This window comes from Lutjanus erythropterus, chromosome 12, assembly GCF_056507025.1.
Source record: "Lutjanus erythropterus isolate fLutEry1 chromosome 12, fLutEry1.hap2, whole genome shotgun sequence".
Taxonomy (NCBI): domain Eukaryota; kingdom Metazoa; phylum Chordata; class Actinopteri; order Lutjaniformes; family Lutjanidae; genus Lutjanus; species Lutjanus erythropterus.
The window spans coordinates 18726389-19014746 of NC_139328.1; the positions used below are offsets into that span (position 1 = coordinate 18726389).

Consider the following 288358-nt stretch of genomic DNA (forward strand, 5'->3'; position numbering starts at 1 on the left):
TATTTATTAAATTAATATCAACATTTCAACTCAATTTATTAGCTCACATTTAATATTTCGTGGAATATTAATGTAATATTTATTTATATGTAAAATGTTTCTGTGTGTATCTGTCATAGTAACAAATGTTAACAGTCATGATTATCAAAGATGCTGTAATATAAACAATAGGCTGTAAATAATCAACATATTACATAATAATCTGTAAATCTGCATATTAATCTCTTTAGGAATGACACTGAACATCTTGTAAATTAATCAAATATTTATTTATTTACATTTCAAGAGAATAATGTTTGTAATGTATCAGTTTTTGTTTCATTAAGGATTATGAGATGTACAAAAGTGTTTGTTTCCTGTCCTGACAGCAGAGGTGCTCTGAGAGCAGAGCCTGCTGACTTTTACCATATCAAGACATCATTCTAACAGTTTTGTTTCATTGGGTGTGTGTCCATTATGTCTGTTACTATTTTATTTTATTCTTTTTACTTTTTTTAAATGTAAAAAAAAAGTTGCCTGTCATTGTCTTCATAAAGGCAATTCTACTTTGATTAAAGAAGAAAAAAAATACTGGGCTGTTGCTGCTTGTTACAGTGCAGAGGCAAAGAAAACATTGAACAAAAAAACAAACAAACAAAAAAAAACAAAACCTAAAATTAAAAAAAAAGTTTTTCAATTGAAATATAATCAATGGAATTGTGTAATTTCATTAATTTACAAAATAAGGTGTATTCCAGAAGGAATGATCATGCAGACAAATACACAAAAAGAAATTCAATTAAGAGTGACATTACTGTACTGTTAGTTTAATACAGTGAGATGCTGACTGCCTCAGAGCTAATGAACCCTCTGGAAGAGCTTTTAACACATATTAAAGACACAGACAACTCATGTACAACTAAAGGCTAATACAGGAGGCGGGTAGCAGTGGAGCAGTGAGAAGTGAGAGCTCAGTGTTGTTCAGTGCAGACTGAATGAGTGCAAAATGGTTATATGTACCACCTTTTGAGAGAGACAGGTCATGGACATACATGATTCAAAGTTGTGTGAAACATGTGACCGGAAAATGACCCCCTTGCTTGCCTGAACTACTGAACACATCCCACACAATGGTTGTAAGTGATTTAATAAAAGTGCCATATTTCTTATATCGCGCTCTTTCTCCCCGCAACCCTGGGAGCGCTTTCCTTGAAAGAAAAGATCCAATCTCTTTTTACAATTCACACTCCAAGGCCATTCCAGTCCTTGGCACAGATCAATCTCGGAGGTTTGAGCAGCAGAAAGTTAATCTGGAAGAAGGGCCTGCACGTCTGTGCTCGGCTGTCAGTCAAAGATCTCGCTGCACCTGTCCTGACAGCTGTAAGCTAACATCCTGAATGGCCTTCGCAGGACCTGTCGGCTGTCATCTCTTTCTTCATCTGTCGACACCATCATACTGAAATTACTGAGAAAGACTGAAATATGTGACTGCTAATCTGCTGTAGACTTTACGTCAATATTTTAGGCATTTATTGACACATATCCTGTGCAATTCACAGTGTACCATGGCTTGTATATGACATGCAGGCTTGGGAATTAACAGATAACATGTGACAGGATTATGTAATTAGGATGCAAACATAGAGAACTGTAATCCATTACTGTTACAGAAAAAAAAGATGTAATCGGATTAGAGACAGTTATTAAAATGGGGATAATTAGCAGGATTACAAATTTGTAATACATGTTAAAATAAAGAACAATATACTACAATGCATTTCAGCATCTCTTTGGTGTCAGTGAAACCAGCTAATCTTATAGCGGATAGGTGGATATGTTTATCTTTAAATCAGAGGAACAACATCCCAGTATAACAATTCTGCCTTCACCTCTAATGTTAGCAACATAGACCAACCAATAATGTTAGCTAAATAGACCAACTAGCTACACAGAGCAACCACTAACATTAGTTACACAGACCAACCACTAAGATTAGCTACACAGCCCACATGCTAATGTTAGCTACATAGACCAACCACAAATATTGGCAACACAGACAAACCGCTAACGTTAGCTACATGGACGAAATGCTAATGTTAGCTACACAGACCAACTTCTGTTAGCTACACAGAGCAACCACTAACATAAGTAACACAGACCAACCACTAATGTTAGCTACACAGACCAACTGCTAACATTAGTTACACAGACGAGCCACTAACATTAGCTACACAAACTAACCGCTGACATTAGCTACACAGACCAACTAATGTTAGCTACACAGACCAATCGCTGACATTAGCTACACAGACCAGCTGCTAGCATTAGTTACACAGACTAACTACTAATGTTAGCTACACAGACCAACTGCTAATGTTGGCTACATAGACCAACTGCTAACGTCAGCTACACAGACCAACAGTTGACATTAGTTACATGGAACAACTGCTAACATTAGGTACAAAGATCAGCCGCTGACATTATCGACCAAACCTGTCAATATTACAACTACCATTGGAAACTATTTTGCGACTGTAGTGATGCTGGTGAACAGGATGTGTGTAGTAATAAGTTTTTGTCATTTAACTTGTTTGAATGTTCTTGCTTTAACATTTAGTGTCTATTTCATTAATTCCACAGAGGAGAAAATATGTCATACATGAGTCATACCAAACATGTCACACCAGAGTTTCATAATTACGAGGCTCCTTCAATCTTCAATAGCGTTTCATGTCACCATCCAAGTCATAATTACAAGTGGGAAGCTGATTTTCTGAAAGCTCATATATCCAACATGTCACTTAATGATATGGAAGTGACTGAAAAACAAGCGAACATAGATGCCTCACATTAACCAAAGCCTGTTGTAATTAATTACATCCACGAATTGTAATTACATTTCATGGATATGTCATTTTGTTAACACACAGTATGTTAAAGCCTCGGCCAGTTATCATACAGCCATCTTGACGTGTAAGATTACAAGAAAACAGCAAGTCATACATCTTTATCATCCATCCCATGCATATAACATGAATCTTCAATTTAATGGGAAGTTCTGTGAGAATAAACTGACAGCAAATGATTATTTAAATGGAACACATTGGAAATTAGAAATAAAAACAACAACAACAACTGAAGCACAGGTAAAGACATTTACCCAGGAGGGGTAGAACCAGATAATAATTTCTTAACAACTTAAATTTGAGGTAATATCACATGGGCTAATGAAGTAGTAACTGAAGGAAAATCAATCAGCATGTGTGCAGTTTTAACTAACCTAAAACATCCTCCTGTTTTTACAGGTATTACAGTCTAGACCAAGGTGATGGATTGACTGACATTACCATCCCTGGAGCCAGGCTGTGAGGGTAACTAAAGAGCAAGACTCTCCCCAGCATCATTAATATTTTCTCTGTAGCAAAAGTTACAAGATCCCCAATCCCTTCTCACCCCTTAACAATTGTCATGCTGTCCCTAAGTTATTAAAGTAACATTTTGCAAGAATTTGAATTAGGCACCCCTACAGTTTTTTAATGCAGTTCACTAAACCAAATCAAAAACTAGTGAGTGGAGAATTTTGCCAACACAGCTAAACATCAAGCAAGTGCAACAACACAGGACATAGTAAGCCAGCTATAATGTCACTTACTATGAATGACTAAAAGCCAGCCTGAGATTTATTCCCTTCTCTTGCCTCTTGCTCTGTCATGCTTTGTTTTTCTGTTCTTAGCTTCTCCTGTCTGCAGTTTCTTCTCCTCTGCCATGATGTTCTTAGAGGCTACTGGGCCCGGTGTCTGAATGTGTTGTGTTTTCCCATTCCAGTGCCGCTCCCTTCAAGCATTCCCTGTTGGATCCCCACTGCCCCAGACCTGAAAACCTCCTCCCTCGACAGTGTCAACACCAACACTCAGGTAGAGTCAACTAGCTACACAGCTAACTGAGCTAACAAGCTAACAGCAGCTACAGTTAGCAGCAGTTATCTGTTACTTTTGCAACAATTAGGCCTAAAGTTATCTGGCCAATCAGGAAACTGTAATTCACAGAGTTGAGGCTGAGCAACTGGAAAACGGAAAACATTGTCTCCATAAAGTATGATCCAGTTTCAGTAAAATCACTGACAGTTGACACTGACAAAACATCTTGATCACCCCCTGGTGGCTGGTTGCAGTATATGTCATTAATCCTGCCCCCTCAATAGCAGATAGGACATGGGCCAAACTAAAAAAAAAAGTTTGGATTTAATTAGTTTTTTGATGAATAACAAGGTAGAATATTTTCGGCTTAAATTTTGTACAGTGGGAAGAAATTGAGAAACGTCCATCTTTATTTACAGTCAACAGTTCCGACACTGTGCAGCAGTCTTTTGTTCAATGGTCATTTAGATTATAGACAGGTCAAATAAAGCCTTTAAATAATTACACTGTTCTCAAGCAGTTGAGTAGCTGGTGAGTAGATGACAACCCTGAATTAGAGTGGGACAATGACTCGTAGGTCCCCATTTAAAAAATAATAGACCAAGAGACTGTTTTATTCTTCAACTCACAGTATTGAAGCAACAACCACTGTGCAGAACAACAAACAAATGTAACTATATTAAGTGACTTTGTGTTTTAGTGGCATTGTCATGTGTGGGCAGAGCATCACGTTGTAAATCTGCAGCCAAACTGAAGCTAATAAAAAGGATGGATTGCTGTAACATGAGTCAATACAGAGTCAACAAGTCTGGGCTGTGACAGGTTTATTGAGCCCATTCGTTCAAAGAGACGAACCCTTAGCTGCTGTGCACACAGATAAGGGATGATTGCAGAGGAGTGCAGCCAAATACAGAAATGCAAACCTGAACAAATGACATTCAAAATTAACAGAATTGGTGTGGAGCAACGGTGTGAAGGACAAACACATCTCTCCATCTCTTCATCTGTCTCTCCCCATCTTTTTCTATCCATCAACAAAATCTCAGTTTCCATTAATTCAGAAGAAGCCTGCTTCTGTTCCCTCTATTTTATCTTCCACAATAAAATATGTAAGACGAACTCGGATGATGATTCGTGCCTCTGGGTTCAGTAATTCAGTTTGTTGGACAGACAGACCAGAGTTTACAGTAGCTTTGATCATCCGTAGCAGCTTGAGGGGTTGTGACATTTGCTGCTCATGAGTACATGGTTTTTATCAATAATTGCTGTTGGAGGCATAATAGAGAAATGTTGCGAAGAAATGAGGGCAAGTGTTGAGAGAATGAACAATGTTTGTTTTTTATTTCTTCAAGAAGTGTATTATTTATCTCAAACTTTAGAGGCAGACCACTGATTTGATTCCCACTGTGGCAATTCATGCATTAAAAGTTATCTACTATTTGTCTGTGACTATGTAACTGCCTCCAACTGTTATAATTCCATTAAAGTAAGGTCTCTGAAGAATTTCGGGGCTGACACTTTTAATCTAATCATTGTTTATACAGAGTGGATTGGCCTGCGGTTTCAAAAGCAGATACAGACAAAGCGTTGCCTTTTTAAAGCACAATTTCAAGAGGCTGTTGACAAGCCTGCTGAGAACAGACAGTCTGAATTAAGATTAGGAACGATCAGTGGTTAAACAATATTTAGCAGGGATTAAAGGTTTAGGATTGCTGAAAAAAAGCACTGTTCCTCAGAGAACGACATGTTTCCAGTGAGTAATTTGAGAAACATGCGTCTTCACTTGGTTTAACAGAGGAGGACAGAAGAAGAAGTTGACCTTTGACCATTTTTCTTTTTCATAATTAGTGCAAATCGTATCCATGGAATAACACTAACATATGAAAAGTAAAATGGGATAAATTCAGTATGTATAAGGTTGCTAGCTACACCTTGACAGCAACATCTCTACAAAGGCTGCACAATTAAAACAAAATCACAATATGGCCAAGTGCAGTATCCAAATTCTAGAAGCTGCAGTATTTTTGCCAAAAGAAAAATGTGTGACAAAACAGCATTGTAATGAAGTACTGGAGTGCTGAAGAGATCCCCAGCCAACACATTGTGTTCTCCAGATACAAGAAAACCAACCAGACACCAAATGATGTAACAGTAAAGATGATTTTAATAGTTTTTTCAGGGCAAATGAAAATTGTCAAAAATGATCATTCCCATTAATATGGGATCATAATGCAATCACAATATCTGTCAAAATAAACGTAATATGTTTTTGGACCATACTGTACAAAGCTATTCTGTATCCTTTCCAACTATTCAAATATTCAAATCTTTTGTTAAATACTTTGGATTTCTGTAAATAAGGACATTCAAGATCAAAGAGGGTGAACGTTTGCTTTTTGTTAAAAATTCTGCTGGATTTTCCTCCAAAAAACATCATCGCTGTGAGACAAGACTGGGCGAAGAGATTCAGTTCATTCCCAAACTAAAAAGCAGCAATGTAATCTGTTAAAAGTATCACAACAATGAGAGTACAATTTCCATTTTTACTCATCTGGAAACAAACCCAATTAAAAAGTGTGACATACAAATGGAGGCATGCGATGGAGGCTAAATCTTGGCTTGTTAAACTCCTGCTTTAAATGTAAAGTCTAAGTGTTCCCCGCCACTGATAGCTGTTAACTTTAATGACTTCAATCACCACAGTCGACTTGTTTTAGAGACAGTCTGTGGCTCTGTCGTGAACTCAAACTGTTTTCCACTGCCCTCAAAACGTGCTTCAATTGCATAAGAGAACACCTGACGCGACCGAAACTAAATTGATGTTTAAAAGCAACTTCTTCCCTCAGTTAGATCTGAACAGGAAATGAAAACTGCCTTTTAAAAACACCATTTCTCAGGAACGTCATTTTGCCTTTTCCCCTCTTTTTTTCCCCTCTTTTTTTTTATGAACACCTTGTCATCCATCTTAATGTGGAAGGATCTACTTCCCCGCTTTATTCCTTTTCTGGTTTTCCTGATGGTGGTCGTAAATACAGCGAGGAACGTCTGAATCCATTTTGACACACATTGATAAGATGATCTCCCACTCTTAAAGGATTAGCTCACAGCTGTCAGGATGATTTGTAGCATCACATACTAGAATCAAAACAATCAAAAAATATGCTTTGTGTTCGCATTTCAGGATATATCACACTTCCATAGCTCTTATCATATCATTTTATTCTAATCTTTGTGCGTTGGCGAATCTGGACTGACAGCTAAAGTCATCCACACTGCTGGTCAGCAGATGTTATTGTTTATACTGTAATAATGATAAATAAGCGTTCCCAGTGGATGATTATTTAATGGCATCAAATGGAGCAGAGTAATTACATTTCTCATTTGGGTGATGGGTAACGGCTGTCACAGAAAAAAAAGTTGCGTTAAGTATCGCCTCTGTTTTGTTTCTATAGACTGTTTCACATTCAGCTTTCTAAATTGGTTTGGGTTTATTTCCTGTTGCTCTGTATGTTAATATCAACAGCTGACAGGAAATAAATTTGAACCCAAGCTGTTACCTAGCAACAATTCCAGCGAGCAGGAGTCGGATGTTAACACCCTGTCACTGCAGCGGTTTAAGAAGAGGTACCCAGATCCTTTGCTGAAATAAAAGTATGAATACTGCACTGTGAAAACTGTCCACAGCACAATCTAATTAAAGTATCAAGAGTAAAAGGACTCATGCTTACATACATGCTAGACTCCTGTTTTTCATTGCCCTCTCCCTGCTTCCTCCTGGGATCACATCTCCTGCATTTCTCTTAATAACAGGTTTTCACACATTTTTTTTTTCTTTTTAATTAACACAACCTGTTTCAGACACTGTAAAGCGTGTAAGCTCGATGACCCTAAAAGTCTACTGTGTCCACCTGAGCTTGGAAATAAGTATAAGGAACATTTTAAAGGAAAGGGGCATGCACTTTGAAAAATCTGCTGTGTCAGATTTCTATAATTTCGAGAGGGAAACAACAAATGAATAAAAGTTTATGCCAGAGATTTACACTGTATTCTTTTCTGAGCATTAAAAGTACATTTATTGTATTTTAATGAAAATGCTGTTGTTGGTGTACTTACTGTTTTGTCATTTTCATTCTCTAAAAGTATGCAGGAAACAGTCTATGAACCTCAATTTTTTTGTCTCAAGTTTGGCACAATGTAAAACTAAAAGCTCAAAATAGTTATTTATAATAAGAAGTGAAAACTTAAAATTTGTTTGGAAGTTCTACTAATTTAAAAATGTTAAGTGCTTGTAGAATTGTCATTATTTTGTGTTTATTAATGTCATAATTTTCACCAGACAAATGTAGTGGAATAAGAGAAAATCGGCTAATTCTAGCAAGACATTTAAGACATATGTTTTATCTACTGAAAACGAACAAACCACTCTTATCTAACTGCAATGATTTGGCTGTTTAAAAGCAATTATTCACTCTGTATTGCTGCTGCTATTAAAGAGAGGTGCCTCCACCCTAGTCCCCACTTGCTTTCCTGTTTGTGGGCATCCTGGGGTGTCTTTATTTATAAATCAATTCCTGCTGGGGTTCTATTATCTTTAATGCTGTTGTTTGTTGAGTTGCTGCTGCGTATTTCATGCTGTTGTATTTCCTCTGTAGGGATCATCCCCAAGAGTAGAGCAATGCTGAATTGGTTTCTTTTGAATTCCAGTGAAAGTTAATGCTGATGAAGCTAAACCTGTAACATGCGATAATATACAGAACTGTTCTTCTACCTGTATATACTCCACGATATAAGGTGACATAGAAGTTGTTAAATCATTAACGCTTGTGTGCGCCAACAAGGATTAATTTTAAAACCTGATTAAACTTTAAATTTTGTTGCACCAAACTTATAAACTAGCTTAGAATTAACAAAGATGATATTTAAACCTCTGTTTAGTTGTTATTCTAGTTTTCTCTTCCCTTTTTTCTTTCACTTCAGTCAAAAAGTTTTCTCAAAGGAAGAGAAGTTGGAGCTTTTTCACTGAGCCATCATTGCTGAATAACTTTACCAAACTATCAGACAAAAAAGCGTTTTGTTATTTTTTTTTTAGCTAGCTTGTAAACAATTCATCATTTTGATAACTTTTCAGCTACCTAGCAAACAGTGTAATGTTTCGTTAAGTTTTTAGCTCTTTCTGAACATTGCAATGTTTTACTAAGGAAAACAGAGCGTTTATACTTACAAGGTCCTCACAGCACTTGAATTTTTTTCTAGCTATATTTGTTAATTAATTTACATCACCAAACTTGGATTTATTAAACTAAGTTTTGCTTTGAATCTTCTTAATTTTAAATCTGTAGTTAATCGTTTTAAACAGTTTTGCTAAACTTTGATTTGCCTTAATCTTAAATCTTTGCTGGTGCAACCCAGTCTAAGAATTATTCAAGCATATTGATATTCTTGCTACTTCACTTTAAAGCCTGGGAAAATTTGGTATCTTTCTTTCTATCGTTTTTCTATTTTTCTAAAATAAAATATTCATGACTAAAGTTTGGAGGTAAAAATATTCTAATTTATGGCTAAATAAACTTAAATCTTGTGCTGGTACCTCAATGTGTTGTTTCCTGACATGACAATAAGGCAGATTAATTAACGAAAATATATTCAGTATACCTATTCATAGCAATCAAGCATTCAATAAAGATACATATCTGATGCTAATGAGAAATTTACATCAGTAAAGTTTTGCCATATTAAATTTGTGCACTGTGGTGGATATGTGATAAGGAGAACAGGTTGATGATTGTCTCAGTTTATTCCATGTGTGTTGAAAGATGAGCAGCATCTGATTAGACTATCAGCTTTCATTTGAAACGGTGAAAATATGAGTGTATGAGGAAATATGAGCACACTCCAGGTACATGATGTTAGATGCAGCCCTACCTGTAGGTCAGTAATCATTTGGACTGTTGGACAGGGAAGAAACAGACTGGTCTGCTAAATGTTTGTGGATCCACATAAAAAATGGTTCATTATCAATGAGAGGTGTTCAAGCACTTAAGAAAACTGAACTGAACAAGGCCGTGTTACACTAAAGCAAGCACACTTATAATGAAGTAAAACATGAGTGAACATGAGTGTGCTTCACTGAATCGAGGACACTAATAATAGAAAAAAAGCAGAATTTTGGCCAGTGGCAAAGTTGGTGGGTTGGCAGGATTGTTGTTCATTGAGTTCTTAGCTAGAAGGAGCTCTTCATGGGTGGGAGTGCTGTAACATGTTAGACGTTAGATCCACGGCAGTGTATTAATTTCCTGTCAGGATGTAACACAACCCTAGCAGTGATGAACTGTCTGAGGGGCAAAGGTGAGAAAAAAATAAAAAGAGAGCATCAGTGTGCACACAGCCTGATGCGTTTATGGTGAAACTGTTCCAAACCTTAGTTAAAGTCGAAGTTGTTTTATTATACGATTTAAAGTAAAACTATTAAATACTATAGGGGGTCAGCCTATATGGCACTACATCATGGTTTCTCTACTGGAAGGCATCTTTAAGGGGCCCTGCATCACCTCTTTTCCTTTGACTGGCACAGTGGATGGCTTTTTATCACATTTTGTCTGATTTAAGAGCACCCATTAGTGCAGTTTATCACATTTTCTCTTTCAAGAGGACACCTTAAAAGGCTTTTTATCACGTTTTCTCCACTGAAAGTGCCCCCATTACTGTAATTTATCACTTTTTTTCCCACTGGAAGGACATGCTGTCCACTGAAAGGGCACCCTTAAGAGCACTTAATCACAGTTTCAGCACCTTAGAGGCCACTTTATCATATTTTCTCCAATTTAAGGGCAGCCATTAGTGCATCATGTCATTTCCACTGGAGGGGCACCCCACAGGGCGCTTTACCACATTTTCTCTACTGGAAAGGCATGCATTAGCGCACCTCCTCACATTTTCTCCACTGGACAAGCTTCCTAGATTGCATTTTATCACGTTTCCTCAGCTGGAAAGGACCATAGAGGGCACTTTAACATGTTTTCTTCACTGGAAGTTCACCTGAGCATGAACCCTGTCATCTACTGTACAACTGCCCTGCTGTACAAGACTTGTAGTTATAATAATTCAGAAATTATTCAATACTGAATACTCAATTCTGTAAGAAGAGCATGTAAGTTAATGGGGAAGTCTTTGACACTGGTGCTCTCTGGGTATCAATATCTCAGGAGATCCATATTGTGTTTCCTAAGGCGTGGAGCTGCTGTGGCTGCTTCTCTGACCTTTGAGAGTTTTCCTGTCTGGCTGACCTGCATTGATCTGACCTGGAGGAGGAGAGACTCAACACCGAGCCTGTCAAAGATTGAGCTGTGGGTGGTCAGTGCTATTTACAGTGTGTATAGTCATGCATACTTCTCTGTGTTCTGTACGTGTGAGTTGTGCAGGAACACTTGGTCCGATGCTGACAGTTTCCTTTGGGCATGCAGCGGTGGATGGCTAAATAAAGTCCCCAAGGTCATGACACACAGTGTGCAATAACTGCTCACAGCAACAAAAAGGCTCCTGAATAAGTCAACATCACCATGAGTCAACAGACTGGCACTGCAGAGGGTGTGAATCCTAACAAGGTAAATTTAGTCTGTGTCACCTCACTTGTTTACATTAGTCAGAATCTTATAGCTACATCACTTGCGTCAAGACTAGTTCACAATATTATAACCTTGGCAGATTTATTTAAGGACTCACTGCTACATTAAATTGCTTGGAAACAAACTGTAAAAAGATCTGCCTCCCACATTAAACTCACAAGAGTGCGTGGGTCAAATCTGGCTCCGTGAGAATTGCGTTTGCTTCATAATTAACTGCTATTCTTGGATTTTAATGTATCTACTAAACAGCATTTGTGAATCTCATTGTTCACCACAGATTTCCTATCCATTCTTACTATCTCTTCATCTTACATTATCATATTTTTTAGAACATAACAAATAACAAACATAACAAATTGTGATAAAGCATGAGATAATTCTCCACAGCTCATAAACTTGATTTGACTCAAGCATTCCTGTAATCAAGTGAGAAACTAATATTATGCTTTTCCTGTTGGTTTTTTTTCACAGATATTTCAGTTTTCACGCAGCGGAGTTCAGAGATTAGTCAGCCATTAACAGGCTACTCATTAAAGGTGTAACTTTTTTGGCATTGCTGCTGGTGGTTAATGGTCTTGTTGATAGTGAGTTTATTACCCTGCTGTAAGAATTTACACCCATTTATGCTTCTTTTATGCCTCTTACACTTTATCATGGACAGCTATTTGAAGATACAGATGAATAAAATAATGTTTCTTCTGTCCGCTCTTTGTTTTATTATCACATTATTCTAACTGCAGTTCAGTTTACTAGAATATTATACTCAAGTAAAAGTACTGATTTTATTCAAGTAAAAAGTAGACAACTTGTTAAAAAATTTATTAAAAGTAAAAATGGAACAACATCATGGCCACTGACAGGGCTCAACAATAAGGACTGCACACTTGCCCGGCACAAGTAAACTGCCACTTCTGGCTAGTAAATCTGGAAACTCCCTTGCCTAATTTGGCAAATAGTAAAACATAATTAAACACATTTATTTTCAGTCACAGTGGTGTGTAAAGACTAGGACATTGTTGCATGATGTTAATTTATTTATTCAAATATATATGTTTGGGTCACAAAGCTGGGGTAATAACGACTCTGAATGCGTGGAAACAACCAGCAGGAGCCTGAACATTTTCTTACTTCGACACAGTATAACCTCACACAACTCTGTTTAAAACACAGAAATAAATAACTCTGGACTAATCAACAACCATAAAGTTTCAAAGTGTGACGCCTGCCTGTAGGTGGACTTGGCATCCGATATAACCTGGCTGAGTTAATAACCAACTTATTTTATTTCTTTTTCCAAAAAGAAAACTATCCAGTCAGGTAGATTTATTATGAAAGTAATGTAATGGTAATTTAAAGCAGTTTCAAGCACTTTATCTAAAATCCAAGCACTTTTCAAGCCTCAAAAACACTGCATCAAATTCAGCTGTTTTCAGAAAATGTTTAGCACCTGTACAAACCCTGATTATAGGAAAGGGAGAATAACATAATATGACCACTTTAGAGCAAAGAGAGCTGCACACTTTTTACACACCACAGAATACACACAATGCTACGCAGTGGTTTAACTCACCTGCATGAACATCATTCATTCCCTGCCGAGGGAACCAGAGGGACGCTAACTTCCGTATTCGCAGATGAAAATACGTCATCCCTGCAGCAGTGACACAGGCTGCTAAGATGTTATTCACCAGAACCCAGTCAAACATGAGGCTTTTACGAGCTGCTGTCATTAAATACAGAGTGTTATTTACAGCTCAGAGATGCTGTCCTGTCCTCTTCCTTACTGAAAGTGACCAGGAAATATGTCTTAATGTGATAAAAGCTCTAACAAAGAGTTCCAGTGATGTAGAATGAGTGAGGTAGTACAGGAAATGAGAAAAAACCTCAGTCACACTGTCCTTTTAGAGGGCAATGAAATAACTCTTTTTTTTTTGGCAGAAAGGCATTGTTGCACTCAGGTCTATGGATTCAAAGTGATGTCACATTAAATCAAATAGTCCAGACGGTTCAGTGCTTTCTTGTGGTTGCAGAAGTACAAATTTACCAACACACTGACTTAATGAAAACAATACTTTTATTTTGGTTATGTATAACTTCTTATGTACACAAATGAATGCTTATTAAAGTCATCTACGGCTGTCTGTATAAATGGATTTCTTACTATTAATATAGCTAGAGAGGAGGAGAATGGGATGTTGTGCAGATACAAAATACACAGATATACAGTTACAGTAAAAATGCTATTAGGATAGCCAACATTCATGCACGAGAGCTGTTATCCTTGGGCTTACAGAACGTACCGCACTGAATAAGGCATACAAACTGTTGCTGAAGTTACAAAAAAGCTAATATCTTAAAGTAGAAAGTTAAAGGCGAGCAGCGCTTTGACTTAGTACTTCAAGATACCCGATGACCTGGATGACTGAGAATCTTCATTAGACACAAAAAAGCCAAGTACAGTAACTATACAGGTGCATTATGGTTCATCACATTTCTCATTGTCTTGTACAAGGTCAAGTGCAAAAACTTTGGGAAGGAAAAGTACAAAGACAAAATGAAAGCTAAATGGAGGCAGTGAAAGGCAGGAATAAATTAGCTGATGATGATGAATAAATGGCGAGGAAAAGAATGGAAACAAAACGAACAATTAGTGAACACAGTCAAAATATGAATAAATTAGAGGGCATGAATAAATGCAAGACTGAATGAGGAAACCATTATAAATATGAAGACTTCGTTTTGGAGAAAAGCTTTCATTTTGGAGAGAAAAAAGGAGCTGCGGAAATCACTGGAAATTCATTGTTCATTGTTCAAGTGGCTAAGTGAAAGTTCAATTATTTAGGTGAAAATGGGCCTCTGCAAGAAACCATTGACAAACAAATTTTCTCTTACTTTTGTTCCTATCCGTGATTTGTACCTACTGGGCCTCATGCATGAATCATTTGTACGCACTGATTCTTTAAAAGAAAAAGAAAAAAAAAACTTTTATAGCATTCATCAATACTTTTGTATTTGCCGTTTGTTCTTAGATATTTGATTTTACAAAATCACCATGATGCACTGATCACGAGGATAATATTTTAACATGTTTAAGTGTTTGACATCATTAAATTATTCACTGCCATTCGCTTCAACACAGTACTTTATTAACTGTAAGAAGAACTAAGTTAATGTTTAGTGTCAGCTGATGGCAGGGACAGCTGCGTTGTCCTGATGGTCTAGTGGTCTAAAGACATGTCCTTCAACCATAAAGTCTCAGGTTCCCATCTGCAGGTGGACAATGAGGTGGTAGCAGGTGGACTGTGAATTCCTCCCACCACTCAGGCATGTGCAATGACCTTCAAGGAAAAGTAACATCAACTTTTAGCAATTATCTAAAAAACGGCTTGGTATTGAGACAAAATTTCTCAGAATTTTCATCTTTCAAGTCTTCTGCTCTTACCAAGACAATTCCACTTTTCAGTTCACTAATGGTTTGTCCAATTCATGGAAACACAAGTTTGAAAAATATTAACGTAGTTACAGTTAGAATTTATTTATAGTTATTGGTCAGAATTCTAATAAAAAAATCTATAATTATTTGATAAGTAAAAATAATTTTCACCTAGGAGGATGTCTGCGAGTGCATCATATTTTATTTTTTGTAAATTTGCTGCAACATTTCAGTCAGGTGTCTTATTGCACTGTGGAATATCAATATTTTGTGGAATTGTGTAAAATAAGCTGTTGAGTTTGCTTATTGTTTGTATTGTTCCTATTTTTACATTTCCTCTTGTTCAGATTTTTCGTATTTTATATTTCCCTCTTGCTTATATTGCTTGTTTATTAGTTATTTTGTATTTATGCTTCTTTCTATTTTTGCTATCCACTGCACTGCTGTAAAGCTGCCAATTCTCCTGTTGTGGGACTATCTAAAGGAATATTTTATCTTATCTTAAATTATGACCAAGTGGGATTCATCATCAGCTAACCAGGTTGAGAGCAAATGTGGATGGTAAAGAACATTTGTAGCTGACTTCTCTTTTTTTTTTTCTTTACAGAACATTAAAAGAAGATGTAAAAGACAATTTAAGTGAACGTTGCTGCATGAGGCCCATTGTGTCACCTGTAATATCTTTCGGACGGCACCGAATTGGTTTTATGTTGTGTTGTTATTTATTTTTCATAGAGAAAGTGTCATGTTTCCACACAGACTACATCTTCATGAATTAACATTCATATGACAAGAGGCAAACAGCAAGATGTCGGTAATTAAATTTGTACAAAATGGCCAAAACTAATCAAGGAAATGGCTTAAATAAATAAATAAATAAATAAATAAATAGGTAAAATTAATTAGAACATTCATCCATTTTTTTTTAAATGTTTTCATGATTTCTTTCACGTGTACAGCATGTTCCTCCGTCTAAGAGTCGTCCTCAGTTTTAATGATGTGGAAAAGTGTGACATTAAACAGCACCTGGTGGCCGTTATTCCAGCCGTAGAGGGCGCGGTCCCTGGCGTTGTAGTCCAACATAGACATGTGGAAGTACTGGTTATGAAAGGGAATGTCTGTATACTCGTATGTGGAGGTTTTCGTGGAGTAGGCATAGTACACCTTGGCGCCGGTCAGGTGGGAGTTAGTGATGTAGAGCGTCCCACAGATCATAAAAGACTCGCCGGCGTTCCTCTTTGAGTACTCTGTGTTCCACGTGTTGAGGATCTGGAGCGTATCTGGGTTCAGCTGGCTGATGACGATGTTCCCAGCGTTCTGGTTGGTGGCGTACACGGCCCACAGGCCCAGCTCGTCCGCCATCAGGTCGATGTCGGAGAAGCCCCCCCAGGTGTAGGGGTACACGTTGTGGAAGCCCGCCGACTCCAGAGCCCTCTGGGTGACCACACGGCCCGTCTCGAAGCTGTACCTCACGATGATGTTGCTCTGCATCTTGTTGTAGTACAGAGAGCCGTTGTACACCACGTGGTTGGTTCCGGCCCATTTGAAAGGCAGGTTGTACGTTCTCGACTCGACCCCGGCCACAAAATCAGCGATGGATTTAAACTCTTTTACGATCTTGTTGTTGGTGTAGCTGTCCATGTACCAGACCTGGGGAAAAATACAAACAACATTTCTGTGATATTTTCTTGCAAGACACTGTGCCAGCTGTAAGATTTATAAGAAACACTGACATCTTAATTCAGTCAGTCCCTGACCAGGTTGGGGAGTAACAGAATACAAGTAAAAGTGGTGCAGACTTAAAAATCAAAACATAAGTAAGCATATTCTGTTACAGTTTGAATTGATGGTATTTTTTTAAAAACTGGATTACTTGAAGGGTTTCTTTATTTGTTTTAGGTTTTTTAATTTGTTCTTAAATTCATGAGGCGTGCATTTCCCATTAACGGCCAAATTACAAATGTACTACATTTTGTGCACTAGAAGAGACGCAGAGCCAGGAGTTTTTGTTGTGGAAATAAAACAAATATTTTATCTACACACTTGGTGAAGAAGGCTGCAACATTACAGTGCGGTGCAAGCTCTGCTTACCATTAACCAAACTGCTTTCAGCATCATAAGACTCTTTGTCATGCCTGTGCTCTCTGTCATGCTAATGAGGGTCTAACGAGATGGACAGACGACGTAGTATGCTAATTGTTCCCCCGAAGCAAATTGTGATTTTTGGCTAACTAGCTGGCTAATTAACCGAATTCTTGAGCCACAAACACTATCCCTTTACTCAACACATTATTTACATTATATATTTTCTTTGTTGTTGTGCGAAACTGCTCTACTGATTGTGGCCAAAGGATGGCAGCATCCACCTTTATTTAGTGATGTTAGCGCTCTTTGTGACCTAGTGAGAACTGTGAGGAAGTCTCGCCAGTGAGGTCATTGCCAAAAGCAGTGTTAACGACATCCAGAATGACACAGACAAATGGGTTCAGCAAAGAGATTTTGAAGTATTTCAAGAGAAAACCTTTTTTTTTTTTATCTTGAGTAATCTAATGGTATATGTTACAAATTACATTTTAAGGTATGTATTCAGTAATTTGTAGAGGAATGCATTTTAAAAGTAACCCTCCAAACAGTGGTCATGGTCATTCACCAGGTCGGGTATGTACTGGGTAATCTGCAAAAACTTTCACCGATGAATACTTAAATTTGGGCGGGCAGCATATGGGAACAATAATGTTTTTTTTTCTGTTATGTAACAATGTAGGCTAGCTGCAAGCTAGTACATCAGAATGGTTGAGATAAAGCCAGTGATGAAAACCAAAACAGATCCTCTAAGGCCAAGGTGGATGTTTTGGAGAAATCTGGTGTGATCAGAATGTGAGAATAACGCTGTCATTGGCTTCACTGCTTGTAGAGAGTGCCAGTAAAAAGTGCTAATGCGTCCGGCTTTGTCTCGTACCGTTTTTGATGAGTTTGTTTTTCTGTTTTGTGTTGCTGGAAAGCCGAAACTGAACTTGTGTGTGGAGGAAAGCAGAGAGAAAGACGTTTTTAAAAGTCTGTGTGTGTTCAGCTCTCATTATTTTTGTAGCTTCTAACTGAATCTCTGTGGTTTTAAGTTTAGTTTCTCTCCTTTGTCACTGTTTGCAGGTTAAGATATCTGCTTAATTTACTGTTCATGTATGCTCCCGCTGAACTGTCAATAAAGAGATTAAAGGGAACATCTGGAGTTTGTGCATTCTGACCGATGCCCCCCAGCAGCCACAGTTTATCCATAATCAACTAAATATACAGTCCTTTTCCATCGCCATAACAGGAGTCATGTTAAGTTATTGCTGATAAAAACGCTACATTTCCTATTTTTCTGCTTGATAATGAAGGCTTTTAGGTAACAAAAATGATGTGAAATAATCATAGGAAATAAAATGTTTATCCACTGCTCACACACCTAATTAAAGGTGAGGGGTCATCAGTTAAATACACACCTTCAAGCTCTGCTGTACTGGGCTGATGCACCAACTCAATCCTAGTCCAGCCGAGCAGTGCAGGGAACAAAAGAGGTGCCGAGCCATCATTGTCTCCACCAATAAAGGCGTAAATTAGCATGTCTACCAGGGTGCCATGTTTCCATCATTGCTGTCGGGAGCTGGAGCTGATAAATACCCATGACTACTGCAGACTCTTTTGATCTGAAACTGAATGCCGATTGCACCCTTTCCCAAAGAAGAAAACAGCCAGATATTAGTGGGTGCTAGCTGTTTTTTTTTTTTTTGATGGGTGTAAAAGGGCCTTTAATAATTGCGGGTAATGGGTCGGTTCTGATTCTTTATGGATGTGGGCAGGTTTGGACTGGCCATGTGCAGGACTTTGTGTGATATTATAAACAGCCTAATCACCTGTAGAACTAAAAATATAATGTGTGTGACAATATATCCATGGAAAAAACCTACAGGGAACGAGGCATTCACTACAAAGGAGTTGACAGAATACAGGAGCTCCATTAAAGGGGCCATAAAAACAACCAGTGGCCAGAGATTTGTTGGAGGCCAAACCTTCAATGATGGACTTTTATTCTCGTTTATTGGTATTGATAAGGTCAAACTCAGACAGAGGGAGGGTGACTTTAACTACCTTAACTACCTCAGCAGACCATGTACGAGTGGGACGAATAAGGATTTTAGAACCTGAGTTGTTACAGTTATTTAATAAAAGAGTTTTTTCTGTTTATTTAGTAGGTTTTTTAATATTTTCTAAGGGATTTAAGCTCTGCTGTGGAGTTTTTGACAGGCCAGGTCTCTGTTCTGTTTGTATTTATTTGTATGTTTGCACCTATTTTTATTTGTTTTCATTTAAGCAAGCAGGGGACACAATTCAAATCCCTGCTTTATGCCATTAGACTGAATGACAGTTGATGAATATGTTAGCCAAGACACACAGTTAAGTTTTGGCAAAAGGAAATTGAGATAGATAAAGTTAGGTAGATAGCACATGTGACTGTAAACAAAGGAGTTTTGAAAACAATCAAAAAAGAAAAAATTCAAAGCAAAGAGCAAAGGTATGTTAAAAGTTTTAATATGTTTAATGTGTCGGATTAACTAAATGCTTCCTTTTCTATGACTTCTTTTATAACTTCAAGAGCAACTTCATCCTGCAGTGTTAAACAGGGACACTTTGCTTCTACTGTCTTTTTGTATTAAAAGATTGGCTTTTCAAATGCTAAAGTGGAGGGAAATGAATTAACAGGCCTCAAGGATTCACAAAAAGTAGTTTGTTAACACTGAATATGAACAAAATTTGTGTCTACATTAAAACTCCTCAAGGTAATCCTCTCATTTCACTGACTCCAATCTGTGACAGTTTATGTGGTCAGTTTTACTTTTCAGGTAGTTTTTAATGTGTTGAAGGTGCTGCATCCTTCACAGACGTGAGATGTGTTCAGTGCTCACTGGATCATCAACAAAGTCTCAGTCATCCTGGGATGTAATGTGATGGCTGTGCCATAGACAGTATAATAGTGGACAGAGCCTCTGTGACGTCTACGTTTCTGAAGAGCCATTGTGAAGCTGACAGAGTAGCGGCTGACATTTTTTTGGGATTCCTGCAGGATGTGAGTCAACTTCACTATTCATCAAGGGACTGAGTTGAAAAAACAAGAAAAAAAGTCAACAGACGTGGGTGGGACGCAAATCATTATAACAATAGGTAATTTCTTTTATATATTAGTATGCTGCAGTTAGGTAAAAGTCATAGTTGCATTTGCAGCCATGGCAGCAGTACAAGGAGTAAAAATTGTAATGGTTTCTTTGTAAATTGATGATCTGAAAAAATAAATAAATAAAATAATCTCTGCTTGAAGTTACAATTAGGTGTGATTGTTGATTGATTGTTTAATGTTGGGGCAAAGAAAAGGTTATTTAACATCTTTGTAGGTTACAGTTTTGCAAAGTTATCCAGAAAATAATGATGTGAACTAAAGTGAGTTCACAAGAACACAGGAAGGCAATACTCCATGTGAGGCACGAGGTAAGATACCATCACTGGGAAAAATAGCAAGTTTTTAGGAAGTTACCCCCATCTCACCCTCTAGAGCGGAGCTGAGGTGGCTGAATGAAGTGGCTACGTAGCAGCATGACCGTACCAACCTGTCACTCAAAACAGGCACACCCTTAATTATGCATATCTTAAGGCCCTAATATACTTTAGTTATATCAGTGGGTTATATAAAAATTTACTGCCTGTTAACAACTCAATAACAATCTGAAATGTGACCACAGCTACCCTGATTTTTGTATGATGTAATATGTGAAAAAGGGTGGAAACCATTGGTTTAATCTCTAATAATGTGTTGCATTGTAAAAGCTTGTTTTATTATCCATTGTGTAAAATCTGCATCTTAAAAGTAGCTAAAACTGTCAAATGAATGTAGTGGAGTAAAAATATTTAATTCTGAAATGTAATGGAGTGGAAGTCAAATACCTGAATACTTTACATAAGTACAGTACTTGAGTAAATGTACTTAGTTACTTTCCACCACTGTTGTACCAGGCTGTAAACATGTTTATTCCTGCTGTAAAGATAGACATTTTAATATGGGGGTGTACAGGGATTGACTTGCTTGTGGAACCAGCCTCGAGTGGCCATTCAAGGAACTGCAGTTTTGTTTTGCAAAAACTGTCTTGACTTCATTTCCAGCCCGGCGGTCATCGTCCGGGCGGTTAATGAAGGCCCTCTGGCCAAACAGATTCGGTAATAAAGCACAAACTTTTCCCGTAAGTCAGCTTATGTTGAATTATTTTTCATATTTAGTTAAAAGAATTCCATCATGAAACAGCCTCATGTGGATCAAAATGTCCAGCAAAAGACATCAACTTTCATGCTTGATCTCAGCAGTCAAGAGAACAAAAAAAAAGAAAAGTTTTAGTCAGTATGATGTTGTAATTCAATGACATCTATTCCCCCTTGAACAACAGGAGGGAAGCAGTTGTATGTAAATCATTAAAACTGCTCGTTGTTGCTTCAAAGCCCCGAAACGTACAGCAAAGCACATTAACTCAGCTTACCCTGTTGTTTTTGGGAGTCGCCTGGGGGTCGGTCATCCAGGCTCCGAATCTGGTCCCTGAAGTTTTCACTGTCAGCGGCCCAGTGATCTTCATTAGCTTGCCACATGCTGCGAACACATCACACAGCTGCGGTCAAATCTCTACAACACAAACTCCACATGATAAAGCTACAGCCAATCTTTTGATGGAGATACTGGAAGAAATCACAAAGAGCTGGACTGCACAAATCTGCTAATGGCTGCTTCTGAGAAAGATGGAAACAAATTCCAGATCTGGACTGTTTGTGTTCAGCATCTGGTCACGGCCACACTCTTAGAAACAATGGTTCTAAAAGGGTTCTTCCTGAAGGGCTGATGTTCTACTCAGGGTCACTCAGCTTGTGGAGGATGCTTTTTTGAAGAAAGAGTTCATCAGGAGCTCTTTGTAAGAATAAAAGGTTCCATCAAGAACCCCCTTCATCCAAAGAACCCTTTCTTAAAGAAAGAGCTCTTTCAAAAAGGGTTCAAGGGTTCTTTGAACCATGATATAAAAGGCAGGGTGTGGGTTCTACACTCAACTCTTGGAATATAAAAGGGCTCTCAGTAGAACCTCCTGGGTGGGTTCTAGATTAAACTCTTGGAATATAAAAGGGTTCTTAGTAGAACCTCTAGGGTGGGTTTGAGATGAAACCCTTGGAGAATATATAGAGTTCTCTGTAGAACCCCTTGGATGGGTTCTGAATAAAATTCTTGTAATATAAAAATGTTCTCAGTAGAACCCCCTAGGTGGGTTCTAGATAAAACCCATGGAATATTAAAAGGGTTCTTGGTAGAACTCCCTGGGTGGGTTCTAGATAAAATTCTTGTCATATAAAAGGGTTCTTGGTAGAACTCCCTGAGTGGGTTCTAGATAAAATTCTTGTCATATAAAATGGTTCTTGGTAGAACCCCCTGGGTGGGTTCTAGATAAAAGTCTTGTCATATAAAAAGGTTCTCTGTAGAACCCCCTATAAAAGGGTAGAACCCACCTGGGTATGTTCTAGATAAACCCCTTGTAATATATAGTAAGGATTCTCGGTAGATCCCATGGGTGGGTTCTTGTTAGCACCCTTAGAGGGTGAAAAGTCCCTGACAGGGTTCTGGGTGGAACCATTTCCACCATAGAGGGATTCTCTGTAGAACCTCTCATTCTGGGTGAAACCTTTCACAGACTGCAGGTAAAACCACGTATGTCGGTGTATAGGTAGAACCTTCTTAAAGGGCTCCGAGTGGAACCTTTCTAAAAGGTTCTAAAAGGAACCAAAAAGGGTTTTCCCATGGGGGCAAGATGAAGAACCCTTATGGTTCTAGTTGGCACCTTTATTTCTAAGAGTGCACACACTGGTCTCTGCTGTTGCAGAAACAGAGAATAAGCAGAGGAACCTCCACAGAACAGGCGAGTGAAAGCCTTCCGATGTGCCAGATCTGAAGAAACATTTATCCCACATGCTTTAATATTTGAAGTGCTTGAGCTGCACTTAATTCATCTTGCCAGACACTTTAATTGTGCCAAATGACAGTAGGCTATCACTTGCACGCAAGCTTGCAAGTTTCCTATTAAGTATTTAACTGCTATTTTACCTAATCAATCAGAGCTCACACACGATGAATGCTTAAACAATCATGTCGAGCACAGATGCATTTCCAGCCACATCCCATTAGCATTCACATGTTAGCTATTTATGTTGACACTTTGACAGGCTCCATCAGTGTTGATAACCTGGCAGTTGGCAAATTGGAGTTTAGTCATGCAAACCTTTATCAGAGGGAAAGCTGCTCCGGAGGCAGAATTGATCTTTTTGGATGTGTTGAACCTCAATGGGAGTAAAGGAAACACACAAAGCAAACCCTTTTACCTCGAGTTTGGAAAACTGGTTTAAAACTTTCTGTGACACTGATGTCTATAATGCATTATACTTATGTGTTATAATCAGCTCATAGTGCTGTATATATATTATAGTCGGACACTCAATCATATTGCCTTCTAACAATAATCATAACACATTATAAAGCATTTTATAATAATAAAAGTCAGATATCATCATATTTCAGAATTGCCGGTCACTCATTCACTTTTATTTATTTTTGCAAGGATCATAATGTATTATAGTGCACTAATCCTAACCTGTAAAGAATCGTGAAATGAAAAGAAAAGATTTATAGCAGGAGCACATTTACAAAAGTAATGTTAATTGATTATATGTCATTTCTAAATGCAGCCTATTTGATTTAACAATGCCTTTTTCCCTCAGTGAGAAACACCAGAGGCAGGGTTAGGGTCAAAGTTATTTCATTACTTCCCTTAAATGCACATGGGTCTTTCTCTCATTGAAACAATGACTTAAGACATAGTTTAATTACAATGTTAAGTAGTGTGGGATGATGGGAGCTGTTTGTTGTTTTTAAACAATAACCAGTGCCAATGAAAATATATCTAAGGCAGAAATCATGTTTATGGTTTTATTCATATTACATTTAGTCACATTTGCCAACTCCCTCCCTCACTCTCATATCACGTTTTCCTAAAAGTTACAGCAACTAGAGGCTAGTAAACTAGAAAACTAGCAAGGAAACACACCCCTCCCTTGAATAAATTATGTATTTCTCTGTGTTAGAACATTGTTGGGAACATTTAGGGTAATGTAAATACACCACTCAGCTAATTATATAACATAGATCTAGCATTTTAGTGTGGAAATGTTACATATTATAAGTTTAAAGGACCAAATGGCCACTTAGAGTAACTTAAAATCACATTATAATGCGTTAAAAAGTGATTATAATGTGTTACAACCATGAGAATTATATCACATCATGATCCTGGCACAAACAAATGTCAGTTAAGTGACCAGCAATTAATGAGGTATTATGATCATTATAAAATGCTCTTTAATGTACTGCAATTTAAGCATTATAATCATGCTTATAACTATAATCCATATTTCAACCACAGAAACATTCTCCAGGGACCTGGAACCTTTGGAGGAATTTGTGTCCACCACAGGAACCAAATTCTAAGTTCTAGGGACATTTTTAATCTCACAAACAGTCCTGGCTCAGGGAGTAAAGAAAACAGACATTGTTAATATTTAATAAGCTGGAATCAGAGAATTTGGACTTTTCTTTAAAAAAATACTCAAACTGATTGATTATTAATATGGTTGACAATTTAATAATCATTACAGCTCTATAGCAGATTATAATGCTTATGAGTAATGTTTCTAATGCATTAGAGGCTGTCATTACATGGCTGTCATAGAAAGTTTTAGCAAAAATTGCTCCTTGACTCTGCCAAGGCAAACCATTATTTCAGTAGCAGATCTGCTCTGTCCTCAGCCCTGCATCTAAAATGCCAATCTGCCGGTCGCTGCAAAAAATGTTCCCATGGTCCCTGTGCCATCTCATAATCTGGGGTCACCATGCCTGGATCAGGTTTTTCTGTGACATACTTACTGAGTTTGTTCATACAGTTACGGAGCCGATTTTCCAGGTTTAGGACCCTCTGTTGCAGCTCCTCGTAGTCGTAGGCGCCCATTTCCTCCTGGATGCCCATCAACACGCCAGACAGGTTCCTGATCTCCTCTTTGAACTGGGAGATGAGCTTGGCGTCTGTCTTGTATTGCTCCAGGACAGGGATCAGTGGCTGCAGGGACTCCATCTTTCCCTTTAGCTCCTAGAAAACACCAAAAATTCACCACTGCAAAGATACCTGTATCAACAAATCTCTAAATCTGGCTAGTAGAGTTTAGTTTGCCTCCAATGCAGCTGTTTCAGTTTTTTTTTTAAATCATATAATCTCCTCCTTTTGGCACTTGTTTTCACCTGAGTAAGAAAATGATGACTGAGACACACTAAAGATGGGCAGATAGATGCCAGCATATATTAGTAGTGCGATGCTGGCATCTTCTTATAGTAGTGGGTAGTAGTCTACACTTTGTAAATATAAAGCAGTATTTTCACTGTTTTGCACAAAATGTAGATTCTTCTTTCCCTTACTCCCTTTGTGTACAATTTTCTCAAGTATTACAATAAAAAGGAAGAAAACAATTGTGATATTTGCAGGAAAGATTGTCTAGAACAAAAGTTAATCATGAGAAAGAGCATGTAGCTGCAATAAAAGGAGGAGGGAGAAGCTCTAGTAAGACCCAAACAAATTTCACTGATGGATGACAATAATGATTATTACAGTAATAGCTCTTAGTATTATAGCTATGCAATGTCAGTGTGAGTTATACAATGTCAAATTATATGGAAATCCTCAGTCTTCTGTAAAAATACAAAGATCTTCCATTAATATAGTGTGCAAATGCCAGGGAACTACATGGTATCACCCAGTTGCATAAAACCACCATAAGGATGTCCATAGGATGTTGTAAGGGAAAACTCTTAGTCTCTTAGCTACTTCCCCCTTTTTTTTTCACCCTCCCACCTCACTTTTCTCCCTTATGTGTTGTGTGAAGGTCCTTAGCAACCATTTTCTTCAGAAAATTTTAGGGACTCATCTCAGTCCCTTAAAAGTGAAATAATTTGTGACAATGGTTGAATTTAGGGTGACTGAAGAGAAGATACAATTATCACTGAGGATACCATTACCATTGCAAAGGCACAGAGAAAACCAACTGGACACTATGATAAACAACTTGTTACAGAGTAGAGATTTAATGTTAGCACTAGCAACTTTGTAGCTAGCTAGCCAACATTAACCTATTTTAACATTTTGCATAGAAACTCATCAACTTTTTTCTACTCCTCTGGATGTGTGGCTATTTCCTGTCTTGTTGTCACAGTAATATTTTCATTCACTCTTCATGACTTTATTTACAACTCGTTACGGCTTACTTCAGATTATGTTCTTGTGCTATCCATATTCTTTGAGCAGAGCAACATCATCTTTTTCTTTTCTCTTTGTTGTCCATTTTGGAGAAGCTAACAAAGTAAGTGTGTTAGCTAAGCCAACAACAACTGACAATAATGCTATATTATTAATAATACTATATTTATTAATAATGGTCTAGTAAGAATCAAGAATGATGTGAGTGAAGTATAACCATGGTAACTGAAGTGCACATGAGCTGTATTATGAGCTGCCATGAAAGCCTTACCATATGTTCACATTACCAGCAACGTAAATACAAAAAAGGCCAAATCTGGCCAGCCATATTGTTGCTGAGTCACTGATGAAGTGTTGCTTAGTGCTTGTTGTTGTCACTGAGGCCTCGTTTGTCAGCAAAACCAAATGGGTGCATGCATTTTTTTTTGGCTGATGTCGTGGTAAAAATGAAGAATAATGGTAAACAAAACTGGCTAACAGTAAGAATAAGTTTATATTCCAGTGTTTAGACTTCACGGGAATTGTGGGAGGGTTATCAAAGAAATATGATTAGTTGACGCAACACTGCATCACTGGAGAGCTGAAAAAAATTAAGGCCAGTGCAAGTTTGATTTCCAGTGCATCATGTCCAATATGCAGCAACAAATGTCAGATGTCAGTTTCTGGCTTCATGTTGGCGACAATGACTTGTAGCTTGATGCCTTGTCGGCAGTAATCTGAACATACCATTAGTCTAAACTACCTAAGAGGTTTTATGCAATTCTCTTAAATAGCTCCTTAGCTTAGGGAAATATTTCACTTGAGGGACCGCTGTTAAAAGTACAATATTCTCAATGCCACCATGCAGTTTTGTGATAAATGCTTCATGCAACCATCTGGGTCTTTTCACTTTCACTGATTGCATGCTGGATGCTGCTTTCACAGCCTGTCTAGTTTTTAAGACAATTTTGTCCTTGGTCAGTCAGAGGTAGACCTATATTGATCTTATCAGGGAGGAAAGTTTATCAATTCAGATGCTCCTCAGGTATCTTTAGAGGGTATCTTTCCCTGTGATGTTTCTCCCAAAGTTAAACATCAAACACAAACATATACCTGAAAGTTTTTGTTGACAAGCGTCTTCCTGTCCGATTCGATCTGTCGGAACTTTGACCGCAGTCCTTTGATCTGGCTCTCCATCCTCATGATATACTGAAAGTCCCTCTGCGTCCGCAGGTTCAGCACCTCAATTGACTGTGACATGTTCTGCACCTTTTGAAAAGAATGAAACAGCACGGCATTGATTTTTCCGTCCACCACGAGATTAAAATGTCCTCCATGTTCAGCCCGTTCAGTAGCCTGCCATGCTCCAACTTCCCAAGGAACAAATCAACATTTTGACCTCCAACGTGACTGTCTTTTAACCATCCATGTGTGGGCTGAATAGAGCTTTGATTAGATTTTACATGGGACTGCTATATGCAATTTTCTCTCCCTCTCCTTCATACATTTCTCTTTTGTCAATAATATGAAAAACATGTGTCTGCTTTTAATATATAATGAATCAACTATTGATGCTTGGTTTTATAACATATTTTAGAGTAAATTTGACACAGAAACATTATGGTTTCTCTCTCTGGTTTAACAAAAGTTCACTGGGTTTATGGGACAGCCGAACAAGAGGAAATGTGCTCCTTTCTCTCGTCTTTCTTTAGTTGTAATTGTAACTAACCAACACTATTGGAGCACATCACTAGCAAAGTGGCACAACACTCGCACATTGTGTTCTGCATACTTTTCTGACTCTGGTGAGGGATCCTGAAATGGCCTCACTGAAGCCCTGAGGCAGCTTAGTACATTAGTGTCAAAGGCCCCAGTGAATGACAGAGAACACCCTTTGGCATACAACATTAAAATGTAGGCTAGAGACATGTTTCCGTATATGGCATACTAATTGAGGAAAGTGACTCCAGTGCTGTGCTATTTGTTTGTTTGTAGATAATGCATTAAATCACTACTGTCATGGGAAAAAAAATGCTTCATTTGGAATTAAAAGTCATGTTTCCACATCAATTCACAATGTTGGCTGTTTTTTACGAGATCAATTCATAATGCAGACCATTATTTAAAAAAAAACGTGTCTGTTTGCACATGGGTACAAATAGGCACACATAAGCTATTTGGTTATTCTCAAGCAACCCCCTTATTTTAGCTATAAAGAGCAACAAATTCACTTTTAATACCAGATTGTGGTGGATTAATGTGTTAAGTGTAAGGGTTTCCTGTAGGACAGTGTAGTGGTGGGAGAATTGACAGTAGTGTGAAGATACATGTCAAGGGTTATTCACAGTTTTTATTATCATTACTTTGTATTTTCAGTCACAGTTTGGTTAGGTTTGGGCAACAAAACCGCTTGGATAAGTTTAAGCAACATAACTATTTGGTTAGTTTACGAAACAAGACTACTTGGTGAGGCTTAGGTAGCAAAATTACTCAGGTAGGTTTAGGGAAAGATCAAAGAAGTTTGTTTCTGCCATGTTGGTGTAAATAGGCACATTGGCTACTTACACGCATGTGCAAATGGCTTTGTTGGTTACAGATACCTGGATTATTGTCTCTGCAATGCTGAGCTGTTCCAACCAGCAAATAGCATGTGCCTTAAAAAAGTCCATGGTGGTATAAAAGATAATTCAGTACATATCCTTGAAAGACTTTCCAACAGAAATAACATTCCTAATCAAATACTTAAAACCCGATAATACTCGAACATTAACAATAGCCTTGAATGGTTTATTGCAAAAGAACATGCGCCACTCCAGTTCTGTTAAGGTGAGATGAAGAGTGTACTCATCTTTTATAAGCAACCATTCAGCTGATGTCATCCATGTAATATATGCTGAAGTGGAAAATAGGGTTAGGGACCTGGCTGGTGCAATCTCTCAGAGGATTTAGGCAACAAAAACCCATGAATAGCGATAGAAATCAATGCTATATGTCTATTTTAGGTGTGCTGGTTGCTTACAGTTAGAGAGCATGTGTGTGTGTTGCCAAGTAAACAGAAATGTGTGTGGCTGTGTGCACATACCTTCTCCAGGAGCTGGCGGAGCTGTCTGCCTTTGGCATCTCTGGAGCACAGATTCTGTTCAGGTGCCACCACTGTGCAGATACAACGCCCATCTGCATCCTGAGCTGAGCTGTACACCTGCCACCCCTCCTTTGGCCGGATGGTCTGCATACAGAAACACAGGCACAGTCGTGAATACACAGCCCACATACCCACTGACAGACGCACTAAATAAATTCCACACTGATGATATCACTGTCATGAAATCGCGGCACACAGCTGTTATGTTTTCTTATTTTTTCCTTGTGGGTCATCCATTCTGCTGCCTTATGCCCCCCTCGCTTTGACACCAACCAATTCCACAGACTTATAAAAAGTCTGGGCTTTGAAAGTGCTTTTGCTGTAAGATATTCCTCCACAGTATACTATAGTCTCCTGTGAATTTCCTCTTCAACAATAAATAGTGTTTCCTGGCCTTGATGAATAACCTGAGTGCTGAAATTCCTCTGTTTCTCCTCACTAGGCCTTCCAACGCCTTAACTGAAAGTCCTGCTGGGAGACGCAGATAAACCTGATTTGTGGGAGCTTTTCCCGTTCTTTATTACATTCAATATGCTCCACAGCTCTGGAGTATAAAGCTTAAAGAACATAAAGTTATGCATCATAAGGCAATGCAGCATATTTTAATGCAGCACCATCAACTAACATCAGATTGTGCACAGTAAAAACTACTTTGCTTCAAATGTTGATCAAAGTGTCCTGAAAAAAATTGATAGCTATCAGACAAACAGCATCAGTATTTGAACAATACTGCTGTTTACTGTCAGCATGGGAAATTAACACAAGCCTCCAGCCAAATACTGGCAACCTTTGACTGCGGATGGTAAATTTGTCTGCACTAGCAGCATCTTTGGCAGGCAACCAACAATTATTTGGACTGTGTTTTACATTCTAAAACGCAATCTGGCTGGAGAAAAACATGTGAAACATGTGAACTTTGGCATCCACCAGCCTCAAAAGGCTGGTGGATATAAAAGTGAAGTACCCTGTTTTCATAGTGCAGCCATCCTTTCCTTCTCGCATTCATCCCTCCCCTGTCAGCCTGAGCAGTTTAAAGAGCGTTTGGAATCAGCCATGAAAGATCATGTCCCCTCTGAGCAGGCGAAGACGTCACCCAAGGAGAAAGCTCCGTCTTTGACTCATCATTTTCATCTACTGAGAGACTGCTTTTTTGTAGGTAAAATGTATGTTATATTACTATCTTATTTTTTAAAGGGACTCTTCATTCCATAATAGAAAAAAGTACATATTTTCCTTCTTACCTGCAGTACCATTTCTCCATCCAGACTGGTTTTGTGTGAGTTGCAGAGTTTTGGAGATATTGGTCATAGAGATCTCTGGCTTCACTCCAGTACAATGGAACTAGATGGCCCTCGGCTTGTGGTGCGCAAAATCCCCCAAAGCAATGTCTCTTTCCAGAAATCATGACCTGGTTACTCAAGATGATCCACAGATCTTGTTGTGAGCAGTTTCATGCAGGAACTACTTCTCTTCTGCAGTAGACTTTCTACAGTTGCTTTAGAGAGCTTCAAATGTATTTTTGGTTGGGGCTTTAAGCACCACAAACCAAGTGCCATCATTATATTCTGGAGAAGGCAGACATCTTTATGGATAATATCGCCAAAACTCAGCATCTCACACCAAACCAATCCAGTAGGGTTGGGAATTAGAGTTGGGTGAATATATTGGTTAGTGATTGGCTGTGTCCTGAGGCCGGTTGTTGTTTTTGGCCGATTTTTGTCATTTTAATTTGCTAATGTCTCTCATTCAGTGGCACAGTATACACCCACTGAGGCAGATGACTATTTTCACATCTAATTCAGATTTATGGATTTATTTCAACCAAACCAGAAATGATGATTGTTATAACAGCGGACCATTTTGGTGAATTTTATTTTGTTTCTGTCTGTCATGTTTGAATGAAGTGAGTTTTATTCAGTTAACAAGGCAATTAAAACCTACCTCAGTTAAGTAAAAAAGAAAAACCTGAGTTCTGATGTTCTATTTTTCAGTTAAAGAAGGAAAACAGATGTGAGAATATTTATTTTGTTTAAATTGTGTGAGTTTATTTTGTTTATTTACAGGATGCTGTTGTGAGCAGTTTCATGTAGGAACTATTTTCTTTCTACCAAACTACACCCGCCAACCATATCACCGTGCAGAAGGAAGCGTGCGTCTTCTCATGGATGAGAACATGGATGTTTACATCCCGCGCTGTCACAAGCCTCTTATCTTTGAGTAGATGCACGCTCCCTTCCTACATGAAACTGCTCATAACAAGGTCTGTGGACTATCTCAAGTAACTGGGTCATGATTTCTGGAAAGAGACACTGCTGTTGAGTTTTGCAAGGACAGTTTTTCCTGGCACTGAGCCCCTCAAGCTGTGCCATCTAGTTCCAAAATATTCAAGAGAATGCACACCATGGGCGGTATCTCCAAAGTTCGGCGACTCACACCAGAACTGTCTAGACAGCACTACTGGTAAGAGGAAAAGTTTGAGTCTGGAATGACCTGTCCCTTTAAACACCTGACTCCCCTTCCACATCTTCCTTTCCACTGTCTTATCTTCACGTCAAAACCTTAAAAAAAAATACCTTCTGTGCTATCAATCTCCTGAGCTTTCATTCTTTTCCCCCAGCACAACTCTCGTACGCTGCTGTTATCAGATTGTAAGAAAATTGTTTTCAGGTATTATCAAAGACCCGCAGCCCTGATCTTTGTCCACCTCACTAGTGGCAGCTGGTGAAGTTTGTGATCTAGAAATTAAAGCTTATTCTACTGATGCCCTGATGCTAAGATGTTCCTGATATGAGTGTGAAAAGCCATGAAAGTAGAATATAATACTGTCACTTTTGCAATCTTATAATTCTTAACTTTGTGCTACTTTTGAACTCTGATGCTCAACATGCACGTCGTGAAAACTGCACTGAAAAGCAGCAGCAGGAAGCAGTGGCGTTGCATTGAAATATCTGGAGGTCATGTGTGGTATATTGTCGTAGAAGCCTGGGAAATGATTAGAGGTACTGGATGGCTTGGTGCACCGCGTCTGTCGCTGGAATCTGCCATCCTCGCTCTCATAGCATCATAGCTGTGGGGGATAAAAGAGGAAAATAACACCCTCAGCTCTTCTTTTTCCTCACTTTGAAAGGCTCCTAAAAAGAAGCAACTTTCACTAATCTGTTAAAACGGCCTTTCTCCTCTGTCTCTTGAGTGACGCACATCCTTTCCCCTCTTCTCACTCTCACATTTCCTCATATTAAAATGAATCTGAAGCTCAGCCAAGCCAGATGCACTCTCCAAGTAGAGGAACTCCGCACAAAGACTTTTTCTCTCATTAAACAATTCAGACAGCTGCTTCCTCTTTTGTTTTTCCCGTTCATTTAGACTTTCTGACAGACCGCTATATATACAGTTTCCAGGATTGACTTTAGCCCGTACACATTTCCTGTTTTTTTTTGTTTTGTTTTTGTGAGCAAATGAGAAACATTAATTCTGCACACCACTCTCAATCATGGCAAGGTGATAGTATATGTGAGGAGGACACTGCTTTGCAATCAAGACACTGGGCACAGGGATTGTACTCTGCATGGGTGGGATGAACCTAATCGACCATTGTTCTTGTCCAAATGGCTTGGTGATCTGCAAGCTGCTCCTCCTAATTTGCGATAATGCTCCCAAATGCATTCCCATTTTTCGGAAGCTTAAACTAGGCAGGATGAATCACACATTCACAGCACAATAAAACATAGAATAAGGCGGGGCTGGGCAACATATAGATATTACATAAATATCATCATATGAGATGAGAATGGGGATGCAACTAATGATTTTCATTGTTTGAAGACTTTGCCTTCCTAGGAAAAGTTGTGAAATAGCCATTGTCCAGTGCCTTCTTTCAAGATAAAATTGCAAATTTTAAAGTGGTCTATTTTTTTACACTAGGTCTGCAGCTGGCAATTATTTTCAGTTGATTATTTACTTGCTCAACTAGTTAGTCTGAAAAAAAAATCAGTGTCCAAAAATTGTGCAAAATAGCATGCAGGCAGGGGAAGGGAGGTCATGACTGTGCCCTCCTGGGAAAAACAATGTGAAATAGCCTTAGTTACAAAGCTTTAGTTATAAATGTCTATTTATAAGATAAAAATGCACATTTTAGATTGGCCTCTAGGGCTGCAACTAAAGATTCTTTTCAATGGTTATTAATCTGTCTATTATTTTCTCTCTGAAAATGGTAAAAAAAAATGTTGATCATTGTTTCCCAAAGCCCAAGGTCACATCCTTAAATATTTTAAATATCTAGATACCTTAAATACCTACAATGCAACGATTCTGTTTACTCTCACAATTAAGTAAAGAAACCAGTTAATTGATTATTAAAACAGATTAATTTAATAATTGATTTATCGATTAATCGTTACAGTTTTAGACCAGATATCGTCTTAGATTTTTGATGTACAGATAAGTGTTGTCTTCTCCTGATTTTAAAGGCTGCATCACAGTAAATAGATGTCATTTTCTGAACTTACCAGACTGCTCTAGCTGCTCTATCATTTGCCTTTAAGCACTTGACACTAGTCATCCCCACAATATTGTCGTAATATCCTTGTATCTGGTCAAAAATATTGAGATGATTAGATTTTTTTCATATCATATCGAACAGAGAGACAACCAGCGCTACTACAAGATTAGATTAACAATTAATGAATAATTTTAGTTTCAATCAGTTTTACACAGTGAAACAGGTGAAGTATGTCAAGATGTTCAGTGCAGCTTCTTCTGTCTGGGGTTCTACCTGTTTGGCCTTTACCCACATAGTCGTTATATCCACATTAAGGATGGATGGACTTCAAAAGCACAAACAGTCATCCCTACAATATTGTCAATATATACGTATATTGATAGAGTAGAGTATTTGATAAAAAAAATATCTTGATTTTTGATATGTCTATATCACCCAGCAGCAGAATAAGGTATAAGGTATACAACAGAGAGACAACAAGAAATTATTTTGTTATAAAACTGCTTTAAAAATTAATTATTTCAGTTAAAGTCAGTTTTAAGGTTGCAACTAATGCATATTTTAATTATCTGTGAGGTCCTCAAATGTCTTGTTTTGTCCACAGTCAAAGGACATTCAGTTTACTGTCATAGATAACTAATGAAACAAGAAAATATTCACGTTTTTAAAACTGAAATCAGATAATTTAGACATTTTTTCTTAAAAATTACCCAACTGATTAATTGATAATGAAAATAGTCAGTGCTTAATTTAATGGTTGATTAATAATCTATTGATTAACTGTTGCAGCTCTAGGCAGTTTTACACAGTGGGAGAGAAAAAGAATCTGTATCAAGATGTTTAGCGCAGCTTCTTCTCTCCAGGAGGGGATTTGGATATAATTTTCTGAACATACCAGACTGTTTTACAGCCATTCTATTATTTGCCTTTACCCACTTAGTCATTATATCCATATGCTAATATTTTGTGAAAGCACCAATAGCCATCCTTACAATATTGTCATAATATTGAGATATTTGGTCAAAAATATTGTGATGTTTGATTGTGCCCATATCACCCAGCCCTAGAATGAGGTAGATCTACAACAGAGAGACAACAAGCAATTATCTTGCTACAAAAGTGCATTAAAAATGAATGAATCATTTCAGTTACTGTCAATTTTAGGGATGCAACTAATGATTATTTTCATTATTGATTGTTTTCTTGATAAACCAATCAGTGGTTTCGTCCATAAAATGTCTGAAAATGGTAGGACATGCTTCTCAATCTTTCCCAAAGCATAAAGGCGTCCTCAAATGTCTTGTTTTGTCACCAACCCAAAGATTTTTTTTTAGTTTATCATCATAGATGACTAAAGAAACAAGAAAATAATCACATTTGTGAAACTGAAATAATATCATTTGGACATTTTTTTCAAAAATGACTCGACAGAATTATTAAGGATTACCAAAATAGTTGGTGATTAATTTAATAGTCAATTAATTGATTAATCGTTGCAGCTCTAGTCAGAGAAAGAATATGCCTGTATCAAGATGTTTAGTGCAGCTTGTAGCTTGTTCCCTCTGGGGAGGGGATTTGGATATAATTCACAGCAGCAATTTTTATTTATTCATTTATTTATTCATTCTTTTTTTTTTTTTTTTACAATGATTGAACTCACCCTTAAAAGTGAGTTGCCAGTTACCTGGCAATACTCCAGGATCAATATCAGAGCTATGTGGTTGATGTAGGCAATAAACATGAGTGCTGTGAGGGTGCCTCTTCCTCGACCGCCACTCTGAATTCAGTATTTCTTTATTGCAGATTATTATTATTATTATTATTATTTTTTACAAACATTTTTTGCATATTAGAGTTAATGCTGGAGGACAGGCTGCTGGAAACATGCAGTAACTGATATGACTCATTTCTTTCTTGTTGGTCCTTCACCAAGCATTGAGCAGTGCTCCACCCTTAACTAAAGACATCCAAAATCAGCTTAACTTTAAAATGAACACATTGCATGCTCGAGCTGAAGTTTATTTTCTCTTTTTTTTGAGAGAGAGAGAGAGAAATGTCAGGGCAGTGAACTCACCACTGAAGGACAGTATCCGAACAGCAGCAGGAACAGCAGCGGGTTCAGGACCGCGGACAGAGACCACATTCTGCCGGCTGCTGCTTACAGCGTCTCCCTCCTCCGCCTCCTCCCTCCGCGACGGGAACAACAAATTTTCACGCAAGTTTCTGCCCGTGGGCTCACGCCACCTCGTCCCCCCGCTACGCACTGGTAAAAACCGCGGCTTCCTGGGGAGGAGGGGTCCACATCCATCCACTCGTCCCCGTTACGCATGCCATGTGGGCAGCGGGGAGAGAAAGCTCGTCACTGCAAGGAGGAGAAGAAAAGTTTGTGGGCATGCAGGCGGCGAAAATCCTCGCTGCTGCGTTCAGGTTTCACAGACCCTTCTGCTTCTTCTTCTTCTTCTTCTTCTTCTTCTTCTTCACGGATATGACATCATCCAGCTGCCTCTCTCTCCACTTTTAATGAATCCAGCTTGTTGTTTGTGTGTGTGTGTGTGTGTGTGTGTGTGTGTGTGTGTGTGTGTGTGTGTGTGTGTGTGTTTGAGGAGGAACCACCGGCAGCTGTGCGGTGACAAAAGTTGCAGCTGGCAGCAGCTGGCAGTATTCACCGGAAAATAGCCGGTAGAGGCGCGAGAGCATAGCTGCTGCTGCTGCGTTTTAGTACCGGAGTGCACGCGCACAGAGGAAGAGAGAGAGGAAGAGCGCAAGAGGATAGCAGGATAGCAAAATATAGATTATATACTTTCACGTACTATTCATGAAAAAAAGGGTATGGCCATATTATTGTGTCAGTTTGTTGAACTACTTCTGTGCAGATGTGAAATTAAAAGGTTCATCAAAATCACCCCAAAACATTTGGTTACATATGGCAGCCCATTTATGCCAAGAAAAAGAGTTAGGGCCATTACAGATAGGCAGTTCTTATGTCATTCCTCCCTTTCAAGAGAGGAACAGTGTATTTCACGAGCATAACCTCTTTATAAACTTACAAACTAGCTAATAGTAATGGGAGTGTTTGCTAACAGTACAGAACTTGCTATTAACAGTAACTAACAGTATTGTTCACAAACACTAGCTAACAGCCATGCTTGCTAACAACAGCTAGCTATGGGCACCTCAGTCATTGCTAGTGGAAGAACATCGCTAATATAAACGTGAGACCTGGGTCACAGAAACTTCCTGACCTACCTCAGATGTTTGGTAAGCACAGTATTTAGGTTTAGGACCACATTTAGGGAACACACCATTACAGACACACAGTTCCAAAGTCAATGTTCCTATCCTAACTTAAGATAGGAAAAGTTTATTAAACAAGCTTCCTATCTTTCCAATATCTTAACTGAATACTCCTAACTTTTCAACTGTTAAGCTGTCCTGACTTTCATTTTTCCTCCTGTAGTCAAAGCTAACTTACTAACTAGCTAACGGTAACAGTGGTGTTTGCCAACAGTAGTGTTCACTAACTGTAGGAAGTTTGAACGCATGCTGGCAGCAAAAGTCCTCACCGCTGCTTTCAGGAGGTCACACAGACCCTTTTTCTTCACGGATATGACATCACACAGCTGCCTCTCCACTTTTAATGAATCCTGCTTATTGTGTATGTCTCTGTGTGTGTGTGTGTGTGTGTGTGTGTGTGTGTGTGTGTGTGTGTGTGTGAGGAGGAACCACCAGCAGCTGTGCAGTGACAAAAGTTGCAGCTGGCAGCAGCTGGCAGTATTCACCGGAAAATAGCTGGCCGAGGGAGAGGGAGGAAGAAAGAGTGTGAGAGGAAACTGTGATAGTAAAATGTAGACTACTTACTTATAGAAACTATCAGTGAAAACAATATGGCAAGGAATATTATTGTGTCATTTTGGTGTTTTATTGCAAATGTGAATTTAAAGGTTCCGTTTATTGAAATTACCCCAAAACATTTTCTAGCTGAAATTTTGTGGAATTATTATGGAAGCCCATTTATGCCTTGAAAAAAAAAGGCATATAAAGTTTGGAGTGGTGAAAATAAAAATACCCATGATGAGACAAAATCATAAAATACCAAATCAATACATGGACTAAGTCAAACTGGGGCATTTCTAGAAGGAGGCCTGAAATCTGACTGGCCACCACAAGTGCCACCTCATTATTCTCAAGTATGATTGGCTGTCAGCCTGGTGAGAAGCTGGGCCTTAGTTTCAATTTTAGTATTTCTAAATGTGCATTGTTGCCCTTTATATGTAGCCTACTTTTAATTATATTGATCATTTTGCAGCACGAGATAATATAAAGAGATGCTAGCTGTAGTTCCCTTTATGCTACTCACAAAAACATACAAGAAACTACAGTATATAATGCAATTGGGTGAATAAATACATCACAAAAATAAAACTATTTCTCATGGTGGAGTCTCACAGTCTGAGGGAAGAGGTACAATTTCTTTTTGGACATATAAAATAAAGTGTGGAAGATTTATATTATATTTATATGGTGCCACTTTGTTGTATTGGTAGGGCTATTTATTGTTTAAATAAAAAAACATAAAATGGAAGAAACTGTAAGATACTGTAATGTCAGCAATTAAAACAGATATTAGGAATGCCAGCATAATATTAGTACAAATAGCATCTACTTCATGGCACCCCTGCAAAAATCAGTACCCATCTTGGGAAATCTCAGTCAGAAAAGCCTGGACATGCTCCTGGAGTCAAAATGTGAAATAAAAAGTCAAAGGTTTGAAACAATTGAAGTTCAACAGCAAAGCTTTGATTAATTATGTTAACAAGAGTCTGGCCAGGATTTAATTTCGCTTTTTAGGCAGCATCATAGATGTAATACATGAACCAAGAGAGGGCATTGCCACCCAGCCTTGCTCTCAATTATTACCAGTGGCCACTTGCAGTGTTGCAGCAAAAAAATCACCTATGGCTCAAAAAGCATTTTCCCCATAAGCTACCATAATAAAAAAAGAGATGTCTGTAAAAATGTGGACAGGACATGTTGAACTGCAATCAAGGTCGGTTTTTACTCTATAATGAATTTTTGATCCGTGGAGGTTTTTAACTTGTAAAACTTTTCTTGAGCCGGGAAAAGCAACTTAAAAATCTGTGATGTCATTAAAATATAAAATCTATAGGCAGAGCAGAAACAGAGCAGCAACAAAGGGGGAAACATTCACACCGTTTTGGTACTATTGAACCAAACTTATTTCTAGAAGCAAGTGTTTTATGGCAGGGCCATACTTTTTCACAGTAAAAACTTTACTTCAGCCATCTTTAAGACTCTTTTCTCATTCACTTTAATCTATAGGCGTATGTCGTTTACTCAGTAACAGGGCTGCAACTAACAATTATTTTCATAGTAAATTAATCATTTGATTTTCTTGATTAGTCAGTCATAGTTGTTTGGTCGAAAATGATCAGAAAATGGTGAAAAAACCAAGAATGACATCCTCAAATGTCTTGTTGTGTCCACAGCCCAAACACATTCACTTTATTGTCCTAAATGACTAAAGAAACAAACAAACAAAATTCTTAGTAACACCAGTAACTAACCTGTGATGAAGTGTTTGACACTGACACACATGTTGATCACCTGCTTTTACAGTGTTTGTTTTCACCCAAAGGGGGTCGTGGTCATTGGCTGCTCTCATCCATTGTGAGATTATATTTGATTGTCAGGCACATAAGTAACTGAAATTTAAGTTACATTTAAAGGATTTTTACATGAACATGAATTTTTGGAATCCATGAATTTATTTATTTACAATTAATCAAACATTTAAACAAACTGAAGACAACATAATTAGTAAATGGCAGTGAAAATTTGAATTTGCGGGAACGATGGTCAGCAACAGCAGCAAAGACGGCCCCAACTACAGTTTGAGCTACACCTGTAGTCAAAGACTGCATAAAGGCGAGGATGTGCATCTCATATTTTACCTTGAGAATTTTTTGTCATTAACATTCCAACCATTTCTTTGTTGAGCCTGAAAGGTCATTCTCTACCGTGAATTTTTTAAATATATATATTTGTAGTAAAAATGTTTCTTTTTCTTTTGAACAGAAATGACTTTTCATTTGTCTGTCCATTCAAAGACCTTGTTTATGGAGCTTTTGACGAAACAGTCGGTATGACAAGTATTCAGAGTAGTTTTTTTTTTTTTTTAATTCTCCAGTCCATAAAACATTTGAACATATATTGCTGATGCTCACCGCATAAATTCATTTGACCAAAGGGATGACCATGTACACTGGCTTCAGTGTGTGGTGCAATGAAATCACCTTTAGTCCCTGGTTTTCACAGCAAAATCCCTGGATACTTTCTGTTCTACTGTAGGGTGTCACACAAACAGATTTGTAGATTTGACTTTCAAAGCTGTGTCGTTCTCTGTTCATGCTTCCTTTGTGCCCTTTTTTAAAGTTGGCTGTCACTGTTGTAAGGTTAATGTAATGTTACTTAGACTAGAGGCCTACTGGGAAAAGCAGGCTGGTGAGAACGGGAACAGGTGAGCGTCACGTAGTGTCCCTGGGTAATGCAGTTTATTTAGGGACATTATGAATCACATGCAATGTCATGTAAGATGCAGCAGCTGGTAGCTGCTTTAAACTTAGATACTTATCTCCTTTAATCTTTTCAGTTTTATTGCTGAAACGAGCATCACCTATGATGAAGAGGAGCGAATACATTTTTAAAGTAACCCTTCCAACCCCATGTATTTTGTTTTATATTTTCACCCTATTTAATCTGTGTTGTGTAATGTGTGTCTTATGAATAAAGTACAATTCATTTTTGTTGTACAACCCTGTTGTATGTTAATAAATGTCCTTGAATCTTCCATCAGGAGAGAGCAGAAAACAGTACTGGCAGCAGAAAAAGTCATAGTAATAAAGACTTAAGAGTTAAGGTTAAGTTAAGAGCGCTTTTTCATCCACAACTTATTTTAAAAAAATCAATTCAATTTGTACTTATTGTTAATAGTTTACCATTTGCTTTGTATATAGTGTGTTTTAGTGTTTAATTAGTATTTTTGATTATTTTGGTAGATAACTGTTCGCACAACAAGCTAATATTAGGTTGTTGGCTCTTTTTTATAGTCAGTGCTCGGAAGAGGCGCCCAAAATGCAAGTGACCGTCATACACTGTGCTGTGAAAGCGAGCATAAATGTTCACTGCTGTTAAATTACAAACCTCTCCCACATATTTGTCAGCTGTTTTAGGCTGCGAGAGGGGGGAAGATAAGTGGAGACTTTTTACGGCGCTGACACAGCGCTGCGTACACTAAGACAGACAGGAGGAGAGAAATCGCACAGGCGTTGATCTTTTAAACTTGTCTACAGCAGAGGAAGCGACAACCCATTTATCCAAGAACACATGAAAAGCTTTCTTATAAATCAATGAGGTTAACAGATGTGTGTGTGTGTGTGTGATTATAAACAAGCAGACAAGCAGAATCATCTGGTGGCCGGAGTGCTGCTTTGTTATGTTATGTTATATTAAAAACACAAAGACCAGCAGCAATAATGCGTGATTTCTGTGTAAGAAAGGCTTCTGTGGTGCTGAACACCCTCCTCATAAACTTCTGTGGTTTCCTTCATGTAAGCAGCCAGCCAGGCTAACTAATTGGCTAACCTTGCTACTTAAAAAAACATCTGTGTGATGACAAATATGAAGTATTTTAATAACTTGGAGATGAAAAAACACTAGGGTGACATATACTGTAGAATCGACACTGAAAGTCAAGTGATCAGCGGTCTGTAAAGGGGATATACATCACATTATATTGTGCAAGTGGAGAATAGACATAGTGTCAGAAAACTCAGATGGATGCCTCAAAACCTGGACGAGTAAATCCAAACTTTACCGGAGGCAGACTTTTGTATTTTGAGCGATCCGACCCTGAAAAACACACCTGATTGCTAAGACCTCATTACCATACAGGAATCTAAAATCTGTCATATTACTGAAACAAATGACACAAAGCTTTCTGTGGCATTGTGCTGCCATAATGTTCCTCTACGGACAAAGCCATTAGTCACGTACTGATATGACACAATATTTGCAGTGCTTAAAATAATTGATACGAGGTGTAGAGCGCTCATTATGCATACAAATAGGGTTCACAGTTTGTGTAGGAGTATAAGACACGCGGCTGTTTATTCAGTTTTCGTGCTCAAGCTGTTTTACTTCAGATGAGATTTATAAGAGACCACTGGCAAATTTTTGTCAGAACATAAACCTTCAGACTTTGTTGTTTTGAAGTCAGACTGAAAATATGTTTCAAAAAAAAGTGCTGCGGGCTACTTTTGTTTGACATTTATCTCATTTCTCCTTCACATTTTTTTACCACGGCTGTTCAAGAACATTTTCCACAGCATTTGAAGAAGTGACTTTGATAATACTACACAACAATTTGAGGAAAAAATATGTCAGTAAAGCGGCAGTATCCAAAATTTATATTGTCCATAAAAACACTATGGATATCTCTTTTACTGACAAAATTCTTGATTGGGAGATAAGACTTTAATAATTTATTTTGTCTCTAATGTATGCCTTCTTCACCTAAAGTGCTCTTGACTTGAGCCTGAGCCATGGCTTCTGTACTCTGACTGCCTTTCAGACCTTCCCCTGGAGGATGGGCTCATGGACTGCAGAAATAACATGTCCTTGACTGCAGGAGTCACCTTCGCTGCCGTGGGAAGCCTTTTCACTTTGGTATGCCGATCAATGTTTCCCCTTTTCTAAGGAAAATGGAAAGATTGTTCCTCTTGTCTTTGTTTAGACAATGGAAAAAGCAACAAAGGAGACAAGAGGATGTAAAGCACTGTGAGGCGAGGGGAGCTGGGACACAGCTTTTGTTTCAGACATGGGGCAAAAGAGGCAGTCAGTTTTACAGCTTTCTCTGGGCACTTTAGGCAATGCTAATGTAAGAACACTGGTAATATAAACTGGAGACGTGGCTGTATTACAGGAATTTCCTAACTTGCAGATATTTTAAATATTTTGGTAACCATGTTAATTACTCTTAGGACCTTATTTAGGAAAAAAGTCATTACAGATAAACAGGTTCGAAGTAAGAACTTTCCAAAATCTTAGATAGACTCTCCTGACTTTAGGATAACTGTTCAGTCAGAACTTTAACTTTTCCACCTGTAGTAGTACCTAACTTACTAACAAGCTAATGATAATGTGATGTTAGCGCCCACTAGCGGTATGTCCATTACAAAATCTTGAATAAAGTCTCCTAACTTTAGAATAAATTACTTAGTAAGTCAGAAGCTAACTTACTTACTAACTAACTATCTAAAAGTAACAGTAGAGTTTGCTAACAGTAGCTAACAGTATTATTTGCTAACAGTGAATAACAATACAATATGTCAGACTGGCAATATGTCGTCAATGCCCAAGTCAGCAAGGCCAAGCTCCCCTCTGGGAGAAAACTCATGGTTTCATATAATGAAAAAGTTAGGAAAACACCGAAAAGCAGCTGTGTAGCAAGTTGTAAAACAGATAAACATACAGATTGATCATGACCAGTCGTTCCCCGGCCTTCCTGGAAAGGAAAGGATCCCAAAGAGAGCAGAAAGAATCTATCCTGCTGGAGTTTAGTCATAATGTTACAGTACAACAGTGTCATACTAACTTAGATCAACAGCTGCTGTCTATTGACAGGTTTTGTTATTTACAGATAACAATAAGCCTAATGATACCTGATAATTCAATATTAGCAGTGTCTGGTCACTGTGTTGGCTAATTGATCCACTATGTAGGGAGAAGACTGATGGAGCCTGACAGCTAACTGATTAACTTTAATATATTAAGAAGTTGTAGACACTCAGGTTCAGACCAGGTCATGGAATAATGAAAGATTTGAACTCAACATGAGTTCATATAAACTTTTCAAAACTGAAATTCAAAAGCATGTACAATTGCATTGTTGTCTGTGGGATCCCTGGTTTTCTATCCTCCAAAAGGGGACGTGGACATTTCATTTCATGTTCACTTACAGTAACGGTATCTGTGTGGCTGCTCATTTATTGCTTTAAACAATGGCTGCTAAATACAGGGACACTGTGTCTGCTATCTTAGTCGACTTTTTTTCTTTTCTAAAGTCAGTATTGTTGTAAATTTCCCAAAAAGAACATCTTTGGATTCCTCTACAGATGTTGCCAACACCTCTAACTCATCTGTCTTAAAGTTAAGTGCCCATCCTTGCTTCTGCTTAATTCTTGTATTTTTCAAGGAACAGTATGCCTTAGTATATTTCAGTGATTTAAAAAAATGGACAAGTGAGATTGTTTGATTGATTGTTGTTGATTGTGGATTGAGTATTTAGGATTTTCTAACCTGAGATAAGATAGGATTCCTGAAGTTAGTTAAGATTTGCTTCTGTCATACCAAATTGGGAAAACCCTATCTTAGACTTGTCCTATCTTAAGACTTAAGATAGGAAAAATCTGTAATGGCCTCTGCGGAGTAGGGGTGTCTCCAGGCAGGCCCTCTCCGGATCAGCAGTCTGCAGCAGGTTGGGATGAGGTGATGGTTTGGGCACTGAAGCACAGTGCTGTTGGAGTGTTTCCCAGTGAAACTGTTTGAACAGGGAATACTTAAACTCAAGGAGTGTCTCTGACAGGAGAAGGAGACAGAAGTTTCTTGGCGTACTTGAACAAAGGGTTTTCGTAAGCCATGACCTGCATTCATGATGAGATTCTCTCCAGCAATAACACTGGCTGCTGCTTGCTTTGTGGCTCAATCCAGTTCAAATTCGTTATGACACATGAGGAGCCCAGGGTATCTTTTGCAGTTTAAATACACTTTTATAATTGCTACAAAGCATGAATTTACAGAAGAAGCGGGGAAAAAAATCGATAGACTACAGAAAAATGTTAATGCGGTAAACATAGCAGATGTATTGTGTCTGTAGGAATTCTGTCTTTCAAGAAAATATCAACAGAGAGAACAAGCAATTATCTTGCTACAAAAGAGACAGCAGTCAATACAGTCTGTTTCTAGTGTTCCTCTCCAAATAGCTGAAAATTACATGGTGTTGGCTACTTTTAACAAGTCGACTTTATCTTCTATTATCCAGGAGTGTGTGCGCTTGTTCTTTTTGCTCTTTGGCCTCTCTCTTCAGTTACAAACTTTTACATCCAATACATCCAATACCTTTACAGCACGGCAGAAGTTTTTTTTTTCTTTTGTTGTTTTTTTTTTGGCACTTGATCACTAAGAAATGCTGCTGAAGTAGTCGGGAGGGTAAATACTTTGGTAAAGAGCAAGTTGAAGTTAGTTAACTTTCAAAATTTTGCTCCCATCTGCCCAGATAAAACCAGCAGTTCACCTGCTAAGATTTTCAGTGCTTAAGTAATACTGCTGTCTAAGGGTCTGAGGATTAAAACTGTAAAGCCCTTTTGAGGAATTAATTAATCTGTTAGAAATTTAAACTGAACTGAAATGTAGACGTGGACAAACACATATGGTGAAAAAAAAAATCGGTCTTACTTCACAAATCCCGGCAGAGATGGTGAGATGATGGAGGTGGCTTGGCAGAGAAATCTCACGACTGAGAGCTGGTTGGTGGGTCTGACAAGATGGCGAGACAATCTGCAGGCAGGTAATCCTGGACAGGGAAACTGTAAGTCTCACGACAGACAGGCAGGCAGGCAAACAGACTAATGAAATAACTTAACTGGTGCTAAAGGCTGAGGCTAAATAAACTACCTTATTATCAATTAACAATTATGCACAGGTGTGTGGAGATGAGTCACTAGGAGACACAGGGTAAAATGGGAAACGACAAAAAACCCCACAAGAAACAATGCGGCATAATCTTATTGGTAATTACGAGAAAAATATGAGTGGTTGTTTAAGTAAGATTTAAGTTAGCCCACCATTTGGAATTCAAAATTTTTGAAACAAAAACAGACAGTGATCAGTGAAAATGATGTAAGAGACACTTACTGCAGTACTTTAATCTGAAAGTAATGATGCTGTGAAAATGGCTAGAATGCTAGTACAAGAAAGTATTGAAGAGGCTTCATGGATACCCTGTAAAAACACTACTGTACGAACATAATGATAAGAGTGTGCTGACATGGCTCACTTGATCTTTTGTTTGTTTTTTGGTGTGTGTTTTCCTGATTTAAAGCCAACCCAGTAAGTCAAACCAGAGGCTCTGAATTGTCTTATTGCCTTAAATGATATTGTCTGTCTCTCCATGTTAGTCTTGAGTGGAAGCTTTCCAGTGTGCTTTCTTGTCCTCTGGCTTAATTCATGCTGCGGCGGGGTCCGGCCCCGTCATGACCCTGGAAAGGATTAAATGGGTAGAGGAAATGTGTGGAGGGAGAATTTAACAGTTCGACAAAAGGAACCTCCTTCCCCTCTTTTTTCTTTTTTTTTTTTGCCTTTGATCAGATGTGACTGCAGCCCACGGCAGCCCTGGAGTTTTGGCAGAAATTTTTAGGCATGTTGACCAAAGTGGGCGTTCCAGCAGATTGGCTGTGACTAGCTGGGTTTAGGAAGGAGTGGATAAGTTTAAAGCAAGCAAGAAGCCCCTTACCCTGGCAACATCCACGATTGCTGGACTGCAGCCTAATTTTCCTTTTTGGTGTTTTTGATTCTGTAGCCGTTTTCACCTAACAGCAAAACATGTTGTTCTGCTCTCAAAGATGAAAAACAGGTGGCCCCGTATTAATATAAAAAAAAAAAAAAACAAGCAGAAAAAAAAAAAAAAAATGACTGGCCATCAGCCCAATCGAAATTGTCAGGCACACAAACTTAATGATTACTCATCGCCATATGTGCTCTCCCTGACCAAAACATGATGACAACATTCAGGTTTAAGAAGTACACACACAGCTCTACTAACAGATGCAGTGATTCACACAGCAGAAGGAAAAAACTGTTTTGGAATTTGTGCAGAAAACGAAAACGAAACAGACCTCACGTAAGTCAGATAGTGTTTTTCTGTTTGCATTATAGTGAGGCTGAGACATGTGGGATGAAGGCTGTGAGATAGATGTTTGTTTATGTGAGTATCAATGAAAATAAATAGAGATATGCATGTTTTTCACTGTCGAGATTTCAAATACATACTGATTGTGAGTGCAATAGTGTTTGTAATTCTGTACCGTGTGGCAGCTATAACCAAGGTCTCCTGTTGATGTAGGATTAATCAAACAGTTCCATATGCAATTTAAATGTCATACATGTGATACATGGCTATTTATCCGTCTAGATTGTTCTGGTGTGAGCTGCTGACTTTTGGAGATGTCAGCAGTGGAGATGTCAGCCAGCTCTCAAATATCACGGGACTAAGATGAATAAGATTTGAAAAACTTAACAGTGGAGCGCCATGGTAGCCATAACCAGTAGCCGGTTGCAGTGCATGCCACAAGAAAAAGAAAGTCAGCAACAATGTCTGTTTCTAGAACTTATGACCCAGTTATGCAAGATCATCCATTGTTGTCAGCAGAGGGTAACATTGGAGTGGCATTTCACTTCCATCCCATCCCAATCTTATGGAAGAGTAAAAAAAAAAAAATCCTTTCCCGTCCCAGTCCCAGAAGAATGACTCCCGTCCCACTCATTTGGGTGCATCCCTACTACAAGTAAGATGAAAAATCCCTTGACAACATTTAAAATTCCTAAAAGACGAGCAGCTTCTCTTCAGAGGCACCACTGTTTCCTGATGTTTCACTCTCATTTTATTTCCCATCCAAATGTTACCGGTTTTCTTGCAGCGTTTAACTAGAAACAGACCTCCCATTGTTACACACACCACACGATCCCTTCTGTTACATTTAAGTTGGCTGCAGCAGAGGTCATATTTACTGACTGTTGAACACTTTCACATAAGAAACAGAAAAATCAAAGTGTCACCCTATCTTCTCAACTAAAAGACAGTGTAAGACACTGCTTATAATCACAAAAACAGTATAAATTTCCATTACAGCTACATAAATGTTTAATGGCAGCCAACAGTATGTTGTTACTTTTGATGCTGTAATAACACTTTTATTACTGTAGCCTGTGTGAGGCCTGCCATGACATGTTTATGGAGTTGTCATGACAGAGAATTATAGTCCAGTTCTAATGGAACAAATCAATGGTCATAAACATTTAGTAATTGTTTAAACATGGCAATGAGCCTTTTTTTTTTATTATTGTCTTGTTCTATTTTTGTCATAGATGAGTCAAAAGTAGGTGTTGAAAGCTCAGATACTCTGCAACTGCATGGAAAGAAATGTTGGTAAGGATGAAAAATGCATGCTCTGACTCTTTCTCATTTTGAATTGTTTCCTACAGAACTCAAACACTTTCATGATGAGATCACTTTTAAGATTTGCCTCTTTATTCTGATGCAACCCTAAAACCTTTAAAAACGAAGTAAACATAACACTACAGGAAGACATGCACAAAAAACACGAAGCAGAATCTTTGTTTTTACTGTTTTTGAAGTGATGGAAAATCATCATCATTCAGTGCTACCTAACGTCTATTTTGTAAAATCTATCCCACGGTTTACATCCTTCATTATCATAAATGTAATCTGTTCCTTCACACTCGCCACTGCTAAAATGACAAACTCCCTGGGAAGAAAAGATAATTACTGTCAATTTGCATTTGTTGTGGACTCTTCAGCACAGAGAAACGCTCTATGCGCTATTATTATGTATGATTATGTGGCAAATTACACTTCATGTGTTACCTGTGAGCAATTCATTTTAACATAAAGAACGGGAATCCAGAGAATCACACAAAACAGAGAGAGATGTATGTGAGAAATGTGCAACCCATCTTTGCTGTGTGTCTGTATGTAGATAGACTGAAATGAACTGAATGACACAACACATGGATTGATTTATATAAATTGATTTGTATTGTATCAGAAACTTGTGATTAACTTGTCATGGTTTGAATTGCTGAAAGGGTGACAGCAGTTTTGCATTATAGTCACACAGAACATCAACAGTGTATGATAACCAGTGGTGCTGAAAATCTGTACTCAAGTAGACGTACTCTTACATTAAAGAAAAATTACTCCACTACAAGTACTACTAGTATTAGTTACCTTATAACTTAATTCATTATCAATAGCAAGCATTTAGTCAAAAGGGGTTTCTGTGTCTCCAAATCTTTTCCTGCTAAATTGCTCCTGTTGTTCTGTGGTCATGGTCACTTCTTTAAACTTGCGATTTTTTCATCCATATTTCATGATTTTCATTGGCCTCTTTGCCTTACAGGCTACCTTACGTGGAAACACTTTATAATAACCAGCATTAATAAATGGTAAATTGATATTGATAATTAAATTTCACTTAATAGTTATTCCAGTGATAACAAACAATGAAATGATAATTAGTAAGAAGTACTAACCATTAGACTGTGGTAGTTTTGCTCTGTCACTCACTGTACCGATCACCTGGCTTTGGCCAATCAAACAGAAGGGGGCGGGCCTAGCGGGTCAGAAAGGAGAAAAAATGGAGGAGCTGATAATGCTGGTGGTGTCTGACCTGAGTACCTGGAGCTGTCCAACATGGCGCCAGCCACAAAAAACAATACGCTCTACTTGTGGAACCAGTGACTGAAGTCTAATTTCACAATGAAGGAATGTTTTCCCTCCTAACTTTATCATAAACATGTTCACATATAGAGATTTTCAAGCTGGTATATATGTTATGGACTTTTGGGTGGGGTTGTTGTATCAACACTATGATGTTCTTTACAGCCTTTAAAAATGCTTTGCTTTTTATAGGGGAACACTATTACAGGTAGGTGGATGTTGGGCGGTTACTGCACAGCAGTGTGAAAGCTCTTTATCGACTCCTATCAGCTATACAAAATATAATTTTTATTTTATAATACACAAACTAATGATCAAATAACATAAATTATTGTATTAAAACACATTATTTAGTAAAATGTCATTGTTAACAGTAAAATAACTATGAACTGAGTTGAATTAATATAAATTTACCATCATTAATGTTGGTGATTACAACATGTCACACATAGTTACACAAAATGTGAAAGGCTCTATGTGAAGCAAGTGTTTGGTTTGTCTGTTCTGGGCTACAGTAGAAACATGACGTTTCATCCGTGCTCTTCATTTTAAGGTAACAAAAACACAATGATTCTTATTTTCAGGTCAATACACACCAGTGAAAACATCCTGTACTTCTGGATGTTATATTCCATTTCTGCCCTATTCTGCTAATAGATCCCCTGAAATCTTACACACCTGACCTTTAAGTAATAATAAAATTACAGACTTGAAAAAATACAAGTACCCCATAAAAATGACTTACGTTCAGTAACGTGAATAGTTGTAATTCATTACTTCCACCCCTGGTAATCACTGGACATACTGGAGGCGGGAATAAAAAAATATAAAAAACAAAAAGATTTTTCCTAGTTTTTTCTTACTGTACAGTAAAGAATTTATGTCTTGACATGTGGTCTGACTGTGTTTTATACAGAAGCCAGTGATGCAGTAAAAACACCTAATCAGGAAAGTGTTGTTGTCATCCAGTGTTGGCACATACAGTGAGCTCTCTGCAGACATGCATTGTGTGACCATGCATTTTGGCTCAATACACTGCTTCTATAGAGTCAGTTTGCTATAAATATATAATTATAAGCTGCAAGTGAATGCAAACGATTGCAGTGTGCATTTGGCAAAGCACCAAACATTTATTTCAGTTGTACATAGGTTGTAAACATACTGTAATTACACAGGTTTGAAAGCGGCTCTGAAGTGAGGTTATCATAGCTTTAAGCTGAAGAGGTGGAGATGCAAACAGATCTTGATCAAAGTCAAATCTGAGTCAGAGACAGAAACTGGAAGAGATCACAGTGCCTGGGCTCAGCAGAATCTATCACATGAACCCAAACACTCGGAACCACTAATCCTCCTAATCTTAAATTATCATGGCCAAGGAAGGTGATAATATGTATAAGGCGGCGCAGAATCACAAAAAGAGTGTAATCATTCCAACAATACAGACATTCAACCCGACATTTTTCAGAATCCAGTTTTAATATTTTTGATTGAACAAGTCAAGGCACATGAAAACATTTTGTTCATTGTTACAAAGAAGAAAATCGACAGGGCTTTTTGTGAATTAAAAAAAAAAAAACACAAAAATGTTTTTTTTTTTCTACGTAAGTTTGCCACCACAAATAACGTTCAAACTTGATTGTGTTATCAAGATACAAACACGGTTGAAATATGTCCACATTTTTTAAAGGCACTGAGGTACAGAATAACATCTGGATGACTAAAGTGTGGAAGAATAAGCCCTTTCTTACAATATTTATATTACTATCTCATTTTATTATGGCTTCATATCCTGATGGTAATACCAGCTGGTTTGGTCATGAAAAAGGACAAAATGCTTTGAGTTTTAGAGGTGTTATGTTCCAGTTTGGTTTGCTCTCATAAAAATCAAATATTGAAAGTTATATTATTTACAAAAGGATTATTTTATACTTACAAATTGGAATGTTTTTAAGAGACATTATATTTCTTAACAAATTTGTTTTTAACACACGTCAAATATATTCATTGGGTTGATTTCTATATATTTATTTAAACTTTTAAGAGCTGGGGCACATGCAAGTTTTTAAGAGTGGATTCGGAAAGGAACAATATTGTACAAAATAATAATAATAATTACAGTTTTATCAAAAAGCACTTTTTTGTAGCACCTTTGAGTGTTTTGTGATTCTGCACAAAAGCACCTCTGTGGTTGTATTCAGAGCAGCACCTGGAGCATCCAGAGAGGGAGGCGTGGTGGGTGGGAGGGGAAGGACAAGGGAGGATGGGGCTTGGGGTGAGTGGATCCTCTCTCTGTTGCTGAAAGTGCGCCACTGTCCGCCACGGCATCAAATGTCCTTTTCCTGATGTCACTCCCATCATCACTACATGTAAGTTAAAGTCATGTGATTCTGGCCCTACAAGGGCGAGGAGTAGTTTCCCCTGGTCAGTGCTTTCATGACAGGGCCTCGGGGCACTCTTCTTCTCCGGGGCGTGAGTGGATCTTCTCGGCAACAAAAGAAAACACAGGTTTTTTTTTTTGCTTCGCGGGGAGAGAAGGTAAAGGTTGTCGGATCTCAGCGTGTGGGTGTTACATATGTACCCTCTGACCCTGTCCTTCAGCGGGGAGTCCGGGCGCGTCTAGCCGAGGAAACAGACGGGGCCGACCTCGAAGCCGAACCTCTGGTTGGATTCCCCAAAGTCATTCAGCATGACGTCAATGATGGGCAACTGGTCGATGCGGGGAGTGTTGATCTCCATCACCGTCTTTGAATAGCCCTGCTTCAGCTGCGGACACAGAGGACAGACAAGAAGACGCTATTCAGTTTTGTGGTGAAAAGGTGTTTCAAAAAGACAGATTTAAACACTCCTTTATACCCTCTGCATCTCCCTCTTCCTGTTTCTTTTTAATCTCAATTTATTGTTTTTTCCTAATCTTTTTCACTGACTGTGTACTTTTACTGTGTAACTCTGTTTTTTCCACAGTGAGCCCCAATCACCTTTAAAAGCAGTTATAGAAAATGGATGAGTGGATGGACAGATAATATAATATCTTATGCTTCACCTGGAAGAGCAGAAATCTGATTGTATTGTTGGTACAAATTAGTGCTCATTCATTGTCATTGTTTAAACAACAATGGTTTTGATAACCAGTCTCTCAAATGTGAAGATTTCCTACGTAAATATCTTAGGGTTTGGAAAGTTAATTGAACAAAGTAAACAATCTGAAAGTGTCACCTGGGGCTCCCCCAAACAAATAAGATGAAATTATTTAAACAATGTTTTTTTCATCTATCCGCACAAGTCTGACAATTGTCTGAGTCTCAGAAGAAAAAGTTTAAACTTCCATTAAATCAACAAAAAGCTATTCCATAGACTTCCCACTGGGGTTGCAACTCATGAATATCGCCATTAGTGGTTAATTGCCTATTATCTATTATCTCTATTACCTATTATCTTTTTATTATTTGATTAATCATTTGAGCCATTTCATGTTGTAAAATAGTAAAAACTGCTCATCACAGATTCCTAAAGCTGCAGGTATCATCTTAACATTGTTTTTGTCTGACAGAGTCAAAACACAAGGAACGCACAATTATAACAGCATGTCACTGGTATCATATAAAAGCTTTAAACTTAAAAGATGCCAAGTTTTGTTGACGGGGGTCCCTCTCACATTAAAACTGTAACAAAATATGTAATTTAATGACATCTGAAGTAGAGGAGGATCATGGGAGTTGTTTGCTTCATTGTTAAACAACCATCATAGCTGATGAAAATCACTCTGATATGAATATTAAAGTTTTATTCATGTTACTTTTAGTGACGTTTGACAACTTCCATCCTTACTCTGTGACAAACCCAACTTACCCATGTTTTCAAGGAAGTTATTATAAACTAGATGCTAGCAAGGAAATGCAACAATACTTTGATTAATCATGGATTTGTCTGGGTTTGACCATCGTTGGAATCATTTGGGATAATTTAAGAACACAACTCAACAAAATGTTTTTAGACATTTTCATTCAGAAATGTTACACGTTATGCTTTACTCAGTGTTGGCCTTTCTGATGATACGACAGGTCGATAAGATGATGCTTTAATTGTGAGCGTGCGACGTGACCGTGCCCGTGGCGAAGGATAGCTGAGTTGCTATTTTTAACGATTGCTCACATTGTTCATGCAAGATGGGGCCAAATCACATTCCTTCAACACTTCAAATTTAATTGCTGTCATCATCATCATTATGACAAAGATGTGAAGAACAAACAAAAACAGGCAGCAGTAACAAAAAAAACATCAGCAGTATTTGCCAAATGAATATGTACATTTTAAAAAGCAATGCATTTAATGTCTGCATCTGCCAGTGCCAGCAATCACGATAACAGCAGGTATAATCATATTTTAATTCTACTACAGGAGAGCCTTGATTTCTGCATTTAAAATTTTAAAAGTGAAAACATGAAAAAACATGTGCATGTACTGCTATCAGCCGAAATGAGTTAGAAAATATGAGCATAGTGGATACTGGCAAAGATCCAATACTGTGCATCCCTACAAAAACTAAAAGATATTCCATTCAAAATCAAAAAGAGGTTAAAAAAAACCCCATAAAATCCATCAAATATTCACATTTATATGTCCATAGAGGGTGGAACAGTGAATATTTGGCATTTTAAGCCATTAATAAATTAAAGTTGCAGATTTTTAATTTCTGTTGATCAACTGATCAGTTAATCATCTCATCAATCAATCATTTTAGCTCTACTGTCCACATTAATTAAAAACCCTTACGAACCCATTTTAAATCAAAACTGCATATGCTTTCTTAACCAAGATTTTGCACTCGATCCATTGATGTTTCTGGTGTGAACCAGTGTTAATTTTGTTGTACAACATTTTTGTAGTTGACAGGTTTGTGGGGATTAATGGGATTTCATGGGATTTAGAAAAAAGTTTAGTTGCATGCTGAAAGTTTGAAACTGAGTGTTTACCGAGCAGCCGTCCATCAGCGGCTTGATGAAGGGATTATTGTCGTAAGACATCTCCTCATCGTTGGAGCCCAGGAAGCGCAGCGCCTTGTCATAGTTGTCGGCCTTGGCGTCGTACCAGGCCACAGACTGATGGCAAATGTAGGTGAAGTTCTGCCGTGCCGAGGAGCTCAGCAGCTTCAGGAAGGTCATCTGCACTGTGTTGATTGTGCTCTCTCCCGCGTCGACGTAGTTCAACTGGAGACAGACAGATGGAGAGGAAGATGAAGGGGATGAGAAGAGAAAAGAGGACAAATGGTGAAGAAAAATATAAAGGTAAATAAAAGGACCGATGAGAGGGTAAGGAGTTAATTAAGAAAAGGAAGGATGAGAAAGGTAATGGAAGGAGATATATTGCAGAGGAAGGCAGGTAAGGAAAGAATGACTGGTGGAAAAGAGTTATTGTGAATGTGACAAAAACTGAAAAGTGTGCAAAAGTGGGCTGGGATGTAACGGAAAAGGAAATAAGTGAATAAAAAGTGATCTGACTCACAATTTTGCCACGTTTAAATTCACTGAACCATGAACCTGGAGCCTCCTTTGGCCAGTTGGATATTCTAACCTATAATAAAAACCAAGAAAAAATGTAGTTAATGACAGTTAGACAGGTTTATACCATCATAGCCGTAAATAGATCTTAGTTAAATAGCTGTAAACAGCTCCCACAAAGTGGGGTTGTTTGAAGTACTTATCCATTGTGCTATATTTAGAATATTTTCACCCCTTTACCTTGCCGTCATACAGCCTTTATTTTTGGGAAACTGCTGTTATACTGTATAATCCGAATATTGCTCTCTCTTGCTCATCCAGACTCAAAATCAGTAATTCTGCCCTGCAGGATATGTGAGTTGCTGGTCTACCGCTTCCTTGATTGATTACTTTGTTTATGTTGTTGTGTGACATCTGTGTTTTAAAAGGTCTGTTCTGATTCACAAAACAACACCATCAAACTCACTGATTAAGGCAGCGGTTGACCAGCAATTCCTGTATTCTGCAAGGTAAAATTATTGATTTTGTCTATGGAGTTTGGTTGGATTTGGAGAGAGCAATATTTGGCTTATATAACAGTATTTTCCTGTCACAGAAGGCTCTCTGACAGCAAAGCAAAGCGGTGAAAATGTTCTAAATATAGCAAACACTTTTCAACTGATATTGATTTTTTTTTAGCTGTATCTTTTTAGGTGGCTACAAGACATTTTGCTGCAGACCCTGTCCAAAGTAAGTATGTAAGCAAGTAAGTAAACTTCATTTAAAAAGCTGTTGTAGGAGTTTTTAAGCAGTTAGTCAGTATACTGTTTATCTTCCTACATCAGTACTCCTGCTACTTCTCCAAACTGGGACCCTGTCGACTGCCATCTACTGTAGGTAATACACTGACTACTGGTAAGTGCCTCATACATCTCCACTTCAAATAATCTGAACTATCCTTTTAAATCACTTCTTTTTTATTAGCGTGAAACACCATTTGATTCAGCTCTGATTCTCTATATAACAGATGTTAACATTTGCTCATTACTTACTCCTGTGGATTTCTTATCTGGGTAGATGCATGTTTCTCCGCCTGCTGTGAAGTTGCAGAACACTTTGATGGAGTCTCCTATGCAGCCCTGGTTTGGATCAATCCAGTATTCACCTGAGAGACAAACACAGTCGTGACACAGCCGAGGAAGCGACGCGAAGCACAGCTTTGGCCTTCTGGAGAGTGAATGCAGCTGCTGTTATTTAATGTTCACATAATCATGGACAAGACTGCCACACTACAAGAAGGTTAACAACTGTTATTTGCTCCTACCAAGGGTACTGGGTTGAGCTGCAACATTTAGTCGATTCAAAAGCTACTGGACTGAAATAAAATCAACCTGTGAATATTTTGAAAACTGATTAAGATTAAGGTTAAGTAATTGTAAGCAAATAGCATTTTTACAACAAAGAGCTCTGTCCTTTACATCCTTATTACTGATTCATCCTAGTCTGTTTTAATTAAATTAAATTAAATATAAATAATGAAATAAATTAAATATTTTTTCTTTAACACATGTTCAGGAGGTGTTTTAACCCTGAGTTGTGCCTGCAGTCTTCCTCTCTTGCAGCCCAACAACCTCCAGAATTAAGATGGAGCAGCTTGTAAGTAACCTGAGAGGCAAAATCACTTGCTGCTGCCTGTAAAGCTGAATTGCTGGGAGGTCATAGTAATAACTGAAGGTGACTCAAGACATTTTCATATATGAACTCTGAACTATGTGGTGAGAATGAGGTCCTCACATCGTCCAAATTTGCCCTTTAACACATGTAGGAGATTGTCTGTGTCAGAGCCTTTCTCACCCACTGGAAATACTCGCAGTGCGTTCAGGAAGAGGAGGATGATCTATACTGATGACTGTTTATGTGATGATATCAAGTTTATGATTCAAGTCGATAAGTCAACTTGCATTTTGTCAGTCATATCTCTGCCATTTTCATATTTGACTCCATACAATCAGGCTTCTTTTTTGCAACCAGTGAAGTCGCCCCCTGCTGGCCATTAGAAAGAAAGGACATTAAAGCACTTCTGCCTTGGCTTTACTTTTCAGACCTGGACACTCTGTCCACTTTTTCTACTGTCTATGAGCAGGACTTTTAATTTCCTTGACTGTGTGGAAATGAGATATAAGCAATAAATAAATAAAAGTGACACACAGGCAAGCAGAAAAGAGTGCGAAGCAGCTAAACGGCATCAACACGCCCACTCGCTCGTTGTGAATTCTCGCCAGATAATGACCTACTCTATTTACACATGGGTTTATTTAAACTTTGGAATAGAGAACAGGTAGGGTTAAATATGTTTACTGCCCAATCCAGCTGATTTGGACATTTGCATTCACACACAGAGCTCCTCTGGGTAATGTCTATCTAAGTGCAGAGTTGCAGTGCATGTGTGAAAGGGGCTTCAGAGGAGTATGTCAGCATTTTTATTAACTCCTCTCTCTCTCCCTGTCTTCAGGATTTTGGCAACTGGACACTGTTTAGAGAGATTTTAGTGAACTGAAACTGTAAAAGTAGGTCCAGAAATTATTCCCTTGGATAATTACACACTTGGCTTGCACTGATGCAAAGATTTTTGTCCGATTGTCAATGCTCAGATAAACACAGTCTCCTGTCATCCTACCATCTGGGTAGTCGGGCTGGCTGAGGTGCAGGTCGTTGCAGGTCCTGGCGGGGTTGTCCTGGGTGCCCATGGGGAACTTCATGCGCTCGATGTCCTGTTTGAGGTTGTTGAGGGATCCAAAGACATCCTCCATTCCCTCCATGCCCACGCCGTCTACGCCGTAGTCTGGCATTGCGGCGTCTCCCTGCATCTCAGCCTGTCGCCTGGTCTTTCTGGAAGCCTGCTGGATGGGCAGCGGCTGGATGACATCACCAGGTGGACCCTGTAACACGGAGGTGATTGATACATATTTAAATGATGGTTTCAAAAGCATATACAAGGTAGGAGAGTCTGATTGGTTAATAGTATGTCTGCCTCCATTAATTATTTGCACATGGGAGAAGTCAGCCTTCAGGACTTTTCTGCCAGAAAGCCTTTTCTGAAAGAAATCTTCCTCTCAGAAAGACAGAGGAGGTGTTTGTTGCTTATTGTTAGCTTATTATATTTAGACTTAGTTGACTTATTATCTTCAGGTTATTTTTATTATTATTATTTTTTTATTTACTTTGCAACAAAACAATTTGGTTATGTTTAAGAAAAGATCATGGTTTGGGTGAAAAATAGACTGTTGTTCATGTTTTGGAAAGGCCTAAAGGCTAACTTCTCCAATGTGCTATTTTTTTTTTTAAATCTGCCAATTATTTTCTTGTTTATTCAAAAAAAGTGAAAAACCAGTAAATTCTCATTTGTGAAGCCATCTTTCTTGAATATGAATGAAATTATTTCTTGATAATCAAAGTCACTGCCAATTCATTTTTGTTGCGACTGACTGATCGATTAATCGACTAATTGTTTTATCTCTAGTGACAACAGTATTATTATATTACAGCAGTATAGTTAATGCACATTTTAAGTGTTCTTAGAGTACGCTGTGTATTGGGTAGACGTATCTAAATGTATTGACAATAACTTACAGGTGGTCCAGGTGGTCCAATCAGTCCAGTGTCTCCCTTCTGACCTGGTGAACCCTGACAGAAAACAAGACATCGTGGACGTGATTATAAAGAAGTCCATTCTCATAAAACACACAATGGGCATCGAATGGCATTAAAAATCTGAAAATGATGAAAACACAACTTACACTTGATCCCTTGGAACCCTTCTGTCCTTGAGGGCCCTGTTGAACAAGAAAAAATAAGAGATAAACAACACTCACGTAACAAACTGGAAAAATAAGTTCACGTTCGATACAGGGTCATTGGTACAACGAAATGTGTGGGATGAGAAAAACAGGTCAGCTCAGCAGTGAGAACACTTGTTGAAATAAGAGCACTAGACAAAGAGAGATGAAATAAGATTTTAAAAAATAATTTTAAAATGGAACTAGATAAATTAAAGTGTCTGCTGGGATAGGCTCCAGCATTACAGACAATAAATGAATGAATGAATGAACAAATACAAAGCTATACTAATACTAACACAACAGGAATACAAATATAAATATACTCAAATTAGGATTTATGTGTAAAAGTAAGTATACAGAAGTATTGTGCATTAGGTATCAGTCCTGTTTCAAAAGCAGCAGCTGATGACTGATGGTATATTTTTGCAGACAGCAGGTGTGCAGATATGCGATGTGGAGTAATTAGGTTTGTGCGTTGAGAAGCCTGGCGGCCTGGTGGTAAAGAATTTGATCAATAAAAATGAAACTTACAGAAATACCAGGAGGACCGGGAGGGCCGAGAGGACCTTGGGGACCGACAGCACCCTTAAAGTAAAACAACAGACACATGAGTCAGAATGCACTTAACAGATGTTTCAAGCAGGATCTGATTTTTGATGTATTTGTCCAGAATGTCTTGCAGTTGTTTTTTTTCCATGATGGCAAATGCTAAACACAAAATTACACAGAAGATTTGTTTCTGCAGGTTTCTACATGTTTTCAAATCATTTTTAATTTAAAAGTAGGACAGAAGTTTATGCAACTTTGATGCAAGTAATGTAAACATAATTTTAAGACTTGTCAAAATTGTATTTAAGACATTTTAGGGGGTACAATTCAGATTAAAGGATTTTAGACTTTTTAATGACCTGCAGAAACCCTGAATAAGTAAACTGGCATTCAATGCAATGAACTGGGTCCCAGTGCTATGCATTACATCAGACACAATTCTTCACACATGTAAAACCAATTTGTTGTCTTCGTTTGTGTTTTAAATGACCTCAGAATCATTGAATTGGACACCAGAAATTGAAATGATTTCACTGAAAGTCGATAAGCAATAACATCCAGTCCTACTTACAGCAACATGATTGAACTGTTAATTTGTAAACACTGATATCTGTTTTTATTTATCTTCCTTAATCCCGAAATATCAATCAAACGAGTGTTGGGTTGTTTTGATAAGATACTGCTCTTTGTTTCAAATTCTGATAAATCATGTTTTTATTGTTCACTCAGGGGAACATGAATCAAACTGGTGCTGGTTTATTCATTTTAAGAATGGTGTTTATCTGTTTTTGCAAATTAACTGATTGATTATATGAGATAAAGTAATCCAAGCACAAAGTTCACTTTCTCTCCACCATCACAATATCCAGAGTTTCTGCAAGACTTATTAAACTCATTGTGAATGCAATTTAAAACCTATTTCACATCCATACTGGCAAAAAAGTACAAGCACAGTTTGCATTGCATGGTTGCATGGTTAATTGGATCAATGTTGGTTTTGTTTTGTAGTTGTTACAGTGAGATCAATACAAATTTTCCCCAAAACACAGTTAAAAGTGACACTGAAGTTAGTGCAGCGTTAATGCAAGAAATGTTACCTCTTATTTCAATCAATTTTTGAGATCCGTCAAAATATTTAAGACATTTTAAGGCCTAAAATTCAGATGATAGGATTTTAGACGTTTTAAGGACCTGCAGAAAACCTGAATAAGGAAAGTGATATTTAACACAATGAAGTGGGTTTCACTGTTATGCACCACATTAGATAAAACTCATCACGTATAAGAACTTACTGCTTTAGTTTATGTTTAAATGATCTCAGAATCATTCATTTGGACAGGAGAAACTGATATGATTTCACTGAAAGTCGATAAGCAATAACACTGAGCTCTACTTACAGTAACACGATGGAGGGGTTTGTTGCAAACACAGATATCTCTGGTTTTATTTATTTTCCTAAATCATGCTTTCTGGTGCACTCCAGGGAATATCAATCAAACAGGTGTTGGGTTGTTTTGATGAGACATCTCATTTTCAAAAAGTCCTTTTTATATTGTTCACTCAAGGGAATATCAAACAAAACTGGCGCTGGTTTATTCATTTTAAGAATGGTGTTTATTTGTTTTGCAAATAAAGTCACTGACTATATATGAGATAAAGTGATCTGAAATGAGGGTGACTTTCTCTCCACTATGACTACATGCTGGTCTTGTGGGAATTTAACCTGTGAGTGTAGCAAAGTCAGACTTTACACATACATTTATGCAGCACTATGACTTTATGAGATTCAAATTCCTATGGAGATGATGGAGAGCATATTTTAGGTTGACTTACAGCATCACCCTTGCCTCCTGCAGTACCCTGAGGTCCAGGCAGTCCTCTGTCTCCCTTCTCTCCGGGCTCGCCGGGGGGTCCGATCAGACCGATCAGACCTGGATGACCCTGGAGTGGTGCAGAGAACACAATAAAGAACAGAAAGTGAGACAAAAGCACTGATAAGAATTCAGAGAGCAAAACAATATTTGTACTAATTATCCATTTGACAAAAAAGTAATTTTCGTATCTACTAAAGCTTTAATTCCTGTTCATTCATCACCCGCGGAAAATGAAGGCAGTTTTTCAAAGTGAAACAAAAATGCAAATTCACCTGCGAGTTTATGCGTAATGTGTGGCCAGCCGACCTCAGTACTGTCTTATTTCTGCCTATAAATAATTAGCGTGTTTATAGTGGTCGTCATATTTAACAATGGTGGTCTGCCTCAGCACCTGCTGCTGGGCAGAGTTATGACCATCTGCTTCTGACTACTGCATGCTGGCATTAAACCAATGACCATTAGAAAGATGATATTATTGGACTTATACATATTCATTTGGTGCATTAAATCACAGTGAAAGCTCCTCATAGAGCAGAAGCTTTCTTCATCTCACTGTGAGAGAGTGAACAAAGAGATATAGGCAATAGGCCTAGATGTTTGCTCACTGTGGAAGCTGCAGATAAGGCGCATAAGCAGATATGAGAAATACACAATAAAGCCATTTGAGATTAGCATCGTAATAATGTCTTGCCTTCTCTCCCTTGTATCCAGAGTCACCTTTCATACCAGGAAGTCCAGGGGGTCCCTGCGGAGGGAAAAGAATCAGATTGTCAGGCATAATGTGAAATGAATTTACATTATTTTACAGTGACAGCAGTCACAAATCTCTGCATTCAAACAGACTATTCTGCGTTTATTTTGCAGGGCAACTGCAACAACTGCTGTAGCCTGTAAGCAATGCTTAAAGATTATTTTCACAATCTATCAATTAATCATTTTTGCCATAATAGTGCTAATTTTGTTCACTAATAAGTTTCGGCTAAGTTTTTGTCAACATAAGTTTTGCACCGACAAAAACAAGATGATAAATGAATAAAAAGAAATTTATGATGACAAAAACTATAACAAAGTGTACTGACACTTTTATCAACAAATAAAAATGAGACGAAAAATGTTAGGGAGCGGTGAGTTTGGAGGGGATCACATCTGTTTGTGTGGTAGGGGGTGATATGTACACATTTGGATAGTATCGATCTAACCTGGGAAGTCAACTAGATGCACTTGCTGCATGTCTCATAAAGTGCACAGAAACATCAAGGCTTGGGAGAAAGAACGAAGAGATCAATAAAGTTCACATCTGATGTCAAGGAAAACAAGTTTATATGGAACAACAATCACCAGTAAAAACACGACAAATGTGAAGTAAGAGTCATTCTGAAATTCTTACAAAGGTAAACACACCTAAATGCTTTTGTTTTTCAAGCTAATATTATTTTATCAGCTAACCTGAGCTGGTGTGTTTAGCTAAAATTTCAATCCAATACACAAAAAAAACAAACAAAACAAAACAAAACACCGCTGTCTTGATTAGAGAAGTGAAAGTCCCAGAGTTGCTAATCTCAGATTGACACACTGAAGATCATAAGTTATAGTAAGTCCTCACATTGAAAAAACATGCAACAAAAAGAAAAATAAATGTGTCATCTGGAAGCATATAATGAGTATAACACTTAATAACACTTAAACTCAACTAGAATAAAACAAAAAATTGACTAAAACTAAACAGCATTTTAGTCAAAAGACTATGACTAAAATTAAATCAAACTGGTTGTCAAAATTGACACTGGTCAAGTTTTTACGTTAAAATATAACATTAAAGGAAATTAAAGAGCTATCTTTGTGATCTGGCTTTTAATTTTTTATTTGGGAGCAATGTTTTAACCTTAGTTTTTAAGCTTCTGTCATTGTTTGTTTTTTTTGTTTTTTTTTTTTACATTATTTCCATCCTTGGTGTTTCTTTTACAACACTGTACTGACATATTTATTTATTATTGACAAAATTTTATTGTTTTGTTGTAATTTTATTGCATTTTCTTTGCTGTTTTGATTTGTTTCTTGTCTGTGTTTTAATTTTGCTATGTGGAGCACTTTGGGCTGCATGTGAGTATGAAACGTGTTGTACAAATAAAGCCGAGGCGAGTTTAGTTTTGTCTGACCAACCTGCCAAAAATCAAAAGCTATTCAGTTAACTGTCAAGGATGACAAAGAAAAGAAGTTGGAACTAGTAACTGATTAATTGACTACTTGTTTCAGGGCTATAATATTTTAAAGGTATTACACCAAAAATTGGTAAACTGTACCATAAAAAACGTTCTCTTTCAGCTGACTAATTGCTATGCCCTTTAATGACGAAGAGCAAAGTTATAGACCTTTTCTAACAAGGTGTGGGTGGCAGTCCTGCAGTGTCAGCAGTCAACACATTTAACAACTTACAACATTTTTCTTTAGTTTTATTTTACTGAGGAGGTGGAAGGACTTACAATGGGTCCAGGTGGGCCGTCTTGGCCAGAAGCACCAGGGAGTCCTTGCTCACCCTGAAAATAAATTTTTTTTTACAGCATTTTGTTAATAACATTCATTCATTCACTTTTTAAAATTCTGATCAGGTTGCAATGTGAAATGTGTGCTATAAAGAAGTGACAGATGTTCATGGACAAAATGCACTCACAACAGGGCCAGGGATTCCACGCAGTCCCTCAGGACCAGACTTTCCAGCAGGTCCCTGAGGTCCCACAGGTCCAGTTTTTCCAACAGGCCCCTCTGCTCCAGCCTCTCCCTATAAAACATCAACAAACAATAACCACTCACTCAATCACTCCCGTTTTCATGGTTCATAGAGCTCATCTATGTCTGCAGTTTTTGATAAACAAAGAAAGTTTGATTTACATGCTGTTTTTCTCACCAAAACACATTGTGTGTATCCTTGAATTTAACCAGTTGAGTGTACTTACTCTTTATATGCTTCCCTTAGGGTTCATTCTCAGAAAATACGGCATCCTATCCCACTTTTATGCTGATGATGCTCAGATTTACCTGTTTTTGAGCTTCAAACCTAAAACAGCCCCTCCAGGATTTCATAGGCTTTTGGGGGGATTGTTGTGGCCTAAAATGCCTGATCTCCCCGCAGCTTTTCATTCAAAATCCAAGGCAACTTGTTTCAGGGTGAATAAAACCGCACCATCTAAGTGTTCCTAACCTTACCAAAAAGGCTCAGAATTACAAAAACAAAAACAGCAAGCATAAAATAATAAAATGTATAAGTGCCAGAACATGATAAATGATAAATGTAACTGCCCCTGTTACAAAATTTAAAAAATATGCAAATAAAAAAAGAAATAGTAGATAATAAAACGTTGAGTCAGATCATTGAGAGGTTTGCACCTGGGACTGCTATTATTGGTGGGACTTGCAGAGAGCTATAATGATTGGTCACATTTGTGGTTATTGGACGAAATTGCAATGTTGTGCACAATCGACAGGAACTGGTTGAATTTGAGTGAACTGTTGTAATCGCAAGATCGTAACCTCCTGAAGGGACTCTTAAAACCATTGGTGAATTGTATTGAGGACATCAAAGCTTGGTTGACTTTAAAGATTATAAACTTTGATGAGAGCAAAACCAAAGTGGTGATATTTGAGCCAAATGGTGACACTCAATGAATGAATCCGGTGTGATAATGGAAAATGATTTTAAACTGAACAAGTGGATAAACTCAGTGGTAAAACTTGTCATTTTCCAGCTGAGGCCCTTAGCTATGGTCAAGTCCTTTTTATCGTGACTTTAGTCATTTTGAAAGGGTTATACCTGTGAACAAGACCTCTCTCTCATGTCTGCAGTTGGTCCACAATGTTAAAACTGGTCTTTTAACAGGTAAACACAGACAAGAGCACATTTCTCCTGTACTGACCGCCCTTCACTGGCTCCTGTTATGTTTTAAGATTGATTTAAGATTTTGTTGTTTACCCACAAATCAGTACACGGGCTAGTTTCAACCTCTCTTAACCTCTTTTAAAACCGTACATCCCACCGAGGTCACTCAGGTCAGCTGATCAGTTGTCCCACGATCTAGGATGAGGTTCACGGAAAATTGTGCCTTTGCAGTTGTACCCTCCTAACTCTGGAATGAGTTGTCGTTGCATGTTAGCCTGGCTCTTATAATGCCTGTTTTTAATTCCTGTCTTAAAACACATTTTTTATTCTTTGGGTTTACTTGTCTGGTTTTATGTTTTTATTGTTTTTATCATGCTGATTTATGTTTTGCTTTTATGGTTTTATGTTTTTATTGTGTTTTTTACTATGGTGTTTTTTATGTTTTTGCTATATTTGATTGCACGGCACTATGGTTTGTTATCATTTTTAAATGTGCTCTGTGAATAAATTTTGATTGGACTGGACCCCAAGACCTTTATCCAACTTGATAATTAAAGCGATCCCGTATCCAGAAGTCACTTCAATATTTTACCATGTTTTCTTTCCACAAAACCTCAGACTCAGGATTCAAGGATTTGCAGCATCTAAACAGATCAAATGTTGCCAGATCTCATCTATTGTCTCTGAGCAGGAACACAGAGTTTTTATGTATTGAAGTTCCAGGGATGTCATATCGACTAGGCTCATCGGAGGAGGGGATTAAATTGTTCTGACAACCAATTAGGCCTGGATTTGACACTCTAGGATCACCAAGCAGGCTTTGTCTTGTCTCCATCAAATCAACTCTAATCCTTTACCTCAATATGAATGGAACGTGCACTTTGTATATGTGCGTGTCTGCGCGACAGTTTGAGAGGTGGAGAACGACAAAGAACAAAGGGAAGAGCGAGGCTGTGTCTGAGATTTGTCAGGTTCTCTGTCTGTGTGTTTCTTTGAACCAACTGATTTGGAGACAAACAATTTCTTTTAGGCTCACAGAGGTTTTTCCTATTTGATGCTCTTCAACTGTGCAAACACAAGCATGTTGTGGATTTTAACAAAGCAATCAAATCCGCCGATAGTTTCAAGAAACCCTGCTGCCTCTTCTGTGAGACTAATTTGCCAATTTCTCAGGATCTCGGGTAAATACATAAATGTACACATGGGCAGGAAATCAGAGGAAAGTTTCTGAATCAGTGTTACTTTGCTCTTTAGACCAACTAAAGTAAGCAGCTTAAAAGTTCCCTATGGAGCTGTTTTTCTATGAAGTCTATGTTGTTTATCTTGTGCACGAGGATGCACATGCGCTCGGGTAATGTGACACACAGTCCTACAAATAGTGTCACACTATTCAGCGTATCTACAGGTGGCATGAAATGCTGAGCAAAGGAAGAGGGAAAGAAGACTGTAAGCTGATAAACAAACTGACACACTTGGATCTATGTAGCATGTGCGGGGTTCTGTTTAATCAGTTTGGACTACTTTAAGCATTCAGCACGTTACCAAAGATCTGGCTGGGTGCTGGAGAAAGATCTGCCTCCACACATTTTTGATTTTGCCATAGGGGAAAACACTCTGGCTGGTTTGTATTATTCTAAACCAATCACAGTCATCTTGGGTGGTCCTCAGCCCAGGATGCAGTGATTTTCAGCATGCTGGTTGCTAGCTTGGAAGGTGTTGTTGTTTCCTGGGGACTTTGAAAATACAGACAGCAGATGTTGCCAGCTGAAACAGACGTCCAATGGCAAGTTTGCCCACAGTCTACATCTGGTGACTCACACTACTTGAGCTAGTTTGATCAGTTAAAGAGCTAGCAAGATGGCTAATGTTCGCATTAAAGGAAAAATTTAAGGGTTTCAACTGTTCATGTTTGAGGCTCAGTCATAGCCAGACACAGATGGCGAGTCTGTTGTGCGCCAAAATCAGAAACTCACATGTTTATCAGGATGGTGAGTGTAGTTAGCATCTTTTGTTTGTTTATCTTGTTTTTTCAGCTTGTTAGTTTGTAAGTGGCAGTGACTGACAGCTAATCTCTGTACTGAGAAGTCTGCTCTGTGTTGGAGGTTTCAGGATTCTTTACTCGCATAAAACATATTAGACAGTGATTGGCTTTTGAATTTGTTACGCACCAAATCCAGCCTGCCCACGTATGTTTGAATGACAGATTTTAGGGAAGTGCACAGGCATCTTCCCCTTCAGTATAGAAATGTGAAAACACGTCTCTAGTGACAAACTTTGCACTGTCACCATGGTCAAGGTCAGACATTTTAGGGGACATAAACAGAAGAAAAAACATTTTTGAGACAAGGGGATCTTCAGCGCTACAAATATTTTATGAGGAAGGAAATGCACTTCACATATTTCTTAGATCTCAAGGATACACACAATGCATTTTGGTGAACGCAAAGAAAACTCCCAAACTGTTACATTTTACCAGAGGTGAATACTTAAGTCATTGAAATATTTTACTTGTTATTCTACAGGTTTCCTGTGAATAATAAGTTCCCTTTAAATAATTATGCATTCTGGTACTGATTACTGGGAAACAAGCAATGTCACTGAAAGAACGGCTCCATGTAAAACCATGTAAATATTCATTAATTATTAGAAAGTTTAGTCTTCATACTGTGCATTTGTAATTGCATGCTGCCTGTGGACAAATTTAAAATTTTGGCAAGTTCAGCTGACTTGCTGAGCGCTGACTCTCAAGGTTATGCTAGCAAGTAATTGGGGTTAATTTAATAAAAGGACACGTACGAGCTGAACACTTTCTTTATTTTATGTACAATTAGTACTAAATTAGATAGCTCTTCTCTGGAAACTTAATTAAAATTATATGGACTTAAAAAACAAACTACTTGAATTAATGCGATCCGAATTCCCCCCTTTAACATTTACAGAAAGTTTTTTTGTTTGTTTTTTAAAAACAACACTCAAGTATCCGGTGTTTCCAGTCACTCATCTGAACTTGTCTTTCTCAGATGATGTGACTGATAGATTGTAATCTGAGAAAGTCTGATCAAATTCATTGAGGCTCAGCTGATTATGTATGGTGGCACAGATGTTCTACTCTGACTTTATATGTGCCAACAAGAATTTCTAATCTTGGAAAGACAGCCTTTGGATATTGCTGGAAAAATCTACAGAGCAGAATGAAACTTGACACACTGATACTGATAGGGCAATTCAAACATTTGGTTTTAGATTTCATTGATTTTAGGTGTGACTGTTTTACATTATGAGTTTGCATTTTATTCTTTTTTATAGCCATGCCAAGGATATTTAAAAATGCTTCATTTATAATTTGTCATGCTGTAGTTTAAATGGATATATATTTAAATCAGTGCTATTTTATTGTTATTTTATTACTATATTACTATGCCATTACCAATTTTATTAAATTTTATTTATTTTTTACTCTGTACTAAGATCTCACTTGTAAATGAGATCTCGACTTGAATGTGACTTTCTGATTAAATAAAGTATATAAAATTGAGAATTTTACATCACGGTGTCTGAATTCACCAGTCCATCTCGAGCAACTGAATATTCTGACTCGACATTAATTTTTAGATCTGAAAATGATCAATTGCATGTGAGAAACTTGTCTGAACTATTACATTTGAGAACATAAATTTGAATAGCTGCTTATAAGATTTCAGTTAAGATCTGTCTTTGCTTCCATGTAATTATCCAAACCTGATCCCAGCAAGAATAAAATGATGCAATGACGAAATCAGACCGTTGGCAACTTACCTTGGATCCCTTTTCTCCCTGTCTGCCCTCCTGACCTGCTGGTCCAACAGGTCCCTGAGAAGAACGAGAAAAAGCACAATCATAGTTTGGTACTTCAAATATTCAAATGTAACAATGTAGTTAACAAACTAATTCAACAACTTTACTCTCTTGTGTCAAAAGCTTTCGAATAAACTATTCAAAAGGCCACCGAATTGGTAATTATTCTCTAAAAGGGAAATTAACCAACATTTGCTGACACGCAGTGGTTTCGTCTACATACTAATTGTTTGGCTGATGCATGCTCTGACCTTGAATCTTTTTAAAGAGAGAGGTCTGTGCAGGGCCAGGCAGCATCAGTGGGAGCAAATTGCCCTACATTCCAAACATACTGAGCTAAAAGCACATCAGCATTTTCACCAAACAGCCTCTGGTCAGAACCTTGTAAGTGGGCTGTCATTTGCCATTAGAAAACCATAATCAAATAGACCAAACAAAAGCCACCGGTCTTCAATGTAGGTTATGAGCCCTGGCAACTGTATATGTGCATTAGTGGATGTGTGTATGTGTGTGTACGCAGGCATTTGTGTGTGTGTGTGTGTGTGTGTGTGTGTGTGTGTGTGTGCATGTGTGCTAATGTAGTCGAGTGGCCACATGCATCAATGAGCACCAAACCTGAGTCAATTTCGAAGAGATATTGGGAGAGAGACTAACCCAGAATTACCTCGGTGAAGGATGAAAAATCATATCGCAAAGTCCATTAATATGGACATGGAACTGGGGTCTAATTTGTTCTGTAGCCTCTGCCACCTGGACACTATCCCTTGGAATACAAATCATGGGTGGGAAAAGTGTCTAAAATACCAATGTTTTAAAAATGCATGAACAACCATCCGAACCTGTGTTTTAATTCAAGACACAGAATCGCAGGAAAACATGAAAACTAGTGTGCCTGACACTTAACAAGGAACATTTCTGGTAGTGAAACTCTACCACAGGTAGATTTTTTTCATTTATTAGACATTTTATCTCAGATAATGCTGCAGTATCATCATCTGTCATAATATCTTACCACAAACTGTGTGGTCATGACTAGACCTGTCATGAAAATTATGTTATCGACTTACTGAGGGCAGCAAAAATTATTAAGGTCATGCCCAGATGTTGTATAATATTGTTTGTTTGTGTGTACATGCGCTATTGTGTACATGAGAATGTCACCAACATTTTAGCAAACCTGCTGCATGAATAAACAGCAGGGTTTTCCCCTCCATTATAAAACCTATGCACCATGGTTAAGCAGTCGAATAAGCCTAAGCCGAATGAACAGAAAATAAACTATGCTGAGACTCATTTTGTTGTCATGTCTGGTCACACTGCTTTTTAGCATTCCAATTCTAAAGGCTGAATATATGTATAAATTAAAAGTTAAATTAAAGGGGTAGGAAACTTCTGCTACATAAATTTGAATTACTTTTTGGACTTTTCACTAATATTCATTTTTGACTTTTGACCTCAAGTTTTTTATCAAAACCATGTGTGAAGTTCAGGGAGGAAATCTTTTTTTTTTTTTTTTTTTTTTTTTTTTGGTGAAAGTGCTGTCAATTCATAGACTTCTGAAACATGAAAAGGGACCCAATTAGTAAGAAGTCCCAAAACAAAAAGTTTGAGAACAACTGTAACCGAGCAACAAATTTATCTAAGAAGTAACTGGTAACTAGTACTGTTGAAATCCTTGAAGAACTCATTCATCAAGGGTTCATTAACTGTTCTCAGTAGTAACCCAGAGGGTGTTCTAGATTAAACCATTGTAATATAAAACAATTCTCTGTAGAACACCCTGGGTTGGTTCTAGACTGAAACCTTGTAATGTATCAAGGTTCTCCATAGAACGCCCTAGGTGGGTGGTTTATCACTGCTTATTCATGATCCCAGTAAAAAACGCAGTGTTAATCACACCTACAGTGTATTTCGGCTACATGCAGTAGTTGTGTTGCCTTTGTGTTGTATATGCTGTTTACATTAATATACAGAGGCTGCAGCCGAGCTGGTTGATACTGATGCTCCGGAGGATAAGTCAGATCTCACTGAGCATCATCTCTGCTGAAGTAAACAACACAAAATGAAATCACTTTAAATATCAAAGTTTCTATTCTCTCTGTGCCAGCCTCTCGCACAGCACATTAATGGCATGCTTTATCGCCAACTGTAAAACATTATTACAGTAAATGGAAGGCGTCGTAAAAAATGCCACGCTGGTGAAATGATATAATATCAGCTCAAGTCTGATGTGACAGAAAGGCCATCGAGCGCCAGAAATTAAAGTGACAAGTTAATTTCCCGACATTAGCGGCAGCAGCAGGCCTACTGCTTTCACATTACTGCGAGTCAAACTCACAATATGTCAATACTCTCCCACAGGATGATCTCTATCTGCAATTACTGCCTCAGTTAACTAATGGGCATCCTGTCAAACACATGTACATCAAACATATAATGCTATCATAAATGCATATCAGCCAACAGTGGGTAATAACCTGGGTCATGTTTGAGCATTGTGAATCTAAAAATAGAGAGCATCTGGAGAGGTAAGCACAAGTGTCATCTCATGCATCATTTTGGAAATGTACTCACCCTTTTGCCGGGAGGTCCTGGTACTCCAGCCTCACCAGATGGACCTGGAGGGCCCTAAATCAGAGTAGAGAGCACACTTAACTCCACTTCACAAAAACTCAACAGTTTTGTTACATAATGAGTTACCTCGTTTAAAAAAATGATATCCATTTTCACAGAATAGATGTAACCTCAACAGATACAGATTTCTGAGTTCTCAGGTTACTGTACACATAAAGGAATTCATGTAGCTGTATTCTTGCATATTCTTGTGCACAAATACAGTTACAAGAATGAGCCGGTCTCAGTGGACACTTTTAAAGCTATTCTAAATGACCTGGGAGCAGGCACATCTGGCTGCAGATGTTTTCAATGTTGAAGAATGTCTTGATATATTTTAATTGTTCAACTGTTAATTGTTTATTTGTTATTGTTTCATGTTTGTCCTATGTCTGCAACTGTGATTTCTGTGGAGCTCCCTAACTCGGCCAAGACACTTCTGAAAAAAAGCTTTTTAATCTCAATAAGTCTTTTACTTGAGGTGAAAGAAAAGATCCAACAAAACCCCAAATATAAAGTAAAATAAAATAAAATGTTTGGTGGCTGAATGTGACTGGTTGATTCTTTTAGACTTATATGCCTCATTAAATAAAGGTTAAATAAAAATAAATAAAATAAAATATTCTTTAGTGGCTGCAGTTATCTGGTTGATACTTCTATTACTGCATTTTTATTACTTTTTATTTCTAGGTTAAATATATAATGAAATGTAATGAAATAAAATAAAATAAAATGTGACTGATTGATTCTTTTCTTGTTGTTTTTGTTTTTACCACTTCAGCTCACATAATACTTACAGGCTGTCCAGCATCTCCATCATCTCCTTTGTCACCCGGTAAACCGTCCAGACCCTACAAAAAATAAAAACATGACAATCTTAGTCATTTCACATCAGAGACTGGACTTTTATACAGTAGAAAAAATATACATAAACAATAAAAACCTGGAAAAATCCAAATCTTAACTAATGATTATTTTCATTATTGATGATCTTACCAGTTATTTTCATGATTAACTGATTAATCGTTTAGTCTACAAAATGTCCAAAAGTTGGTTTGTCCAACCAACAGTCCAAAGACTCTTCATTTACTATCATATATGACAAAGTAAAGCAGCTAATCCTTACATTTAAGAAACGTGAACCAGCAAATGTTTTACTATTTTGCTTGAAAATGACACAAAATCGATTATCAAAATAGTTGGCGACTAATTTTCCTTTGATCAACTGATAGTTTGCTGCAGCTCAAATAATTAACTGAATGTATATAAACTGAATGTTGTAATATCCTAAGCAAAAACACGAGATCTATTGAGGGATAAATGCAGCACTTACACCAGCACCAGGCTCACCAGGGGGACCAGGGTCTCCTGGGAAGCCGACGGGACCCTGCAGACAGATGGAGACACGAACACTCAGATATTTGACATCGCGTCAACAACAACTCTGGCAAGCAGACAGCTCGACTGACAAATATGACACGGTGATTCTGCCACTGACAGCTTTAATAATGCATCAGTCATGACTGTGAGTGTGCGACAGAGCAGCTGACATACAGGGTTACCCTTGGGACCATCATCTCCCGGGGGTCCGCGGGCACCAGCGGGTCCAGCAGCTCCGGGTGGGCCAGTTTCTCCCTTCTCACCAGTCTCTCCTCTGGGGCCCTGAGGAGAGAATGAATCACAGGCTTGTCACCATGAGGACCACATGAGGGCCATCCACGCCACTTTGACGATGGCGTGCTGAATGAGCCACAAGATATATGTGCTATCAAATCTGTCACTACAACTGGCATCAAAACAGGCACCAACAGGCTCTGAGAACTCAGACTACACTCTTAGACTGGGCTGCACTAACCAATACTTTAATCTAAGATCAGATTTAATCAGAGTTTGGAAAAAATAGGTTTAAAATGAGTCCATCTAGATTTAAAATTATGCTGTGTTGTTCTATTAAAATTAATCTATGTTTAGTAAATCCAGGTTTATTGATACTCATTGAAATTAAATGAATCAATATGGAGATGCTTGTTGAGCCAAATTAAAATAAATTAATAAATTTGAGTGCTGTCAGCATCCAGTAGCACGTATGAATCAGAGGGGAAACTATTTGGCTGCTCTGTAATCAACAAAATATTGTTTGCTATCTAGCAGAAAAGGTAATAAACAAAATGTGACATTGTTTTCTTAGCTAGCTAAAAAGTTAGTTAGCCTAGTTAGCCTACTCATGATGGCTCAGCAGAGAAGCTGCTGGTCTAACAGAGGTCTCCTCCTTTGAGAAACACTTGTTGTCTGAATCGTAGTCTCTTAACTTTCTTTGAGAAACTTGATTAGGAACTTATTTTTCTAAATCCATCTAAAAAAAACAACAACAGCCATTTTAAAAGTTAAGTCTCTTGAAGTGCAAGTTTAAAGTTACTCTTCAATCACATTTTAAATAGGAGTTTAAAAGTTTGGAGCAACATAATTTAAAGTTAAATAACGATTTAATTAGGTTTAGAAACTAATTGTTGTTGGTGCAACCCAGCCTTAGAGCTGCAAAAAGAAACCAGTAGGAAGCTTTAAAGCTACTTTTCAGAAAATAAGCTTCTTTTTACAATCATATTTTAATAGTCTTATTATTACAATATAATTTTTGCTCTAGCAATAGCAGCAACAGTGTCTTAAAGTGTTGGCTATGACTCAGAGCAGCAGTTGGAGCATAATTACAAGCCCAGAATCGTTAGCTGGCCCATTAGAGCGGAGCGCTTCACTAGTCGATGCCAGCATGACACCTTTGAAATTGACCTCGATGTGACGTGCAACACTGGCTCTATCTGTCACTGTAAACAGATACGTGGCAGCAGATGGATACGTCGATACAACCTGATGGACTCAGGGAGGGTGACTGGCCTGTACCCATTACTCAGGTGAGGCCTCCCTACTTCCCCTGGATGAATGGCACAGCTTTGATCTGAGATATTCAAATTCAGGACGCCTAGTGTGGATACTTTATCATCAGCGTTCAAAGTAATGAAGCACAAGTACTTTGTTAATGTACTTAAATTGATTTTTCAGGTATCTACTTGAGTATTTATTTTTCTGACATTTTTTTTAACTTTTGTTCCAAACATTTCAACATAAATATCTGTCCTTTCTACTCCTTACATTTTCAAAACAGACTTGTTACTTCAGTTTTAATGCATTAGAGTGGAATTATTGATTATTTTCATTTTGCATTACTGTGCACCACCTTCCCAACATCAAGACTGATTTCTCTCTAAATGGATGGAACGAAAGCATGTAGAAAATATGGTTCCTTGGTGAATCCATCAGTGCATATCACCCACAGCAGACATAAGACAAAAACCAAACAAGACAAAAACAATGTCACAAGTTGAAAACGATGCAACAAGACCATAGCGACGTAAAAGACTTAGTGGTAGAGATGTCTTTTAGAGGGCAACTTTTAACTTATTCATTTTAGTACATTCAGAGCTTGTACTTTTTCACTATTACTTGAGTAAAGTAGTTGACTTTTACCAAATTCTTTTTTATGGTTGAAGAATCTGTACTACTTGTACTTCTACTCATAAAGAATGTGTCTACTTCTGCCACCTCATGATTTGTACCTCTGGAAAGTAAAAAGCAGAGGCATTTTGCAGGCAAATACAGTGTGCTGCATCATGAAACTGATGTGCAAATTATGAGGCTTGATGCAGGTGGTGGTGAATGTAAATCAATGTTAAACAAGTTAAAACAAAGTAAACTTACTGTTTATTTAACACTAATTTTGGATTAGATAAACAACTAAGTGTTATTGTGGAAAAACTCCACTCTCATTGTGATGCTTTGTCACACAGAATAACTCTTGGGATGTCCTGATGTTTGCCTCTAATAAGAGCCTCGTACAGGAGGTCAGATTAATGACACGACCAACAGAGGAGGTGTCCAAACATGGCTGAGCTAATTATCTGTTGAAAAGCCCTCAGGTTGCTAGCATTGCTACACATCCGCCTCCAGTCATGTGAAGGTAAAATACTCAGAGGTGGAGCAGCCCCCACAGCTAGTGTCAAAATATAAACACAACTTAATTATCTTCACTCACAGATAGTCATAAGCAGACCGTCACAATTACATATGGAATGAATTATACACAAAGGTACATGGTTAGATAATGTTTCGTAGTTTAAGTGCTGTTTCCACTGTATAAATGCTCAGTTCCCTTGTTTTTGAAAATAAAAATGCAAACTAAAATGAGATGAAAAGTATTTTAGCGTGACACCATACTTACTCCGATACCAGGCTCTCCAGGTGATCCAGGGTTGCCAGCTTCACCAGTTTCTCCCTGTTACAACACAGAGGAATGTGTGAAAATGTGGATTATCACACTCACAGTAAACAGTCCAGACACTGACTCTGAATCAGACGCACAAATCTTTTCATGCATTACATGCAAGTTAAAATGGAAGTGTCCTTCATGAGCAGAAAGTTAAACAACCCAAAGAATTTTCTTATTTTGAGGAATAATATAGCAAAGTAAATGAAAGAAATGTATTGTATAAGCTGAAAAGTGCTTTGATAATCATGTGGACATGTTCAGGGTCTTACCTTCTCACCAACACCTCCCATTGCACCAATACCACCTGGAGGACCTTGTGCACCCTGTGGGTGAATCAGAATGAGGGCGGTCAAAGATTATCCACAGACATTTATTATGAAAAATTGTGTGTTTTTTGACAAAACTTTAATTGTTAAAATCATGAGTATCACTGAAGCCTTGTAAAAGAGAAAAAAAACAACACATTCAAACTTACGTTGGCTCCGCTGGGACCCTGAGGGCCTCTGGGGCCAGGAGGACCGGGTGGACCCTGTCAACAAAAATAGAAGTAATGTTCAGTATAGAGGATTACAAATATGGCTTTCTTTATATGTTGCAGGCGGCAAACAAAATGTATGCTTCTTTTAAGACAGATACTATTAGCACTGATGTGTAAGTAGCCATTTATAAAAAAAAAAAAAAAGAAAAAAAAAGAAAAAATAATCAGCTGCATCTAAAAATGCCTTCTAATTTCGCACAGGCCTCAAACAGCAGTCTCCCTGAGTCATGTGTTTTTCTCAATTATCCCCCCAACTTCCTCTCTACAGAGACTTTTTTGCTCTTCATCACTAAACAAGGGACCGGGTGCAAACAGCCAAATAACTGCCATGTGACTACTCTCACCCAGGTGCAAATAGACACTCCATATCAGAACCTGAAGCAGAGTTCATTCACAAGTACATGGAATTTGTTTTAGTGCAGGAATGAGAACAGCAAAATTAGGATTACATATAATATAATTATGATATACAAATATATACATAGCATCAACTATATAATAAGTTTACAGTGGAGGAAAAAAGGGATATTTTGCCAAGTGAATGTACATTTTGAAAAACATTTTATTTTATGTCTGTGTCTGCCAGTGGCCATCACTATAAGAGTAGGTATAATAGTATGTTAATTCCACTACAGAAGAGACTTGATGTTATCTGTAATTGAGTGGAAAAAATATGTGCATAAATCAGCACTGACAATCAGCCAAAATGAATCAGAAAATATCGGCATATCGGAAAAAATCCAATATCATGCATTCTTATTAAAAAAAAAAAAAAAGTTGTGTCAAAACACAACAGTTGTACAAAGAAGAGCAGCAGTAGTAATCTAAATTATGCAAAAAAGTGCAGATTTGATTATCTTCAGAAAGATTTCTCTGACTTTGCTGTTTTGTTCTGTTTGATAACGTGTGCTGTGGACACATGACATCTAATGTAACACTCTGCACCATGTAGCAAAGCCAAGATGCCAAAAGTTGTCAATGTGAGCCGACAGGTTCAGGTGTCTGTTTGTGTGATGGTATATAAGAAAATCAATCCCCCTATACAATGTCTGTACATAATACTTGTTTTTTTTTCCTGTCATTTTAGTCTAACTATACTGAAAAATGAATAAATGTTACTTGATACAAACTTGGACAGAGCGTACAAAGCTTTCACCAGCAGAAATGTTTGTGTCAATACATCTTCCACAGACTTCAAAAACATCTGTTGTCGAGTGGCTGTTGGGGTTGCCAAACTCAGCCACCAGCCAACAACTTCAGAACAATCAGCACAATTTCCCGCCTCAGTGGGCTGTACGTGAAAACAATGTGAATGGCTGTAACAGAGAAAAGTCACAGGAGGAGCCAAACTCACCATCGCTCCGACGTCTCCATTCTCTCCCTTCTCACCAGGAGGGCCGGGCAGACCCTGTAAGGAAGGAGACAGATATTCTTCAGAACAAAGAAAAAAAAAAAAGGTCATGTGAGGCAGCACCTGAGCCAAACCTGCACATCAAAAAGAATTCACACACACAGACAGGTGCATAAATACATTTCTGCCCCTCATTAACAGGCACTTTCAGATGACGTGTGTTGAATAGTGAGCTTTAGGATGCAGTGTGATGGAGAATGCATTAATACAAGTAGAACCCCTGAGTGTAAACACACAATTAGTCAAAAAGGACACCTATTGTAATTAAAGGGTATGGGAGGCTTGGGTATAATCAGCCTGTGTAAATTACAGGGTGGAGGCTCCATCCATCTATGTCCACAGGAAAGTGGAAACAAAGGGGACAGCGCAGGCGGTGCGTATTATCCACTTTTGGGATTCAATCATGTTTGACTAAAACAGTTTGAATGCAACTTGGGCACGGTGTACTGTATCTGCAACTAGAAAAGAAGGAGCTCTCATCTGCTATTGTAGCTTATTGTATATCTGTATAATTGCAGTTATCATTTGTTGTGTTGGTTAAACTCCAGTGATAGAGCGTGCATAATCAATAGGTGGGTGGAAAGCAGCGGTGATGATAAGTTGCTGTAAAATCAGAGTGACATGGATATCGATCACTGGGATCACGTATGTGTAGTTTCAGCCCATTTTGTTGATTTACTGTACCTTAGCGACGGCAGAGAAGGCTAATTTATAACAGATTCTGACTGGGACTTTAGTCACAGTAATAAAGCATGAAGGTGGTGAAAAATAAATAAGGCATCAACTTATTTCATGTTTAATGTTTGGATGTGATAGGCTGTTTGATTAATCCTGGATTTGTTAGGCTTCTTTGTAAAATATATGTTGGAATGGATTAGAACAGCGGTTTCCAAACTGGAGACCGAGGACTAACAGGGGTCCCTGAGAAGGTTGTAGGGGGTCCCCAGCAAAGGGAGGGATAGAATATTTGAACTTTTATCACATTTTTTGGACGATGGAACTAAACATGTGCACGATTAGTCGACTATACTATGAAACGTCAGCACCAGAAATACTAGTCAGTTAAAATGTTTATTCGTAATTTAATTTTTGTACAATGCCAGTTAACTGTTGCCACCATTATGCAGCCACCCACCTCTAGCTGGTGCTGCAGCTCCACTTTTTTTTTTTTTTTAAATCAGCAAAATCAGCAAAGTTTAACTTTAAATAATAAGTTGTGTTCAATTTATACTGCTTTCTGAGTGTTTTCTTAATGTTGGACTAGTCTAAATTAAACTTGTTTTTAATCAGCAGGGAAATTAGTTGCCAGGAACAACAGATACAAGGTTGGCCATTTTGACTGATAGAATTTATGGGCTATTCCCCCGTACTGGTGCCATTTGCAACTTTTTTCAGAACTGTATTTAATAACACATGTTTTAACTATTCCAAATGTGTGATAGTTTTTTGGAGAAAACCTCTCTAGCCTTTCTTATATCTGCGTGGGAGAATGATTTGGGTTTGGTCAGAACAGATGACCAGTGGGAAAATGTTTTGAGGAAAATACATGCAGCATCAATATGCATTAGGCATTGGCTAGTACAGTTCAAGGTACTACACTGTCTTCATTATTCCCCAGTAAAACTTGCCAAAATGTATCCTAATGTAGATGTTACTTGTGACTGAAGTACACAATTTCCTGCTACTTTGACATATAGTTTGTTCTGGCTCTGTCCAAAAATAATCTGTTACTGTAAATCTACATATTTTCATGACCTTATCTGATGTTGTTGGTCAGGTGATATAACTAGATCCTTTTAATGCCACATTAAAAGTGTTTTAGGAGAGGGTTGGCCTCTTAAGGGAGCTAATTGCACGGTTGCAGCCCTTAAAATATTATTAGCAAGCAGATTGGTTCTCCTTTACTGGAAAAACCCAAAGCCTCCCAATTATATTTCATGGTTCACAGATGTCAAACAGCACCTGAAACTAGAAAAAAACTCAGATTAATACTTTGGGGCTCTGCCAATAACTGCTGTTATTATTATTTTATTAATTTATTTTTGATATACCTTATTAATGAATCCTCTAATATTGTATTCATAAGCAAACTGATTACCCCTTCTTTCTTGTGTGTTTGTTTTTTGTTTTTCATCCTTTCAATAATTTTCTTCTCCTCATGCTCAATTTGTAAAATTAAAAAATGTTATTAGTCTTGTACTTATCTGAAGATCAGTAAGCACTTTTTTTAAAAAAAAGACTAACAGTCAATCTCAGGGTATTTTATTATTTTTTTTTAAAAGGTTTTAAATTGAGATCATGCATTTTTCAAAACAGGACTGAAAGTAACAGGACTTGACAGAGCTATTTTTGCTTAGTTTTTGATATAGCATTAGCAGATGTTTAGGACACTTTGCTTGATAATAAAATGTATTATACAGATATTTTTCATGCATATATATGCATGTATTGACCTGGGGATGGAAAAGGCACAGATTATGTGGAATGGCCCTTTAGTTATGCTAGTTGATCATTAATTGAATATGAAGACTTTATTATCTTTAAACCTATAAATAAAAAATACTTAAGGGAGATCTTGGTCTAATAGGAATCTAATGTGAGGGTCCTTGACATGACGAAGATTGGGTTCATCAGGATTAGAAGGCAGGACAGAGGATGTGTGCTGCATACACAACACATATCAGAGCAAATCAATAAATGTTTACTTATTATTTTCCTTTTATCTCTATTTTCCACACTAGCCTTGAACTAGACATTCTGGTGTAGACAAATCTCATACGTACGGTCTTCTACATCCACATCTTAACATCTTAATATGAAGAATTCTTCATTTCACTCCAATATGCCACGGCAAACACAGCCCAGAATGATGGAGGCCTTTCAAAACGAAGCCATTCATTCCCCACAGTCAAAAATCATTAATGCTACAGATAATTGCATTGAAGAGCTGAGCTTGCAGTGGCTGCTGCCATCTATTGAAGGGCAGCTTAGCCAAACATAATTAAAAGAGTGGAGATGGAGTGCATTATGCCCAATTAAAAGCCAATTGCACTTAATAACAACGTTATCTGGCCCTATTGACCAGCAGGGCTTCGCTCTAATTTCATCCTCAGAGAGTCCTTGGATAATTGACTTTGAGATATTCTAAAATGTCCCGTTTCTTTATTCATTGCCACCAAAGCAAGTTTCTTCAACATCAGCTCATTGGCTTAAATGAGCCAAGTCTTTGCCCTTTTGCTCCTCTTTTGCTGTGTTGTGGGGAAAAGAGAGCTGAATAGCCGGTGTGGAGCAGTAGTCACATAAAGCTTAAGTCTAAATGTTTGTATTACATTTTTCTTTACACAAAGATCAGATAAAAGGAAACACAGAATGTACTGTTTACTGTCGAGTTAGTTTCCAAAAACGGGACTACATAACATTTACCGAAAGGGCAGAAACGGTGGGCAAAAATGAGAAAATCAAGTCAGTGACATGACTCAGCAATGTCACTTACTAAGTTTGTGAAGACTGGACTGGGTACTGGTGCACCATTCCTTTAAAGGGAGGATTGTATAAAATAGTTACTGAGAGTTAGTGTATTACCTACAGTAGATGCTGGTTGGCATACCCCACAGTTTGGAGAAGAAGAGAGGAGTACCAACGTGGAAGTGAAGCAATGTACTGTAGTGGACAGGAACACCAACAAAAGGCATTTTAGCCACTTATAAAAGGTCTACCTAAAACAATCAATATTAGTTTAAGTGTATGGTATATTTAGAATGTTTTCACCACTTTACTTTGCCACCAGACAGAATTTTCTAATGGGAAAATACCAGATATTGCACTTTCAAACCAACCAAACTCCATTGTCAAAAACAGTAATTTTACCTTGCTGAACACGGGGGTTGTCGGTCTAATGCCTTATTCTGTTCTGCTATGTTTTAAAAGAATACTTAGGATTCACCAAAGTCAACAAATAACACAGACCAACTAACAGATCGAGGCAGTGGTTGACCAGCAACTCCTGTGTCCTGTGAGGTAAAATGACTTCATCTGTGGAGTTTGGTAGGATTGGAAAAAGCAGTATTTGGCTTGTATATTATTATAAATTATAGCAATATTTGGCTTAATGGCAGTTTCCCACCAGAGAAGGCTGTCTGACTTTGAAGTGGTGAAAATATTCTAAATACAACATACAGTTAAACTGATACTGACTTTTTAGGTGGTTAAAATACATTTTGTTGGTGATCTTGCAGCAATAAAATCAGGATCAGCTTCTGTAGTGCTGCCTTACTCAGGGTGTGCCAACCGTCATCTCCTGTAGGTAATACACTGAGTATTGACAAGTACCTCATACAACCCTACATGAAATAATCTGAACTATCACTGAAAGGTTTAGACTGAAATAACCCAGTACCAAGAGTTACTGAAACTTCTCCAGTCAAACAAGACCTGTATTGAACCTTTTTTGAACCCAGATCAAGGAAAAAAACACTATTTGTGTGGTTTTATTCACAGCAAATCCCTGCAAGCATTCTTTGACTTCATGCAACATGTGATTGGTCCACTACAGCAACAACCCATTCAATCTGTGGTGCGGCAAAGTCGGGCATGGTGTATTTGATTAAGTTTACTACATGCCTGCGGTGTCTGACAAAAGGAAAGGCATAAAATGTCAAAGGATTATTTCAGGAAAGTTTCCATTCATATGCCACCATAAGATGCCTGTTATACTACACCAAATAAGGCTGTATTGGCAAAAAAAAAAAATATTGTTTAAACTTTTCATTTGCAAGAGCTAGAATGTGCTATTTCTCCTCTCAAAAGTTACACAGTACCAGTTTAGTATTAAAAATGGGTGCTGAACTGCATGATTCCAAGAAACACGTTTTATGAATCAATGATCTATTATCATTAAAAAATGAGATAAATAGCCACAGATGAAAGTGTGCTGAAGTGGGAAATAAAACTATGGGTCATTTATTGATAAAAACCCCTCAAACATCACTCTTCTCCACAGCCTTTAATATGCACGGTCCATGTTTGTGTAGGCACGGCGTATTGGTGGTTAGACAGTGGTTGCGCACTTTACTGCATGATAATGATGTAGTCTGAGTGGAAAACCAACACCAGTCTCCCCTCCGCCATTAACACTGCGGCAAAATGCCAAATGCAAAATGTTAGCAATGGTGATGGATTTTTAGAACTGTCTCTGCTGAGGAAAGTCCTTGAGGGGGAAAAAAAAGCATTATTTGCCTAGAAGCAATACAAAGTGTTATTATGAGCAGAGGCTGCATTAATAAATTATGCTCTGTTTTGATGTAATGTAAATGATGTAAGGAGAGATGAAATGTTGTCGGTTTAAAGGGGTGTGGAGGAACTCATTTTGCTCTGGCTGGCTCTGACAGAGGGAGAGCGATGTGCATACCTACGAGACCGCGTTCAACGTGATCTGGTTGTCATGTGTTTGGAGAGTGAGACACAGAGAATCAACATATGTATGTGTGTGTGTGTATAAATGAAGCCGATTTGGACTTACCTGCAGTCCGATGGGTCCTGGCAGGCCGGGGAATCCTCTGGCTCCTTCATCTCCTTTCTGGCCAAACATACCCTGCTGTCCTCGTGGTCCAGACTCACCATCGCTGCCCTGCAGGAGGTCAGAGTTCATTAAATCCAAATATCTTTATTCTGATCCCAATTAGCCACGGCTTCAAATCCACAAACACTGGTATCTAGGAGGAATTTCTCTTATGGGATTTCTTTGCCCTCTTAATCCTTTTCAAGGTTATGGAGTATATCCAGGCTCACATGGTGGAGGGTGGGTCGATGCCCATATTCAGGTACGGATTAGGACAGACAGCTACCTTGACGCCATTTCTGAAGGGCGTTTTATGGCAATTTCATCCATCCATCAAGTGTCTACAACACCCACATATTCTTCCTCATGGTCATGAGAGGGCTGGAGCTTTTCCCAGCATGCAACCCGGGCAGGTTTATCTCAGGGCTAATGCACAAGCTGACATTTGCACTCAGACACCATTTAGAGTTTTGTGAATGCTGAATGCTGTTTGGTTTACGTCATGGAATTGAATGGAGTTGTAGGTTGTACTTATAGATTTGCTTACGCTTGTTTACTGGTTTTGTGTCTATTTGGGTGTCTCTGTGTTATTATTTAAGTACACTGCCTTGTAAGGCTGCAACTAATGATTATTTTCATGACTGATTGCTCAACTGCCATCTATAAAATGTCAAAAACTGTGAAAAATGGTTATTGCAATTTTCCAGAGACTAAAGTGATGTCTTCAAGCTGTCCAACCAACAGCCCAAATGTCATGTCTTCATTTACTATCAAAAATGCTAAAGTAAAGCAATAAGTCCTTAGGCTGGCTTTTCGCAGTGAAACTTTTATGCAGCTTTAGCTGGTTGAAACTCAGTAGCAAATCAGTTGCATGGCATTAAGTCCTCTGCGATGTACTTGAAACTTGTAAACAGTTGCAAACTTTCAACTTTCTGAGACTAATTTAATGCAGCAGACAATCAAAACACTGATAATGTGCCAGCTGAGGACATCAAACTATGATTCTGCATCATGCCAACTGATTTTAACTGACAACAGCTTATCACCAAAATGAACAAAATGGCTTCAGAAGGAGATTATCATCACAGACTTCATGCAAGGCTTGTAACGCAAACATGAGCGAGACAAAATTTGTTTACACTGCTGTTTGTGAGTGCTAGCTTTGTTTTAGCTCTGTTTTAAAATAAAGTTTGATGAGCTGCTGTCTAAACACAATCATATATCAAGCTACAATTTCATACTGATGTCAGAAGGTGACAACAAAGAGCTATTATTTATTATTATTATTTTTTTTTTTTAAGTGACAAATGCACTTAGCAGAGGCTCATTAGATCAAGCTCCTTGAAGAGAGAATGAAATGATTTATTGGTTTCTTTTAAGTAGCCCATAGCCTTTATGAAACAAAGTAGGCAGTCAGTGCCAGAAGACAAAAGTGATACAACACGTCCAAATTTATATTATCCAGTGCAAAAACAACGCAGAATAAGATACAAAGTGGCCAATGTTATGACACTTCCCACTTGATGTGATCTAGCGAGAAAACAATAATACTGATGAAAAATTACCAATCAAACTAGTTAACCATGTCAAAATAAAACTAGTAACCTGTTGTTACTACTTGTTTATTCTTTATTAGATTTTTGTAACTGTTGAGTTGCGTGGAAATTAGGTTTCATGCAACCTGGAATACAACCTGGAACTAGTTACGTACAAGTTTCACCATGTAAAGCCAGGCTTACATTACAGAGTTGTTCTGCTCATTTCACAAGATTTAAGACAAGACAAGATTTAATTTATTTCTTTTTTCTTTTTTCTAAAGTCTAGTTTTTATTCTCATTTCAGTTAACCAAAATGTTTTTTTCATGCCTGGTTTTATCTTCTAGTTTAGTTTTAGGTAACTATAATAACCTTGGTTGCCTCGCCTTCCTTCTGTAAACACTTGATCACCAAAAAAACTAAAAACATAAACACAGTTTAGGACAGACAGTCACCTCAATGCCTACTCTGAAGGTCATTTTATGGCAATTTCATCCATCCATCAAATCTCTACACCCACATATTCTCACTCATGGTCATGAGGGGGCTGAAGCTTTTCCCAGCATGCACCCTGGACAGGTTAACAGTCTGTACCTCAAGGCTAATGCATATCCAGACATTTGCACTCGTATACCTTTTAGAGTTTAGAGTCAACCTTTAAAGCTGGTGAAGTTTATATGAGCATGTGGATGAAAATACAAACTCAAAACAAAAATGTAGATGGTTAAGGCAACAGTTCTATCCCCTCCTCCAATGAGCTGCTGGGCGACCTGGGGAAACAGCAGCCAGACTACCAAAGCTCGTCATCAGGGAGAGCAGGATACAGTGCAGTATAGCCACAGGGTTATGATAAAGAGGCTATGTGAAAGATGCTGACTTCATCTGTGAAGTCAGAGGTGCACGGGCTACAGAGGATAGAAAGGGGTGACTACAGGGAAGGAGTGAAGTGCTGACAAACTGGGAGTTTTCAGTTCAAACGCATGTCAGCACTTGAAAGTGCTTGTGGAGCTCTCGCTGAGCCGTGGGACATGTAGGCAGCCCCGGGCAGTGGTTCTGAATGCAGAGCAGTTTAGAAGGAAATGTTAGGTGATTACAGGTAGCGGGAGTTGAGCTTTGAACTAAAGAGCTGGAGACAAGGTGGACTAAAGTTAACTTTAACCAAAACAAGGCACAAATCTGACTGCCCAAACAGCTCCTTAGGGAGATCAGAAATGTGTGTGGCTGTAGTGTGTTTGAACTTAAAGGGCGACGTCATCTGTGTACTTTTGTGAGTTTTTAAAATGGACACTCCCACATGCCCTTTGTAAAAAAGAGGTGAATTTGGTTTGAGCGCTGATGACCTCCCCTGTAATCCCTCGAAGGTGCTGCAAGCGATTCTGGAAAAAGATACTTGATTATTGAGAACATACTTGAATCCAAGTATGTTCTGGAAAGCACAAATAATGTGATGGGAATGTATATTTCTTCTATCTGAATTTGCAAATTATTATTTGGAAAAAGTCGGCTCCATGATTACCTCAGCGTAGCTACAAAGCTACAGAATATAAGAAAATAAATATTTCACAAACAAACACGAGCAGGAACAGGAACCATTCACACCTATGGGCAATTTAGAATTAACAATTAACCTATTATGCTACATGTCTTTGGACTGTGGGAAGAAGCCAGAGTACCCGGAGAGAACCCACGTGGATACGAGGAGAACATGCAAACTTCACACAGAAAGGCCCTGCCCCAGCCAGAAACTCCCCAGTTCCCCAGCCGGCTAGAGGATTTGAACTCAGGACCTTCTTGCTGTGAGGTGGCAGTGCTAACCACCGCACCATATTACCATATTATATCACCATGTGCCACATTACATTGATTATCATGTGCAATACTACTTTTTATTATTACAATCATGTGCAATAATATAATATAATGGTGGCGCAGTGGTTAGCAGTGCTGCCTCACAGCAAGAAGGTCCTGACAGTCGGGGCAGCAGGGCCTTTCAGTGCGGAATTTGCATGTTCTTCTTATGTCTGCGTGGGTTGTTTCCTGGTACTCCGGCTTCCTCCCACAGTCCATACACATGCAGGTTAATAGGTTAACTGGTTAACTCTAAATTGCCCACAGGTGTGAATGGTTGATGAACTGGTGACTTTGTGTACCAGTGAATTGTGTAGCCCTCCTCTCGCCAAATGTCAGCTGGGATAGACTCCAGCCTCCAGTGACACTTCTGCGATAAGTGGTTACAGACAATGAATGAATGAAAGAATGTACAATAATATATTTAACATCTTGTTTAATATAACGTCCATTATCAGCTGCAATATTACTTTTTATTATTTTCAATATAACTGCCATTATTATTTTCAGTGTCACTGTCAAAACATGTTTTTTCTATTTTACTTAACTTACCTTACTGCTATTTTTATTAGGAACTTTTCTTCTGGATTTACTTCTTATACATTCATCTTACATTTTATATTTCACTTTATATTTAATGCTCTATTGTTTTTATTCTTATGTTGCTGTGATTTTGCTGCAATCTCTGGAACAAGGATTTCCTTCTGGATTTATAGTTTTATCCTACTCAGACTGTGTTGTGCACACACTGTAAGTCATGAAAAGGCCATACATTATGCTTCAGTAAAGGTATATTCTCCATAACTGACAAATTATATTCTGAAAAACTGTTCTGAATGACTGCTATACGAGAAAAGGAAGTACAAAAATGCTGAAGTTCTAATTAAAAACACACTCATCAAAAGTCAGTGTGTAATTAATTTTATTAAAACTTCCACCGACCGTGGATGTCTAATTTTTCCAAGACTGTGGTAAAGTCTATGTGAATGTTGAAGTGTAGCTGATAATAGTGGTGCTAACTGAAAGAGGTGTGATTCAGCACAGCCACGTGTTTGGTACCTGTGGGTATAAAAGACGCTTAGGCCTGGAGGCGCCACACACATACTGTGGCAGGTATAATTTATGACTCATATGACGTGCATCAAACTTAATGCATCTTTAGATTGTCTCTAAAATAAACTGAAAGATTTGTTTGCCTTGTGTTACATTAGGAATGTTTGCACATCACAAATTTGTGATTCCTCATTTTAAACTTTGTTCTTATGCAACATTTCTGTCTTTTTATTAGATTATGTTCAATATAAAATCATTTTTTATTTGGAGAAAATGATGTCTGATGAAGATCAGTAATGTCCTGCCATTATTCCACCTGCTTAACTATAGTCGCATCTCAAAGATAATATTGTCAACTGAGCTGCTGTAAACCTTGTTAAGCCTCAGCCGTAAAGGAAATTGGATCATTCATTTTCCCTACAAACACTGACATTTCTCCTGGATTGAGAGGTGGGGTGGATAGTATAGTCAGAATTGATAACAGCATTAGGACTTGCAATCATAAAAAGGGCAGATAATGTTGAAACTACACAGTGCGAGTCAGGGCTCAGTTAGGAAGACATGAATACACATGAGCAGTCTGACTCACCAGGACAAACAACTGTTAAATAATTTGTTATTCAGCCTGGGTGCACTACCTGCTCGCGGCAATCTGTCTCACCAGGTCTATTGTAGCCCCCACAGAGCCCTGCAGATGCTGAATTTTTTGCTAGAATGGTTGTTAAGGCCTGATAATTTACAGCAATGAGCTGCTAGTTGCCCTCAGGCCATCAGCTATTGTAGAAACAGGACTATTCCTGTTGTGTTAATGAGATGGATGAGTGGAGGATGTTCTGCAGCATACAAGGCAGGATTTTCAGCTAAACCTGCTGCCACATGAGGTATTACATGGAAATGATTGACGGCTTGGTGTAACATTGTGGTTTGTGTGACAGGAAGGTCACAGGCTTAATTCTACATCACAATCACAAAGATATACTAATTACAAGACGCAATTTAATTTATGATTAACCGCTGAAAAACTTTTTACTAAGGAACAAGCTGTTAACGACTGTGATGGCAAAACTCTTTTTACGGTATCCCGATCTTAATACATTGCCTCAAGTAAAAGTCGTGATTAAAATGAAATTTGTGTAACATTACAATGATAAAAAGATGGGGATTCTTAAATGAATGAGGACTGCAGCCAAAGGTTTTTGGACTGCAGAGACGACAGTAAAAAGTAATACTGCTTCTTGCATAATGTATCCTGGCTGTCCGGGCTGGAGCAGTGCTTAATTTCTGCCCATCCAGGGAGAAAGACATTGTTTTATAAATCAGGCTACCTTGTTTTAATGTAACAGGGGTCTCCAGCTTTGTGACATTACAGAGATAGTTCAGATTATTTAATGTGGAGCTGTATGAGGTACTTATCAATAGTGTATTAACAACGGGAAGTGCCAGTCAGTAGGCCCTCAGTTTGGAGAAGCAGAGAGGAGAACCGCACAGAAGCTAAGCAACTAACTGGTATGGAAAGAGTCAGTAACAAAACATAAATTAGCCACACAGGCTTAAAGTGATATTGATTTTTTTAGGTGGACCTTTTTTAAGTGGCTAAAATACCTTTTCTTGGTGACTCTGTCCACAGCAGTACATTTTTTAACTTCCGTGCTGGTCCTCCTCTCTGCTTCTCCTAGCTGGGGGCGTGTTGACCGACATCTCCTATAGGTAATACACTGACTGATAATAAATACCTTATACAATTCTGCTTCAAATAATCCAAACTATCCCTTTAAGAGCCAAGTATTTGGTTTTCCAGTGTACTAGCTCATTTGACTAATTAAGAATTGCAATTCCCTCTATGGAACATGATTGGAAACTAAGAAATAACAGACTCTAGTTCTGCAGAAAGAGATATGATTCTGTCACTTTGTGATAACACGACAGGTCTGAAGAATTAAAAACCTTTGCCCACAGGCAATTCCAATTCTTGTTTTGAATCATCACCGTCACTGTCTTCACGCAGCCTTGAATTGGAGTAAATATTTCAAACCTGATTTGCCATTTCACTGTTTCTACACAGATCTCACCATGCTGAGCAGGAGCTACCATTAGGAGAACAACACTTACATTTTTAAGGCATCTGAAATGTTCGAAACAAGAGGAATTTTAAAAAATCAGTATAAATTCATGATCTGTCAAATGAAGGTTGGAATTCTTTTTGAAAGGGGAAAATGATATTTGGAGTTGTGCATGGCTTACCAATTGGTCTTTTGCTGCTTTCTTTTCACTGCATATTTCATGACTGAGTATCACAGCCGATAATAAATGTGAACTGAGAGTGGAAAAGTTGACATTAGAAGGTCAGAGGAAGTGATACTCACAGCTGGACCAGGAGCTCCGACCACACCCTGAAGACCACTCGGGCCTGGTGGACCCTAAAAACACAAAGAACAACACAAATTGAGATTTGATAACTTTTTTTCCCTGGGGTTAATATTCAAATAAAATAAATCCTGTATAGTGAACTATGTTTTACACTTCTCACCAGCAGTGGGACACAGTCATTGTCTGGCAAGTCAAACATAAGTCTCAGTCATTGCACTTGTGACGGCCCCTTGGCCTCTGACCTATTTTCTGTTTGGTTTGTTGCTCTGGGATCTGGGGAGTGGGTGCTTGGGAGTGATGGCTGACCAGCTGAGTGGGTGTGAATGCGCACCTACATATATTTGTGCCTGAACATTCAGTTTCTCTCTTCTCTCTGGGTTACTTGGCTTGTTTTAACTTAGGTTGATTAGTGTTTTGTGGTTTTACACCTGAACACATGCACACACCCACACCACAAACATTACTGATGAACTGACTTACAACAGAGCCTCAACTTACCGTTCTTCGTGCAACTTCAAATGTCGAACAAAGTTGGAAGTTGTTGCATATCTAGCTGTAATTTTTGACCCCAACACTGTGCATACTGCAATTATTTTTTTCCTGACCACTGCATAGTTTTTGTATGAGAATGACCTTTGGTATACTTTTTTCCACTGGAGCTCTGTAATGAAACATTAGTTCTTCATGGTTCTCTCCTGCAACATGAATGGATGCTGTCAGGTTTGTTCAAGCTAAGTGGATCTGGGGAATTTCGGTTGGAAATTTCAAATGGAACACCCCTAAACCTCAAAATCTACTCAGCAGCAGTAAAGTTGTTTATTAGCACTTAAATCGATTTTGTAGAATGTCTTGTTATTGAGCTCAAAGAATTTTTTTCCACTTTGTTGTACTGGAACACGGCCAACTCAGGCGCGATGTCGTTCCCAGCTCCGACGTCCGACCTCCGAGGTAAATGGAATGCACCATCAGTCTTCTGCAGTGACTTGAGTTCAGTTCTGGTCTGCAGCCCTTTGCTGCATGTCATCCCCTCTCTCTCCCTCCCTCCCTTTCCTGTCAATATACATGCTGGCTTGTCATAATAAAGGCAAAAAAGCCTGAGAAATGCTTAATCTTTTAACTTGGGTGAAGATAAGTCAAGTCCAAGTGAAGTTACGAGTCATGACTTAAGTCCACACCTGTGCTTCGTACAGTATTGCATCCAACAATAAAATGACCTTAAGGCTATACATAAAGAAAACATTAAAAACAGTCTGACTTTTAGTACACACTGAACAGACCTGCTGATTCAATTTAGACTACAGATCAATGGAAGTTAATAAAGAAAATTGTATGCTCAGGCTGTTTATCCTCATACAGACGGCCCTGAGGGCAGGAAAATACAATATTACAATATATAATTTATTTTAAGTCATGCTTATGATGACTGAAACCAAATTCAAGTGAAAAATCCAAATGTTTAAGATGAGGACAGACTTCACTGGTATTTTCTATTGGAAACTAAGTAAGCATTTAGGAAACATAGCAGCACCTCAGTTAATATTTTATATGCTGTAGACTGTTTGGGGCGAGATAACCTCAGATGAGTCATTGCCAAGTAACCTGTGTTGTTTGATTTATTCAGCTCATATGAGGATTCAGCAGCCAAGATTAGAGTTCTTTGCTCAATTAGCATGGATTATCATTTAAAACTCTTTGCCTTATATAAAAAGAATCATAAAAAAGTAACAGAGGAAAAAAAAAAGACTCACAAGTTCACCCTTGTCTCCTTTGCTCCCCTTCTGTCCAGGTCCGCCAACTTCTCCCTGTGGAGTGATACAAACAGCAGAGCTCACATCTCTCTTCTCCATCTTAAAAGGCTCTTGCCTCCCATGTTTTGTCAGTTCAATATCTTAAAGTGTCACCTTTACCAGGATCGAGCAGTAAATATTTCTCCAGAGATTCTAATTTGATTGGCCCACAAAGACCTTGGGCGAGTGTTTGCAATTAATTGATTGGCTCCCTGTCGAACCCCATTGGCACTATGATTGACAAAAAGGGTGTGATAGAAGACGTGACTTGGATTGGAGAGGCATGATGGGTACAAATGTAAAGATGCAGATCTGTGGATTAGCTGGCCTGAGGGTAAACAGGTAGGGATTGGCTGTTTCAGTTCATGCAGTTGTTTATCTGTTTGTGTTGTTGAAATTTTTAAATACTTCCTGTGAGAGCTTGTTTTGTTTGTTACAATCTGATAATAGTTTCTGTAATTGTAGGCTCAAGGCAAAACAGAATAAATGAAAAAAAAAAAGCATTTGTTTATGTGCAGTACGTGTGTTAAATGCTGTATTTTCTACATGCACAAGGTTGTCACAATTTCAATGTTAAGTTGAAAATTGACCGAAATGAGCTTTCAGTGTCAATAATTGAAATTAAAGGCAGAATCTGTGATTTTCTCAGTATTTTGTTTTTCTCTCCGACCGCACCTACTTAACTCGTCCAGCATGTGTCTGGAGAATAAAACAACACTTCAAAGCACACAGCACAGCTTAGTGGCCATTAAATCACATTTGACACCACACGGAACATCTTTTTAAAGAAGGATTTGAAAATGTAAATGACAGTTCACATAAAAACAATTATCTGTTGATCTTTACAAATTAAGACTTGATAGTCTAACAATGGCATGGCCATAAAAATTTTAAAATGAAAAATCTAATTGAATTGTGACCTTAAAATCGAGAGTCAAATTGAATCATGGAATTGAAGAGTCATGACATCCTGAATAGACCCTGCACACAGAGACATGGATGTTTAAAAAAAAAAAATAGCTAAAACTAATCTACTTTTGAATACTTTTTAGTTTCTTCAAAATTAAAACATTGAAAATGTGATAAAACAATCCGTGACAAAGTAGCTATAATCTAATTGCACTTTTTTCAAATGTGAACTGGTCTGACTAGAAGTATTTATTTTTGTAATCTGATTATGTATCCCCAATTACATATAATCTGTTATTCCCCAACCTTGCAGAGCACAGATTTGAATGGTGCCACACTTTGGAAAACAACATCGCAGCAGTGTATTTTACATGAAGTGAATCCAACTAATGCCCTGCAACACACTTGCTAATTTGCTCTCAGGCTTTAAGCTCTCAAAACAGGCTCCTAGAAAAAGAAATAAGTGTTTTTCTGTAAATCGCAAAGTTTGTAAAATCTCAAGGAAGCAGGTATATCCCTAAAAAGGTATTTTTGATTTTATTACTGACATAAAACTTTATGTCAGTAATCAAATAAAAAATGTGATCAAATAATATTTGACAACTTTAACTAACTTGCAACTATAATCTAATTTAACATTTTTTTCAAAAGTAGGTGACTATAGCTACTTGTTTTTGTAATCTGATAATGTAATCCTGATTTCATGAAATCCGTTACTACCCAACACTGCATGAAACTGGAATACATGCTTACTGTGCAGCAGCCTGTGTGAAAAGGCCATTGTGTGTTACAGGTAGTTACAACAATAGACAGAAGTATAAAAGACAAAAAGTAAGAAGATGAGCCAAGAAGTTCATATAACATCCTCATATTTCTAGACACATTTTGAAGATACTGACAGTTGTAGACATGTATTCTTTGATGTGTCGTCGTGTTTTTTTGTGTTGTAGAAAACTTTGCAGTTGAACTACACTGTTCTGATCTCATTAAGAAGTAGCTGATGGTTACAGATGTTGAAGCAGAACTCTGAGAATGTGTTCATCTGTTCTACCTTTCAACAAGAGCAGGATATGCTTTTGTTTTAAGCTAGAGCAGCACAGTATGGTATAGAATGGAAATCAGATTGCAGTTATTTTGAAAGATATTGCAATAAAATTCATGATTAGAGGGAATGACCACTTTTTTGCATCGCAGTTTTCATTTTTTCCTAAAAGAAATTATGATGATGTGACATTTGTTTGGGTGTGTACCAAACAAATGTTTTTTTTTGCATCTGGAGGACAAGATTTGCAGGCCAAAGCATCTCTGCAGCACCACAGTACTTCATTATAATGATGATTTGTCACCCATTTTACTTTATAAAAAAAATTGTAGCTTATTTGATTTGGACAGTGCACTCAGCCATATCTGCAGTTTCAGTAATTTTTCAATGAATTGCAGTACTATTTTAACATAGCTAATTCTCCGAGGTTGGTAATTAAGTCAAGGATTACTACAGCAGTATATTTATTAAGCAGTATCACATCTTTAATTTACCTTGTCACCGTCCTCTCCAGGGGGACCCTGAGGACCAGCCGGACCAGGAAGACCAACAGGACCTTGAATGCCATCACGACCAGCAGGACCCATGGGACCTTTCTCTCCCTAAACATTCATCACAGTCATTAAGAGGAGTCACATTACCAGCACTGAAAACAACTTTTTCATAAAACTGTTACAGTTTTTCTCTTTCACTTTGGGTCAGTGTAGTTTTATGTTCAAAACAGATTTAAATTTCTCATTCACTCAAGAAAATTGCATGCGTTTTGTTACACCTTTTGTGCAAAAAAGTCAGTACAACTGTCTGTACTGTCACTCGCACATGGTGACTGATGAATTAATTCTCAGTGAAACATGAAAAATCAAAGGAGGATTTTCTGCTTACAGTATATGTGACAATTGCACTTAGAGTTTAGAATACTGATTTTCAAACTTTTTGTGCCTATGGCACATGAAAGGGCAGGCCAACATCTTAAGGCACATTTGTATTCATATCCATGCAAAATAGCCTCTATAACCAACCAAACCAATGGAGGCAACAAGTAGCCTATTAAGCCAATCAGAGGGAATCAGTCAATCAGAAAAATTGGCATCAATCAACAGCAAAATCTGGGATTTGCTTTGAAGGTTTTTATAACAGGGTGTCTGCAGGACCTTAAAAATGCATTAATGTTACTGTTGTAAAGGTGGATTTGACTTCAGTCTTGCTTTTAATGTATTTTTGGGAAAACATTGTAGGCCATTGATCATGCTGTGACAACTACAAAATGAAACTGACCTGGAACCAGTAACCACTAATGCAAACTGTACATGGACTTTTTTGCCGGTATGGATGTGAATAAAGCTCAGATTTTACTTGCTGAAACCTGCAGAAACCCTGTTTTAAGAAGTTTTAGGGTATGAAACGTGCTTCATTTGTAAATGAGCATGTAAAAAGTGCTGATCAGAATATTAAATTGCAATACTTAAGAACTGGGATAAATCAAATCAGCACCCACATATCGATAGTATTGAATTGGGAGATGAGTGTAGTGCCTCAGCCCTATGATATAGCTAAATAAAATTCATTAAATTCCTTTGTATAGTTGTATAATGCAATAATAATGTGTAGTTGTTACAAAATTTCATGGCACACCTGGACTTCCCTCACAGCACACAATTTGGGAAGCACTGGTTAAAACAAAGTGGAAGACTTTTTAACAAAAGGAGCCCAAGTGACTGAAAAAAACAACTGTAAGCAAAATGCAATAAGTGTTTGACCGAGTGAGAGCTGGACAGAAATACTCACAGGAGCTCCCTTTTCTCCAGCGGGGCCGGGCGGTCCTTGGGGTCCATTGCGTCCTGTCAGACCAATGGGACCTCCGGGGCCAGCAGCACCTCTCTCTCCGGGAGAACCCTGTCGCCAAAGAACAAAGACCTATCAGTCTTTTGCTGCATTATGTGGTAGCAAAACTAGAGAAGTCAATTTCCCGCAGAAAAGGTGTAAAAGCCACAGTCAAGTATGCTTTGTTTAACCTGACGCACTTCATTAGAACAGCTGCCCTAATTAAGGACATTTTCAAGGACTGCCTCTTCCACAGACCACAGCCACTTCAATGTGAAGTTTCTAAGAAAAAATGAATGAAAGAGCCTCATTGTTTTCATTTGTTTTTCAGTTTTCACAGAACAATGCCCATATTTTCGAAAAATTGTGCCCACACACTTTCACGGTCCTTCTGAACACAAGTGCACAATTGAATACATCAAATGTAACCTTTTTATTTTATCTTTTATTTTATTGCTGTAAGTCGCTGTAGCAACAATAGTAAAGTAACCTATGACTGAACTTAAATAAAATCATGACAAAGACAATAATAAAAGTATCTCGACCCTGCTGTCAGCTTCATAAGGAGGAGAGGTGTGCTGATGAATGAACTCTTATCTAACTAAAAGGATTCAGCTCCCTCTCTCTGCCAAGGCCTTGGAGAAGTCTCACCATTCTTCTCCACATCAGTGTGTCTTATTACCCTGCTTTTCACTACTGCTCCCAGGTGGGTGCTCATCACAGTGTAGGTGGCCCAAATCACATAAACTGTGACTACATCTTTGATCAGAGGGTCATTACGACATCCTCCTACCCGGGGAAGGTCTCAGGCTGCTTTCAGTTGAAACACGTGCATGTGTACAAGCCAGAGATTCACACACACAAACACACACGCACACAAACTCTGACTCGGCAGCTGATGTGAGCTGCCACCTGGCACTCATAGTGTGGCCCATTTCATGACACACACACACACACACACACACACACACACACACACACACACACACACACACACACACACACACACACACACACACACACACACACACAATCACAGCTTCAAACTGTCAACCCCAGCCTGCCAACCTCCCCGCCAACAGGACACACATACAATCGCACACACACTCAGACTCAAGTCAGGGTTTCTACACATTTTCAATCTCAAAATTCCAGACTTTTCTAAACTCAAATGTCCAAACCTCCTGGTAGATTTTTCAGGACTTACTGTATTTGACATCTGAGTACACATAACGAGATGTGTATTATGTAAATAAATGGTTGACTGTGTATGCCATTATGTTGCCAGGAGATTGTAGCTAGATATTGTGACTCAAAAAAATGATTTCTTCTGTGCAGAAAGTTGGATGATGTTTCACTGTCAAGGGACTAAACTAACTGCTGCTACCTTTACTTGAATTATTTTCCCTTACTGGTGCAATATGTAAGAATCGGCCACCTGTCAAATTCATACTCCAAACAAACTGGGGACAGCATATCATCAGAATAGCAGCTAACTGCTGCTAACTGTGGCTGCCATTAGCTAGTTAGCTCAGTTAAAGGTGGGGTGCACTATTCTAGGCGGGGTCAGCAAGGGAGAGAGTTCAGTGGTAGGTCAGCCCCAGGATGCCAGGAGTAATGCCTGGCAAGGAAACCACCTCGGTGTTGTTGGACTGGGGGCAGATTGGATGCTACAGTGACTTACTATCACCTTGTGGTATTACAAATAGGACAGACAAAAACTAGCTGGTGAATACAGGCATAATGTATGGTTTCCTTATACTGAAAAGATAGCCCTTTTTTTAAAAAAATTTGAAAACTACGTCAATGCATAACTCATCAACGTTCAGACAAGCTTAATTTTTCATTGTTTGTGATGCAATGTCTACATGCAATCAAAGATACTGCTGCAAGGCACATAGGGTGGAGCTGTTTTGCAGATGGCGACCATATTGGCAACCACATAATTGAAATGGACAATATGACAGCTCCCCAAATGTGTAGCCAGAGTATCTTGATCGCCCCCTGGTGGCTGGCTACAGCAGCTGGCTGCAGTAAAACCTCAAAGTACATGTCAAATAATTGTTTCTCCACGATAGTTTCTGTCATTTTAGGCAATTCTTATCACACTGACGTTTGTTCAAATGAGCATTTTCCTGATCAGTTTGGTTTTAATTAGTTATTTGATGCTATAAAAAGGAGATTTCAGGTCATGATCCATAGCTGAGCCCTGCTCGCCACTGAATCAGTCGGCTGTGTGGGCAGAAACTCTACAGTGTAGCGCCAATGCTGGTCACTCCTGCACAGACTTCGGCTCCAAATGACGTCACCAGCTTAAGATGGCCAGGATATTTTGGTTTCATTTTTGTCCAGTGGGAGGAAATGGAGCCAAGGCGGCCATCTTATTTAAGTCAATGGCTGTGACGTAGAGGCAGCTCACTGTAGGAGTGGGCGTTCAGTTGCACGCTATTCTTCTTACCTTGCTTTCAACAACATCAAGCTCGCTCTCTGCTCTCTAACACAGCGGTAAACATTTTGGCTGCCTGCTCCATAAATGTATTTTTCAAAATTCTGAATCTTACATTTCAGAAACCAGAATAGGGACAGTAGTCTGGAAACAAATATTTTTCCTTATCTAGACCTGGAAATTACTATAACGACATTCCATATTTTTCCATACTGCCTAGGAACCCTGAAGTTTCTTTGACTCACATAGCTTCATAATTTCTTTCAGCTTCTCTCCCGCTCATTTTATTTTCTCTTCCACACATGTGATTTTCTGGCTATAAATCAGAACTACGACACAAACACATGCAGAAACACATCCAAAGTTTGTGATTCAACTTGTCGCATTCATTCTTTCTGGGGTTTTTTTCTTCTGTGCTGTTCTTTCTTGGTCTGTCTCACACAACAGACACAACCCTCTAAAAAGACTATGAAACTGACACACACACGCACGCACGCACGCACGCATGCACACACACACACACACACACACACACCACTCACAGACTTCCCCACAGCAGCTCAATCTCTGGCAGGAAATCGATGGAGGAAAATATCAGATCTCTTGTGTGCGTGGGCATCGCACACCGGCCTCTTTTTCAAGTTTTTTTTTTTCATCCAAACACAACCAAAAACAGTCTATCACATGTTTTCAGCCAATGGCTCACTTTCAAGCCAATTTAAGAAAACTATCTCATTTCGCAGTGGAAATGGTTTCACTCATTCAGAGAACGCCCCTCTCTTCTCGCTTTCATCATCTTTTCATCCGTGCTCTGCATATCCGCTGTCATCTAATCTGGTGTTGCTCTGTCGCTGGTGAGCAGGGGCAATTATCGGGAGCCTGCGTTTAACGCTTGAACAAAATGTCAGACGGTTCAAAGCTGCCTGTCAGTCAGCTTTCTGTACAGATTCACCGCCGGAGCTCCCGAGGCTTTTCATTGCATATATCGCTAACTGAGGGGCTCAGAGACAAAGGCAGGGAAAAAGTGCCCCACTTATTTGTGGATTACCCTGCCACTCCTGTTCCTTTTCTAGGGTCCTAAACTATGTGAGAAAACAGTATATGAATGCATAGAGTATCCAAGAGGATGTCCTCTACTCAGATTAAGGGCGAATAAGAAGAAGATGCAACATAAGTACCCAGAATCACAGAGAAAAACAGCCTTAGTGTATTAAGTCTTATTATCAACTGAGTGAAAAGTTTCTCTAAAAGTATTGGCCACAAGACAGAAAGTTCCCCCATCTTTGTCACAATAGTTGCTATAGTAACTACTAAATGGAGGAGAGGAAACCCTGTCAGACCAATCAAATTAAAGAGATGAACCTAGCTGTTGTTCAATTAGGCAATTAAGTAATGATTAAGCAATGTTACCTGGCACTCTAGTTAATTTCATACCAAAGAATATCTCTTAGTGGTTCTGAAAACACTATAAATCAAACAGCAAATTGCCTTTTATCAAATTTTGGTACACAAAATTATGAGCCTGTTATTATTAACTGTTATAAATTAATCATTATAAAAGTGAAATGTTTATCTCCTCCTGAGCAATACAATAGAAGAACAAAAACATAATATATATCAGCATGGGATGTGATCCAAAGGCAGGAAAAATAGTAATTTCATGACCACAGATGTGCTTATTGTGTATCTTAGGCTTCACACATTAAAATATAAGATCCAGCCCAAATACTACCCATTTTATGACAAAACAAACTGTTTAACTGTTGCATTCATAAAAAAAAATCATTTTTAAATAATAATCTCAAAGATTTCCATGTAAATAAACACCTTTTAAGTCACTATTGACCTCTACTTCATTACTCACTATTTAGTGAGGCGATATAATGGTGATTGAGCCTATGACCCACTAATGACAGCCCCAAGTGGTGCAAAGTTAGTGACATGTTTTCCATCACCCAGCAGCAGTTGGTCTGCCAGAGAGGGTGGGCGGGGCTAATACAACAGATTTGCTCTTAATCTCACTTGAGTTTGAAGCACCGTATCGTTTTTTTATGGTTTGAGCGAGCGTTGCAAATAAATGGTTACTCCTGACTACAGACTAGGGATGGGGTGGGGGAACTTGATTCTTAGATTCATTGCAATGACGGTGTGGAAGATTCTGTATTCTGTATTTGATAAATGTCAAAAATAGATCGAACCAAATAGGCTGAACTATCTTGTATTATATCTTCACAAAAGGCAGTGGTTGCAAGTCTATTTTAATTGTATGTCTAAAAAATTACCTTTGCAAGTTGAATGTGAAGTAAGCTGTCAGTACACTAATGTTAACAGAACAGAGCAGAGCAGAGCAGCGATTAGCAGAAACAAACGAGACTGACTGACCAACACACACTGCAGTATCAAAAAACTTAAAATAAAGCTAATGGTGCAGCAGTGTCCCCACTGCTGGAGACATGTTAATAACAAAACTGCAGAGTATTTTGCTATTTAATACAGGCAAGAGACTAAAATATGCTTTCAGATTCATTAAGTCATTAATTAATGCAGTTAACCTTTTTTTTTTTAATAAAATGGCTGCGGACCACTTATCTTCATTGCCAGTATGTTTCATCTTGTATTTCACTGGACAGCGGTAAATGGGTCGGCACAAAGTAAACTGGAGCAAGAAACTGAAAACTATTGCTCTATTCATTCAATCAAGAATCAGTTCTGATTTGAATCAAACACCAAAGAATCAGAATTAAATCAAATCATTCGCAGACAATCTCTGCGAATTGACATCCAAAAACACACCTGCAATTACCATTTAGTGCCATAGGTGCCACCAAAAAGAGCAGAGTGGAAATCTTTGAGATTGTTACTTTACTGAAAAACAACACTTGACATTTAATATTGTAATGTATGTTCTTGTCAAACATCTTTTTAACTACCATAGTATTGATCTGAATGAAACCACCATGCCCTGCTCTGCCACCCTCTACACTGTAGTTGACGTTACATGTGCTGCTGAATGATCTGGAGACTGGCGCTCAGCACAGCATGTGAAACTTCATTCTCCAAAAGTCACTTTTCACAGCAATCTCTGTGGCAGGAGAAAAGAGGTAACCATAGAAACGGGCCACTTACGATGGGGCCGGGGGGACCCTGAGGCCCTTCTCCTCCCTTTAAGCCAGCTGGACCCTGAAAGCAGAGGACAGGAGAGGGTTAGATCTCGTTCACCACAGGCCGCCGCTCTGTGCCATTCAAAGAGCCGTAATCACAGCTGTCAAATGGGCCTTTAAATGTTACCCTGTGCGTGTGTGCACGTGTGCATGCATGTGTATGTGTAGATATGTGCATGCATGTGTGTATGGAGGGCTGACATCCAGAAAGGCATACAGTAAATAGCAATTTATGATTCATATACAGTATCAGAAAGGGAGGAAATATTTTTAGTAGTTTAATTATCTCTTTTGTGATGTGAGTGACAATGTCATCATTGATTGAAGTCCACTTTCTTTTTAATAAAGTTTTTAAAACTTTACTCACAGTATAGATTGCAGATTTGTGTAAATAAAAGCAAAGGGCAAATGTGCGCTTTCTTTGAATTTGCACCATGTTTTTAGCTACCAATTTACTGAGGCAGCACCCAAAATAATAAAAAAACATATAATCTCTCTTACTTCTAGTGGTTCATAGCCTGGCATATAGCCCTGGTTTTATTTGTCCATGTTTTGAAATACATATAAGTCTAGAAGATTTCTGCTGTCACCCCAATAAAATTGAGGTGAATGGAATTTTGTTTATTGTTCTCACAGTGATGAAAACTGCACAGATTTCTTTAAAATTACTGTCTGGCAAAGAAATAGTAAACCTGCTCACAGTGAGATCTGTGGATTATCCAGAGTAAAGTGGGCTGGGGAGAGATGCTGGTGCTGGAACTTTTTTTTTTTTTTTTTTAACTTTTCAATGCTGTGAGCTCCACAAACAAAATTATATTCACATCCATTGTATTGAGGCTCTGGCAGAAGAGACAGACATCTTGAAACCTGAGCACATAAAACCAAAACTAAGTTTTTGTGGAATCAAGTCTTTAAAGGGATAGTTCGGATTATCTGAAGTGGGGCTGTAGTGGTACTTATCGATAGTGAGTGTATTAGCTACAGTAGATGGAGGTTGGCACGTTCCCAGTTTGGAGATGCAGAGAGGAGAACCAGCACAGAAGCTAAGCAATGAACTGCTGTGGACAGAGAGGAGTGAACCAGACACAGTATTGACATTTTGTATCATCATTCATCTCAGCAAGGTTGGAGTAGTAGGTTCTGGTCAGTTGTCAATATGGCTTTGTCAAAACATTGCAAAGGTATTGTTTGCGTTATGAGAAATATAGTTGTATGTGGTATGTATCAATAGTGTATTACCTACAGTAAATGCCGGTCGGCATGCCCACAGTTAGAGGAAGCAGAGAGGAGTGCTGGCATGGAAGTTAGGCAATGAACTGCTGTGGACAGTGTCAGCAACAACAGGTATTTGTGTCACTTAAAAAGGTTAAGACTCCACAGGCCAAATCAGTACTTTTACCTTGAAGATCACAGCAGTTGCTGGTTTACCATTGCCTGGATCTGTTAAGTTTGTTTGTGTTACTGTGTGACTTCAGTGAATGCAAACTATCCTTTTAAAACACAGAAGTCACATAATACAAATAAAGCAACAGACTGAAGCAGCTCCCGTGATCGCAAGGGAAAATGACTGATTTGGAGTTTGGTTGATTTGGAGTGAGCGATATTTGGCTTATAAAATGTCTGTTTTCTGTCAGAAAAGACTGTCTGACAGCAACGTAAAGTGGGGAAAATATTCTAAATATAGTGTACACTGAAAATGATACAGATTTTTTTCAGGTGACCTTTTATTCAAGTGGCTAAAATACCATTTGTTGGGGACCCCGTCCAGAGTAACACTTTGCTAAGCTTTCTTGCTGGTGCCCCTCTCTGGCGAGCTAATACACCGACTATGGATAATTACCTCGTACAAACCCACATTAAATAATCTGAAGTAACAATCAGGCAAAATGCATTCCATTCATGAGCTTGGTATGTGGGAATTTAGTTGCTGCATTTGTCTAAAATTGCCAAACTCAGAAAAGAAATAATATAATAATGATAATTTAATGATGCAGCACAGAAATACTCATGAATGAAATACCAAGATTTACTTAGGCTGCAGCTCAACTACACCATAGAAGAACTGGCTATTACTTAATAAATTATGATATAGCCTAATCTTTAGGCATATTTATATTACTAATGCATAAGGAGTCATTAAATGAGCTTCAAAGCAAATGAAAATGGGATGACAAGGTTCTTTCTGAAGCCTGTGGTGGGCCATAAGATCAGGTATAGTCCATCTATCTCTGGACCCCTGTCATCTCCTTGAGATCCCGGCCCCTGAATGGCTGCTGAATCACAGCACCAGGGGTCTGGGACTGCATATGGAAAACACAGTTCACCAGAGGCAGTAAAGACTTTCATTATAATAACTAATTTACAGGCTCCGACAGAGCCAGCGGGTGCAGACGCTGCCAAGCAGGCTCTCCAGCTCCCCAGCTTCCACATTTCACCCCGGTGCATTAGAAGGCTGGAAGGATCGTTCTTTGCCGGACACACAAAAAGTTATTTATTGGCTCGTATATTGCCACTGTGCTTTTCCTCAAGACTGAAAGATGGGATGAAGAGTGTGTGTGTGCATTTCTCTATGTCTATCGAAGCGAGAAAAACAGAATTTTGTGTGTGTGTGTGTGCTTGCACAATACCTGCACACTCTCAGCAAACAGGAAGAGATTAACTTCTATGTTCCTGCTCATACAACAGGTGCACACGTTCATGTATGTTTGTGTCTGGATGCCTTTACTTTTAGAGGTAGAGGGAGGCTGTATTTGCTCTTGCAGTGTGTGATTATATGTGTGTGTGTGTGCTGCCGTTATGAGGAGAGAGCCATCCCTCTGCACACATGGGACAAACATAACGGTGGTAATAAGTCTGGGCAGTGCTGTCGTGTGCTCTCTTAATGGTCAGCCTTGAAATGAGCTTCAGCCTCAGTCCCTCAAGCTGATCCTCCTCAGTCAGCCTCTAACAGCCATCCGCTTTCACCTTGAACTTTCCCTCACCCACACCCACTTCTTTGGAGAATTAATTCGGGTTACTCAGCACGCTCAGAGTGCGTGTGATGTACGCACAAAGTTGTGGGTTTGAATCAGAATGAGAGGGATCTGACTCATCCTCCGATCGAAAACTAAACAGGAATTCCTCATAGAGAAGGAAATGTGCAACTGGTACAGCTCTAAATACTGAATAAATACATCTAAAATGCACAGAATGCAGCCGATTACACAGATATTTCACTAGTTAAAGGGATTTTTTGGATATTTGTAGTGGGTCTGTGTGAGGTACTAATCGACAGCAAGGAAGCTAGGCAATGTACTGCTGTTGACTGTGTCAGCAACAAAAACTATTTTAGCCACCTAAAAAATTAAGTTTCCATTTAAGTGTATGCTTTATTTAGAATATTTTCACTGCTTTACCTTGCCATCAGACAGCCTTTCCTGACAGGAAACTGGCATCATATAAGCCAAATATCACTCCACACCAACCAAACTCAATAGGTGAAATCAATAATTTTACCTCTCAGAACATGGGAGCTGCTGATAGGGGTTGGGCTGATGCCAAAATCATCGGATCAGACAAACTATCATGTAAGTGCATAAATAAACTTTGAGCCATAAAGAGAAATGTCTCACAAGATACATAGATAAGCTACGTGTCCTGGGAACAGTAGATAAAACATGAGTGAGATCTGTCTTCCTTTCATCATGTCAGCTGTGTAGAGTTATTTTAAGAAAGCTAAGTGCAAACAATGCAGTTTATTTAATTTGGTTTTGAATATTTGAATGGCCTTGACCAATCAAACATGCTGCTAAAAGTTAAAATAAAAATAAGCAGCAGTATTGCATAACTACATCATGCTTTGGGCTGTATATTTGGAGTACAATATTAGTTTCACAGTTTTAGCATGATGTTTTTTAAGGTTGAGCAAAGTAAATCCATACAAATGTATTATTAACAGGTTAGTTAGAAAAATACATATAATACATACAAAGTTGTGGTATCTGTATTGGTATCAGACATAAAAAAGTGGTATTAAGCCAACCCTCAATGCTGGTCTACTGCTGCCTTTATACAGTATGCTAGTTTTTATGACTTTGGTGAATCCGAACTGTTTTTTTAAAGCATGGAAGTCACACAATGACACAAACAACAGATCAAGGCAGCAGCAGACGAGACATTTCTGTGTTCCGCAAGGTAAAATGACTGATTTTGCCTGTTGAGTTTGGTTTAAATAATGACAGTTTCACTTCGGAAAAGGCTGTCTGACAGCAAAGGTAAGGGGTGAAAATATTACAAATATAGCGTACCTTTAGACGGATATTGATTTTCTTTAGGTGGACCGATTTAAGGCTATAATATGTATCATTTCCACATTAACATATCTAAAAACAGGAGACATGTTAAGTATCTTGTTGAGTTGTGTGCTTACTTTTTTTTTTAAACACAGGAAAATCTGTAATTTATTCAGGGTAGCCATCGATGGCTAGTTACTAGGTGCTATAACTGCTATAAAATGGGATATGTCTGTTACATCAGGGAGTGAGGAAAGAAGTCGGCTCACATGATTAAACATTACTTGAATAAAACTTTAATACATCACCTCATTTATGAACATGATTTCTGCCTGAATCATGTCTGATAGATTTTTATCCAAAATTCCCATGATCCCACGTCACTTCACCATGTCATCAAACTACATGATTTGTTATTGTTTTAATATGAGAGAGACACTTAGTGACCAAATGTACATGTTGTGCATTTAAGTGGCTAAAATACCTTCTGTTGCTGACTGTCCTGAGCAGTTCATTGCTTAGCTTCTATGTTGTTAATTCTCTGCTTTTTCTAACTGGGAGCATGCCAGCTGGCATCTACTGTAGCTAACACACTGACTATCGATAACTACCTCACACAACCCCACATCAAATAATCCAAACTATCCTTTAAAAATATTCTGCCAAAGCCATATTGATGACTGACCACAACCTACTTCATCCTTGCTGAGATGAATAATGATAAAACACGTCAATGTTGTGTCTGGCTCACACACCTCTGTTACTTCTGTGTAAGCAAGTTCTGCACCTTTCAGTCTGGTCCACTGCCAGGCCTGACATTTGGTTTAACAGCAGGTAGTTAGCCTGGTAATTGGGATTTGGAGCTGAATCCAACCGGTTGTGTGCTCAGGATGTGGGACATGCATGTTTGCATAAGTGTGCCAATGTGTGTGTGTGTGTGTGGTCTGCGTGTTACCATGCCCCCTGGAAGACCTCTCGCTCCCTGGAAGCCTCTCAGGCCAGCAGGTCCTGCCTTGCCACCATGACCCTGAGGACCTGGATCACCCTAGAGACGGAGAAATAATAACACCCACTTAACTGACGTCTGATAGCGTGAGGTGATCATTAAACACAGAATTGCTTTGGGTAAAAACAACGAGCGCGGCTGCATCTGTGAGAGTGGCAGAGGAGAGTCGGAGAAAAACAATTAAAGTGATTGATCTGTTTGATAAAAAGCTGGAATTATACCGCATTATGTGGGAACAACAGCAAGTGATTAAGAAGTGAAAGCACAAAGGAGGAGATGTGCCAATTTTTAACAAACAACCATCAAAGGAATATTAAGGACTAGAATACAGCACATATTAAACAAAGGCACCATGTCTGTTTTTTAATTCTTGCACAATTGCACTTTAATTTTCCTAAACACTGTTTCAGATAGTCAAACAGCTAGAGCTTCCTGTTCAGTTCCTCTACAGAAGTGCGCTCAATTTTTAATCTTTTGAACCCATTCATTTTTAACAATAAGAGTGCAGTTATGTTAAGGTGGAAATAAAATCTTTAAGAGCTTGAAAGAGCATTTAAAAACAAATTCTTATTCAGACGTGAGCTGCTTACAGAAGAATAATACAGACTGCGTTTCAATAAATAGAAATTTAATTCCACATCACTAAAAATCCTGCAGGACTTCAAATGTTTTTGCAGTTTGATCTTTAACTACAAGACAACAACGTACAAATTTGACCACAACTTAAAGTAGTTTCAGTAGTCAAATTAGTTATTTTCACCAAATAATATTAGAATAAAACCGTTACATTAAAAGGATGGCTCAGAATTTTTGAAGTGTTTGTATGAGGTATTTATAATCAGTGAATTACCCAAAGTAGATGGTAACCAAAACGACAGGAAACTGCTTGGGTCTATGCTAAGCCAGCTATGCTTAGCTTCCAACACTGGTACTTGTGGAAAACAAATTAGTATTAAACATTTTTGTATTTGTTTCTGATGACTATATGTGGATCTAAATACTACATGCTGTTAGGAGGCTATGAAGAGGACAAAGACAGTCTGTCTTTGAGACTAAGCTTGTGACCAGCTCATGGCTTTGTGTTTAGTTTAATACTGAGGATGAACTATTGACTTACAGTACAAAATAGACAATTCCCTATTGGTTTTCTTGTCTCAGACGATCAGCAGAAAGACATCCAGGTCTGGTTTCTGTGGTTTAGAATTCAATACAAATGTCTCCTTTTCTGAGAGATACTCTTGACTTTTTCCTGTTATAAGCCATGTGTCTCTCATATTGCAATTACAATATAATCTACTTGACTTTCTACTTGACTTATTTCACTGTGTTTATTGAGTGAGTGAGACAAATTCTATGACATATACCTGCTGCTTTTCCAAACTGGATTTGACCTTCATCTATTGGAGGTAATATACTGATTATGGATAAGTACCTCATACAAGCTTACTTTAAAAAATCTGAAGCATCCCTTTAAAATGTAGGTATTTGTGTAGGAATTAAGAGGTGGCCTTCTAATATGTGTCCTCTAAGAGCAAAACCACTTGAATAAATGCTTATTTACCTTTCCACCCTCTTTTCCAGCAGCTCCAGGTAGACCTTGCTCACCAGGCGGACCAGGAGAGCCTGGGTGTCCTCGTTCTCCAGCGGGTCCCACTTCTCCAGTTGGGCCCTGTTGGCCACAACATTAAGGTCAACATGCTGTAAACACGTGTCTTCATCTGCATCTTAAATGACTAGAACTGTGTTATCTCAGGTTAAACCCCTTTTGATGTATCATCTTGTTTTTTCAAGGAGGTCCCAAACACTCACAATTGGTATGAGATACAATATATAAGACAGCAGTGACAATACAAACAACAAAATACCACAATCGCGCAACAAACTAATGAACAAATCAGAAAACAGGGAATAAAGGTGCAACCTTAGACTAGATGTAAACAAAAGAAAAGGAAAAAACATGATTTATCTTAAATAAAAAAAACAGTGATAGCATCACTTAAAAGAGGCAATTTGTTTTAAGAGAAGAAAACAAAACATATTTACATACAGAGCGATATTTACAGGTCACTTATTCAAATCTGAAGGCGATAAATGAGATATGATACTGATACAGTAGTGATACTAAAGATGTTTAGGATATCTCACATTTTATTCTACTCAACAAATCATATTTTTTTGTATTTTTTTATATTTTTTCCCACTGTAAATGGAAGACTTAATGAGATGGAATAATTTATTTTCAGCCCACGCTTCATTAGTTTCCAAAGACAAGCGATCTCACTGACGGCATCTAAAATTCTTCTCAAAACCATCTGATGCATCTTGATTACATTCATGCATATTTGTATTTTTTTTTGTTGCGGATTCAGCTGTTGTTAAAGATACATAACTTGAATTTCAGTCTCTAGTAATTCTCTAAAAACAGACGCAGGATGAGTGAGGAGGTGGGATGCAGCAGCAGCAGTGTACAGTACTGTGCTGCATATCTACTGTACCTGTGGTCCGACCACCCCTCCGGGTCCTGGAGGTCCTGTCTTTCCTTGGAAGCCCTGAAGGAGAAAACAGAGGTAAGGTTGACCGTACACCAGGAGGGTTATATTGTTAGGTATTGTCTTAAGAGCCATATAGAAAATCAGTATGATGTATGTATCAGTGTTAAGGTTACTCCACTATCTAAAATTGTTTCTATTATTTTCATTTGTGAGTAGCAAAAAGGAAACTACAACTAAATCTCACTATACAAGCCTCTGTTTTATACTCATTATTAAATTTACCTTGTACCTTAGTTGTTAATGTGTCTCCATCCTGACGCCTTGTCACTAATAAATTGATTCTTCTGGTTTTCCACTTCTTGTTAATCATAGTAACAATTTTAGCTGTGCAGACAAATCTGCATTCTTCTGACTGTAAACTGCAAAAAATGTATCTTTGCAGCTCATTTGGTTTCATAATCATCCTATAAAACTGACTTTTTAAAGCAAGAAAGGTTGTTTAACATATAAAGTGCTTTCCTTGTGTCATTTACTCAAATAAAGGAGGAAAGTACTGAAGCCGATTAAGTGATACATGATTATATATTACATTATTGGAATATAATTATTGATGAGGCAATGTGTAAGTAGGATTTTCTTATAGCTGTTTGCTGCTCTGTAGTTTGATCGATAATTTGAGGGAGACTAATTTTATGCGCATAGGTGCAAAGCTATCAGAAAAACAGTGTCAAAGAAAACAGGTAATGGCTGCACACTTACTCCATGACACAAATATTTATGGACAAATCAGGAATGAAATGTTGTCATTATTACACTTTTGTGACATGGAGTAAGTGTGCAGGTGTTACCTTTTTAGTTTCATCTATAATCATGCATAATATTCTATTTTTGATTACTTTTATGTATTTTATATGTGAAATCTGAATGCACAAAATAAATGATCACTAAACCTCTCAAATAATTGCAGTGGAGTAAAAGTACAAGTCCTTAAAAGCTCACTAAACACGTAGAACATTACTTAACTCAATTAAATGCTCTCCAACTTTACTGTCATGGCAATAAAGTACATGTACCAGAAAACAAGAGAATTATTTGCCTTCTTTATTACCCTGTTACTTAAATATCAGTGTTACCCATACATGCCCAGTGTTAATACAAAGCTATTAGCTGGTCATTAGTTTGGTAATTACATGGTATTACATAATTATCACCTATTTATTAGCAAACTATTACCCCACTAATACTATTTTTGGACTTAATAAGTTAATGTTGCATGAAAATGTATATGTTACTATGCTAACTTTACTAAAACTTTAAAAAAATATCTTTTATTTATTGACTTATTTCCATGCATGTATTTTGTTCACCGCACTGCAAACTAAATATTGAATATATCAAGACAATGAACAAACTGCAATAAGGGAATCATATATAGATGCAATATTAAACATTTTAACTGAAAAAGAAAAGGAAAAAAAGTAACCAGCTGTTGCGATGATCCTTTGCAGGTCTTATGTTCCATTTTCTCTTACTGGGATTTCACTTTTGCCCTGAGAGCATCATTTGTTTGCTTTTTCAGTTTTCCTCTTCCTCTCCTTATTTTTCCTATCTGAGAAACTGAGTGTGTGGAGAGAGTGGGCGCTGATGCATGATGTTCAGGGTCATACGGCACGACACAAAGCATTCATGGACGAAACTACCCACTCACCGTCTCTCCCCTCTGTCCGGGATGACCGGGCAGTCCATCTTTTCCTGGTGGCCCCTGAGGGTGAACAGGTAGACAGTTCATAAAAGACATCAGGTCGTAACTGTGTATTAATATTTGAAAAGCTTATATGAAAAGTGTCAACACTGACTTGTTGTGGACTGTACAAACTCCCGGACACTTTGACAGCAGCTACTTACATTGGGTCCTTTAGGTCCGGGGAAACCAACGGGTCCCTGTGGTCCTTGAGGTCCCTGGCATGAAAAGAAAAGTGAGTAGAGAGAAGAAGGGATGAGAAGCACAACACTACTTTTTAATGGTTGTTGGTATTTCATTCGGGTTTAGTTGCAGAATCCTTTTTTTTATTTAAATGTTAATGATTTTATGTCAGTTTTAGCTTAATGTTGAGTACACAGAATTGGTTTCAGGTAAATAAACCAACATTTAAAATTGTTTATTTAAAGCTGCTGCTGTAGGGCAAATAAATCCTTTGACTTAATCCTGATTTTACTGCAATACACTTTGAGTTGAGATTCATGACACAATGCACCTGATGTACTTTTTCTGTCACTGTCACTGCACAGAATTTCAAAATTTCAAGAGGCACTGATCAAAAAAATATCAGACACCAACCCTCTCTCCTGGCGGGCCAGGAGGTCCATCATTGCCTGAGGTGCCCTGAGGAGGAAGAAAAGGCACAGAGAGACGATGTCAACTTTGTCAAAACTGTCAAAATATGAAGTGTGAATAAAATCTATGCAAAGCACTGACAGCGAGCTTACATAGCAAGCCTCTTTGCACATGCACATTTCTACATGAGATAGCACTCAAGAACACAGTTTAACAGGACTAATAGATTCTTTTTACATTTTTATACAGGGTGTCTACATGTATCCCCAAGTTAAATGTAAGACTTGTTAAGACCTTTTAATGCAACAGTTTAATTAAATTTCCGACAAAAAAATGTTTGGGCAGGAGCACAACTGTCAACTGTAAAACCTATAAAGGTAAAATGACAATAACCGACTGAGTTAAAGAACATTTGTCAAAATACATTTATTAGTGTGAAAAGTATATATTTAACATTAATTACCGCAGCTGTCCTACAAACAGAGTCATTATTTATACCCATGTATTATAATTGTGACTCTCTGTTTTATAGTAGAGTAGTTAATACATGGCTTTTAAAGTAATAGGTTAAAAATATCCTGTTAAATTTAGCCTACAGACAGACTGTTGTCATAATGAATTTAGTCACCTTCCTTTTGTGAACCGGACAGATGAGAGCCCCACTTTTTACAGCTGTTCCCCAAATATTGCTGGAGTTGGACAATTACTATCTGGCATTGTTTCCTACACAAATTTAAGTAGGTTTCATTGTCATGGGAAACAGATGTTTATGTTGCCAAAGCAAGATTTATAGACACATTATTCAGCCAGAATTGTTCCTTGTATTTATATTGTACATAGGGAATGTGATGAGGGATATGACTGAGACCTGCTCTGACATAGTAGAGACTACCAGCTTAACAGAAGCACTAAAGAAAGGGTTAAAACTGGGCAGAAAGTTAAACCCTTGCAGGTTAGCGAACTAGGTATCTCCTCCATGCCATCCAGAAAGATGCTATGGGATAACAGAGACATTCAAACTCAACTCTTGTTGATTTCACCAAATATTAAATGTAAAGGGATTTTGCACTAGACCATGCTTACAGTGTTTAATAAATAGGTAAAATAAAGGTATAATAAAAGCCTTTTATTAATATATGTGAATTTAAGAGATTTTAACAACCTGGAGGCACCCTGTTATATGATTTACTTTCTCTATATATTCTTGAGCATGTAGACAAATTCATTATCAATGACCAAACTAATATACATTAAAAAATGCTGTCGTTCTCACCTTTGCACCGGGCTTTCCTGTTGGCCCTCTGGCACCACGACCACCACGTGGACCCTATATACATTGTAAATAAAACAATACAGTGATCATAACAGGAAAAAAGCCTTATCTGTATTTTGTTTGATATAAGAAGACATCAAAAGACAATAAAACACAAAACACAGACAGTCATAGTATAAAGGGCAGGTAATCAATGTCTAATGCCTTCCCTGCCCATCTGTACAATTCAGTGCCTACGTTCTTCAAAAGAGAGAAACATAAAGCCCATAGACAGCTACACAAAGGAAGAGATTTTCATTTGAACACAATAAATCTTTTATGTGCGGGGCTCAAGCTGAGCTGGCAGACGGTTGAGATGCCTACCGTTGGGCCACGTTGCCCTCTAGGGCCTGCTTTGCCAGCGATTCCCTGAGAAAGAAAAACAAAAGCTTTGATTTAGGACAAAATCATTCCTTGTAGCATCAGCTGCTGTAAGTACTTTTCCCATCTCTTTTCAGAGGTTTAAGCTGAAGCATTTCTATAATAACAAATAGTCAAACATCAGACAGACACAGGGCGGAGGGGGTCTGAGCGAGGGACGAAACAAAACCATCGGAGCATCTCTGGACAAAAATAAATAATCAAATTGCGGTAAGTGGTTACCCACAGGCACTTGACAGCTTGAACTACCTGTCAGTTGTAGCATGCCGGGGCCAGTGGTGTCTGCCTCGCACTGCCTGTCTGAGAGCAAAGACGAGCGCGTCTCGTCAATAACAGCCCTCCCCACTATTCCACAATCGTCATCCCTTCAACTGTAACCCTCTTCAAGTCACCCGTTCTACGATTACAGAGCTTATTTACAGTTGTCAGTCCTCCCTCAAGGGCTGCATCATGATTACACTATCAGGCCAAAAGTATGTGGACACCCAGGTTCAGGATTTTCTGTTTGGGGCTGATTTTCATGGTTTGGGCTCTGCTTGTACGTTGCACTCAAATGCTGGGGAAACGCTGTGTTTATGAACTTTTAAGTTGACAGAGTAATTGACAAATTTTAATGCTGACATAGCTGATTCCTAAACTGGTATTATTTACACAGAACAGTACTCGTCTGTTCCTTGTGGGAGCGAGATCTCTCCTTTGTTGCTCTTCTTGAGTTTTTGAGTTTTCTGGGGGAGTTTGTTTCTTATCCAAACAGAAGGTGTCGTATGTTGAACTAATTGCAAAATCCCTTCAGGCCAACTTTTTTCTTGTCTAATTAGATGTAACAATAAAGGAATCTCGAATTTTGATCTTGAATCTCTTGTTAGGCCATATAAACAAAACAAATACACAAATCTAAACTGTGTACAATCACAGCACAGCACATGATGTGTTATTTTGCACTTCAGAAAACGATACTAAAGAGATCTTAAATTAAAACTTAATGATATCTTTGTCTTTCTCAGTCGGGCCTCTCAGGACACTCTGACCATCCTGCGTTTCAATATTCTACACTACACTTAATACATCTGCACTTAATCTATCTGCTACACAGGACAGCCCACAGTGAAAAAGCGTACATGCCTTTAATAGGACAGAGAATAATGAATTTTGTGGCTCACCCTTGCACCCTTCTCGCCATTCGCCCCGGCAAATCCAGGGAAGCCGTTGGAGCCCTGCAAGACAAGTAAGAAATTGTGAGAAGAGGAGTGACATAAAGTGGAACTATATGAGCGAACTTGGAGGGTATAAAATAAGACATGTCCAGTGACAATGTGACAGAAGCTGAAGAGAAAAACGGCCCGTTCATTTTGCGCTTTCGTGACCAAAGTTAATTAACAGAGAAGCTGTGAAGTCCTAACATGAGTCGGCCATACTAGCCATCAGATTGTTATCACATGGCTTCAGTTATACTTCCCATAAATAAATGAGAACCTTTCTTTTAATGCTTAACAGGAGCCCAAAGAGACGGTCTTCACCTCACCACTTAGACACACAGACAGAGGTGCTGTTAGGTTGTTAGCACAGTTAGGAAGCAAAATAGGAAGATAAAAAAGGCAGCGGGAGCAAATAAAGACAATGGAGGGGGAAACAGCGGATCCCCCTTGATACCCATCAGCAATTTAGTTATTGGACTTTCGCAGGCTGTGCCCTCTGATAGGGGCGATGGTGCCAGTCAAACAAATACTGGGAGGGAAATCACTGTTGGATGAATAAAAGGAAGCAGCCTACCAATACAGCATCCCTTTATGCAGCATTAGTGAGCACAAATATATATTCAACCAATTTAAGCCCAATATTTCTTTGTCTTGGCTGCACTACAAGGTCAAGTTTTAAACTGATGCAATGCACATCTATAGTGCTCATTACCACTCACATGCATATGTATACGAGGCATAATAGTGTGCGGCATAAGCAAGGGCACCACAACAAGGCAGCGTGGGCAGAATTGCAAGAGGTAAACGGGCCAACATTGTGGAGACAGCAGGAAGGGAGATCTATGCTGCTTAATTTGTTTTTCACAGAGGTGCAGTTATGGTAAACTGAAAGGAGAGCTCGTACTGGACAAGCCTGACTTGCGCCACAGAGATAAGACAGTCCACTGAAGCTATTGCAAATGGCATCCGGAATTAACGGTGTGGGAAAGCTGTTAACAGAGAGTGATGGGGTGCAGCAGCCAAAAACACAGCCAGTGGAGGGATTCATGCACAGGCTGATCGAGAGGAGGATAAAGGCTGCAAACGGGCCAGAACGTTGACCCTGAACCTATTCATGAGGACAATGTGACATTTTATAACTTTGACGCTACCGTGCAATGGGAACGTGTGTCAATATAACAGCAAACAGCGCTTCATTTCTAAAATTCTATGAATCAAAATAGGCAAAAAGTTAGAGGAACAGTTCGCCTCAAAATATATTTTTTACCTTTTATCTGAAGTGCTACTGTATTTATCCATTTAGGTTGTTTTAGCCACAGAGATGTCTGCCTCCTCTTGCATATAAAGCACTAAGCACCAAAAAATACATTTAAAAATCTTAACAGCATTTTTTGTTTCCAGAAATCATGACCCTATTGATAAAGATAATCCACAGACCACAGACAAGCCTCACATCCATGAGTAGATGCACGCTTCCTTCTGTGTGGTGATATGGTTATCTGGTGTAGTTTGGCTGAAAGAAAGTAGTTCCTATATGAAACTGCTCATAATGAGGTCTCTGGATTTACGATTACGATTTAAAAAATGCTGTTGTTAAATTCCAGCTCCTTCTGTACAAGTGAATCTTAGCCTGAAGCGGCGAAAAACCAAAGTCTGCGATTTATGTTTTCACGCTAATCTGATCGTAAAGCCACAACCTGTGTCCTCACACTGTCAGAGTAAAGTAGAAAATAAAATGTGCTGTCAGCCCCCACAGACTGCTATTTGCTAGCAGTAATGCGGACAAGGTAGAAATGTGCTGCCATGATTATCTGTACCCTCCTGTGTGCTGAAAAAAAAAAAAAAAAAAACAGGTGCCAGCATATATGGACTAATAGGTGGTGAGAAAAACACGGACAGTATGGCTTGTCAGTTTTGTAGACAGAATTGCGGGTAAGCTAGCTATGTTTACTGTACATATTTTCCATCCTCATGACACGACATATTGCTATTGCAATTTCATATGTTCTATTTGACCTCAGGAATCAACTCATGGCTCTGCTTCAACTGTGCAAGAGCCCGACAACAGCCAACCAAAATTTCTGACATGGGAGAAATTCATCTTGTTGATCTATCCTCACTTCCAGTGAATTGTACAGCAAATAACAAAGCTGAAATTTCTCTAAAATGAGCCATACAAGTCAAAAATCAGGCCATAACTTCATAGTATAAGCCCAGCATAAAAACCAGGTCATAATTTCTGGAGAGTGATGGTGCTTTGAGCACCATAAGTTGAGTTTGATCTAGTTTCATTATATTGGAGACATGGGGTAAACTTTTCCTTATGCTCCAGTCAGATATAAAGTAAATTATCTTTGAACTAATAGATTTTGCTCTATAAAGACATCCTTATAATAAGTTACACCAGACAGCTTTGTTTTAACTTAGAGTAGGTGTCACTGTTTTTAAATGCTCTCATTTCTTTTTAGAAATAAAGCTCTCCAAATACAGACTACAGAGAGGAGACTGTGGCACTGTTTATATCACACCTTTATTGTCTCCCCAAAATAATTTTTGAAGTATAGAAAGTCTGAAAATAAGATCTGATCTTGGGCTCCACTGGGAACCCTTGTGGGTGGCCGTTGTTTAAATTATTTTTTAATAAAAACAAAAGAATACCCTCTTTGTTTTTGCATTTTCCACATATTTTTACTACATAATTACTACACTGATTCCACTGATGAGAAGATTTTCAAGAGTGAAATATCAGCTGACAAAATTGCTTGCAAATTAGTCACATTATACTCGACACTGGAACTGGAACTGTATCTTATTTTCTCCATGTCTCTCCCACTTTATATAATTTGTTCAGGTCTCTTATTAATCTGTGTGCCACGCTCATCTCAGATCAGATCCTGCTGACATTAACAGACAGAGCGGCAGACTTGCCTATGTGGACATTGTGAGAGTAGGTGTATCTGACCCGTCATATCAGTGCCAAGCTGTCAGTGCTGACAGCAGCATGGGGGAAGCAGCTGCAGCAGCATATCTTGATAGGGGAGTCGTGGCACAGCGGTCAGCGCTACAGTGCAAACAATGCCAAGACCGTTAGATAATGCCTGGAGGAGTTTAAGGAGGGAGGACAGCTGATGAGTCCAGCAGGTGACCGTGCCACTTAGACTTCCACCAGGGGCTATGGTGAGAGTACAGTGGGTGTCTGCTTAGGTTTGTGCTTGTGTGAGTAAGGGTTAGTCTGCAAGTTAGCAGATTTTGTAAAGGCGGATGAGAGAAAGTTCAGATGTGTGGATGTTGATCAGACAAAATGTTCTGTAGTGTACAGTTAACATTCACATAGGTATACAAACCAAGGGACATACAAGACATAATTCAGTCTGACCCTCTCATATTTATACATATTCACATACATATAATTTCACTCGCACATGCATGTCTATACATACACACCCACATGCATGTATGTTGTCTCATCTTTTTAGGTATCCATTACTTTCAGTGACATAGGAAATTCCTACTTGAGCAGGAGCAGTTAAAGGAGACATTAGGACAAAGTTACTTCCATTGCCGAGCAACTGATCTTCTGTTTTTTGCACCACTTACCATTTTGACAGTGTGTCAGACATTTTAGCTAAAGCCTTAACTCTGTTTGAAATCCACTTTCAAATTATTCTTACTTATTCCATACTCGTGAAACTGCAAAAAACATGAGCTTTCACTTCTTTTTTTTCACATCCGGACTACAGTGGACACAGTCCAGATCAAATTCCACAAATTTGAAAGTGGATTTCAGACAGTATTTCAGGCCTTACATGGCAAAATATGAGCAGAATTTGTGCAAGCCTCACACATGTATTTTCTGTTTTGAGAGTGAATTTCTGCTTAAGAAGAAACTTCCTGTGTCAGTGAAAGCAATGAATTGAAAAAAAAATTGTCTCTGAAACCAGAAAATACATGTGCAAGACTTGCACAACGTTGAAGTTAGCTTCCAACTTGGCAGTTAAAGGAAAAGTTATGGGAAACTTTACTTCCATGGTTGAGTAACCGATCCTCCATTTTAGACATTTTAGGTAAAGCCTGCAAGTCTGTCTGTCTGAAATCCATTTTAGGTCACTCAGCAATTACATTTGAGTTTCTTTTCACTTTTCTTAACTGCCACTGCTTAAGGAGAACCCAACTGTGTCAGTAAAAGTAATGGGTACCAGCACATGGGGGGAAGTTAGCCTACAGGACTTTCTGACAGAAAGTCCACAACACTCTTTGCCCGACTAGAAGCAGATTGTGGTGGAATACATGGAACACATAAACACATGAAATCCACTCAGGATATTGGGGTCTGACTCCCATGTGAAGTTTGTTGATTTCTTTTCATATTTAGCTGACATATTTCTGTCACAGTTTTCTGTCACAGTTTGGCAGCAAAACTACCTGATTAGGTTTTGGAGAGATCACGGTTTCGCTTAAAAGAAACCCTCCTAACCACATGTTGGGAAAGCTTTCTGGCAGAAAAGCCTCGGAGCCTATATTCTCCCATGTGGTGGATACCAAACAAAGATGAGACTAAATGCATTTACGTGAGTGGCAAGTATATACATATGCGAAAATGGCAATATATGTAAGTGAAAAGAGAATGTATATATGTGAGCAGGCTAAAATGAATCATGGCTTGTACAGCCCCTCATATATACAGTACATATGCATATATACATGAATTATGTGCACATACATAATCATGATAGTTTCACACTGAAATGCAGTGTTGTGAGCAGAGATTGTTGCCTCCTGCCCCTGAACCGCCCTTGACCAAGATGCCGAACACCTACAGCTGACCGTGATCTCTGACCTCCCAGTGGAGTGACGGCTTACACAATGAGAATTTCTCTGCATTGATCAGTCATGTGTAGCTTTACTCTCATCACACACCTTAGAGCCTTGTCTGCCAGGGTATCCGGGCAATCCAGGGACTCCAAGTTTTCCCTAAAAAAAGAAGAAAAGGAAAAAAAAAAAAAAGATGATGAATTGTCATAGTGCAGTTAAGTTCACAGAAGCATTGCAAAAAGCAATAAACTTATAAGCAGAGTTTAACTTCCAGAGTGGAAATTTTTTAATACCATGTTTATGAACGTGACATCATCCATGTAGAGGACTGCTCTGCTTTTAATCCCAAATGTGACTTCACTTTGGTCCATTTTGGTCACTTTATACAGTGTATGGTCATTAAGAAGTACACAAAATCTGATGTAACTGCTTTTGAATTTAAATCAAGTCATTTCTTTTTTTTTATTATTATGAATCCAATGCTGACTCTGGTGCTGGTAATTTGGTACTTGTACTGTACAACTGCACTGATATTATATAATTTAAATTAAGATGTAATATGTATAATTCATATTGTGCATAAGTAGCAAAATTAAACCACAGTCTGTATTCGCACCAGGTGGGATTAGCTCATCTGTGTTATTAATCATAATTAATAATTAATAATAATGTCTTGGTCCACCAAGTTGTCATAACAAAGAAATCCTAAACAATGTCAATTTTGCATTGAACTGACCTGTAGAAGATGTGGAAAACAGGTGTAATATCATGGTTATGACAATGTCATGTCAGTCTTATGCCCACTCTTTCAAATAAAGTGGTATAGGGCTGTTTAAATGAATTGGACTTTGACTTGTTTCATAATTAGGTTTTTCTATGGCATGGTTATGACAAGTTAGGTTGTTTTGGTTAACGTCAAGTTGTCATAACAAAGGCATCTCAAATAATGTCACCTTTGCATTAAGAAATGACAATATTGACAGAATGACACTTTATGACAACATCCATGTGCATGGTGTCATGTAGGTCTTATGTACATCATAATTTCTAATCATTTCTAAGCACTTCCTCTCTGTGGTTGCTTAAATCACAATTACTCTGACATCATTACTGTTTTTATGTCATTTTAGCCACAAATTGGATCAATCCAAGCCTATGTCCTAAGAAAAAGACTCATTGATCAAAGCTCTGCTGAAGCATTCATATTTCTCTTCAAAGTCATGATTTATATTCTAATCCTTTAATCTGAAGTGCGAAGATCTTGTTGTACCCTTTAATACTTATTTGTTAGAGTATAAATACAGCAGCACCACGAAGCAAGATATTCTGTGGTGAGATCAAAGCTCTGCAGCGAAACGCTGGGAACATAAAGCCAATTAAATGGGACTGTTGTAGAGCTGAAGAGAGGTGGAGAAAATCTTATCAGGACAGGTGTAAATCTATAGTAAACTGCTCTCTTTAGACTGTCTCCTCTCCAGTTCATTAAAAGTATCTGTGAAAAAGAGCAGTCTTGACCCTGGTCTGGTTTTGATCCCACATCAGCATTAAAACAGACCTTATTTTCCTACATCTACTCATATATGAGAAAGCATACAAATGTTGTAACATTTTATCATCACATAAAGCATAGCATTGATTGAAAAGCAATGATTATTTACCTTCTCTCCAGCTAATCCTTGGGGACCTGCTTCTCCGTTGGGTCCTGACTTGCCCTTGGGGCCCTCAGGGCCATCCTCTCCTCTGGGTCCTAGTACACCAACCTCACCCTTTGGTGCAAAGAAAACAAATGTAAACAGCGTCACCCTATCAGTCTCTGCAACAGCAAACATCAGTATTCTCTTTAGAGGTGATGATTCACCTTGTCGCCCTTGAGACCCATGTCGCCTTTGAAGCCGGGGAATCCATCCTCTCCCTGAAGATGAAAGAGAGAAAAAAGATCATTGTTTAGAGAGTTAGAGTGTTTTATCTTGTATCACAGAGACAAAACTAATCAAATCCAGCAGAACAGTTCACAATTAAATAGTTGAACCTCTTCAACTCTGTGGTGATGTCCACAGCCGCGATTACTCTCTTTCTGAGACTGTAGCAGGTTTTAATGTTTTGAAATTGCCTGTATAAAATTTTAACATCTGGGATAATCACAGCCTCATGAAACTTCAAAACCACAAACTAGAGACCTGGGGCTTTCAGAGGATGGATGGCTTTCCCAGGTATATTAACAATACAGGAGTCTATGAGCTATCTCCACAACAGCATCAAATTGCCAAAATATTCAGTTCTTGCAGACATCTCCAAAATGTCAGAAGTTTTTGGTACCAAATCTCAGCATGAATTTTTCAGTGGCGTTCCTCGAGCTCTTGTTATCCTAAGCTGGTATTTTGCAGGGATTTTTGACCATTTTAGGTGTCAAAAAATACTTAAACTGTGCACCAAAACTGTTTAATACATTGTATCAACCCAAAAGATCTATTTCACAGTGACAGGGGCCACAAAACTGTGTGTACACATGATTATCAGTGGTTGTGGATACTGGTTCCATGCTGGTTTTGTTTTGTAGTTGGTGAATGAAAGCGTGATTAATACAGATTGTACCCCAGCTTTAGAAAGTGTTATAACTTCAACGTCAAGTTCAACTTCTTATAACTTTAATGACTATCATTAACATCATAATCCAATACATTTTTTAAGACCTGTCAAGATAGTATTTACGACATTTTAAAGCCTAAATTCAGATTATTAGATTTGAGACTTTTTAAGGACTTGCGGAAACCCTGAATACACTCTTAGAAATAAAGGTGCTAACTAGAACCATAAAGGTTCTTTAGCTTATTCCCATGGGAGAATCTTACATGGTTCCCATAAATGGTTATACTAGAACCATCTATGAAAGTTTCCACCAGGAATGCCCTATGAGATGTTCTACAGAGAACCCTTCTGTGGTGTAATGGAACACTCTCTGGGTGCTCTATCCAGAACCTTTTCATCTTCTAAGGGTGCTAACAAGAACCCATCCAGGAACACTTTTATACTCCAAGGGTTTTATCTAGAACCAACCCAGAGTGTTCTACCAAGAATCTTTTTATATTCCATGGGTTTCATCTACAACCCACCAAGGGGGTTCTACTCAGAACGCTTTTATTGTGCAAAGAAACCTTGAAAAACAGTTCTTCAGTTCTGAAGAACTTTTTCTTCCAAAAAGGGTTTTTTGGATGAAAAGGGTTCTTAATGGAATTGTTAGTCTTACAAAGAAGTCTTGACAAACTCCTCATTCAAAAAGAGTTCTTCAAAAGCAAATGGTTCTGGGAAGAACTTCAGCCCTTAATGAAGAACCCTCTGAAACCCTTATTTAGAAGAGTGGTGACACCTAAAGACACTACTTTTTTTTTTTTTTTTAACAGATTTATTTTTTATATAAAACTAACACAGCTGGGCTGCGTCTTAAATTGATCTTCAGGTTCCAGCTTTCAGATGATGTAAACAATTTAAACAATGTGATATATACTGTTGACCTTCTATCCCTCCCAAAATACTCCTGACCCCTGCTAAAAGCTGGCAAAAATAAGGGTATGGTAGGGAGAGGCTGAGTGGAAAAGGAAGGACGAATTCTGACAGACAACTTCAGTGACTAAATCATAGTGAAAGTTTTCCATCAGTATCATGGTGCTGCTGGCAGTCAACAGTTTAGGACAGTTTAATACTGACACCTAGTGGCCACTTTAATGCAGCATTCACATGAACAGTTTTGAAGTTATGGCTCACTGTCTCGCTTTGTCTGTGCTGTTCTACTGACATCTGGTGGTTAACATCTAGAATACAGCGTTCGTTTTTCCCCCCAAGCACTGCTATCACTGGTTCATGACAGCTGTTTTCAGATGCCAATTTTCTGACATATTTTTATGCACGCATCCACTAAGATACTAAATCATAACACAATAAAATATGATAAGCATATAACATAATGTGCAACTTAGGACTGGAGAAATACTCGTCCCTCAGGAAAAGTAAGAAAAGTATCAAAGTAGAAGAGCGTTTCACAACATGTTCAGTATTTTAGGTAATCTCTGAAGGGCTTCAATTTCCGGACGGTTGAGAGGAAAAACGATGCAGTGGCACAGAGGTTGCAACAGGCCAAGTTCAACCACAAAGACCCAGCCAAACAATTGCAACAGATCGGTCTCCAGTGAAACGTCCCTACAAACAGCCTCATTCTGGTTTAATGTTCCACACCCCATTACAGCTCAGTGGCATGAGGGTTTAACTGCCAGCCTGATGGGCCCTTAAGAGTTTTTTCCACTTGCCGGATTCCAAGGAAGCCTCATTTGAGACAGAATTACTTCTCTCAATATTTAGAGAAATGACATCTGTCAATCAGCATAAGGAGAGGACTGCGGGAGCATTTACCTTTTCTCCTTTGCCACCTTTAAGGCCTCTGATTCCCTCCGCACCCTGAGGAGAGAGGAAAATAGAATGAGATTCAGGGAAAATGGAAATTCATCATGGCAGAGTGGTACTGCATGACTAAGATAGTGCTTACTTTCACACCACGAGGCCCAGGGTAGCCGATGGATCCCATAGGACCAGGATGACCCTAAAAGATTGAGAAAAGTGTTATGTGATTGGTGAAGTATGCTATATACTATAAGTATGCATCAACATTTACAGCAGCGTGTCTGTGCTGTATTAAATAACTTCACTAGAGATTTATTCATTGATATCCAGCAATTTCTTAATAACAGTGAACCTGCAAAAAGATACTGAATAAAGTTATGTATAAGAAAACAAAATTAATGACCTACAAGGCTATGTTGAAAACCCATGGATAAAACTGACTCTAAAAATGTGGAAAACTGTTATAACAGAATATAAATAGAGGAAAATATTACAATCATTAAGACACAGACTCTACTCCTAATGAATTAGATATTAGAATTGCATGGCAAAAGGAAGAACACTTCTGTGCAACATAAAGAACGGAGGAACACCGCTCAGCTCTGAAATGCTTAAAGGAAAATTCTTATTAGAAAAATAAGACTTCAAGTGATACCTGTAGGTGCAACATTATATTAATAAAAAGGTAAAAAAAGATGTCATGTGCCCATAGAGAGCGAGGCGATGCCGTTTTTGGATTTGTACCTCAACAATGGTTGGCCCTGTAGCTTTTTTACAAAGCTATAATTTTACTGTATGCCTAACTCTACATAGTTTGACTGTTTTTGTTTTTATCCTCCCTTGTGTTTGTATGGATCTCAAAATAGGACATTTCAGACAAAGATAAATTAATGATGTATGCGTTCAATATCTGTAACCAAATTTATGGAAATGCGTTTCCTGAATGTCAATTAAAACATTATTGAGGCAATCATAGAAAATCACAAGATTACAGCAATCACAGAAAAGACTGAGTAGGCCAATTTAGTGAGTTCTATTTTTGAGACAGCTTAACAGATATTATCTGAATTGTGGGGTTATATTAAACCTCGCCCTACTGGCACACAATGTGGGTCTGTCTTGGCCTTTTCCTTGTGCAGTTACACTTGTGAAGAATCTCTGAGAAACAACTGCAATTATAGACTTTTCTGTAAGTGGGGTTCAAAATGAACTTTCTTTCTCAGTGTCTCACAACTGTCCCGACTTCTACTTTCCACTGTCCCAGATTTAATAACCATTGTCCCAAACTGAATGTTTTTCCCAGTCTACATAATAAATATAGTTTAATAACTTTGTTGCATCACTTCACTGACTCACTCTGGTCTGCCATGGAAGTTCTACTACTTGTTCCTTCCTTGCACTTTGTATTTTCCTTCTCACTGGTTGATAGTTCTGGGTATCTTTACTCAATACTTTTAAAGTATCTATTGAAACCCAGCACCGAGTGTTATTGAAACTTCTCCAGTCAAACAATGCCTGCATTCAATCCTTTTGGCGCCCAGATTGAGAAAAAAAAGACTAGTTAAATGATTTTGCTCGCAGCCAATTGTCACAAGTGTTCTTCATAAAGACGAAAACAACACCCTGCTCTGCTGGTTGAGTTTATGTTTCTTGTTCATTTCTAACTGCTTGTTCAATAAATGCTTCACTGCAAACTGCAGTACAAATGCAAACCTGTTTCTGATATGGTATACAGCACTGATAATTTAAACAGACACACTTTTTCTCACAGTGGCAAAAAGCTTTATTTTACTTTGAACACCATTACAGTGTGTAAGTGCGTGTATGACGTAGTGTAGAGCTCATGCCAGTGTAGGGCTGCACGATTAATCGCAATAGCAAGGAAGAATGTATGTAAAAACAGCACTATAATGAAAAAAATCTTGTTTTCCAGATAAAATAAAACATGATCGTTTGATACAGACCCAAATAAATATCACATGATCATGATTTTAAACTTTTTCTTTCGGTGCATATGATAATTGTGATGCAAAACCGAGCATTTCCATTAATCATATCGCATACCACAATCACAACTGTAGTCAAAATAATCACGATATGACTTTTTTAGCAAAGCGTGCAGCCCTACAGTGTCACCTGATGTTTATCGAATTTGGACACCTAATATTTAAAATGATATATATTCCACAATGACACATAAAAGTAATACTTTACTTTGTGATAAGTTTCTCTACTGTCCAAGACACCGTATCTTTCTGTCCCTGGTTACAGTTTAATTACTTAACCAATGCCTGTAAGATCTAAGTTAATAACCAAACTATCTTATACTTACGGGTGCTCCTTTTTCACCTGCAGGGCCTTCTTTTCCTGGGTGACCCTATAAAATAAATTCAAGAGATTTATTTTATCAACAGCTGAGTGTCTTCTCAGTCAGTAGTTTGACTGAATGATGTAAAAATGATAAAGGAGTCAGGTGTGTTACTTACAGGAGGGCCATCAGCACCAGCGAGGCCAGCCAAACCCTGTTTACCTTGAGGTCCCTACAAAGAGAAAGTGATAAAACAGAAGTTAAACAGACAGACAGATAGTAGATCAATAGAATATAGTGAGTGTGTGTCTGTGTGTGTGTTTTAGCCTTTAGAGAAGCCAGTAAAGCCTATAGCCTCAGACAGCAGTGAATCTGCAGAATCACTTATGAGGTCTGGGCTGAAACATTCACTTATCGGGGCAGCAGAGCAGACTTGTGGTGGGAGGACTGACTGAAGGGGTGACTGGGTTCCCTCTTTACTTACTTTTTCTCCAGGAGGACCGATTGGACCTTGAGGACCAACAAGACCCTGAAAGACAAACAAAATATGTGTGTTACTAGACAAATCTTGTCTTTTTTTTTTTTTACATGATTTTGACTCAAAATGAACATTTGAGGGAAATGAACACCTGTTTTGTCCATTTGAGAAAGTCTATACCTAATTTTTTTATGGTGTGCTGTATTTGTAATTTGCTTATTTTGTAACTTATTCATCTTCTTCCCTCAAAAATTCCAGACTTTTGTTTTTGTTGCTTAGCTGTTTCATGCAGATGTGTTCAGATGTGTTCATTCAGCTGCGCAAAAGGAGGTTTGTTCTTTTCTGCAGTCATTTCGAAGTCACACATCTTGCAGATGTCTTGAAAAATTGCTCCATGATGAATGAAAAAAGTTATTAACACTTAAAATAAGTGAGCTGTGTTATTTTTCTATGGGCCAATGCCTTCCCTGGAAGGCATCAATCCGCCTCTCGCCAGGTATAACTAAAATGAAGTTATTATTTATTCAACCTGTATACCATCAGGACAGGTCCCCACTAATACTTTCCAGGGGAATGACGCCATCCTGTCCATACTGCGAGCGTCAGCAGGACTGAAAATCTTACCTGGCAATGGTCATTTAGCCCTGGCTACAATACTGGGTGTACTGGTTTGTATTAAAGATGTCTCCAAAGTGGAATATTTTTCACTGTGCCACCAACTGGACAATGTAATCAGGTTAAAGTGCTATCAAATCAGTACAATATGTCTCGTCTCAGCAGGACAGACAGGATGTTTTTCTTCTTTGTGACAACAGAGAAACAATGTTGGTGAACACTTGTAAAGTTCTCTCTATTTTGATTTTAGCTTTGCGGAAGGCACCATAAAGTGGCTATGAAATATAAAATGAAGGATGGGGAAAAAGAAGAAAGAAGAAGGAGAGCAGAAGAAAAGCATTTCTGCAAACACTTGATCAAGACAGGAGGTGTTTATAGTTCTCCCCTTTGAGCAATAGATATGGCAATGAGAGAGGAGAAGAGAGGGATGAAGAGACATGATAGGAGAGACAGGAGTTAGAAAAAAGAGATAGCTACAAAGACAAAGAGAGGAAAGAAGTGAAACTTACATGAGGACCAGGCAGACCCTGTTGTCCAGGAGGACCTGGCTCTCCTTGTGGACCCTGAACATGACAAAGAAACAGAGGAGGATGCAATTAATATTTTCAATTGCTGCAAAAAAAATCTATTGTGTGCTTTTAATCTGAACAGCTACTGAAAAAACAACATTCCAAAGAGTTCAGATACAGGTAAAGACTGTGTTGACTGGGAAACAAGGTTATTACAGTTAACTACAACCACTAAAACCTAAAACTAGGTGTGAAAAAACATTTTAGTTAACTCAAATAAACTAGACTTTGGAAAAAAAACAAAATCTAACTGGTACAATATTGTGAATTTGCAAAACTAACTAAAATAAAATAGAACTATACAGGAAATGTCTTTAGTGTTAGTCTTTGGTAATGTGGTCAAATTTGGAAATACAACAAGCATGAGGAGGTATTGCTGCATATGTTTATTCAGGCTGAGACTGTGAGTTCATGACTGTGAGTCAGCTGTCTTCACAAAGTGTTTCAGTCCCTCCCGGAATTTGCAGACTTTTTTTGAGATTAGGAATTCACAGCAGGCATTCTTTAAAAAAGTGTGATGCATGTTGCAATGTTTTGGGCATTTTTTTGCAATGATATCCACTGTGAATAAACCACACTCTGCTCTGAGTGCTCTATGTAACCAATAAAGTTCAGGATTGCAAAAAGTCTAACAAAATATACTTTATTTGTAAATGAAGACGTGCACCTCGGGGGTATTCCACAAGAAGCTAAATCTATTTGAGCTCAAACTCAGTCAAAAAAGCACAGAATTTAAAAGTGCACAGAGCACTGATAAATCACAATATCAATGACAAACCTTGTAGTTTTTTCAGTTCCTTGTAGTTTTTTTCAGTTTTTTACATTAAAAATAGAGGGACTGGTTTGTATTGAAATAACTATTAGGAACTTCATCAATCTTGCCCCTGAGAAATAACCCCCTTAATAATAATAATGGTAATAACAACAACAACAACAACAACAACAACAACAACAACAACAACAACAACAACAACAACAACAACAATAATAATAACAATAATAATAATAATAATAATAATAATAATAATAATAATAATGAAAAAAACAAAACTAATAATGAAACTAATAAAAACTACACTGAAACAGCCCACCCTGGAAACTAACTGAAACTAAACTGGAAAAAAAAGAAAGATGAAATAAAAATCTAAACTAATGAAAAACACAAAACTATAATTACTCTCCAACCTTAAAAAGTGTCACTATGTTAGATGAAAACTTTGGTTGACCTTGCTTGGATAGACTGCCTGAATTGTTTTTATCAAAGAATGAGAGACAAAAAGGTGGTGAGAAATGTGATCCACTGGCTCACGAAGCAGAACTGTCTGTGTTCTGGCCTCATCCAAAGTTATGTTTAGTTCCTGTCAAAGCCAAGCCTGAAATCTGGTGGCTGGTCAGAATCTAAGTTTGGCTACGAAGTACGGCTTTCTCTGAATACATGCTGTTGGGCCTGCAGAGCTATCTGGGTATGGATTAAAGTTAATAAGACTAACTGGAATGGTGGATTGTTTGTTGTATCCCTGCAGAGATTTAGTGTGTCACAAAGCAAACATATAAGAAAAGACCCTTGTGAAGAAATCTGCTCCAGCTGTTACAACAAACACCAAATACAAACGCTGCATTCAGTGAAATGATTGTTAGCAGGGCCTTAAGTGCAAAATGCAAAGTTAGGCATTCATGGAAGACCCAAATGCAGTCAGTTAAATCTTTGGGGTCCTCACTCATAAAGGAGGTCTTAAAAGCATCCATATGTTCGAGGCTGGTGTGAGTGGCAAGAGGGTTTATAAACACTTTGGGAAGCTCGACTTCTGTGGACACTTTGAAGTGTTCTGCTATGATTCTTAGAACATTCAGATATCAACACCAACTTTGGACAAATGAATGAGAAGCACAACCTATTCTTGTTGTTTTGTGTCCTTTTCACAGCTGCTTCTTCCTTCAGCTCAATGACTCAGTGACCACAGACAACATGTGGGCTTGCCCAGCTGTCCTGACCAATGATCTGTTTCCCTCCTTCAAATGTCCCACTGAGAACCTCCAGGAAGCTGAATGTGTGATGGGACCACCACAGACAGGCCTCTCTGTCTCACCCCTTACTAAAACTTAAAGGAATAGTTTGGATTATCAGTGTGGGGTCGTAAAAAAGTCCACCTAAAAAATCAATATCAGTTTAAGTGTAGACTAGATTAAGTATATTTTCATGGCTTGCTGTCAGACAGATATAACCCCCATCATACAAGTCAAATATTGCTCTCTACAAAGCAACCAAACTCCATGGGTGAAATCCGAAATTTTACCTCTGAGAACATAAGAGCTGCTGCTCTACCACTACCTCGATCTGTTAGACTGTTTGTGTTATTGTGTGACTTCTGTGAATCTAAACTATCCTTTTAAGAGACTAAAGTCACACAATAAAATAAAAAACTAACAAATAGAGGCAGCTGTAGATATGCAACTCCTGTGTTTTGCACAGTAGAATTACTAATTTCACCCATGGAGTTTGGTTGACCGTCTGACAGTGAGGTAAAGCAGTGAAAATGTTCTAGATATAGTGTACACTTAAACTGATATTGACTCTTTTTAGGTAGACATGTTTTAGGGGGTTAAAATACCTTTTGTTTCTGACCCTCTCCACAGCAGAACATTGCTTAGCTTTCATGCTGGTGGCTCTGTCTGCCACACTCATTATGGATAAGTACGTCACACAACCTCACGTTAAATGATTTGAACTATCCCTTTAAGGGCTCTGAAGACTTTTTAGTTTATGGAAAAAGTTTAACAGCTATTATAAGACACCCCTACCTCTATCTACCATATCTAATCACCAAATGACCTTTGACCTCCATTCTTGTCATGTTACACAAGGGTAAAAGGTCACTGACCTGCAATCGGCCCCAGGCAGGCCAAATTAGCGCTTAGGTGGTCTTGACAAAGTCACTTTCTGACCATCTGATTTTACATCATCACTTGCTAAATATTAAAAAGGAGTAAAACATAAATATTTCTCACCATGTTTCCTTTGGGACCAGCTTGTCCATCAAGTCCAGGAAGACCCTAAAGAGATCAGAATTTGAAAATTAAAGAAATGTAAAAAAGTAATATTAGGTTATCTTGGCACATTGTTGAGTGGCTATGGCAGCGAACAACATAATCACGATCCCACCGTCAGAAACTGAACAAGCTGTAAACTAAGGGGGGCATCCTTTTCCAAGCTCTTCTTAGAGGGGAGTCTCATGGTCTCAAATTTTGAAAGCGCAAATGATGAGCAGTATGAGAGTTAAATGATATAGGAGGTGCACTTACACGCTGTCCTCCAGGACCGGGAGACCCTCTGGGACCAAGCAAACCTCGAGGACCCTGTATATCAAGACAAAGGCAAAGTAAGGAAAATTAAGCAAAATAAAAAAATATATATATCGTGGTTTGTATTGATTTGCCTGATACTGTGCATTGTGTTTAGAAAAAGGCACACAATAAACAGTGGTGGACTGTAACTAAGGACAAACGTAAGGCACTTGTACTTTACCTGCATTTTCCATTTTCAAATAGTGTACTTTTTACTCCACAACATTTGTCTGACTGCTTTAGTTACTAGCTGCTTTTCAGAATGCAATTTTCCTTACCCTTCCTGTCCACTGAAAACTGCTGAGATACATGGTTCTCACAGGACATTGTCGCTACAAACATACGACGATTTTATGGAGTATCATGTATTGCTGGAGATCAAACACCATACTAAGTAGTTATATTAGCTGAACCTAAAACATCTACAGCAGTAAAATACAAAATACACATTAATGCAGCAGTAAAATTAATCATATTAGTCATCAAATATATTATCAATCATGTATATCATATATTAGTAAAACACTGACAGAATTCATAGTTTACTAAGTACATTTTGCTGATAACACTTGCATACTTAACCTAAGTAAGGTTTTGAATTCGGGACTTTTACTTGTAGTTAAGTATTTTCACATTGTGGTATTAGTACTTTTACTGAAGTAAATCCTTACATCTGTTTTGACTGTGTGAAATACTGTCCCCTTGTGGTCATAAGTGGTACTGCAGGAGCATTTCATGGACTGAACATGAAATTTATTTCTTATCTCAACAGCTTAAGTCATTGCACTTACTTTGCTCTTTCATCTTATGGTGCAAAGTATGTGATGAAACTGTTTCTTTAAAAGTTTGGTTTTGGGTACGACAGGAAGCAAGCATCTTTCATGCAACTCTATTGTCCATTTGAACTGAACTCGGCAGAATGTGGCAATTTCTCACAGGTAATGTCAGAGCAACACTGCTTCCTGCTTCTATTTTCCGATCTATTATTCAGAGCCATTCTGTCTTGGCAAGATCAAGATTACAAATGCAATGGTCCTTCCAGACAGGAATGTCACCACAGTTGCAAGAAGAGAGGAGGAGGTGAGGCTGTTATTGAAATAATTGCCAGAATGAATGTAGAGGAAGGAATGAGGGAATTGGGCCTAGAGTAACACAGGAAATTAGTACGTTTGTGGTCATACATTCATCATATTCTTATCTTTGTCCTGAAACAACATAAAGTTTAACAATCCTGTCCAACTATGTCATCAAAAAAAATAAAAAATAAACAAATAAATAAATAAATAAAAAATACACTTACACTCTCTCCAGCCACACCTCTCTGTCCAACCTGGCCATCTTCACCCTGTGGATGGAAAGAAAAAGTAATTTGAATGATTTTTAAAGGAGAAATATGTAAAACCCTAGTGTTCAAAAAATTAGCACTACCTTCCAAATTGTAAATTGGAGCCATAAATGCGAAATCAAATTAGTTGAATCCCTATTTGCTACACAATCTGAAAAATCTGAAAATACACACTCTGGAGCTTGAGCTTAGTGACTCCCTGCCTCACTGCTTGACAGACTCTGCTAGCATATTGTCCAACATGAGCACAACATTAACTTGACAATGAGTCCTGCATTGACCAGCTGTTTATAACAACTGTCAGTTGTCTATAAATGTAAATCTAAGCCTGTTATCCTGAAAACGAAAGCCCACTGCTCTAAAAACACACACTGTGAAGCTGGAGTTCAGTGTTTTCCTGCCTTACTGCCTGACAAACTCCATTAACATATTTCTTAATTTCACTGTTATAAACATCTACTCCTTCTAAAAGATTATCAATGATTTCTTACAATTCATAAAAAGACAATAACCCATTCAACATCAATTTTAACTTTACTAAATGTGACACAGCCCAGAATAGAAACTTTAAAGGAGAGCATGCTGGCTGCAGCATTGTTGTTGGAGAAGCTGGTATATTAAGTTTAAGCTAACACAACATATCATAGTCAATTTTAGTACTCTTAATGTTACATATCGCTCCTTTTGAAACTTTTGAGAACAAAGTTGTTATATGATGACTGATGAGCTACTTACTCTTGGGCCATCCTCTCCTGGAGGTCCTGGAGGACCTGTAGGGCCCTGTTCTCCCTGGAGAGAAAAGATCACAGGAAAGCTACATCAACAAAGAGGGGGAGTGTCAGGTCACGAGAGAGTCAAGATGCTTGATCCCTGCAGCTAAGAGAGAAAAAAGCTCCTAATTTTCACTTGTTGAAAAGTATATAATATGGGTCGAAAATTCAGAAAAGAGCACTACAAAAAATGGGAACAAAATTGCCTTTAATCTACAGTAAGAATGGTCACCACAATTGGCATGGACCTATATGGTTTCTCCTATTTTTAGCGCTCTATAAGGCTGGCCTTCCATGGTGGCCCTGTAATTACTCAGTATAGGATAAGGCATGACAGCCTGTCTAGAAATACCCTACTCTGTGATCTCTGTCCTCTCTCTTTCGGCTATCTACGCGGGCCCAAATTCCACAAACACACAGACTCAGCACTCCAAGCTTGGTTAAACGCAGCCTGAGTGGTTCTGGAGACGGTCCCACCTTCTCATAAGTGGGTCAAACACCCTAATGAGTTCCAGTGGTTCAGAATTCATATCTGTCAACACCAGAGCGTGCATGAGATGGATGGGAGGCGGCCTTTGAACTGCCAATCAGGCCTGGTGGTGCTCTAAAGACAGGGCATGGATCGACTGTGCTCAATGGGGATTTCGGTTGAGAAATAAGAGACTCTACGATCTTATTTTTGGAGACAGATAGAAGTCTTTAATGATGTATATTCATTCACCGAAATCATACTTACTCTGTGCCCTTTTTCTCCAGGAAGACCGGGGAGGCCATCAAAACCTCTGTCACCCTGAAACAGCACAGAAACAAATGGTCAGCTCCATCAAACGCCTTCCACAGACACTCTTGACACTGGTTTACTGGATGACCTGATGTGTATGTTACCTTGGGCCCTGCCTCTCCTGGCATTCCTCGAGCACCGTCAGCTCCGTTTCGACCCTGGAGAACACGCAAATATCATGTGAGGCTACATGGAAATCACATTAGAAAAAATATTCAATTATCTTGGACGTTTTTTAGAGCGTAAACACAGGGAAGATGCTATCATTTTTCTAACTAGTTTATAGTTGAATAAACATGACCTTATGAATTTACACAACACGCAGAGATGATTATTGGGTGCAGCTGACTTATTTGAAATAAGGCCATGTTTGAAATGAGGCAGCCTCTTCTCTTTGGGCACTGTAGCGTGGATGCTGGCTCTCTTGTTGGCGTGAAATATTAGAAATTTGGGTATTTAAACTAAATCTTTTGTTGCTGATCTGGAGAAGAGGAATCAATAAAAAAATAAAGTATAAAAACCTCCTGGTTGATCCTAGTTGGAAAGAACTCTTACCCTCTTTCCTGATTTCCCTGGTGGACCTGTTGCACCCTGAAGACCTCTGGGTCCCTGTGGGGAAAACACAATTCACATTTAAGTTACATTTTCAGAATGTTGAGATGCATGAAAGTAAAAAAAATCCCTTTGTAATACCTTCTCGCACTACAAACTTCTGTTCACTACACTGATCTGTCCAAATAACTAATCAAAACTCACCTTCCCAGAGCTGTTTTATAAGTATGATTATTGTTGTGTATTATGCATAGTGAGCGGCCATTATTACAAAATAAACCAAGGTTAATGCTATGAAAAAACTTGTGTAATAAACATTATAAGTGTGTTGTGTTTTCTGATCATTTTACCACTAAGTGTCTTTGAGTACCCTGAAAGGCACTCTGTTAATAAAATGTATTACCTGTGGTCCAGAATCGCCGCTGTCACCTTTAAGTCCAGGAGCACCAGGACCTCCCTATTAAAAAACACATACACAAATTTAATGAATGAACATATCTGCATCAAAGCCAAATATTTGGTCATCCCAAACTAATAGAATTTAGGTTGGACTAGAATACAATACAAATCTAAACACACATAATGTAAGAATTTCAAACTTGGACTGTGAATATACAACAAAATGATCTCTTGGATGATCTTATCCAAGAATTACAAGATTGGTGTAAGAGTGTGTGTGTATGTGTGTGTGTGTGTGTACATGGACAGATTACTACCCAATGGGCTCCTGGGCACAGACAAGTCAAAGGCCCCTCTCCCTCTTACATACAAGCAAAACAGCCAGACGAAAATACTGTCAATTTGCATAATTTTCAGTCTGTTATTGGTCGTGTTGCATTTCTTGGTAGTTGATTTGTGTCTTCTTGTGGTCGCTTTGTGTCGCTTTTTAGCAATTTTGTGTCCCTTTATGGTCATGTTGTGTCTCTTTGTCTCTCATTCTGCTTTCTTTTATTCATTTTGGGTTTCTCTGTAGTCGTTTGGTGTTTTTTTCTTGTCGTCTTATGTCCCTTTGTAGTCATTTTGTGTTTTTTTGTGGTAATTTTGTGTGTCTTATGCTTCCTTGGGGTTGTATTGTGTCTCTATGTAGCCGTTTTGTGCTTGTTTGTTGTCATTTCTGTCCCTTCGTAGTCATTTAACTTTTAGTGTGTCTTCGTTGTCATTTTGATTCTTTTTGCGTTTCTTTTTAGCTGTTGTCGCTGAAGGGGCCTCTGGTCATGTGTCCGGTATGCCCATTCAGTAATCCATCTGGGTGTGCATGAGTGAATGCATATGCACGTACAGGGTGTGTCTTCGGAAATGATGAATGCTTGAGTTGAACCCTTCACAGGAAAAAGTGCTAATATCGTAATGTGTTATTCATAAACTGAAACGAATCAATGCTACACTGAATAGATGAGTGGTGTGTATGTAGAAGGTTTTCAAAAGTTACTCACGACAGGACCAGATCTTCCCGTCATGCCCGCTGGACCAGGAGGACCTCTCATAGCCAGCTGTAGATCAGATAGAAAGGAGACATAAACCACTGATCAGCATTTATACCCATCCACATCAAATGAACACAATAAAAAAAGAAAACGTCCTCCTGTATTATATGGAATCAGAATAATGTATGTTTATTATACAGAATAATTATCACTGCCCTATTCACCAAAGAAAAAGTACTGATGAATCAATGTTTTTAACCGTTTTGAATTATGAAGATGTTATATGTGAATAAGGTGCAGCCTCTACATTGAAATGAAATGGATGCTAATGATGGATGTCTACCATTCAGCCCTAAGGTTCATTACTGGTGATCCCTGCAGCACCCAGCACTGCCATCTTTACCAAAAGGTCAACTGGCCGTCTTTGGCTGTGAGGCGGGACCAGCGTGGTTTTAATTTATTTCCAGATGCCTCCACCCTATATTTCATCCAGATAATCTTCGTGCTGGCTCACTGAATAGGTTTTTGCTCCACAAACTATTAATCAGAACTGATTCAGGAAAAATGTCATTCTCTCACAGTGCATCTTATACATGGAATAACCTGCAAAAGGCCTTAAATTTGGACTTTTTGTCGCCACTATGGCTGTTCAAAGGCTTTATTTCAGATCTTGTTTTAACGGATTGTAAATGCTTTAACTATACAGTGATTTCATTGCCATTGTATTAATTTATTATTTATTCTGTTTTATACTATTATAGTATTTCCTTTATTCTATTATTTACTCAATAGCACGCTGATTATTCTGTACAAGCATTGTTTTACATCTTAACACAGTGGTAAATAAGCTAGGAGGTAACAATATATTGAATATTGTAATACTGTAATAAAAAATGTCTTGAAACTGTACCAGTGTCTGCCATGATATTACATTGTTAATAATTCTATCTTTATCTTACTTCTATTTTATTTTATAAAAGGACTGTTTTCCATTGCTGCATTTGTTTTTGTTTTGCAGCTGCACATACATAATTCAAACATTCACTGCCGACAAGAATTCATGGCTGCTTTTATATTATTTCATTAAAGGACAGCAGAAGGACTTTAAGTTAAAAGGAAGAACAAATTTTATATGAACACAAATGCTGTACACATCAGATTTAGTATTTAATAAAGGATTTTTTTTTTTCAAATCATTGATTACATACAATTTATATGATTAACATCATATCATGGACTTCTTATTGTGGTAATTTTGTTCCTTGAGTTTTTGGTATTGTTACATCCTTTTAAATCAGGATTCCTGCTTTACTCTCGGGGAAAAATATGTAGTAAGTATTTTCTCTTTCCAGTCAGTTTAGTAGCATCCAGTGATCATCAGAGCATCTGTTTTTAGTCTGATGGAAATATCTTTAATAGATAGAAACTTCTGAAAATAAGTTGATTTCATTTAGATTTTTAAATCTCAAAATTAAATCCATCAAGTGCACATTCCTGGTTGTTTATGGGATTATTCTTAAATTGCAAAATTGATATAGTATGTGTGTTAAAAAGCAACATTTAGTCCCTGTAATAAAGCAGGAATTTGTCATATTGAAATTGACACTGGGCTAACTGGGCTTGACGCCAAAAGAAATAAAGAATAAAGAAAAGAAAACACTAATAAAAAGCCACTGATTTAGCCTCTGTACAGCTTGGAAGCTTACAACGTGCAAACTTTACTTTGTTCCTGTTCAGAGTTTACCACTCTGGACTTTGTTCCTGTTCATGGTTGACCACAGACTTACACTGCCAAAAAAGTTGTCTGGGATTTATTTTCAGGCTGATTACTCAATAAGTGAATTTGCTAATTCAAAGGAAAGCAATTCATGCCCCACGCTACACTTAAGACTATGAGATTAGTTAATGCATTTGCGATGTCATTGTTGTGCAAACAGTTCAAGAAGAATTCAACAAGTTCAACAAGTTCTCCCCTCAATTCCCTTTACATTTTAACTTACAACTCCTGCCACGTTTTTTCTTTTTCTCTCCTCAGGCCAAACCTCTGGCATAAAAGACAAATATAGAAAGGTGACAAGAGCTTTCAAGACATTACTAAACACCAGTTCACCAGTTTTGACAGCCATCCAGCTGCATAGGGTGCTGTGAATGTGTGAATATTCAGTGTTTGTGCCACAAGTAATGAACTCCAGGTGTTTCTGCTATAGATCACACCTTGCTTACAGCCGCATAATTCAACCTGTTTTTCAACAGCGCCATGGTTATCAGGACCCCTGAGTGAGTGTGAACATCTGGAGTGGCTTTATATACTACCCAACCTGAGACGGGTCCATATTTTGGAATTCAGACAATTTATAGGATGAGTGGGACTTGTGAACAGTGATGCCTCCTTTCTTCATTTACAGGGTTCCTACACCTTTTCCAAAGTCAAATTCAAACCCTTTTCAAGGATTTTTAAGGTGCCTGTTCAAGCTTTTCCAGCACCTTACAGCTGTGGTAAATTACATATTTATATACGACAATCACTCAAACAATGACTAGACAAACAACCTGAATTTCAAGACTTGCAAATCATACTAAGAGTATGCAAACATGCAAAGTGGTAAGCATGGCTCGAGCACAGCTGCAAAAGGCAAAAGCAACTGACCTTCACCTCACCTCTGAACACCAACTGTCTAATCACAGATTAGCAACCATAGCTATAGGCACTGCAGGCCTGTCGAGCTTTGTATTTTTCTCCATGCTGAAAGGTTGAAGCAGTATTAATGGGACCCTCAGAAGAGTCTTTATTGTAATCTTTCAAAGATGTAAAACACGAAAGCACACGTGTGAGGAATGGATTAAACTTTGTCCTTATCTACTTTAACGTAAAATACAAACATTAGCATGCCTGACTAATTAACGCTTATTCCGGTTCTCTTCCTGAGGTGACAGTCTGGCTGTTCTGGTTAAGTGACCGTTTTGAGGTCTGCTGCAATAATCTAGTCCTTGCGCTTCCTTTAACTACATTAATGAGTGTATTTTCTGTCATCTGGCATCTTCTGTGTTGTGTCAGTCTTTTAGGATTGATGCTACATCATGCATGCACTTTGACAGGGTTCTCGTTTTAAAATGTTTCAGATGGAAACATTAAAAAGTCTGCTGGAGATGGACAGATGATTGAGTGCAAACATTAGCATTATCTTACATTAGCTTGCTAAATGCATGAAATCTGCTAGAGAGACTCATCATTTTAGTTGACAAAATCCATGGTCGTCTGCAAGAAATGAGAATCTGCTTTTGTTTTCTTCTCTGTGGAATCAAAGACCTCATGTTTCAACAATAACTCCTAATTCTGATGCCAAATCTCACACCATTATCACTGTTGAGCTGAGCAAATGGTGAATCAGGCTTTCTCACTTATTTTATTTCTTAATCTAAAACATGACTTCAGTCAGATAGTGCTTTATTATGGAAGTAATGCAATAACAATTCATCCAAAATCCAAGCACTTTTCAAAGGTTTCAGACATCTGTATGAACCCTGCATTTACTACACTTAACAACTTATTAAATGTTTTCTTATAAAATTTGGACTGCAGCATTTTTTAATGACATATAAAATCTCAGTCATGTATCTAAACTTCAGAAAATTAAATTGAAGTAAAATGGGAGCTAATGAGAGTACACAGCAGAATTCAATGTCAGTGTTTTTTTCTCTCTTGCCCGGTTGGGCAGCTTGGGCTACCACCATACCAAAGTCAATTTTTACTTGCCCGTTTACAAATTGGCTTATTTATTATCAGTTATCAAATGACAACAGACACTAGATTTAGTTCCCATGTTTAATCAAGGGCTGCAAGATTTATAAAATGTCAGAAAATAGTTAAAAATATCCATCCCAGTTTCTCACAGTCTGTGTCTTTAAGTGTCTTATTTTGTCAGTCCAAAACTCAAACATATTCAGTTTATTATGATAATACATTTTCATATCTGAGAGGCTGAATAAGTAAAAGCTGATTTTATGCCATTTTCCCATGAAAAAAATACTTTCATTTACTAGCCCGGCATACCACTTCACTTGCCCCAGGCAAGTGAGCCATCCTTATTGCTGAGCCCTGCACTGACAAACAAAAAAAATGAAAAGTAAAGTGTTCTCTAAACTGAGAAGGAGGCACCTGGGTCACATTTAGCACTGATACTTACCCTGGCCTGAGATAGGATGGCTTGAGCCTGAGCTTCCTGGGCTGAAACCACAGGTCCCTTGTGTGACTCACCGCCTGCACGGAACTGTCAACGACAAAACAAAGAAAAAACACAATTAAAAACAAATGGGACTTGTCTCTTTTTACAGAGTGAGACATCTGATGGGCTCTCCTGGAGAGTGTGTTCAAATATTTCTTTGTTAACCTGTAAAGCTGTCACCATGCCACACACACACACATTTACACATACATATGCTGGCATAAAAGCACAGGCAGCTCACACACTCACACTCACACACACACACACACACACACACACACACACACACACACACACACACACACAAATATGTGTCACAGAGCCTTTCAAAGCCTCAGTCACTGGTTCCACTCCATTGCACTGGCTGACATTTACAAGGTAAGTGATTTGTAACCCAAAGAAAATAAGGTTGCGATCCCTTGGCCTACTGGTGATGCTATGAGGTAAACGGACTAAATGAAGCGAGTTTCACAGGCTAGTGCCTAAGATGAAGGGTGTACAGTATGTGAGGGAAACGAGACAGACAGCCCAGTGGGCATGTGGAAGGCACCAGCACTTACTGGAAGCATCAGAATGGTACCTGGAGGCCCAGGGACACCGTCAGAACCAGGAAGACCAGGACGGCCTGGAGGACCCTGGCGAGTGAGAGAAGGGAGAGAGAGTTGGTTCTTCAGAGCACAAAGATACCATGCCTCAGTGTGGGTGTGTCATGCAATCAGAGCTAAGGTCAATAACAAAAACAAAATATATAAAATCCCCATAAAAGGGATAGTTCTCATTATTTGAAGTGGGGTACAGTCAGTGTATTTGATACATTAGATGCTGGTCAGCTCGCACCCAGGTTGAAGAAGCAGAGAGGGGCATCAGCACAGAAGCCAAGCAATGAATTGCTGTGGACAGGGTCAGCAACAGAATGTATTTTAGGCATCTAAAATTGTCCACCTGAAAAAATACATCTCAATTTAAGTGTACGCTATATTTCCCCCGCTTTTCTTTGCCATCAGACGCAGGAAACCGCTGTTGTGCAAGCCAAATATTGCTCTCACCAAAGCAACCAGACTCCATAGACAACATGAGTAATTTTACCTCACAGAACACAGGTTTTGCACAGGAGTCGTTAGTCTACCACCCCTTCCATCTGTTATGCTTTTTTGTTATTTTTGGTTATTGTGTGACTTTGGTGTTTTAAAAGGGTAGATCTAATTCACAGAAGTCAGACAATAACACCAACAAACCGAGGCAGAGGAAGTCCAGCAACTCCTGTGTTCTGCAAGGTAAAATGATTAATTTTGCCTATGGAGTTTGGTTGGTCTGGAGAGCGCAATATTTGACTTGTATAACAGCAGTGTTGTGTGAGAAAAGGCTGTCTGACAGCACAGTAATGTGGTGAAAATATTCTAAATATAGTTTACTATAGTTTATAGTAGTATGTTATGTTGTTGATTTTTTTTTGGTAAGTGGCTAAAATACTTTTTGTTGTTGACCCTTTCCATAACAGTTCATTGTATCTCCAAACTGGGGGTGTGCTCACCACCATCTGGTGTAGAATATCACCTAACTATCAATAAGAACCTCCTACAATCCCATTTCAAATAACTTGAGCTATCCCTTCAACTACAATAATGCTATTCAAAAGGACTTGAACAGTTTTATTGTTAACATGCATGTCCTCAAAATATTGAATTTGAATTATCAGCTGTTGTTTTGTTGACTTGTATATTGTATAGCTTAACGCTGCTAGGAACAATTAATATTATGTGGTGAATAAGCAAGTTGGATATTTTCCCATGAGATAACATGAACATTTCTCTACAATCACCTGGGGGTGCTAAACAAATTGAAAATGAGAAAAAAAATGTTAACAGTACTAACAGCAGCAGAGCAGAGACTGAACAATGAATCTGTTCACAGCAAACCCCTTCTCTAAAGACAATAATATCAATGGGAAGGCACTTTGCTATGTTGTTGTTACTTATTTCAAATAGATAATTTACTAATTCTACTGGGAAGAATAAGACAGGATGAAGTTTCAACCACCAGTGAACAGGAAGAATGGATTTTCATGATGCTGGTCTCAGAGGGATACTGCCTGCAGGAGAGCACTGACTTTATAACAAGACTAGAAATCCACACCCACGGCGCAGTGAGGCTACAATGCTGATTAGAATCCAGATAGCACAATTGCTGGGCTGTGATTTGTCAGCCGTCAGCTGGATTTCTCATTTGTAAACTCTGCCTCAGCTTACAGGCAAGGTTTTTTAAATTTAATTTTAATAGTAGCTTGCTAATATGCTATCATTAGCAGAGCATGTTCAAATGAATAAGTGCAAATAAATAAATGAATCTAAATGCCTTCATTTCCACATCTTTCAAATGGAAACTCCGACTTAGCTGTTAGCAAGAAGCCGTGACACAGGTTACAGTGCATTTGATTGTTTGGATTTGAATACATAAGGAACAGCAGCAGAATGATAAAAAAAAACACTAAGCTGTTTTGTGTCTGGCTCACCTGACCTTTGTCAGTCTTCAGTTGTTTTTCTCATTCTACTCTGTAAACTCCCTGTATCAGCTTATAGGCTAGGTCTTTTAAACCTAATGCTTGCTAACATGCTATCTTCAGCCTCTTGTGAATACCTTGGCATTGTCACAGGCTAACAGCTTTAACAGGTGACTCCATCTATGTTCTTTTCCCTGTTTCTTGAATGGAAACTCCCACTCAGCTGTTAGCAAAAAGCAGTGATGTAGGTTAGAGAGCTGATGCCCTCGCGTCCCCTCCCTCAACCTAGTGGGTTTATTTATCATGTAGGATCATGCAGAAACCTACGTCAGGCCATGTCAGAAAATGTTTTTAGGATGGCTTAGGAAAATAGCATTTTGACACTAAAACATACATATTTTGACCAGAATTTGAATATTTTGGTTTGAATATGTAACAAATAAATAAATAAATAGAGGATTCATTTTCATTAGTCTAAACTGTGCTTTCTCAGGATCACATGACCTTAGTCACTTTGGCTGTGAGGCTGTGATTTGTCAGCTTTCAGCGACATTTTGCATTAATTAATTTGCACTTTCTCTGCCTCAGCTTATAGGTTAGGCATTTTAAACATAATGCTAATATTAACTGGATAACATGCTATCTTTAGCATAGCATGTTTACATAGCTACCTTTGCATTTCCAAAGGCTAACAACTTATAACTTAAAAAATAAAAATGAAGGGTGTTACCATCCAATGTTGGCATTAAAGTCAAAAAGGCATTACAGGCATTAATGCCTATCCATAAGCAAAGTGTTATGGATAGGGTGGGATTCAAATTTCACAGCAATAAATCCAAAAAATGCTATTGAGATATTTCACTGATAAACTGATTGACATCCTTGAAGTCATGCCGCTACTGTGGCAAAAAAGAAAAAAAACAACCCCCCCCCCAAAAAAAAGACAACAAAAAACAAAACTTAAAAGCAAATTTATGCTTAAAAAATGATTATGCTGAATAACATGAATAGGCAGCTCAACAATGGAGTCTAGATTTTGATTTAATAAAGACAAAAACTTATCTATGAAGATCAACATTGAGCAGTACCGAGTATTTCCAGAGAAACCAGAATGTATTTAGGAGTCTTGTCATGTGCAGCCATCTCAGACTGCTGGCTCAAATTGATGCCATGTGTTCCCATCTGCCTTTTCCCAGAGGTGGTAAATACTCTCCATCCATTGCTGTTATAGTAAGCGTAGCGACATCTAGTGTTAATGACGTTCGTACATGGCTGGGAAAGTGGCGTTTGAGTGGAAAGGAGGGAGACGGTGATTATGAGAGAAATGAGCCGATCAAACGTTAAGTCCAGGCGGATACTGCGCAACGGAAAACCACAAGACTACAGAAACGAGTCGCTTTTAATCCCCCTGTCAGTCCTCAGAGAGACTGTTTCTCATGGGAGGAAATGAAGGGAGGGGGAGGGGAGACATTTGGACCAACAAAATATTTTCTGATCACTTTGACCCTGCGAAACAATAAGCCTTTTGTACAGTCTGAAGGAGGCGTGTTGGAGTATTTTTTTGTTGGAAATTACAGGGTTAACCTCCAGAGACAGAATACAAAGATGTGCTAAAAGGGTGATGAAAGAGGGGTGCAGGGCAATCACCACCACATTTGAGAAAAACAAGCTGAGATCCAGCCTCCTGGAGGGGACAGGCACTTTTTCTGCATCATCCAATCAATCAAATAAATGAGTGGAATCCCACGGTGCTGAGAAAAACACTCTGAGAAAATTTAGGCTTCTACATATTTAAAAGCAAAGCAAACTCTCTGAAAGTCTCACAAGTCCTGCCACATACCAACACAGATGTTCCTCAGAATTTAAGTTGGTATACTGACAATTTATGGGCACCTAATTTCCCTGCACCACTCTTCACTAGTCTTCTCTACTGTTGCAGTCAAAGCTGTGTCCAATTCTATTATTCATTCCATGGCACAGAGTCTGTACTTCACAGCTCTCCAATAAAGAAGACACATGCAGGGGTGTTTATATATATATATATGCTGACTCCTTTATTTCCACAAGGAAGATGAATGGCTAAAGTTAACTGAGCATTCCAGTATATTTTGTATTAATTACAGCCTGAAAAATATGTATTTTGGTTGATGTATACTGTAAAAATGATGAATGGGAGACAACTCAAAACTTCAATGCAGTGTACTGCACTATGTTTTTGAGTTCTGAGACCAACTCAAAATCTTGTATTGAAATAATTTACTTATCTCACTCGTTCTTGAGACTTAAAAAATGGAAAGCTTGCAAGTGCTTGAGCAGTATTCCTGCCTTTTTTAAACCATGAATGGAGGCAAGGGAGCTTAGGGTATAGCTAAACATTTTATGTCAGATTAAGTATTGTTTCTGTAAAAATCTGACTTAATGGAAATCTGAGACACAACAACAAAAAGGACAAACATTTTCATTAAAAACATATCACTTTTAAAACAATGTTGATTATAATAGCACATTTATACACCTATGACATTGTTAGATTTAGAGTCTTAAGGTTTTTAATACATTTTTAAATAGTTTGAAGGTGTGGATTCTTGTCTGGGACAAGTTTGTTTTCTGGCACAGAGAAAGTTTAGAAATTAAAAAAAAAAAAGAAAGCAAACCAAAACATAAATTACAAACATTGTTTTTTGGGGGTAGGACATGAGTTGTCCCAATTCTCTAGAATAGGTGATATTTGAGTTTTAGTAACCATTTAAAGTGAATAATGGTTAATATTTTAATATTTTTTGATTAAAACCATTAATTCTCAGGTACCTGAATAATGACAAATAAGGTTCACAGCTCACTGTGAACAATTTCTGAAAATTTTTGAAGCCTTTCTTCAATTGTGTGGACAATATGCTGTTATATCTAATTTCAGAGACTAATACACAACCTTTGTGTATACTCAGATAACACATCATAACGAATATACAGTATATGTACCAGCAATTCATCAGGGTTTTCTTTTGTTGTTTGTTTGTCTATTCTTGTTTTTCACTTTTTTCTTTCTGTTGTTCCTTTTAGTGCTTTGGTTTGTTCTGTCTCTTTCCTATTCAGCTCTATTTCCTCTGTAATATGTTCGTATTAATGTCAGAGACAAAACATCACTCTTTGTATGTATTTATGCTTGTGACTGTTTTATTTGTCAACAAATGCATAAATAAAACCTTGAAACATTGACAAAAAAAGTTTGAGTTTGATTCAAAAGTCGAAAACCTATTGCAGTAAAATAACTTGAAATTTTGAGTTGTCTCAACTTTTGAAAGTGTGCAACTTGAATTTATAAGTACAAATATCCTTTAATCTTCTTTTAGGAAAATAAACCTAGTTATTAAATTCTAATCTTCACAATGAGTAGAGAATGGGTAACAGACCTGCTCAGACACATCTGTAATCAGCTGTGAAATGAGGCCAGATTTTACTCACCCTCTCACCAGGATCTCCTGGGGGACCTGGGGGACCCTGCAATCCTGGGGTACCAGAAAGACCCTGAGATCACACACACAGACAGACACACACACACTTAGCATATTATATCCCAAACTGCTGCTAACCAGCATTCCCACCACACTAATTCACATGCATAGGCCAACAAAGACAGAAGCAAAGACGTGGGTTCAAAAAGAAATAAGCCTCAAAATAAAATAGCCCCCAACCCCCCTTTCCTTCTCTCTTGCACTCACACACACACAGACACAGATGTACACACACTCATGCACAAATACACATTTTGACTGTCTCTCCCAACTCAAGCTTCACTGGCGATCAGGGCTGATGCTCTTTCCATAAAGACATTTTTTCCCTCTTTAGCTGTTCTCCATCTGTGGAAGGCAGACAGGAGTAGTGTGGGAGAACGTGATACTCACTGCTTGGCCGGGGGCTCCTTGGGGTCCTTCTATAAGCATCCCCTGAAAAAGGAAAACGTGGATACAGTAGCATTATAAGGCAGCGTGTAAATCCACAGGCAATGGAGAATGAGGGGGAAAATGAGAGCCAGAGGGTGCTTTGGGTTTGAGGTTGAGGAGTTTACTTTTAGCTACAAGCTTTGACAATTCTTCAGCTATCTGATGTCCTATTCTACGTGTTATGTATGTGTGTGTGGTCAAAGATCTGGATGGGAGCCTGTGGTGGTACAGATGGTATGGGAGGAGAGAAGTTAACTGCAGCTGCTATTTCAGTCAGTGTTTAGCCTGTAGGGGTGGTAAATTGTATAGGATGGCTCTCTAAAGAAATTATGTACTGTGGCATTTTGTGTACACAGTGTTTTGTCTGTGTCCGTTAGACCAAAGCTGTGTGTTAAATCTCATCGGGGGGAAGAAAGTCTTGCTTGTAGCAAATAAACATGGCCTTAAGTTCAGTTCCACTAAAACTAAAATAAATTAAGATATCTAAATATGGATATAAAACAGATATTAAATAGATATTTGTTCTTTTATTTGAACGAAAGAACAGATCAAAGAAAACTCTCATTCCTTGGAAAATATGCAGAGAATCTGATTCATGGCTTTTATAGGCTTATAAATCATTGTGTGCAACTGTTGGAGAGTCTAAGCTCATCTTAAAATATGCCATTTATCCGGACGTTTTGTTGGCTAAAATAACAGACCAACCAAGAAACAGACAGATATGCAGATAGAAGTCTGTGTGGCTTGCCCCAACAGCTAAAAAGCTAGCTTGCAAGGCGGGTTTGTAGGTAGGTTTATAGGTAGCTAGGTAGGTAGCTAGTTTGCTAGGTAGATGGATAAACAGAAGTAGAGTCCTAATGTTATATCCTGTGGACCCACTGTGGGATTTAGATGGTATGACTGGCTGCACATCAGCAAACAAGAAGAAGTCTAATTAGTTAGTTAGCTGGAATTAGCTGTCATTTCCCGGATAAAGAACAATATGAATTTGACAGGCAAGTCTGTTTGGCAGCTACCTATTCAGACACTAGCTAACGTCTTATTGCCACTGTATTATTTGAAGTGTGATTTTTGGATGGATTTCCTTCTAATATATGTATTTCCTTTGTGGAATTTGTGATAGTGACTTTCAACATATGAATGATATCTGTTTAACTCAGTACACAAAAGTAGCTTGGACAAAGATGACACTTCCTTTTCCTGATAACTTCAGTGATATATATATATATATATATTTTAATCAGAATTAAAACACAGCAGTGTAATACTTCACTTACTGGCTCAATGACAGCTGGTTCACCCTTCTCTCCTTTTTCTCCCAGGTAAGAGTGACCTCCAGTCACCTACAGACACAAGACAGACCAGGTGAGCTTTTCACACAGTAACAGGTCGGACATTTATATGAGAAGACTGGGCAGCAGTGGTACCAAAAATGGCAAAAAGGAAAACAGAGGCTGGTGAGCAGCAGATGTCCTGTCCTGTTGGGTGTCTTCTCTTTTATAGAGGTTGCATAAAACACCAATGAAAGTGCCAAAAAAAAACTCAGCAAAATGCTGACTAGTGTTCTGTATGCTTTAAAAGGATTTAGGTAGCTCTCGAGGCGAAAAGCAGAGTTTTTTCTGCCTGCTGGAAAAATAAACCTCAAGAATAATTTTGCAAGAAGCTATAATTTAGACTTTGGTTGGACTCCCATTTATTAAGCTGCCATAAAGCCAGGAACTGCAGAAAAGACCCCAACTGTGCACAAATGCAGAGGTCGTTACCTGACACTATCCATACAATGACTTCACATGAGAAGAATGCACAAACCACCTACACCAGTCTGTCCTAAAACCACTAGATTGTACAGTTTAGCCTGAAGAGGAAGCTCTTTTTGAGAAAGTTATGAGGGATTGTAGAGTGGAGAGCACTAATAGAGCTGTTCAGATTAACCCAAGACAGACAGATCTCAAGCCAACATCCAGACAGAGACTGTGTCACTTCCTGTCTCTGAGAATCTGGATCCTGAGGCAAGGAGGGAGGCTGGAAACACGCCATGATAGACACTGGCTCAGCAAATATTTCTGTCTGGCAGGGGTGGGAAGTAACTGAGTACAAACACTTTGTTACTATACTTAAGTAGATTTGTCAGGTACACTATACTTCTGTATTTAAAGCATTTGAGGGTAATTATTGATTATTTATTTGGCATCATTGTGCACCACCTTCTCAATAACAAGGCTGAAATCACCCTAAATGGATGGGACAGTAACACATAGGAAATATGATTCCTTAGTGTATCAATCACTACATATCATGCCCAACAGATACAACGAGATGAAAATGACGTAATAAATGAAAAACTCCATAAAAGACACACGATGAAAAAGGCGTAACAAGACGAAATAGATACAATGTAAAAGATGTAACAAAACAAAAATAAAGTAACACGACAAAAATGTTTTAACGAGATGAAAACAATTAAACAGTTCATATAGGAAGATGAAAATGGCGTAAAAGATGTAACAAGAAGAAAACAACGTTCAAGATAAAAAACACCATAAAGGCATAGCAAGACGAAAAAGAAGTAACAAGACGAAACAACATAAAAAGATGAAAACAACAAACATGTAATGAGACAAAAACTACGTAATAAGACGAAAAAGACATAACCAGATGAAAATGACCTAACAGGACAAAAAAGACTTAACAAGATAAAAGCAACATAGCAAGACCTATGAAGATGAAAACTGTGAAAGATGTAACAAGCTGAAACAAACGAAACCAGATGAAACTGACAGAGAGGGAGAAAAGGCTACAGAGAAAAGGGAAAGCTAGTTTCGCACAGAAGAAATGTCCTACAACCTTTTACTTTTATAATTTGATAACATTTCAGAGCCTGTACTTTTTCGCTTTTACTTGAGTTTTACCGCAGTCTTTTTGTTACATGAGTATCTGTACTTTTACTTGAGTAAAGAATATGTGTACTTTTGTTACCTCTGGTGTGTGGTTTTAGATATTGATCTGGATGGATTTGAGGAAAAAACATTAGGAAAAAATGGGTTTGTCATCAGGTAATCCGAACAGATCATTGGTGGGATAACCAGGGAGAAGGATGGCTTTGATAAACAGGAGAGGTCACAGAGGCCAAGAGGTTACGGAGGGTGTGTCTGTACTGACAGCTGGTTTGACATCTGTTTATCTGTAGGAGACTTGGATTGAAGAAGTGTGTGTTTGTGCTTGCTGGTGTGTTTGTGCATGCAGAATGCTCCAAGCTATAACCTGATACCATTAGAAACAATAAACAAACAGGGCACCGCAAACAACCCATCAAACAAATGCCACCAGCATCTTCTCCATCTTTCCACATTCCTGACCACCATACTTTCCCCTCCCCACCATCACTTCTAACCACTCCAGCACTTACGGCGCTCTCCCTGATGTCGGTCTCTGCTGGAACACCAGGACCAAACTCTTCCTCATATGCTGCAGATGTAGGCTTGGCGTCAACGTTGCCGTAATCGCCATAATCGCCATAATCATATGGCTTCTCTACAAACTCTTTGGTGTCATATTCCTTCAGGTCGTATTCCTTAAACTCATATGCGTCAGTGGCAGGATCCACATTCTCTTTGGTGTCCACCGGGGCAGCGGTTTCCACGGCAACGGTAGGGTCCGCCCCGACCTGTTCCACACCGGTGATGTAATCATCCACTATTTCCCCTTCATAGGTCTGGGATCAATCCAGGCATCGCAAAAAAGGGCGCAGGGGTTGTTAAGATGGGAGGGAACATGGAGGTTTGGTTAGTGAAATGAAACCATGTGAACAGATTTTATGATTCACATGTTTTATGTAGCATAATTCACAGTTAAGGCATTAGTAATTAGCGGAGAAAGAGAAAATTCACCACTTTTTATGTGGATGTTCAATCAGTGTTGATGGTGAATGCAATTAATTGAAGCAATAAATCCCTCAAACCCTATATTGACAGACAAAGCCGAGTTCTTCCGCTGCAAAAACCTCTTGTTCTTCCTGAATCCAGTGATGCGACTGGTGTTAAGGAAGAACTACAGGCAGCTTCTGCTTGGATTTCTCCAACTCAGCTTTCTTGATCAAGAATTTGTTGCATTAACTGACTACATTTACCATCAACCCTGATTGGAAATCCACATAAAAAGTGGTGAATTTTACCCGTGATTTAATGAAATTATTTGACACCAACTAAGAGAAACTCTTTTCAACTTAGTTGTGCACACATCCATGTATCTAATTTGGGACAGCATCCAAAAGTCAACATATGTCAATCTCCACATATGTTTTAACAACAGGCATTGTTATTAACATTAACATTATAATCATATTATATATTAAGAATTATTTTTCCACAAAGCAGTAGGAAGGCAAAATGTCCCAAACTTATTGACACATTGATGTTTTAAACACATAAACAGTGAGATTCATAACAATATAGAAAAAACAAAGAATTCAGCGGCATATTGTTAAATTAACACTATGACGGACTAGTGAGGTCATTTAAACAGCATAATCCTAAAAGGGACATTTCACCTCAAAATCAACAAAACAACTTTTTCCTCTGGCCTGTAGCGCTATTTATCCATGTAGATTATTTTGGTGTGAGTTGCTGAGTTTGGGGGATATCAGCCGTGAAGATGTCTGTCTCCTCTTGTATATAGTGGAACTAAATGGAGCTCAGCCTGTGGTGCTCAGAGCGCCAAAAAATATATCTGAAAAAGTAACAAGCAATGGCTCTTTGCAGAAATCATGACTCGGTTGCTCGAGATAATCCACAAACCTTGTTGTTAGCAGTTTCATGTATGAACTACTTTTTTCTACAGCAGAATGAAACAGTGAAACAATCTAGTTAGATAAATAGCACTACAGGCCCAGGGAAATATATATGTTTTTGTCCTTTTAAATGTTTTAATCTTAGTAAAAATGTTAAATGCAAACAAGAACATTCAAGAACTATTAAAAACCCAATGAAGTGAAAATCAGAGCTACATTTGTAAACAAGCTGTACTGTTTGAGAAGAAAAAAGAAATCCTAACAAGACATTTATATGTTTAAGAATGTGTTTACACAGAATTTGAGGCACTGAGGAAATCTGATTTTATAGGAACAATTACATTAGAGAACGTAGAGTCTCAAATATCCAGACCTGTCATGCAAATTTGCTTCTTTGAGCATGCTTATATTGCTGCGCGCTCAGTTTGTGCAATCTCTTCAAAGCAAAATGCATCTGACTGATGTGATTCACTTCATGGGATCTTGTCATAGTCCAAGATTTCTTGGCCAAAAATATTAGAGGTTAAACACTGTAGGAGTTCTCCCATGTTCAAAATGCTCAATAAATCAGGTACCTTTTAAAAGATTTACATAGTCAGGGGTTAAATCCTCAACGTATAAGCCATTAGTCCATTTCGCTATATTATAGCTTACTCTGAATTTATTCCACAATTGAGCATCTGACAAACCATAATACATGGCTAAATCTAGGTGAGACTGAACCAGCATAAATTATAGTGCCGTCTGCAATGAAAAAAGAGACATCCAGTGCAAATGCATCCACTGATAGTATATTGTGCTAGAACTATGAGTAATATGACCCTATGACACTGTCTAGAAGTTATTCAGTCTGTCACAGTCCTCACTAATCAGACAAGTGTTCCAACATGGGAGAGCACATGTTTAGTTTTCGTGGTTAGCCCTCTGACCTGTCATTTTTAATAAATGTAACGTCTCAAGCTGCCAGAAGCTGCGTTATCCAACCTCAAGGTACATCACAATGCAATCTGCAGACATTTGGCTGGCAGAGCACACAGCCGTATTGTTTTAGTTTAACCCCCAAATGTTCCTCATTATGCTGTGTTTTATGTGATGGTTTAGCACAAATTAAGACAGGATCTGCCAAATTCAGGATATGGCAGAAACATAGGGGATGCGTCTGTCCACTGATTTTCCATTGGTCACGGTTCATTAAATGACAAGGTTTTCCTGCTCCGTTTTTTTTTTTAATCCAGACACTGTTTGAAGGAGGCTGTTTCTCATGGAAATCAAGGAGCAGAGTGAGCGGTTTATTCTCAAAGGGGCCTTGTTGGGGTTCAACCTCCAACGACGATCGTAAAAATATGTTTTGTTGTTTGTGATGCCTGAGAATTTTTTGGAGTCATAGTCATTTGGAAAGGAATGTTAACAGGATGGATGGGAGTTAAAAGTCAGTGGTGCACAAATTTTCCACCATAATTAAAAAAATGCATTGCTCAGGGTTTGAAGCAATACTTCTGTGGTCCAAACCTTTGTGATTTCACACAAAAAAATCAATAATAATTCCATTAAAGTAATTTGATATTATAATGCCATTAGGTTGTCTACCAGCTACTAACTCTCTACAGCTGTTACTATGTTTTACTATTAATGACTTTTCATTTTAACTTCATGTAGTATTTTACTGAACCATGACAGATATGTTTCCTGTACATGGTTCTTCCTGTGAAGAAAATGATCAAGTCTTAATCGCCGTGAAAATTATAGCTATAAAAAGTTACCTGGCCTTGTCCAGCAGTCTCAGTGGGAGTTTCGGGCTGATTTCCATCCACTGTGGTGTAGTCATACTCACCTGTGTAGTAGTCGCCACCCACATTTGTCTGAAATCAGACAGAAACAGCACGCAAAGAAAACATTACATAGAGAGATTGGGAAATACGAGGTCAGTTTATAGTTAAAAGGTATTGTGAATATATCTATTTGTTTCTTTTGGAGAACGTCCTTCAAAACAAGTGTTATAATAATCACAATATGTTTAAAAGCGTTTTAGCGTTGAGCAAGTAATCATGATGGAGGAAAATCCTCACTGGTTATCTAATAACACATGTGTTGTGTTCATTGATTCACCGAAATGTATTCATTCAATTTTAAAGAAAAAATTCTGTAACTTTTGAAAAAGTTCTGTAATAGTGGTCTTATTTAAAAAATCATTGATCTGAAGCAGTTCTTTAGTTTTCTAATAAACAACAAATATGGGCACATTCATTAAAAACATCTAATTAACCCATATCAATTTCAGGCTTATATTAACAACATCCTGTAGCATCACCTACTTCCTGTTTAAGCACCACCCACACCAATTTAATCGCCGCCCATTCAATTTATGTTTACAGATACAGATAATGATGTTTGCGCTCATCCTTAATGTGTAGTATATACATGTTTAACTAAAAGTAAACTTCAAGACATACAGATAAAGCACAAAGTAAAGGAAGATAAAGGGAATAAGAGAGAGCACTGAAGATTAACAATGAGGGACAAGAGAAAGACAACAAGAGATCAAATACTTGTATGTGTATTATTCATGGCAGCAAGTCATGATGGCAGTGTTAGTCAGGTGTTACCTCAGTCTTGGCTCCTTCAGTTGGGGGAGCATCAGTGGTTAACTCTCCTTCAATGTAGTCATAAAAGTCACCGTATTCATAGTTAGTGTACTGTAGGGAAAAAGGGATGAGGGGAATCAATTTATTAGTACAATCATGTAAATAAGGTAGCAGAATGTCAGACATACTGTACATTATTTACATGGCATGGAAAAGCAGGTCAACTATTTGTAAACTGTTAAAATACCAGTGTTGTCATGCTATTTTAGAAATAACATGGTCAAATGATGAAACAATCACATCCATATTAGACAACAGATCAATTTTGCATATGGATGACAGCAGCTTCTCTTCTATCCAAACCCCTGTGAGCCTCAGATGGAAGGTTCATGTGTGACACCAAGCAAACACCAATAAAGACATTCTTGTTTGCTTCCAAGAGGATGTTGGATGGTTAATGTGATGCCAGTAAAAACTGATCTGCTTCCATTTAATTCTGTAAGCAAACAATGGCCCTGGGGTTTCATTAATGGGCTCCTTAAAACAGAAACCTTAAGCTGCACTGACTCATCGCATGTTGGTAAATTATGGGGAACATACAGAATACAGTAGCAGGGGGTGAAACCACTGTTTAAAAAAATGCTGGGTAGTTAAGTCAGTCTCTGTGACAAAAACATGTGTTATTTCACTAATTATTTACACAGAACATTTCTTTTTGGATGTCCAAAGCATTCCACCAAGTTCTAATGTGGTCTGCTTTGTGTATTATGTTGCAGTTTATTTACATCTGAGGATTAAGTCAACCTGAGCCACTAGAGAGGAAACATCATAATAAACACCAAGCAATGACATAAGACTGAAGTTATGTTGTTCGACATTTGGGGAAACACGCCTTTTCACTTTCTTGACAAGAGTGAGATGAAAAGGTCAAAAGCACTCTCATATCTTGCCATCAAATATAAAGTTGGAGCCTGGAGACAGTTAGCTTAGCTTAGCATAAAGCAGAGGGAAACTGCTTGGTTGGATGTATCTAAAGGTAAAAAAAATGTCTACAAGCATCTTTAAAGCTGTTGTTGCTGTTTGTTTAATCTGTACAAAAACATTAGTGTAAAAACATCAAGTTACAGTTCAGAGCTGGAGACAGTTAGCTTAGCTTAGTATAAACACTAAAAGCAGAGGGATAGTGCTAGACTGGCTCTATCTAAAGGAAAAGAAATCCTCAAGCATCTCTAGAGTTCACTAAATAATATGTGACATGTTTGTTTTATCAGTACAAAAGTTGAAATTGCAGTTTTACAGAGCCAGCTGTTTCCCTCTGCTTCCAGTCTTTATGCTAAGCTAGGCTAATCATCTCCTGGCTCCAGATTCATATTAACTCTACAGAGAGGGATTAATCTTCTCATCTAACTCCTTGCAAGAAAGCGAATTTGCCAATTTCAGTGTGTAGGTTGCTAGTTGGGAGATAGTTGTTGTTTCCTGGGGACTTTGAAAATGCAGATAAGGGATATGGTGATGCTGCCTCAAACAAGCATCCAATGGTTGGATTATACCCGCAGAGTAGAGCAATGCTAACTTCGGAGTTGGCCTACAATAGTACATCATCCAGCAGCAGCTCTCTTTTCCTTTAAATCATCGATATTGACATTGGCATTTATTGGCACACGGCCCACAACCCATATAATATTATGTAATTTTATCTATTTTAGCACTTTGTCAAAACCTTAAGATTCCTGCTGATGTACCTTTTTCTTTTAGCTCAGCAAACACAGTCCAAAAAAAGGGAGGTAGATTAAGTTAACAGAACAGCCCCTGATGTACATCGCTCTATCAGCGCAGGGATAAATATTATTCCCGAGACGACTGCTAAGCTCATAAAAATAATACAAGATCCACGGGCTGCTGCAATGCTGGCCTGGCCTCCGTTCAGTGGCCCAGAGAGAGGAGGAGAGGTCACACAAGAGTGAAGCCCTTGCCAGACCAGCTCGAGCAGAGCAGGACAGGGTCAGAGAGAAATGCAGAGAAAGATAGAGAGAACGAAGGAAGGATTTATAAAGATTTATGGTGCTGAAGTGCTTGGCTGAGGCGAAGGCCTTCACCACAGACTCGGATGAAAGGCGTAAATACTTAAAGGGGGTGCTCATAAAAAAACCTCCCCCTTCCTCCTCCTGCATCACTCCCTCTTCCTCTTTTAACCCAGCTGCAGACATGTGGCTGACGACTGCAAGGGCTTCAGGTCAGGGAGCATCCGCAGAGGCTAAGGTCATAGCCGTGCTTGGCACTTTTGCAGAATTGAGGCGATTTGGTTTGAAAAAAAATACTGAGGGACAGAAGTTCAGACTTCAACAGTGTTACCTCTACCATAGTGATTTATCCTTTGAAGGAAACATTTTTCAGTTGTGCAGGAGGAAATCAGTCCTGTAAAATACTGAGCTGGAATGTAGGAAAAACATTCCTGTTACAACTGCACAAAAACCGACAATTAATAAACCAGATTTACAATGTTCTTGCATCCAAACGGCTCCCTGCTGTCTATTTAGAATTGACAAGCTCCTTGTCTTGGCGCTGAAGAGTAACTTGATGATGAAGCAATATTTTCCAGGACATGGTACCCACTGTACAGCCAATATTTTCAAGTAAGAGAACCGGCTTCTGATTTTTTTTCTTGAACCAGGGATCCAAAGTCTACTTTTCCAGGTACTGGGAGTCTAGCTGGGGAAGGAAAAGCTTAAATTTCCCTGGGAGTCTGGGCAGAGCCTGCAGAACTCGTTAGTGATATAAATCACGGGGCCACTCCAAAGTGGGCTCAGACTTCGTGGCAGGGAAAAAGGAAAAGTTTCCAGTGTGAGCTCATCAGTTATTTAGTGAAATACTGAAGGAAAATGTCAGCTGACAAAAAAGGCTTGAACTAGCAAAATAACAAAAAAATGAAGATGAAAAAGGAAAAATGAAGCCTTGACACAAAGCACTGAATTTCAATTAAGAGATTTGGCTGAAAAGGCTACAAGTAATATTGTAGAGCCAGTGGCAATAAAATTTAAATTTCAAAGAAAATGAGCCCAAACTCAACAATGTATCTTGATATGTCATCATGTTTCCAAGAATAAAACACAAACTAAAGACAGAGATGGATTGGAGTCGACACACTCATAAAAGTCAGTCGCTGTCAAAGTACTTTTGCCAGGAGGAATGTTTGTAAAAAGGTTTTAAGATAATCAAATTTGCAGAGAATATTTTCTGCTCTTTGTGTATTTGGCAGGCTAAAAATCCACTGCCTTAAACCAGGTCAAATGTTTTCTACTGTTACTATTAGCTGTCACAGACCTTTGTTTATGTTTCAGAAAAGTTTCAGGGAAAAAGTTCAGAATGGGGGTGGGGAAGCACGGAAACTTGACGTGGATGCTGTTAACCACTGCTTTGTCCTATCTATGATTTTGTCATTCTCTGTGTTACACTGAGTCTCTGTAAGTTACTTAATTTTTTGTGTGAAAGACGTGGTAATGTATGGAGCTCTGAGATTACAGGGCTACCCCATGCTGTGAGTTTTGACAGTCTGGTCATTTACCGTCTCTACAGCTGGACCCATGAACGACAAACTTCTAATGCTGGCTAGACCCTCTCCTTGCTGTGTTTCCACTGCAGAAACTTTCCCCAGAAACTAGAAAATTTTAGTGGCATTTCCACTGCAAGGACTAGGGTCTGAATTAGGTACAGAGGACATTATTTTATTTTCGGTACCTGCTCAGGGGTAGTACTTTCCAAAACAACAGTAACTTTGGGGAAGGACGGGTGTGGGACATTTGTGATTGGTCTAGTACACACAGCTTTTGATTTCAGCCACCATCTTTAAAACTCTGCAGCCATAAACCAGTTTGTTTTTTGTTGTGCTTCGACACATCGACATGGAGCTTGCAGACGACAGCGTGTAGTTGTGTGTAAAAATAACATGTAAAAACTTTCATATGTCAGTGGACTAATTTGTCAACTCTTCATGGGTCTTAAGACCACTTTGGAAATGCTGACAACAAGGATCCTTTTAGTTCCCTGAAAATTAGTTCCTGGGAATAAAGGTTATGGATGGAAGCATGGCTAAACACAACACTGATGACGCAGCAGTTGTTGAAAAAACATGAATAAAAAGCAAAGTGTGGTGGGACCCAAGCCTGGATTATTTGCTTCTACTTTTGGAGCTACAACCTAACTTGCTAGTTTCCATGTTCTGAGTCAAATTCTGAGTCACAAATGCCTTAAATTTCTAACATTTCATCACAAATGCTAGCAAGCTAAGAGCCTAAAAATGTCCCTTTAGCCTGAAAATCTATTTGTCCAACAGCCCATTATCTTGAAAACAAACTAGCATGCTTTAACCAAACATACGATCCTTTTGTAAACCTAGTATAATAATTAAGTAAGCAAGTGTTTTTGGTTCCTGAACTTAACTAAACAGCATCTATTTCACCAATTTTAACCACATCTTGATTACTGTGAGGTCAATTCACTAAGGCAACAAAGGTCCCCTGAGTATAATTACCATACCAATATATTACTGGCAAAAAAATCCAAGGAGAAGGCGTATTTTCAGAGAAACTGACCTTCAGAGCAGTGGGCTTTTTTTCCAGCATTACTGGCTGTCGCACAAAAGAGCTTTAGGTCCAATGGGACATTTTTTGGACTATTTGGAATGATGGGCAGTCAGAAAAATGGGCAGTTCCCACAAGTCTAAGATGGTCTCGAGGCAGTACCACACCCCGAAAGTTAACAGTGTGTCTCCTAGAAAAAAAACGGCCCTAAAATGTCAGTGAACCATTTCCAAGGCTAACATCCATCGACAGGCTTACAGCTTACTTTGCTTCCAAAAATATGTCCAAAAACAGCTTTATCCTCTTTTGAAGAATGGAATAATATGCACAATAGTTGTAGAATCATTCTAGTTTTCATTTGCTCACACAAACAGTGAGGGGAATTCAGTTTTTAGTTCAACCTTAAGTCATCCTATCTTTCAAATTGACCTGATTCATTTTTATCCATCCAAGCCTCCTAACTTATTCTCCTACTTCATCTTCTGCTTCCTAACTCTTACTAACAACACCCAAGTCTCAAGGCCTGTTTCCAAATTCCTGTAATCATCCTTACTAAATCTCAAACTCCAACTCCCCCCCCATCCACGGCATCCTTTCCTCACTACAACCATTCCTCCCTCCCCCCTCTTCCCAATCCAACTATCTCTAAAACCCTCCCTTCTTTTCCCTCCTCTCTCCAAACTCTCTTTTACTTTCACCCTCCCTCCAGACTATTCCTCTCACTCTCTACTCCTAAATCCATAGCAGACCCAGCCTGCTTTGTTTCCCCTCCAGATACTGACCTCGCCCTCGGGTTCTTGGGCCTGGGGGGTGTCATGGTGGTTGGGGGTTTCACAGTCAGGGCTGTAGTGTTCACAGTAGTCATAGGCTGCCCTGGGGTCTGCCACTATCAGCAGCTGCTGGATGTCACCCTGGAAGAAGAGAAGAAGAAGAAGAAGAAAAGCAGCATGTCAGCAGAAGCCACAGAAAATTTCACAGGGTATGGAGTCACAAATTGGGGATTATTTTCTCCACTATAAATAGTTTTCTTTTATCTGCTGCTTGAGTCTGCTGGGAAATGAACAACACTATAGGTTTATGTTATGGCCATCAGTTTTATTTATTTTAAGTTAGTTTCTGAAAAGTTTCAGTTTGGTTTGGCAAAAAATACTACAACACTGAGAAGCCTTAGCCACTGTTGCTAATGAGGAGAAGGCAGTCAGAGGCACGAATAAGACCTGTAGCCAATACCCAGAACAATTCATTATTGCAATTTGAACTGAACAAGGACCACAGTTGCATCCAAATTGGTCTTGAATTGAAAAGGGAATGGATTTACACTTCTGAATGTAGTACAGGGTTTCTAGAAAACATGACTTTTGGCTTTTTGTTCAAGGAGTATTTTCTCACACAGTTGCTAATCTTTGCTACTGATGACCCAACTTGAATTTCATGCCCATTCAAGTCTTGGAACAGCTCCAACTGCCAACCAGCTAACACTGCTTGTGCAGAAAACGAACGTGACTTTTATTTCCTCAGCCCTGAAGCCCAAAATAACTCCAGAGACCACTCACATTGTCCATTTTGTTGTGTCTTTCATGATTACAAATAGAAACCAAATGTTACCATAAAAGCACGCACCTATTCCTCCTTGTTTCACTGCACTGGCTTTGCACTACTGTGGTGATAATAACATGTGACATTAAAACAACAAGGCAGATATTGTGCCGTACCAGGGGCAGTAGTCTCTTGACAATTAATTACATACAAATTCTATGGAATGCATCAAAGCTTTAGGAGAGTCTGTAAGCTTTTCTACAAGAACTATCATAAAGTCCCCTCACTCAACCATTAGGGACAGCAAGTCCCCTTACACAGCAGATAAATAACCAAGGTCTGTACTTATCTGAGGCCGTCTGTTTTTCATGAGCTTTTGGAAAAGGAAATTAGATCCCCGCTCGCAACCCTTCCATCAGCCAAAGGCTCTTTTTCCATGATCGTCTCCTAAAGAATTTCCAAACGAGTAACTGCTATGCCACTGATGTGGAGAATGTTATCTATACCAATCTACCATATGGGCACCTCAGCTGACCCTTTTCCAGAATCCACCTGGAATAAGCAACAAAGGGGATAAACAAGGGAGGAAAATAACCTAAGTGCTGCGCAAAAGGTGAAAGAAGGTCGCAATCAGGGTGGCCCCTATGAGAGGAAGCATATACATGCAGATTGCATTAAATTACAGGAGGCAACATCTGTGCAAGCTTAGACCTCTGGAATACATTAGATATTCTCCGCCCCCACACTCCAATCACATGTGACAAGTAAATCTCAACAGACTATTGAACAACCCAAACAACCAGAAGGTGTATACATTAGTGGTTGACTTATAGTGGATTTTTAGGTCAATTGTATAAAGATAGCTTGAAGGAAAAACGCATATCTGATTAATCAGATGATATTGGAAATTAATAAACTCTGACTTTATTAAAAAACTTGTTAACTGTCGAACTGAACATATACGTCAAAGTCAGGGCCAGACAGATACTGCCAAATCATAACAAAGTTATCTCAGGGTACTTTTCAAATAGAGCAGGTCTAGACCATACTCTTTATAAAACTAATTGTTACCACCAAAACCGCCATATTTGTATCTCAAATATGTACTGGAGGCCTGATATTTTACACTTTAACAATAAAAATGATCTCAGGGCACTGAAAAAACATAAATAGTGCAAAATATGTTATATGTTAAACCTGAATTAAGGAAAAAATCAAATTTATCATTATCTTCTGTTTAAAGAAAAAGTTTTGTCTTTATGTACACACACACACACACACACGCATATATATATCGGCATATGCTGATACAGCTGACTATTACCGATATTGGGTCGACAATATCGACTGAAGATGAAACTCAAAGTAATTAATAGCTGACCTTAACATCCAAATAACTGTAAAAAAAAAAAAAATCAGTCAACCTCTAAAACGGATGCTTAAATTTTACATATGTGCCATTAATGCTATAATCAGACAGATCCCACTAGAAAACACAAACATACTGGATTTTATAACAATGAGTCATTTCACAATATAACCAGTACAGGGTTCCACCAGTCTCTGAGGTATCGGGGTGAAGAATCTCTACTATTACAGGATCTTGGAGTAAAATGCAGCTCATCTCATTAGGGAAGAAAAATCCAACCCACAATTACACACTCTTTTCATATAGTAGGCTAACACCCATGATCTGAACATTTCAACCCTGTCTGTATCAGGTTTGCAGTTGGGATGCAATCCAGAGGAATCGCAAAAAAAATAAGTGGAACAGAAAAGTACAGTACATTAAATTCAACTCTCCTGAGCATCCACAGCACACTAATTAATTTAACAGTGGCCTAAAGAAGACGTTCGTCTGTTCAGTCCCCAGGCTGCAGAATAAGTCTAGGTGGGGAGCGTGAAAGCACTCTTGAGCTGGGCATTTAATGCCCGGCTGTGGCCAACAGATCAAACTGTGGTTGTGCTGGGCAGTTTCCAGGTGTGAATGTGCGTAACTGAGCGTGAAGCCAGGCATTTCTGCAAAAGAGGATTTGGGCTTATTGAACCTACACTCACATATTCTCCCTACACTTTCTGAACCTCCTACTACAACAAAAACTACAATGACAACCAGACAGTCATTCAGCCACTGCATACTGTATGTGCTTTTTATAATTTAACACATATGGATCCAAAGTCGAGCCAGACACAAAGACAGAGAGGACAGTTAAAAACAGACATATTGCAGTTGGCAGGATCTCTGTCTGCTTCTTTCTTTCTGTGCCTATATGCCTTTTCATGTTCACTTTACTTTCAAGTTTTGTTTATATGTGTATTTAGAAAGAAAACAAGGTGTATATAGCAAGAATGTACTTACTACAACAAGAAAACAAGCAGAAGGGTCCAAAAACGTCACGTCAAGAGACCACACACACTTAACCCATTTATAAAGTCAGTCAGTAAGTCAATCACTCCCATGTTCCCCGATCGGCTTTTCCCTCACTGTTCCCCCTCTTGTCTTTTACCCTCCCGTGTCTCGTTCGTCTGCATCTCAGTGCTTTTGTTGATGTTATTGTCTGGATTGTCTTGCACATCTCTCTGGCATCTGTTGAGGTTCCTCCTCAGAATTCCAGGAATGATCTACAGCAAGACCCTGGCTCTGCTCGGAGCTGGCACAGACACAGTGGGATAAATCATCTGTCTAGGCTTCACTACAATGGATCCATTAATGGGTCTGTCTGTGTACAATGTGCATGTTAATACGATGCGCCACGACACATGTTAACCTTCGTCTCACACTGTAACAACAACCATTCAAAGGAGAAAAATACGTAAAAGGACAAGCTGAAGTGGATGAGACTGACTGATCAAAGACAAGAGAAGAGATGCCTTCTTGCTTGCACTTCACCCACAGGAAAACCATTTCTATGGCTGGTTTTTTGTATTGGAAATAAACGCACCACTGGTTTTTCCTCAAGCACACACGTTTCACATCTGATTTTCAGCTAAGAAATCTAAAACAGTGCACAGACAGCACTGGATTCTCCCACATCAGCTGGGCTAGGTGACCTTGGCATCTGCTGCTGTTAAGAGTATCCCAACCAATGCACAACGCCCACGAGAAACAGAAGTCACTTAAGGAAAATAACTGGCAGATGGATGATCAACTCTAATAATGGGCGGTACTTCAAGCCCTCAGCAGACCATGAAATGTGTCCTTGGCATTGTGCTGCTAATAGGACGTCAAATACAAGCTTCTGAATGCCACTCAGAAGGATATAGGGGTGTGTAGAGAGGGAGGGGGGAGATTGTGATCAAGCGAGTAGTTGACATCTGATTATGAGCCCACATTACCTCATTCATGAGCAACAAAGCACATGACTGACCTCAAAATCAAGACAAAACTCTGATTAGACGCCGATAGCGCCTGTTGGCACCGGATCAGAGATGACAGGACGCACGGGGGTTTTCCCATCCTGCAGTCACTGGACTAATTTGGAGGCATAAACAAAGCTGTAGTTTGTGTTTGACTCCAGAAAATTAAAACCATACTTGATTTAGAAACTTTATCAACACTAGTGTGTCAATTTCTGGAGTGATACCAACCTCAAACTTGGCTTTTTTTCTCCAGGCTTGAAAACATTTTGTCCTGAATCACGCCTGACAGGCAGACACGGTGCAAGATTAACTTCTTTTGTCCTCTGGCCAAAAAGCTAGTGAATGTTCAAATTTTAACAGGCACTCAGTAAATTACCAGTTTTTTTTTGTTTGTGTGTTCCTTTTTTGCTGGTGAGTGAAACAAGTCTACCAGCCACATACATCACTATCAGGTGGAAACCTTGTATGTCTGAAATGCTTTTTTTTCTTTTCAGGAAATTCAAAAAAAGGAAAGCTTTCTGCTAGAAAGGCTTTCTGACAGAAAGCCCTAAAGGCAAATTTCTCTTATGTGAACACTTCATCCAAGACGGAGGTGGGGTGGAGCTATGAGGTTTTGCTGATAGTTTGAAGATCCAATGGTAATACAAGGTTTAGTCACAGGCTATTTAAATATATATTGGTTAACTATTTCTAAACCCCACAGACAGATATAACTGGTGACCAATTCCACTAATTTTTGAAAAAAAAAAACAAAAAAAAAAAAAAACAAGCTAAACTGTTGGCTTCCATCCAACAGCGACAATATTTTGGGATATAATGTTGTGCTATACAGGAAGACTTGGTTCTCAAGCTGCACTCATATCCCAACTCTTTTGCTAGTGTTGGTAAATCCAGCATCGGGTATCGATCCGATACTGTCCTCACGTACTCGTACTCATAAAACTACTCAGATACCCCACACCTGATATCACATCACGAAAAGCAGCCGTTAGATACAAGCAAACATCTTTTGAACCGCCATGATGCAGAGTTCAAGTCGTTTGCTGATGCTTTTTTTTTTTGGACGCGCCGTCAGTGAGAGACTCGCTGTCCTCAACATCATCCATTAATGACCGCAGAGACTTTGGAAACTGTCCATAAATTCCATGTAAGTCCATGTAAAACTGAAATAAATGCACAGAGTCCACCTGTAGACCGCAGCCAGTCGCTGTCCGATAAATCCTGACGGGTGTAAACTAGATGATACCTCGGCAAATTAATCCGAAGACGAAGAAAAAACGCCGCCGCCACCAGTCTGTAACCATCTTTTCTTCGTAATAAGCTGCTACAACTTCTCTTTGTGTACTTATTCCTCACCAAACGGCCTGACAGCACAGTACACACAACTTTACTCTTCAGGGTTCACAGCGGGGTCAACAAAACTGTTACACACATGGCTCCACACTCATACCTGTCCCCCGTAAACAATGGCAGGTAGGAACTAATTAGCTCTTAGACAAGAGGGACGTGAAGAAGAAACTTAAATACTACACATGTAAATGTGTCATTAAAATACTAGTTAAAATGCTGTAAATGATAATGAAATCATTATCATATATAACACCATTTATAATAAGTAAACTTAATTCTGCAAGTCCATAATAATATTGTGAAGTTATTATACTGAAATATATCACATACACAGTTAACTTACAAAGTAACTTCCTACAAATAACCTAAAAATGTAATGTGTAAAGTAACTATGGTTACACTTGTAGCAGGAAACAGAAACAAGATTTGTTACATTTAGAAAGTGACCATCTAATGAACATGTTTTAAAAGTTACTGTAAGAACTTTAATGACATTATTAAGTATGTGTATCGGTACTTGGTAGTGGTAAGTACCAACATGTAAGTACTTGTACTTGTACTCGGCCTGAAAAAAAGTGGTATCGATGCATCCCTAGTTCTAACACACATGTTCCTGTGACTTAAAACATTTGACAGGTATACCTTATTTTGGGCAACATAGGTTTATTAAAATGCAACGATAAGTTTTGCAGTTGATATAAATTTGGGAAACACATCTGCAATCCAAAAAAATCAAGTGAAACATCAAAATCAGAAAATCTGTAACTATTTGTAAGAGTGAATCTTAAAAATGAAATAACTTTCACTTGAATGACGGCAAATAAGTCAATTGGATACATATGCAACAATCTGCAGCTGTTATGACAATCAATTAGCCTAATTGTTTCAATAATTTTCAAGCAACAATGCCAAACATTCTCTGGCTTCAGTGCCTCAAATGAGAGAATTTACTGCTTTTTTCTGTTTTAAATTATTATAAATCAGTTTTTTGACTGCTGAGTGGACAAAACAAGACATGTGAAGACATTGTAGGCTCTGGGAGGTTATATTAGACACCTCTGCTATTGTTGGACATTTTACAAGCAAACAAGTAATTAAGAAAATAATTGGCAGATTCATCTATAACCAAAATAATCCTACTTTGCAGCCCTACTCAGTAAAGAACAATGAAATACAGAATTAGGTGGCTCAAAGTTTGTTGTCTGCGGTCAGGTGCAGCACGTCACTTTTCCCTGCAGTAACAGCTGGGGGATATTAATGCACCTGGAACACACATTTGGAAATATGCCTGAGGCATCTGCAGTTTGACCCAGTAAAACACACATGCATGAAGAGGCTGGAGAACAAAAGGGTGCCATGGTCACAAATTATAAGTTTGTATGCTCAATTTTTACCTTATAGACTTGCTATTAGTTAGAAAATAGCATCCACACCCAGATTGTATCTGGGGTAACTGCATGGGCTCTCAACAGAGAATGAAAGGACAGTCTTTAGTTACTACTGCAGCTTTGTTTGAAATCTAAGATGACAGCACAGGTGTTTATTTATATCATGCTTTTACAGAAATATTGTCCAAACTCAGGATGATTCACAGACCTTTCAGTGGAACGACTTTCTCTCAAAGAAACAGTTAAAAAAAAAAACTTCATTGGTGTCACTGTGACCTTCTGTTCAGAAAGCAGATGTGGCCATGCAGACTGTGGCTGCTCAAATCCATTCTTGCAGATGGTTTTGCTTTAAAAATGCAAATTGTGCAAAATTGCTGTACTTTTGTAGCCATAACTCACTTCTTTATTTCCTTTATTTTATATCTCTTACATCCACCTCTGCATAAACTCAACATATGTATCATCTAAAAAGCCTGCTTTTCCAAACTCTGGGAGGGGATCCCATCTTGAAAGAGCAAATAGGGAGATGGAATTTCAAAACTGTACAAGGACAACAATTAACCAAGAAGCAGAGGAGAGGAAAAATGCCTAACACTCTCCAGATTTCTCCCACTGTTTTATCAAATGCAGCCTTTGTGGTCAACGAAGGGATAGCATTTCTTTTCAAGCACTGGGGGCATACAAATGTCTTGCACCCTTCGAATATTAAAACAATTCGCCTGCCAGTAGCTCACAAAACTGTTGAACTGTTTGAACCATCTGCTTGCCTGTCTTCACGTCTCTCTCTTTCTCTATCGCCATTTCTTTTCTCCTCCATCTGCTCTTTCCATCAGCAAAAGAAGCACCATGGGCATTGTACTATTAGCCTAGTCTACTATAGGGCTAGGGCTAAATTACTACAGGGCTAGGTTACTAAAGAGCTAGGTTTAGATTACTGTAAACTTAGATTACTATAGGGCTAAAGCTAGATTACTATCAGGCTTGATTACTCTAGGGCCAGATCACTATAGGGTTAGATTACTATCAGGCTAGGCTAATCTAGGGCCTGGATACTATGGGGCTAGACTACTATAGGGGTACATTACTATAGGGCCAGGGCAAAATTGCTATTGAGCTAGATTACTATAGGGCTAGATTATGCTTAGACACTTAGAAAAGTTTAAGTAACTGATTACCTTTTCAGTCACAGTAACACTCATACAAATATTAATTAATTACTATATTTCACAACCCCCAAACAAAACATTTTGCGACAGGACCTGGAGGGTGAAAAGCGACTGAGGAAGATGAGGAACAGTCAGACCGTTTCTCCTCCTGCCAAATCAACCATAAACAATGATTCACTTTACAGCTTAGAGCCCATCAGAGTCCTGTAAGTTTCCTCTGCCAAAGACTGTCCTGCTTGAGGGACAGCATTTTGGAACAATCCACGATGCAGTAATGACATACACATAAACAAACTATCTTCGCCTCTCTCTCTTCCGATCCTCCTCACAGACACACAAATGTTTTTATGTATGCATGCTTGTTTAAAACAACACACACGTAAACACACACGCGGATGTTCTGCACAAACAAAGAATTCCACCCTCTCCTTTAAAGTCTGAAGAAAGGATTTGCATAAAAATGAGAGATGATTCAAATATCTTGTGGCTTTTATTTAAAAGAAGAAAAAGCAGAAGAAGAAAGAGGGGGGAAAAAAGGCATTTGGAGGCCCGGTCAGTGAGCATATCTTTTAAACAGCTGTGCAATCTGAGCCAACACTAAGCACACACTGATCATATTTTCCCCTAGCCTTCACTCTTCCCTGTGCTTCCAGCTTTGACACCTGCTTATGCAATCTACTGCAGTAATGTAGCCATGTGCTCACAGCAGCTCAAAGCAGTTTTAGTGAGAAGGTTCACAGCCAAACTCAGTAATTAAACTGTGGAATGGCTCCAAAGTTGTGAGGCTTGGGCTAGCTATGCCACAATTTTCATAATCTGTTAAATCTTGGATATTTTCTCATAGCTGTAAATCTGTAATTGTTCAGATAACCCAATGGAAGACAGTCTTAAGTAAATGTTTTGCCTCTTGTTTGATTGATTTGTCAATTGGGCCCTGAGATATATATATATATATATATAAAGTAAATATGCAATGCTTAAGTTAGGGAGAGATGCTCATACTTGGGTAAGGTTATTTTTTAAGGTTAAGGTAAAAATCTGAAATCATCCTCCCTCTTTTCCTACAGCTGCAGTGGCATCAATAGTTGAAAAGGTTTAACAAAAACTAGAGTTATCCTGTGGCCGGAATAATCAAATCAACATCCAGAGAAATCCAGCAATTCAGTTTTAAGATATGATTTCATGGACCAGTGTGTTGCTCAAGGCAAACTTTTGACCTGACGATGGTGTAAAAACAAAGATAAGCCATCAAGAAAATCATTGAAATCCATCCATCTTCATATTGTGTTGATTTTGGAGGCTCCTGTGGTGCTAGTGTTTCCACCGTAATAACCACAAAACATAGAAAACAAAAACATCCTCCTTCTTCCTGTTAACTGGCTAATGTAATAGCCGATCTGCTTGTGGATGATCTTGTTAATTTACCTAGGTCATATAGAGACATCAGTAATAAATTTAAAATGTTTCATAACCAGAGATCCAGTAGATCCCACCAAGAGCAAGCACTAAGGCAACAATAGTGAGGAAAAACTTCTTTTTAACAGTCAGGAACCTCTATGGTAAGTGACTATTTACCACGACCACCTTTTTTTTTTATCCAAACACAGACAGAACAGAATGTAAAAAGAACAATTTGCAATCTGGCCATTGTTCAACAAGCACATAACTTCCTCTAAAACCACAACTTGTCAGTTCTACATTTCTCTTTATGTACGGATCAAACAAACATATGCAACATGTTAATCAGTGTGCTTTAGAGATGTTAGCAAGTGCTACTCCTGCAGTTTTCAGGCTAAGCTAGGCTAATAAGCCCCTGACTCCTGCTCCATAATTAACGCACAGACATGAGAATGCTATCAACCCTTTCAACTAACTAAAGCAAATATGTGTATTTCTGAAAAAGTTTAACTACTCTTCCCGTCTAATCTGACTAGTGGTCTCCATCAGCTTGGAAACCGCTAGCTAACACCTGCACAAAGAAGCTGGATTAGAATCCTAAGACTTATGAAGAATTAAACATTTTAGATTTAAGTAATAATTAAGGTGCATCCCTATAAGAAATCAACATACATCTTTAGACATACAATACTTTGGAGGATCTGGAGTCAATAACAAGATTGTGGAGATGTTTCACATTATCACATTGTGTTTATCTACAGTAGATATTGCAGCCAGCAGTGTTCCAGAGGTTTCCATAGCCTCAAAGGTATACTGATTGTAGTATACCTACAACAGCTGTAGAATGTATGACAAAGTAATCCCATAATCAACAAATCCAAACCAACACATGGCTTACATCTACTTTACAAATCTGCTTTTATCTATGGAAATATATAGCAATTAGTGAAGACCCCTGTGGCCAGTAAGAAAATTTGCCATTAGCAGTGCAGTGTGCTTTTAAGTAGCCAGTTTGCAATCAACAAATCTAGGCTTATTAAACTCGAAGTGGAAATAATTACAGTTTAAGATATGGCTGTGTTTCTAGCTGGGCCACTGCAGCATTGCTATTGTGTGATACACTGATTAAAACCACCTTGCAACGTGCAAAAAGCCTCAATTCTTGGAATAAAAGGAATCATTTTCTCTTCTCCAGGTTTTTTAAAAAGAGAACAAAACAAATTAGTCTGTAATCCAACACCATTTAGCGTAATGTACGTTCAAACAAAAGAGCACTTACAAAAGCCAAATAGCTGCTCTTAAATCAGCATTAAAAATAGCAAAGCCTTGGTGAAAGTGCTAGGCTACTTTTATCCTCTCTACTCAAGTCTTAATTGCCTTAATTACAATCCCGACTCTAATCACGGTGGCTTTCACTCTAGAGTTCTTTACTGTTGCTAATGTTATAAAACTAATGGTGGTCATTGCATTTGCAACAATAAATGTCAAATGTGCATAAAATATTGCTGTAAATTGTATTGGCTCTTCTTATCAGAGCTCAAATGTGTCTATATGTTTAACCTCAGCATCTAACAATGTGATCTGCCTGCCAAAAACCTATCATTGAAGAAGAGTGGGATCCCATTTTCTGGAAAGTGGAAAGTCCTCTCTGACCTGGAGGCAAACATTTTGCAGGCTGTTCTACTTAGCAAGCATTCCACATGCAGACATCAAAGGGAGGCTATTGTCTTTGGAGCTAGCACTCAGCTCACATTTTCCACTCAGCTCACAGCTACCTGTGCTAAACCTGGTAGCTAGGACCTCCATCTGATAATCGCCACCTCTGTGACCCTCTCAGAGCTGCGAATTACGATCCTGAGCTCCGCCAGTCACAGTTATTGAGAGAATAACATGAAATTCTCTCACACATAGTTCCAAAATTCATGCATGTCAAGTAACACACTGCCCAATATGAACAACTGAAGCCTATTAGACCTAAATCTTTCTTTTATTAAGTCAAACTATTCAAACAAATACAACCAGTGTTGAGAGGAAAAAGCACTTTGAACAACACACTGTGCAAGTTGCCTTTCCACAGACATTGCTCATGGCTCTTGCCAAGTACACAAAGCCAATATTGTTGTTCTGGCCAATAAAATTCACCATTTACTGTATGCACAAGTTAATGAAAGACAAATAAAATGTCTGGCCTTAAAGCATTTGGACTTAAAGTATTACACACTAAAACTGTCCCTTTTCACAATTGTAAAAGAGAGTCATTGAGAGTAAGATTCACAGTATGCTTTCAATTACATTAACCAGAACGGAGAAATCACTGGCATCTAGGTAAGCTTTCCAATCTCCCTGAAAATTACCTCAGTCTAGTGCCGAATGTCTACATTATGCTTGTGAAGGACAGTCCTGTGTAGATAATGGAAATGATGGATGGCAATCTTGAAGCAAACTCTTGCATAGATTCTTGTCTCAGATGTGAACTGAATTGTATTTTTCCAAGACTATCATATGCAAAAATGATTGAAGATAATAATAACAATGGTAAAGCCATTCAGTTTTTCTCATTGCCATATCCTAAAAACTATAATCTGCTGGAGAAACAGCAGCAAACACAAAAATATCTCTCAATCCAAACTGCATTTTGCCAGGCTGTGTTTTCCTTCAAAGCATCACTTCAATGGAATTCAGTTTCACAGTCCACAAGTGTAACTGTAAGAAATGACTTTTTGAAAACCAACAAGGTCAAAACTGATGCTTTTTTATCCACCTGTAACATGACTGTATTCAGAAAGTAGGCTATCTGTATCATCTGCTATTGAATTTTTATATGCTCATGCCGTTAAACTTTTTGTATAAGCTTTTTACCACAATGTAGTTTGACACAATAGTACATACTTAAAATAGTACGACAAATATTTTTGCCCAAAGAGGAAATAAATCCTCTGCTTGTATGATGATTCCTCTTTTGAAATTCTGAATTTTTATATTTTAGAAAAACAGACTGGGGCAATGGTGTGGAAACACAAATATGTTTCCAGACTTATCCAGACCTGGAAACAACTAAAATCAAATTCCCTACATTTCCCTATTCCCTAATTGTACTCATGTCCTCTATACCAATGTGCCTTAGAGATGAATTTAAGGAATAGTTCAATACTTTGTGAACCACACTCATTCTCTCTCTTGCTGGCATTTAGATGAAAAGATACCACTCTCATATTTGTGCATTAACTATGGAGCTGGAGCCAAGAGGTGATGAGTCCAGCTTGGCATAAATACTGAAGCACTGAGCTTAATGTTCTTCAAAAAATATACCTAGCAACAAATTTAAAGTTAATTAAGTTAATTAATTACCATGTTGAATCTCATATGCTTTTTCTATACTCAAACACAAATGTAAAAATGGTTTTACACTAAATTTAGGGCCAGCTGGGCTAACTGTGTCCCCTATGCTAACCCAAGATAACTGCCTCCTGGTTCTGCTACTTTAATACTTAAAGCACAAACATGAGAGTGAAAACCATCCTCTCATCTAACTCTTGACAAAAAAGCAAATAAAGAAATTTTCCAAAATCAAATCAAACCATTCCTTTAAATAAATTTCACATCATGATCATAATGGAACAACCTTAATCCAGGCGCATAGGGATTCAACAAAGCCGCCTTACCTCAAAGACCTCCTCATCCAGGATTCTGGTGCCAAAGACGGTAATGCCCTCTGTGTTGATGACGGCTTGGTCACTTCTGGCGAGCGTCCTGGTCAGCTTCTTCTTACAGTCCACAATGATGGTAACAGACTTCTTCTCCACACTTAGAGCTACACGATGCCATCTGTGCAACAAGGGAGCGAAGTAGGAGGTCAGAAATAAAACCAGACTGGCAGTTCCTATCCTTTCGAGAGACTTGCCAGTCTACGATTGAAGGAATTAATGGTCATTTCTAGAAATATGCTTTTTTGTTTCTTGCCCAGATTTAGATTTATCTTTAAACATAATATGTTTAGGACCAAACTAACATAATACAGGATATTGCATGTAAAAATAACTGTTTTTGGCAGTTACTTTCCACAGTTTGTTGAATAGATAAGCTGTCATTTCCTCTGAAAGCAGTCAACTTCCTGTGAAACCCCAAATTGTTGTTTTCACAAGATTATCTTGTAGGGATTGAACAAAATAATTGTGATCTGCTGGTAGGTTTATTTTTAATTTTTAAGACAGAGCTAGGCTTGCTGTTTCCCCCTGTGTCCAGACTTTATGCTAAGCTAATGCTAGCTGTCGCTTCATATTTAATCATACAGACAAGTAAGTGTATTTACAAACATTCTTATGAATGTCTACAGGCTTCATACCTTTCATCTGAGTATGCAGTGAAATATACAGTATTTAGAATTCAGAAAAAGCCAAAGCAAACTCAGCTAATTTAAAAACCATATAAATATTTGATAAATCACTGGTTTAGCATAGTTCATAAATACAGAAGCAGCTTTGTTAGTATGAATTTGGAAAGGGTACATTTCAACTGTGTCAAAATGTACAAAATGCACTCTACAGCATGTTACATACTGTATGTAGCAAAATTGTAAATGAAAGTAAAGACTGTACTGTATTTTTACACTGTAATGTTTTTTTCCTGATATAATTTGTATTGGATTCCTTTAATCTTTCCATTTCTGTTAGCATTCGTACAAACGACTGATGACAACTTGCATCAGTGATTTGTATCAGCGTCATTGGACAGCTATGCGGTTTATGAAGACCATGCTTATTACTACATATCAGTATACCACTGCTGTAAATAATGTGGAAAAGAAAAGGCTGTCATCAGATTGCTGGCAGCAGTTTCTTTGCCATTACTGTCTGACTTCTTCCATATGGCACAATGACTGAACAAACATGAGATGATAATAAATCCTCAGAGCTGTGTGTCAGTTTAGAGGAGGCGCACAGAGTTAAGCATGTTCTGAGTGCTTGAGAATACATTAAGCAGATTGATTTTGCTTAGCATAAAATATAGCCTATAAATCTCACTGAAGTGCGTTGCTTTTGGAAACATTACACAGGCTTCACAACAGATTTTAAATTCAGCACTGAAAATGTGACACAGAACAGTGCAGAACCAGGGGATTTAAAAATCTACCACCCGCATCTGACCTCCAACATGTTCAAGCCCTCTTAAGAAGCGGTCAGTCACTTACTTGCCGTCAGCAAGGTTGATGGTGCGGAATAGGGGGTACTCCTCTGGGGGAGGCTTGCCATGCTGGTCCTCGTACAGGAAGACGGGGCCACGGCCCACCTCCACGCCGAGCTGCTGGATGCCTTGCTGGTTGTACACGGACAGCAGGAAGGACTGGAGGCCAGCCTTGGGCTTGATGGTAAACAGGATGGAGAAATCTTCTGGGAAAACTCCCCCTGAAGGTGGAACAAGCAGCAGGCATGTACGTTGGTATGTCAGTAAAGACCGACGGATATGTAGCGAGAAAATCTGGGTAAATGCACAGTTTTGTTAAAAGTTTTCCAGCATTGCTCTGTTTCTGATTTGTGCAATTATACACACATGGGAACTTCCCAGCTTAACCACAGTGTTTCAATTAAATTCAATTAAATAACTCTTGTGGGAAGGTTGGTTTAGAAGTGTTTGCTTCATTTCTGATGACACTGCAGAAAAGTTTTTCACCTACCTTCCTTAAGTTAAATGAATAGTTTGACATTTTGTTAAAAAAAACCCAAACATATTCTTGGGACCCCAAGGCACCGCACGCCAAATCTGGAATGGAAACCCATCCGATGTGGCCAGCGAGAGATTGCACAGACCATAATTTGAGCAGTACAATTCTATGCTGCATTACAGAAGTATGGTGTCCATGAGCTACAGAACGCATCCCAATTTTGTTATCTGAGGGCATCTACCTCTAGTTGCTAGTCATCAGTACAATAGATACCATCTCAACATCACAGAGCCATGTCCAGCAGTGACACTCTAGCCATGTGGTTGTAGCTAGTAGCTTTAGCAACCTATTTGACCGATTTGTCACCTTGCTTATCGGCTTTATTACTTACTACTTTGTTATATGCCTGTTTTTTTTGCAAACAAACTTTTGCCTTCAGAGCGAGTCATTAGTAAAACCAACAAAAATCTAATGCAGAATCTACATTTAGTCTTATATTTGCAACTGGGCAACTATAATATTTATGTGGCCTGGGATTAAATTGTTTTCAAAACCCCTGCATTAGAATTGAGAATGAAAATATTGATACCACACTTGTTTGCGCATTGAATATGAAGCTACAGCCACTAGCCAGTGAGCTTAGTCTGGCACAAAACAGGGGCTGGGCATAGCTTAAAAATTACAGGCCAGTTCCAAAGCCAGTATCCTTGAAGTGGTACCTCGGGGCGCCCCTGTAGCTCAATCGGTGGAGCATGCGCCCCACATGCCGAGGCTGTGAATCCTCTGCAGAGGTCGCTGGTTCGACTCCCACCTGTGGTCCTTTGCTGTGTCTCATCCCCTCTCTCTATCCTCTTTCCTGTAAATTTCTCGGCTGTCAAGGCCAAAATGTAATCTTAAAAAAAAGTAGTACTTATATTAATAGAGTAGGTAATTTCTTACCTTTTTTCTCCGTCATTCAATAACCATCATGTGAATATAGACAGTCCTGACAATAATCCTTTGAATTTGTTGGCCGCTTCTTTCTACACCTGACTTTAATAAGCCACATGGCCTTGACTGGTGAGCTCTTCATTGGTCTATAGTATAATTTATATTAAATGTCAAATAATTTCACCTTCTACCCTTTTTTTTTACACATCTTTCTTCTTCATTATAAAGGCAATTGTATTGTAATGACTAAATTGAATAATGGCACATTTATTAGCTGTCTAACTTTCTCTCCTCACATTAAACCCCAGTGTCTAGACAACTGGACCTGAAGCAGCGTTTATTAAGGAAGCTGAAAGAGACCTTGGCATCGCCTGAAAGGACTCAACAGTGGTGATGTAGCCACAGTAATTTTACAGGGACCGTAAATACTCAAACAAATGTCATATTTTTCAAAACCATAGTAGCTCGGTTCAATGACAAAATAGCTAATCCTGATCAAATAAAAGTCCAATTATTCTGACTGAGGACATTTTGACACTCTGCTTCCATGGCACCACCAACGTGTCACCTCTCAAGCTTTATTATATTCTTCAAATTTCCGTACTGAAAGTGTACGGTGTGCTGCCAGTTAAAGCCAAAAATCACAGAAATTTAGCTCTAACACATCACATTGCGCTGTTTTTTTTTTATTCTTTGAAATCAAGCCAAGTTGAAAAAAAACCCCAGCACATACTGCACAGACTGGGACAATTTATTTAACAGCACTCAGTTCCCAATAAAATTCTAGGCACTTTCTTGCCAAGTAAGTTGTGAGCAAGTAAGCAACTGGGGGCTTGTTCTACACTTTGCCCCAGTAATAAAGAATTAACAATCCAATGCATGTGAATTTTATTGATATACATTGTGTTTGTGCTTAAACACAGCATGTTTCAAATTTCAACTGGAAAAAAAGCAACTGGCAAGATCAAAAAATTGGCAAATAACTAATTTGCATCTGCCAGCAGCTCATTGGTTTTCTCCAACCATCAGTAATGACATCTTGTCCACTGCAGTTCAATATTCAATCTTCGGATTAGCTGATGAGTGGCCATTAGGGTAAGAAAGTAGCAAACCAAATGGTTTTACAGTCAAATGGCTTTTGTGTTTCTCAGAGTGGACTGCTTCCTAATAAAATAAATATGGCTTTATTCCTCACAAACAGCCGGGCAGCAGACTTTGACTCAGGCTGAAAACGCCGCTAGATTTCACCACATGAGCCAAATACAGCATACTCCAGCCTGCCAGCAATCAAACTTGAGGACGGATGCTTTATTGACAAGATCAGTCCACACAGCATCAAAAGAAATATTCCTCTCGTTGATTTTCTGCAATAAATTGTGGGTTTCCCCAAAATATCAAATAACGAAAGTCTGGTGTTGCTTTTCTTACTTGAGTCATATGTTTACTTGATATTTCATACAACATGTGCTGAGAGACTCTCATTCCCTATGGGCTCCACTGAAACACCATTGCATTCATGGGCATCTCGTAGAAAACAAGCACTGAAAGTCTGCACTGCATTTTAAAAGACAGGTGTTTGGAGCGAACGGTTTCATTGCAGGCTCTCATTACATCATTTTTTGCTATTTTATTGTGAAATTGGAATACCATAAAGATGTTTTTTATTTTGTCATTAAGTGGTTCAAGACAGCAAACAAAAGCATTAGGTTCAGTTTCATAGAAAAGATTATTTGTTTGAGTAGGCATAAAATTTTTAGCCATGTGGGTGGCACTGCTCTAGGGATGGCAGCGTTGATCTTTTGGTTCATGTCCAATACTTTGGTTTATGACTAAATACCTGCAAAACTCATGGCATTCCCATCAGCCCCAGATTGTTTAGTGCTAATTAGCAACTTCTAGCATGCTAAAATGCAAAACTAAGATGGCAAACATGGGAAACATTATACTTGCATAACATTAGCATGTTAATATTTTATTGTTAGCATGTTAGCATACTAATGTTAGCACTTAATGCCCCACTGAGGGGTGCTATTTTTCGTCCCAAGACTGTTTTGCCTGTGATTAGCTACTACTGCTGAGCTGCGATTAGCTAGTTCTTGCTGTCTTGACAGCATGTAATGTTGTGAAAGAGTCTATTTTAACTATTAACCATGATCTTTTCCAAAACCTAACCATGTAGTTTTTGTGCCTAAACCTAACCAAACTGTCACTGAAAACTGAAAAGTCAACCAAGTCTAGAAAAGTTAACAGTGACATTTCAGCTACACCAGTGGTCCACCTCTTTGCTCATTTTTGCATTAACGAAGCCACGGTGGGAGCTTCACAAAAGTTCTTCAGTAACCTATGGGTTTTTAGAATGAGATTGCGTGTAACCTTTTGCAAGGTTTTGAGCAAAAACATACCCAAATATGGTGACAATTTCCATCTCTAAGATCCTTTAATTTCATGAAATTTGCCTAAATAAAACTCAGATGCTAGATAAAACTGTATATTAAAGGGCTCCAGGAAGTGACAAAGGCAATAAAGTCTCCTGAAAAGCAGAGTGTAAGAAAGTCGGCATTATTCTCAAGAAAATGCTGCACTCACCAGATTATAACTTTGGCCTCTTTTCATATCTTTATCTTCATATCTAAAGTATAACAAACTCAGATGGGCACTTAATGCTGTGTGTTGTCTGTGAGATCAACTTTCTACTAAATGACTTGCAAAGCTGCCTGATTCAGCTTCAGAGTAAATGTTTGTTTATCTGTGGGAGGAAAGATGTGAGGCTACCTGGGAAGAGCTGTTTGGTCGGAGCGCTGATCTGAGCTGTCTTTCCCACTCGGTAAGCAACGTCGGGTCGGGATCCTCTCCGGGCTGAGCAGAAGCCTGTTGTTTTCTGTACTCCTTCAGGAGAGCTCTGGAAGTCTAGAACCTTCAGTACATCTACTGGATCAGCTGTGGAGGCAGAACAAACAATTGATATTAGCCAATGATACTTGAGCAAAACATCCTAACATTTGCACAGAAATAAGTTATTTGGAGAATGCATTTGTCCAAAGCTCCTAAATACTTAGTCAGTGTTCCTCTTAAGTAAAACCTATATACAGGGCACAATCAAATGGCTTTGTTTCCCAGCACAAAAGGTGTTTTTAGAGGTTTTGCTTTTCGTATTTTTAAATTGTTGCTTTCAAAAGCATATGTGAAAATGCAGCTCAAAGTGTAGATTGTAAAGTGTCCAATGATGCTGCATTTGTGTGCAGTTATATAGATCAGAAAACATGACTCTCGTATTCATAAATCAGTTTATCAGTGGGATTTTGTTTCACACTCGACTCGTAAATGTCAAAGTAAATTCTCAGTCTGCTGGAAACACAAGCTGAGTGCATCATGTACACAGAAAATTAACATTAAATTGACTGCTATGAATTAAACTAATTGGATTTAGTAGAGAATTGTTAAAAATAATGAACGCATAGAACATTTAACTATAAAAAAAGTAACAATTTAGATGTTGAATGAGATTACAGAAGGAAATGCTCTTTATTAGAATGCATTATCGGTGCACATGTTGTAAAAACTGCATGTAATTTTACAGTACACAGTAAGCATATTTCAACAGTTAACAGGAAACCTAATAGGAGTTGGCATTTTGATGATAAGTCAACATTACACCCCTTGCTTGTGCAGCAACCGTTGGCCAAATCTGTCAGTTCAAGCAGTTGTTCGTTTATGAGCTACCTTGGCAGAGGAGCAGTAAAAATGTTAGGAACCATTCAGCAGACATAATTGGCCCCCTCCTCGCCTCCACTGTTACCCCCACAGCCAACAGCCAAAGCATCTATGGGCTGATAAAACGCATTGCTGTTGATCACCGGGTCTTTGGGATAAGGAGAGCACAGAGGGGGGGCAGCTTTACAAGCATCTTAGCACTACGAGTCTCCTTTCTATCAATGAACCTGGAACTGAGGGGTGAAACTACTGTGCAGTGCAGCCATAAACACGGTTTCTCTGCTTTGCTCTCTTGTGAAATTGTTTAACTCTACCTTCATTCCTGAGACTTTTACTCTTTACTCTCAGTGTCTTTCATTCTGTGTAACCGCTTTTCTCTTAAACCCCTGCTGTATCCCTCCCATTCCCCAAGGCACGTCATCAGTCACAGTGTGATTACAGGGAAGCCTAATAGGGTAAGTTTTAAGGCTAGTGTGTAAACAGGAGTGTTGACGTACAGCAAAGTGTCATTCCTGATTTAACGCACGTCTGCCTGAAGCAGAATTTGCTTAAAAATAATACAGTAAGAAGAGGTTATTAATTATGGGTGCTGTAATGGATAAAATAATAAAAGTACATACAGAATTGCTCAGGAGAAAAGAGTATGCGTAAACAATTTGTTTCATTCTGTGTTATTGCCTGTGACTGTGGCAGTGTAGCTATTGTTGTAGGCTATTACTTATCTGTACTTAGCAGTGTCACATAAAGTAATCCATTCATTACAAAATACACTCATATAGTTTTGCAACATTTCTGTTTGTCTCATGAAAACAGCAGATGTGGTGTGTTCATTATGAGCCAAACAATACTTTTTGAGGCTGATACCGATATTTGGAAGTTTAAAATGTTTAAAAATCAGAGTTTTTCGCTTTTTATACTACAACATCTGATACAGCACATGGAAACAACACTAGAGGAGCACCTCCGGAAATGACGCTACAGGGGTACGTACAGTATCATAGTCTGAGGCACAGGGCACTGACCAAGCCTCTGTAACATATGTGTTGTGTTGGACATGAGGGGACAAACTATGATAGGTAGACAGTATTACTAAATGATTCAAGCCTAGTTTGATACCTCTAGACAGCAATCTTTACTTATTGGCTGACATATACACGTATCTGTACAATTTCTGCATGAGCTTATATCAGCCTGGCCAATTCATCAGTCTAACTCTAGTGTTTATGCAGGTTTGATTTATTTCAAACCCAAATCTGTAAAACAACTTTTCCAAAACACCAGCCACTGTGGCCAGAAGTCACAAGAGAGAATGAGTAATACTGGTAGAGAAGAAATATGAAGACAAAAATCTGACTCAGTATTGTTTGTTTACCCAGCAGTACCAATGTAAAGGACCAGTGTGTAGAGATCTAGTGGTGAGCTTGCAGAACAAATTGAATACCCCTTGTCTCACCCTCCCTATCAAAGCTTTCTAGAGCCAGTCTTTGTCTGGTCTGGGATACTGTAGAATCAAGGTGGTGCAATATAGCAAACTATAGAAGAGGACCTGCACTTTCTATGGATAAAAATGTTCCCAAGTATTCTATTTTTGCCATATTTTGCCACTAGATACCTGCAAATCTTACACAGTGGTCCTTCAAAGTTTGCTAACATTAGCCCCATAAGCTACTGGTCATATCAGATCAAATAAGACTTTATAGCAGCAAAACCCTGAGTTAGTGAAATGAGCAAGCGGGTGTTTTATTGCTTATAAATTAATCTTTTCATCTTTCATCATTTCTTTTTTCAAAAGTTATATAGTCTTGCTTTAAATAAGCAGCCATGAATAAAACTATGAGTTATCCATTTTGAGGGGTCTTTTGGCATTTACTCAAAAAACATTACACATCAAACAAGTTCTGACCATAACTTAATGACATTCTTCACGTGTAATAACATCTCTGTACTGCTGTACAGTCAATAAACTGAAGTAAAGACCACACATTAATACTGCAGTATGTATGTATTGGCCTGATGAAAAATGGCATCTAGAAGGGAATATTAGAAGCTAACAAAGGTCCAGTGTAGAAAAAAGGAGTACCAACAGTTAAATCTCCACTCCAAACCAAACTCGGTGCAACCCAAGTATCAAATGCTACTTGTTTAACTGTTACCAAAACCACAGCAGCAACAGTGCCCAGACATCACATTACTCATTTGCTGTTTCAGTGAGTTCGGAGGCAGGATGTGTCCACTACAAAGGCCCAGCAATGATAAACAATGTCTGACTGGTCAGCTGGGAAGATGAAGCCTTTAAGGAATGGCTGATAACAGGCTTAATGTGAAATCTCCCTTCCCTGAAAAAAAAACTGAGATCCATGTGTTTGATACTGGCTTGAAAACATTGTGGGAAAATGACTCAAACGGATCAGACAGACGGCTCTGTTGAAATTCACATTGCAGGAAATCTCCTTCCATTCCTTATAATACCGCATTAAACTGTAAGAACCAGGGAGAGGGCTTGGTCAAGAAATATACAGTAAATGAACCAAAGCAGCATTTACTGGTGGTGAGAATATCATTTAAAGGGGACCTGATATGATTTCCTTCATTTTCTGTCATATATAATGTTATATTGTCAGATGTTTATATTGGCCAAAGTTTGACATAATGAGATAAACGTAATTAAAAGAGTGCAAAAAAAACTGCTTTAGGTTTCCAAAGTTTTTTTCTACTTTCACGAGAAGTTGGCGTCAACTTGTCGCAGATTTCTTAACTGGTCATCTGCTCCAAGCACAGCACACCCGCTAAATACAGCGAGGCACTCCTCCACCCGCTCAGTCTGACTTTTCATACCAAGGTGATTTAGAGCAATTCTGACCACAACTCTGATCTGAATCATATTTTATGGAGATAACACAAGTATTCTCTGGTTTTTCTCTCTGATGTCCCCTGGCTGCTCTGCCTGAATTCCTGATGATTTACAGATTCTTGACGAACAGTTTACCTGTTGCAAAAAGCTAACTGTAACCTAGCTACCATTAGCCGAGTTAGTTGTCCAGTTAGCAGTCCAATTAGCTGACCTGGGCCTGAAAACCTCTTCCCAATGGTCCAGGGCTCTTGAGCTAGATGGGACATGTAAACACCAACACTCCTCCCATTTCAGAAAGTCAGCTAAGGCTGTTAGCTGCATGACTTTAGCGACAAGTAAAGCTATCTGTTTGTCAGTGAACTCTGAACATAAATTCTTTTCTCCATAAAATATGATCCAGTTTGACAAAAATCAGTGAATAAAGTCATAAAGTTGTGTTTTTGTACAGTGAGACCCAACCTTATCAAATTCAGCACCTCAAATAGCTGTAGCTTAGCTGAAGCTTAGCTTTTATATGCCCTTGAGCCATAGATATATTATGAAGAACAGGATACGGGAGACTGTCCAATGAGATTTCCTTGCCTGGCGCAAACTCCCAAAAAGTTTTCTAGCTTCCAGGTTTACTTCCTGGATACATGGCCCACTGAATATGCACTGTTGTGTTTCCCCCCTTGCCCCCGCTCTTGAGTTCCCGCTGGGCCTGCAGACGACTTTACATTATGACGATGTCACAGATGCTTAAATTGTTTTTGTTGCCTCTTGGAAAGTTTTACAAATATAAAGCCTGGATGGAATAAAAAATGAATCATAAAAGGGTCAAAACTGCACTGAATTACAAATAACTGAATTTTTCATGGCAATACTGCAAGTGGTCGCTGGGAGAAACTGGTAGCAAGGCTGAGCAGCAATGCCCTATCCAGGTTCTATTATAATCTACAGGCGGTGCTCTCATATACTAGGTGCTGGCCCTTGGTAGGCTCTAACTCCCATCAATGGAAGAACCATATGTTCTTTCTTCTCATGCAAAATGTGGACCCTAAATTGTGTTGGTCTGTACTTCCACTATACTTTTCTGTAAACATTTCAACATCAATCTATAGTGAAAGCTAACAGAATTTTATTCTAAAATATATATCTTTTACACTTTCTGTAAGTCATATGGCACGTGAGGCCAGGAAGTGCTGATTGTGCAGTTCCTGTTCACTTTTAGTAACCAGGAGGGGGTCTGATGGGTGGAGCTACGAGTCCACATGCTGAACCCATTATGGCCCTGGCACCACTCCCTTTACCCCCCTAACTAAAACATACATGAGACTAAACTGAGAAGGCCCCATCCCTGTAGCTACTTCTCCTGTGACCAGAAAAATAATAGCTTGAGTGGTGAATCAAACCATCTTGATTTGAGCACATGCTCGGGGATCGTGTCGAGTTTTAGCTCATTTGAAGTTGTGCAGATCTGCTCTTTAAGTGATGGAAACGACTGGAGTCATTTATGCTGATATATGGCTCCAGATCATCTGTAGCCACAGTTTATGAATTTAAATTGTTAAGAGGAGAAACATCAAGCAAGCAGCACATCTGGGACGCAAAAGCAGGATTTATTTTCTTGTGATTTTCTATTAAATTCAGTCCCACAGTGGCTTTTATCAGCTGAAAGACAAGGGACACGAAGTTCATTTTGTCCTTAAAACTACCAGACTGATTTCTGACTTGAACACAGGCAAATATGAGGCACCGAACGCCAGGTTTTAAACCTTGCAGCAAATGCCTCGTAAAAAAGAAAATAGTCTGTGGCTCTTCTGAATATTGTCCCAAGTACAGAGCTACTGTTTTTTTGGAAAAAAAGGAAAAAAAGACAGCTTAGACTAAAGGTCTCTTTGTGAGTTTCAGAATGCCTTTCTGCATTACTGCATACCTCAAGGCCTCATATATTCCAGATGTGCTGAATTGGCCAGGAAACCCCCTTTCCCACATCCCCACACCCGCCTGCACCCCCGACTCTTCAGCCCCTCTCCTTTCACAATCTTCACAGAAGCTGAAAAACAGGCAATATCCCAAAACCATTAAAGACCCCAATGAATAGGCACAGCTTCTGAAAAAAAGTTGCTATACCCTCAAAAGACTCCCATCCTTGTACCTTTAAAAAGGAATAAACCATATTCTAATGATAAGGATGAAAACCACATGAGAGAGAAGACAGCTCTGTCGTGCTCAAGGTACCAGACTAGCCACAGTCTGTCTGAGGGGTAATTTGTCAGTCTCTCTGATTTTTAATGACATGTCTTCCTGACTGCTGGCGGGGACTTGTGATATACTATCTGCCATGTTAACAAGCTAGTAACATGACAAAGCAGTGCGATTCCCCCTGAGGTGGCTGAAGCATGTGGTGACAGGAGAAACCTGTTGAAATCATTAAGGCAATTTCACCAGCAGACCCCTCGCATATTAAAATACCAATTTACAGCAGTATAGGAAAAATCTCCCGCACTCTCATAATTCATCAGAGCCATACATGTTGATGTTTAAGCTCAGACTTGTGATTAAGTCTGTGACATTCTGACTTAATGTCTCTGTGGCCCCGCGGTCGTGCAGCAGCATCTTTTCTGTGTCACTGCCATCTACTGAGAGCTGGCAGCATAGGCAGCAATTAAAGTACATTGGAAAGCCTGTAAATGTTTGCTAGCACATCATGCAATTATGGTTAGTTTAAATATCAGTCAGAGTGAAGAAAGATGGGCACTGGGCAAGTCATGCCACTGTGGTATTTGCTTTGATGATCTTTTCATTTTTTGGAGAGCTCTTTGCAATTTGCTCTCTGCTGAATGATTTCTTTATGTGTCATTCGAATTGTACAGTAAAAACAACTGATGGTAATGGTTCAGAACGGGGTGGAGCTTAAGACAGGAAACGTCTAGACAGGACGCGATACATTATGGACATGGCCAATTATCATATATTAGCCTATGATTAAAATTTTAATAAAGCCTAATAAAATTTGAACTTTTAAATAACTTCATTTACGTCAGTTTTATGGGTCAAATACAATAAGAAAAGCATTTTAAAGGCTGAATAATAACTGATCTGATGTCAAAACCACAAATATTAAAAAATCATCATTCATCCAAAAAGACACATATTTATCGTGTTTAAAGCCACAGTACAGTGTGGATGTCTCCATGACTTCACAGACAAAGGAAACATAAAAAAGCAGTTAATGTGACCCACATATGTGCTTTTAAAGCAAAGAAAATACTCCAGATTTTTTTTTTCTTTTTTCCATCAACGCCCCTTTCTTGGACTTAGTGGGAGCCCAGATAATGTGGAAAGATGGTGATACTTCAGGCCAGAATATGAATTTCACTCCAAGAATTCCACACTGATGTGCCCAGTAAATTATATAAACTCTGAAAATATTTATCACAAACAATATAAGTTTAAAATTACACTGTACTCATAGTATAAAAATAAACTCTTGACAGCTGTCAGCCTGTGATATCAAGGCAGCTGGCAGCTAATTAGACACAATAAGAAACAAATTTTATTCCTTTAGTGAACTTTTTTCCCCCAACTATTAGGCTCTTAAATCACTGGTATTTTGGAAAAACTTAATGTACTAGAGCTACTAGTCATATCACCAAACGTCGTGCGTAAAAGTTGTGCGTAAAACCTTTCCAGTCTTGCCAAGTGATGAAGTGGAACACAAACACTTAAAGAATGTTTCTCTTTCATAACAATATTCTCCCAAATTAAATACCGGAGTGTAAATTACAGCAAACTCTTCGCCACTAATAAGTTAATAAGTTCACTGGTCATTTTTAGGGCACAACTTTTACGCGCACCACTAAAGAAGTCAACTCTATCAGTTTCTCCCCGCTAACCACACCTGGATGAGATTTTGCCTACTTAGATACTCAGAAGACACTAACCACCACTGCACCGCATTTCCGTCTGTTGGTGCCAAGAATAAACCTTACATATCACAATCAATCCAACAGGAATTTGGACACATTAAACAATGTAGGAACCCCTTATATTTAAAAAATTAAGGTAAGATTTTAAGGTAACAACTTCAAAGTCAGCAGCACACCTTAGACAGACAACTGTGGTGACGCTTTAAAAGTTACTGGAGACTTGGATGCAGATGTAGTCAGTGAGATGGGCTTAATTTAGCGTCACTCGATAATAAACTTTAAAAAACAACGAGACGTCAGTCATCAAAATAAGATAAATTTCCTGGAATTAAAAAAAACGCACACACAAAAAGTATCATCTGTTCTGTTGGATAAGGTGGATCGTTATGAGTGACTTATGGCGACAAAATTAAAGTTGATGGTCGCTGCCTACAGCCTAAGCCATCTATCACCTATGGGCTGGTCGCCAGTCTACAGCACGCTCTCAAGCTGTTCGGGATGCCCTGGAGTTCTGTGGCGCCTGCTAAGATGCATCTTCTTACCTGCTCTGACACTGGCAGCTTGCAGAATTAAAATTAATGTGACGGCTGCGGCTAGCGTTGAATCCCATAGCCACCTTTTCGTTTTCCACCTGGTGCTCCACCTTTGCATCTCCATGGTGAGTGAGCGCCCGCAGCTGTACACAAAACGGGCGGCTTTTAATCAAATTCGGTCCCTTCCACAGAAATGTGCTTATACTACAGCTCCATGTGTTAAAGTATGAAGATGCCTGTCACAGCCAGTCAGACTGGGCCCTTCAGATCCGCTCCCCCTCAAGCCCAGCGCTCAGACTGATGGCAAAGGGGCTTTCATGAAAAAAGCGCACACCACTCTGCTCCCTGAGAGTTGCGCACCGTCAGGAGGCTGGACAAACGCCGTAACACTGAACCTGAACCGACTGACACTGGAAAATCCTCCGTTCATCAAATCACCAGCCGGGAAAGTTGTCTCGGGACCCGCCTCCTGCGCTGTGGAGGAGTCTGAGCAGCATCAAGCGGAGCATCACTACACCACAGTGCAGCCTAATTACAGGACTGAGGGCAGGATCCTAGACAGATACTAATCCGACTATCAAAGAAGCGCTTCTTATAGTTAAAGTCAAAGATTTAAGGGAAAATAACACATCAAAATGGATGAAACTGCCCCAGATTCATAAGCTTATAAGAAAGGGCATGGAGCAGCAGGAGAGCTTCAAAACTAATGCAACACACTCATGCAAATTGAGTGGTGGGGTGGAGCTGTTATTTCAGACGTTTCCTGAAAGCCTAAGAATGTGAAAAAGAGCCTGAATAGCAACTACACAAGCCAACAGCTAATATAAAAGCCTTCATGGCCAAAATTAAATGTTTTCCAGATTCTAGGAGTTTCCTCAAGGAGCCCTTAGATTTTTTTTTTTTTTTTTTTTTTTTTTGGACAGCAGGACTCCTGAGGCCTGAAAATAATTAATGGTTAAAGATGACTGGAACAAAGAATGGAAGCACAGGTGGTAGCCATAGAGTCCTCCCCTTGATTTGGTTTTTGGGTTTTAACAGTGCGATGGCAGTCACTCTCACAAAACGCAAACCACATTTCGGAAAATTTGTCAGTGTTTACGTGTTTTATCACAAGGCAGAAATAAGAACCATAGGTTTAGCAGATATTTAGTATGAAGAAAAGATTTAGTAAAGCACTGCACAGGTGGGGCAAATTAAAAATTATTAGTTTGTATAATGTATGGGCTAATGGAGGTTAAGAATATGAAATACAGATTAATGGCTACATGCCTGGAGTTCCTTTCAACCTAAGGTCAATGCTGTGCATGTAAGAGTGGTTTTGATTAGTTGTTTTAGACTCTAGGGTGTGTAGAACTAGTGGTCTGACTTATTAGGGTCATGCAATTTTTAAACATTTATTTATCCTGGGTAATTTGGTGAGCATTTTTAAAGTTTAAACTCATCTGGTTGCAACTCTCTAAAACCACATTTTTCTACTCTTGGCTATTAAGTAGGTCTACAGGATAAGAGAAGATGTCTTTCATGGTCATGGGCATTCTGGTGGCAGCTGCTTAGTTCAGTTCCTTTTAACAGCACTCACCATATTCACACGTCAGACATTTTTCTCTGACGTTACATCACATTCGCCAACCCTCCTAATTTTTCCAAAAGACTCCCAATTTTCATTGCACTCTTCCTATTCGCTATTCCAATTCTCCTGAATTACTCCTGTTTTATGACACATTTTGACACCTTTCTTTCTTTTTCATTATCACAACCTTTTTGTGGCACTGCACGGTGTGTTTAAGCCCTTCACCTCCAAAAGTCTGGTGTTTCCACATGGGCAACAACACATCTATACCAAACCAGACTCTCTGGAAAGGATTCCAAGTTTGTTAGGGAAAGTTTTAAAGGGGCATGTATTTTGTAAAATCGGCTGCATCAAATTTCTTTTAAGTTCAGGGGAAAAAAAATAAATGAATAACAGAAAATTTATAAATAATAGCTTATGTCAATCATTTATTAAAGCTCCTGCCAGAACAGCAACTTATTCTGTATTCTTTACCAAGAAGTCTTGAAGTCTTAAGGTTAGTAAGTATGCATCACACGTCGGTGGAAACGGGGTGGGACACTCAAATGTTGTATTGCTGTGTTTCGGGTCAGTCATATTAATGTACAGAATCTGACAAATCATTTTACCGCTTCCTTATTGATCAGCAACTAAAAAGATAATGGATAATGAAAGTCCTGGGGAGGTCTGCCATATTTCAAGCTAAAATAACAAATACTAGCTTCAGTGAGACAACAGCTGATGATAGCATTCATCCAGCTACTAGCAAACAGTATCATTTGCATAATCTGCTGTCTCTCTTAAGTGCATAAGCTAATCAGTGAAATAAGGGTTACCGGTATGTTAGCTTAGAACAAAATAATAGTGTGGTTTTACATTTTTCCTTATCATACATATAGCAGTTATTTGTCGGATATAATCTGTATGAACATTTCACACAAATATGTGTCCCGGTGGGTAAAATGTCACGTAATGTTACTGACTTGTCTCTGAGGTCAGTGGAAGAGACAGCAAGACACATTAACATTAGGCAACATGACAAGCTTGATTACACCCAGTGTGTTTTACTTCCAAGTTTATCATTATATAAATGTGTCCAAGATGTGCACTGATATGTCAGAATTAATTTGTGCCTTTCCTACCATATCTTCTGACACTATCAAATGGTACTGTTAGCTACAAAGTGGGTGAATGCTAACTTAAGTTGTTGTACAATGGTAGCTAATGGGTTAATAAATATGTTGTTTATGGCCAAAGTGTCTACGATCATGCAAGTCATCTTTTCTTATGCAAAAGAGCTGCTTAATGGCCTGCTTAAGATTAGAAAACTGGTTTTCAACCAGATGAGAAACCAGATGAAAAAATGCACTGCAAATTACCCAGGGCAAATAAATGTTTAAAAATCGCATAGCACTAATAAATCAGACCACAAGTTCTACACACCCTAGAGTCTAAAACAACTAATCAAAGCCAGTCTTACATGCATACCAGTATTTGACCTTGTGTTGAAAGGAAGTGCAGGCATGTAGTCAATCTGTAGTTAATCTGTATGTCATATTCTTAATCTTTATTAATCTTTACATTAGCCAAAGTAATATTTTTTATTTAGCCACATCTGTACAGTGTGAGCTTTGTGATATCTGAGAAAAATGGCTGCCATGTGAATATGGTGAATGATTTTCCTGTCTGACTGGGGATGTAAACTAGTAACTTTCAGTGTTACAGCTGGCAGCTCTCTCTCAACCTGAGCACTTATGAAAATAAACTGTACCATCATGAAAAATGTGCCATATTGTAATGTCCAGGTTTTGTTAGAGCCAAGAGTAAAAACCTCAAGGTATATGTAGACTGGAAATCAAACCAAGGATCTCTTGGTGCACATACAGCTGCAATAACCACTCAGCTAAAGGGACGCACCGATTCATAGGTGGTCATGCAGCTATTTTCATGTGTTACAAGGAAGGGTGGAAGGAAAGTAGCAGGCTCAGCAAGAGCTGTCCACGGCTGTAGAAAGCAACACCAATGTTAACTCTTTTCTTTTTATTTCTGTCACTTCTTTCTTTTCTTGTCCTCATTGCAATGCTACTTCTTCATCCTCTAATGTTGGACTGAGGGCAGACTGGACACTACAGTGTCTCTCTACAGACCTTTTCACAGCAGCTATGTAGGGTAGATACAGGTGTTACCAGTGATACTAATTATGGTCCCGTTTGTGTAGAAGAGCCTCTCCACTGAGCCAACATCCACGATAGCAACACCCTGACTCTTAATAGGTATCATTGGTGACACCTGTGTTCTGTACCCTACTATTTCATATCAAAATGGCTGTTGTTAAAAAAGGTGTATTGTTTCTTAAGAAACAAAACATTACTCCAACACAGGATAAGCCTGGCTAACTGTTTAGCATGCTAACTTCAGTTGATATTACTGCAATTCATTTTTGATATCAAAAATGCCACTTCTTCACATTCTGTTAATAATTAGGGGTCCAAGCAGCGCCGCTCGTTGTGGACCACTATTGGTTTTGTTCTGATTATTGTCTCTTTCGTTCTTATTTTTTTCTGCTAAAAGTTTTAGTGCAAGCAGAAACTGTAAGATGAAAACTCAGGTGTTTGCAAATCCCACCAACTACTCAGAAAAAAAGACAACCACTGACCTCAAAGTGGCACTATAACAATGAAGTTTATATTTTAGCAATTTTGCTGCAAATACTTTGGAGGAAATTACTCACTGTACTTTTAAAAATCATTCTCAGGGCGCCCCTGTAGCTCAGTTGGTAGGGCGTGCGCACCATGTACTGAAGCTGTTAGTCCTCTGCAGAGGCTGCTGGTTCGAATCCTGCCTGCGCCCTGTGTGCTGTGTGTTATCAACCCTCTCTTCACCCCCCTGTCCTGTTATATCTTCAGCTGTCACTATGATTAAAGGCAAAACAGCCCAAAAGTTAATCTTAAAAAAAAAAAAAACTCAGAAAGAAAATACAAGCGGAAATGGGTCACTCTTCAAAATGTGTGTGACAAAATGAGTGCTGTGTCTTGTTTTGTGCTGTTGGACTGTCTGAATTGTTTGCATTATTTATCTATGACCTGACGTGATGACCTTGTGCTCACTCAGCAGTAAGAAACTTTCTTGAAAGCAGCCCGGCTGTGCATATTGGTGTTCTGGCAGATGGTTGGCTTTTTTTTTTGTCATTTTGTTTCAAGTTGTTTGGCAGAGAAAGTCAGAACCTCTTGTTCATGTTGCTTCCCGGGACTGCGGCCCAAAATGTTTGGTTTAATTTGACGAGCCCTCCTGCGTTGGCAAGAGAGGAAATCCGTACAACCGAAACTAAAGTCTTCAGTTCTTCTTTCAAACAGGACTCGGACAACTGACAAAATGTACTGACGGGCGTCCAGCGGCTCCTTATGGATTCTTGTTCTCTGGGACAGTCTACAATTTTCAAGCAGACTTGTCCTTAGAGCTGCCCTCTTTGTAGTTGAAAGCATATGATTACAACTGATGCATTTACTGCCAATGTGTACCAAGATGACATTGTATAATTATTCTATATTAAGTCTCTACTCCTTACATGGTTCAGCCCAGAGCAGCTATAAAAACAAAAATGTCTCGAAAATGTTGCCAGTGGCTTTTTTTTTCTATTGGCAGTTTTTAATCTGAGTGCTTTCAAGTTTCAGAATAAAATTCTTCTTGCTGCTTTCCAGAAACAGTAGACTGACACACCTCGGTGAAGATTTACAGTCGCTTGAGTTCACTTTGAGTCGTCTCGCTAGACAGTATTTCTGTATGTCTGTACATTTTGTGACTATAGAGTATCCAGGACATCTTACAACTAAATGTACAGCAGCGGTTCCTCGAGACACTCACTATAAAACTTTGTTGATGACTCTTTTCATTTGCCTCCTCCACACAGCAGTCAGCGACCCTGAAGCACATAGAAATTCAGTAGGTGCTCAAAGTTTCTTCACCTGGATGACAGGGAGCCCTTGAACATCCGTCTCTGGTTGAACGATTGTTCCTTTCATCAATATACCCGAACAGCTACAGTGAGAACAAAGTTTAACCCGGGTCTTCTGAACTCAGACGTCCTTTACTACACCATAAGTGCATGTAACCTCAAGAGAGCCTCGTTACTATGAATTATCCAGTTAGAAGGCCACGTGTGGCTGGTCGGGGGTGTAGAGGGATGCATGCTAGACACTGCAGACCGCATAACCACTGAGTGGAATGTATGTTTGTCTGGGCATGCTTATTATAGGTGCATGTGGTACCCAGACAGTCTCACCTAGTGGGAGTTTGCTAGGATTAGGTAGGTAGGTGTACTTTCACTTTCAAAATCTTGTGAGGTCAGTTAGTTTTATCTTGCAAAGTCATTACTTGCTGTACTACACACTGACATTTTACATCGTATCATGGAATTTAAAAAGAGGAAACAATCAGCTGAATCTGTCCATTACATTAGACAAAATTCGATTGCTAAGCAGTTTAGACAAGTTTTACAATGCAGGTCTCTTTTCTACACAGTAAGCACACTTTCTTTGTCAGAGTCTGTGTTTTTTACCATAACAGGACATCGAAGGACATCAGTGTGATTAAAAAAAAATCATCTGACATATATAGAGATTACTCCATTAGGTGTGAGTCTTTTGAACATATCAACAAAAAAATAACAAGATTAAAAATTTACAGCAGTACATATTAGGCTGTACTTGCTCTATCATCAGCATGATAACTTGCTCACAATACTAACATGCTCATTTTTGGCAAGTTTAAGACAGCTGGGACAATGTCATTGTTTTTCAAGTAAAAAGTAAGTCTCAAGTCCTTGAGCTCAAGTCTTAACTAAAGTCCCAAGTCCTAAACAAGCTCCTCTACTCGGGTTTTGAGTCCTAAACAAGTCCTAATTTAACAGTGAGTTTCCATTCTCGTTGAGTTACTTAGCTGTTAAGATCATACTAGCTTAGCATTAGCTCCCTAACTATGTTAATATTACCCTTGACTCACTGTTCTTTGTGCAACTTCAAATGTTGAAAGTTGTCAGGTCTCCGTCTGTCATTCTGACCTCACCACACTTTGCAAAGTGAAACTGTTTATGGTTGACCACCTTGTTGTTTTATAGGCAAACATAATTATATTTGGTATATTTTTTTTTTCCCAAACGACACTCAGAAATGTCACATTAGTTCTTCATAGCTCGCTCCTGCAACTTCACTGGATCCTGACGGACTGTCAAAACAAAAGTGGATCTGGAGATTGTGGGGAATTAAGTGTCAACTTGCTGGGAATGAACAGCATAAATGTTAGTTGATTCAGGAAATAAAGGGAAATGAATTGATGGCACAGTTTTTAAAAAACACACTATTTAATCTTTGGGCTTAGTGTATCAAGTATTTTAAAGTCAAAAGGCTCAAATCCAAGTGAAGTCACAAGTCACTGGAATTAAAGTTTAAGTAGAGCTGCAAGACATGTTTGATTTTGCCAAGTATATATTAATTAAATTTGTGACTCACGATAGACTCAAGTCCAAGTTGTGTGACTGGAGTCCACAACTCTAAACTAAGATGGTGCACAGTAAATATTGTTCAGAGTGTTGCTCTAGCATGCTAACATTTGCTAATTAAGACTAAACAAAAGACACAGTCAAGGCTGACAGGAATGTTGTTTTTGCAGGTACACTATTTGGTTATAAACCAACCAACCAAATTAACCAAAGCAGACTTAAATTTTGCCCTGATGCTGCCAGAGGAAAAGTCAGGAGAAGTTATAACAAAATTTCGTCTGAGGGAGACATTAATGCCTATATCAGATTTCATGGCTATCTATCCAATAGCTGTTGAGACAGCTATTTGATTACCCAAATCCAAATGTGAACCTCATTATGTCACAAGAGGAAAAGTCAGGAAATCACCGGTCAGTGGGATTCATCCTCTGGGGACCATACTATACTAAATGTCATGGCCGTCCATCCAATAATTGTTGAGATATTTTAGTCAGGACCGAGATCTATCATTGACATTTCTGGAGGCATGTTGCTAGCATCAGAAAAATACACAGATTAAGAGATAATACACTGAATGTTATGTGTTATGGACACCTCATGAGAGAACAAACACTGTACACATTAGCTGAAATAATAAACCGGGTGTATATAAACAAACCTGACAGGAACAAGCTGCATGATAAAGGGTACAATTTCTTGACAACAGTACAAATGTATGTCTGTACAGTTACAAAAGAGATCAGATGTCACCGTGCTCAACCTCCAACGGTACCAGAGGAGTGACATAGATGAAATGAGGCTAACCTATTTCCACGTTTCTTGTCAGGTCTGTATGATGAATGTCTCTCCTCTCAGCAGTGAACAGAGTGTTATGGTGAGTTAAGTAGAGAGGTCTGTGATAATCTAAACATGCCCCAAGCTTCTCATATTTCACGAGCCAAAGTTTCCCCGAGTCCTGTCTCCAGCCGTCAGCAGTAAAAACTGATAGCAGCGAGGGACTGACTGACACTGAATGTGGAGGCTTGCAAGCACAGCAAGGCACAGACAAAACCTATCAAGTCATGTCCTGTTGTCATAATTGGGGAAGAAAACTAAGGATGTTAAATAACCAAGTTTACATGTTGACTTTGCGTCTTGAGCTTTAAACTAGAGCAACAAATAAGTGAGATAAAGTCTAAAGGAGAGAGGAAAGATAACACAAAAGATGAGAGGAAAGAGAAAAAACAAAGACAAAGCAGAGAACTTGGCAGATGAAGACACATGAAGATGCTTGAACTCATAACTCCTATGGGATTTAGAGCACTATGGGAGTCGCTGTGTTTATAAGCCATGAGTGTTCCTCATTACTCTTGTTTGTTGTGGTCAAGCATAAATCTCGGTGTCATCTTTGATGCTCTGCATAAAAACTTTTATTCAACTTTTTGAGTTCGGTCTCACTCTGACATTCACACAATAGCAATTGTACTGTTGATACTGTGAGACAATTCTCACAAACATTCTTGTGAGTGCAGCTGATGATCAGTCTTTAAACAGGGATGGACTCTGGGAATCAGGCAAAGTCTGAGGTAGTAAACAATAAATCACAAAATCTATTAAATCACCACGTGTGAATGCAGCTGAGAAACATTTAGTGTTCCTGAAAGTTGCATTAATGTGTATTACATTTAATAAAATAACCACAAGTAATATCAGTTAGCAACAATTATTCTGTTGATCTTGTTTAGTCTTCTTTAACTTATTATGTTGGTTTTTATGACCTGCAGATTTATCGAATCAATCAATCTCATAGCTCCCAATAAGTCTGTACCATTGCAGTCAACTATTTTCTCCCCACCAGCTCTGACAAACCCTCTGTATAACTGACTCTTCCTAAGTCCTGCCTCTTTTTGCTCTGCTTTCCAATAACAGGTGAGCAAATGTGGTACCTTGGTTGCCTTTCTCCTTTTCCTGTAAAAGTGATATTTAAGGTCACATCTTAAGTTATTTTACATTAGCAAAATGCTCGCTAACTAGCCAGCTGATGATTGATGTAGATTAGCCAGCTAGTTAGGAAGTGTTTTGCCAACATTAGCTAATTTAAGATGTGAATATAGATCGCTCTTACTGGTGCGCGACTCATATTCAAAATTTCTTTTCATCATAGATGAGCCTAGCACATGGCATATCTAACAGGAAATAGGAAAGGAGAGAGATGACTAAGGTTCCAAGCTTGCTGAACTGTCATTGGAGCTTGGAGAGAAAAGGGGCGGGACTTAGGAAGGGTCAGTTGCTGACAATCAATATCACAGACACACTATAGTTATTATTAGCTGGTGAAGTTAAACACAGAGAGAACAATATTCTAGTTATTATCATCTTTTATTATCAAAACTTTTATTTGAACAGGAAGGGCCACTGAGTGCTCTTTTACAAGGACACGCTGATTAAAATAAAGCATATAACCACATGAAATTTATCACATACATTATTAAATTATGCAACAAACAGGGCAAGGACATAAATATTAGGGACAAACACCAAACACCATTTCCCTGTCTGTCAAAAGAGATTTAAATTGATTAAGAGGGATTAGTCTGTCTAATTTTACAATAATTTTATGGCCGTATGCAGACTGTTCCACTTGTGTGGAGCATAATAGTTGAGGAGATTAGTTTCCCAATCCCAGAAGGTCTGTAAAATATACATATGTTGCTTATGTCAACTTACATATCTAACAGTTATTTTTGTACCTTTATCCTTTATCCTAACCTGAGCCACATACAAAACTGCTCCTACAGCATCATTGTCTGAAGTGTAAGGCCACTGACCAAGCTGCTGTATTTGAAGAGTTGGGAGTGAGAACATGTTGCAATGGAGGAGATGGGAGAGAAAATCTCCTCATTCTGGGCAAAAATACTTTCTGAAGTTCTGCTGAAGCTATTATAAGCTTAAGCAGACTATGTTATTTAGATCATTTTTCAGCAAGAAAACAGTCCAGAGAAGTGAATTTTGTGTAGCCTTTAAATGTTTGCATGGATATGTGCATGTATGTTTGTTTTCCTGTAAAGAGGCAAAGTTATGTGTGTATCTCTGAGGCCTATCAAAAATGTGGAATGCACTTCTTTCCACATCAAAAATTTAGAAACCTGTATTTATTTTACCTGCCTTTCCTGACACATTGGACATTACTGACACCAACTGTCAGTCAGTGTAATAGCATGAATAGCATGGTGGCCCACAATGTCCTCCAAACTTTTAGTTACCTTGTTTGTACACTGAGCATATATATATAACTAGAAAACCGACTCATTAAAAAATTGCCCCATATTACTACAAGTGTAGGGGGAGTAAAAACTCCACCTAAACATTAAAAATTAGAAACTGTCCAGTTATGTAGTTCAAGGTTGGTGAGAATGTTTTAACATCCAGATGAAGGGTTATTCTTTCCACTGTTTTTCTGAAGACTGTCCAGATACTCAGGGAGGAGTGAGAGTAAATGCTGGACTTAAAAACCATTTCTCACAGTTTAGTGACTAAGCAAATGTGTGCTGGCTAACTTTTTATTGCAACAGGTATATTCCCTCTGACATCTTAATGAGTGGGTACGCACACAGGGTTTCCAGTCATAAAACAGTCAGTGGGGAGACTCCTTTTCCAACCAGCCATCACCCTTTCAAGATAACAGTCCCATACAAATGCATATAGGCATATTTACTGAGCCCAGCTGTGTGCGGAGCTGCATTTCACTATTTGGCTAATTTTAGCTTGTTTTTAAGCCATCCTTGAAGCTGTTTGGACACATGCTCTTACAAGCCAGTAACAGTTTGAGTTCCAGGTGTCTTCTCAAATCAGCCTGAAAACCTGCCTTGGCTTGTCATTCTCATGAGTGAGCAGCCATGATTTTTATTATATGACTAAATAAGAGGAAAGTATGATGCCAATGAATGAAACAGAAAGTGGGAGTCCAGCATTAAGTAATAAATCAGCATCTGAACATCAGCTAAACTGACACAATGTGGATTATTTATCAAGTAATTGGAAAATCTGATACTGTAAATCAACACAAGGTTTCTTCTGCTTCAAATTAGGAAAAGGGGAAAAGGACTGTGACTTAAACTAGATGACAAGTAATTGAGAGATTATTAATAAGGAGCTATGCTGTAATCATTTCCAGGCTTAGTTCTGCAAAAAGCAGAACAAAAGCATGCATGGCACCCTCAGTTGAAATTTGGTGTTTAGTTTAGTAATTAATGTTACATAACAGCGTTCAAGAGTAAAACACAAGACACTCATTTTTGTTAGAGAACTTGGAAAAGAGATGAGTCCTCGTCATAGGACATCTCCTCCATAAAAAAAAGCAGGATATGGAGTTTTGATCAACCAATCCGATCATTGTACAGGTCTGTACGGTTATACTGCGGCACAATAAGCAGTTGTGGGTAACACCACTGTGCTCTGGCAGGCGCAGATTTATCAACATGACTCATAAAGAAAACCACAACGTCCATGTGGTGTTTTTCATGTATTATGAGACATATCATGTGGAGAGGGTGGGGACTATTGGCATATTCATGAATCCTTGAATACTAAATGAAGGTGAGGTGTTGAGCTATATCTAAACCATTTTAACAAGGTATTTCAACTTATTTTGAAAAAAAAAAAAAAAATCCCCATCAGACACAATTTATTACTTTTTGCAGAGAATTTTATTTTGTTTAAAACATGACTGGAGGCCACTTTTTTAAAGCTGTATTCCAGCATAATTTGTTCATCAGGGACTAAATGCTGACCAGTAACACCTATGCTGCTACTGCTTTCACTGCTGCCACTAATTGTACATACACCCCCAGTCATACTGTTGTGGAACCAGGCCTGATCGTTTATTTATTGGTCCTGCCGACATTGAAAATCTGGGATGGCAATATCGGTCTGCTTGTCAGTTGGCTCCCAACTTTGGTCCAGACTCAACAACTTACACTTTATATTTAATTATCCCAGATGGGGGATTTGTTTTTGCAGCCAGTTCACTGAAACACACATCTATAAACACAGCAACATACAGATAAAGATAAAAGATTCCTCAGAGATGCATTCACAATTTCCAGCACAGAACATAGTCAGTGAGGCAGTTTGTTTTGGTGCTGCAATGCCAGATGGGACAAAACTCCAACTGAAACAATCTCTCATGGCAGTAATGTGAAGTGATGACTGAGTAGATGATCAGTGTCATTTGCCAGTGAGTGCTAGACATGTGATAGCTGTCGTCTGAGAGTTTGGGTGTGGGAAAGCAGATGATTATAGAGGCAGTATTTGTGTGATGCTGGTACGTTTGTTTTTGTTGGAGATGGTCAACATGGTGAAGAATCAAGGAACAGGCCAACGGGATGGGTTGAATTATGCCTTTGTAAAGCAAGGACAGGAGGGGACGACACAAACGCCAACAGCAAAACAAGACAGACTGTGATGCTGAGAGAAACGCTACCGACTTTGGTGACGCTCTGACTTTTCCTCTGCTTGATGGATTGCCATAAAATTTTTCTGCTGTCATTCATGGTTTTCAGATGATGAACCCTGACAACTCTGGAGACCCCCTTTTCATGTCGTATCAGCATGAGGTTGACATTTGTGGTTTGTTATCATTGTGGAGTGAAATGTCTCAGCAACTACTGGATAGTAAGCCCCTTCTCATTCCCAGCTCGTAAAATACCGTCATTTTGTCACCGCCCCTCGGCAGCTCATACACGCATGGTACCCATTAGTGGCTGAAAGAGACGAAGCAATTAACTTTAATGGAAACCCATCCACGGCTGTATGAGACACATCAGGCTTTTGACATAGTATAAAGGAGAAGTCTGCGTCTGGAGGAGGTGAGGGGAGTGAATGGCTCAAATGCAATAAGCCCCAGGTGAAAAACAAAATGTTAGTAATTGTTTTAAGGTACATAACATTATGTGCCTCACATGACTTCTGTTTTACTCATCTTCAGTGGTGTCATGTGTACGTAACGTAACACACTCACCGAAGTAGTTTTTGTGCCTAAACCTACCCAAACTAAGTCCATTTCACAACATAAACCATGTGTTACAAAGACTTTCTAGCAGTGACACACACAGACTTTAAAGGGTACCCTGTATGAGATGCTGCACGGCGGTCACAAAACGTCGGTATTTGACAAGTTTGTTGCAGACATTCATGTTTCCCAAGGGGTTAATTGTAATAACTTTAGTCATCTCATAAGATTTCATCTAGTGTCACCATCAGGTCAGGTATTTTTTATTTGTCCAAGTGCTTGTAAAGCTAATGACATTGTTTGTCTTTAGTTTTATTTAGTGCTAATGAGCAAATCTTAGCTAAAATGCTAAACTAAAGTGCAAACATTCTACTTGTTAAACAACAGTTAGTATTGCCATTGTGAGCTTGTTAGTGTAGGTCAACAGACTTTACTTCAAAGCAGCACTGTACAGTCACAAAACGATTAGCATGGACTTAAGCTTTAATATGTGACACTTCTGCATTAAAATGACTGAAAATGCTAGATGTCTTATATAGTATTTTGTTGAGATGTGGTCTGACATTATTCCACATGTTTCCAACAGTGGTCAAACCCAAAGAATTTTGTAATTTAATGAGGGTAATGATGCATTTCTTGCTATCTAGTAGTTGCTGTAAGTTAAAGGGGATACATCAGAGAGTGAGGAAGGAAGTCAGCAAATGTGGCTAAATATAACATGAAAAAAAATTTTAAGCACTACCTCGTACATGAACATGATTTCGCATCAGATACCTCTTCATCTGAAATGGTGGTTGTTTAACAACGACAACAATAACTCCCGTGATCTGATACTACTGCAGATGTTATCAAACTACAACTTTTGTTAATGTGTTAATGTGAGAGAGTCCCCTAGTGGCAGAACTCACATATTGCGTGTTTAATATGCTACATAATCATCAGTGTAATAACACTTTTACTTCTGCACATAGAGGCATGTTGTTTGACAACTTTCATATTTGTAAGTGATGTTGACACCATGGTCACCCTTTATTCTCAGAATAACTACATGTTGTTGTTTATTTGGGAAAGATTGGAACTGGCATCTAAATAAGACCTTTAAGTGTCAAGAACTTAAATCTTGACTTCCAAATTACACACCCTGGATTACATGTTTTTCTGCTTAGTCACAACTTGAAGGGCAGTCCAGCTCTAAATGTGTAGGAAAATATTGCAGATATATGATCAAATTGCGGAAAAAATAATACTTGCCTGTTTCTGTTGCTGTAATCAGCTGATTAGTGATTAGTTTATTCAGTCTTTGCTTATTTGAATGCAGAGTGTTGTGCACGAGTATGGCTACAGGAACAAAGGCTAATAAATGTACTGATAAAAATGCTAAAATGCTGCACAATCAAGGCCAAAAGATTCAGATAAGTTGCATTGCAAGAGATCTGTGGCCAGCAGACAATGCCACCGTACCTCAAAGCAAAAAGTGGCTAAAATACAAACCACATTGGCTTAACTCCTTGATTATGCCTGTGTGTGCTCCCATGGAAGACCAAAGACACAACTGTGGCCGCAGATATGGAAAAACACATGAAGTAGATTACAGAGTACTGCACTCATATCACCCGCAACACTGAGAATATGAATGGGCCATTTTGTTCCACTTGCACTTAGGCCCTGACTATATCTTCCACTGATGGCACTGTAACAATGCTTTGCTTGAATAAAGTGCCATAAAATATGGCCGATGAGTAATTTTGGCAGATAGCCTACACTGAACTGATTATTCTCTGTGGTCAGGAGTTTTTATCCCTCCATCTTGAGTGTTACCAGTATTAAATCTGACAGTTACGACGGAAAAGGTAAACGCAGTAGCAGCAGTAGCTCCCTTTTTTCCATGTTCATCACCTCCCACAGTGTATGGATTGGGTGGTTTCCAACATGGTGGTTTTGGGTTACAGTAACCTCCAGCTGGATGGAGCGTTTTTTCCACGGTGCTGGTAAACTGCGGTGCCTATGCGTCCCTCCGCAAGCTTCTGCAACAAGCCAATCAAAAGTCATCATTCTTCCAGGCAGTACTCAAGTGGAAAAGTAGTGGAAAAACTTTTACCTTATTTTTTTTATAAGTTTAGTTTTTTTTTCTTTGTGTTGTCTGAGCATTACTCCAGTTGCTGATAGAGACAGTAGGACCTTATAAATATTGTATACATTCATAACTTAACTTAAACCTGCATTAACTTCTATTTTGGTCTCTAGTGACTTATCACAACTCCTAAACAGTTAAATAAAGCAGATACCTGAAAGTACAAACAGGGATGCAGAAGAGAAACTAAACTTCAAACCACAGAGATCCAGTTAGAAGCTACAAATATAGTGAATAATATACTGAAGCTTTACAAAATGTGTTTCTCTCCGCTCTCCTGCACAGAATGGAGCACATTAAATGAGTCCTTAAATCACTGCACTGGCTTCCTGTGTGTCAAATGAAATGGTAAATTTTAAAAGTTATCTTCTTAAACACTAAATAGTCTCTGGCCTAAATACATCTCTGATTTACTTGCACGTCATGAAGCAACAAGACCCCTCAAGTCATCTGGAGCAGGTTTACTCAATGTTCCCAGGATCAAAACCAAGCAAGGAGCAGTGTTTACTTTCTGTGCTCCCCACCTGTGGAAAAAGCTTTCTGAATATTTGAAATCTGCTGGAACAATCAGCTCATTTAAATCAAGGCTTAGACATTATTATTTGCTGCATCTTTAGTAGATACATAACTTCTTGTACTTCTTTTTTTATATTTGTTTACTTTCACTTTTGTGTTTATTGCATTTTAAATGCAGTTTCAGTGTTCTTTTAATGTTTTATTATAATTTATTTCTATGCTCCTGTAAAACACCTGCCTTGTGTCTGAAAGGCGCAGTGGAAATAAACTTGTCTTGCCTTGCCTTACTCGACTGAGAGTTGAAGGACAGAGGGTGTTGCACACTGTACAAATTGTATAGCCCCATTTCTTCTGCAGGGAGGCGGGCCTCAGAGTTTGAAGATTTGCTTTACATCAATTCCTGAAGGAAATATCTGTCTTTTCGCAGCTAAAGGCTCTGGGCAGGCAGTGTGCTGTGGTGCTGTTGCTGCATATAGTTGAAAACAAAGCTGATAAAGGTGGTGAGAGTGAACCAAAACAATGAGCTCCAGAGCTAATGGTTGGATGAATTCTTTGTTGGTTCATCACTTCAAACAACACCCTTTCAAATAAAAGAATTCTTGTACTCCATTGTTAATTTAAAAAAATTCTCATTGTCGGTATTCTATACGATGAAAAACTGTTTATTTACCAATTTTGTGTCTAAATTGTATATTGATTACATATTTTTGTTTATGGACCACAACCAACGTCTCGTTATACAACACTGTGTTGCGAAATGATAAATAAATGAACCTTGTAACCTATTGCAACTCTTTGAATGCTGTTCTTAATAAAAGAGGTTGGCACCACCCAGAAGTCTCTTTTCTAACTCCAACATCTGGCTGCCAAAGAATGCCAAATCCTGGCTGTGAGGAAGGGAAGCTGCTGGGTGGACCTGCAATAACATAAAAGACCATTATGAACATTTTTGAGTGACGTTGATCCATTGGCTTTTCCAGCTGAGGCACTTATACTTCTGTGAGTAAGACTCAAACGCAGAGGTGGCAGAACAGCTGGGTTTACATTTCTAGTAACGGCTGTCTTTTGCTCTCAGATACGTAAGGCCATAACAAGCCACTGGCAAGTGATGCTGCAGCAAAACCTCCCGGGTTCAGCAGATCAACGAACACCCCGAATGCTAAGTATGAAGAGTGTAATTGTATTGGGTGGAGGGTGGAGGGGGTGGGAGTGTGTGTGTGTGCACGTGTATGCGTGCTGCCTGCGCACCCGCGTAAAGCCGATAGGGAGAGCAGCATGTCTGGAATCATTTAAACAGAGTGAGAACACATTCCTGCATGTGGAATCATTCCTCCCAATAGGAGTGTCATTGTTTCCAAAGACAGCTTTGCTTTCACCATGATTCAGGTAGCATTTTTTCCTATATATTTCATTTTTCCTGTCAGCTATACAGCTCGTAACAAAAATGAGTCAATCCAGGAGGAAGCTGTGACTGTTCTGATCAAAGAATTGTGATCGATTATCCAGTTTGGGGAGTCAGAGACAGGGGATTACAATAATGTAATGCCTTTGTGCATTATGGATAGACACTTTGTGAGTAGCATGCAGAGAGGGAAACATATAGGAAATGGAATAACAGCGGTGTAATCGATCAACAAAGTACCAAGAGATAAATGCAGACTGCTCTGAGGTAATAGTGAATTAGACTGCTGTTATTTCCTTTTTTTTCTTTTATTGCTGACAAATCCTATGAAAACACAGAAACCAAAAATGTGATAGCCAATTTTTTTTCTATTACACTTAAATCTCGAATCTTTAAAATCTTCTCTCATTAACTTAATATAAAAATACAGAAATAATATGTTTTATAGTATTTATTTTCAGCCGAGGAGTAATACATTAAGTTCTCTACTGGGTATTTACAGCAGCAGGATGGTGGATGTTTGACCGACTCAAAATAAACTACACTGCTCATGTTTATTGTAATAAATGAACACATCATTTAGTGCAACAGCCTCACTCTTTGATGTGGTTGTAACAGTTTGTGGGAAACACTGGAGCTCTATAGAACAGAGGAATCAGATGTACAACACAATATTTATTAAAAGAATCAATTCATTTTGGTTTTTTTGGGATATGTTGACAGTAACAAATATGTCATCCTTTAAAGGACCAGTGTTTAGGATTTATTGACATCTAGTGGTGAGGTTGTATATTACAACCAACTGAATATTGCTCTCCCCTTCCAAACATGAAGGTGGCCGCAAAACTTACAAAAAGTGTTTCCATTTCTGTTGTTCTGTTCTGTTTATGGAATTTATTTTAGTTTGCATAGAAATGAGTTCATGTATAAATCTACAAATTCCTATACATTAATATACACTGCCTCTGAGAAAATAGCAGATACTTAAATAATGCAGTCAAAAACATCATAATAAAGTAATTTAACATAAAATAGACACTTCTGAAGTCTGAAAAAGGTGTAGGCTGAAGCTACAGCTTATAACATTTACTTTTTCAATAACACATTATATTTAACAAGACAAGATTGAACAACAAAACACAAAAAAAATAAAAAACAAACAAACAAGAAAAGAATACACAAAAAACAAAACAATACAACACAAAAAGAACTTGTTCCTGTGCCTTGTCCTTCCATGCCAGAATTACTATCTGATCATCCATTTTCATATTCATTCAATGTTATTTTTAAACTTTTATTTACAACTTAATGTCCTATATGTTTTCAATTCCTTGCTACAAATGTTTAATAAATTCACTTCTTTAACTGGGATACAATATAATTTTGCATTAGTACTCACTAATGTTTTTTTTTGATGATTAGATTTTCTCTCTTTGTAAACAACTTTTGGATAGATCCAACAGATTCTCCTCGATTTTACACACTGTCCCTTTAAGACATAGATCATTTCAGTAAGAGACCTTGGCTGAAATATGTGGCTGTAAAGCAGGTTTTTAAAACATTTTTTAAACAAATGCTGCTTTTGAATTCTTCATAATGTGCTGATATCATAATCACAAGATACTATCATTATAGTCTTACAATATACAATATATCTTCAAGTAAAATGCCAAATAAAACCGAAGAGCAGTGACCAAAGTTTGCCTAACCATTTATGTCTCCTTTATGGGACGAGGGAAACTATATAGCAGACGTATTCAACTGCTGGCCCGTGGACTGAATCTGATCCTTTAACAGTCTCAATCTGGCACTTTGATCATTTATTTTTTTAAAAAGAAAGAAATAGAGGTGGCCTGGTGACTTGGTTGATGGGGCGTGTGAGCCATGTGTTGAGGCTGCGAGTTCTCTGCGGTGGCTGTGGGCTCAACTCCCGCCTGCGTCCCTTTGCTTCGTGTCATGTCCAGCTCTCCCCCTTTCCTGTCCTCACTTTAGCTGAAAGAAATAGAAAGAATTTCTTCAAATGAGAGTTTCTTTAAAAAAAAAAAAAAGATCCTTGTCATCAGTGTCACTCAGGTGACTGACAGAGCTACACACAAAGGCCACTTCATGTTCATCAACAGTTTGCACTGTGCAGTGCAAAATTCTGTATTATTATTAAATCTGTTTATTAATTTATTAAATCAATTCCAGTAAAAAGGGAACTACAACAAAATCTCATTTTACAACCTCATTGTAAAAGTTGAATAAACTGCCTCATAACCTTAAAACAAGATATGTCTAATCTAGAAAGGTGTTTTGTTTTTTCCTGTAGTTTTGTACATAATGTTTCTGTTCCAATTGTGGAAACTAACAAAGTGGAGAAAAAATAAAAAGGTGCATAGTTTTACACATTTAAATTCCTCATGTTACAGATCAGAAATAGCACATGTAAGGGTCTGGATTTTTCAAATCTGGTCCTTCTCAAGAAGTACCTGAATATGCCTACTGTACAGTCACTTAAACCTTTTAATTGTTAAACCTCACAGTTAATTACCGAAACGAATGTATAAAAATGAATAAGATTGCTTTCATTTGTGGCCCAGTTTTACAATAATGTCAAACAGTTGATAAGACACCACTAACTTTTTCCTCAGTGAATCCCACAATGGCAAATCATGTGCAATCATTCAGGAACATTATACTTAAAAACAAATAATTTCTCTTTAAACTCAAAGCTTCTCTGAAACCTGATGACTGGTTGCACCACTCTGTGGCCCTTCAGTCTGAGAGCTGTAGTAAATGGGCAGTGACTCATACCAGTCAAATGTATGGCTATCCCTGTGGCGGCACGGGCGGCCAGCCACATAGTTGCCTGTGGTGGAGGCCACTGCACAGGCAGCACTGGAATAGAAGTTTATTACTGGCCACCAAGTCAAACCCTGCTCACCAAATTGATACCTTGGAACAAATATAACGTTGAAAATCACATATAGGCATAAACTGTGAAGAAAACGCACACCCTGGCACGACTGCTCTCGTGGATGGAGATGCATACACACATGCACACACAGACACATGCGCACACGCAAAAAGTTAAAGGCTATACTTTGAAAGTTCCTGTTTAGGTGTAAGTGGGTGAGAAATGTGGGCACATTGTTCTGACTCTCTTAGAAAAGTTGCAATAGTTCAGCGAGGAGAAGCCTAAAATAAGATCTGAGATTGAAGGTTTGAAGGTCGGGATAAGGAAAAGGGTCCTTTGTACACACAACAAAAGAGACAGAAATGATAGATGTATAAAGGAATCTTCAATTCATCCTGGAGAAACTATTTTCTGTTTCCAGAAATTCCAGGGTTTCATAGAAAGCTCTCATTCCTTTGACAAATGTGACAAGTGGCCCGTCAGCCCGCCATCATCTCGGTGTAATTGAAGACATGATGTCACATCAATGCCTTATTGCTGCAGCTATGTTACGGAAACCACTCTTACTTGCCCACTTTTGCCAATACTGGGTGGTTTTGTTAGACAAGCTCCAGATATGTGCTCCACACTCACTCAATAACAGTCTGGGCTTAGGTTTGGCTCCAGACGTTTGGCCGAAGCTCCACGACACTCAATAAAGAAGCAAATACAACTGACTGACAGACCGCTTTTATTGCACCGTCCAGCACTTCAGACAACACAGAAGAGCTGATAAGCTGAAATCTGATTTGTGATAAGAGAATCTGAAATTTTATGCAACGCATCCCTGAAAACTACCTTAACTGTAAATGTTGGCCGATTATTTGACTCATAAAAATGTTTCAGTAAAGCTGTTTTGTGTTTTGGCTTGACACGTTGTAGTGTTGATGAGGTTATAACGCTGCCAGCGACAGCTATTTTTTGCATCTTTGCTGTGAGAATGGCATGTGAGAACTGCAATTGTAAGAGAAGCATTGAAATCCTGCTGCATAAATATGCTACATAAAGGGCCAGTATGCAAAATTTTCGGGGGTTTATTGGCAGATATACATTATATAGTGTATAATAGTGTATAATCATCCAAAAATAAGAATTGTTTAGTTTTTTTTACCCTAGAATGAATCATTTAGATCTCCAGAGGGCACAGGCCCTCTTTCACAGAGTCCGCTATGTTGCATTGCCCTGTTTCTACAGTAGCTCAGAGTGGACAAGGCAAACACTCTAGATAAACTCTAGATAGGGCTTCCATAGCCACCATAGGTTCTTCTACACGACTGGAAAGGGAGGGCGACAGCGGGCACACTAGGGGTGCAGAAGGGACCTAAAGGCAATCAACTGGCCTGAATACACAGAGCATACTGTGGTGTGGCGCTCCACAGTTGGCTTGCAATCTGCAGCAACAGTTTTGGTGTCTGATCAATTTTTTCCATGCTCCATGAGCGAATCTGACTTGAAAACACACTGATAACCTACTATAAGCAATATAAATTATGTTGTATATGATGTAAATGATCTGATTCTGATAAATGATGAAATAGTCATCCCATGATTTCCAACTGTTTTCATTTCTCTCCCCCTCTCCCTGCTGTTTGCCTGGAGTTTCAATTACCCTGATTTTTCTCCCTACATGATGAAAGATCAAAATCTCTCCATCCACTATATTCATTGGAAATAGTATCACTGGTGTTTGTGGTAGTTTTTTTCTTTTTAAATTACATACTTATTCCACATATTTGTCAGTTGGGTCTACAGTAGGGAGAAAGATGAGCAGACAAGACAAGAAGCATAGACTTCTGTTTAATGTTAATCCAGGCTCCAGAACTGACATGACGCAGCATTTCGCAGCACCTCCACCTCCTGTGTGTACCTCCGGTGAGCTGAGGTGTTTGCAATCTGCAGGCTCACTGCTATAGATGCCACTAAATCGTACACACTGATCCTTTAAGTAAAAGTACATAAGTATTATCAGCAAAATGTACTCAAAGTATCAGTTGTAAAGTACTGTATACGGACAGATTGTGCCCTGTCAGGTTGTGTCTCTATATGTGATTATTATTATTAGGGTACTGATGCATTGACGCCATTGTGGCTGAGAATTTGGGAGTAATTACGACTTGATCTTCAAATTTTATTCTTTTTAGTCATGTTAGCAGCAAGGCTCTGGTGATGTTGGTTTGTCTTGTGGCCAGTCAGTGCATCACTTTGGTCCAGACTGAAATATGACAACTACTGACCGTATCCAAATGTTTTTGGTGATGCCTTGAGTTTTTCCTCTGGCACCACTATGAGGTTGCCAGTTGTGGTTTAGAGTGAAATGTCTCAACAAATGAAGCAATAGCCAAAGTTCAGTGAGGAGGTTTATTCTTTTGCATGTTATTTGTAGTTTATTTCTCTTACCATCCTGCCTTTCACTCCCCTCATGCATTCACACTCATATTTCCTTTGCAGTCATTGTCTGGGGCTGTCAACTGTTCAATCACTTCTATCCAATAACAGAGCCACACACCTTCCTTGTTAGCTTCTTATCTTGCTGCTGCATTTTTTATATGTTTCTCTCACTGCATTTGATGCATTTTACGTTTCTGGTATGTGCACCTTTCCTCCTCTCCATCACCACCCAGTCTCTGTAGATTCAACAGCTTCACCATTTCATAATTTCATCAGCCTCATCAGTACAACCTGAGTCATCAGCTACCACCAATAGCGTCTAGGCTCCATGTGGGAGATTTATCTTGCTGCTCTTCAGGGCTCCCTGTAGAGACTAAGTGTCAAAGACTTTCTGTCAAGACTAATTATTACATATCAACTGTATATTATAAAGTTGTCTTTACTTCATCCATTTGTCTCTCATTGCTGAAATATTAGATAGATTGCTACGAAATTTGGTAGAAACTTTCATGTCCATCTCAGAATGAAAAGTAATATCTTTGACGATCTCCTGACTTTCCACTTAGTGTCACCATCAGGTCAAACTTGGTGACCAGATGAGAATGGGTGAAATTCGTGACAGCAGAGTTGGGGGTGGGCGTGTCATGTCAGAAGGATTAAAATAGAATAATTTAGAGTAACATCATTTGTTATTAATATGATGAAGATCAGTTGCAGATTCTGATGATGATTTAATGCACAGTGTCTTGGCACAGGTGACTGGTGTGTTAAAGTCATTAACAGCTAAGATTGTCATTAAGCTGCTAGAGCTCACAAACATATTTTAAAGATATTTTATCACAGATTCTCTCTGTAATCTGGTTTTTGACCAAATACCTGCAAAACTAATTACATTCCCATCAGCCTCAGCTACACTTTCTGCTAATTAATGAGTGTTAGCATGCTAACACAACTAAACTCAGTTGGTGAAAAATTATGCCTGCTAAACATCAGCATGTTAGCATAATTAACAAGTTAGCATGCTCTGCTTAATGGACCTTTGAGACACAATGTGACAAAGGCACCACTACACTCTAAAACTCATAATTTCCAATGGTGCTGCGACGCAAAGGATTGAACAAAGTGGCACGCTGCTCAGCGAGCTTTTGTCCAGGCCGTGATGGCTTCTTGCTGCATAAATGAAAAGGGCCTGCTCCTTGCCGCTGCATGCTGCTTGGCAAGCTTGCGCCCAAAATTCAGCTTGAACTTTGGGCACAACTTTGTTTTGAACCCAGCAGCAGGCACAGCTCAGATTGCATTGTGCCTGAGAGGTATAGCCTCACAGAGCTGCTAGCATGACTGTTGACTCATCTCACTCCACAAGAAATAAATCAAAATATTATAAAGGAAGTATAAATTTCAAAAGAATGGCAGCTAAAAGAAAGCACTTCGGGGGACATAATGTACATGAAATTCAGTACTATAATTAAGCTGAAATTCTAAATGAGTGATTAAATAAAAAAGATGATGGTCCTGCAGTGGATAGTTTTTGTAAAGCCGTACACCATAAGCCTAATCTTATGCAATATTTAGAGAATGATATATCAATCTGTGTAATAAAAGTAAATTTCCCTCTGAAATGTAGTGTACTATAACTATTAAGCAGCACACATGTTACTTTTAAATTACATCTAAGTTGTACTAAAGTACAATAGTTAAGGGTGAACCCTTTTGTGAGTCCACAATAAAGTTTAAATTGAATGATTTATTATGAGTTATCTTCCACCTCTGGACAACTGTGTGTAAGGAAAAAAAAATCACCACTGTTATATTTTTCAGACTTTAGATTTCATGCCAGCAAAGCAAAATTAAAATGAAACTTAAATTGAAACCGAGGAAAAGAGAAACTGGGAAATCTGAGGCAAAGCTCTCTGCTCTTTAAGCTTTAAGAGTCAATAAAGTCGCTGACCACTTCCAGGCTGCACTGATGGAGTCACTGGGCACATGATTACTTACTGACTCCCTCCCTCTGCTTGATGAGGTGAGCTTAATTTGGAACCAAGGGGTTTTCTAATTGTTGGTTTGTTTGCTGAACAGTCTGGCTTTCGTTCAACAAACCCAGAGAGAGACCCCTAGTGTTGGAAAACTAGAGTGCACTCCCAGGCCCAGAGTGTGGTGTTTGTGGTGTGTGGTGGTCCTCTGTGAATGTGGTGTGTTTTGGGATGAGCAGAAAATTGACAGAAAATAGACACCCCGGGGACAGGTTGTACGGGGTGAATCTCATTCAGCTGCAAACTCTCACAACTCTGGAGGCTCTAATTTGATTTGGCTGCAAGTGGATTTTTCCAGAATGCCTCGTGGAAGTCCTCCAAAATTAACTTCCTGGATATTCTACAGAGCCTCTGTGTCTACATCCATTCTCATACCCAAACGGCGCTCTGGCCAGCTTTACGGTGGTGGTGCTGCGCATTTGTCAGGGTATTATAGAAATATGGAAACACGTACAGAGAAATTAGAAACAGAAGTGAGGGGTTGAAGAAAGTACAATCAAGAAAAATAGCGAGAAGCTGGTAGTATTAGTGTCAGTGCTATAGTCAAGCAGCGGGAGTAAGAAAAACCTGCGGTGACTGTGGTTCCCAATATGAGGGGCAGGACCCAAATCAGCTGTCACAAGATTAGTCTGAAAGGTTGCGAGTTGATTAACAGGAGCGGAAACTATTTAACGTTTTAAGTTACGCTGACTTTTTTCTCCAACATTTTCTTTTGTCTTGCACTGTTAATTACTGGATAATTTGACTTCTTCAGGGTCCTGTTCTTTATAAAATAATCCTGTCAAATCTTATATAGCCAATTTGGTTCTTTGAGGATGGATTCTGGATGAAGTTCTTTTGAACAAGTACTGATCGTGTGATTGCAGTTAGGTGCTGTATGTGTGTGGGAACCCTCCCAGCATGCACTGGGCTATTAGATTCATGGACATAAGCCTAATTTTCAGCCTAATCCTCTCAACAGTTGCAGATGAATTTTAAGCCAGCCCCGACAAGCCAAAAAAATGCATTATCATGTCAAATTGTCTCGGTTATGTACATAACCGAGACAATGAAAGATAATAAACTAAAACTCTCTCCTCTCTGACACGTTCATCATTATAGGTATGAGTTTGCAAAAACGCTGAGTTAACAAAGGAATCAACTTACTTTTGAAGTAGAGTTGAAAGAATAAACATATCTTTAACATATTTTTATTTTTGAGAACTTGTATTTACTGAGTGTATTTAAATGTCTTTACTTCACTGTGATGTTTGAGCATCACTGAGCAGAATGTTGTATGCACAGTTTTTTTTTTTCACATTCATTTGCTGGTGTGGGAAAGTCCCACTGTGGTCACCTTAAATCTCTGCAATTTACACAAGTGTGATGTGGAAAGTTTGCTTTTAATTTGTCACCCGGTTGTATGTAGCATCATGGTGCCTTACTTTCAGGCACAGTGATACTGCTTCCCTTTTTTCTAATAAAAAAAACTAGGTTAAACATCTTGCAATATGGAAAAAGGACGTGCTTTGTTACTCCACCCCCTTGTCTCTGCCTCTTCTGCTTTTTCTCCCCCTCTTGCTCCCTCTTTCTCTCTCTGTCTCTGTCTCTCTGAGAAAGAGGACATTGTTTCTTAATTAATACACCATGTGTTTGGAGCACACGAGACTGGAAGAGGTGCAATGTAGGAAAGATTAATAGCCGAAGATATCCCCCGCACAGGCCATCAATTAGGAGTACACATATTAAACTTGAATACTTCCTGTGCTATTCTGCTTGTTACCTAAAAGAATACTAGCAGGGAACCTCAGCGGAATGTTTCAAAAAAATTTCATGTAGTTATTAGAACAATTTGGGAATGTTGCAATGAATAAAAACATCTCCACAATGTTCTAAGAATACTGTGGGAGGGATACCTAAAAAAGATACCAGAAACTTGTAGGGAACATTCTGGGAATGTTATGGGAACGTTATGCGTAGCTGGATAAGACTTTCCTTTAACATAAAAGTTATGATAGAGTCAAACTTTATCTATTGACCCACTTTCTTCCAGTCCACCACACATGTGTGTGTTTGTCCATGCCAGTGCCTTGCACAGAGGTGGTTGTTGGCTACTGTTATGGCAGCGAGTGCAGAGAAGCAGCCAGCTGAAGACAGGAACTTGGACAGATCTGGCAAATCTTGGACTTACACAGTTTATGACTGAAAGCAAATAAAGTCTGCAGAGAACAAACGACGGGGTGCTCGGCATGTTTATACAAAAGCTCATTAGTGTGAGATCAGGTCGAGGTTTACAGCCAACCTCTTCCTTCTTCGTGCCAGCTATACAACCTGTGATTATTCCTCTTTAAGTACAAGCCTGAGACCTACAGCACTGCGTCTTCGCCTTTAAAGACTTGTTGCTATTTTTTCTTGAGGGAGAGGAGTGTTTTAAGAGATGATTTCAGTGCTGTAAGGCTACCTCCTGTGCCACAGACAGACATCTGTCCTGCACATTGCTGCGAGGATGTGCATCATCTGGTGAGCGTTTTTGGGGTGCTGCTTGGTTGCCATTTAAATGAATTTCAATTCACCAAAATATTTGATACTCTAACAGCAGTGGTCCCTTGCACTCACTTTATGTTTAGTGAATTCTGCTGTCTGTTGAAATTACACTGTAAAAAATGTTTTAACTTAAAAAAAAAAAGTTAGCGTCCAGGCTGCCTTAAAATTTTGAGCTGAGGTTATTTGTGATGATTGAAAACAAATAAATTTTTGTTGATATTATTTCAGTTTTACTTGAGAAAACATGTTCAATAAGCTTCAGCATATTAGAGACACGCAGCAGGTTTACATCATATGTGTTTTCTTCGGGAAAATTTTAACTCTCAAACAATGCATGCTGGGAAGTTTGATATTATGCTGATCGCTAGCATATATATCCCACAGTGCAGTGCAGTAGTGACGACAACAACGACAACAACATACCAGACAAAGGCAGACAGAGAACAAGATAGCTCTGGCGTACCATCAAATTGACTTAAATGTGTGTAAGATTTTACTTTGCTAGGTGGAATATATATTTTTAAATAATTCCATCATTGGCATGGGTTACCATGGTTATGCATCTTCAACTGGCAAGGAGACTCTCAGGAAGTGACACGACACATGGTGACAAGTGCATCGGAAAAGATACACAATACTCTTTAGTTACCCAAAATGTATGGTAAATGAGAGACTGGAGTGGTAGCGGAGGACATGTTTGGGGATGATGTTAATTGAGGCGGGACTCCAGCACGAGGCTGATATTGTGTTATTTGTCAGATGCCTGCCTGCTCTAACCCATCACCCCAGCCTCCTCTCATGTCCCTCCCTCCTCGCTGTGGAGGAGTAAAGCACTGCAAAACAAAGGAAGCTCTCTGTATCTCAAAGCCAGCGGTGATATCATGGAAAAGGCTGACAGTCAGTCAGGTGTGGGAGAGAGTCAAAGGATCACTGCTGCTCCCTCAAAATGCACAGATTTTTTGGCAAAGTGGTTTATATTAAGCTCGCATTCATATGGAATTCATTAAGTGCTTTCCTCTCCTACATGTTTTATAAATAGTTCAAAAAATCAATAATGTAGTTTCATCATAACTTCTTGCCCATATTCTTAAAAATATCAGGAAAGGCTAGATGAAGGAAATCACAGAAAACAAGGGTTAGAGGGTGGATTCAAGTCTTTCCCAAACCTGAAACTCTGCACCATTCATCATTCTCTGTTATTGTAGTATAAAAGGTAACAAATGTCTGAGGGGGAGAAACTACAAACATTGCAGGAATACTACAGGGGAGCTTGGGAATTTTCCTCACAGTAAAACTGTTGCTCAGCTCAGGACCATGAAAGCAAAGCTCTCATTTCCCGCTGACTACTGTGAAAGAGGATCATAAAATTGACTCCATCTGTAATTTTATGGTGAACTTTCCAGTTACCAGCAGCACAACGGCATTCCTCCGATTAAGTTCTGTAAAAATTCACTCGAAGGCATATATTGCATAGCATGTCTTTTGGGTAAATTTGGCTTTTTGTGGCTCACTGTTTCATCTGCATGTCTCTTTTAAAATCTCGATTTACGGAGAATTCCGATTTCATTTGTTCTTAATTATTCATTAGTTATTTTATAAATGGAGATTGGTTTGTTTGTCATGGGGATTCATGTGGACTCCTCATCCTGTGAAAACAGCTGTCTAAATTCTGAGAAAATAACCCTGACGATGTGCTCAGGGTTATCTGGACTTGGAGTTTGAGATGACTAATTTATAATAGAATGGATGTGTTTTCAGCTGGAGTGATGTGGTGGGAGTGGGCGTTTACCCAGCAGGGAGGGTCTAACAGGGAGATGCCATTTGTTGTATTATAGGAAATCTAAGATCCACTGTATTTAGAGCTTGGTTTGTACTAGTATATGAAGGATGAAATTTATGAAGTATATCTCAGCCTCTGCTGCTTGACCACTTTCTGATAATCTGTCCAAGTCTTTATGGAAAATGTTGCCTATTGTGCCTTTAAAGTGTAAGTTGTTCTTTGAATGTTTCTCTAAAACATCTCATTGTATACTCCTGAAGCCTCAGCCCAGTGTGAAACCTGGGAATCTTCTGTGCACTGTAAATACTAACATCAAGTTTAATTACACCTAACTCAGTGTTCATCAACTTATTAACACTCATTTTAAATTAGTTACTTGTACTTTGAGGTTGAAAAAGCTGCCAAACTCAGTGTGTTTGAGTTGGGTTCACTTAAACAAACCAATTACTTAGATGTTATGTTTTTTTCAGTGGTGCAATGTAAGTACATTACTCTTGTACTTAAGTATCCCACAAATTAGAGGCACTTTACATAAGTGAGAATGAAAAATGTCTCTAAGTTATTGAAAGTAAAAAACAGACTCATCTGGCCTCTGTAGAGCCTGTTAGTCTTTATTTAGATCAGGGCTGCCCAAACTGGGGCGCCTGGACCAAAGTTGGCTAACCATAATGTTTGATTCGACCTACCAGATGTTTCTAGCTTTAATTAAGAATGAATAAATAAATTGTTATTTATGCTGTTTTATTTTTGTATCGTCTTCTTTGTCTCTCTCATGTTTCCAGTCTACCTTTACTTTTCTTGTTCAATAGAGGCAAAAGCCCCCAAAATGATATAAAAAACCTAGGATAAAATAGGATCCCTAATTATTTATTATTTAATAATAATCTGAGCAGACGGATAGAGCAACTTTTTGCAGGACGTTAATGAAACTTCGTATCATTCTGTATCTATACAACACATCAGGTGTGTGCTTTTGGCTCACGGCTCAACATTAAGTTTCAGTTTTGGCTCTTGAAGGGAAAAAGTTTGTAAAATCTAAATCAGGGGTGGACAAACAGTCCATGTTCCCTCACAAACAGCAGTGAGCACAAATGAAACTTGTCTGTTGGACGTCCTGGAGCAGCTCTAATCCTCCAGCTTGCAATACAGAACAATGTAAATATGAATATTGTAAACTAAAACTGTGAAAGTCATTTTGAATGAAAATAATTTAAAACAGTGTTTTAGTTTAGAACTAGTTATGGGCCTGTTAATGATTACTTGTTTTTCTGGTAAATAAAGTTATTATTAATGCTTGTTTATTAACTGGCCCCTAAAATATGAAAATAAAAGATTTACAAGTGAAAAAGAACAATAAAGAATAACATAATACAACAGAATGATAAAGAAATAAAATACAGACATAAAGATATCTGATGTTTGCTTTTTAAAAATTCTTGGAAATGTACTGGCATTCATTTTCAATTAATGAGTTAAGGAAACATTTTCTCATCCAGTTTTCTTTTCATTTCTTCATAATGCCTCTGTAAAGTTGCTGATGTTGAGTTTGTCATGTGATGCAAAGGCCTTTTAAAGCAGCGTCCACATTTCATAGTGACCTGTCACAGATGATCAGGCAGATTTCTTTAATTAAATTACTTCTTTCTTAATTTTCATATTGATTTTAGGTTGCCAACTTTACATCTGGTCACTAAAAACTAGCCTTTTGGCTAATTTGGGTATATTTATAGTAATGTTTAATAATATGCACTGTCCCCAGAAAATGAATTAATTTTAATTAATGAAGCTCACACCCCTGTCACCTGTCCATCCTGACAACCAATCATTTACTGTTTTTCGAGTAGTCGGCCACATCTCTTCCTTTATAATGGAGGTAAAAGGGAAGTGATGGTGTCTGAAAGATGGCGTGGGAAAAAGGCCACGAGTCCTCTGAAAAGCCTGAATATCTCCGGAACTAGCCGATCAATAATCTCCCTTCACGGCAGATGAGTTGGCGAAAGCCCAGTCATCATTTCCCCTTTTTTCCCGTTTATTTTCTTCTTTCACAATCCTTTGGTGTTTGTTTTTCTGTTTGAGCACGGACCAAAGAACCGAAACCAGTCCAGAGCTCTCTAATTAACTTTGTTGGCGAGTTGATTTACTCTTTTTACTCTTCACTAAACTGAACAACTAAAACTTTCCCAAAGATCCTAATTTGATTTGTTTTGGCGAAGAGGGTTTACTCGGGCCAAATTTTGAGATACTGAACTGAACAAACAGTTCTTTTTGCTGTTTATTGCAGAGGACCTGAAAAATTGTGTTTTTATGTTGAAAAGTTTCAGGTAATATTTATTAATATGCACCAAACTTCACACGTTTGATAACACATGAACCCATCTACATGACAATATCCCACAATAGTTCCACCGACTGGAAACAGGAAATGACATGTTTTAGACTTTAATGTGCTTCCCTAAGCAGTTGTTGACCCAGAAATCAGCTAATAAAAACAATTATGGATTCAGCCCATCACCATCAGTGAAATTTTTATCAAGTCGCCCAACCATGCTGTGCACTGTGGTTGTCAAATTACAACTGCAGACCGGAGTTGTTCTTAAAGTAAATTTCACCTTATCTCATCTGAACTGCAGCTCTTCTATAAAAGTGGGGTTAACAAATATGCAAAGGAGAGGACAGAGAAGCTAGTGCGACTACACGGCAAAACAAGGTAAAGGAGTATTTACATAATTTCGGTCATTTTATTTTGCTGTGAAAATCATGGAAGCACTGCACTTGGGTGTTATAAGGTTAAGGAAAAAGTGGCACCATGAAGAGTCTGTTGGTGGCCTGGTGGCTGTTAATAATTTTTTCTTGCCAACATTGGAAGCCTACTGGACCACCAAGAAACCTGATTTCTTTGGTTGTGCCGTCTATCTTTGCAATTTTACTTCATCCTTTTTAAATACATTTTACCAGATGAAACTGGTAATTACTGGCTGTTGGAAACCCTGCAGACTTCACAGCCCACACTTCATTGTCTTGGTGCACACATCTATTAACTTGTTATTAACATTAAGTGTACTACATTTCTTCAAGCATGGACTTCTTTTTGGTAGATTTTTCTTTCAATGTGACGACAGTAAAACTTTACACTTATTATCTTTAGTGTGTCAATTAATCTTTTATTTCATGATCTAAGATTAGCATCTCTGGTTCATTAGCTTCTCTAATCAGTACAGAACAGTGGTGTTTTCCTTTAAACTGTATTGCATTAATGTATCAGAGTTTGGTGAAAGAACACCAGCTGGGGTTAGCTGATAAAATAGCATTAGCTTTAAAAACAAAAACTTTTAAGGGTGTTTACCTTTGCGTTAATTTCAGGGTGACTTGTCTACAAATGTCGTTTCAAATCTGTTGCACTTTTACAAGTGACTGGCGCTCCACAAGGATCACGAAAGCTTTTGTTTTCCTTGACACTGAATGTGAAATCTATCTGCGTGTCTGTTCCTCTCTGTACAGTTTATGAGACATGCAGAAACTGCATGGTAATTAACTTCCCAGGAAGATCAGAACTAATTAACTGTGATTTTGGCTTGCTGTTTGTTGTATTGGGCAGAAAAAGTTTGAAAACCACTGGATTAAGTCATAGGTTTTGTTGTCATAAATGAGTTTCTGTTTAGTTCTTCTTTTTTTCAGTGAAAAAATGTCAGATTAACACTGACATGCCTTAAGCCTGTCAAAATAACTATTTTTAGATTAACAGTGCATCTGTCTATGAGTATTTGAACACTCATTGTGATTAACATAGCATTATCACCAGATGTGACACTCAGTGTTTTGGTTTTACCACTAGAAGCTTTACTGCTTTGGTTCTCTCTCACTGCTCTCATTAGTCTTGTTTTTAACTACAGGAGGAAGCTGTTTTAGGTGAAAAGCTCTAAAAAAATCCGCAGTACACAGCCTGCTCAGGACCAAACAGCAGACTGGCAAGGTTAGTGAGCTAGCTGGTGATCAAATGGAACATTTAGCAGCTAAACAACCAGATGTTTCCCTCAGGAGAGTGAATGTCGGACTTAGATTCATCAAGTGGACACAGACAGGTCTTCAAATAAATGGTAATATTGCTCTGTAACTCTTGGATGTGTAAATACTCTTTCAGTTCACATTATCATCCTTGTAAGATCATATGCTCATGGGGCATTTCCATACTTTTTTGACTGTGGTGGCTTAAGTGCAGTAATGACTTGTGCAGCAGTGGCATAAAGTATGTGTGTGAGCACATGTTCATATTGATGTACAATTTCTCTACTTTAATTACATTACAGTATGTTACAGTTTCTTACATTTCTGTGTTTAAAATTGTATTTGAAAGACAAACAGTCCTACCAATCACAAAACAACAGAGTGGCACTATAAAAGTATAATATAAAATGTCCATGAAATTTTTACCTCCATAATACATCTTTCCTGCTACTCCTAAATTCATCTTCCACACTCCATCATAAAAATACTTTTATTTTTATGATTTATTATTTAAGAAAATTAACCTTGCAAAAATTAAAAGTAGTCTGCATACAAAAGAAAACAATTCACATGTAAAAATATTCCTCAAACAGTCAGTTCAAACCAAGTCCTGCCTCTCAATGGACAGATAACCAATCAAACTTGAGGATAATGGGGTTGCCAGTCGGATTTAAGGGAGGCCAGTGCCCCCTTAATAACACTTTTTATTCAAGACTATTGTTTTAAGTAGTTAGATGCATTGACATGAATAACACTGTAGTGTGTATGATCAAGATTACTTAGTACATGTGTCTCTTTAATGAGTCAATGTGAGAAGCATGTGTCTCTACAAGAAGTGTCTTCTCACACTGGATGGAGAGCATATGTGTGTGTCTGTGAGAAGAAAGGGCGAGACAGTGTCTAAATCCATGTCTTGTCTAAAAATGTAAAGGTGTTTGAGTTCATGTCTGCATGTGCATGAGAAGCGTGTGTGTGTGTGTGTGTGTGTGTGTCTGTGTGTTTCTGTGTGTTTCTGACTGTGTGTGTGTCTGTGTGTTTCTGACTGTGTGTGTGTGTGTGTGTGTGTGTGTGTGTGTTAGCAAGTTTCAGAGCGTGAACCTCTCCTGGGGGACTTCCGCTGCTGCTGTTATTCTTTGCAGTGAGATGGAAAGCTTTTCCCAACATCTGCACAACATATCATCATGGCAGAAAAAAAGGAGGAGGATACTGGGCTGAAACTTTCCTTTGGATTCCACTTTATACAACTTTTTCCTCCCTGAGATGCCTGGTTTAGTTGAGGAAACCTGAAAAGTTCCCAAAATGCGATTCATTTATTGAAAATTTTAGAAGCATAAAGGGAAAAATGTGGTGACACACTTCTGGTCAGAGCGGGAAACACTTGTTAGTACACTTGATGGCATTACTGGGATCGTTAAAAAGCCACGCAAAGTTAGGGGCAGTAAATTTTTGCAGTACCCAGTGAAGCGACAAATGCTTTACATCAGACCGTTACCGGACCATAAATGGTGGTTAGAGTTTTCATTTGACACCTCTTCATCCAATATAGTGTGGACTTTTATGTTTCCAAAACCAGTGAGTGATGAAGCTTTGTGTTGAATATAAGCCTGCTAAGTTTGTGTCTTCAAGACCACAGTCTCAGAAATAAGGGTTCCACAAGGGTTCTTCCAGAAGAGCTGAGGTTCTACTCACAACCATTTGCTTGTGAAGAACCCTGTTTTGGTTCATCAAAGGTCCTTTGTAATCCAGAAAACCCTTTATGGAAGAAAGAGGTCATCATTGTTGAGATCCGTAAAGAACCCTTTCATCAAGGGTTCTTTGCAGTGTAATGTAAAAGGGTTCTTCGCAGAACTCCCATGAGTGGATTCTAGATAAAATTCTTGATATATAAAATGGTTCTTGGTAAAACCCCTAAGTGGCTTCTCAGTAAAACCCTTGGAATATAGAAAGGCTCTCAGTGGAACCTTTTGAGCTTGATAAAACCCGTAGTGAATAATAGGGGTGTTGGCAGAACCCCCTCGGTATGTTCTGGATAAAACTGTTGGAATATAAAAGGGTTCTCAGTCAAAGCCCCTGGACAGATTCTAGAAAAAAGCTCTAGATAAAAGTCTTAATTTTTCGTACATTTAGAGTAGGAGGACTACGGTGCACACTGTGCCATGTGCTGTCTGTTCACCAGCAGCTCTTAAACCGGAGCTGTCAGGCTGGAGTAGCGACCTGAGGTGTAAGAAGACGAGGTACATACAGCTTCTTATCCTTCCATCAGCTGCCTATTTTTTCCTTTATGGTTTTACTCCCCCTTCTCTTTTTCCACTCACTCCCTCTGTGTTTTCCCTCATTTGCCCTGAACTACAGCAGCGCCCCCCCCCTTTCACCATCTCATGCACTCTCTCTTCTCTTATTCTCCTCATTTGTCTTCAGCTAACGCCGCACACTCACCTCTCATTCTCGTCTCTCTTCTTTCCTCTCTCTCTTAACCTGCTGACCTGCTTTTCTTTTTATCTCTCGCTGATTCTTCTTCACTTTCTCTTCCCCCCCGTCTCCAGTCAACCCTCCGGCCTCCCCCTTTCGCTATGACTCTTCCACTTTCCCATGACAGAAGCAGGGGCGGGAATCAAATGACCAGCTTCTCTCCTTTCACCTGGTCTCTGAGCTCGAGCTGTGAAAGAAAGCTTTGTCCCCCGAAACCCTTCATCGCCTCTGGAGGTATGTCCTGTGTTGTCCATACAGGAAAGGACTTTGGTCTGACTGGAATTTTTGGGGCCCATGGGAAAATGTGAGTGAGTTAGGGCCTTAACTCTCTCTCTGACATCTCCTCCAACAGAGCATGCTGCGTCATTAGGAGGAAAACCTCACTCTAAGAATTCAAAGGGAACCTTAAAGGAGCTATATGTAAAAACTGGCCAACTGTTGAATTCATACTCCAAACAAATTAGGGCAGCGTGTCACCAGAAAGCTGGGATGTCCTCCACTATAGTAAGAAACAAGGAAGTGCAGTCCCCTCATATAGGTGTCTCTTTCAACAAACAACTAGGTTAGCAAACATAACACTGTTAGTAACATTATACAGTTAGCTTCCTTCTCTAAATCATTAACGTTAGCATTAACAGGTGTTCACTCACCTGTAAAAGTTTCCCAGTTACTTCCCTCACCATTCTGTGCAATAACAGTTCTACTAGCTAGCAAATCAGTCGTTGGCTAGCCAGTTATATCTGATAGCAAATGTTAGCAAAATGCTAGCTAACCAGATAGCCAATCGTTAATGTTAACAAAATGCTAGCTAAATAGCAACACTGATTGTAAGAAAAAGGAAACACACAGTCACCATAGGTATTTCTTTCTTTCAACAAACAGTTACATTAGCAGACATTAAAATTGTCAGTGACATCAGACAATTAGCTACCTTGATATGCCATTGCTAAATAGCTGACATTAGATTAACAGCTGTCTAGAAAAAAAGCTGTGAGTTCAGCACCAAACTTAGTTAGAGCTGTCAGCAGCAGGAGGCAACGTCGATGTAAACTTTGCTTCTCTTTCTATCGCTTCTTTCTTTGCCACCGAACGTGGTCTCTTGCCCTTGTGGCAGGGCTACTTCTTCATCCTCTCATATTAGACTGAGGGCAATTTCATAGCAATTTATAAAAATACTTTATTTCTTCTTTGCTCTTAGAAGGCCAAACGATGAATTGATGATTGTGCTTTCAGCATTCCTCCATCAAAGTGAACGAAGTAGGTGCAAATACCTTAATGAACCTGCAGGTATGTATTTCTAACAGCACGTGTCACTTTTCATGTTGTTAACACACTTTATTTTGCTGTTCTGTCCAATGGGACATTACTATAAACTAATAGCATTGCTGTGGCAGAGCGGTGATGTCTCTATTTTGATTGTCATTTGTGCTTATGCAACTTTTTACTATGAAGTAAAAAACAGGTTGGTTTTAGCCCCACGTCTTATGTTAACATGGTTCATTATTAGAAGGTAAATTGTTGAATTATTAACATTGAAATAGCTTCTCTTCCAGCAGTCATTTGACTTCTAAAAGCAGACTTTTTATAGTAGCATATTACTTCACAGTAAAAACTTAAGTTACACCATCACTAAAACTCTTATGATTCACTTCAATCTGCAGTCATTTTCGGCATACATGTCATCTACTCTGTAACACCATTGAGTTGCCTGTGATGAAGTGTTTGCCACAGAGGAGCTCTACATATATTGACTAACCGTGTCCCACAGTTTACAAGTATCAAATTCAAATTCAAAAAGGCTTTATTGGCGTGACCATAACAAAGAACAGTGTTGCCAAAGCACATTCAAGATACAAAATACTTAAATTAAACACAGGCAAAAAGCAATAAAACATAATATCATCCTCTCTGCAGATTGCCTGAAGCTGCAAATGATTTGAGTGATATTTAGGCATGAATTTTTGAATGTTTTAAAGTTCTTACTTAAAGCTCCTTTAAAGTGGCTATAATGAATATTCCCATAATAACAATGTGTTAAATGACAATGTGAAAACAATGTGACAGCGTGAAAGCTGCCGCCACGGATGAGAGAGAATTATCACCCAAATCTCAGCTCCTCACGGTTTTGTGGATGGAGCTTTATAAACAGTATATTATGGTCAGTTTCTGCTCATTGTTTTTCTGTCCACCTGAATTGTATTGTTTTGGTTCGGTCTCACTGCTCTCACAGCATTGTTTACAGCGAAAAAGCATTAAAAACCTTTCACAGCCTTCCCAGCACCAAACAGCAGAAGGACGCAGTTAGCAATTCAAAAGCCAGATGTTGCCCTCAGGAGTTGGTTGAGACCAAAAACAAATGAATGATGCTGTTGTTCTGCAGCATCTATGTGCTGGATGTGTAAATAAGCAACTGTTTGCTAACAAGTTTACCATATCAGCTTGAAAGGTGGTTGACAAGGTTGTAGTGACGAGGTTTTGCTGGCCCCAAGTGCCTAAAACAAACCTGCTATTGCACATTTAACCTATTCTTTATATTTTATCCCCAAAAGAGTTAAAAAAAAAAACCCAAATATTTGAGCTGACTTTGAAGGGTGAATAATGCAAAAATAAACCAAGGAAGAACAGAGCTTTACCTTACCACACACAGGCAAAACACACAGGAAAACATCTGGTATTTTCATATTCAGTAATAAAGTCAGCTAATTTAATTAAGTAAGGTAATTTAGCTTTTACTGTTTGGATAAAGATATAAATGATAGAAATGTTTTTGATGCCTCTGACTGTGTGCTCGCTTGCTTTTGTCTGGGCTATTATTGCTTCAAAGAACACCAGAGAACAGTGGTGCCACTGTGAACAGGGCATTGCAACCTAAGAACAAAACCTGCACTGTAAAATTAGGTCTTTATCCCTTTAGTCCTTATGTGTCAGCGCTCACAGTCTGCCCTGGGATGAGTTATTAGTGAGTGTTTCCACCACAAACATGTCGGGGCCCCTTCACTTTTACATGCCTGTGACCCACAGACTCACTGGGGGGAGCGACCCGGAACGAAACCCAGTAAGGCAGGTCAGATGTCTGTTTGACACACTCTCGGCAGGAGGGGGCGGGAGGTGCAGGAGCTGGGTCAGATAGTAAGCAGGTGGGGATGAGGCATGATGAGGCGCACCAGGCTTTATTTACAAAAGCTTTTAACACAGACAAACCCATGGTCAATATGGCATTAAGTGACCTTTTTAACACATTGCTCCTGCAGTGACAAAGGGACATATGGTTTTATCTTGTTAGCTGTGGATGCTGATCCTTCTTAATATTGCTTTACTGCTTTAATCTTGTACTTATTGAGCAACAATGTGGGAAACAATCACTAATACAGCAAATATTGTTTATAAAAACATATAGTTTATGGTGAGTTCCTCCCAATTTCTAGGATATATCAATAGTTACTTAGAGTGTTTGATGTTATTATTTTGAATAAATAAATTATGTGTACATTCCAGTAAGTAGGAAACATGTAGCCAGGACATGAGGCTGACATAGAATGATGCAGCCTACAGTATGTACTGTGTGCTTTAAATGGAGCAGTTTCTCTAAAGAACCATTGGGGGAGCTATTGTTATATGAAAGTTCATCCCATCGCCACTATAACATGCTGTCCAGAGTACGGTGCCATGTGGTGGCTTTCATGATTCCTCACTTACTGTAATGTCAGACGTCCTTAAAAAAGAAGCATCTTTAAATATACCTATAAAGTTAAATTAAAGTGCATTTGTAAAACTAATAGTGTATTACAAAGGTCTTTGATTATACCACTGTAAGTATTAGCAATTTAAGATACTTTTTAAAAGTACACTAATGCACAATTCACAGTACGCTTACAATAAAGTACAATAAAGGTAGAGTCGATACCTGTTCCTGAACAAAAAATTAGGAAATGGGGAAAATGAGGAAATATATGCAGATGGCAGGGTCTTTGCAGGATTGTGACATATAAGTCTATACTTTGTTTTCTAGAGATTTTATTACATGTATGCAACATTAGATGTATCTGGAAACAGTATATTATATGAGTCAAATGCAGCTTACTATTTGACCTGGTATAAAACATATCAAAAAATCTTTAAAAGAAAATATCTCTGGATTCAAGGGACTGAATAAGGATCATTTTAACCCTTGTGTTTTATTGTCATTGTCTATTCCTTGAGTCTGAAACACCTCACTGCTGTATGTGTAAAATACTTTAAATAACTAAATAATTTTTTTTTCTTCTGAATTTATTAGAACCCAATATAAGTACTGAGTGGTAATCAATCCTTTTCCTTTTAAACTTGGCTTGCACATTTATTCAGGGTGACAAAATCTGTAAATCACAAAGTGTTGATATCACACCAAAAATAAATATGAAACACATTTTTTACAACAAAAGTCAAATAAAGATAGACAGAAACAGACAGATAAATGGATACATACAGTAACATTAGCCTACCTGTGTTAGTAAATTAGACTCCAGAGAGGTTAGTGCTCTTATGGACAAACTGTTACAAAACTCCATTAAAAGACATTTGCATTTGGGATATGGGAGGGACGTTGCTATGTAAAGCAAAACTTTTATAATATATCTGTATGTATTTTATCCAAGGTCTGTCAAAAAAGTATTAAACTTAAAGAACATTCATTGTAAAATTCAAAGTTTTTTAACTTTGTGATTTCCTTGAGAGGCTATTAGGTTCTCTCTATATAAATGATATTTTATCTGTATATTAGGGGGTATAGGCGTGATTTGTATTTGTTATGTTAAATTAAAAAAGAAATCTATCTATCTATCTATCTATCTATCTATCTATCTATCTATCTATCTATCTATATATATATATATATATATATATATATATACATACATACATACATACATACATACATACATACATACATACATACATACATACATACATACACACACACACACACACACACACACACACACACACACACACACACACATATATATATACACCACACAGATCAACACATGACAAGGAATATCCTGCATTCAAATATTGTTCTTACAGAACAGTAGAAACATTATTATGCTCCCAAATTATAGACAAAAGTAAACACTCACAAATAAACAGCAAATGAACATGAACTTAATAGTAAGTCACAAAATAAACACACTAAGGAACAAATCAATAAACACATACTCCAAAGGGGAAAAAACGGCCTCTACCAGTGAGGCTAGCAAAAAGAACAGAGAAACACACAAAGGCAGGCACCTCTGAAAAGAAGGCAAAGTAGGAAACCTGGTGCACAATATATGTGGCCTGAACGGCCAACATGCAGCCTGATGTTTGCTGAACGGCCCTCTGGCCCTGACTTGCAGCTCTCTCCCTGGTTTTAAGCTCCAGGCCTGATTACTGATTGACCACAGCTGCTACCAATCAGTGACAGCTGCTGTATGAAGGGGAGGGCTGTACCTGGACAGAAGAGCTCAGGAGGAAACATAACAAGTCTGTGGCACGAAACCCAAGTATTAGTATCTTTTTTTCTTTTTGGGCCAAAAATGTCTCTTCTGACAGTAAAGGTTGCAGACCCCTGCACGAGACAGATGAAAAGTTTTCAATATTAAAATACTGTTGCAGTGTATTTACTGTTTTGTCGTTTTCATTCTTTAAAGGGATAGTTCACCCAAAAATCAAAATTCTCAAATGTAAAACACTGGAAAAAAAAAACATAAAATGCCTCCATACTGCTTAAGTCAGCTTGGCATGCTGGGTAATAATGACTGAATTTTTATTTTTTTGTGAACTATCCCTTTCACCAGACTACAGGAACTAAAGTCTCTGAAACCTCCTAACAGAAATGTGCTGGCAGGGCACTGGGAGGCGCTGGCATGAAGCATATGTGTAGTGAGGCATGTGTGTTTGACAGTGTGATTGACATTAGCTAGTTAGCTAACTTCATGCCACATTAACAGAGGGTTGACTGCACAGCTGAGAACAATTTACAATGTGAAGGGCGATTAAAGCACAACGCTCACCAGCAAGATTCAGTGTCAGAGTGATCTACCCCCACAAATGTGCTTTTCTTGTCTCTGTTATGAGCCTTTATGGCTTCCATATAGACAGACCTGAACAGAACAAACCCCCATCTAATTTATGATAAGTTGCCTGGAAAAAAAAGCATCAGTAATCATGTTAGCACCTTCCTGAAAAGTTTAGAGATTTTCAACCAGAAGCACTCAGAGCGGCTGCACGAAAAAGTTGGAACACTCTCTATAGGTGGCCACATGCTGCCACTTACTGCTCTCTCTTCATCAGGAACAATTGAAAAAAAAGACAGTGGCACTCAAAAAGCCCTGAAACAAAACAAAAAACACCCTACAATATGGATACAAGCTCTAATGCTGTCATGGTAGAGCTAATTCTAACAACTTTATTGTGTACTTTTATCTAAAGTTGCATAAAATGAAAATACTCAAGTAAACTAGAAGTTTCTCAATAATATACTCAAGTAGTTGAGTAAATCTAATTGACTAAATGAACAAACTAATCAATGAGCACACTGTTGTAGTGAAATCCTCACCTTTCTAACATTCATTCTTGGATTTTCTTCATATAAAATACCCTATTACATAAACATGTGGAACTGTGTTATATTTTGTAATCTGAACAGTTTAGGTTCCCCTTTAATCAGAATTTTCAAATTGGACGTATTTTGTTTAAACAGACACAACTTGCTTCTGGTGACTGAAGTCATGTTGAGGATTAACCCTATGAAGCTCTATAACAGTTTCTCTCCTGACATGGCACACTGCCAACTTGACCCTTCACCCACATACAGTAACTGAGCGGGAGGTCATATCTGAAGCTCCTCATGGGAAAAAGCTTGTGTTTTGTCAGGGCTGGTTTAGTTAACTTGTTTTACATAAACAAGTTTGGCCTCTTACCACCCCTCTGACACGAGTGTAGCTTATCTGTGTTGGTTTTGCTTAATGAGAAGCAGATAATAGCTCTGTGAAGTTATACAAGGATGTTTTGTAACTGCTGCACCTCCCACTTTTTTTTTTTGTATGTGTGTGTGTGTGTGTGTGTGACAACATCACGTAATTTGATTTAAAAAAAAAAAAAGACAGAGATTCACAAAACCCTATGATTTATAAAAACAGAAGTTTAAAGTTTAAATTTAAATTGACTGAGTTTGACGGGACAAGTTCAGGTCATTTTTGTGGAAAGGGCTTTACTTGTATGTGTGTCATTTCCGTTCCCACAATTTTCCATAAATTGATGTACCCTTAAACATCTGTTTACACATAGGTACTTGTGCCTGCTCTACTGCTCATTAGACCACTCAAGTATTCCTGAGGTGTGCACATTCTCACCACACATTTAAACTGAGATTCTTGTTTTTACACGGCGGAAATGGCATGTGCATGATTTTTCAGCTGGCCCCTGATGCAAGACCTTCTGAAACTTTCTTACCAGGAATATTAGCACAATTTTGTACAAATTGTAATTAATCATTTTCCATCTTTTAAAATGATAATAAAACACAACAATACATCTTCATATCTCAAAAGAAATCCAAAGTGTACTTCAAATTTCCATCAAAAAGACCTAAACTCACTGTTACGCATGTTATTCAACATTTAGGCCTAGTTTCCAAACTCATGTCGAGGACAGTTCCTTTATTACATAAAGGCTCACATGTTTGATTAGTTCTAAATTAAAAAGAAAAACGCTTTCCTCTCTGATACCTGCCTACTTTTCAGACTTAATCCTCAAACAAACACACAAAACCTGATACAGACTATACCTGACTCAGCATTTTTATTTGTTTTCTGGGCGAGTTGGAACTGGATGTTGAGTCATCATCTGGTTATTGACCTGAATGATCAAATGCTGGAGCTGGATGAATCTAAACTGTCATGTTCTGAGAGGTACGAGCTGTAAATTATAATATGTTTTATGCTTTCATATTTGAATCATTTGAATACTTTAATCTCATATTCAGGCTAAAATGGTAGTATGTTGTTTAAGGCCAGAAAATAATGTTTTTGTGGGATGTTGCTGTTGTATTCTTGAGGTAACAAGATGAGACAAATGTGATTCTTTGAAGTGCAAGTTTCACTTTGTTTAGACCTGCAGAGAGGATAAAATTTATTGCAACACATACGTCACTGTCAGAACATGAATAAGAAAGCATTAGGATATGGATTCAGCACATTCTCAAAGCTATCTTTGCTTCTACTAGTTTTGAAACACGGTAGGGAGCTGTGAGAAAGACGCACCTGTTTAACCTCTATGTTGATATTTGCCCGTTTGTCATTGGTCCAGAAGAGACAGACAACGAATATAAATACTGACGGTGAGGCAGCAGGTGAGTGTGGTTTTCTCGCTCATCCAGGGAAAGCATGAAGTTGTTCATTCTGGTGGCTTTGTTCGGGCTCGGCCTCGCCCAGCACAACCCTCAACTGAAGCACGGCAGGACCGCCATCGTCCACCTGTTTGAGTGGCGCTGGGCCGACATCGCTGCAGAGTGTGAGCGCTTCCTGGGTCCAAATGGCTTTGGTGGAGTTCAGGTATGTATGACTACAAAAAGGTGGATGGAAGTCTAGAGACAGAAAGTAATCCCCTCTTTTTTTAATTTTTTAAAAAATAAGATGTCAGAATTTTTCACACAGGTCACTAAAAAAAGCAGTAAAAGCAAGATGTTAAAATATTATATATGCTATAATATTTATATATTATAAATTTGTAGACCAGGTCTATTCAATTATTTTTCAACAACAGACATAATCATTAAAAAGGGCGCCCCCAAATTTAAAAAAAAAAGTTCTAATAAACAATGTAAACACTCATAATCTTATCATATATAATCACAATTATATTCTTTTTTCAGATTTAAAAATCATCAGTTTGTTGATGGTCCAACTGAATAGGCCTAATCTAAACCATAGAGTAATCGCTCACTAGCTTATGATCACTTTATATTAAATGACAAATAGGCAGACATAACAACAATGATATTCCCACTTTGTATGGATCAACCTGCAAACACTGCAACACTACATTTCCCATAATGCACCAATGTAATATTTTTTATTAGCCCTCCCTGAAGTATTTTATTTTTCAAACTTTAGCCACACATATGGCTGAGTGATGCTCATTGTGATGATTATACTGAACTACAACTGTAAAATCACTGGAATGCACCTTTAGTAACTGTACAGTACACTCATATAACCCTGTTTAACAACAGTCTTCTGTCTGCAGACAATTCCTGTCCCAAAAGTGATACTTACTGTGATGTCTTCCCTCTGTGTTGCTCAGATCTCCCCTCCAAACGAGCACATTGTGCTGAACAATCCCTGGAGGCCCTGGTGGCAGAGATACCAGCCAATCGGCTACAACCTGTGCTCCAGATCTGGCAATGAGAACGAGCTGAGGGACATGATCACCAGATGCAACAACGTTGGGGTAAACCACATCACAACAGTGATTCAGAGACGAACGTTAGGAACGATGTTCTCAGGCGTCTGTCACCGCCTCATAAATCTACAAGCTTGTACAAGACAACAAATTCTTACCAGATCTGTTACATAATTTATGCATCATTATCAAACTGTTTTATAACAACAGACAGCTGGCATTTCAGAACAAAGAGCATTTTTGAACGGAGAGCAACAATTTAGTAAATTAATGCATCTGTCTTGAGGAATTATCATCCACACTTTAGACATTCAGCCGTTGTTTTTTGTTTATAGTGACACACTTTAGTTCTTAGACCACCAACATTACAGTAAAGCCATAGTGAGCAGAGCAGCTCTGACATATTCCTATGACCTGAGAATGAACCTGACGTGCTAAGAGAGGAGTGAAAGTGTGGAGCGATAGAAGGGAGGTGTTGATTAGTTGTGTTGCACCTGCAATCCTGTGTCCACCCCACAGGTCAACATCTACGTGGACGCTGTCATTAACCACATGTGTGGCGCTGGCGGTGGAGAGGGAACCCACTCTTCATGTGGAAGCTGGTTCAGTGCTGGCAGGAAGGACTTCCCCTCTGTCCCCTTCAGCCACATGGACTTCAATGATCACAAATGCAGGACTGGCAGTGGCAACATTGAGAACTATGGTGATGCTAATCAGGTAATAAATGTCCCTCATATACACTGATAGAACAGTGTAATTTTCACAGTATTACTGTTACATTTCATAGTACTTACTTTTTACTCCATTCAGGGTCAATACAAGGGGCCGTTTAGTTAGAAGCTTCCACAACAAACCCAGTCTTTGACTTGGAAGTGTTTTAATTATTAAGTGTGTTTTCATTAGTGTATATTCACCTGAAATACAAATTGTTATGTTTTCATTACCTTAAAGAGCACAGGTCCTCTTCCACAACAGGGTTTCGCAGCAACTGTAGTATACAGCGATGTCTTTATCCACATCTGTTCAGCCAATGCAACTGTTGTGGCTACAAAGCTAAACCAAGTTTTTAGACAAATGTTTTATGGACTGTCTGAAGTTGACCATCACCTCTTTCTTTACTGGAGGATAGTGAAAAATTAGAAACTGAAAAAAATGCTTTATAAATCAAAAGATTCTTCATAGAAAGTCTACAGGAGTAATTCCCAAAGTGTGGCCTGGTAAAACATTTTTAAGTCTAAATTAGATTGAAATTACCATAACATATTTATGATTAATTTTGGAATCAGAACTAATAAAAAAAAAAGCCAGGGGATTTGACCTGTCAAGTAAACACATATCTTAAATCTCATCATTGGTATGATTAGTCTCATGTTTTGATCAGAGTTAAGGCTTGGGAGGGCTGCGGCATTCTGAAGTTTGGGAATCGCCACCACAATGTATGCAGGGATACAGAAATATCCTTCAGTTGAAGGTAATAATCTTGGTGCATTATATCAATGATTAATTAAAGTGGATGCAACCTTTGTTTGGCTATAATAAGAAACGTCAGACACTCCATAACATAACATAACATATTTGGACTTGGGAGCATCACTACACTGTAGTTTCTCCTACATGTGTGGAAGGGGAGGGTGAGGTGAGAAGTATTCAGGTGGTTGGAATCTACAACTTCACTGCTAGATGCCACTTAATCCAACACTCTGGTCCTCTAAAACAAGAATGAGGAATAACTGAATTGTGATGTTGATGCTCATTTGCTGCCCCAGGTACGTGACTGCCGTCTGGTCGGACTGTTGGACCTCGCGCTGGAGAAGGATTATGTCAGGGGCAAGGTGGCTGACTTCATGAACAAGCTGATTGACATGGGTGTGGCTGGATTCAGAGTGGACGCCTGCAAGCACATGTGGCCCGGTGATCTGTCTGCTGTCTACGGTCGTCTGCACAACCTCAACACCAAGTGGTTCCCTGGTGGCGCCAGACCCTTCATCTTCCAGGAGGTGAGTTTTTCCAAAATGTTTTCTTACACCTAATGCCACAACTACAATGACTCATTAATTCTGATTGTCCTTTAGCTCAGGGGAAAAGAATTCTGGATAAGCCCTCAGATGAGTTACATTGCCTTTTGTAAGAATAGACAATAACAAAAAAATTTTAAGAGTCAGAGGAGAAGTGACACAGTTTTGTGTTTTACTTGTATATCTTGCTGAACCAAAAGGCTGGATGAACTTATTTGGACTTGATTTGCAGAAAAACATGGTTCCAGCAAACAAAAAAGTCCCCCTGCTGCGAGTAAAATTTGCATCCAGGTTCATGATTGGGCGTGTCCCAGCTGGAGCCTACATGCAAACATGCGATTAGTTGTCCGCCCACATTGCCAATATTTATGACTGATAGCGCAAAACAGCCGTCAGCAGAGCCATGGGAAAATGAGCTTGGAAATCAAGATGACAAACACAAACACATGCACACTGGGAGCAGATGTTAATATTCAAGCTGATATTACCACATGCAGTAGCTGACACACAGGTAAATTCAGGTTATAGTGGGGCTGTAAAAGGATGAACCTGAAGAACTAAAAAAAAAAAAAAGTAGGAAGCTGAAGACAGAATGTGATCTAAAAAATAAGTGTGCTCTGTCTTCACTAACAACAGAAATGTTTAACAGCAGAAACCTGGTTCTTGTTACTGCTGAATCAAAACAGATTACTTGTTAAATTACTTTCTGTCAATCCACAAATCACGGATGCTGCAGTTAATCTAATCCATATCTAATAGAGTGATTGATGTGAACTATGTGTTGATTTCCCTCTAGGTTATTGATCTGGGAGGTGAGCCCATCACCTCTAGGGAGTATTTCCATCTGGGAAGGGTGACTGAGTTCAAATATGGTGCCAAACTGGGAACTGTTTTCAGAAAATGGAACGGCGAGAAGCTGTCTTACACCAAGTATGTGTGTCTTTGTTGTTGTGCCTAAATCACATATCAAATTTGATGCACAAACGGCTGAATTGAATTGAATGGTTTCTTATTGTTTAATTGCGTGACATATTTGACAGTATTATTCATAAATGACCCCTGACTACAGCTGGTGCCTTTTAGAGTTTATGAATTAAATACTAATATGATATTTTGTCCAAACTTGGTTATTTTAGAGGTTTACTCCTCCTCATTAACGTATTCTTGTATGCAGGTCCTGGGGAGAGGGATGGGGTTTCATGCCCAACGGCAACGCCCTCGTCTTCGTTGACAACCACGACAACCAGAGAGGCCACGGCGCTGGCGGTGCCTCTATCGTTACCTTCTGGGACTCCAGGCTCTACAAGATGGCTGTCGGCTACATGCTGGCCCACCCTTACGGAGTGACAAGGGTGATGTCTAGCTTCCGCTGGAACCGCCACATTGTCAATGGAAAGGTAGAGTCTCTTTTAAGTAGGAATAATGATAAAACACAATCTATAGCATGTAATTTGGAATCTTTCTTCATTCTCTGAGTCATTTTCTTGCTTTGTAATAACTCAATATGACTGCTGAATTGTCATACCATTAATATTTGAATGACTCTATTTGCAAATGGGCAAGCCATCAACATGCTTTCTGAAATGATATTGTCCTTTTTATTCCCCTCACATAGTTCTGCAAAATAAATTCACTTTCTAACTGTATAACTTTTAAAGTAGATTGTTGAAGGTTTTGGAAGATTTTTTTAAAAAAAATGTTTCTAGAACAAATACTTGCCGTGTTTTTGAACTGGTTTGGTGAAATCCCTGTTTTATTCCACTGGTAGGACTGCCAACCTCATTTATCCCTGATTATCTTGCAGGATCAGAATGACTGGATGGGCCCTCCCAGCCATGGTGACGGATCCACCAAGTCTGTTCCCATCAACCCCGACCAGACCTGTGGAGACGGATGGGTGTGTGAGCACAGATGGCGTCAGATCAAGTGAGTCATCACAAAGCAAGAGACAAGGGACTGTCGAAACTTAAACACAGAACTTATGTACTTGGGTAGAATATACATTACGATTTTATTTTGTCACTTTGCCCCTTTAGGAACATGGTTATTTTCCGTAACGTGGTCAACGGACAGCCTCACTCCAACTGGTGGGACAATCAGAGCAACCAGGTTGCCTTTGGACGTGGTAATCGCGGTTTCATTGTCTTCAACAATGATGACTGGTAAGAAATAACTGCTAAGTTCTTGAACTTGTGCTGACAAATCCTAATGAACTAATTTCACCCAATTAAATAAAATAATATATCTGGATTAAACAAACATATAGGACTAGATGCAGACTGTAAGATATAAAATAAAATGTAACTTGCATGAACAATCAGCCATCAGTAACAACAGTTCATTAGATTTCTGTCTTGTAATACACTGTTGGCTTTAAACTCATTTTGACATAACAAATGTTAACTGCCAAGAAATAATGTAACTTTTTAATATTTCTCTTGTTTGGTGTCTCTTATCATATAAAACTGCTTTTCTCTCCCTAAGTGATATCCTATTGGTTTACACATCCTGTTTGCATCCTGTTTTATTAGAATGTAAAGCAAAATAAAATCCTCATTCTACAGTATCATTGTGACATTGTGGTGGCTTTCTAAATAATAAATCTACCTTTTCTTCACCTTCAGGAACCTGGATGTGACCCTGAACACTGGCATGCCCGCTGGTACCTACTGTGACGTCATCTCTGGCCAGAAGGACGGAGGCAGGTGCACTGGGAAGCAGATCAATGTTGGCGGCGATGGCCGCGCCCACTTCAAGATTAGCAACAGAGATGAGGACCCCTTCGTTGCTATTCATGCTGAGTCCAAGCTGTAAACGCACCCAGAAAAACTGAAAATAAAATCTATTTTAATCAGCTTGAATAATGAACTTTTTTTTCTTTTTTTCATTTCGTTATCATTTTGCCAGATGTTTAGTTTAAACTTGCAGATCAATAGAACAGAAAGCTACATTTCTAGTCACAGTTTTTAGACAAAATGTGCACTGTTGCATAGTAACCACAACTAACAGCAATGTTACTTCAACTGTGTGAAAAACACTATAGGGGCTCAGACGTTTTGGTAATTAACTTTTCAATTGGGCGTATGCATTTAACATCACTGTATGTGACCATCACTTAGTCACTCCCTCCTGAGTGGGATATAAAGAAAATAGCATCTGCCCTTGATACAGTCACATGGAAAAAGTATAAAAATGAACATTAAAAAACCCTGATAGAACTGTGAAGGACCCATTCACAGCAACTGTCAAGTGTGAAAGGGAGGCTGTATCATGTGAAAGTGACATCAGTGCCTAAACTTAAAGGGTAACATACATGAATCATCCATATGCATAAAATCTGTCCCGCTGTTCATAAAATCTGGTTGCATCAGACATTAAGAACTATATGATGAGAGCGTTTGACCACCATCTCTTCAAAAAGCAGTTTCTCAAACTTCAGCATCCTTTAAAGCCCTTGCAATGACAAAAAAAACAGCTATATCATAGCTGTAACTAAAACCTAATGTTAAAATTCCTTGAGTTGGTTGGTTGACGACTTTATTATATTTCCCTACAAACTTATTGTAGTTTGCAAATGAAATGCCCCTTGCCTTTGTAAAGCAATGATACTATAGGTGGTGAGCTGGTCAGCTAGATATGCTAATTAAAGCTGGGCCAAGCAGTTTATTTTTGATGGCAAAAATAACCAGGGGGTGTCACAATTTCAATATTAAACTAAACATCAATTGACATGAGCTTTGAATTTCAAAAATCAAAATCAAAAGCAGGAAGCAATAAAACACTTCAAAGTGATGCAGCTTAGTTTACCGGTAGCCTACAGCTGCAGCTAGCTCAGTGTTTCTGCTGGAAACAGTTATCTGTGCAAAATAGCATTTCACACATATCTGCTGTGAAGAATGGAGGAGGATTCCTGAACATGATAGCAGGACCAGGTATTTTCTACTTGACAGCGAACGGCCCTCCAGTAACTATTTGGCTATTATATGCTTATCTAGCCACATTATGGCTGGCTGAAGTAATTTAACTACCCTTTATAGCTTGAAGCACTTTTCTGTGCATGCAGCAACATGCTGGGAATTTGAAAGAAGAATCTGAAAATGGGCAAAGGGCATGTTGATCTTTAAAAATCAAGACTACATGGTCTAACAATGGCATAGTGTTGAAAAAAAATGTTAACATAAATTTGAATAAATTTTTGAAAATCAAACTGCGACCTGAAAATCAGGAGTCAAATCTAATCAAAACATTGTATTGTAATATAAGTGGTCTGAGAGAAAACTAGACTGGATTTTTCTCTTGGCTCCAATTTCAGGCTTTAGAATATCTAGCCCACGATCAGAGACTTTGGCCAATTACAGGTATGCAGGATAGATGATTGTTGAGTCTCATTCTCAAAACGTCTTCATTTGACGACCTCGGAAAGAGTCTCAACAATTAACTTTCTGTCACCAGAATCGCTTACTGCACCTTTAACCAATTTCTTCCACTTTTGCTCTTGTGTTTTTTGTTGTTATTAGGGCTAAAGCCTCTTTATATATGCAGAGGATCATTCTTATTAGAGCACGCTCACTGCCTCAGCATGTAGAGAAATTCAGGCCTGCTCTGCAGTCACATTTTCTAAGTTATGAGTGGACAACTGCTGTTCAGGAACGGTCGATTAACATATGAATAACAACGAAAAGTTATATTAATGAGCTTTTTAAAATTGTTTTTGAAAAGATGTTCATTTAGACAGCTACACGGTCATTGAGTGCCCTGAACAAGACCTGCGATCCCTGCGAATGTCCTTCCAGCATTGTGTATTCTTCTCCCCCACAGGGACGACTCCTTGCCATCACGCCGCAGCCACTTCAGTTTCACCTGAGTGCAACGCTGGCATCCGTCATTAGGGCAGCGTTGGGGCCCAGAGGGCCGTTGAGCCAAATCTCCATCCTGACTTCCTCCCTCTCTCTCGCTCTCTGTCTTCCTGTCCCGTCACCCTGGCTTTCTCCCTGTCCTCTTCCCGGCCCACCTACTGAGTCCCCCGTCAGTAGCTCTGGACGGGTGACACTGGAGTGCCAGCCACCAGAGGTGAGACAGGAAAGGTGATGCCTGACAGAACATTCAGCTCATCTCGGTTGTCATGGCAACGTGACCCACGAGTGGAGAAAACCTGGGAAATTCTTTAATGCCTCGTAGAAAGAATAAGACAGAGCAATAAATGAAAAAGAGAGTCACTCAGTGAAGGAGGTGTAAACACTGACAGGTCTTTACAGAACACACAGAGAAATGTTAAATCACTTTACAATGCCAACCAAACCAATAACAAAATAAAGGTAACATACAGGTTGTTCATTTTCCTCACATCTGAAAGTATATTAAAGGGATAGTTCAGATTGTTTGAAGAAAGGCTGTATGAGGTATCAGTAGTCAGTATATTATCTACAGAAGATGGAAGTTAGCACACCCTGGTGTGTAAAAGCAGAGAATATTTTCACCACTTTACTTTGCTGTCACACAGCCTTTTCAAATGGGAAACTGCTGTTATATAAGCAAAATATTGCTCTCTCTAAGCCAACCAAAAAAATAAATAAATAAATTTACTTCACAAAACACGGGAGTTGTTAGTCTATCATGGCCTTGATCTGTTAGTTTTTTGTGTTATTGTCTGAATGAAGTGCTTTAAAAACATAGTTCACATTCACGAAAGTCACAATAACAACAATAACAATAATGTAGCCCTTTTTAGGGGGACCCTTTTAATGTCACAGTCACCCCAAGCAGAAAGGAAGCAGTTCCTGTAGATTCAAAAGGCAGACATCACTAGAGCTCGTACCTCCTGAACTCTGCAACTCACACCAAAAAAAAATCTAGACTGATAAATAGCACTACAGGCCAGAGGAAAAATATGTTTTGTACGCTATAGTCTGAATATTTTCACGACTTTCCTTTGCAGTCAGACAGCCTTTCCTGATGGGAAACCAGTGCTATATAAAAGCCAGATACTGCTCTCTTCAAGCCAACCAAAGTCCATATGTGAATTTTACCTTGTGGGACACAGGAGTTGCTGGTATACTGCTGCTGCTTTAGTGTTTTAAAGCAATAGTTTGCGTTCACCAAAGCCACGCCGGATCATGATTTTTGGAGACAGACACTTGTTTTAAATTTTTCAGATCTATTTTTTTAGCACTTTTGGCACCACAATGTAGTTCCTTTATATTGGAGAGAAGGCAGACATTGCTACAGCTGATATTTCCAAAACTCTGCAACTCACACCAAAAAAGTCTAGATGGATAAGCAGCACTGCAGGCCAGAGGGAACAAATTTATTTTTGATTTTGGGATGCTCTGTCCCTGACCCCATTCACAGCAGGTCATTGCTTAGCTTTCATGCTTGTGAACCTCTCTGCTTCTCCAAAGCATCTACTGTTGCTAATACACTGACTATCAATAGTACCTCATACAATAGTACCTCAAATAATGTGAACTATCCCTTTAAGCTTTGCAGTCATCTAAAGTTGTGAATTGCTGTTTAATTTAAAGCACTACAAGACATGTGATGAATCTTTGTCCACAAAATGTGCGAGTGAGAGAGAGTCAGAGTGACAGAAAGTGCAGGAGCAGGGTGGAAGGAGACCTTAACATTGGACTAGCCTCGACATATTGCATCTGCTAAATTATTGACCCCCCTCTCCATCTTTTGGTCCGGCAGCTGTGAGGGCCTGTACCTTCCGATTAGCTGCAGAGATGTCAGCGTAGCAGACCGGGGTCTTTGGTCCTGTCATCCTCACTGATGCTTTGTGACATGGCTGTCAACGGTGTCCCCATCCTGTTTCATATTTCATATGGTGCACCAGACCTGCCTGTCACATCGGCCAAGGAGAAAGACAGTCATCAACTTAAAGACGAAGCAACTGCATTTTCTGGATCTATTCAGCTGTCTCTGAGAAAGTCAAAAAGACACTGTAGGTGAGGTTCATGCTGCGCTCTGATAATGACAAGGGGTTTTCAGCATTTTTAATTTAAACAGTAAATTACAGAGGGAGAATTTGAGCCTTAATTATCTTGCAGTTTGAGCACAGTGTGAACAAAGGAAAAAAAGGCTTTATTAAAACGATGGTGACTGTTTGGATGCTTATTCTTTTTCTGTTGATGGCTCTTGCAGCAATCATGAACACAACATACCATGATTCCTTTGAGCAATGTGGCACCTGGGTAACATTCAGCTTCATATCACATGGGGGCAGTATTGAAGCAAGAACTATGAAGCGTAAGCTTTTCAAAACCAGGATTTAAGAAGGTCCATGAGACATTTTTGTTCTCTGTGAAATTTATTTCATAACTGCTTAAAATTCAATGCAGAATTATTCAAGATGTGAAAAGAATTCATGATTGATGTTTAATTCTAGGAATTAAACATGAATTATATATATTGTCAATGACAATAAAAGAGGTGAATGATGTATGACGGTATTGCTCATAATTGCTGCATAATGTTGAGCTGTCAGTGTTTGCTCCCAGCTGATACAGGCGCTGGCTTCAGTGTCTGTTAATGTAAGTCAGTCTACAATAAGTCAGTCTATTGTTTATTTGCGTGATATTAACCGATTTTTTCAACTAATCACTCTGACAAAGAGTGCAGAGACGCATCGATCCCGCACTCTTGTCAGAATCTTCATCTGTTTTCTGGTCACTGGCAAGTCTTGTCAAGCCTCCAGCTTCCTCACCCGATAGCTGTCATATCATATCTCTGTGTAGAGGCACTTTCACCATGGCAACATGCTATAGCAACTTGTACATCTACTGTACAAACAGGCTTTAGCCTTTAGGTACTTTGGAAGGTGTTTCAGAAAAATTAGGTGTTAAGATTGTCTGTGTCATCTAGTCTAACAATAAACAAAAAGTGTCTAAGTCTTCTGCAAAAAATGAGCAGTACATTGGTTGGTTATTTTAAGAAAGTTCAAAACTGTGTAGGAAGTGGAGCAATACAACCCCCCCCCCCCCCCCCCCCTCCCAATTACTGTATATCCCTTGACTATTTGGTGTTATAGAAACTTTATTTTGCTAGTGAATTTATTTTGTATTCTATGCATGGCACCACATGATATGGAGTAGCGATCCGATGCTGCTGTAGTTTTTAATGATTCTGTGAAAAGATAGAAAAAACACTTGACACAACTAGGATTCATTTATTTTAACTTATTCAATTTTGAGATATCATGATAAGCAAAAAAGTATACTTTTAATTTACTGTTTTTCCTTTTATATATAGTTTTGAAACTCTGCATTTTGATATACTCACATATAGCATAAAGGAAACTGAAATGAACAGAGATGGGCACAAACATCAAAAATAATCTTGTGTTTAATTAAAACACAAGTAATTTGAAACATTTATACAAACTAAAATTGACAACTTTCAGGCATATGTTCACTTCAATATGGGTCTGACCTTAATCTCAACACACTGAAAAGATGAACTCTGGCCCTCCTTCAGGGGTGCATGCTGGGAGGTTTCTGTCAGTCAAAGCGACCACTGACTGAAATGAACAGTTGTGATGCACTAGTTCTTTCAGATGACAATAAGACTGAGCTACCCACCAGTTACAGTGAGCTACTAGCTAGTAAGTAATCTGTCAGTTCTAGAGCACATGTGTTTGCAAATTGCTCTTTTCTACAGTTGTATTTCAGTGTCATTTGGTAAACTTGACTTAGCATAAAATAATTTGATGATATTTTGATTACAAACCCTTGCCTCATTAGAAATGTGCACCAAACACCAAAGCAGTTTCTTTCCTCAGGCCGCTGGTCATAAGCAACACAAATGAAATATGGAGCTGCCAGGACATGTCATGCGATTTTAGCCAAAGGCATCAAATGAGGCTGATTGCTGCGCATTTTTCCACCCAACACTTTAAATCTGGGGATAAACATGTCTGATTTGAGAATAAAATAACATGTAAATAATGTATTTTAAGGTCTTAAAGTATGTTGTTACAAATTACATTATTCATTTTTTCTGCCCAGCAAAATACAAATTAGAAAATACTTAACTTAATTAGAGACATAATTTAAATACATCTAATAGAAATACACCTATCTCTAGAATGGTTGTACTGTAAATGTCCTGTACACCTTCTCTGAAAAATAAATAGAATAACCAATCTATTTTCAATAGGCTAATTTAGTAATTTAGCCCAATCTGTAGAATCAATCTTATCAAACTAGGATTATTTCCCCCCAAATGCACTTGCCATCTTGATCCTATGAAAGAAAAGAGAAAAAAGTATGTAATGATGTTGATACATTAGTACATTGGTCTGTGTCACAGTTACCCTTTTCCAGCACCTCTGCTGTCCTTGCAGTGAGCTTATTCATACCCCCCACCAACAGATTATACAGCAGCACACAGAGCAACGTGAAGGTTGGCCTTTTGTGTCCTCATACATTTCTCTGCTTTAGTCTTTAATGATATCATTGCCTGGCTAAGTCATCTTTTACAGCTGACACCCCACAGGGTGGCCAATATTTAGTCTATGGTGTGTGTGCATGTGTGCATATGCGTGTGTGGTTTGTACCGCAGGCGTCCTAAACGTAGAGTGTGACAAGCTCTACTTAGCCCTGAGTCTTACACCCAGACTCTAATATGAGGCTAAAATACCACTATGTGAAGCGGGCGCTCAGCTCAACTTTGAAATAATTGAGACAAACTCATTCAGTCGCGCCTCATTTAATATAATGAGCAAAGTGAGCTGTTCAATTTGCATACTGATAAGATGCCTCCATCAGGATCCATGGCCCCCTCTCGTAGATATTCACTGTGGATATTACATTCAATCAGAGCATGGATTTACTTTACAAACACACACTAAGAGAACTGCAAACTAAGGCTTTCAATTAGGCCATTGCCAGGTCTTAATCACCTCAAAGGCAAATTGGGCAGTGGGTCGACAGCTTCCTGAGTCATGCTGCCAATAGAAGTGCCTCAGATATGGGCTCTAACACAGATGGAAAAGATTGGAAACACAAAGCACATTTGGTCTTTGGAAATGTGTCTTTGGAGAAGAAATCCTGTCTATTTCAGCAGCATTTATATTTCATGTGTTGGCTTTGGGATCTTATGTGATGACCCCTTTCAGCTGTCGCCCTTGTGCTTTCTTTATTGATCCCTGTTATTGCTGTGGAAGTCCCCCGCTGCCTTTGTTTGCTTCCTCACATTCTCTCCCCATTCCAGCAGATTCCAATTGCACAGGTACTCTGCCCGGCTGTTTGTATTGCGCATGGCGGTAAAGCTCAGACCAAAACAGCGAGGGAAGCGGCAGCGGCACTGGCTGGTCTGAATCGCATGTTTGTGCAGTGGCTCCAAGCACTGCTGGAGGAATTAGACAGGCGACGCGGCCCACGGCCTGGTTCCAGAGCCCACAGGCCTGTGGAGTAAGACTTTCTGAAAGGGAGCAGATGGTGACATGAATAGTGCAGCAGGTCCCGTCCACCCCCGCCCATTGCCTTGCGTGCAGCACATTACCTCAACAAACGCTTCTCATAATTGATGTGCTGGAATGGCCCCCATCATCACCGGATTTTGCCGAGTGGCAGAATCATCAAGGTCATTACTGCTGCTCTGACATACTTACTATACTGTAATGCAGGGTCCTGGACTTCCTCAAGAGGAGTGGACTTCTAGAAACTTCTTGGAGACGACTACACACATGCTGGATTTGTGTCTCTTGCTGATGTTGAAGATAGAGGTTATCTGTTTCTTATCTTAGATGCATCTCGTATCTCATTAGGGCAACTTATCACATTTCAGTCCATATTATTTTCATCTCTGTGAGTGATTCAGAAAGACTTTTTTCACCTAATTCCCTATCTGTCTACCAGACAGGCGTTGCAGCAGGGGAAAACCCACAGAAACACTTTAATTATATATGGCACCCCTGGGCAACACATAACGTTAAACTTGTATGGCTTGGTTTAGACAGAGTATGTCAGAATCTGTTTTGTGACCCAACCAGCCCAGTGCTCTGCCACTGTATTCCCAGTTTAATTTATAAAAGAAACATGAGTCTTGCTGTTTTCTGTTAAAAACCATTTGGAAATGATAAAAACCCGCTTCTGAAATCGAATGTTTTCTGCATCAATATTTAACAGTCAAATTGATTAACAGTCAGTCTACAACTGTCTGCAGCACTTCCACCACTACTGTGTGCATGTCGACTGAAAAAGAAAAGTTTAATTATTTGAACATTTCAATATGTTTTTGTTCAGTAGTTTGGTTCGTGACAAAATTGTGCCAAGACATTCCCATCAGCTTCAGCTGTGTTTTGTATTTAATGATAGCATGTTAACATGGTAAACTAACATGATAAGCCTGGTAAATATTATACCTGCTCGGCATGTTAGCATGCTGATATTAACATTTAGCTCAAAGCATCTCTGTGCACAGCTGCTTCAAGCATGGTTGCTGACTCATCAGTTATCTTGTGTGTTTGCTTCAATGAATGGTTTGATATTTTGGAGAAAATAAACAAAACAAAACAAAACAAAACTTCTCTGCTTTTGTGAGAAGTCAGACTGAGAGTCAGATAAAAACATGGATATGACGCTTCAGCCAGCAGCTGGTTTATTTAGATTAATCTCTCTAAACTGGTGAATTGTCATGTACACACTTTCTGTGCAGATTTTAACAACATATAGCATGTTAATTGGTGAGCTTTAGAGGTGCTAGTAGGCTAATTTTGTTACTGTTGGAGACAGACACAGACTAGCTGTGTCTCTCTGCTTCCAGTGTGTATGCTAAGCTAATCCAAATGTTTCCTATGTTTTAGATCCATGCAGGTCACGCTGTATTTTGCATATATATATTCTCAATATGATTATACAGTCAGTTTCAATACACAGAGAAAAAATCTTTGACAGATATATTGCTCCTTTAACTGAACATAACGTAAAGAGAGAAAAATGCCCCCCATTTTGCCCCCAAAAGTAAAATCCAAACATTGATTAAAGAAATTACAGCACAGCATTTAATCATGAGATCAAATCACACTTTTATGCAGTTGCACCATTACTGTACATCACAATAATTCCTAAAACAACTGTCAGTTTGTTTGTGTAGTTACATTTTTAATGAATAATATCAGTAAAGCTAAGTTTACTGACAAAGCCGGTTTGCTTTTAATGTGAAGCTGCTGCAGTGGGCAGTGTTTAATATTTTTGATAAAGGTTAAAAATATGGGAGATTTGTCGTAAAGCACAGCAAAGAGCGGGAGTAAGGAACGCAATAAGCATATTTCCCAAAAAGCTGAACTATTCCTTTAATAAACTCAGGCTCATGTGCTGCTTCTCCTCTTTAGCATAATTCAATCCACCATCCCATGTTCCCCCGAACTTCTGTTTTTTTCTCTCCCTTGCTATGTGCATGTGCAGCATGTTGTGTCCATTAGTTATGAACTTATACCTCTCTGTACCGTATGCTTGCCATGAAAATTGAATTAGCAAGCTTCCCTGCCAGCGTAGTTCATTGTAAGGTGTTGATAACTTGTCACTCACAATGCAGCTCTCCCAAACAATGACCAAACCATGGACTGAAGACATGTAAACCCAAGGGAAGATGTCACATTTCCCAGGGATATTCATGAGCTTTTCTGGATTTAAATCTGCATAGAGGAAAACAACAACAGGCAACCGGCCTCTCCAAGGTGAAACACAAGTGTTATTTTATTTATGCCCTACTCTCCCCACCACCACCCCACCCCTCTCCTTCTTTGTCTCCTCTCCCTGGGGAGCCAGGCCGCTGTGCCCCAGAAAGCTGACATGCCCAGGCTGAGGGGAGCGGGAGCAATGGGGGGAGATAGGCAGCTTCGTGGTCACCCAGACAGAGCCGCCACTGAACACATGCAGCAGTTCTCCTCCGCTGCACCAACACACGCTTTCCCCGAGCACTCGCTTGACCTTCAGAGACAACAACAGGGCTTGGTTGGCGAGTACCGACTGAGAAAAGAGGCAACTTTTTATTTGAGAGATTAGGGGCGTGGCAAAAGCAGTTTTGAAGTTCTTCTTTATTCACGTTGATGATGATGATTGAACAACACATTCTCATACCTTAACGAGAGAAAAGGTTGATTGTCAGTTATTCCGAAAATGACATACATTACTGGTATGAATGTCATGTGACATAACTCACGTGACATTATACATGTGGTTTAAAAGGTAAAAGGTTACAAGGTTGCAGTTTGGTTAGATTTAGGTAGAAACACTACTTTGTCAGGGTTAAGAAAAGGTCATAGTTTAGGATTAATATAAATACATTATATTTGTCATGGGATTTATGTTGTCAAGAAGTCACAGTTTGATTAGATTTAGGAAATGAAACTACTTGGTTAGGTTTAGAAAAGATTGTGGTTTGGGTTAAAATAACCATTTATCACATGAGGGAAGTGACGTCAATCATGCAAGGACATAACTCACATGACATTACACATATTGCTTACATTGTGAAATGGTTGCAGTTTGGTTAGGTTTAGACACCAAAACTATGTGATTAAGATTAAACAATAAAACTACTTGGTTAGGGTTAGGAAAAGATTATGATTTGTGTTAAAATAACTATGTTACGATATATGTCACGTGATAGAAGTGACATGACAGACGTAACAAAATTTAAGTTACTCAAAACCTTAAATTACTCACAGTTTCTGTTTTGTTTCACACGGGAGTCTAATCCTAGTCTCCTGGGTGGAAGTGCTATGTTTGTTTGAGCCATCAGTCCACCCAGCCTCCTTCAAATGTGGACTTTCCTCCTCTTTATACTTCTTCTGTCATACTAACAATTTCCCCTAGGGTGTGCCGCCAAGCAATAAACGGACATATTAGTCAGAATAAGCTGCTCTTGCACTTTTGACCAATATGCACATTCTTCTGGTGAGGACAGGCTGGATTTAACTGTCTGGAGCTTAAATTCAGGCTCCTTTGTGCTTTAAAAGTGAATATAAATAAAAATCTGTCATTTTTAAGTTTGTATTCTTCAATACGTATGATGGGATACGTGACAGGTCTTCTCCTCCCCTCATTCTGAGAGCTGCTCCCCCTTTCTGCCAAAGATTGATTGGCTCAGAGAAAGATTGACACGTCAACGACAGCTGCCCGGCAAACTAGCCCTGTTAGGTCAATGCACCCTGACAGCTAGCTGACACCCCAATTTCCTGATGAGCCGCCTGCTGCGCGATGTCTTTTAAGGAAGGCTTAAGACATCTTCTCCACCGCCCTCCCTGTTCCCCCTGCTTAATTTCTTTCCATCACTTGTCATCTGATTATGCGGTTGCTCACTTTGTTGTGTCAGCAGATGGAGAGGGGGTTAATGACTGGGGGCTGAGAGTGCCTTGGTACACCCCCGCCTCGCAGGACATGTAACTTAAGAGCATGTAATGGATTAAAAGAAGAGGGATGGAGCGACTGGTACATGTATGTGCATGTGTGATTTTAAAAGGCCATATGCAATCTTTTCAACCTGTGTTTTCTGTATCTTTTTCCTTGAGAATACTGTATGAATCATGTCTCAAACATACAAATACAAAATGTATATGAATCAAATGTATTTGTACTTATAAAGTACAGTTTTCAAGTGTATTTAGATATATATTTTTTTTGAGTGACTTGAAATACTTTTTTTGATAAAGTTGAAACACATCTGTTAATTTTTTATTTCTTTTGACAAATTTTTGCATTATAGGTTTTGAGTCTGTACTTTTTAAAATATACATACTGTTACTAACAGTGGATGCCAAGGAAAGTTCGAGACAGCAGTTGGCCTTTGAAGTTTTTACTGAAAGCAATTGTGAAATTGTGAAAACTATTTGAAAACCACTATGAATTAGACCAAAGACGCTGTGAAAATGAAAGAGCATAGTAACAAGGAAGCTAAATTCATAAATGTACTGACTCACTTTCAAGTCAACTAGATCGTCCCTCAAAACTTAACTTAGAAAACAGAAAGTATAGAAAGTGCAATGTTGTAATTACCATATATATTTATATATATATATATATATATATATATATATACATATATATATATATATATATATATATATATATATATATATATATATATATATATATGTATATATATATTCTCATTAAGAAAAAGGAAGAACTTCACACATAACTTTAGTTATATGGAGTAAATGAGTAATCATTAGAGTGTACTTAACTAATTGTGGCAATGACTGCAATGGTTGAATTATTTCAGAAATAATGAAATGAAAATCATATTAGCACACATATATCTCCAAATTTAAAATGACTTCAAATAAGAATGTAATGTGATGGCATCAACAAAAAATGTCATAATGCTAATTCAGTTTATTGATTTTCTTTTGTCTTGTCTATATTCAATTAGCCTATACTTTTTTCTAAATGAAGACCACAGACAAAATGCATTAGCTTTCACAATAATGTTGTTTTGTGCCATAATGCAGATTTTTACCATGAAGACTCCCATTGCAAAATATTCACACAGTTTCAGTAAACGTATTAACCCTGGGAAAACCCGATAATATTTACTGTGTGTGTGTCTATTGTCAGGTAATAGACCTCAATCTCGCATGTATAATAAGCCGTATCATCCCCCTTATCAGACATGATTTAATGAGTCAGCCTTTTTCAACTCCCAGATCTGATTATAAGCATGCCACCCTGAACACGCAAACACTTCTGGGCCTTCCTTGTCTTCCCGGGAATGAATTCACTTCATGCCGTATAATGAGAGTCGGTATGGGGTCCATATGGTTACAGCAGGGTTGGGTAGGAGTGGAGATAGTGAGGCAGGAAGGGGGTAATGCACGTTTTAATGAGATGTGAGTCTCTGTGGCACACCTGCACTCCAGCGATCAGTAAGGATTGCTCACTAGAGTCTGGAGAGGTATAAGACCTGAGTAAAGTGCAATATAAGAGCCTTAGAGAGCCTAAAAAGCAGCACTGACTTCATCAACAACTATATTAAATGCATTAGTCTGGCTGATTGGGACAAGACTCCTGATTTGCAGTACTGCTGGATTGTCCCTCTGTTGACAATGAGTTACACAGAAAGCTAATCAAGTATTACCTCTCATTCTATTTAGCATGTGTTTGGTGGTCATTAGGCTCTCTGTAGGTTGCTTTACAGATCGGATATGGCCCCAAGTGGATTTTAACTCATGGTGTCTCTGACTCAGCCTATGTTATCTTTCTCTGTAGCAGCTAGTTGGGCTTTTGCCCGCCACATGGCGGACTCTGAGCGATTCATTCCTGCCATGTGCTTGCAGCTTGGCAGAGCTGCCTTTGTGGTGTCTGTGTCACATGACAATGATTGTGAGGGCGAGCCAGCGGTGACGATAGCCAGATTTCAGGTGCGGTGGGGACACTACAGGGGGATGCTGCACCACAGTTCTGATGGAAGTTGAATCTGTTCTGTAAATGTTAATGAAGTCATCTTTGTCCGATCAAAGGGAATAATTCATCCAATCAGCAGTGACAAGCACACACGCAGCACAGCGTTGTATCCATAATTGTTTTGACCTTGACATCTTCAAGGAAAACGATCAAAGTTCCCAACAGTGTACGGTACAATGGCTGTAGTCACATTTATTGCCATTCAACGCAGCTCTGTGATTTCACGTTGCAGCCCAACTGGGCTAAATTATCGTGGTTTGACTGGGAAATAGCTGCTCAAGGTCAAACTAAGACAAACAGCATGTTATCCTGAGCCAGAGGGGGGCCGAGTCGACTGATCTCGCACAAGAAGACCACACCAAGACCACCGGGGGCCTATTAGGGGCTACAGATTGTAGGGCCTTGTCATGCACTCACTCTATTTATGCCTCTCAGTTGTCTTTTAAATAATGCATCTCTGTTTAAGCAGAGTCCTGCTTTTTTAAACACAGCACCTGGCACGCTTTGGTATTCCGCAGTTTGCTCCCTCCCGGGGCACAGATTTTTATAAGGCTTTGTGAGGGGGCTTTGGTTCGGAGATGTGAGGGGAGAATATGACTGAACTGAGAGCTGCTGCATGACAATGATGATAGTTGGAGGAATGGCTGGTTTGCATTGTGTCGTAGCTGGAACACGCAATGCATAATGAGAGAAGAGGGCAGAGAAATAAAAGCACGGCAATCCAACAGTCATTAAATGAGAATTTTTGTCATTCTAAATATAGAAAATCAATTTATTTTAACAGTTTCCACACTTTCTTTGAAAATGCAAGAACTGCATTTTTGCAAAGCAAGGGACTAGGAATGAAATTTAGCTTTAAGAGAACTCTGGTACAACACATCAAATGGCAACATTTCTATTTAAAGGAGAAATCTGTAATATGTGCTTTGAGCCCCATATGCCAAATGGTCCCATTAACTTTGAGACATTTCTATAGCCGATATGTCCAAAACTCTGCAACTCACACCAAAACTACCTCTATGGATAAATAACACGACAGGCCAGGGGGAAAATACGCATTTTTGATTTTGGGGTAACTGTTCCTTTAACAAAATTTAAATACTTTTGTATGACAGTTTCACATTAATCAGAGTTCAAGTTTATGCTAAATGTTTGCAGAACTAGTAAGGGAAATCATTAATAATGCTTTAGAGGGATAATAGATGTTCATAACTGTTAAACTGAGCAATATGTTAATAGAGTCTGGCAGGCAGAGAGCAGGTAGTGACTGATCTCCAACTCCAGAATGTGTATTTTCAGAGCAGTGGGCGTTTATTTTTTAGGAGAACAGGCTCAGCTTTACATCAACAGACAACTGACAGTTATATGCAGCTGTCAAACCTAAGGTGGAGGATTAATTGTTGCTTGTTGTTGTCAAATTATAATGTTGTGCTTGTCTTGTACTCCAGCAGGGTGCTATTTGCTTCTGCATATTTACATGTTTAAAAACGGGAAGCAAGGGAAGAACTTGTTGCAGTAGCCGATAGCACTGAATGCTTCATTTACATTGCTTGCTAAAGGCAGCTAATTTAGTAGAAACTCTCACCCAGAGTTGAAGCTGAGCAGCTGGAGGAAATCAGAGGGGAAACCATTTTTATCACTCTTGGTAACTAGCTAAATAATGAATCTTGAACTGAGCTCTGCACCACTAAAAATTGAAGATTGATTGAAAGGTAGAGGCCATGATATTGCTGGTTGAAAGTGGTTTATTATAGCTTACAGATGCACGTCATATCTTGTTTTGCAGGAACAATACATAATTGGATTTTTCATGATTTTGATATAAAATTAAAACAAAATTAAATATATTGTTAAATTGGTGCACACTGCACACTGGGGATGTGATCTAAAGGGATTTAAAAAGGCATTTTTCATGTAATCTCAATTCTAATCTGGTACATGATCTCTTACAACTGGACAAATAAATATCAGTTATCAGTTTTGTTGTATTATACCTTTACACTACAGGAAACATGACATTAATGTATTGTACTGAATATTTCTATTAGCAGTGGGACAACAGCTTGTATGTGTGTGTTTCATTAGAATTTGGTTCAAAGTGTGTTTGCAAGATTGCAATGCTTTGCACGTTCATTTCCATTTCTTGTTTGTGTGCGTTCCAAATAGGGTATTTTTAAATCTAAAGTTTGCTATGTGTTGAAGATCTGAGTTCAAATGTATGTGGCTAATGAGACCTCTCAAAGGCCTATTAGAGGAAGTGCTATGGACACTCTGATCCCGGTGGTTAGCGCTCTTCCCCCATTGGACCTTTGATTCTGACCCAGTTTGTAGGAAAAGCATAATGAGCTGAATGCTACCAGGTTTATTCTCTCATTAGCTCTGACCTGTGCTCGACAGTAGTCTGTCGTCCTCTGCAATAATATATAAGTCTTCTCTATTTGGTTTTTGTTAACTTACCACTGCTAAAGCTGCAGTCTGTAACTTCCAAACAGTGGGAAGTGTCCGATTGTGGTTGGTGATGATTAGGATTAGAATTTGGCAAAATGTATTTAATGAGAATATATTATATTGATAAAGATAGGTAACATTAAACTCAGTCAATATTTCTCAATAGCAGCCTAAGGTGAGTGTATTTAAAGAGGAAGTCCACCTAATACAAAGTTTTTTCTGGCTGCTTTTTCAGTATATGAATGTTAGTGCTACTGTGCTCAACTCTGAGAAAAGTGCTCAGTATGCTGGACACCACAAAGCCTTTGTCAGAAAGACTCTGTTGCAAACTGAGAATGTGGCTTTACCAGGCGGAAAGGGTCTAACAAAAGACAAAAATGTGTTGCACTAAGAAACTAGGATCCAGAATTTCTGTAACTCGGCAAACACTACAGTGGGAATTAAAAGTATAGCGTAGTGTTTTACCAAACGTCTCCATACAAATTGATATAATGTCAATGTGTGCATTCAAAAATATCATAACAATGCACTGAGAGAGTTTGCAGGTGATCAGTGATCCAATGTAATTTGCTGGAAAATGTTTGTTTAATGTTGGAACATGTACCACTAATCAGTAACTCCTACTTGACATTGAAGCAAACAGTGGGGAGTTAATAATCAAAATTCCAAAGATCTGAAAACCTACATTTCATTGTACTCTGATTCCAAGAATCAAAAGGAAGCTTCCACATTTTCCCCTCGCTGGGATTCCCACAGCATCGCTACGTTTAGCTATCAAACACATGTCCTCTAAATCATAGAAGGCTTCACAGTGTGGGGGCGTCCATCTCTGCAGTGAAACAAAAGTCCTGAGATGGGCCTCAGATGGAACTAAAGGCAGTTAGACAGGTTTTTACAATCATTTCACTTCATACCGCTGGAACCTGAAGAACTTTGTTGTCTCAGACGTCAGACTAATGACAGACTGTAGACTCATGGGCACTGAAGTCAGCGGGGTAAAGTTCAACGTCAAATGTAGACATGGTACCCTGCAGGGTTTGCGGAAACAGTGGTTGGTTGAAATACAAGACTGGTTGTCTAAAACTAAAAGAAACTCAAATATTGACTGTCAAAACTTATTTTATGTTGTTTTGGATGTGTTTTGCTCAAGGCACTTTGACATATGACAGAATGGACAGTTGGACACACATCACTCACCACCCAGTCTCTTTCTTTCTCTGGGAAGTTTTCCCAAAACTCAACACCAGCAGATGTCTCCAGAAACAACAGTCTTTACACAGTTAAGGAGAAGGAACTTTTAAAAGACTTGCCTTGGCTGATAAATTCTGCACTCTTAGAAAAAGGGTGTCAAAATGGTTCTTCCTGAAGGTTCTACCTGAAAACATTTGCTCCAAGAGACATTTTTTGAAGACAGAAGGTTAAGGGTTCCATTAAAAACCTTATTCATCAAAACAACCCTTTTTAGAAGGGGTTTGTCAAGGGTTCTTTGGGCCATAATATTGGGTTCTCAGTAATCCCTAAGTGGGTTCTATATATAACACTTGGGATTTAAAAGGCTGTCAGTAGAAGCCCTGTGGGTGGGTTCTTGATAAAATCCCTTCAATATAGAAGGGTTCTCTGTAGAACTCCCTGGATGAGATCTCAATTAAAATCTTGGAATATAAAAAGGTTAAACTGTAAATAAACCCTTCAGAATATAAAAAACATCCCAATAAGGTGAAAAGGGTTTGGACTGAACGCCAGAGAGGGTTGTTGATGGAACCATTACACCACAGAGGGTTCTCTCTACAACTTCTTATAGGGGTGGGGTGAAACCTTTCACAGATGGTTCAACATATAACCCTTTATGTTGGGTTCTTGGTAAAAACCTCTGAAAAGCTTCCAAGACAAACCTTTATAAAAGGTTTGAACAGAAACTATGATCTTAAAACAAGATTATAAGCATTAAAGGCCACATAACCAGATGATTTCGACAGGCTTTTAGGGAAGAAACTTGCACTCTTCTAAGAGTTTGCACACACACACACACACACACACACACACACACACACACAGGCACACACACACACACACACACACAGGCACACACACACACGCACTTTACACGTGGCATACATATGAGAATGGAGTGTGTGCACACACATCTTCACTATGAGGAGATTACATGTCTTAGCTGGAAAAGCCATTTTGAAACCTGCTCAGTGCGAAAGCAAACATCAATAATAGAGGTATTAGGAATTTTAATCAAGGACTTATTTAACATGGTAATTAACTGGTGACAAAAGCAAACGACTAAATGATTCAATACTCAGTGACGACAATTCTGCATCCTTTATTAGTTGTATAATTTAACTCAGTCCCCTACAGAATCACTCCTGGTATTCTGGGGAGGTTGTACCGCTGATTTTCAAAGCACCTCTGTCAGACAAATGTTTAGCATATTCAACATCCTCGGATCAATATGTTGTCCGGGAATAGCGTCTCTCGTGCTCCACAATTAATTCACTGATGTCGACCTCTGGCTTGAGTTTTAGTGAAGCTAACATCATCCGCCTGCTGATGGGACAGAGGGGGACATAAAGCAAATGACCTGTTTTAATACTCCTCATCAAAGCCAACAATAAAAGATCAAATGGGGCAGGAACAAACCGGACCTCTTGCAATGACCTTAAAGTGAGACGGTAAATGTTGTGTAGGTTGTGACAAAGGTCAGCGCGCTATTGATCTTTTCCACAGCAAGTTGCAGCAACATTTCCCGTCATGCTTTGATGAATGGCAATGTAGGTATTTGGCAGATTTTTAATTAAATATATAACATATAGTAATGCTCTATTTATATGGTCTATTAAGCACTGCATGTAAAACATGGATTTTGAAGCAGAATGGCCCATCAGCAGTAATGTAAAGCAGATCTGTTCAAAAAAAAGACATTCCTCCAAATATTTAAAAAGCAGTTGATACTGTAATTTATACAAGTAAGATGTGCAGAATATACCATACACTAAGAAAATGGACTAAAACGCAAAACCCTTTTTTTTAACCAGCATTTAATTTCTTTAAAGCTGGAGTACAGGACTTTAAGGTAAAAATGAACGTCTGTTACATTCAAACCTATGCCAAAGTATTCACACAATGCTGACTAAGTACATTACAGCCATGTAAATCTGTGTAATTTGCAATAAAACAAAGTTATTTGGGGTGCAGTTGAATCCAAATATGTTATTTGGTAAAGCACAAATAACACAATGAAAACAAATATTTCTTTTATATGAAGTTGCTTGTCATTACATCAGAAAGAATAATTCTCAAAATGGAACAGGTTCTGGTAGGACTAGCACTAGCAGCACACAGGCGCTATCATATGTTTGGTAATGACCTTTATTAATACAATGGCCAAACAGGAACTTGAACAGGTGAAACAACACAGGCAACAGTTCTTACTCAAGGCAAAGAGCCAAAACACAGTCTCTGAGGTCTAGAAACCTCAGTTCTGCTACTGGCGACGATACCTAGGAGGAGCAGGCAGGAGACGAGAGGCGAGACGTGAGGCAGAGGACCCAGAACCGGACAAGCAGGAGGATGGTCGGGACCAGGCGGAACAGTTGTAACCAGGTAAGCAGTCAGACATGGCAGAGGAGCCGACAGTGGATGAGCAGGAGGTTCGTCGAGGCCAGGCGAGGGATCGAGGAGCCAACTGGTAGGTGAACAAAAGACGCTCACTCTGTAACACGTGTGGCTTCTTGCTGACAGTCTCTGAGTCGCAGCCGTGTACAGGTAAGCAGGTGAGAACACTCACACTGTAGCATCGACAGGCAACACAGTGCAGCCACAGGAAAACAAGAACCAGAGACGCTGGGGCAGAACTCGTGGCTGGGGATGGAAGGTTGGTGTGTTTAACCCGGAGTCAGATGAAACAGGCAGGTCAGAGACAGGCAACGGGGAATCAAATCTCAGATGGATGCTAGAAAGTCTTGCATTGAGACAAAGAACAATCTGGCAATGAGTGAGTGAGCTGGAGAGGCTTATATACCAGGCTGATTGGCTGACAAGCTGCAGCTGTGGCGCCAGGTGAGTGGAGTGGGGTGATCAGGTGGGAGTGGCTGGCAGGTGGAGTGAGACAGAGGCAGGATGAGGGGAGCAGAATGCAGACTGTGACAGAAAATATAACACAGTAACATAGAGTTATTATTTCTTTCATCTAAGTACATTTTTTCACAAAATATTTTGATTCATAAAAGTTTTATTTCAATTATTATTTTCTTTGTTCCATGTATCCCAGTTAAAGGGGTAGTGGTGGTGGGCTTTAGTTAAACTTGCTTTGAATAAAAATGCAACTAAACAAGAGAGAAAGAGAGAGTACAGCAAAGTACAGTGTGAGGATGTACAAATATATTTCATGTGTGATTATATGCCAGGAGTAAATTTTCCTCAACGGAGGGTGCTGAGAAGGGAATGAGAGCAGACACGGATATTGTGTTACTGCTCTTGGACAAGTAGGTATTTGTAAAATGTTTGGAGTCGGCTATTACATTACATTTAATCTAATGTATTATCCTTCTGGATCTGTGGAACTTTCCCTGTAATTTTGTAGGTATGACTGAACATGAGCCTGGAACTTTCAGGGCTAGAAATATTATATGCATGCATTGACAAGATTTGCATAATTACTGTCACTGCCAGAAGAAAGAAACAAAAGTTCCATACTACAGGTTTAAGTTTACAAAAATACATTTGGGAGGCAATTTCAACATAACTAACTACCTAAACTAAATACCTAATCACACCTGACAGGATTTTATGTCTAAATTATTAAGCTTTTGAACAAGAACTGTGCCACAGCAAAAAAGCTGGAATCAACATCAAGCGATCATGACATGTTGCTCCTTTAACTTAATAACAAGAAAAATGTCATACCTGGGTAAACCCAATATTGAGAAAGACAGGAGAACTTGGTGAGTTTCACTGCTCGGGTCAGAGGTCTAAGCTGCACCACAGCTGCTTCAGGATGTATTTCACTGCTGCAACAGCTGGTACCAAGCTTCAGAAAGCAGAAGAGTAATTTCAGAGAGAAAGCTGCTTGACCCAGAGCAGTGGCTAGCTGCATGAGGTAAGATATGTATTATATGATTTGTCAACAGTTACAGCTGGGCGAGGTGTGAATTTGGTTCATCAATACTCTTCGGCTAATTTGCTAACCCCGTCCACATGTTGTCTTTGAAACTGTTGTATAAGTGTTTTCCCCTGTCATATAAAACAGAGTTATGTGAAATGAGTGATCCACCACCAGTTTGACTGGTCAGATATGTATGTGTTGGAAGCAAAACCTCAAAAAATTGACTATATAGAAGCTGCAACATTGCTCAGTGACATTCTGTTGTTAATGTGAAAGCTTGTATTGGCTGCATACAGATTCAAAAAATATTAAGTGCAAATTCATTGCATGAAAAAAAAGCAAAGGCATTTAGAGGTGCTATACAGACCAGTAGCAAAATAAGGACGCCTTACAGCCATGTTTTTCTTTGTTAAAAATCACATTTATTCTAATAATTATTATGGTTTTTTATATATAATTTTGCTTGTAATTTGATTGCGGTCACACCAATAAAGGTGTGTCTATCACAATTTAGTGCCTTAACAGAATATAACTATAAAGATTAACCCACAGTTGTCATCAGAGCCCATAACCATTAACTTTGTCTTGCTTTCATGTAAAACCACACCCTACTCACTGCAACATGTTTCAAAAAATTTGCAAGTGGTTATAAATTCAGACAGCAAAAATAAAATAAAAATCTGATTTGCTTTTTAATACTGACACAACATCTGAGCTCTCTGCCCATCCTTTACATTCCTGCTACTTTAATATCAAAGAGAAGTCTGACTCACCCACCATTAAATACCATCATAATAATGTTTGCCAGACATATTCACTAATTTGTTTGTGCTCCATTCGTAATTACAATATTTCCAGTGCCACTTTGATGCACAACAGCTGAATACTAAGTAGTGACATTATACTACTGCATGTTGATGTGAGCAAAAGTCAGACTTGTTGCACTTATTTTTTTACTCTAACATTGTCAAAGGAATGATTCATTCAGTGGCATTTTGTCACCTCTGCTTCATGAGCGAATGTTTGTCATTACATTTTATAGTGTCATCTTTGGGTTTGGATCTGTTGCTTTTCTTTGAAAGGGAATTCTCATAACACAGTTAGTCTGCCAGTGTCAAAGTGTAGGGAAAATTCATCTCTGAATACATCTCTCTCTCTTTTTAAAAAAAAAACCATTGTTAAAAATGTCAAACATCCAAAAACATCAAGAGAATTGTTGTGTGTCATCACCTGCCCACAGGTTTGTCAGAACATCACCAGTGGTTACAATGCTATCAGTAGCATGTGTATTCATTGAAGCTAAATCTCACAATGTTTTGTGAGACTTTGTTATTACTCAATATGTGTCTGTTTATTATGATAGCAAATATTATTTCTGTGTTGCTCAAGCAGCTTGGGGTCACACGGTGCCTGAATACAAAGTTCTGAGTTGGACAAGTTTGTCTTCATTTATATAAAATATTTCTACTATTTGCCAGATTACTACTATCTCTGCTATTGTGAAATGGGCGGGGCTCAGGTGGGAAAGAGTGATGTCACGTAGTGTCAACCATTAATCATAATGCAGCACCATTTGAATCATAATTAACAGTTCCCATGTCACTTTCCATTAATGTGGTAAAACACCACCTACACGCTCCTGATGAAGCAGATCAACTCAGTTCTTAAAGGTAGAATCAAGGTCGATGTCGAATAATGTTTTGGGTTGATAAAGTGTCCTGAGCACAGCGAAACATGAGAGATACATTCAGGGGGCAGGATCTGTGCAGATACAGAGACCACCACATACATTTTTAGTGGGTCATAATCAATTGTTGAAAGGGATTATGTTTCTTTAAGTTTTTTTTTTTTTTTTAAAGTAAAATGTTTTACTTATGCTTAATAATTGATTGTTGTCTTTGTCACCAATCAGGAATGCTTTACATATTCACATTTCTCTCTCTTAGTTAAACCATACACCAAACATATTTTCTCCATCAGCCAATCATATCATTGCTGTCAAACGTTAAATGTCCTCTCCTCTCCGCTGCTGTCAGTTAGCAGTTATTCAGAATTAAATATTTTGTTTTTTTCTTTTATGAATAGGCCAATTTGGAAACCCCTGTGCAGTAACTCTGAGGACCCTCTGGGAGTCACAGACCTCCCCTTGAAGACCGGTGATATAGAGATCGAAAGCTAAGTTTTCAGGGTCATTAAAAGGTGGAATATGCAATTCTGGAGAAAGATAGTTGACAGTTGACTCTCATTTCTGGGTCGGTTCGAGCCACCAACTATTAGTATTTGACTGGAATGAGACTCAAAAATAAACTTTCTCCAGAATCAGTAACTGCACCTTTACATCCCCCCTTTTTCTCTCTGCATGTATATATTCTTAAACTGTACTATCTAATGCAAAAATGCACCAAAGAAAAAAAAAAAGAGATAATAACCACAGATTAAACTGATAATAAACAATTATTATTTGTCATGTCACTCATGTTCCAATAAAGCATGTGTGAAATGTTATAACAGAAAAAAAAAACTATTCAATTTGGCTATAACTACAATAAAATAGTCTCAGGTTTTGTAATTTTCCTTTAACACTGCAGTATGTGACCCTCCAGTACTCAACTCACATCGCTCACCACCTCTAGTCATCAATGATCCGGGGATTAGCCTCTGCTGGTTATCTGAAGCCACCGATGACAAAGATAGAGAGAACTAGGCAGATTAGATGAGAGTGGTATATTTTTGTGCTCTCTGATCGGGTGAAGGAAATGATGGATGGACTAATACCTGCCTGCGTCTTCCTCCTCTCCTGGCTCAGGCTTTATTGAGGTCTTTAGATTCACTTATCTGCAGGCCCCCAGGTTATCGCTCTCTACTCCTTCAATGACAAGTGCCACCTCAGAGAAGCCCTGCAGACACTCTTTTCCCTAAACAAAGGAATGCACACTCCTGCTTTCTCTGTCCTCTGTGATGCAGATTAAGCATGAAGTGGATGTTTTTGCTCAGTTTCACAAACAACAGTCATTGTGTTGCGTTAAGGAGAGCAATTATTGATCCCAAATTGCAGTGTAGTCTTGTTGTTAACACGGTGTTGATTAAACTTACTACCCAGGAATGTTTTGCAAGCAAGAACCTCGCAGCATTTTGTGTGAGCCTGATGAAAATTCCACTCTTTTGTTCTGACCATATGACCGATAATCATTTGTTTTCATTTTTAGTTTTCTTATCTAATTCTGCACATTGGACCGCAACCAAATAAGCAGCAATACCTTTGCATGGGTTTGAACATCTGTGTTTGATGATTGTCAATATTGTGCCAGTTGTCCTTGTTTTCCACTGCCAGTGCAAACACACAAAGGGTGGAAACTGAGGTGGCAATTCAGTTCCGTTTGATTTGAGTTTATCCTTTTGACCAGGCTGTATTTAAACAAATGGTGTAATCTCACTGACTGGCATCTGTAAGGGGTGACCCAACAGAATTACTGGTGCTTACACTCTAGTTGTAGGCCTAGGTTAGCTAGGATTAGTGTTATGTTTTAAGGAGCCTTTGTCTTTTCCTCTGTAATTTGTATTGTTTGAGTTGAGAGACACACTTTTAAATCTGTATATCCATATGAATTTTACAGGCATATAAGTAGAAGTAGAAGATTTGAACCATTGACTGAGATTCTGCAAGCCAAGCAGTTATTTTGTTTTTGGTGTTTGTCAGTCAGTGTTCATTACAACAACAAGATACAACAGATACAGTTGTAGAAGGCTGCCACTATACACAAGGATAATATTTCATTGAGGAATTATAAATATGGGTAATATCTGTGCTGGTAATTATCTGATGAGAGAGGGTGAAACATGTAGTTGGTAAACAAGTTTCTGGTCATGTTTTTTAGCTGCATCATTGTACATGGTAAACTTTACAAACTGAGTTTCTTACTCATCACAAACCACAAAACTAAATGTAATGGGAGCAGAGAAGAATGACAGAAATGGAATGCAGGTGATGCATTGTCAGCCACTTCACCCAAGCGAACCGCTGAGTGCACATGGCAGGTGATGCTTGCTTGTTTGCCTGTGCTTGTTTTTGCCACTGACGGCTCAGGTTGTAAATGTCTGGAAACATTATGGAAAGAGTAAGATACATTATGTATAACCAAAAACAACTGTTTTATTGCTCTCGCCAAATTAACCAGACTTCTTTTGCAAATTTTTATTCATCTTCATCTTTATTCAAACTCGACAGAAACAAAATAAAAAACTCACCAAAAGTATCTTGATTCATCTTTCCACGGTTCAAACAATCATGAAGTTATAATAAACCCCTATTTCACTGCACAGAGGATGCAGGGCAAGTGATGCTGGACAGTGGCTGCAGGGAGAGATGCTCCATGGTTCACTGGGATTTTAAAACTTTAACTATAAGACTGTGCATACTTTTACTTTTGCAGACTGTGTGGAAAATCTCATGTTTTCACATCACAGATGAGGAAGGAAACCATTAAAACATGATGATTCCTGGTAAAACACACTCCTGTGGGGTGATACAGGAATTGGTCTACACATCAGTTTGAGTACTTTGCATATCTGTCATAACATGAATCAGATTTGATGGATTTTGGGGTCTTAGTGTCTCTGTTCGTATGTAAAAACAACCTTAGCACAAACAATTTCCTTGGTCATCCTATTGAGTCAGATGGGAGCCACACAGAGGATGCTTATCTACCTCCTCTCCCACTGCCCAGAGGGAAAGCAGCTCCACTTTTTCCCATTTGAGGCTGGATGGTGTCATTATCCAGGATCAAGTCCAGATCTCTGCCATCACCACCACCACCACCACCAGGCATGACTCGATTGACTATTGACAGCATGGACTGCTGTTTCTCCTCACACATGATAAATCAACTGGTTGGTGTCGCCTGGTGATAGATCCATTCATTAACTAAATATGTCCCAGCATGCAACACATATACAAGACATGCACCCTGTTTTCATCTTTTTACTCAATAAAAACCTGTTGTCATTTCTAATAAATAGTGGGCGTACAGAGAAAGAATTTACTGCTGTGTGGGTTACACAGAGAAAATGCACAAAGAGGGGGCTTTTATAATGACTATAATTTTATAATATTTGCAGATATAAAACCACAGGTGAGAATTACTGAGAAGCCATCAACTCAGGTGCACTTTTACCTTACCTAGCATTTATATAAGAATCCATGTCCAAAAGTTTCAGGAAAGTTTGGCAAGTATGACACTTTGCAAGGAGAAGACAGGAACACCATGATGTCACCCGGCCCGCTCACTTCAGATGTCCCGGCTTCCCCGCCTCAGATGGGGACTTGTTTCAAGGGATGCCCCAGGGCTATGGCGCCTCAAAGAACTCCAAGAAATACCCTTGACCGTCTTGAGAGGACTTCCTCTTCAAAGTGCAGGTGCATTTAAACAAAAGAACAGTTACTTAGCTGACTGTGCAGCATCCACAATAATGTCGACCATTTATATATGAATTTTATGGCTGAACAATGACAAATGGGCCTTTAAATCTGAAGAGATGCAAATGTCTTTCTGTAATAACAGAAGTGTGTTTGAGTATTAAGGCTGCTGTTACCAATATTTCCATATCAACAACTGATCAAATCTACATATGATGTTATTCTGATGAACCCACAAATAATTTTACCAACTCTCATCCAACTACTTTGTACAGTGTTTTGTTTGACTCTCAGTGGTAACTTATTTTCCAGCAACAGAAGCTCTAAAAATCCATTATACGCGACCTGTCTGGCACCAAACAACAAAGTGAGCAATAGCTAATGAAAGCGCTAAAGACCCTTTTCTCAAGACTTGGTGGAGAGCATAGACCTATAAACATCATCACTTCCTCTCACTGCACAAAAATGAAGCAAAAATATCACAGACACAAGTGCTGCCATCTTGCATTTTGAAAGCATTTGGCGGTAGAGTCCGCACAGTAATGATCAGGTTTGGAGCAGCGGAGTTTCTGCCCATCCAGCCAGCCAACTGAATCATGAGCAGAGCTCAGGTGTCAAGACATGAAACCCACTTTTTCGTCAAATAACCAAAAACCAAACTCCCGTATCCCATCCACCAACATGGAGGAGGTGGGCTTCATGAGCTATACTGCAGTCTTTTGATTTAAATAAATGTTTGTTACTATACATTACCAAATCAGTTAACACAATGGTGATTGAGCCCACTAGTAAAACCCTGAACTGGGTGGTTGTGGCGACATTCCTTGAAAAAAATCCCCTGGTGCCAATTGCCAATTTACTAACTTTACACAGGGGACACTGTTTGGATATAGAGGAAATGACATTCAGAAACGCACCTGTATGTGCTGCTTATCACCGTACAATAAAACAGAGCTCTTTGAGATTGTTACTTTAAATTCACAGGAAGAGCTTGTAGTGGGGTGACGCTTCTACTTGTAGAGTGGATTTTTTTCTGGAGAATGTGGTCATGCTGTATGGATCATTTGTATACTTAGCTGAGATCCGATCACAACGCTAGCCTCCATATGTGGTCTGGTGGATTTGATCGCACTTCAATCACTGATCTGTGTGGCATTAACATAGTATTTTCCCTCCTCAGATAACCAGATGCAGATTGTATGTTAACACGAGGAGTAAAGCTGGGCAACAGATTAAGTTAGAGAGAAATGTAAAAATCTACTTATGTTGTACATTTTGGTGAAAATTAGTACATTTTTAAGGTGCTACATGATAACATCTCCCATATGCCTCTTGTATTAGGATCTCCATGACCTCTTACATTAGAAGAAAAATAAGACTGTGATTAAGCATCTTACTGACTACACAACAACTCCCCCAACGAAATTCATCAAGGTAATGAAAAATAAAGCCACTGATGCAATGGTGAAGGTGGAGAGGGCTCAGCAGGGGGTTACACTTTGTAGTTTAGAACATTTTAAAATCGATGTTTCAAAGATGCCTGGGTATAAATATATATAGGGTGGATTTAATGCAGTCCCCTTTGAGGGAGTTGATAGTTTTGAGAGATAGACAACACTGAAAAATATTTGTTTAAAAGTAAGGGGAAAGTGCTGGATCAGCACTGTCATGCATTTTGAAGATTAAACTCTCAAAGAGGAGGCTTTTTTAAAAGTATCTGCCAACTTACATCAATGCATCCCCTGAATCCAATCTAGAGCTAGCAGCCATGGTGACAGTCACTGAGCAAGGGAGAAACAATCGGCTTAAACTCGGGGAAGAATACAGCCTTATTCCTCTGGAATGAATGTAATTCATTTAACAGGGCAGGTGTTAGACAAAACAATTATTTCTTAAAGATTTTTCTGACAATATATACACAGAAGACACTGATATCTAAGCAATTACTGTGACACAGCTCCTTTCCTTCTCTAAAAACAAATTCCCAGTCTGCAAATTTCAACCTTAAATTCATCATGAGTTGAAGGACAATGGCAGATGAAACATTATCCATCTGTTCTGCGTCCACTTGCACTTCTCCCTCTGCCTCTTCCGTTACCTCCCCTGGTGAGGCTGTGGCAACCTGCGCATTACAAGTAGAAGGCTGATGATTACATTGTTGGACTGAGAGCGATGCTCATGGTGCTGTAATCCCAGCAGTAATCAATATCTCTGGCCGCTTCCCTCGTCCCATCCCTTCCACTGCATGTAAAATATCCCCGAGCAACACTTAGCCCACACTTTAATTATTCTCTCAAAGTCATCAGTGGCTGGAACCAATACTGGTCTTGAGCGCACTACAAATGAATCACAGTTTTTGTTTAGGGTCGGTTTACGACACCGGGGACTGTGACGATAAACGATAGTCACTGTGGAAGTTTTTATGTTGGAAGCATTTAGTGAAAATTAGGAGATCATTGTGCATTAGGAAGAAAACAACCTTTAAAGATGTTCCAATTATGATTAACATATTTAAGTCTAAATGGAATTAAATAGCATGCTACAGCTCAACTATGCTTTGTGTGCTCACTCCTGATGACAGAAAGTACACCAAAAGGAAACATTTTTAGATTTTTGGTTTTATGCATATAGTAAGAAGGCTTTTGTTTATTTGTCTAAACAGATAGAACTTTGCAACTATCCATAATTTCACTTTAACTTATTTTTAACTTTGACCATCATATCATTGGCTGCAAAACAGCCAAACAACAGCCTGCAACACCACACAAAAAGAGCCACAGATACAGAACAAAAACATAGATTTAACATCTTCTTCTCCTCTTAAACAAGCAGAGACATGCACCTTGGCATGCTCAACGAAGAGTTTCTAGATATATGCCTATTTGATTTCTTGCCAAGAGTGAAATTAGAAGATCAGTACCAGTATTTGTCTGTTAAAGGAGCAATATGTAAGAACTGCACGATTCAAATTCATACTCCAAACTAATAATGACTTGCATAAAACCAATAGCTGGTCCTATTAGCTGACTCAACAGCCAACATCTAGTTCTAGCAGAGTGGAACTGGCACCCGAACCAGGGCGAGGCAAGTGTGTAAGCACAGCCGGACCAGGACCGAACGCCACCTTAGACGCCAACAGAGGCCAGTTTGGCAGCAGGGAGCCAGAATATTTTCACATTTAACTCAGTGAATTAAAGGTCTATTGTGACCAAACCAGAGGTGCAGATTGTTAGAACAGTGGGAAGATTAACTAAGACAGTCTTGGTGAATATTTTGTTTGTGCCAAGTTTGAATTAAGGGTGTTTTACAATGAGTTTTCAAGGCAGTTAAGCTAGTCTTAATTTGGTGAAAGACAGAAACTTGAATTCAGTGCAGTTGTATTTTTCTGTTTGATAAAGAAAGTAGGTGTGAGAATATTTCCTTTCTTGACATTTTGCATCAAAAACTATTATTTCTTCAGATTCTGTGAATTATAGTACTTTCTGAATCCTTTAAACTATTCTTATATTACTCTTTCTCCTTTAACCTCTGCCTTTTAGCTTAAAGTTTCTAAGGAACACATATTATTTATTTTAAAGGCAGTTGTTTCCTCCACCATAACCACAAAATATATTGTCAAAAATAAAATTATCGATCTTATCCTTATCCCTTTTAACTGGCTAACATACTCCATCCTTTAACTTTGCTTGGGAAAATGTAAACAGAGGCTTGTTCCATCTGATTTCCAGATCGGTCAAATAGAGGCATCTGTATTAATCTGAGACTGTTTAATGAGCATTTAAAAACTAATAGCTTTGACATGGCATTGAGATGGGAAACAGAGGACAGTTTGCTCGGCTCTGTCACTGTCAGGGGTTGAGAAAAAGAGATAGCTCTCTATAGCCAGATCCCTAATGGGCTAAATATATCAATAATAATTGAAAAAAAATTACATTTTTTTTTACTACAAAAGGGCTGAATTTTGTGATTTCATTGAACTTTTAAGATGTGTCAGCTATAGTCATATTTGAGTCATTCTTCTGTCTTCTTCTTACAGTTCTTGGCCATGTTTTATGACCTCAAATATAACCTTTTCAGGCCACAGTCTATAACCACATATCTGTCTTACACTGCAGACATAACCCCGTGAAATACTCAGGAGATGATGATGAGTCCAAGAGACCTTTTTTAAGCAGAAAACTTCGAAAGTGATGATGGAAGAGCTGCGAGCTAAAATTAGACGACCGCCTACTACATATTTTATCTCTGCTCATCATGTAAAGGCAAGCCGGAGAGAGGTCAGCAGTCCAGCACTGAGACAACTTCCCTGCCTCCATGTACCACTGTAGTCACCAGCAAATGTTACACGCAGGTCGAGCTTGTACTTCTGTTCTCTTTGCACCTGAATGCCTATATTGAATTAGTGTTGCTGTTGTTACTGTTGTGTCTTTGAGGTCGAGCAGTAACTTAAAAGCATTGACTTATTAAGGTAATTTGAACTTGGCTAATTTAACACAAAACATTATGCAAGGCAGCATTTAGCATAATTGTTTGTATTAATTATTTTACTTTTTTGTGCTGTTTTCCCAGTATGCACTCTCTTACTTAATTCTGTGAAAATATTCAGACAGAAAAACAATTTTGTGATCTTAGATTTATCTCTAAACGGATAAAAAAAAAAAAAAGATATTACTTATGTTTTTGACCGCAGTGCCCCTCCTAAACAAAATTTCTTTTCTTTCACCATTTATTTATGTTGATGCAGCTATTGATCATGCTCACAAGGAAATTATGTCTCTAGGCTTCAATGTTAGTAGGTGGGCCAGGACATTAATCAGGAAATCAATTGTGCTGTCGATTGGCCTGGCTGTGTTTGGAAAAGGATTGCAATCTGAAGCCTCAGTTGGATTGGAGTGAGAAGCTACTTATTCTGCAATTACACAGCAAAATTACAATTTGTACAGAATTTGAAGTGTTATCAGTGAAGGTGCTAAAGTCCTTTGTTGGGCAATATCTCTCTGCTTATATCAGAGTACAGGAATATAGAATTATTGGTCATTATCTGTTAGATAGCATTTATTGGGTATGATTTTAATTTTTAAGGATGAGGCAGGCGATAATCTATATTTTTCTTGTTGTCAACCAACCCCATGAAAAGACCAAAAATATGAATGAAATGATACTTTTAACAACTATCCAAAGCCTGATATCACTTACTCTTCTAAGCCACAGACATTCAGTGTTGTCCAAAAGTTATTAAAAGCACATTAGTGAGCCACAGTTTGAGTCAATCTCTTATAAACCATCCTGCTGCTGTAAATACTCACCAGAGCACAAAATGCATATTAATCCATGGCTGGAAATTATCCACAACAATTGCACCACTTACTGGTGTTTAAGTAATGTTTCCCACTGTTTCGGGAAATTAGTGAGCCTTCAAAATAAACTTATTTAAAGTGGATATAATCAAATTTTTAATGATAACATTATATCAAATAAGCACATGGGATCATAGTAGTGAATCTAAGCACAGCCTCTGCAGCTTTATGGAGTTTTGGAGCAAGATTCAGTTCACTTTTTAGCTACTGAAGCCACAGCTTTATTGTTTTGGTTCACTTTCACTGCTTCCCTAGGCGTTGGCAGCAACAAGCAGATGTTCTCAGCAAAAAGCTGTAAAAACCCACAACACACAGCACCTACAGACAGACACCATTACCAGCTAGCTGGTGAACATGGTGAATTTAGCAGCTGAAGAGTCATAGAGTGATATTTCCTGCAGGAGTTGGTTGAGACCAAAATCAGAGCTAAAAGAGTGTGAATATTGAATGAATATATTCGCTGGGTGGCCAGAAACATAACACAATTATAATGTTGCTCCATAACTGCTGGATGTGTAAATTATCAGCTGCAATATCAACTTAAAAGGTGATGATATGTCAACTTGTTTGCACCGTGTGAGCAACATAGTCAATTATTACAGGCTTAAAGATACCTTTTCCGTTTGTTAAAATGACTGGGGCTGGGTGCCACAGACAAGGTAGGAAAGATGAAAACTATTAAGCAGTGCAGCAGGGAAAACAACAACAACAACAACAACAACAACAACAACAACACAGACACAGGGCTGCAGCAAAAAAGTTGAACTTGGCTCTACTTTTACTAGAGTGAAACATAGTATTATTTCCTGTGGAAAATAGAAATATCTACAAGAAATGTTTTGTCCCAGATGCTGTCAATGTAATAAATGAAATTTGGATCTGTTAGATTAGGATGCAGGGTGGTGACTGTGATGATCCATGTATAGCACATAGTGTATGCTGAGATGTGTGTATTGTGTATTCTGTGAATGTTTTTTTTTTTTGTTTGTTTATTTTTGTCAATGCTAAAACAATATATTGTTTGTTATGATTATGTTAATGAAGGCAAATTTCCACATTGTGCACAACAACATTTGCCTATTTATATTATCCTTCGGTGGCCAGCTACATATTTCTCAGTGCATATCTTTTGACTTTTTGTGACTGTCACAAAAAAAAAGAAAATAGTTGCCATAGTGAGACAATGGCTGTCAATACACTTTGTTTCTCAAGGTTTTGTTTAGGTATATTATTTGGTTGTTATTTTCTATGTATGTATGTTTTGTTTATTCTTTACTGTGTTGTCATTTGTTTGAGAGTTTTCTTTATTATTATGTTATTGTCTCATATTATTGTAAACCGCTGTGCAGAGTTTAAGGATCTGTATTGTCTTTCATTCTGATCAGTGACTGAAAACTGAAGCAACATACTTCCACCAATGTAGCTCCTTGTTTTTTTTTTTTTGTTTTTTTTTTTTATGTATGGAGGGCTGTTTTCAGTCTAACTGACCAGTTTGTTGACAATAAAAAAACAATACAAACTAGCCTCATTACAAAATTTTCAGTATCAACATTGTCATGCTATAGCTGATGACATCTATTGAAATTAAATGTTTTTGTATAATGAACCTTCTTCACTGCATTTATTTGCACCATTGCATTAAATCAAATATGAAGCAGCTTATTGTATTTTTAGATTCGCTGGAATATAATGCCACAATAATCTCAACAGACACTCAAGAAAAATAGCTCTTTTCTCCATGGTTATTTGCTTGACAATCAAATCTTTCCGGTGTAATTCCCATGCAACTACCCTCTGTTGTTACAAATTGAGATGGAAGGTGCGCTATAGTTCAAACATTAACACCACATCGCATCAACATGCAGAGCACATGTGGTTGGAATAATGATCAAGAGAACAACAATGCCACTGTTCTTGGGGTGAGGTTGAGGTTCTCTTTTTTTTTCACCCCCTCACCATCACAGGGCTCTTTGACATGCTATGAATCACTGGCGTTTCTCATTCTATCTGTCAGCCTGTCTCTGTTTCTATCTTTCCCTGCCTGCTTTTCTCTTTTCCTCTGGACAACTTCAAACATACCAGCTCCCCCTGACAGCTACATCTGTCTTTGAGGGCCGGTCATAGGAAAATCATGAAGGTAAACTCATTCTTAAACCTGGGCAGAGCTCACAATTTAGTCTAATGTAGCTGCTCAAGTGGGTAACTTGTGACTTAGCTAGACACTTTAGAGTGCTGTCACTTTCAGAAGCTGTTCAGTAATTTCACAAACTCACAGCAATCCCACAGTATTATCATCTTTTTAAACTTTCTCTTGGACACACAAGTTTTTTCTCCTAGGTGCTGCACACTACTTCTCACTTCCTAGCTTTGAAAATGTCCTTGTTAGGGTGGAGTATGCGCAATGAAAAGAACCTGCAGAAACAAGTTTGATTGCACCAAATCTGTCAGGGAGGATCATTATCTCTCGAAAGTTTCCCACCGTGAGCAGCTGGGAAATTGTCAAAAACCATCTTGTTGTGGATGCAAATGAACCCCTTTGAACTCCATTTTATGTATGTAGGTGTTTATGGCTGTCAATCACCATTAAGATTTTGAGAGTCTAGCAAATAGTGCACCAATTCTCATTTCTAGTCACCTTCTGTTGTTTGGATGCTGCAATGCTGTAGAAAGTTTTCGCCATATTTCCTTTAAACCTGGCTAAATATTATGATAAGAGGATGCGTGCATATGATTCCAAATGTTGAACCACTCAGAGAAGTCGAACATTGTCATTATGCAATTCTTTTAACAATGAAGGCTTTGGACCAAAATTTGACAAATGTCAATAGGGAACAGTTTATCATAGTAAAGAAGGGCTGAGTACACTCGAAATTATAGTGCAAACAGTGATGCATCGTTCAGGTTGCAAACAAAATGTTTGAAATCTATCAATCATGAGCTGCAAAAAGAAAAAAAAAACACTTCACATGTGGTTTTAGGAAGGATGTGGCCACACAAGAAGGCAAGACCAGGGAGTGTGTGAGTGGGTAAGTTGTAACGCTGTCAGTTTGACCAGTATGACAAGCATCTGAGTATCCCTATCACTACTCCAGCCTGATGGGTGGAGTCAGGTCATTAGAGAGTTTAAGCTCACCTGGCTGAAGGAAGTGATGAGCTGGAGGCAGACAGCCAATCTTCCTCACTCCAGTGGCTTCTGTTGTGTTTGGATTGTCTTTAGTTTCCCCTTTTATGTAAAACAAATTTATTTTTAAGTAAAACATACGTGTGGTCTCCCCTGCTTTGTCCAGCCTTGAGCCAGGTTGTGACAAATTTGGGGCTCGTCTTGGACAAACTGGGGGCTCGTCCATGAAAAATTGGTGACTTGTCTGGTATCCAGAGTCCTTGCAGTGATTTGGCCCGGTGGTATGTGTTGTTGTTATACCACCTAGCTCAGAAAAGAGCTGCAGTGATATGATATCACCAATATTGTATCATAATATAGTAATACAGTATTTCCATTTTAGCTCACAGCAGAAGTGACATGTCTATGTGAGCAACATTGTGGATTTCACAACCAAAAAACCTATTATTACTGTATTATTATTTGATTGTAATTTCTTTCTATCAGGTTTATTTTTTAACATTCACTGTATTGTAGATACAGTGGACTGACTTGCATAACCTAAACACAGCAGTTTCTCATCAAGAAACATGAACACAGCACCATAGTAATGTAAGATTTGTGTCTTCGACTGAAAGATATATTTTTTTACATTTTTACTGTACAAGGACATAACGAGTCAACTCCAGGTCCCAGTGCAAGATTGTCAAACCGGGCCCTGCCCAGCACAACCAGACGTGATATATGTCAGTAGTGAATGAAAAAAGTGAAAGCATTCAGCTTTAAAACAACCATCATCAGCAAAATTCACTGCATAGTTGATGCAGAAATGAAATGATATGATTGTATAGTAGACCTCTACATGACATTTATTTGTAGTAGATAAAGTCCCAGCATAAAAGTGTTCCTACCATCCCTGGTCTCCCCTACCATAGCACCAAAGGATTAAAGCAGCATTGGTCCTCCGTGTGTGATAGCTTTTTTTTTTTTTTTTTGAAAAAAAAAAAAATGAAATAAAGAGCAGAAATTTTTTCTATGAAGTTAGAGCTTGCTAGAAAATGTTTTATCAGTTGGTATTGTATTTTTTTCTTTTGTGAAGAAGGTTCTAATTGAAGAAAGAAAATGCTTGTTTGACAACAAGTAGATTTCATACAAAAATGTAAGACCAAGCAAACAATATGGTGAAATGAAAAGAACAAAATCTGCATGAATAAAATCTAAACAGGAAAATGTCCCATAAAAAGATCTGATCTATCCATGTTCTTTGCATATTTTGCATCCTTTTTTATTACAAACCAAAGGCTGTAGACATAAAGAATCATTGCACTGCAGCACAGTTGACTTTGTCTGGCCTGAGTGTATTGGATCTTTTATTTGAGAATGTCACACATCAGAGTAAACACATGGGCACAAACGTTTTCTGTGGTTCGACATTTTCAAGGCTCTCTCTTTTTTTTTTCCCACACAAATCTTTGCGATCGTTTCACTAAAGATGGTTTATCTTTCATACAATCATTTATCATCATGTATTCTTCCAGTGAAAAATTCTGTTTCTGTCTCTCACACACTGACAAATTTACAAAGCCTCCCTGTAGTTTGCTTGACTCCTGTGTGGGAGATGGATGTGACGAAGGCTCCCTGATGTTTTGGTCGTGACATATTTGGAGCGCAAGAGATGTGGAGATTGGTGAACTCTGAATTTATAAAATTTAGCACCCTGACAGTGACTCAAGTGTTTAGGTCACAGAGTCGAATAGCAAGTACACAGTTAATTTTAAACTTGATTAAAAAAGTAATATCTGTGATGTAGATCATGGGGTTACACTTAGTTATTTGGGGTTTTTTGCATTGATGCTGCAAAAACCCCAAACCTTGTAATTATAATATAACCAGCGTTATGCTAATGTACATTTACTTAACTCAAAGGAAGACATATGACAAAAACTTAAAATACTTGAATCAGCAAAAGAGGAATGTCTGAAGGTGACCCAGGGGAAGGATAAATGGAAAATGTAGTTTAAAGCTAAATGCGCATCTGTTAATTTGCTGTTTATCCCCGCTGATAATTATAACCTGCAATGCATTGTGTGTATTGTTTTGCTATCTAAGACAACAGAAGTTTTTTCACTGCTGGTACATTATCTGTCCACCTCCTCCATGAAGAGTTGGTTTACTGTGTGAATCATTGTTTCTTTGAAAAACTCCAACAAATATGACAGTTATAAAAGTTGAAACATTCTCTCCTATGAATGCTTTTGTGCAACTGTGAATGATGTTTACATGTGACTATCTGGTATTAGCAATACATGTTGTGGGCAGAAACAGCAGAAAGAATGTTCAGACCCAGCACACTCTGTGAAAACCTTCAAATATGTTTGTGTTTAGTCCTTCAGTCCCTGCATGTGGCCACTTAAGTCTGGTATAGCAGACATTATACTCCTGGACCCCGTTTCCCAGAGCCTTCGTAGCGCTACGTGCATCGTAAGTTGTATTTTAAGGTCTCCCTTAAGGTTACGGGCTGTTTCCGAGAGTTGGGACAACCTTAAGGGAGACCTTAAAATACAACTTACGATGCATGTAGCGCTACAAAGGCTCTGGGAAACAGGGCCCTGATCAGTAGGATCAAGCTAGAAACATTCAGTAACATGACCTTTTATTTGAAGTCGTGTTCGTGGCAAGCAAACAAATTTCGTCCAACGTTCACTCGAATTTTAGGCCTTGTCTGGTCTCCGCAATTAGCAGCTAAATACGAGGGAACCCAGTGAGAATGAAAAGAATTTGAAATTTGAAAATGTTGTTTGAATGTTCATTTAGACCATATTTCATCAGGATTTGCAGCAGTGACATTTTCATCCCCTGCAATTTGTAAATAATAGCTTATCATCACTTTGGACCCTCATTAAGAAACTACATCCAAATTTCTCAGTTAAAAAGAAAGAAAAAAGAAAAAAAATGCCACACCCAGGACTGAAACCCTAGTTGCCTGGATAAAAGTCCAGCATTTAATCCACTGATCCACCACACCCTCCTGTTTGTGCAGACTTCTTTGTCACTCTTTATATTATATCCCAGCGCATATATCTAGAGTAGTCAGAGCTGTAACCAAGTACTTGTGCATTCAGGTTAGGCTACATCAAAAAGACAATTTCATTATTTTACATGAAAAACTTCTCCCATTTTAAGATGTCCAGGAAGCCTCTTTTTGGCAGCACACAACCTACATAGTTCATATCAACCAGTTTCCTTGTTGGTGCTCATTGGGAAATATCTGGCTCTTCAGCTACTAAATGCTCCACAATGTTTTTCAGGCAGTTTCTGGTAAGCGTGTATTTCTGGAATGATCCAGTTGTATTCAAATGTCCTTCACTAGTACGGTGAAATGAAGGAGCTCAGATAGCTCATGTTCAAAAGCTTTAAGAAGTGTGGTTTATTCTGCTTACATTTGGTTTGTCAGTGTCACTTACACACAATCAAACCAACTGGCCTTCTACTGCTGTATGCATGTCATTAAAAAGTGACACCTTTCCTGTACCTTTAGTCTGCCATTGTGAATAATAACATGGATGTGAAGCTGGATCAGCTTGGTGTCATCCTACAGAAATATAAGCTTTTTGTCTGCACACTCAGGCCCTCAGGTAATTATCCAAGAGGTCTACTAAATTAAGAAAGTAAATTTCCTCCCAACATCATATGTTTGATCATATATTTGTCTACGGTAATGGAGTTAAGACCTGTTGGGGAAGAAGCTCCACTGAAGGATTTCAGTTTACTGGAAGAATGAATGAGGTGTGTTTACTTTATGAGCTTCACCAAAGTAGGAAATATGCGTCTCTGGTGAATTTTCTTCTACTTCCCTTCTTTTCCATCCCATAAAATCACATTTGGTGCATCACAAATCTTATTCAGCACAAAGTGAAGTGATCGTGAGCCGCCTACTTCAGTCAGGCTGAACAAGTTGTTATAATGAAGAGCTGTGGAAAATATAAAAAAAATATATTATGGCAAATAAGGCAGGAGAAGAAGAACGCTGCCGAAAAGTACTCATTGACCGAATGTGATCTTAATGCCTGCCCTTTATTTCTAACATGACAACTGCACATTAAACAGTTAAATTTCAACAAAACATTATTTATATATTATTCCATTATATATTATTCTATTATTTATTTATATATATTTTATTTATTTATTCATAAATAAATCCTATTAAATCTTAAATATTCATATAAGCAATTCAAAAACTGAAAAAAAAATCAAGTATCATCATATATCATCATAAGCATCACCCTACAATAATAAATATATCTTTCCCAAAAAGCTGTTAAATGGTCACATGACACGAATGTTTGAATAAATAGAATACAAGTCAATACACTGGTTAGCATCCATATAATTGAAATAGTAAAAGGGAATTCTAAAGGCTAAAATATAATGACTTGTTCAACTGGAGGATATTCTTCAATAAAAAAAACCAAAAAAAATAAGAAAACAGTGAAACATTTGGTGAAAAATTTAGTAAAATCAAATTCAATTTAATGAAGGCTTTGCAGAGACAGGAAAGCTAATTTATGATATTTAGAAGATGTGGAACTCCAGAACGCACCAACTGCAGACCCCCACTGAATTAAATTATTAGCTCTAGTGTCACATTTAGCAACTAATCCTGGAGAAAATACATTGTGGCAAGGAAAGTGTTTGTTAACTCTTTTCTTTGTCCCTGTTTTTTTTTTCTCTGAATACATTTTTAATGGAAAATCTCCCTCTGTACTTGCTAAGATTACACCAATAGTGTGAAGACCCTTTTCACAGCAGATATTTTGACTTGTCAGAGCAGAAAAAGCACAGGTGAAGCAAAGTGTGTTAATGATAGCCCAGTTCCATTAAATGAAGAAAACATTTCAACTAATATCCCCATGAAACTCCCACAGTTGATTATTCATGAAAAAAAAAAATAGTTTTGTGAAATCTTATGTTAAAATATGCAAATTATTCATTTCCGTAACAGAAATCTGAACACTGGATGAATCTAGGTCCAAAATTCTTGTTTGTTGACATCTTTGTACATTTTGGATATCATTTTTTTAATCACTCCATAAATTAGAAAAATACTGTCTACAGCTGTAATTTTTTTATATAGGGTCTTTTTTTAAAAAAGAATTATGTGTATATAAATGAGACTGAATGATATATAAACAAACAGATCTTTAAAAAAAAAAAACACTTCAGAATATAGACGGTAGTAAAACTAGAAAATGTGGTGTATGTAAGTGCTGAAGTAGAGATTTTTGTCTTGCGTTTTTAAGAAAAACAAAAGCTTCTAAAGATGTGTATTATGAATGTAAATTTGTGTATTTAGTCACCTTTTATTATTTTCAACCCTGCTTGGAGTTTGAGTATTTTTGTTTTTGTTTGTTTTATATGTATTGAAAACATCCATATAATTCTAGGCAAAAAAGAAGACATTATAGGTGAATTGGGTAAAAAAATAAAAAATCAATAAATTAAATAAGATATATTTCAACATGAAACTTTTACAGCTCATAAGCGAAATTAATGGGGTTTTTTTTGCATCACAAGTTTTCTGAATTTTTATGTTGAAAGATTCAAATCAAGCATTTTCTAATTAATTTGGATAAAGTTCTAAAGCAGAAATCCAACTTTGAATTAATCCAGGTTTATTTATTTTGTTGTTTTATTTTCGTTGACATATTAGAAAGACATGTTTTTACAGAGGAAACTTTGGATCTTTTTTTTTCACTCCAGAAATCAGAAAAATACTGTCGGTAAATAAAAACATTCCCTACATTTTTAGACAAAAACACACTACAGGTGAATAAGGTAAAAAACAATACGAACAAACAAACTGGATATTAAACATACCATTAAACTTTGTTGATTTACATTAAAACAATTATTTTTTGTATTACAAGTTTCTGAAGTGTTATTTTAAGTATGCAAAAGAGGCAGCAGCTAATTAAATGTGCACTAATTTTCTTTTCTTTCACATGGCAGGCAGTCATTTTTTTATGTCATCAATTACACCTGTGGTTTTCCTGCTCTGAAAAAACAAAATGTCTGTTGTGAAAAGGATTTATTGACTTGAATTCAGTGAGCATTATCAGGCAGCTGAAGCAGAAGTACTATCAGCTCTGTGCCTGTCAACACCTGGCAGCTCCATCTTCATCATACTGGCTAGATGCTCACAGGATTACACCCAGAGGCAGAATCAGAAGGCTGGTAAAAAACCAGCCTCTGCTTGGTTGGTAGGTAGGCAAACAGCCGGAAAAAAGAAAGCCAAAGACCTCCAAAGAGAAACGGTTCCCCGGCAGATGCTCCTGAGAACAGGTGTGTGGAAACACAACAGAATTAAGGCTGAGAAGATCAGAAAATAGAGACATCAGCAAAGAGGAACTGGCAGCAACTCCTCTATGAATACTGAGACTAATTACTGATAGGGAGCAGCTGGGTGAGCAGGTGAGGGGGTCAGGTGACGAGCAGGAAGCTCAGTGGTGACACCTGGTGAGCAGGTGAGGAATGACAGGTCACAAGCAACAGTTAAGGTTAGTACGCTGAAGTCTGGAATAACGTTAACGGCAATTTGACATGAAATAGTGAGCTAAACACAAGTGTTACCAATGATAGTTCATGTTTTGTTCTGTTGAGGTCAAACAGAGTCAGGGTGCTGCGATTGTGCACTGGAAAGCCTCTGCTGCATTAAATGGAACAGAGCCCTAATTAGTATGATTGATGACAGCTGTCTTTCAGTGGTGGATGGTAACGAAGTACATTTACTTGAGTACTGTACTTAAGTACATTTTTTGAGTATCTGTACTTTACTTGAGTATTTGTTGTTTTTTTTTAAACTTCTGACTTTCACTCCACTACATTTCAAAGACAAATATTGTACTTTTGACTCCACTACATTTCTAGGAAGGTTGTTGTTACTTTTTGACTAAGCTTTGAAGTCAGCTGTTGCTGGTTTTTCTTTTGTAAAATGCAGTTGGTCACATGCTGTGTTCCTCACAAAAGGAAACCAATCACAGTCGCTCCTCTCAAATGGGACTGATGTAAAAGCAGAAATACGTCCAGGCTCACTAACAAGCACAAGCAAGCTCTCCCTCTTTCATTCAAACAAAAAGCGGTAATGGTGAGGGCAGGAGAAAGACAAAATTAAATCTTAAGGTGTTATTAGAATTATTCATTATTCCTGGTTGCTTTTAAAGTTGGATTGTTTTTATCGGGGGGTGAAAAATACCACATAATTCATGTATATACTGATCCTGAAGACAGAAAGAAATCTCAGTAGCTGTCCTTTTTGTTTTTGATTGCATGTCTATGCTGAAGTTTTTATAGGTGTTTCTATAGATTTTGTGTAGCAGAGTGGTTCTACAAGCAGGTCAGTGCATCATTAGATGGTTTCAGAGAGTTACAAGCTTCTGTAAATGCATCATGAAAACATTACAGCATGTATTGATATTAGAAAATGTACTTTGTAATTTGTACTTTTGAATACTTAAATATTTTTAAAAACATGTACTTTTGAATACTTAAGTATTTTTAAAACCAAGAACTCTAGTACTTTAACTCAAGTAAAATTTTTACTGAGCAACTTTCACTTGTAGTTGAGTAATATTTGACCAGGAATATCTATACTTTGACTCAAGTACTGGGGTTGAGTACTTTGTCCACCACTGCTGTCTTTACTATTTCATGAAGTAGTCACTGGTGCTCAGTTACTTGTATAATCTTGTTACATTCACTTTTATAAATTCATTTAATGGAATCTGACACTGATTCAAGTTTAAAGAATAGCAAACAATTTAATGAAAACAAAAGTTTTGTCTTTATATTCCCTCAGTGATGAACCTTCAACCATTAATCAACTTTAATTTATGAAACAGTCATAGTAATGTTTCCTGCAGATACAGACTCCAGGGAAGTTATGCTGCTGTAGAAATGCAGTTTTCAACTCTAACAGACCTTTCCACAGCAGCCGGTTTGACTTGTCTTAGCGTGAAAAGCTCAGGTGTAACTAATAATGTTAATAACAGCTCTGTCCCATTAGTGTCCCAGTAAGTCGTTCCAGCAAGCCAGCATGCACAATACCGCAACTCTGAAATTAGTCAGTGTCAAAATGTCTGCCATGAAAAAGGTCTATAGTATGTTGCTTACTGATGTTCCCAACTGGAGACAAAGCCCTATTCACACAGGATTAGTATTTACCTGGGGACTTCAGGTAAACAGAGGTACTGTCATCTTAATTATTTGTGAATCTGCCATGTTTGCAAATTGTAAAGTAAAAATTCCGCCCAAAATTGAAACAACTTTTGACAACCATATTGATATAAAATAGTAAACACAGATGTTACCAATGATACTAATTAAGGTCACAGTGAGCCATCATTAATTGAAATGAAAGATTGAAATGGTGCAAGAATGTTTTTAGTTTGCGCTGAGCCGTTTTCAAGGTAACTGCAAAAATGTAAACTTATTTGTTACAGTGCCACCTTAAGGTCAGTGAGCATCATTTTTATTGCCTGAGCAGTGGGTGGAATTTGTTATCTGCTTGCCAATTTTGGCAATATGTCATCTTACAGTTTTCTCTGCACAAACATTTTTAGTGGAGAAAAATAATAAGAGGAAGAACGAAAGAAAGAGCAGAAGAAAAAAGAAAGAATAATTGACATTAGGGGTTTGCGGCAAGCAATGCTGGTTGAACCTCTTGAACTATAGTAAAGACATTTTTTAAAGCAGTTATTTTGAAATTAAATAGCATTCATATAGCAATAGTATTAGTGATTTTTAAGTCACAAGAGGCCCTCTGGTAATACTAGTTTTGTGCAAACAGGGCTATGACCAAACTTGAATTAAGTCTGAATGTGTTGGATGAAAAGTAGTAAGCTGCTCGCAACTATGATTCAGCATATATGCCAAAGTCAGATCACCATACTTTCCTTTGTTTGCAAGATGCATATTCTGTATATTTATTCTATTATGTAGCAGTGATTGTGATACAGAAAACACAAGATTGTATATTATTTAAAGAAGTGTCCCTGTGACTGACGATAGGTGAATAATTGGTACAACTGAATAACTGAAATGTTGCGAATGTGAAAATGGAAAAAAAAAATTGAGGCATTTTGAGATTTTAGGAAATGTTAAAGATAAATTATTGACTCATGAAAGTAATCACAATGGCATTTCAATATATTGTACCTGCCTTTTATATGTCTGGAAATGGATTTGGATTTGAAATATTTATACACTGGTTTATACACTGGTTTGACCCTCCTCCGTAAATATACAGTAGTGTATGTGGATGTGGATAATCTATGATGTCAAGCAGTATTTAAAAAAAATGTAAAGCTTTTTTGCATTTCACACGTAAACCACAGTGCGTGACACAAACGTTTATCACCAAATAACACCGTGCTGTATATCTCTGCAGGGTGTTCCCCCATTAGTCTGTGGTGTAATGACCACCACAGGCAACTGTTTCCTCACCCCCTAATGTGTAACATCATTCTTTAAATTTAAATATCCTATTACAATTCAATAGATGGAGGGAAAAGGGATGAGCATCTGAAGGAAATGCTGCAGACCTGCCAGGGAATACTAAACAGATTATACATATGCGTAGGGGCCAGCACTCCTCTGTGAATAGAGAGCTATGGATTTGCTCAGACACTGTCTTTGGCATTTTAATCCAGTGTGGAGATTAAAGCAGTAATCCACCTTCATTTCAAATAATTTGACACATACTGTACACAAGGTCCGCACCATTGCAGGTTTGGTCTTAATATAATTTGGAGAGTTTTGTCAGAAATTGTATGATTGATTTATATTGAAGGACAAATGCAAAGAACGGCTTCCTTTCTACTGTATTTCCAGGGAACAAGATTCTTAATATAGTTTCAGATAGAGAGACGTGAGTTTGCACGTTATGTTCATGATAAAAAGAGTTTGTCTTGACATACATTTGACATTTTGTTTCAGGATAAAATTTAATAAAAGGTGTCTTGTGATCTATGAAAAGCTATGGGGCTTCCCTTTGAATGTCAAAGATTCGAATAGATTAGATAGATTCGATAGATTCGACCCCTCAGTCGACTTTTTTTTTTTCCTTTTTCCTTTGTCAGTCAGTACGCATTACAATAACGGGATAAACTAAAAATAACTCAATGAAGAATTATGAATAAGGGGGATCATACATTTATGTTTATATTAGCTGCACACTTAAGAAAAATCCTTGTGACAACGTGTGCGAGTAATTATCTGATGAGAGACCAACAAGTTTTGGCTTGTTTTTTTTAGTTGCATCATTGTACACAGAGTAACGCAACAGCCAGGCTGTAAACATTATGAACTGGGTCTCTTAATCACCATAAACCACAAAACTAACTACAATGGGAGCAGAGTAGACTGATAGAAATGGAGCATAAGTGACGTGCAGTCAGCCGCTTCAACAGAGTGCACAGGGCAGGTGATGCTTGCTGTTGCCACCTACAGGCTCTGACAAAATTATGAAAACGATTGCTATAGGGACCTTTTTTAAAGATTAAGATATATTTTGTTTAATCAGAAACAGCTGTTTCATTATTTAACATTATCATCATCAGTTTCACCAGACAATGGTTGAATCTACTGAAAAAAAAAACCTTAGTCAGTTACAGGCTTTATTTCAGTCATAGGCATTTCATCAGTGTTACTGCTGTGGCCAAGTTCAGAATCAAACTTCTCAGCTGCATGGAGAAAGATGACACCAAACATTTAAGAGTGACTTTTGGATCTTTGAGCTCCAACCTTTAGGCCCAGAGGGCAAAACATAGACCTGTCTTTCAGCTGTTGCTTTTAATGTACATAACTGCTAGAGATCCTGTGACAGAGATCGCTACTGAACTTAATCTTGTGACATTGTCTTGTGCTGTGTTGCTGGTACTTTCTTCATGGTTTTTGCTGTTACTGCTATTACTTCATTTTGGACCTTGTGCACTGCAGCAATACCTATAGATCTGCCTGCTCGCTTTATTCTTTGTGGCTGCCAACAGCCCCCACATTTCTTTGTGTTAACCTTCAACATCTAGTGTGTAAGATCTATCGGCAGAATCTAATAATCATAATATTCATAAGAATGTTTTCATTGATGAAAACATTTAATTTCTGCCATATTCTGCCAATAAATCCCCTTAAATTGTACACACTGGACTATTAGACAATTGACCCCCATCAAACAGCAACTGTCCAATCATGGCTTAGCAACTGTAACTAGAGCTGTCAAGCTTTCCATTTCTCTACATGTTGAAGTAGTGTGCAGGAGGCTCTGAGAAGAGCGATGCTTGGTGTTTCATGAGTCTGGACAGTGGTGTCTTTTTTTGTGGTCTCTCAAATGTGAAACACAAGAGCACATGTGGGGAATGGATTAAACTCTGTCTTCATCTGCTCGAACATAACCTGCAAACTTTAGCATTTTTTCCGAAGTAACACTAGCTTACTAGCACAGTAACTTTACCTCCAGCCAAACTTTTTAGATACCACTGCATCTGTGTTTGTTCTGTGGGGGTTTGAGGAGGAGCATGTGGGCTGATGCAGAATCAAAGTAGCCCAATGACGATCTCACTCTGGCTCATTGTCTCAGGTCTAGCATGGGTTAGCTTAGCTCCTATCCTGTCCGCAGCTGTTAGGTAACTTTACATTTACACTTCCACAGGGTTCTCGTTTTGGAACGTGTCAGATGGACACGTTACAGCATCAGCTGACTCAAGTGGAGCATTAGCCTACTTTAACCAGTTACACTGAAATGTGCGTGTGAATCAGTATTTTATTATTTTATTTTATTTGTTTACTTCTCTAAGGATTCAAAGATCATGTGTTTCAACAATTACTAACAATTTCGATGTTAAATCTGCCACCATTATCACTGTAAACTGCATGAATATAGTGCGAGAAAGTGGAAGTTTGGCAGGTGTAGCAACAGAAATTAAGGAGGGCGGGGCTAAGCAAAGGGTCAGTTCTGCAGCATATAATCAAGGTCCAATGACAATATTCAGTGCAAATACAGGAAGTGGTGTGACCTTCATTTAGCAAGGCAGAAATAAAGGTATTGAGATGGAGCTGGTGGATGTTAGGCTTCAGAGTTTATCTAAAGATTTATCTTGAGTTATTTTTTCCCTCAAGTGTAAATTTTTCCACTTTGTTTCCGCAGACTGTGGCCATAGCCGTATTTTTGACCTCAGCACCGTGGATGCTATTGAATAGGGCCATGTTTGCAGTGCTGTTGCTAAAAAACTGGGCACAGCCTGTGGAAATACTGGATTCAAAGGTTGGTTTCACCTCAGGCCAACATGTTCTTATCCTGGAAGACAAACACCTGTGAGATAACAAAAATACCTTTGAAAACATAAATGCCTGCTGGACAACAGCTAAAAAAATAACATTTTTATTTCCCCTAAGGTTTGGCGCTAAGAGGTCTTGTTGTGTTTGGAATCACATACTAATGTACGGCTGAGTATGATGTCAAATTGATCATGTAGTGAATTCCAGCTGCAACATATGTGTGTTTTGTGTACACAAGATATGCCCTGATGTATACTAAGAATATCAAGAACTTCTATGCAGTATGAGCGTTCTGGACCAGAATGCATTGTGTTTCTTCAGACTGTTCAGTGGCAGATAGTGAAGAAAATGATATTGGCACCAGTCAGCAACAGAGAGCATACAAAAAGCACTCAAAGCTTGTCAAAGCTGCAAAATAGTCAAATGACAGGGTTTGTATTTATAATGTTTGTTTGTATTTATTGTTGTTGGAATTGTAGGTACATCGTTGTTCATTTCATCAAGTGGCTGATAAAGGCCTGAGCATCTCATTAAGTGAAGTTCACTGGCAAATTTACTGGCAAGCACATGGATGAGGGGACGACGCAAAAACCATCTATAGCTGCACCAAACCTCATCTCCTCAGCCACGGCAACACCCCTGCAAGTGTTCTCTCCTCCAGAGAAGGAATATAGCACTCCAACTACTTCTAAGAGGAAAGTAGAGTCAGAGTGGCTCATATTTCTTAGATTTCTTAGTTCCAAGACAAGCGGAAGAAAGGGAGGAGAAGAAAGAGAGAGAGGCACTGGAGGGAGAAGAAAAATGGGAGAGAGGGGATGGACAGCAGAGCCAGGGAGGAACGGTGAGAAAGAGAGGAGAGGGAGAGTTGAGTCAGGGACGAAGGAGTAATATTGTTACTAAAGTCCTTTGCAAAGAAATAAAAAAGAAGAATTTTAGTGTTTCTTCTGTGAATAATTTATAGTAATTTCTCTTATCAGTTCTGAGTTATCTATGCAGACATCACATTAACAGGTAGTGTGGTCTGATGCTTGCATTGAGCAAACATTGCTCAAGATGCTACGGATCCTATTGTTCTCTAGTCAGAGTATTAAAATTATTATTAATACATTAGGCTACCATGTAAATATTAATGTTAAGAGTTAAGCTATTAAAAAGCATATTAAAAACTTTCTACATGGCAGGATTGTTTGTAAAAGAGTTCATGGAATTACAGCCAGTGCATTGTGAACCAACTTTATTTCAGCTACATGCATATTTACCAGGGTTGGTTAACACTGAAATGACTAATGTCAGACAACTCACTGGGTAAAAGTAAAAAGAAACTTCATCATATTCCTTAAGTACAGGGATCTGGTCATTTGAAGCAGACACAGCTGCGAGCCTTAGTCTGAGGATGTCTCATCCCATGAGGTTGCAAAGGTTGTGGAGGAAAACGTAGTCAATGATGACCTGAGACACAAACTCCACTTGCACCTCCAGCACATTGAAAGAGATGGAGCACCACCTGGTCTTCAGCACCGCGAATTTCCTCTGCACCACACGCCTTACTTGGACAGCCTTGTGTTGTACCTGCCCCAAACAGCCTTCCAGGAGGACCTGGACATCATGCACACAGGGTTCGTAGGCCACGCCACGCCATTCAGAAAGCGAATCTTGTGGAAACAAATAGCTTGAAACTGGTGGAACAGTCTCCTCTGAAAGTAGTCCACCACAAACTGTTCAGGTGGCACAATGCAAACATGGCACCAATCTATGCTCCCTCCCACATTGCTGTAAGATAACAGCTACTGGAACCCAGCCCTAATTTTCTCCAACTCGTGCTTGTTGGGGAAGCGGGTAGGCCTCGTGAAAACACCTTGGATTCCCTTACTGATACACTGAACTATGTTGTGACGCGTGGTGCAGAGAAGTCTAATGCCACTGACACCACCCTGTAGCATGTGACACTATCCAACCGATAAAGACACACAACAACCTCAAATGCTTTTGCCCATCCACCTGTAGATGTATTGGGTTCTCCTTTGTTGGCTTTAACAGCCAGAAGTTTTTCCTCAGGCTGAAACACAGGGAAAAACTACTTACTTAAATGACTTACCCGGTGATCCCGGCCCTCTTACACCCACCTAAAGGATATGAAGTTATTTATATTGACTGTTTTTCCTTTTACTTTGTCTATTAACATATTTAAAACAACTATATTTCTACGATCATGTGATGAGGCCTTTTTCATTTTTTGTAAATGTGTTTGATACATGGAGATTAAATCATTATTTTAAAAATGCATTTATTCATGAATCTGTCAGTTTTCTGGTAAGAGATTGTACGTGTAAGATTCTCACTTTCTTATCTCAGCTGTTCATATGACATTAATACACTGGGAGCTTGTGAGCTGACTGGAACTACTGTAGATAATGTGCTAATACAACTACTGAGGGAAATCCAAAATTTATGTACATCTGAATCATGCACTGCAGACAACGAACTGATTGCCTCCATCGTCTCCACCAAGTACTGTACTCTCACTCTGTGGCTCGAAACAGGCATGGTTGGATAAAATAACTAAGAATGAATGTTGAGTGAATGTGAAGCAGGAGCTATTCTGGACCCAGGACGTTAAGGTACAGTTGAGAGGAAAAACACTCACATAATGTACTGGAGAAAATGAAACGGAAGAGGTCATGTTTTGCATTTGTGACAAACAGTTTTCAATCAATGGTAGCTTGGACTGGTAATGTTGTGATCAATACATTCCTGTGATGCAGCCACATGACTGTATTGATGTGACGTCTTGTATGAGTATACTTAAAACAAATGTGCACGCATAGCATCAGGAACACAAGGTAGAGCTGAAGCTGTTCAATGATTTAATGGACTATAGCAAAAGATACAAAACACTTACAAAATAGAGAGGCAGGCAAGGGTCAAAACCAGAAAATCACAGTCCAGAAAATATGTGAAGGAGCAGCAAAAGAATCAAAAATTCAAAATACAAGGCAAAGATCCAAAATACTAGGAGAGCGAATGGCTGGACAAAGACTACAAGACACAACACACTAAATACACTAAAAAGGGGGAGGATAATGAAGCACAGGTGAAACCAATTATGGTGTGGCAGACAATCACACAGGTAGGAAAAACACAGGAAGGGAAGGAGAGGAGAGGTAAGTATTTCAAAACAAAACGAGTAACAATGAAAGAATGACATGAAACAAAAAACACATCTGTCCAAAAAACAGGCAAGATCCAGGAAAATGAGGCAAAGATCCGAAAACACAGAACAAAACACTAGGAACAGCTGGAACCCTTGACACAGGCACAAAGGCCAACTGGCACTGAAAGAAAGAAAACACACACACACATCGGAGGGGGAGGATAACGAGGCACAGGTGAAACCAATCAGGGCGGGACAGACAATCACACAGACAGAAAATAAAGTTACTGAAACGAGAGGAGTGTTAGGTATTTCAAAATAAAACAGGAAACAATTAATAAAATACATGAAACAAGAAAAACCATAACTTAGGGAGCAGAGTGGGTCACAACAATACTTCATTATGAACAGTGAGCTGTTAATGACAAACTGTTGATTTAGTATGCAGGATACAGAACACACTGGGTGAGTAAGTAGTACGTTAGTATGTGATTTCGAACACAGTCTATGTGACTGAGTCTCAGAGTAAAGTATGGAGTAACCAAATCACAGATAGCTAAAGGAGAGCCCTTAAAAGGAGACGAGCCAACATAATCAGAAATGTGTGAAATACATCATTTATTAAAAGTAATGGTGTGTTTTGTGCCAGTTGTTGCTAGCTAGTTGCTATAACTTTCGGGAATAGACAGAATACGTTGGATATATGACCAGAGATTGAGGAAGGAAGTCAGTGAATGTGACATGAATAAAACTGCAGACAATTCCCATGAGGCCACTCTTTTGATATTGTTTGAATGTGAGAGAGAACCCTAGTGGTAGAACTTACATATTGTACATTTAACTTAAAAATACACAATACAACCTCAAAGGGATCCACTGCCGAACAATGACAGATGACGCCCGAACTTATGTTATGATATCCAAAATGTCTTTGTTAGCAAGGCTGGCAGGTTCCCTTTAGACCCTTTAGACATGTACCCAGCCGGCGCTCATCGTGGTGATGATAGTGATATCAACCAGATAATGTGGTGCTGTTTTGATCATTGTAGGGAAATTCTCTTTCGACAAGACCCTCTCACAGTGAGGTTTCGAGATCGAGGACAGACAGTGTGCTTGGAGCTGGGAATGGGTCTTGATCTCACTTACCTCAACGGGAGATTGACAGGATGATCCCATCCATCCATCCATCCATCCATCCATCCATCCATCCAACCATCCATCCATCCATCCATCCATTCATCCATCTATCCATCCATCCAACCATCCATCCATCCATCCATTCATCCATCTATCCATCCATCCAACCATCCATCCATCCATCCATCTATCCATCCATCCATCCATCCATCCATCCATCCATCCATCCATCCATTTTGGGGTTAGCTATAGACATTAAAATGTGAAACGGAAGGAAGGTATCATTTTCTTCAGTCCCTGTCAGATAGGACACCATGGGGTAAATCTTTTCTCTGTGATAGCCTCAGGCAGTCAGGATCTCACTGCTATCAGCACACTCCATCTTCATAATCCTGCCTTATTCAAATGGCGACTGTTTGCCAAATGTTGGTATGTTTTATTAAATCCTCATGTCTTCGGATCCACTTGGCTAGATCATGGAGCTGGATGAGACACCGCCAGGAAAAAACAATCACATTTTTAGACACGTATTGAAATTAGACTTGAATTAGACTTGAACCAATTTCGGCTAATCTCATTTTTTGATTTTCAGAATTGAAGCTTTAATGCCTCTGAATATATCTTTAACAGGCAAAGAGTTAAAGTGTTTGGGAAGAATTACAAAAAAGTGCTCTCACTAAAATATTCATGCATAAATGATTCTGGAGAGGAAAGCATGCTTTTAGCTATATCCAAACTATTCATGTCCGCATTAAACATTTAATAATCATCAGCAGCACAGTGGAATAATTTGCATTGTTCCATAGCTTCCTTGTACAAAATAACCAAGTGCAGTTGTGCATATATTGTAGATACTGTATAGCTTGTTGCCCTTATCATTACTTTTAAGAGTTACGAATCATTGTGAATAGAATGAGCTGCCTTTTCTTAGTTAATGACTTAATATCAGCAGCTACTGGACAATGAAGACGATACATTTCATCCATGCCTCAGTGTTTTATTATAGGCTATGCTTCCTATATCCTTAGTGAATTAATTTAACAGTCTTTAATA

At 38.5% G+C, this 288358-nt stretch overlaps 3 protein-coding genes across 6 annotated transcripts; 1 reads left to right on the forward strand and 2 right to left on the reverse strand.

The window, feature by feature from the left end:
* Nucleotides 1-15047: 15047 nt before the first annotated feature.
* Nucleotides 15048-36430, reverse strand: LOC146317877 (noelin-3-like). The gene is made up of 6 exons (XM_084731885.1): nucleotides 36050-36430; nucleotides 29418-29561; nucleotides 27449-27604; nucleotides 24979-25198; nucleotides 21509-21615; nucleotides 15048-16601 (listed from the first exon to the last, which is right to left on the reverse strand). Exons 1-6 carry the CDS (start codon nucleotides 36116-36118, stop codon nucleotides 15924-15926), a joined length of 1374 nt encoding a protein of 457 aa, XP_084588011.1. The 5' UTR covers nucleotides 36119-36430; the 3' UTR covers nucleotides 15048-15923.
* A 14246-nt stretch (nucleotides 36431-50676) lies between these two features.
* On the reverse strand, nucleotides 50677-186601 carry LOC146317878 (collagen alpha-1(XI) chain-like). 3 transcript variants are annotated; one of them, XM_084733066.1, is made up of 68 exons: nucleotides 186205-186601; nucleotides 177962-178126; nucleotides 173789-174002; nucleotides 172263-172425; nucleotides 159185-159313; nucleotides 153847-153936; nucleotides 153004-153102; nucleotides 149864-150169; nucleotides 147735-147800; nucleotides 146419-146460; nucleotides 145979-146041; nucleotides 140580-140654; nucleotides 139981-140064; nucleotides 135806-135862; nucleotides 134776-134829; nucleotides 134376-134429; nucleotides 133925-133978; nucleotides 133776-133829; nucleotides 133005-133058; nucleotides 132225-132269; nucleotides 130883-130936; nucleotides 130589-130633; nucleotides 127523-127576; nucleotides 126405-126449; nucleotides 126099-126152; nucleotides 125945-125989; nucleotides 123758-123811; nucleotides 123625-123669; nucleotides 121082-121135; nucleotides 120882-120989; nucleotides 119329-119382; nucleotides 114376-114429; nucleotides 113159-113203; nucleotides 112796-112849; nucleotides 111526-111570; nucleotides 111093-111146; nucleotides 110896-110949; nucleotides 109191-109244; nucleotides 108257-108364; nucleotides 106645-106734; nucleotides 101384-101437; nucleotides 95776-95883; nucleotides 94485-94592; nucleotides 92001-92054; nucleotides 90249-90302; nucleotides 83410-83517; nucleotides 77835-77888; nucleotides 76418-76471; nucleotides 76212-76265; nucleotides 75895-75948; nucleotides 73179-73286; nucleotides 72958-73011; nucleotides 72422-72475; nucleotides 71586-71639; nucleotides 68973-69026; nucleotides 63975-64082; nucleotides 63787-63840; nucleotides 61998-62051; nucleotides 61266-61373; nucleotides 59415-59468; nucleotides 58842-58877; nucleotides 58675-58728; nucleotides 57722-57983; nucleotides 56097-56209; nucleotides 55070-55138; nucleotides 54541-54774; nucleotides 52149-52333; nucleotides 50677-52049 (listed from the first exon to the last, which is right to left on the reverse strand). In XM_084733066.1, the coding sequence occupies exons 1-67, from the start codon at nucleotides 186317-186319 to the stop codon at nucleotides 52187-52189; spliced, it is 5472 nt and encodes a 1823-aa protein (XP_084589192.1). In that variant the 5' UTR covers nucleotides 186320-186601; the 3' UTR covers nucleotides 50677-52049; nucleotides 52149-52186. The 3 variants fall into 3 exon arrangements, with proteins under 3 accessions (XP_084589192.1, XP_084589191.1, XP_084589193.1); XM_084733065.1 differs by having other exon boundaries at nucleotides 50677-52333; XM_084733067.1 differs by lacking the exon at nucleotides 153847-153936 and having other exon boundaries at nucleotides 50677-52333.
* Nucleotides 186602-229203: 42602 nt separating this feature from the next.
* LOC146317879 (alpha-amylase) lies at nucleotides 229204-235708 on the forward strand. Of its 2 annotated transcripts, XM_084731612.1 has the most exons (10): nucleotides 229204-229337; nucleotides 229735-229979; nucleotides 230731-230877; nucleotides 231349-231546; nucleotides 232596-232826; nucleotides 233641-233774; nucleotides 234019-234241; nucleotides 234649-234770; nucleotides 234881-235006; nucleotides 235469-235708. In XM_084731612.1, exons 2-10 carry the CDS (start codon nucleotides 229812-229814, stop codon nucleotides 235656-235658), a joined length of 1539 nt encoding a protein of 512 aa, XP_084587738.1. In that variant the 5' UTR covers nucleotides 229204-229337; nucleotides 229735-229811; the 3' UTR covers nucleotides 235659-235708. The 2 variants fall into 2 exon arrangements, with proteins under 2 accessions (XP_084587738.1, XP_084587739.1); XM_084731613.1 differs by lacking the exon at nucleotides 229204-229337 and having other exon boundaries at nucleotides 229675-229979.
* The last annotated feature ends 52650 nt before the right edge of the window (nucleotides 235709-288358 follow it).

Bases quoted from the DNA above. Each gene is read 5' to 3' on its own strand.
- LOC146317878 (XM_084733066.1), bottom strand. From the start codon at position 186,319: ATGGAGATGCAAAGGTGGAGCACCAGGTGGAAAACGAAAAGGTGGCTA. The intron at 172,426-173,788 runs GTAAGTGACTGA...CTTGTTGCACAG, and splicing joins ATCAACCTTGCTGACGGCAA to ATGGCATCGTGTAGCTCTAA. The intron at 133,979-134,375 runs GTAAGAGTTCTT...CGTGTTCTCCAG, and splicing joins CAGGGAAATCAGGAAAGAGG to GGTCGAAACGGAGCTGACGG.
- LOC146317877 (XM_084731885.1), bottom strand. From the start codon at position 36,118: ATGTGGTCTCTGTCCGCGGTCCTGAACCCGCTGCTGTTCCTGCTGCTG. The intron at 29,562-36,049 runs GTGAGTTCACTG...TTCTGTATGCAG, and splicing joins TCGGATACTGTCCTTCAGTG to ACCATCCGGCCAAAGGAGGG. The intron at 27,605-29,417 runs GTATGTGCACAC...TCTTTTCAAAAG, and splicing joins TCCGCCAGCTCCTGGAGAAG to GTGCAGAACATGTCACAGTC.
- LOC146317879 (XM_084731612.1), top strand. From the start codon at position 229,812: ATGAAGTTGTTCATTCTGGTGGCTTTGTTCGGGCTCGGCCTCGCCCAG. The intron at 229,980-230,730 runs GTATGTATGACT...TGTGTTGCTCAG, and splicing joins ATGGCTTTGGTGGAGTTCAG to ATCTCCCCTCCAAACGAGCA. The intron at 232,827-233,640 runs GTGAGTTTTTCC...ATTTCCCTCTAG, and splicing joins GACCCTTCATCTTCCAGGAG to GTTATTGATCTGGGAGGTGA.